The 250,560-nt window shown below is 36.7% G+C and overlaps 8 protein-coding genes and 1 long non-coding RNA gene across 22 annotated transcripts; 2 read left to right on the top strand and 7 right to left on the bottom strand.

Moving 5' to 3' along the window:
* Positions 1–2,950: 2,950 nt before the first annotated feature.
* Positions 2,951–9,451, bottom strand: LOC134804463 (bystin). Its single transcript, XM_063777510.1, has 9 exons — positions 9,359–9,451; positions 9,096–9,258; positions 8,899–9,022; positions 8,314–8,554; positions 5,115–5,271; positions 4,782–4,973; positions 4,483–4,691; positions 3,611–3,761; positions 2,951–3,074 (listed from the first exon to the last, which is right to left on the bottom strand). Exons 2-9 carry the CDS (start codon positions 9,228–9,230, stop codon positions 2,991–2,993), a joined length of 1,293 nt encoding a protein of 430 aa, XP_063633580.1. The 5' UTR covers positions 9,231–9,258; positions 9,359–9,451; the 3' UTR covers positions 2,951–2,990.
* An 8,300-nt stretch (positions 9,452–17,751) lies between these two features.
* On the bottom strand, positions 17,752–24,461 carry LOC134804592 (uncharacterized). Its single transcript, XM_063777703.1, has 5 exons — positions 24,314–24,461; positions 19,438–19,576; positions 19,129–19,281; positions 18,648–18,799; positions 17,752–17,969 (listed from the first exon to the last, which is right to left on the bottom strand). The coding sequence occupies exons 1-5, from the start codon at positions 24,421–24,423 to the stop codon at positions 17,771–17,773; spliced, it is 753 nt and encodes a 250-aa protein (XP_063633773.1). The 5' UTR covers positions 24,424–24,461; the 3' UTR covers positions 17,752–17,770.
* Positions 24,462–35,493: 11,032 nt separating this feature from the next.
* Positions 35,494–52,005, bottom strand: LOC134805257 (very-long-chain (3R)-3-hydroxyacyl-CoA dehydratase hpo-8). The gene is made up of 4 exons (XM_063778570.1): positions 51,577–52,005; positions 50,862–50,979; positions 38,618–38,847; positions 35,494–38,055 (listed from the first exon to the last, which is right to left on the bottom strand). Exons 1-4 carry the CDS (start codon positions 51,666–51,668, stop codon positions 37,800–37,802), a joined length of 696 nt encoding a protein of 231 aa, XP_063634640.1. The 5' UTR covers positions 51,669–52,005; the 3' UTR covers positions 35,494–37,799.
* Positions 52,006–53,382: 1,377 nt separating this feature from the next.
* LOC134804989 (uncharacterized) lies at positions 53,383–54,629 on the bottom strand. Its single transcript, XR_010146226.1, has 2 exons — positions 54,209–54,629; positions 53,383–54,111 (listed from the first exon to the last, which is right to left on the bottom strand). It is a non-coding gene; the product is annotated as an uncharacterized LOC134804989 (long non-coding RNA).
* Positions 54,630–57,439: 2,810 nt separating this feature from the next.
* On the top strand, positions 57,440–62,382 carry LOC134805262 (large ribosomal subunit protein eL30). The gene is made up of 4 exons (XM_063778576.1): positions 57,440–57,529; positions 57,616–57,660; positions 57,997–58,142; positions 62,183–62,382. The coding sequence occupies exons 2-4, from the start codon at positions 57,640–57,642 to the stop codon at positions 62,355–62,357; spliced, it is 342 nt and encodes a 113-aa protein (XP_063634646.1). The 5' UTR covers positions 57,440–57,529; positions 57,616–57,639; the 3' UTR covers positions 62,358–62,382.
* A 12,394-nt stretch (positions 62,383–74,776) lies between these two features.
* Positions 74,777–85,600, bottom strand: LOC134804466 (collagen alpha-1(III) chain-like). 3 transcript variants are annotated; one of them, XM_063777516.1, is made up of 9 exons: positions 85,348–85,600; positions 84,918–85,123; positions 84,579–84,692; positions 83,890–84,121; positions 83,484–83,591; positions 82,569–82,640; positions 82,198–82,323; positions 81,432–81,580; positions 74,777–74,867 (listed from the first exon to the last, which is right to left on the bottom strand). In XM_063777516.1, the coding sequence occupies exons 1-9, from the start codon at positions 85,443–85,445 to the stop codon at positions 74,857–74,859; spliced, it is 1,116 nt and encodes a 371-aa protein (XP_063633586.1). In that variant the 5' UTR covers positions 85,446–85,600; the 3' UTR covers positions 74,777–74,856. The 3 variants fall into 3 exon arrangements, with proteins under 3 accessions (XP_063633586.1, XP_063633585.1, XP_063633584.1); XM_063777515.1 differs by lacking the exon at positions 74,777–74,867 and adding an exon at positions 80,328–80,672; XM_063777514.1 differs by lacking the exon at positions 74,777–74,867 and having other exon boundaries at positions 80,328–81,580; positions 85,348–85,599.
* Positions 85,601–100,559: 14,959 nt separating this feature from the next.
* Positions 100,560–127,519, bottom strand: LOC134805175 (serine/threonine-protein kinase mig-15). Of its 11 annotated transcripts, none has more exons than XM_063778472.1 (22): positions 127,238–127,519; positions 126,981–127,046; positions 122,851–123,058; positions 121,924–122,100; positions 121,487–121,718; positions 120,512–120,640; positions 120,131–120,361; positions 119,492–119,565; positions 118,986–119,070; positions 118,559–118,682; positions 117,054–117,074; positions 116,543–116,639; positions 113,907–114,036; positions 113,092–113,230; positions 111,438–112,382; positions 110,350–110,475; positions 104,099–104,504; positions 103,683–103,903; positions 103,407–103,597; positions 102,142–102,268; positions 101,812–101,946; positions 100,560–101,729 (listed from the first exon to the last, which is right to left on the bottom strand). In XM_063778472.1, the coding sequence occupies exons 1-22, from the start codon at positions 127,301–127,303 to the stop codon at positions 101,481–101,483; spliced, it is 4,179 nt and encodes a 1,392-aa protein (XP_063634542.1). In that variant the 5' UTR covers positions 127,304–127,519; the 3' UTR covers positions 100,560–101,480. The 11 variants fall into 11 exon arrangements, with proteins under 11 accessions (XP_063634542.1, XP_063634543.1, XP_063634547.1 ...); XM_063778473.1 differs by having other exon boundaries at positions 101,812–101,940; XM_063778477.1 differs by having other exon boundaries at positions 104,099–104,303.
* Positions 127,520–134,794: 7,275 nt separating this feature from the next.
* LOC134804460 (zinc finger and BTB domain-containing protein 5) lies at positions 134,795–210,786 on the top strand. Of its 2 annotated transcripts, XM_063777508.1 has the most exons (3): positions 134,795–135,444; positions 156,378–156,448; positions 208,234–210,786. In XM_063777508.1, exon 3 carries the CDS (start codon positions 208,599–208,601, stop codon positions 210,378–210,380), a length of 1,782 nt encoding a protein of 593 aa, XP_063633578.1. In that variant the 5' UTR covers positions 134,795–135,444; positions 156,378–156,448; positions 208,234–208,598; the 3' UTR covers positions 210,381–210,786. The 2 variants fall into 2 exon arrangements, with proteins under 2 accessions (XP_063633578.1, XP_063633577.1); XM_063777507.1 differs by lacking the exon at positions 156,378–156,448.
* Positions 210,787–229,725: 18,939 nt separating this feature from the next.
* Positions 229,726–250,293, bottom strand: LOC134804464 (serine protease inhibitor 88Ea-like). Its single transcript, XM_063777511.1, has 8 exons — positions 249,982–250,293; positions 243,029–243,326; positions 242,670–242,837; positions 242,097–242,358; positions 241,751–241,849; positions 240,719–240,849; positions 239,744–239,867; positions 229,726–231,515 (listed from the first exon to the last, which is right to left on the bottom strand). The coding sequence occupies exons 2-8, from the start codon at positions 243,317–243,319 to the stop codon at positions 231,355–231,357; spliced, it is 1,236 nt and encodes a 411-aa protein (XP_063633581.1). The 5' UTR covers positions 243,320–243,326; positions 249,982–250,293; the 3' UTR covers positions 229,726–231,354.
* Positions 250,294–250,560: the final 267 nt, after the last annotated feature.

The following is a 250,560-nucleotide window of genomic DNA, read 5'->3' as shown; positions in this document are numbered from 1 at the left end:
GGTGCGATAGTGTGTTAGCTACTTTATAAATAACACTTGCATTGCGTGGGCTATCAAAATCGCTGCAGACTTTTCTCGGTCGAACTCTACCTGTCAGTTGGTGCGACGTGCATGCCCACCGCACCACTATTCATAATAATTATGTGCGATGGAAGCTTACACACTATCGATACGTGCGCCGCACCGCACCAAGGTCGCGGTGCGGTGCGATAGTGTGTTATGGCTTTTAATAAGCGCTGTAAAGGCCGTAATACACTATCGCACCGCACCGCGAGTACCGCGACCTTGATGCGTCGCACCCATAAGTGAGAGCGAGAAACAGATATCTCTTTCTCGCTCTCACTTATGGGTGCGACGTACCACGGTCGCGGTGCGGTGCGATAGCCTTTAGATTGATCGAACTCTACTAATTTTTTTCTTCCACTAGTATTATCAATTTATCACCCTAAAAAAGGCATTAGTATAGTTTTTTAATTCCACTATTGTAGTGCCAAAATAGATTTACCAGACTAGAATATAGAAAATATAGATGGTCAAGCAAATCTTGTCAGTAGAAAAGGCGCGAAATTCAAATTTTCTATGAGACGATATCCTTTCGCGCCTACATTTTTCAAATTTGCCGCCTTTTTCTACTGACAAGATCTGCTTGACCCTGTATAAATCAGGTATAAATGCGTCACCAACAATGTACAAGGCGGTATGGCTTAGTGCTTTAGCCGGTCTAATAGGGACGAAAAATAATGACGTTACGTTAGGTCAGTGACATTTCCGTCCGTGTGTCAGACGCACTGAAATATGAAACCTATGGAAGTGAAACGTCAACGAATAATGCGTGCCACTGTGACGTCATCTTAGAACTAAACATGGCGGTTTTAGTGCTGCCCAGAAGATTTTTACTGTTACTAGGTTTTATCGATACATCGATACCTTTTTAACGTTCTCGGCTCATTTTATTTAAAATACTAAGTATGTATTATTTGTGGAGTTTATGTTTTAATAGGAAGTAAGTAAATAAATAAAAATTCTTTATTAGTATATTGTTATGTGAAAAGATACTTTGATTTAGTAAGATGTGTGGAGTCTAGGACAATTTCGTGCTTCAAATTTGACAGGTAAACGAGATAACGCTGTACTACTCAATACATATTGCGATTTTTGCGGTAACACTGATTTTCAAAAGTTGACGTTTGACAACTTAGTGACCGCAAAACACATGGCGCAGTACAGCGCCATCTGTTTTGGATGTCAGAATAAGTGTACGTGTTTTTCTTGGACTTTACCTCTCTATTACAATCAATTTTGTTGTGTTGCTAACCCTGAAGTCTGTAACACACTACCGCACTGCACCTCGACCTTGGTGCGCCGTATCTATAAGTGAGAGCGATACAAAATTCAAGCTTATTAAGCGACGGGTGAAAAAAAACAAAACACCTTCAGAACATTTTTTTATTACAAAAATAAGGAATGACTTCCGCTCTTCAACTTCTTCAACATTTATTCAGCAAATAGGCCACAAGGGCATTTTTATACGTCAAAATAATAACAATACATTAACCATTTTATAAATTACAACTATATGTATATGGTCTCTTAATGTCGAATTATATAAAAAAACTATAATAATGATATAAAAAAGCCCGCAGGGCAGCTTGTGGAGTAACGACCCCACGGACCCGAGTGCTCCCGAGAGTCGGTCAGGGTCTCCATCTCCAGCTCTTTCTTTTTATGTTCATTTCTTGGTAAGCTATAAAAATGATTTAATTATTAAATTAAGATAATTTAGTTGGTTTGAAGCGGGGTAGCATGATAAAATAAGAAAATATAAATAGGCAATCATAATATATCGATATCAAAGTCGATAAATAAAGTACAACCCTAGCTGAAATGTTTACATTATTTAAGCGTAAAAATATAGTTAAATAAATCCAATCACTTCATGATCTATAACTGCACAGAAGAACCTTGCTATTTATAATGTGAAACATCCTTAAATTTCCCAGGAACATTAACAATAACCAATATTTTTCATGTAAATTATAGCGTACCTGTGTATGGTTAAAGATGGCTGATTTGGTGGTTTTCTTATGCCGCACCCTAATACACTACACACTGGCATATTCGCGACGTAATTATTCACATTTGGCTTCAATTATTTTCAATCACAAGCAAAATATTGAAAGATAATTAATAATTTTAATTTTCACCACGACTTTTTGACAGGACAAGTACCTGCTGAACTGACAGACAATGACATTTGCGTGACTAAACATGGCGGATTTTCGGCCGCATTAGGTATTTACGTATTTTCATGGAACACTTTATGTCCGTACTGAAATACTGTCACCTTTTTTTGCTATGGGTTACAGTGCTGAGTAAAAACGAGATAGATATATATTTATGTGTGTGCCGTCAAAATGGGTGCTATTTCTATAAGCAATTGTACGTATAGAACAATATGTCTTGTCCCTATTATATAGGTCTATGGTCAGACGTCATACAAGTATAACCTAAATCCATAGTACTAATGTTTTCGTAACAAAAGTGCAACAACAATGAGTAGTCATATTGATATGAAGAACATTTCAATAAAATGTCAAAAATGTCGCCATGTTTTATTAGAAGATACAAGAGAAACTAACAATGACTTTGCTTGCAGCATCACAGAATGTAACAGTTACAACGTGCAAAACTTCATATATCTGATGGAAGATAAGCTACCAAACTGGATCAAGCTTAAAGTTGAAAGTGAACAATGGACCAAAGGAAAACTACATTGTGAGAATTGTGGCTATAAAGTGGGGTCTTTTGATTTTATATCTGGACGCAAATGCGAGTGCAAACAGACAGTTCTACCGCCGGTGCATTTCATAACCAGTCAGATTGATAGACCGATTGAGAGACCAATCATAAATCCTAACTAAATTTTCATTTTAATAAATAAAGACAATAAAACATGTGTTGCAAGTTTATTTGTAAACCATAAATTATCTCTACTCTACTAACATTGAAACAGAGGCAGTATTCTCATTAACTTCAATATCTCTGCATTGTGCTGCTTGAAGTTCCCTTCGGATCTGAAACAAAAACAACTCGGTTATATGTGTAAATAAAGTAAAATTCTAATATATAGATTATTATTTAGTATTGAATAATTTTACGGTTTAGACTCACTCGCGCGACATGTTTCGGAGAGCCTATGTCTCCTTTCTCAAGCACTAACAGTGAGTCTAAACCGTAAAATTATTCAATGTTAGTATATCTCACAACAGTTTAAATTCGACTATTATTTAGTAGGTAAGTAAAGGTATATGGGTGAATCAACTTTTAGAACACCAATTTCGTGTCCCTAGACTCCCTAGCAAAGAAAAATCGATTTTTCATAAACCATGTTGATTTTTTTACTTTTTTGTTTACTTAATTTTTGTATGGGAGCCATATGGGAGCAAACTTTTACTGCTGCATTACCATAACTTTTAACTGATCAAGTTTTTAATTTTATTCTGTTATTTTAAATGTCCAACTTCAATGAAGTAATAACATATAAATATCACTTGCACTGTGTGTGATATCAAATTCATTGCAGACTTGTCTTTCCCTACATTAATCTTACTTCAGAAGTAATGCTGGGATGAGAGTGTTTTCGTAGTAGTTCTAGGAGGGCATCTCTCTGTTCTGTAGAGATATCAGACTTATAGCGTTGAACAAATGTCAGCAAAGCCTGGTGCCACAGGACAGGCAACATGCGATGATCCATCTGAAACCTAAAAAGAGAGGATTTCAGTTTGTATTTCAAAATGGCGAAGTCGTTTTGAGAATGTTTATTTGTTTTTTGCTCATTCATGTTGTTTAAAGTGTAATATTGGTAGCTATTATGTAGTGAACTAACATAGTGTGCAACTAATGAAGAATTAGTCTTGTAACATGTTTATTTGTTTAACCATTCTTTAATCAACACCTGGCAATCCATTGTACCAAAAGCAACTACAGAACAAAGTACACTTTTGACATTGACAAAATCATCATAAATTAAATGTAAGGTATTTTGAAAAACGTACAAGAAGAACCTAAATATAATAGGGACTGTGCACATTGGAGGGTCTGCTATCTTCTGGCCTGAACTGGAAACTTAAACATGTACAATGTACATTGCCAAAGCAAGTGCTACCATTCTCATATGAGTCATATGTTTTCTTGTGCACAGTAAGTTCTGCCATCTTGTGGGCGGGTTGAAAGCATAAACATTTACATAAATTCTGATAACTCCTATGCTGCCCCCTATAGTTCAAGCATGCTCCCTATATTATACATTTATCGTAATTATATCATAGCACTGCTTTGTAGATAATACAACAGATTTACTGGTAAGTCATGGAAATGTAATTTGTGGAGTTATGATAATGTGCCAAATGGGTTAATAATGGGCACAGATAACAAGGGTTTGTTTAGGATCAATTATTAAGAGTGGTCTTGCCCTTTACCTACCTGAGAAAATGAAACACTACTGAGTCTACGACTCTGTATGGGAGCGCATATTTCTTGTCAAACAAAATGCGCAGAAAGATAGAATTAGCACCAGTGTAATCCATTTCAGCTATTTTCAAGAGTGCAGCACTGGAATGAAGAACGGGCACCGAATTCCTCGCTAGCACAGAACCCACAATAATGGCTTCACGCAGTGTGCAGTCACCAGCCTGCAACAGGTTACAAAAATATTTCATTTCCCTTATCAAGTCCTGCATAATGAAGGAAAAGGTGCAAAACTAGGATATTTCATAGTTTACCTCCAGAAGGGGAAGTAAAATGCCCTTCATAAATGCTCCTGGCTTAAAGAGTGATTTTCGGAGAGCTTGGTAAAGATGGAAGTTCAGACGTTTGTACTCTTGCAAGTCGTCGCGTACACGCGGCAGCAGCACAAGATTGTAAAACCGTTGCGCCATTTTCTCCTTCAGATTAGAGGCGAATATTCTAGTTGCCTAATTAAAAAACAAACATATTGTAATATTTATTTCTCTCACACTTACAGTTAACTGGCAATTAGTAAAAGTGTTGCTGTTAGTAGTTTACACACATGACAATGGAGTCTTAAATAATAATGAAAGAGTAAATTGTATGACCTGATACATGGCAGCAGCAGACCAAGTAGTAGGCTCAGTTAGATATAGTATTTGTTCCCAATTTTGAAGATGTGGTATCATTTTGAAAGCCTTTGGCAACTTCCCGGAACGATACTTTTTGAGAACATCTCTTACACCCTCATACATAGTCTTGATTCTGGAAATAAGATATAAACAATGATAAAATAAAAAAACAGTTGTATAATAACTTCTCTCTTTGGATATAAACACAATAATTCCCTGCACCCTATTGTCCATTAGTTCCATTACTAGCTAGAAACATATACATTTAATCTGGATAGACATTATATAGATAGATAGACACCTTATTCTTAACATTTTGGACGCCAATGACCGATATATCCGCATCGCAGGTTCAATGCCAAAGACCGATTAATCGGCCACAGACCACAGAGCAACATAGACCTACATGCATATGGATAAATAAAGTTCAATTTCAGTTTTGACACTTGGGTGACGTGGCGTCCGAGTGACAGCTTTTGTGTTTGACACAGCGTCAAAAAGGTTAAATCAAAAAACATATGGTCATACATTGACTGTTATCTTAGAGGATATAACCAACGGAGACGCCATGTCTAAAATTTTCGGTACAAAATAGTCTGCCGTTTTTTGCGGGGGAGGGGCACATCAAATGTATAGGTACGTCATGTCAGATAAACGTCAGTCCATACATATGGTTGACATGTGGTTGACCATTGGCCGCCTATTTTCGACAGAGGGGAACGCCTGTTAATGGCGGCTCCATTGTTAATTACTCCGAGACTGTTATGAAATAACACCCAAACTTTTTCTTTAAAATCAACAGTATCATGGGTTCATTTATCATTACTGGTGCCATTAGCTTATGGCATACTACATGCAACACAAACACATGAAAAATAAAAATACATAAGTAAGCAAAGATATACATAGAACTACTGAGTTACTATATAACATCCTACTATATGAACAGATCAACCATTAAAAAAATTGATTAGTCTACATGTGTATCCGATTATATGTAGACTATTCAGATTGTTTGATTAATATTTTTTTGTGTTTTGTTGGATTAAATAAGTCAAATTTAAGGCAGAATAAACATACATAAAAAATAAATTGTGTAGATATTAGTTAGCAAAGATGTGTGGATACACATCATACATAGGACAGGATTGTCCTAACATCATGCAGTTTTCACATATTTTATTACTATACATTTACTATAGCAAAAGGTGTCCAGATATTAGGACAGTACATTACTAATGAGTGCCTGATGGGCACAATCAACCTTATACAGTGAAACCTGGATAAGTGAGACTTCAAGGGACGATCAGATTTGTCTCACTTAAAGAGGTATTCCACTTTCCCAGGCTCTCAGTTAGCCAGGTACAAATAAATTTCTGTCTCATTTACAGAGGGTTCCATTAATAGAGGTGAGAATAGAGTATATTTCAGTTATAGAGGTGGTTAATGAGGTATTTTGTAATTATCTTTAAAAATAAATAAGGTAAAATAATCCTTGTCCCTAAATATTTTTTAAGTCTGTTTAAATATTTCTTTGAATTTATTTTGAATGATTCTCCAAAGGATAGATATTTTAAAATAAAATAAAATGATACGGACTGTTGCGTCTTAGAAATTTATTAAATAATATTTGTTTATTCGTGTTACTTATCAAGATTTCATCTTTCGTTTCGATAGTCTTAACTACATAAAGTAATTAAATCAAACTTGAAGTCGTTTAGACACAATTAAGCAAATGTGGAATTTGTGGATACCTAGACTAAGAGTTAGTAATAATACGGAAATTAATCAATAAAGTCCAAGTTAGAGAGGTTTTAGATTGACGTTATCTCAGATACAGAGGTCAACTCCTATAAAATTCTAAAAAACAATAAGGAAAATGTAATCTTATAAATATAGTCTCAATAAAAGAGGTAAAATACACTCTCTGTCTCAATTATAGAGGTAAATTTGACTATAAAATCACAACGACTAATCCCAGTTATAGAGGTTCGTTTTATCTCACTAACAGAGGTAATTCAGTGCTAAAGTGTCGGGACCGCACCATGAGTCCCAGCTATAGAGGTTTCTCACTTATCCAGGTCCCACTTAACCAGGTTTCACTGTAATAATCTCATTGACATGAATATAATGTTATCTGGACCCATGAACTGCCCACTAGCTATAACCTAATACAGTGAAACCTGGTTAAGTGGGACCTGGATAAGTGAGAAAACTCTATAGCTGGGACTCATGGTGCGGTCCCGACACTTTAGCACTGAATTACCTCTGTTAGTGAGATAAAACGAACCTCTATAACTGGGATTAGTTGTTGTGATTTTATAGTCACATTTACCTCTATAATTGAGACAGAGAGTGTATTTTACCTCTTTTACTGAGACTATATTTATAAGATTATAAAATAAATAAATAAAATAAAATAAAATAGCCTTTTATTTCTTGCAATTATGACATTTTAGAATAGTTTTTAAAGTTAATATTTAGCAAGAACCCCGTCTTCGCAGATATTCGTCTTTATAAGATTACATTTTCCTAATTGATTTTTAGAATTTTATACGAATTACCTCTCTATCTGAGATAACGTCAATCTATTACCTCTCTAACTTGGACTTTATTGATCTATTTCTGTATTCTTACTAACTCTTAGTCTATCCACAAATTCCGCATTTACTTAATTGTGTCTTGTGGCGAGTTTCAAGTTTCATTTAGTTACTTTATGTAGTTAAAACTATCGAAACGAAAGCTGAAATCTTGATAAGTAACAAGAATAAACAAATTTTCATTTAATAAATTTCTAAGACGCAATGAAGTCCGTATCAAATTTAATTGAAAAAATATATCCTTTGAAAAATCATTCAAAATAAATTCAAAGAAATATTTAAACTGACTTTAAAAATATTTAGGGACAAGGATTATTTTACCTAAACATTTAAAGATAATTACAAAATACCTTATTAACCACCTCTATAACTGAGATATATCCTCTATTCTCACCTCTATTAATGGGACCCTCTGTAAATGAGACAGAAATTTATTTGTACCTGGCTAACCGAGAGCCTGGGTAAGTGGAATACCTCTTTAAGTGAGACAAATCTGCTCGTCCCTTGAAGTCTCACTTATCCAGGTTTCCCTGTACCTAAAAAAAATTATATTAAATTTTTATTAAAAAACAAACCTTGGATCTATATTTTGAAGTTTTAACGTCTCTGCATCAGAAAACTGAGTTTGAAGTTCAGTATGCTTGTCTGTAATCTTGTCCTTGATGATATCAGCCAGTGTCCGAGTTCTTTCTGGCTTGTCTGACATGAACCTTCGTAGTGCCTCCTCATCTTTTTCATCAATAACAATATTATCGTAATATGTGTCTGGTTCTAAATCATCATGATCTGATTCTGTATCATCATCTGAGTCTGCATCTGTAAGTAACGAAAAATTTGTATTTTTCAATCTAATTATTGCAATATTTTATCTAAACACTTGTAGGAAAAGTACAAAGAACTTGCATTTTAACAAAATAGGTATCCAACATGTGTACAAAAAACTTGCATTGTAGATAAGAGGTTGGTTCCATGAGTAATACTGAAACAAGCTATTATATGCAATGTAAGATTGAACTGATAGACCAATAGCAAATTTATCAAAGATTAAAACAAATTGGTACACAAAACATCTGCAGGGACGTCTTGATAGAACCAATAACATGAGATGAAGAACCTTTATAAGATCTTAAATTATAGCTGATGAAGAAAGATATTAATACCTTTAAGTTTTGTTGGGAGCTGTACTTTATTACCAATGGAGGGCCCACTTTCACCTATATCTAGTTCAGCCTGCTGCCTTCTAGCTACTTCTAAGATCTTCTTCGAAAGCTCAGGGTTAACGAACTGCAAAACATATTTAAAAATGGATAACAAATTCAAAATTTATAGCCTTTATCTCATATATATCGCCACTTACATCTTCATCAACATCGTGTCTGTTTCTTTCCTTATTTCTGTTCTTGCTTTTAACAGACGTAACTGCCTCAATTTGGTCGGCGAGGGCTATGTTCTTACCCACTTTTGAGGGCTTTAACCTTTTCACTTTTCCCATTGTAAATTCACTTGTTCTACTTTATTTCCTGGGCAAATTAAGATACACTTAATATTGTTGTAGAACAAGACTTCTTCAAATAGATTTCCTAAAGTAAAATGATCGTAAGGGACTACAGGTCGACATACCATGTGGTTTTATCTCTATATTTATTAAAAAGGATTATGATTGATGACGTTTCTTTCCTTTATGTTGCCTTATTGTGTTTGTGCGTTCGAATACCCGATAATGTAAAAGCTCTATTTGCGACTGGCAATAATTTAATAACAAACAAAATAGAGTTAGACCGTAAAAAGTCTGCAGCGATTTTGATAGCCCACGCAGTGCAAGTGTCATTTAAACGTCAAACTTCTATGAAATTATGACGTATAAATAATACTTAACGCAGTGGCGTGGGCTATCAAATCCGCTGCAGACTTTTAAAGCGTTAACAGACTATCGCACCGCACCGCGACCTTGGAGCGGTTCTAGGAATAGCTCGTACTGGCGTGGGCTTCCACACTATAGCACCGAACCGTCAAAACGGTGCGATCCTAGCTTACAGACTGCCGCAGACGTGCGCCAGTGTTGCCAAGTGTCCCATGTTTCCGGGTTTTTCAATGAATTTTTGCAATGGAATCCTTTAAGATTGAATTTCAATTAATGTGGTTCCGCTTTTTTAGAGGTAGATGAAGGGCGTGAAATAATATAATGCACCTTTTTCCATGAAAATCTTAAAAAATGTGTGTCTTTTTAAAGCACTGCTTCCGCATTTTTGTTATTTCATCGGCTGGCTACATTGCCGTCCACTGTCATAATTTGAAAATGACAGCTGTCAATCGGTGCGATGGAGCTTACACACTAGGGAAATTGGTACGGAGCGCACCAGTATTATTATTACCTGTCAGTTGGTGCGACGTGCATGCCCACCGCACCGCTATTAATAATAATTATGTGCGATGGAAGCTTATACACTATCGATAAATGCTCCGCACCGCACCAAGGTCGCGGTGCGGTGCGATAGTCTGTTAACGCTTTTATTGGTGCAACTATAGGGCTCTACTCGTCTTTATGTCTGTCAAGCCTCCTCCACACTCGTGCGCGAATCGCGGCTACGCGCCGCGAGTATGGAGGGGGCTTCAAGCCATAAGAAAATGGAGTGTAGAAGTTACTAAGTTGCTTCTACACTCCATAACTAAGAAGCACAGAACACCCGACTAGAAACCTAATTGGCCATTTTGTTCGCGACGCAAATCACCAAACTGTGAGGCGCGGGAGGGGTGCTCCCGGCGTTGCGATTGGTCGTGGCGCGCTGACACGTGTAAGCGTAGGGATGGGACATGTTCATTACTTGCAGTGGTACTGGTACCAATGGTACCGTAATCTGTTGTGGTAAAATAATTGTTATCAATAAAGTCCACAGATTAATTACTTCAGAATATTCATACAATATAATCATTCATTAGGTACTTTAAAAATGTTACTTTGCATATGAGCTAAGATTGTAAACATAAGAAAAACTGTAACGATTTCGATGAAATTTGCTATATGGGGGTTTACGGAGGCGACGCGTTTTAACTCTAGGAAAACGCGCATTTTAGATTTTTTATGTTTGCTGTGCAAAGCTCGGTCTCTCAGATATTCAGTTTTTATTAACGCTGTTTTCTACAGTAGTACCGTTGAGGCACCACGTCACTGACACAAAGGCAAAAGCCGCTATACACCAATGCATGCATGCTAATGAAAAATACTGTATTATTTTCCTAGTCTAATTCATACTAAACAACCATGCATAATCTATTTAAAGCATCTAAGTACCTACGTTTACGAATAAACCGACGCGACAATTTTGTATATGATCCCAGCACATCTGTAAAATTAGTTTGGTTACGGCAATAACATAAACAAATATAAAATAATATAAATGTGTAATAAATTTCACATTTCGTCGGAGTCCATTTCAGTTCATCATCAGGTCCATCTCGTGACCGTTACTGCTCACCTAGAGGATTCTAATAAACCCACACAACATGTGTCTATCACAAACCAACACCGATTTCCCTCGCACTTCTTCAAAGTTCATCATCAGGTCCAGCTCGTGGCCCCCCACCTTACTGCTCACCTAGAGGATTCTAATAAACCCACACAACATGTGTCTATCACAAACCAACACCGAGTTCCCTCGCACTTCTTCAAAGTTCATCATCAGGTCCATCTCGTGCCCCCCCACCGTACTGCTCACCTAGAGGATTCTAACAAACCCACACAACATGTGTCTATCACAAGCCATCACCGAGTTCCCTTGCACTTCTTCAAAGTTCATCATCAGGTCCATCTCGTGACCTAACTGCTCACCTGGCTTCTTAAAAAAAAATTACATCATTCATTTATTATTAATAAATCAATCATGAATTTCAAAAATACACTTTGGTGGCAAACGCAGCCTATGGAAACTATACTACTAACTAATGGCGCTTGCAACTAGGAGAATGTCACATGGGCGTTGCTCTGAAAACCTGCTAAAATATGATCATTTTCTTATTTTGATGCTACCTCAATAATGGTACTACTAACTAAAAACTAAACTACATACTACATATACCCACTAAGATAAACTACCAACTACCTAATTAAAACTATAGATTTTACAGATCAATTTTATTGACGACCGGTCTGGTCTAGTGGATAGTGACCCTGTCTGCTAAGCCGATGGTCCTGGGTTCGAATCCCAGTAAGGGCATTTATTTGTGTGATGAACACTAAGGCCCCGTTCGCACGGCAGCTTTTTCAACGCGCGTTAAAAAAGCGTTTGAATGACACAAATGGATAACCATGTATGTATTCACACGAAGGCGGTTTTTAAGCGCGGCGCTTTTTTATCGAGCACTGTTCGATTTTCGGCGTTGAGCGTTGGCGTCAAATTGAATAGACCATACGGAAATCCGTGTATCTGTTCTCACAAGCGTTGAAAAAGCGCCGGCGCTGCTGTCAGTTGGCTGTCAAGTGTCAATTTTTGGTGTCAATCGTCAAGATTATTATTAGTTTCACCTTAAAAATGTCAACTTATGCTTACAAATTCCTGAAATATTCAAGCTATATTCAAATAATACGTCGTAATAGCAAATAAAGTATGGCTTTGCTGAGATGCGTACGTGGCAGTACGACTCACAAGTGATTTTTAAGCGTTCATATGAACACAAATATTGGAAACGGTAAAAAAGCGCCAACGTCGGGTTTTAACGCAACGCTTTTTAAGCTGTCGTGCGAATGGGGCCTAATATTTGTTCCTGAGTCATGGTTGTTTTCTATGTATATAAGTATGTATTTATCTATACAAGTATGTATATCGTCGCCTAGTACCCATAGTACAAGCTTTGCTTAGTTTGGGGCTAGGTTTGATCTGTGTAAGATGTCCCCTAATATTTATTTTATTTTATTTATTTATATTTATTCTCAATTAAAAATGAAAGAGAATCACAATTATCTTTTACATTTCTTAAAATGGTACAATATGGTTCGAGCGAAAGCACGAATTTACCGCAATTGACAAAACCATCGCCGTACATCACTAGGGGTCATCCATTAATTACGTCACACGCTTAGGGGGTGGGAGGGGGTCAAGAAAATGTGACATATTGTGACATGGGGGAGGGGGGAGACACAAACTTTGTGACGTCACTTTAACTTTATCAGTAACCGAAATTTTTTTTTTAATTATTTTATTCGCTGTACATTTAAATAACAAGTTTTTAAAACGATAATCGTTTTTATTCTTTTAATTTTCTTTCCTAAGCAGTTTTGGGTTATAAAATTACTAATATTTATATCGTCAAAAATATTTTGATAAAATATTAATAATACTTAGGTACTTACTTAATTCGATTTGGCGATTTCGTAGAAAAAATGTGACGTCACACTAGGGGGGAGGGGTTTGCCAAATGTGACCACATGTGACAAGGGGGGGAGGGGTCAAAAAACCTAGAAATTCGTGTGACGTAATTAATGGATGACCCCCTAGTTGTTGACGTGAAAGGGATAGCACATTGCATTTTCAAGTTGACGGAAAAGGACGGGCTACTTCACTGCCGCTCAGTACAACCATATTGACCAGTATAAAATGAACCCCGCGGACAAGAAATAATTTTCAACAAAATAGTGATTTTGATTTACCTGTGGAATGTTATTCCATCTGTTTTATAACTGGAAGTCTTAGATGACTTGCCACACCATTTCACACTGCAAAATCCCATGATTTGAATAAATTGCGATTTATTTTCGTAAACACGCGCACACTGTTAACAGGTCGTGAATTTGGACGCAACTGATCGGAGCGGCGCGCGTGAAATATTTTATAAGCGCTATTGCTCGCACGAGTGGAGGCCGCGAGTCGTCCTATAAGCTATGTCTATAGGGGTTGGTCTGTGCTAAGAAGATACTACGTATGTCAAGCCATTTCCGTGGCAAATTAAAAAATGTTGGCGCGAAGGGTTGGACTCCCTACTACAAATCAAAGAGTAGTATAATATAATATATAGGATGCTACAAACCTACTACTACTACTACTACTACTGACAAAGTGGGTTTGCCAGGATATAGTTTTTGTCCGTTGTGGAAGTGGTTTTATTTTTGACCGAACCGTTAGCGAAGGTCTCTGTTTTAACTTGGGCAAAGTACTTTCGTATGTCCGGATCTTGTCCGGATGTTCTCCTCTACAGGTCGCAATACTGAATATTGATGAAAATTGTGTGACCAGATTGTATGATTAACTAGTGCGTAAAATAGCACTTTTCGTGCGTATGTCAAAAGTTTAAAGGGCCATATGTACTTTAAAACGTTGTACGATACACGTGCGAATAGGTAATTCGCAACTCGTGTCGATTTAAAACACTCATTTATCGCCACTCGTTTCGAATTTCCTCTTTTCCGCACTTGTATCGTAAATAACAATTTTAATACAGTTGCTCAAAAAGTGCTACTTTTCGTAGCTGTTTAGCGTTCGCAAAGCTGTTTTTTGAGAACTAGTGCTTTTTTCTTTTCCAGCTTTTTTCAATTTAATTGTGAACGGTGACCGTAATCGATACGTCCACACCAAAGAGTTTGGATGTTCAGTTTTATATAATTTTTATTTTGGCATTAAACATTTATTACGTACAAAAAGTATTATTACAAGATATAAAGTCATTGTGCGACGCATCGATAAGTAAAAGTGAGAAAGAGATATCGCTTTCTCGCTCTTACTTATGGGTGCGTCGCACAATGACCTTGGTGCGGTGCGATAGTCTGTTACCACTATTAACAGAAAAAAATAAAAAATAAAAAGTAAAACCCATAGATATAAGAATATACAGATGGGTGGATTCAGGGCCGGATTAAGCATGTCGGGGCCCCTAGGCAGTGCAAGGCTCGGGGCCCCCTACAGTCAATTCTGTATACAGCATGTTCAGTTGTTCAGTACCTACAGGGAAATAAGTTTGCGTTTTTAATTTCAATCTTCAGCCGAGACGATCCGAGTCTAGTCAGAACGATGTCTTTTTCGCTCTTATTGCTTGGACATAAAGCTTTTTTCTATCAATTTTTGCCGATTCCGCGTTGCGTCATGTGTAGGAAGAGCCCTTTAGGCTTAAGGCCAATCCCCAGTGGAATATCAAAGCTGTGAGCTTGAGCGTCACTTTCCTATCTAACAATGGCAAATTTTAAGCGAGGCTACGCTTAATTTTGCGAGACTGAACAACGATTGTCCGACCATAAGCCACATGATTAGAATCAACCTAGTAATAAATAATTTCCATATATTAAAATTATTAGAGTTAGACTAAGATAAGTCTGCAACGATTTTGATAGCACACGCAGTGCAAGTGTTATTTTAAACGTCAAACTGCTATGAAATTATGACGTATAAATAACACTTGCACTGCGTATCCTATCAAAATCATTGCAGACTTTTCGTGGTCTAATTGTATTCATTTACCAGTCAAGCTAACATGTAGATAAAGGGTCAACCAAAAAACCTACCAAAAACGCGAGCGAAGCGAGCGCGAAATTTTTATTAACAATATCGCAAATTGTGAAAGCCTCTTAAAAGGCCAGCCGGGTACCGATCTTCACCTGGGCCTAAAAGTCCGAAGTGAGGCGAGCTTTCATGCCGCGAAGTCAAAGCCGTGCTTCAGGCTTCAGGATAAGTACATAGTTGAGCAAAGACACGAACCAAATTCCATTGTATTAAAAAGCGAGCTGCAGGCCCAGCTAGGCGCAGCGAGGCCAAAGCCTAAGCTGAAGTAGAGGAGATGAGGAACACAAACCAATGGTAAATTGAGGTAAAAAGTGAGGCTGAAGTGAAGATCGAGCTCAGCAATCTCCGCATTGCTTGACAAGCCCGAAGCGTCTTTTAGCGAAGTGAGCTTTCATGCGAGGCCAAGCTACTGAAATCAATATTGATATTTCTTAAAAAGCGACGCCGAAGGCTGAGCTGTAAGGAAGCAGCGCTCTGACATGAACCAATCGTCGAAAAAAGGTCACTTTTGTGACGCAGTTTTACATACATACATTTTGTATGGATCGTCACTAAACTGACACCCCAAATTCGTCTAAAAAACTGGAGACACTTTTTTTCTTTATTTTCATCAATAGTCCTCGTGATTCTGAGTCGAAATAACCCAGAAGTTGTTGGTTGTTAAAAAAAAGGATATGTTAATTTTTTTTCAGAAAACCTTTCTAACAGGGGCCCGTTTCTCAAAAGCTTGTAACTTGTAATACAAGCGGATGTCACTTTTTGACAGCTTTTGTTAGAAAGGGACTTCCACTTGTATTACAAGTTACAAGCATTTGAGAAACGGGCCCCAGGTACGCATATACGCCCCGTAAACTGTAACGTATTGCTTCAATTTTATTCCAGTTACATTAAATTCAACAATGGATCAAAAGAAAAACAATAACAAAAGCATACTCATTATTATTAAGCAACAATTGTTACTCGTGAATTTTGACCCTATGAAACATAATTTTATTTGGTGCGAGCTGAGCCGCCGGGGCGGGGCCCCTAGGCAGTTGCCTACTTTGACTTAGGGTTAATCCGGCCCTGGGTGGATTTCATCACCAAAAATTTCACCATACAAAAAAATATTTTTTTTAAATGTTTAATTTAACACGATTCTAGCTGGGTAAAGTAATAGGGGGCTGTATATTGAGGATATTTATGGTATTTATACAATCATTTGTGGCTTATATTTGAAGTTATCGCTTTCGGAAAATAAAAACGCAAGATGGTGATGACAATCATGGTATGGTAATGACTCTTTTATAGACGGTAATGACACTGAATGTACGGTAATGACGATTTGGGAACTAATTTATATATGTATTAAAAACGTATTAAAAAAACAAAAACTTTTTTTAATTGTAAGGCTTTAGAACTTTAATAAACATTACAAATAACATGTTTTTGAACATAAGACTAACTACATAAATTATTTTTAGAAAATTATAAAAAATACATTTTATTCATATAAATAAATATATAACAAGTATTTTTATTGTATAATTTTAAATAATTTATATTCCGAAATAGGAAATTATGTATTTATTTATTTTTTTGGGTTTTTTCGATGTTAAATCATATTAACAATATTGTACTCTTATTATCAGTTTAAACCCGCATCTTCTTTTATCTACTGCATAATTTGCCCTTATTGAAAGTGCAATACGATGGAACCCTAAGGGCGCGAGTCCAACCTGCACTTGGCTGGATTTTTAATCATATTCTTGCTCGTATGTACGAAGATTCGTAAATTGTGCGATACCTTTAAAAACATATAATATGTGAAGGACCGTCAGATATTCATACGCATCGCCACAACCACTCACTTGTGCCGTTTTAAGGGTTCCGTAGTCAACTATGAACCCTTATGTCCCTTATACTTTCGCCATGTCCGTCTGTCTCTCCGGCCGTGATTTTTTTTGTTTCGTTCAACCCTTTAGTGCGGGTTGTTGTTGCATAGGTATATAAATATTTCAAAACGTATAGGGGTAGCTGTTGAAGCATTTTTTTGATAAAGTGAGCATTTTAGGAAGTGTAATAGCTTCGAAACAAAAAAAATGTGATCCATAACTTTTGAACCAAACAAGGTGACATTGGTCGCAACTGTCGCAAGCCTCCTTTCCGACCGTATAACATGTGCTTTATAAACCTTATAAACTGATCTAGCCAACATAACTACGCAATGATATCAAGATCGTGGGGACGTAGGCATAAAATAAAAAAGCGTTATTACTTTTTATGAACATAAGATTTATTTAAATTTGATTTAAATCATATAAGCATAACATAGCATCACATCAGGATTTACGCCTTATGATTATGATCTAGTTATTATGTTATGAATTAGGTAGGTACCTCTTAGGAGGTAAAACAAACCGTTTCATGTGGGGTGGGGATAATACCTAAAATTGTATTTGAATCGCATGTATTAAATGTTTAAATCATTTTATATTGGAGTAAATTGGAATAACAATATTGAAAAGGTTAGGAACCACTAATCAAGTTGTGTTAGTCTAATTCAAATGGTCTAGTTGAAGGACTCTAGCGTATCGATGATATCCTTAAGGTTGGAGTTGACGAATCCGACGCCGCCGTGGATGGCGTTGCGGATGTTCACTTCCACGACCTTCATAATGATGGTGTCGAATATTCGCACGAACACGGCGATGGTGGGGTTGAACAACCAGTCGGTTAGAATGTTGCCGGTGAGCCGGACGCGCAGACGACTGAAAAGGAAATTTTTGTCAGAACTACGATCATTTGTATAATTATGTGAATTCGCGATACAAGTGATACAATACAACTGCAGAAAGTAATCGTTACAACGAGTGTCGAGATTGCAATAACACGAGCGAAGGCGAGTGTTATATAACAACGTGAGTTGGGAATCGTCCTAGTATCTAAAACATTTTACAATGTAGGTATTATGCAAATACATAAATAAATACGTTAGTTCGTACGCAATACGTAGCAGCCCCCGCATAGGGCCCGCACCACCAACCACCACCCCCCAACCGTGCCCCCAATACTTTACTTTACGCGCGTGCGATAGTGATACGAACAGGCGGGTCAGTATACAAAATTCATTGTGGTAAGCGTCCTTTCTTTTTACACGGAAGAAGTCGCTGGCGCAGCCAAAAGCCTTATACTTTGTACTTATTTATTAATTCGATTTAATAAGCTAACATGTAGAGTAAAAGATAAATTCTGAATCAAGTTAGACCTAGCTAAGTTGGCAGCGATTTTGATAGCACAGAACTCTGCATGCCATCAGTCTTCTATGAAATTATGACGTAACACTTAAAATGTTATATTGATCAACGATACTTTGTTATTATCAATACTTTAGGTACTTAGTAACGTAGGTAGGCTAACTACCTCCTTAACGTAAATTTTATACTAACCCAATGTCAGTCAAAGAAAATTGTTGAAGATGGATTTCATCGTTGTTGAAATCGATCAAAATGTCAGTGACGACCTTGAAACTATCGAGTGACCCGCGGATACCGCCGGTGGGGCCGATCCTCATCACCTTCAAGAGGTAGTTGTAGTAGAACTGAAATAAGACAAGTCCATTAAACACTGTTGATGTCGTTCGCAAAACCAAATCCAGGGCATTAAGGATGACTCACGTGAAACCGGGTCGTGGCCGGGCTGGAGCTTCGTTTTCTATGGAATGCACCACGTGATCACCGATCAGCCGTCATAGAATATGACATGTCGGACGCCCCGGCCCGGGCTGGCCCGGTCTAGCGTGAGTCATCCTTTACTTAAGCTTTCACGTCAATTATCTCCATACGTGACGGACGCGTCCTTTTCGTTAGGGCCTAATTTAGGGTAGGTAATGGAAAATTATAATAATATGGGATGAGATGGGTTTATTACTTCAAGGTCGGAGAACTGCAGCTCGACGCGCACGCGCAGCATCTTGGCGAAGTAGTTCACGGTCTGGTCGCCGGAGCGCTGCACGTTCACCAGCCCCGACATGTAGCCGTCGTGGATCTTTAGCACCGCGCTGTATGTTATCAGCAGGTATCTCTGAAATCACAAGGATCGCTCACTAACGGAATAACTTATTATTATTAGGAGTGATCGACCCAAGTTTCCGTGTCAAAGAAATTATGTTTTGCACCGAAGGTTCGATTTTAGTACCCACTAGGCCACACGGTCGACAAAATCATAAATGAAACGAACCACTTCAAAGCCCTCCTCGATGTCGGGCAGCTGCATGGGGTCGAGGCCGAAGTTCTGGATGTGCGGCACCAGCATGCTGATCGTCTCGTCGACATAGTCGTTCACGGTCGCCGTTATGCCGAGGTCGGTGAATTTCTCCCTAGTACGAACAACGTATCATTAATTTATAACTTTTAAAATGTAATAAGCCTTCTGCAGCAGTCGAGTATCTACAACCAATTTTCATCAAGCCGGAAAGGCACAACAAAAAAAAAAGAAAGAAAGAAGGAAATGTACAAGAGTGCAAAGTAATTTTATGCAAAATTAGTGTTTCGTCATATTTAGTAATAGGAATTTTAAGTATAGGTACAGTGTGTAAATCCAATACGAGCCATAAATCGAACCGGACATATAATTTTCCCGTGTAATTTAGTAGAGCTTTTTGAAGTTACCTACATTACCTATATTATGATCCAGTAAATAATTTTTGAAAATTTACCGAGTCGGTACTACATCATTACGTTACCGCGTTACGAGCCATATCATGACATGACGTACCATGTGCATACTTACCATACACAACGCACAATGCTCGTATCTCGTAACTTGTGTGTTGCTTTACATTGCAGGCGAATTACTTTGTTCATATTTTCATTGTATTTCTAAGCAAATATTATCTCAATATACTTCTTAGGTCCTATGCTAACCACCGTTTAAAGGTTTGCCCTTATTGAATTTACACACTGTATACCGATTGTATTTATTTATATACTTACCTTAAATAATAATTACCAACACTTTTGATAGTTCAAGCTTCTTGGATAATAATAATTTACCTTTGGGTAATAACAAATCTGTTTACAATATTAATAACAAACTTAGAATAAAAAGTAACCTAAAATTAAAACTACCTACAAAACTAAAACTAATACCTAAAAAAAATATAGAACTACCTACAAAACTAAAACTAAACCTAAAAAAAAAAAAAAAAACCTAAAAATAGATATAGATTTTTAGGTTTTTTTTTTTAGGTTTAGTTTTAGTTTTGTAGGTAGTTCTATATTTTTTTTAGGTATTAGTTTTAGTTTTGTAGGTAGTTTTAATTTTAGGTTACTTTTTATTCTAAGTTTGTTATTAATACTGTATACCTAGATTTTGAATGTCCATTTTTTTTTCGGGGATGACGAGGTAGGTACCTTACTATGTCTAGAATTATATTCAGTTTCTCTTTAGTTTCTCTAGCAGTTACTTTCGTAGGTAGGTACCTACTTCGTACTTATTTACTCTAATTGCGTGTGTAAATAATGGCTAGGTAGGTAATTAAGTACCTAGAAGGGTTTAGCTTATTGCTTGAGTTTGATAATTATTTACGTTATCAAAGCTAATTTATCTTTGGTAATCGTATTCTATAAATTTTGTATTCGATACACTTAATAGCATTAAAATACCTTATAAACAGATTCTTATCAAGTTTTACTTTTAGGTAGCCACTTATCTACGCCAGTCTGCAATAGGTATTATCACAGATCTAATCTATGATCTATGAAAATATTGTCGCAGGTACCTATAATAAATAAGTACCTTTACTACTCATAAGACGTGATTTAAATAGGTATAATGGACAACTATTTCTTGTCAAACACATACAAGAAAAAGAAAAGGAAAAAAACAAAGGGATAGATAATTAAGACACAAGAGCAGAAACAATTACGAGCACATAATTAACAATAGATTACTACTACCTCCTGAGACTAAATGTACATTACAATGTACATAATCGTGCAACCTAATTTGAACCTTTCATGAACCAAATAAAGTAGCGTTTCTTTTGTTTCATTGCTTTTTAAAACAAACGAAATTCGTTCCAAGTTACTTATAGAATAAGGTTCAAATTAAAAATATGAAAACTTTATATGCTGGGTCTTACGAGGTTAAATCTAAAGAAATAACAATAGTGTGACAAAGCGGATGGGCTCAGCATTTGCTGTGATACAGACTAGTAAATGACAAGACGCTAGGTACTTATTAAATAATCATGTTAAATATGAATTGTTTAATTATTCATGATCCTATCCACTTATAATTTAATTGCTATGAAGATAAAATCATAAATAATTGTCAGTATCAAAAATGTAGGTACTATATTTAAAAAAAAATATATTAAAGGAAAAAAAAATTGATTTACTATATTTTTCTTTTACAAAAACGCTAAAAATTGTAAATTTTTGATACTGACAATTATTTATGATTAATCTTCATTCTTATTTCGAAGTCGAAATAAAGATATTGAATTAAATTAAATACAGCCTTTTCATCACACTGAGAAACTGAGAGAAAGTGGGATTTTATCTACAAGAGTGGCAAAGTAATAAGATGTAAATTTCCTTTGATTTTTTGAGTTGTTTCCTCATGCTAGCTGGTGGAATTAACATTTAAGTTATGATTTTTTTGAATGATAAATGTTTAATAGCGTTCATTTCATTTCACTTGTAATGTATGACAGTAACTTGCTACGCTCGTGGTTCTATTTTGGAATCTTTCGCTTTCTCGGGTATCAATATTAGCACGAGGAGTTAAAGAACAACTTTAACAATAATTTTTCACCTCAGCAGCTCGAACAAGGGTACTTTGCTTCTTAAAAACAGTGAGCAAAATGCGATTTTGCTCACTGAGTCATTTTGTCTCACTCGGTGAGCAAAATAGCATTTTGCACACTGAGTGTGTCTCATTCAGTGAGCAAAATGCGATTTTGCTCACTGAGTGAGACAAAATGACATTCAAGTGACCTTTATAGTCAAATGTCATTTCAACATGCGGGGTCTAATACAAGTTCGATATACTTGGGTTCTATTATCTCTGTCCCTCTAGGTATGTTCTCACTGCTTAGGGTGAAAAATTTTGTGTACTACACGAGATCAAAGTTATTTACATCTCATGCGCTTTTGAATCCCTTACTACGCTCAAGATTCTAAATTCGATTCACTCGCTACGCTCGTGAATCTATTATAGAATCTTTCGCTTGCACGGGACTCAAAATAAGCACTCGAAGAAATATCAAACTTTGATCTCTTGTTGTACAAATAACTATTGTCCCCTTGGAAAACAAATGGTTATTTTAACCTCATAAATGTAGTAAGGAGTAAGTAGGTAAATTAATCAAGAGTACCTACCGAGAAAATACATTAGCCATACAGCCTGCAGGAATATTTAGAGTATTAATTTAACGCGGTAGACGACCAAGTGCCCGTCACTACTCCCGTAAATGTCTTCATTAAACTTAGGTATAATATAAGTAAATACAATGCATTGCAATGGTATTAGCAATGTAGGTGAAACCGAGTACCTACGGATGTGCAAGTTGCGGAAAGGTTATAAAATGTTGGAAAACTTCTCGGAAATTTAATAGGAAATTAAGGAAACTTTAATAGGAAATTAAGGAAACTTTCATAGGAAATTAAGGAAACTTTCATTAACCCTTCTTCGCATAGTGATGGAAATTTCCATCATAACATTGTCCTGTGAAATAAAGGTGCTTTCGGAGGTGATTGATATTTATTTTTAAGACTGTCATGTTTCAACAACATTACAGCGTGAAATGGAACGTAGTTGTGATAAAATGAATAAACAGAATTTTAAATTTACATTTTTTATTCGCGGGGTCGCCGTTTCGCGCCATTTACGAAAACTGTTGACCTTGTATTCTGTATTCTGAACGATAGTACTGCGAAAATATTGATATTTGCGGAATAATTAATGTGTATCAGGTTATGTAATTTAATATTATGTTACCTTTTGTGCATACATTTTCGAAATTGGAACATAAAGTAACTCGAAAGTATGTGATGGAAATTTCCATCATTATGCAACAACTTCACTCGTAAAGTATGGCGAATGCGAATACCCTTCATGCAAGGGTTATACTACAGTTTCGTGCAATAAGTATCGTTGTCTTAAAAAACAAATACTTAACTGTTTCCTGAAATATCACGTAGAATAAATATTATGTAACTCTTGTATAAAATAAATAAGAATAATTACATCAAAACTGTTTAATTTATTTAGTACCTATGTACTACACTTAAGGTCAGAGTTTGCATAATGATGGAAATTTCCATCATATTAAAAAATAGATATATTTGGTAAATCGTACCTTACATTTTTTTTTTTTCATTTTTACCGTAATGTAGTGGAAGTCAACTAACATTATCCTGATTTATTTCAAAAATAAATAAATAATCATGCAAAGAAGGGTTAAAGTAACGGAAAATGTACATAAAAAAGTATGAGAAGTTTCAGAAATTTTTCAATGTGGAAATTTTCCGACGGCTCATCAGTAGGTACAACAGTGTCTCTATTGGGCATAAGTAGAGTTTGTATGCGATGGTGCTAAGCGAATAGTATTGCTGACTGTACATGCATGCTTGAAACGAGTATGCTTACGACCAGGAAAGTCCAATTTTGCGTTTTGAATTAAGTAATAAGAATAACAGTGAGTTCACAGTTTTCATAATTTAAAATATATTTACCTATACTATAATGGGCCCTGAGACTTGAACTGCTTGACGGTTTAAGGTTGACTCACGCTAGACCGGGCCGGGTCCGGGCCGGAGCTTCCTGCGCGTCGTTTTCTATGGAAAGCACCACGTGATCACCGATCAGCCGTCATAGAAAATGACATGTCGGACGCCTCGGCCCGGGCATGGCCCGGTCTAGCGCGAGTCATCCTTTTTACGTACTTAATATGCCTTATTTTTTTTTAATTCTACCAGTTGTTCCTAACCTTTTTTTCTACGAATTTATTATCAGTCAGGCATTTCGGGCCCGCCTGCACTTTTCGCCTGTGTCACGCGCAACGAATTTGAACTCCTGCTTTGAAACAGGCTAAGTTTGGACTTACTGTTGGGCTTGCAGCAGCAGCGGCGCCAACAGCTGCCTCGGAGCGGTGGTAGCCTCCGCCGCCAGGACCACCAGCGCTAGCACCAACGCGGTATACTTCTTGTACATCATTACTTGCTCTAATGACAACTGCGACACTTATCTTCGATTTTTTTTATTTATACGAACCCTTGCAGCGATACTATAGGTTTTATCATAGTTTTAAGTATTAAAAATTAATGCCGATCGTGATTTAGATCTCAACAAATCATAATTAATCAGCTTAATTACCTACCTAAGTACCTATATAATATATCTGTTTACTCGTTGTGGTTTATCTATAAATCCACTACGACTGAATTTAAATCTGATAACAAAACCGAATGAAGTAACACCTGGGTTCGAACCCTGGCATTACCTGGCTACCATGAGTTTTTCGAAATTTATGCAAAGGTGTCCGTGAAGCCCTCATTGAGCTAGCGAGGGGGCAATAACTCGAACCTTACTTATAAGAGAAGCACTGTGGAACAGCTGGGATGTACCTATACTACAGGCAGGTGATGACGACGAAAGTATCTAGTAGGGTAGGTACGAGCTATAAATAATTATTAGGAAACTATCTTAGAAAGCGGGAGTGTAGACTGCAGAAGTGCCAACTTTGCCACCGTGCACTCCCTAATTCAGTATGGTGCGGAGCTCTGGGGCCGCTGCGCCCAATGGGAACGAGTGTTCCGACTCCAGAAACGAGCAGTTAGGTGTATCGCACGGGTACCTCCAGACAAGCCAGCAAGAGAACTGGTTAAGGAATTAGGCATACTCACACTGCCTTCAATTATGGTTATGCCTGGGTTATGCATACGTACATCCCTAGTGAAGCCATTTCAAGTGCGACGTTACGTCGCACTCGTGTCACCGTATTCGATCGGCCCTGGCAGTGCTCAAGGTCACGTCGGTTTGTGTACACCTCCCGTTTAAAAATCAAAAACACAGGAAAAATGGTTGTTTGTGCAGTGAATGGGTGTTACAACGCATCAAACATAAAAACAAACCGACTTACATTACATTTCACGCGTAAGTATATAGTTTAATGTGATATTTTTACGTAATCGTAACTACAAAAATCCAATGTTTCGTCAGCCGCCATTTCTTATAAATGTTGCCAGTGTAGTGAATATTTTTTCCTCAAAATGGGACATGACGTTTACATTCTAAAATGAATACGCTTAATTGAAGTTCCTTGTACTTATAATTATATAAAAATTATATATTTTTAAATATTTCATTATTTTATTTCAAATTATGTAGTAATTTCATGCACATTTTAAATAAAAAATTGTAAAAATGTATCAATTTTTTTATTTAAACCTTATTTCACAAAGGACTCTAATGCAAAAAAATCCTTAAATAAACAAGAAAGCTTTTGCTATTAAATCTACACACAAATTATTAATAACCAAGTGTTAAGGATATTGTTAAATCCCCACTTTGAGGGAAATATCTATATACTGGCAACACGTTTTTGTATATGTGTGTGTGATGCTGAGCGTAAAACACGAGCCTACCACGCACACATCCATCGTGTTTCGGCTTCACTTTTGGCAGGTTAGCCGTAAGGGGACTATCTGTCTATGCGTTATTAGTCTGAGTGTATCGAACTACAAAACTAATGGAATGATACATAACTTTAACACTAGGAATGCCGAGAAACTAGTTAGTGTAGGCCGCAAAATAAAAAAATCAAATAAGCTCACCCATGTAATGGGGCCCACTGTTTATAATAAACTGCCCAGAAATATCGTCGAAACTCCCAATTTAATTAGCTTTAAGCGCCGATTAAAAAACTGGCTTGTCGAGCGCCCATTCTACACTTACCAAGAGTTCTGTGCTTACTGCTTACAGATAATAATAATAAAAATTTAAGTTTCCATCGCAGCACAAAAGTGCTGCACTGCAATAGTCTTTGCACCTGGCGGGGACCATCTCCGGATGTATCACATTGTGCGTTCGGGGATGGTATCCGCCACGTGTATCCCTTGCTTTTAGATTAAATTGTCTTAAAGGGCCTCTGCGCTGTTGGCTTCGGCCCCACGCACGCCTCCCAAAGGTCCGGGACCCCATGGTCCCGAGATATGGAATAGACATAAAAAATTAAAAATAATACTCTTACGTAAAATTAATAATGTAGGTATGTAAAAAATTAAAATAATTATAAATATAATGTTGACATGTAAACTGGTTTTTATGAATAAAATGATTATGATTATGTATTTGCTGCGCCGTGCATCGCTCGAGGAGGGTGTAGGTGGCGAGCGGGGCTCCCCTGATTTTTTTTTTTTACTTTCAAGCGCGATACTTTACTCTATAAGCCCCCTCCAGACTATGCGTGTGAATCGCGGGCGAAGCCGCGAACGCGAGTGTGGAGTCGATTTCGCAGGTCTGCGTTCAGGACTCCACACTCACGTTCGCGGCTTTGCGCCGCGATTCACGCACGAGTGTGGAAGGTCACATATATGTGACAGTAGAGGGTGGATTCAAATGATCAACATTTTCAGATAATGTGTGTATTTGTTAAATTAATTCAGTGAAAGCATGATAGGAAAAATGTATCTACATATAGGAGACCGGGTATGATTATCTCACGGGTTATATCTCATGAATAGAACATATTCTAGATATCTTGCCAGGCATCCACTCAATTGCATGTCTCTCTAATTGGACAGCTTTTTTCCATAGTTCTCTGCGAATAGCATCTTGTGGGAATCTGAATGGAAAGTAATGTAAAATGACAATACCAAATTTGATTATTAATTTGAAATAACTAGGTAGTTTTTTTATAGCTCCATCTCATGAAATAAAAAAGGAAAATACAAATCTGTAAGAAGGAATTTATTACTACATTTATAATTATATAGAAAATACCTAAACCAAACACAAGTTAATAAAATAGTCTACTTCATTTAGCATAACACCATCCCTATTATCCTCGCAATTTAAAAAGTCGTATGTTGTTATGAAAGTCGTATGCAGTTGTTACGTTTTAGCTTAGCACGGTAGTATTGAAAACAAATCGTCATGTTTTTTCCAAATTCTACTGAAGTTATCTGTTTACTACAAGTGAAAAGTGATTCCACTGTCCTTGGTATGAACTAAAATAACTTCTGCACCACTTCACGACACATGAATATATTTTTAATTACAAAAAAACGTTGTTTTTATAAATCAATTTAGCCATTTGTCACTGACTGTCATCTCGGTGGTACTGAGGTTGCCAATCGAGCAGTTTGTAAGTACCGCCTATCGCGGGGTAGTTTGCGTTGGAGGCGTTGGGTCATAATTGAGCGGACAGAATACTTCCATGTATAGCATTTCGCTGTAATGACTTGAATTTTCATAACCCTAAGTAGCCGAAAGGGATAGTGCCATAAATAAGAAAAAGATAGCATGATTCGTCCCTAAATCGCTGTCAAACTTCGGTTTTGTAGGAAGTGTCCTTTCTGTACGGTAGTACTATTATGTCTATTATTTATTATGTGGTACGGGTGAGCGCTGGGGCCAAACTGGTTTGCAGCTATAATAAGGACTTTATTTTGCAGTTGGTACTGAAAGCTGCAAGACCTGTTGCCTGCCTAGATCTTGACAGGCGGTTTGAATGGATCCCCTTTTTCGCCGCAGTCCACACTACCTAAATACTAAAAACCGTGGACTTTGACAAGCTTTTAGGTCATCATTCAGATATATGCCGTTAATGTGGACGTTTACGGTAAAAGCATCCATTAAAATTAAAACCAATAAGGTTTTCTTATCCTTTATAGCTTATTACCCCAATGCACGGGTAACTATTCCAAAGAGGGTAATTTAGAAAACCACTAGGTAATATCTAGCAAACCAAACTCACTTCATACTTTGATAACACATACCTACGCTCTCGCAACATTTTACAAGGTATCTCGTTTAAACTGCTGCTACAGTAAGAAGTCCTTCTAATTTAGTTAAAATATTTATTTGCAATTTTCAAAATTACCCTGCTTTCGAAGTTAGATACCCCAATGTTCCTTTCTCGTAATTGTACCGTAAAGCGGGGTGAGTAGGTTTCGCGGGGAGAGGTGGGTTATGAATGGGGAGAGAAGGTTTGAGAGGGGGTGAGAAGGGATTTTAAGGCTACTGCTACAAAATAATGTATTCCAATTTAAAATGGAGCTATAGTAATACGCATAATAAATAAAAATAGATCCAACAATCTTCCAAAATCACCTTTGTATGAAAACCCCTCTCACCCCAAATACGAGGCACTACGGGGTGAGGTGGGTTTTCCTCTTTATCGTCAAAGTTATGAAATGGAACTACCCAAAATAAAATAAAAACTAAAATACAAACGTCCGGAACACTTATTATATACACCATTCAGTTTTCATCAAGTAAAAGTAAAGTATTTATTTATTGTAAACTGTGTACATAAGATGACATATATACAGGAGATATCGAATCAACAGTTGCCCATGCAAAAATAAAATGTTATCGAGGTTTGAATTTCAGTTTTGACCCTACTCACCCCATTTTACGGTACAGCATTGATTTAAAAATACAATAACAATTAAAATGCAATTATTTGGGTCATTCTCAAAAAATATGTCTGCGGTCTCAATTGCAGCGACCCATACAAAATGCATTAAAAGAGTCGTGGCTATTAGAGGTAACCACAGACATATTCTCAGAGAATAACCCATTTAGCATGGTAGATAACGCTATCAATAATCGAGTACGAAAAATACTTGCGGCCATTATAAGAATTTCGGTGAATCGGTATTCCTGTTCATGAAGAAATATAGCGCATGATTTTGTGTAGTCTCTATTCACTATTCAAATATATAATATATGGCTTTAGATTAGTATAGACAAAGAGAATAGATAGTATAGAGGGGTCCTGTCATAGTAAATTTTGTAGTGACAGTAAATTTACTGCCCTATCTACACACGACTAAAACTCAAAATGAAAACATACAAAATTATCAAAAAAATGTATAAGTATATATGGATAAATGATTTTATTATTTTTATATCATTTTGACCCATGTTCATATTGCTCATTCACTGATATCTATGTGTTAAAATTGTTAAATATGAAACGGTGTCGTCACGCCATCTAGCCGACCATAGGCCAAAGGTGCGTGCGCCATCTATCCGAGAATGACTTTTTCTTGATTTCTGAGGCACGTTTTTTCCTTAGACTTTATATATGTCTTTGGTATAGATGTAGACATAATATATTACAATATCTGGGAGACCGAGCTTTGCTCGGAATTCGGAAATCATATGAAAACTCAAAAATGCGCGTTTTCCCAGAGATAAGACCTAGCTAGATCGATTTATCACCCCCGAAAACCCCCATATAGCAAATTTCATCGAAATCGTTACAGCCGTTTCCGAGATCCCCGAAATATATATATATATAAGTAAACAAGAATTGCTCGTTTAAAGGTATTAGATAGATAGATAGATAGACAGATTAGATAGGGTTAAAGGCGCAACGTATATCCGACTATAGTATTGGATTCCACTGTAAGTTTTTTTGAAGCTCAATGAAAGTGCATACCTATAGGTTCAGGTGGGGTAAATTAAATATTTACACGGGTAAAAATAAGACTAAGTTTTTAACACTCAAAAACTTATTCTACTTCATTCCTATATGTATAATATACTTATTGTACCTACTGTATACTGTAATGTACCTACTTACCTATTTATATATTTGAATAGTGAATAGAGACTACACAAAATCATGCGCTATATTTCTTCATGAACAGGAATACCGATTCACCGAAATTCTTATAATGGCCGCAAGTATTTTTCGTACTCGATTATTGATAGCGTTATCTACCATGCTAAATGGGTTATTCTCTGAGAATATGTCTGTGGTTACCTCTAATAGCCACGACTCTTTTAATGCATTTTGTATGGGTCGCTGCAATTGAGACCGCAGACATATTTTTTGAGAATGACCCAAATAATTGCATTATAATTGTTATTGTATTTTTAAATCAATGCTGTACCGTAAAATGGGGTGAGTAGGGTCAAAACTGAAATTCAAACCTCGATAACATTTTATTTTTGCATGGGCAACTGTTGATTCGATATCTCCTGTATATATGTCATCTTATGTACACAGTTTACAATAAATAAATACTTTACTTCTACTTGATGAAAACTGAATGGTGTATATAATAAGTGTTCCGGACGTTTGTATTTTAGTTTTTATTTTATTTTGGGTAGTTCCATTTCATAACTTTGACGATAAAGAGGAAAACCCACCTCACCCCGTAGTGCCTCGTATTTGGGGTGAGAGGGGTTTTCATACAAAGGTGATTTTGGAAGATTGTTGGATCTATTTTTATTTATTATGCGTATTACTATAGCTCCATTTTAAATTGGAATACATTATTTTGTAGCAGTAGCCTTAAAATCCCTTCTCACCCCCTCTCAAACCTTCTCTCCCCATTCATAACCCACCTCTCCCCGCGAAACCTACTCACCCCGCTTTACGGTACAATTACGAGAAAGGAACATTGGGGTATCTAACTTTGAAAGCAGGGTAATTTTGAAAATTGCAAATAAATATTTTAACTAAATTAGAAGGACTTCTTACTGTAGCAGCAGTTTAAACGAGATACCTTGTAAAATGTTGCGAGAGCGTAGGTATGTGTTATCAAAGTATGAAGTGAGTTTGGTTTGCTAGATATTACCTAGTGGTTTTCTAAATTACCCTCTTTGGAATAGTTACCCGTGCATTGGGGTAATAAGCTATAAAGGATAAGAAAACCTTATTGGTTTTAATTTTAATGGATGCTTTTACCGTAAACGTCCACATTAACGGCATATATCTGAATGATGACCTAAAAGCTTGTCAAAGTCCACGGTTTTTAGTATTTAGGTAGTGTGGACTGCGGCGAAAAAGGGGATCCATTCAAACCGCCTGTCAAGATCTAGGCAGGCAACAGGTCTTGCAGCTTTCAGTACCAACTGCAAAATAAAGTCCTTATTATAGCTGCAAACCAGTTTGGCCCCAGCGCTCACCCGTACCACATAATAAATAATAGACATAATAGTACTACCGTACAGAAAGGACACTTCCTACAAAACCGAAGTTTGACAGCGATTTAGGGACGAATCATGCTATCTTTTTCTTATTTATGGCACTATCCCTTTCGGCTACTTAGGGTTATGAAAATTCAAGTCATTACAGCGAAATGCTATACATGGAAGTATTCTGTCCGCTCAATTATGACCCAACGCAAACTACCCCGCGATAGGCGGTACTTACAAACTGCTCGATTGGCAATCTCAGTACCACCGAGATGACAGTCAGTGACAAATGGCTAAATTGATTTATAAAAACAACGTTTTTTTGTAATTAAAAATATATTCATGTGTCGTGAAGTGGTGCAGAAGTTATTTTAGTTCATACCAAGGACAGTGGAATCACTTTTCACTTGTAGTAAACAGATAACTTCAGTAGAATTTGGAAAAAACATGACGATTTGTTTTCAATACTACCGTGCTAAGCTAAAACGTAACAACTGCATACGACTTTCATAACAACATACGACTTTTTAAATTGCGAGGATAATAGGGATGGTGTTATGCTAAATGAAGTAGACTATTTTATTAACTTGTGTTTGGTTTAGGTATTTTCTATATAATTATAAATGTAGTAATAAATTCCTTCTTACAGATTTGTATTTTCCTTTTTTATTTCATGAGATGGAGCTATAAAAAACTACCTAGTTATTTCAAATTAATAATCAAATTTGGTATTGTCATTTTACATTACTTTCCATTCAGATTCCCACAAGATGCTATTCGCAGAGAACTATGGAAAAAAGCTGTCCAATGAGAGAGACATGAAATTGAGTGGATGCCTGGCAAGATATCTAGAATATGTTCTATTCATGAGATATAACCCGTGAGATAATCATACCCGGTCTCCTATATGTAGATACATTTTTCCTATCATGCTTTCACTGAATTAATTTAACAAATACACACATTATCTGAAAATGTTGATCATTTGAATCCACCCTCTACTGTCACATATATGTAGGTTCTCTCTCAAGCCATTTCCGTCAGTAGAAAAGAGCGGCAAACATATTAAATATTAACTCACATTATAGATGGGTCTAACGCGAATTATATTTAATTACCTTGATTTACCGACGTAAATCAGTTTCGTTTCGTATAATGTGAGTTAATATGTGTTCAAAACGCGAAAGTAAAATATTATAAGAGCGGCAAATTTAGAAAATGTAAGCGCGCGAACGGCTGTGGTCCTATACAAAATTTTAATTTTGCACCTTTTTCTACTGACAAACTTGCTTGACCGGCTATATACATATAAAATATTCTGAACTGAAAGTGGGGATTTATTGTGACTCCGCCTGTTCAAATATTTTTGACCCGATTCGTGTACCCATGTAAATTTTGCAGACTGTATAGCCAGTCCGATTTCTAAGATCAAGTTCGCCATACATTTACTATGGCGTACTTGATCTTAGAAAAACGGACAGACTATACCTGAACGTGACTTCGCACTGCCATGCAGATTGATAATAAAATATACAAAATACTTATTATAGCGGAATACATTTATACAACAATGATATATTTACTTATGTTGAGTTAGTCTGTCATGTCATAACAACATTTTAACTAGTTATCTTTTAATCTGCATTAAATTATTATACGTGAATTATTTGACTGGTTCTTCACTGTATGGCATAAACCTATCCCTGTCCAAGTCATATTCTAATCAAATATGAACCTCGAAATCTCAGCGGCCAGTACGTACAGCAAGAAGGTTATTAGCGGATTAATGTCGCTGATTGGTAGTTATTGACATTATATGCATTTCATCTACACTTAGCTATGTACCATTAGTGTAATAAAGATGACTCTTATTTTGTTTACGAGCTTTGATTACAGGCTCTGTAAACGCGTCGTCTTATTTGAATGTAGGCGTAATTGTGTATGTGTGCTAATTTGGCCCGAGAATTTGAACGGTAATGTTCCTAAAGGCGGTATCCATGGTAATATAGAACCTACATATATGTGACAGTAGAGGGTGGATTCAAATGATCAACATTTTCAGATAATGTGTGTATTTGTTAAATTAATTCAGTGAAAGCATGATAGGAAAAATGTATCTACATATAGGAGACCGTGTATGATTATCTCACGGGTTATATCTCATGAATAGAACATATTCTAGATATCTTGCCAGGCATCCACTCAATTTCATGTCTCTCTAATTGGACAGCTTTTTTCCATAGTTCTCTGCGAATAGCATCTTGTGGGAATCTGAATGGAAAGTAATGTAAAATGACAATACCAAATTTGATTATTAATTTGAAATAACTAGGTAGTTTTTTTATAGCTCCATCTCATGAAATAAAAAAGGAAAATACAAATCTGTAAGAAGGAATTTATTACTACATTTATAATTATATAGAAAATACCTAAACCAAACACAAGTTAATAAAATAGTCTACTTCATTTAGCATAACACCATCCCTATTATCCTCGCAATTTAAAAAGTCGTATGTTGTTATGAAAGTCGTATGCAGTTGTTACGTTTTAGCTTAGCACGGTAGTATTGAAAACAAATCGTCATGTTTTTTCCAAATTCTACTGAAGTTATCTGTTTACTACAAGTGAAAAGTGATTCCACTGTCCTTGGTATGAACTAAAATAACTTCTGCACCACTTCACGACACATGAATATATTTTTAATTACAAAAAAACGTTGTTTTTATAAATCAATTTAGCCATTTGTCACTGACTGTCATCTCGGTGGTACTGAGATTGCCAATCGAGCAGTTTGTAAGTACCGCCTATCGCGGGGTAGTTTGCGTTGGGTCATAATTGAGCGGACAGAATACTTCCATGTATAGCATTTCGCTGCATATCTATAGTCCATATAAATATTGTAATCTAAAGAGCGGTCCAAGCAGGAATTAAGTAGGTACGTACCTGAGCAAAGCCATAATAACGCCACCTACCTATACTTACCTACTTCGAACATTATACAGCTAAAGGGGGTATAAAAACAAAACAATTCTTAATAAATTATTAATATACATATATTTATTCCGAAGACAAAATTTTTGGCCAAATAAAATGTAAATAAGATAACTTAGGTATTTTATATCCCAGTTTTACATACAGTAGCACCATGTTTTGTTTATTCATGGATTCATTAACATACGTTATTCGCTACTATTCGTTAATTGTTTAACAGCATTAATGTGTAGGTACTTAACTTATTCTAGCACACCTTAGAAAGGTTTTAATTACAATACGCAACTTCACATCATACATTATTATGTTGGTATATACTTGGTATCGCTTTCAGTCTAGAAAATACCAAAGAAACATTTCGACACTTAAGGGGACTATCATATGTATAATAGATACTTATACTTAGTACGGCTCCGAGCCCTAACAAATTTTAAAATTAAGATCCCATCCGGCGAAAAGCATGTTTCTAAAGTATCATATGTATACTTCGCGCAAATTTAAGCGAAGTGTGTTTTTCTGCCGTACTAATCACACAATAGTACGAGGATTGTTACTCGTATTATGAGCGAATTGAGGAAAGATAATATATTTATAAAATATACGACACTAAATTAAGCGGTTATCGAGGTCATTCACCCCGAGTTGCAACCAAAACGCCGATCACTGTTTATTGTTACATTGGATGGATTGCCCTATGGTAGCGCAAAGGTGCTTGTAACATATTAACTATTGTTTGTCAATCATATCATATGTCATCTTATAATTTACAAAGCGTAGGTACTTTTATAATTATCTTCGATTCGCATGCCCTTGAAATATATGCAACCTCTGTGGTGCAATGAACTTGCAGCTAATTTAAATACGTACCTTAAGGTAAACAAGATGAGTTCGGTTTTTTTTTTAATTTTAGGCAATACTCGTGGTTCGCATGGGTTTTTTCTTGGTTGATATAATTGGTGTTGTACAAACTTAAAATTTAAAATTTAAAGTGCTCTTGATTCATATTAAATAATCTACAAACGACTTTTTAGGTCATTTTTCTGTTTAAAAAATACAAGTGGCCCCTTCAGAAGGCCCGGTATATATAATGCGTACTGCGAAGCAAACCAAACGTATGACAGACAAAAATTGCTGAACCCTTTGAATGCCAAGAACACCTAAAGTCGTCGTTACTAGTCGTGCCCACAGCGCCAAGGACAACTACAGGTGTTATGGCGGACACTGTCAAAGTAACATTGACACTTTTGAAGTAAGGTTTACATTAGCTCGCTTGCACCCGTTACCTTGGCGTGTAAGTGTCGTTTTTGTTCACGATGTAAAGCGTTCAAAAGGTTAAATTATATTATTGGTTCGCATGTACATACTAATTGCGTTGCTTTACAAACAACAGACAAAAAACACGGAACCCGTCCGTCTTGCGTCAACTTTGTTAATATTTGTTTTTTTAAGGTGCTTTTTTATATAAAACGTAGGTACTTTATAGCTGTTATAGGTATAGGTATTCATATACTTAATGAAGTCCAAGGTAACACAGAGATGGAAAGCAATCAAATCGCAAATAAACTAGATGGCCTTTAGACCTCTATAAATATACCTACTTTCTCGGAAAGTGAGTAGATGAACGCTTCGTGTCTTGGTTTTCGTTTATGAACTGAATACCAATAGTGCCGAATCATTAAATGAAAGCTGTTCCGGGAACACGTGTATTTGAACGTGTTGTTTGTTAAGAGTCAATAGGTACTTATAGCGGTTACGCCAACAACTCTACCGCCGGACTGACGTCGATCCACTCGAGATGAGCTCTGATGGGAGTAAATAGACAACTCGGAACGTGACGTAACCTCTTAGTACCGTTGCCGGCAATTGCAACAAGTCAGTCCGTTGTAAGTACGCGCTACGCTCCACCTACTTTCCAGGTGAATGTTTGCGGCGCGGCCCGCGTAGGTACTACTACTACTACTACAAGTCTACAGGCGGGTACCTACATAATATATCGCTGCGCAAGCGCTCTCCTTCACGATTCCGCCACAATTATTTTACTGTCACGAGTCTACTTGCACACTACGTTGGTACTAGGGCAGAAGACACATCAACCAGGCATATCTTAATAAGTTAAGGTTGCTATAGTACATTAACAACGATTTCTAATGACAAAACTGCATATTTATATAATGAACAAGCAAATTTAATAAAGTAGGTACATATTAAGAAACACATTAACTTAACGTTTATACTTAATTACAATTCCACAAATGTCGCAGCCCGAAAAATGTTAATTAAGGCATTGTTCGCAGTAATGTAATAAATGAATATTCGCTCATCAGTATTCTAGAATAATTTGACCTCTAATCGGACTCGAATGATAAGTATCCAGATACCCCGGGCCGCAACTAAAATAGCTCACGATAATGCGTTAACTTAACCGACCACCCGATACCAAACATAACAACATCGATAGCGAAGTGCAAGTTAATTCAAAACCTTTTAATAACATACATTTAAGTAGTAGTAATAAATTATTATAATGCATAAGACTTTGGTTAAGCTTTTGTTTATGACCATTTTATAGTTAAAATCACGACTAGATAATTCCCGTGATCTAGTTACAGATTACTTACATACAAGATAAGATGTACATGAGGAATTTTTCTGGTATTCTTGCATTTCACAAAAGCGACTAGTACCTATTAGATAACATAAGACTGCAACGAGCCTAATTATATTTATAATTGAATGCCTGCCTTTGTTAAATACAAGAACTAACTGCATATCCCCGAAGAGAGTTGTTGCAATATGCTTTCAACAAGCGAAAGTGTAAACCGCCGCGACATACTTTACTAGATATTACGGGTGTATCTTTGAGACATTATCCACATTGCAACTGCGCTGTTAACTATGCAAATATACCTTAAGCTACCAGTGCACCCACAAACTAATAATAAAACACCCAGTTACACCAAAAAATTACAACTACGGAAGTTCTCACGCTTGTTAAACGCAAAGAATGTTATCAAAACACTACGCACTTTAAGACGAAATATTAATTTTGCTTCTGTTTCGTTAACATTGCAAATGAAAGTGTCGCAGCCATATATTTGCCGATAGCACAGCGAAGTGACATTAGGAATTGGTGGCCAAATGAAATGATCCGAAGTAAAGTCTTGAATCGTCTAACGTTTGTCTCCAGTGGCGGTAAAGCGCACTAATATTTTTAAGCCGATTTTGTCACACAGTAGACAATCCTCACATGTGGTCGAATGGTCACTAACTTGTTAATAAAATAATACATATCGCAAACGCGTTCTTACAATTAAGGTTAAAAATAATAAATAGGAATTTGCATTTAGTGCTTGCCAAATAAGGTAACCACTAAGTGAGCGCCTCAAGAATTTCTGCTAAAAAACCACTTAATACTTATGTAACAAACCCGTATTATTCAATTAATGGGTTTTCTTCGGGTCTTTTCCCAACATTTTTCTTCTTTGGCTCATCATGTGACCGAAAAGTACGGGGAATAGAGGAACATACAGGAACATGTAGAACACTAGGAAGTGGTAGTAGCTGAAGACGAAGTTGTAAGGGTTGGGCATGGACACGGTCCAGAGCTGCCTCTCGGCGATTTCGTCCAGCGCGTGGTACATGCACAGCAGCTCGCCCGTCACGCCCAGCGGGTACAGCGCCAGGAACGTGGAGTACCTGCAACACGGTGTACACTCAGGCCGCGCCCTGCGTAACGTTACGTACCTACCTACCGGCCGCCCCAGCTCGCCGGGACGGGCCGCGAAGTTGTCACGGTAACAATGAATAATAAAGAGTTAGGGTAGACGAGGTTAGAGTAAGTTACACTAACTCAAATATAACAATATATTTACCGCCTCCTAGCTCCTAGCCTAGTAGGGAGTGAGCCTGCCTACGAAGCAGGAGGTCCCGGGTTCTAATCGGGGCATTTATTTGTTCCCGAGTTATGGAAGTTTATCCTCGTACAAAACACGTAACAAGCCTTATTGAGTTTAGGCACTGTGGCCTAGATTGATCAGTCTAAAATTGTCCTATAACATTTATTTTTATTTATTTATTTAGGATATATCATATAAGCATTTACTAACGACCGTATTTAGCAAAAAATCATCAGGAGTTTAAGACGATGTCGGTTGCGTTATTTTATTACAGTTAGGCACTTTCTGTCTTCATCTTCAGATCATCTCAAGAGTTTCGCTTACGATTTGGGACGAAAAAACGTATGTTACTCATATATTACCTGGTGACTAGCAGGAAATGCGGCACCAACTTGACGAGGTTGAGAGCGTAGTACGCGTATCGGATGGTCTCCGTGATGGACCAGGCGAGCACGCAGAGCGGCAGGCCGGGGCTGCGCGTGGCACCGGCGGTGGCGAGCAGCGCGCCGCACACGAGGAAGACGCGCGAGTACACCTGCGCCAGCGTCGTCACCACGCCCGACGGCACCAGTCCGGTGGCCGCGTGCACCACCTGCAACACCATACCATGCCGCTGCTTCAGCTATTCACAGACCGAACACCGACACACCGACAATCACACAACTATCATGTTTTATTTACAATGTGGTTAAGCCAAAAGAGACAGTCCAAAAAATAGGTAAAGTTGGTCAAGCAGATCTTGTCAGTAGAAAAAGGCGGCAAATTTGAAAAATGTAGGCGCGAAGGGATATCGTCTCATAGAAAATTTGAATTTCGCGCCCTTTTCTACTGACGAGGTTTGCTTGACCATCTATAGTTTATTAACCAAGGGATGGAAGTCACTTATATATCTGACGAGTTCAGTTGAGTTCGAGCGCCAATAGTTCGAGTCAGAAATTGTTTTTACTTCAAATCACACTCTACTTTTCATTTCTAATAAGAGGAAAGTAATAGTACATTGTGCAATATGGGGCGTAAGTTGAATATTGCAAACGAGAGTAAGTTAAATCGCGACGGCTTGCCGGAGCGATTTATAGACTCGAGTTTGCAATATTATTACGCCCCGAGTTACACACAATGTTTTTCATCACACTTGCGATACAAAAATTAAGTATAAAGACAAAAAACTGTTAATTATGGCACTAGAAACTTCATAACTCCCTAGGGAGAACGCTTTTTCTATAACTCCCGCTAAACCTGCGTGCAATTCCACATTTACTGAGCGAGTGTGATGAAAAATACATTGTGACAGAAGGGTAACTACGGAACCCTACACTGAGCATGGCCCGACATGCTCTTGGCCGGTTTTTATTTATTACAACTTGTTTTGTTTAATGCATTTTTGCAGAAACAATGTAATGGGATGCGGCCAAGTAATAAATTAGCAATGAATTACATAAAAACGCTGAGCGAGCGACTAACATAAAATATACCTTAATACCTGAACTGGTTGCTTATCTTTTAAAAACTTTAGATTGTGATTTTTAAATATACCTTGTATATGATTTTTAAATATAGCATGACATTGTATAGGTGAAATAGGTGAAAACGGCCATTGGCATTTGCAGGTTCGAAATAGTAAAACAAGTGCGCAAGAGACATATTGTATACTTACATTACATCTAGATCTTACATTTCCAGCGTTACCGTTATTATACCTACATAATAAGGTACTTTTGGTAATGTATTGAAGAAGAAAAGTTATGTATAATAGCCTAGTTGGGTTATCACGTGATTAAAGCAGAAAGTAAAGATATTTTTTTTAATTTTAGTTTTCATTAAAACTATTTTATACATTACCAAAAAATATCGGCAATAATTCGTTCACTATATATATATATATATATTTATTTCATACCGATTTGACATAATTTCAATCCTTTAACCCCTCGAACGCCCGTGTCAAAGATTTGGTATTGAATTAATAACCTTGAAATTATAAATTAAAGTTCAAATTGTCTGTGACGTATCCGGGACAAGGCATTCGACGGGTTAAAGGAGCCGGGGTTCGATCCGCGACCTACGGATTGCAAGTCGCACGCCTTACCGCACGGGTAGCAATGCTAACGTAATCTACTTACTGTTTAAAATTAATATTTTTTTGGCAAAAAATTCATTTTTGATATGAGCTTTTATCGCTGACTGTACTTTTCTTTCCACAGACAAGTAATAATCATTGGGACAATTCTAACAACTTCAAACACAGTTAAGTTGCGTTGTTTTCCTATGGCCACCTCCTGTTTCCATCATCAGATCAGCATGATGGTACCACAATATTGCATTGTTACCCGACTTACGTATGCATGCATATCACCTTCATCGAGTTCATCGGAAACCGAGAAGTAAATAAGTCAAATTTAACTTGCAAGATTTGACCCGTACAAACATAGTTACATACATTGCAAGTTAAATAAAAGCTTGTAAATAAAATAGGAAATGACAACTCAATTTCCGTCAATTCATCGTTGAAAGCGAGACTTTTGACCCTTGCCTCACAGGGTTCAAGTCGATGACAAACTCATTACTTATTATTGTTACATTCTAATTTAACATGTTAATTTATTCCGGATTCGGCATTTTCAATGAAATGGTGTAAAATGAAACAATGCTGTTCCGACCATTTGCGTGCCCCGAATCGAAGGCAACACACAGAGGCCCTTTCGAAAATTGTATGAAGTGTAAGGCGTACACCGAGATGATGCTGCCCCTGTCATAGGATGCACGAGACAGCAATGACATGAAATCTGAATGGAATCTAAAATGTACTGAAGGTTAACTATAAATTCAATAAGGAATAAACAATATGAGGCGGCAGCTTTTTCCGCCATTTAGGCCCCGTTCGCACGGCAGCTTTTTCAACGCGCGTTAAAAAAAGCGTTTGAATGACGCAAATGGATAACCATGTATGTATTCACACGAAGGCGGTTATTAAGCGCGGCGCTTTTTTATCGAGCACTGTTCGATTTTCGGCGTTGAGCGTTGGCGTCAAATTGAATAGAGCATACGGAACTCCGTGTATCTGTTCTCACAAGCGTTAAAAAAGCGCCGGCGCTGCTGTCAGTTGGCTGTCAAGTGTCAATTTTTGGTGTCAATCGTCAAGATTATTATTAGTTTCAGGGTGGATTTCAAAATCCAGCGAAAACTTATGGTTCGGTCTTTATAAAAAAAACTAGTAGGTTGTGCGAGTTGCAACTTTTTAATATGTTTTTAAGAACTATTATCTTCATGTTCCTTCAATTACCATCTCCAATAACTTAATAGTTTTTTTTATATAAAATGTTTTATGTGTCTAAAATTATCACCGTCGACCGGAAAAATCTGAACCTTTTTGTTTGTAGTGAAAATTAGAGCATACCTATCGTACGATTGCGATTTTTCTTTTACTTATATCTTTTCCATGTTGTTGTTTAACACATGAAAAAATATGCAATAATTCCTTCACCGAGAAAGTACATTTAAAAATATTTAAAATTTTGTCACGAATATTCGTCAACACCGTCATGGTAATGTCAATGTGAGCTTATCTCGGTGTATGAACAACGAAATACCGCTAAAGGTCCTTGCCCTATTTTTCACTTTAGTATAGAATGCCAAAAATGATTTCACTATAAAGTCACATCACTGAATCGTGAGAAATATTACGAACAAATTTGTAAAACGTAGTTTGTCACAACAGAGCATCATCACCGTTATGCTTTGGTTTAAAAAAGTTACAAATGATATATTAGAAATAATTACTGAAATGAATGGCAAGCAACATGAAGTTTATTGTGTAGCATAGACATTAACTACTATTATTCGTATTCTAGAAATAAAAACAAGAAACTCTCAAATCGTCAACACCATACCCATCATAACCGGGAAAAAATGACGACCGGTGATGATTTCATGTGTATGGTGATGACGGTTCTCAGAAACTTTTCTAGTTATTTTGCTATAATTCATTATGAAATTAAGCTGTATGTTTGAAAAACGTTCTCTATGTCTTCTAACACTATATAATGTCTACCTTATAAATGTAGAAGAAGATATGACTATTTCTTTCACACTAGAGGATGGTTAGTTCTAAATAACATTTTGACTGAAGTAGGCAAAATTTAGGTCACTTAGAACTTAGAACATACAAATGTTTATTTTTTATTATCTAATAATGTAAATCGTGCAACTTAGAGTCTGTAATTGCATGTTAGTCGTGTTAAAACAAAGTATTTAAACAAGCAACATATATTAAGTTTTAAGCGACCATAGGCTACGGTACTGGCTCACTATCGTAATGGCCTTATGTTTTTTGATAATATTATATTAATTGATGTATATAATTACAGCAATTAATAATTATACCATTGGGTAGTCACCGGACCCAATACCTAACATTTTGTAACTTAAGACATGCATTACAAGTAGGGGTCTTGCAACTTATAAAACACTGATTATATATTAATGTTTAGCTATTAAACAACATATATATGGATTTAAATCATTATAGCTATTTTTAAAGTTAATTAATAAAACAACAAAAATACAAACTTGTCAAACTATAAAAAAAGTAATATATCATAAAAATTAAGCTCATTGGTAAGCCAGTAATTTTATAATATGACATAAATACCAAGTTATGCAGTAGATAAAAGAAGATGCGGGTTTAAACTGATAATAAGAGTACAATATTGTTAATATGATTTAACATTGAAAAAACCCAAAAAAATAAATGAATACATAAATTGCCTATTTCGGAACATAAATTATTTGAAATTATACAATAAAAATACTTGTTATATATTTATTTATATGAATAAAATTAATTTTTTATAATTTTCTAAAAATAATTTATGTAGCTAGTCTTATGTTCAAAAACATGTTATTTGTAATGTTTATTAAAGTTCTAAAGTCTTACAATTAAAAAAAGTTTTTGTTTTTTTAATACGTTTTTAATACATATGTAAATTTGTTCCCAAATAGTCATTACCGTACATGCAGTGTCTTTACCGTCTATAAAAGAGTCATTACCATACCATGGTTGTCATCACCATCTTGCGTTTTTATTTTCCGAAAGCGATAACTTCAAATATAAGCCACAAATGATTGTATAAATACCATACATATCCTCAATATACAGCCCCCCATTACTTTACCCAGCTAGAATCGTGTTAAATTAAACATTTAAAAAAAAAATTTTTGTATGGTGAAATTTTTTGTGCTGAAATCCACCCTTCACCTTAAAAATGTCAACTTATGCTTACAAATTCCTGAAATATTCAAGCTATATTCAAATAATACGTCGTAATAGCAAATAAAGTATGGCTTTGCTGAGATGCGTACGTGGCAGTACGACTCACAAGTGATTTTTAAGCGTTCATATGAACACAAATATTGGAAACGGTAAAAAAGCGCCAACGTCGGGTTTTAACGCAACGCTTTTTAAGCTGTCGTGCGAATGGGGCCTAAGTTATAGGCTGATGTTTCGAGGGCTGTAGAAATGTACGACATTGACTCTCATTTCTGGCTTATTTATTGCTATAATGCAGTAGTTCCCATATAAACATTTGGTACCCATAAGAAATAGGATAGATTAATTGGCACCTTGAGAAATCTAGTCAATTGTGGGAAAGTTTGCATGCGTGCGGAATTTCACTGAAACTGTTTTTTTCATAATAACTGTCGCCCTACGTATGTATATGAAAATAATAGCGCCCTCTTGACAATGATCATATGTTACTGGTCAGGCTTACGGGATGTAAATGGGTTCGGAAATGTATTCGCGAATGCCTTTTAATAGTTATTGTACGGTCGCATGAATGTGCGAACTACATATTAACTATACGTGAAGGATCGAGGTTGCGAAAATGTACGTCATAAACAGACACAACATGGAAAACAACAAATGCCACCACATATTTGCATTACCTTTCGAAAACGTAGTCCCCCGCATGCGGTTTCACGTATTCGTATACTTGGTTTTCCCCTTAAGGAAGCTAGCCTATATAATAAATATTGCCCACTGTCCGCCTTTAGTCAGCTGCCAGAGGAGCATCGCGGACGCCTTCCAACCGGTTTGATAATTATCACACTGCCGTTTACGGAAACGAGGGAAAATTACTGACTACCCGGATACATATCCATATCCGTGGATCATATTAAGCTTACGTTAGGCACCTAAGCTCCAAGCAACGTAGTTTATTTCCTGAACAAAACATTTTTTGTATGGATATGCTCAAAAGTAACAATTTTTGATGCAGATGTGCAGAATAAGTAGTACGGTCTACGTTATTACATTTTTTTGTTTGGGATAAGTATCATTACGTTATTACATTACATTACGTGCCGGCCGAATGTGATACAAGGGCCGAGCGAAGCTAGGACATTTTATGAACACAAGACAGTTAATTCCTATCCTGGTATGTACACACACATAGTGCTTTTCTCCAAAAAAAAAACGTGGAAATGCAACCTAGGCTGTCCTAGTGTCTTATGAAAAACTTATCCATGCGCAGATAATTATTATGCGCGATATTTACTACTTGCCTTGTTATAATTATAATAACCTAACTATTAATGTTATTATGAGTGAGTAGGTAAATTTATAAATTTTAATAGGTTATGGGTTGTTCTGATGAACAAAATAAAATGCGCCTTTACTTTACATATTTACGTAAGTACTTTAATAATGATAGGTAGGTAATTGTCAATAGGTACTTACATTGTGCGCACAATGTAAGTAATGGGCCGAGTTGCTAATATCGTAATAACTGCCGCTGCATAATAATAAATTATGGATAGGTTAATTAGTTAAACGTATCTAATTTAAAAGCATACGAACTATTATACTTAAATACCTACTTATATCATAAATCATTATAAGCGCTGTGAGGTGAGGATGGATGGTTTCAGTAAGGATTTTTATCAAACTTTGTTACATTAATATTATTTACATACGGGTACGAACACATATGCTGAGAAAATACCATTTGGACGTTGCAGATCCAAATATTTATTGTTTGTGTGGCCCAAACTGAGGACTTAAATTAAGAATTACTAATTATTTATTTAAACCGTGACGATTTAACCTACTTTATGGAGGGACTCATGGTTTTGGACTTGAATAAAGAATGTAGTACCTAGGTTAAAACCAAGTTAGCCAGGGCGAGGAAGATGTGAGAAGATAAGGAGAAAAATGGTGGCCTTGATTAACTGAAAACTCATTAACAATCACGGTATAAAGGTTCCGTCACACAGGCGCGTTTTGCGGGCAGCGCGTGAGCGGGGCACGCCGCTTTTACATATGTATAAAACGCTCACGCCGCACTCACGCTCCGCCCAGGAAACGCGCCTGTGTGACGGAACCTTAAATCTTGTTATATTGCATGAGCTACCATTTTGATGAAATTGTACACTTTTCGGGGTTCCATAGTCAACTAGGAAACCTTATAGTTTCGCCATGTCCGTCTATCTGTCTCTCCGAGGCTTTGCTTCGTTATCATTAGTGCTAGAAGGGCTAAGAGGGCTGCAAATTGGCATGTATATATAAATCAATCAATGCGACAAAGTGGTAATATCACTACACCTTATAAAATATCGGCCGTATCTTATTTTGCGTTAACTTAGAAGCTTGATTTTTTCAAAGCTTCAAGGGACCATGCATAGACCTGAGCATATGGTCTTAATTTCACCTCGATATCTCCACGCGTTCCAGGGTCTTATAGTAGTATAGGGGGGGTAGATAGTGGGGTTGAAATATTTTAATGAGTTCTACGCAGACGATCACGTGAGCGGAGGTTAAATTAATTATACCACAACATTGTTCAAACCGCGGGAAGTTTGCGTTCTGGGCAAACAAATGTATGTATTGGTTTCCTGATGACGCACTTACACTGACGTATAATAAATAAATAAACGTCCTTTATTATACATCCATTATGCACACTTAGCACTTTATACACGATATGTTAGAGTTAGACCAAGAAAAGTCTGCAGCGATTTTGATAGCATACGCAGTGCTAGGGTTATTTATACGTCATAGTGTCATTGAAGTTTGACGTTTAAAATAACACTTGCACTATCAAAATCGATGCAAACTTTCCTTGGTCTAACTCTAGTTCCTTTGTGGCACTCCAGAGACCAAACGCGTGGGCCGATTTTGATGATTTTTACGTCACTAAAACTTGAAAAAAATTAAACAATTTGAATATGATGAATGATGATAATCAAGACGCCATATTGCGAAAAATTTATAAATTAAAATCAACGTACATCATCCTTTTTAACTTTCTTTGATAATTTTAAATTTTGAAAGGCTATTTAGGGTCTACGATGAATTAAAGTTGGTTAGCAACCAATCTTACTTAAAATAATTTAATGCGCTGTCGGGTTTTCTATTTATTTTAAGTAAGTAGCTAGTTAGTTACTTTGTCAGTACCTATTGTGTTAATAAAAATTGTTAATAAACTTATTACTATTTCTAATTAATAGGTATAAATTAAGCTATGAGCTGAAGAAATACAGCCGAAAATAATAATAGTAGGTAAGTATAGAAATCCTGCGATCCTAAGAGCAAAATTTGGTTGAGTTCATTTTTATTCAACTACACTACGGCTAGGGTTGCCAGATGGTCGGGATTTGGCGGGATTCTCCCGTTTTTAGCAAGTGTTCCCGATTCCCGACAAAGTGTTAAGTGTCCCGAAAAACAGCTTCTCGTTATAAAGCAATAATTTCAAGTTCCGAACTGTCGTCGAGCGAGCGAGCGACCCGCGTCGAGCACGAGCGCGCGCGTGGCGAGAGACCTGAGCTAACGTAGAGCCAATAATGTAAAATATCGTTGTTTATAATACAATTACTTTAATTTGAATGTTTTTTTTTCCCGACTTAAGCCCCAAAATCCCGAAAAATTTATATTTTTTCCCGAAAATAGCGCCTTTCGATCTGGCAACCCTAACTACGGCAGTGGTCGGCAGGGCCAACGCGGAAGGGTGGATTTCAAAATCCTGCGAAAACTTATGGTTCGATCTTTATAAAAAAAACTAGTAGGTTGTGCGAGTTGCAACTTTTTTATATGTTTTTAAGAACTATTATCTTCATGTTCCTTCAATTACCATCTCCAATAACTTAATAGTTTTTTTTATATAAAATGTTTTATGTGTCTAAAATCATCACCGTCTACCGGAAAAATCTGAACCTTATTGTTTGCAGTGAAAATTATAGCATACCTATCGTACGATTGCGATTTTTCTTTTACTTATATCTTTTCCATGTTGTTGTTTAACACATGAAAAAATATGCAATAAATCCTTCACCGAGAAAGTACATTTAAAAATATTTAAAATTTTGTCACGAATATTCGTCAACACCGTCATGGTAATGTCAATGTGAGCTTATCTCCGTGTATGAACAACGAAATACCGCTAAAGGTCCTTGCCCTATTTTTCACTTTAATATAGAATGCCAAAAATGATTTCACTATAAAGTCACATCATTGAATCGTGAGAAATATTACGAACAAATTTGTAAAACGTAGTTTGTCACAACAGAGCATCATCACCGTTATGCTTTGGTTTAAAAAAGTTACAAATGATATATTAGAAATAATTATTGAAATGAATGGCAAACTACATGAAGTTTATTGTGTAGCATAGACATTAACTACTATTATTCGTATTCTAGAAATAAAAACAAGAAACTCTCAAATCGTCAACACCATACCCATCATCACCGGGAAAATATTACGACCGGTGATGATTTCATGTGTATGGTGATGACGGTTCTCAGAAACTTTTCTAGTTATTTTGCTATAATTCATTATGAAATTAAGCTGTATGTTTGAAAAACGTTCTCTATGTCTTCTAACACTATATAATGTCTACCTTATAAATGTAGAAGAAGATATGACTATTTCTTTCACACTAGAGGATGGTTAGTTCTAAATAACATTTTGACTGAAGTAGGCAAAATTTAGGTCACTTAGAACTTAGAACATACAAATGTTTATTTTTTATTATCTAATAATGTAAATCGTGCAACTTAGAGTCTGTAATTGCATGTTAGTCGTGTTAAAACAAAGTATTTAAACAAGCAACATATATTAAGTTTTAAGCGACCATAGGCTACGGTACTGGCTCACTATCGTAATGGCCTTATGTTTTTTGATAATATTATATTAATTGATGTATATAATTACAGCAATTAATAATTATACCATTGGGTAGTCACCGGACCCAATACCTAACATTTTGTAACTTATGACATGCATTACAAGTAGGGGTCTTGCAACTGACACACTGATTAAATATTAATCAGTGTGTTAAAAACACTGATTAAATAATAATGTTTAGCTATTAAACAAGATATATATGGATTTAAATCATTATAGCTATTTTTAAAGTTAATTTATAAAACAACAAAAATACAAACTTATGCAATGAATCAATATATCAAAAAAAAAGTAATATATCATAAAAATTAAGCTCATTGGTAAGCCAGCAATTTTATAATATGATATAAATACCAAGTTATGCAGTAGATAAAAGAAGATGCGGGTTTAAACTGATAATAAGAGTACAATATTGTTAATATGATTTAACATTAAAAAACCCAAAAAAATAAATGAATACATAAATTGCCTATTACGGAATATAAATTATTTAAAATTATACAATAAAAATACTTGTTATATATTTATTTATATGAATAAAATGTATTTTTTATAATTTTCTAAAAATAATTAACGTATGTAATCTTATGTTCAAAAACATGTTATTTGTAATGTTTATTAAAGTTCTAAAGCCTTACAATTAAAAAAAGTTTTTGTTTTTTTAATACGTTTTTAATACATATATAAATTAGTTCCCAAATCGTCATTACCGTACATGCAGTGTCATCACCGTCTATAAAAGAGTCATTACCATACCATGATTGTCATCACCATCTTGCGTTTTTATTTTCCGAAAGCGATAACTTCAAATATAAGCCACAAATTATTGTATAAATACCATAAATATCCTCAATATACAGCCCCCTATTACTTTACCCAGCTAGAATCGTGTTAAATTAAACATTAAAAAAAAAAATTTTTTTGTATGGTGAAATTTTTGGTGATGAAATCCACCCGCAAAGAGAAGAGTCGTGGAATGTATGGGGCCCAATACATTCCACGACTCTTCTATTTCCGAACAGACTCTAGACGGAAACTGCGGCTCGCGAGCCCCATGCGGCATTTTGGACTTGCGGCTTAATTTCTAAGACTCCCAAAAAATACTCTAGGTACGATAACTTAGTAAGTTCGGTTCTTTTACTCAAATCTACCTTTGTGGCCTTTAACATTTTAAAAACCGGTGTTATTTACTATGCTAGTAATTATTTTAAAGTTTTTTTTGTCCTTTGAACTGCGGGAAGGGTTAGTTATGATTTAAGCAGTAGTAGCGTTTATACACGTTTACATACCTATGATGTAGGTATGTATGCAAGTTCGTTCGTGTCGTCAAAGAGAATAGTTGGTGTCGTGGCCGTCGTGGGTTCCAGCATAGCGTCGAAACTATAAAGCCGATTTTAGTGAATGAGGTGTCAATATATTCGTTTTTATCACAGAGGCTAGAGTTAGACCAAGATAAGCTTGCAACGACCTTGACAGCACACGTAGTGTAATTGTTATTCATACATGACGTTTAAAATAACACTCGCATTGCGTGTGCTAGGTATAAAAATCGTTGCACGATGGGGCTTTTTACACCAAAAACGTACTGTCAGGTTAAACTATTTCAAATGTTGGGCTAGTCTGTTAATTGTTTATTTGGAGCCATCTTGACCACCTTCGGTCTATGACATAACAACACCGTTTTTATGCATCTTACATGCAAATGAATATTTCTTATTACCTATTAAACATTGCGAACATTGTTCAATATATAACTGCAAGAATTACTTTCAAACAAATATAATTTTGAAAATTCATACAAGTATAGAGTTTGTTTGCAAGCATATCCAAAAGTAGTGTTAATTAATTGTTTTGTAGCAACCAAAAATATCTGGTCCAGATTATTTATGTAAGACCTGACCATACACTTTTAATTCTTGACAATAATGTTCAGATATCTATGTGCACCTTAATCAGTCTGACTAATTCGATGGTAGGTACCTAGTCACCATAATAAAAGTTATGCCACTGCACTTAACAAAATATTCAAGTATGGGTATATTTAACATTTTAAATTAATATTACCATTCCATTGCATGATCATCTCTCTTCATACTGACAGTGAAAATGAAATTTAAGCAAGACGGTGTCATAGAAAATTATTATCAACTAATAGGTTAAGTACCTACTTATTCATTACTTGTGGTAATATGATTAAAGAAATAAAATGATAGGGGAGCAAACGCACAACTGAATATTACTATTATAAAATCATATTTGTTGTTCTAGCATTAAAACAATAGTTAAACATTTATTTCATGCTTCATATTTCATACTGAAATATGTGCTGACTGAATCCTGAATCCAGTTATTAATTGAAGAAGAAACTATTGTTTAAACATGAATGACTGAAACAAGATTCAGAGGCACATAAAGCAAGTGTTTACCTCAAGTATTGCAGCATTCTGGAAGATTACTACAGTCCACTTGATTTCGGTCCAATAGTTGTCCAGAGTGCCTTGATTCAGGAAATATACTAATGTTTGTAACAACAGGTATCCCCATCTGGAAACAACATGACCGTGAGAATCACTTAATCATCAATAACAACACTGGACTTACAATTTAATAATTATTGTTAACACCTAAATATGTTTATACATAATTATAAATTAGTCTATAAGATGCTTATATTCCTGGTTAAAAAAAGAATTCATTACCTATTACCATACATTTTTTTGCCAATGATTTTGTTGCTGATTGTACACTTTTTCCAAAATCTGTAAGTGTCAATTTGATAACTAGAAAGTTAGTCTTTTAAGATCATTTTGGCGTAGCAACACGGGATCTGGTAGCAACACGGGATCTGGTAGCATATCCCAGTGCCCGATTAAAAAAATCTCACCTGCATTTTTTGCTTAATTATTTTATCACTTGCTATTTGCACTACCTAATTAAAAACATCATAAATCATAACGCAGTATACACAATACACGCCCGCAAATGATAGATTATTCCTTATAATTCTGGATATTCATTTACAAAATAGTTTTCGCAAATATATGTACCCAAAAGTAAAGGTACAAGTAAAATTTCTCCTTTAGGGTTTATTTATAAACAAAATATTATAACATATAATGTTATCTATAAATATTTACTTACCCTAAAGTTTGTACAGTATTATATGCTATGAGATATAATTTTCCGATCGAAGAAACATCGTTTTTTTTTGCACTCGCACTTTTGGGACTCATTATATATTTTTTATAAAGTAGGTACAATGTACAAAATTATGCAGTTAAAATATATAAAAAAAAACTACGGACACACTAATTTAAAAACGAACTAATAATACAATGTGAATTAATTTATTTACAGAGTTATCCAATGTTTGTAAATTTTGATAAAACTTTGGCTTTAGATAAGCTTATTATGTCAGTAATTATTTCAATCACACAAAAATAAATTAAATACTGTTTTAGTTTGGTAAGTAAATACTAACAAGTTAATAACATTAGAACTATAGTTTAATATTTTGAGATTGTCTAATATAATATATATAACAAGGTGCGCACGGCACACGCAACGCTCAGTGCACTGTCAAGTCTGTTTGTCAAGTGAAGTAATTCTGAAATTCTGATTCTGAGGGGCTACCGCGAAAACCGAAATTCGCAAATTGCGGGGATCTTACTCTTTTACTCCAATGAAGGCGTAATTAGAGTGACAGAGAAAAATGCCCGCAATTGACGATTTTCGGTATTGGCGGTAGCCCTACTGATTGGTTATCCGACATGACGATGAGGTGACTTTATAAGGTGCGTACACACCGGGGCAACGAATGCCACCAACGGACATTTAGGCTAGGCACGCACGAGCAACTTAAGCCTGGCCACACACGTTCGGAATGTTACCACAGAATAAAAGTGGTAACAGACTATCGCACCGGACCGCGACCTTGGAGCGGTTCTAGGAATTGCTTTACTGGCGTGGGCTTCCACACTATCGCACCGGACCGTCAAAACGGTGCGATCCTAGCTTACAGACTGCCGCACACGTGCGCCAGTGTTGCCAAGTGTCCCATATTTCCGTGTTTTTCATCAAATTTTTGCAATGGAATCCTTTATAATTTTAAATTAAAACTTAAGGGCTTCAATGCGGCTTTGCTTTTTAGAGGTAGGTAGAGAGCCTAAGACAACACAATCCATAGTTTTGCATGAAAATCTTTGCAAATCAGTTTCTTTGAAGCATTGTACCTGCATATTTTTATTTCGTCAACTGGCTACATTGCCGTCCAGTTGCTATGACACCACGAAAATGTATAAGTTTTCAAAAAAGAATGCCTCCAGTGTTATCTAAACAAACTAAAATCGCCTTGGTAGTGGCTACAATTGCCACTAATTTTAGGCGACGTTAAAATATCTAGCGTCTGGCAGAGACCTAAGAGAACTGAAATTCTGCACGACCATATCGTCCCAATGCTCTCAGAAATAATACCAGAGACCTGCCAAGCTATCTTTGAAGCTCTCAAAGACTATATAGAGGTGAAACAATTGTATCTTTTGTCATACCTATGTAGTTAACTTTGTGTATAACAAATGAAACAATTCATTTCCCTTGTCATCACCCAAGTAAATGGCGGTACCAGGATTTGAACCTGGTACCATCAGCTTAATATGCAGGGTCACTAACCACTAGACCAGACAGATTGCTATATATTTAGGTAATGTGTACATATTTTCCCAGTACATGTCATCTTGAAACTTCATCATTCATTGTCTTTGACTCATTGTCAATAGCGATGACAGCAAGGTGTCATCTATTGGGCAATAGCATGTGGAGTACTAGTATGTTTACCTTACTTTTACTTTAGAAAACCTTTTAGTATCTGGAATAAAAAAATAAAACAGCAACTTTTGTGTCAACAACAAACATGTGTAGGTACCTAATGTGAGAAATAAAACAATATGCTATTAATAATCTAATTATTATTATTTATGAATCACAGCTTTTATGGCACCTAATTAGAATAATCATACTAAATACCTAATAATAATTAACAATAATTTTATTATCAGTCACCTCTCTGTCACACCAATTTTGGCAGTATTAAAGGGAAGAAATATATGTTACTTATACTTATTTATAACAATAATATTAGTGTCAGAAAAATACATACTCCCCATGACTCACTAAACTGGCTAACATTTGTAGGATCACTAGACCCTTTCCAAATAATAGTTACAAAATGTGAAAACTGTGCAGTCAACCAATTTGGTTTCGGGGCCACTTCATAACTTGCCACATTATGAAGGGGTACCGAAATCAAATAGGTTGACTGGACTTGAAAATTAAAAGTGTAAATAGTACAGTAAGCTGCAGAGAAAAGGTAGCCTTTGCAGCTTACTGTCCCATATACCTAACATAATATATCATCTCAAGGGGCTATTTTATAAAAAACAGATCTTTAATTGACTTTTTTTTTATTCGCCTCTGAATAGACTCTGACCACACTAACTATGCACAAACGTTGCAATAAGAATGCATACACATCCCTATAAGCTATCCATACTTGATAAGTACTTGGAATGAAAACTTAGGATGGTCAGAATATACTCATACATTTAAATATGGGTAGTACCAGAGATTCGGTTGGTATATTTCCGTTGAGCCAGCTCCTGTAGTCTTGCTGGACTCCACCTGAAGTTAGCAAGATTTTTGTATGTTATGATTTATTGTTTTTATTTGGTACATTATTGAATACAATTAAAAAAAAAAACTTGATTTATTTACCAACCTTTTTTCGCTCCCGCCGGTAACATGATCTTAAGTATTCAATTTTTTTCCTGATATCCTGGTGACCGTTGCATTGGGAAAGTATTTTTGGTAGCACTCTAAAAGGACTTCGAATGATTGCGAGCGAGCGTCCTTATCAAAATATTTGGCGTGGATTAAGTCCCATAACCACGGGAAATCTTTATACAATTCCAAGATTTCAATGATGGATTGTCTTTCCGCGTCACCTATGATCTCGGGATCCATGTTGATCACATGATATATATATAGTATATTAGAGAAATGGCAGCCTTTAGGGCCTTTGCCAGAGTCAGTGAGAATGGTGACAGGTAGAGAATATCAACAAAATTAATTATAAACTTAGCAAGAAAAATCGCTGTACTCCCGTCATAGTAGTATAATTGACGTTTAACATTCCACTGAAAATGAAAGCCGAGGGTCTACCGCGAACCACTTTCGACGTATTGTCTCCCTGTCACACTTACGTACGAATTTATAAGTGCGACAGAGAGGTTACACGTCGAATGTAGTTTGCGGTAGCCCCGCTGTCAAACGGTGCGACGCAGCTTACACACTATGGAAATTGGTGCGGAGCGCACCAGTATTATTATTACCTGTCAGTTGGTGCGACGTGCATGCCCACCGCACCGCTATTAATAATAATTATGTGCGATGGAAGCTTACAGACTATCGATAAATGCTCCGCACCGCACCAAGGTCGCGGTCCGGTGCGATAGTCTGTTACCACTTTAAATAATAGTAAAGGCGTGGACAATTTTTCGCCAATCTGATTAAATTGTCTGATCAAATCAGGCCGTTCGGATGCAAACGCCAATTTGGCTCGCCGAATTCAACCACCGATAATGACCGATATTACCGATAAAATGAGGTGCAGACGCAAGAATACCAATTTTTGACGCCAGTATTTTCGTTCTGGGGCATTTTTTCAATTAAGAGGGCTCTATTATCATCATAAATCTAAAGGCTCCAGTACACAGTGGTCAAGGATGGTCCATGCCCAGCCATGCTTTGCAATGCGCAACTGTAGGCCTATATCACGTAGATGTTCACACAATGGTGCAACAGAGAAAGATCCCCGCAATTTGCGAATTTCGGTTTTCGCGGTAGCCCCTCAGGAAAACAAATCTCGAATACAGGGCTATAACCGCGAAAATCGAAGTTCGAAAATTGCGGGCATTTTTCTCTGTCACTCTAATTACGCCTTCATTGGAGTAAAAGAGAAAGATCCCCGCAATTTGCGAATTTCGGTTTTCGCGGTAGCCGCTCAGAAGCCCCCTCCAGACTATGCGCGTGAATCGCGGGCGAAGCCGCGAATGCGAGTGTGGAGTCGATTTCGCTGTCTGCGAAAATCGACGCCACACTCGCGTTCGCGGCTTCGCGCCGCGATTCGCGCACGAGTGAGGAGGGGGCTAGATTCGAAAACCTTTAAAAACATAGAAGGTAGGTAGGATCGTATAGAAGTGGTATATGCGTGCCTTCGTGAGGGACAAAACATACGCAAATGCGACACTGTGATTGGTCGAATTTATTTGTTGCCCACCATTATCCATACTAAAAAAATTGTGGTCAACAAAAAATATGTGAGACTGTGATAAGGACAAACAATAATAGCGCTTTCTCTGCTACTCCTACTGGAAGATACGTAAGACTACCCCGTTCTGTCAGTTATCCTCACCACTCATGCCCAATCCAGTTTAATACTAAATTCATGTTTAAAAACTATTCTATCATCTTTGATCGGACAATTTAATCAGATTGGCGAAAAATTGTCTTCGTCTGGACAGGCCTTAGCCCCCATTCGCACGGGAGCTTTTTCAACGTGCGTTAAAAAAGTGCTTGAATCTGTCCGCACTCTAAATTCGATTTAACGACCAAAGCTTCAAGTCGAAAATCCAACAACGCTTGATAAAAAGCGCCACCGCTGTCGTGTGAATAAATACACATGTATCCATTTGTGTCATTCAAACGCTTTTTTAACGCGCGTTGTAAAAGCGCCCGTAGGAATGGGGGCTTAAAGTTTAATCAGAGGGGCTACGGCAAAAATCGAAGTTCGCAAATTGCGGGCATTTTTCTCTGTCACTCTAATTACGCCTTCATTGGAGTAAAAGAGACAGATCCCCGCAATTTGCGAATTTCGGTTTTCGCGGTAGGGCCTCTGCTCAGATTGGTGAAAAATTGTCCCGTCTGGGCTGGCTATTTCGTGTGGAATGGGTTGAACGACTATATTGAATGCAGTGTTGCCAACTTGGCATAAATGATGCCAGATCTGGCATAATTTCACTTACTTTGGCACCGAAATTTTCCATTTAGCATCTGGCATATTTTTTACCATAATTTAGTCTAAGCCAAGTTTGCACCAACTTGGCAGCAACAATATGCGCCATCGCCTTATGCCGGCTACATACGTAACGATAAATAGTAGCGATTAAACTGTGCAGTCCGAACTGCGCAGTTTTAGCTACCGTGTGTATGACAAATCGTTGTCGATTATCGTAACGATTTGTCATACACACGGTAGATAAAACTGCGCAGTTCGGACTGCACAGTTTAATCGCTACGATTTATCGTTACGTGTGTAGCCGGGGTTATGTGGTTCATATTTTCATATGAATTTTGACTTATGTGGGCGGATGGACGTCGACTAGGGTGGTTCTAAAAACATTTTTTTTATTTTTCTACGGGGACCCCTTATTTTGTTACACTTATTATTCTGATAAAATACACCAAGTTTCGTAACTTTATCTCAACTACAAGGGGGTGCTCAACCACTTTGAAATTTTATATGTTGTATGAAACCCAAAAAAAAAGCATTTAATTCAGAATTTTATTCAAGTATCTATTTTCACACTATTTGCACATGTCATTTATAAGTTTTAAAGTAGAAAAACATTTTTATTTCTATTTTTTATAATTTTTCAAAAGTAAGATATTTTGAATTTCACCTAAAAAAATCATAAAAAATAGAAATAAAAATGTTTATTTACCTAATAACTTTTAAATCACACTTTCTAATAATGTCTAGACTTTGAATAATTTTACGGTTTAGACTCAATTGTTTTTAGTCACTCGCGCGATATGTTTCGGAGAGCCTTAGCATTTTTTTTTTGCATATTTCAAAAACCTTTGGCATAATTTTGGCATAATCTAGACATTAGCCTAGCATTTTTTCAAAATCCGAGTTGGCAACACTGATTGAATGATTGAGCGGATTGTGATACCGGTGCCGGTGCGGTTGCGTTTCATTCATCATTACCGTTCTTTCTTTCATTCTTTCTTTGGCTGACTGAGCGCTCGTCTAGGCGTACGTTCTATCATTTTTCTCATTTTGTGAACTTTATTCTGCAAGGGTTTCAACGAGTGTAATAACTATATTTGTCATTATTTCAGCGTTCGTTGTTACCCATCAACACAATGGTTGCTGCTAAGAAACAGGTAAGTTAAACACGTGTTCCCTTTTTTCATAGGACTTAGCTTGGTTATCTGGATTTCTATCTTGAATAACGTCTTTTTAAGTCCTAGATTAATAACGTAACATGATAGGCTCGCTTATTTAATAATTGGCGACGCTGAGATGTTGCGTACATTTTGATTATCCACGTAGTATTTTTTGAGGTTAAGTCACACCATTTACATGACCAGTAAGTAGCCAGAAAGTTGTAACGTTCACTTTATAGTAAATCTCATTATATTTATTGTTTTTATCAGACCCTTACTGGTATATGGTTTATTTATACATTGAAAACCTTAACCTAATCTTATGTGTTACAGAAAAAGACCATCGAGTCTATCAACTCGCGCTTGGCGCTTGTTATGAAATCTGGCAAATACTGCCTTGGCTACAAGCAGACCTTGAAGACTCTTCGACAGGGAAAGGCAAAGCTGGTCATCATAGCGAAGAATGCCCCTCCTCTAAGGTGAGACTACTGAGAAGTAGAGTTTCCCACATGGCTAGTTACAGGGAACTGTGTTGTCTCAAGTTTTTACACAGGATTACATTGAAATTAATTATAACCAATTCTTTGTAATCTTTATTTGCACTAACTACAACCTGTGTTTGAGCTTACTTGACAACCATATGGAGTCTTTCAAAGACAAAGAAGTATGGATTCCCTATTAGTGAATAGGTAAAACATTCCTAATACATAATGTTACTTAATATAAGCCTATATATGTTATGTTTTCTAGAACATAATTACTTTGTGTAAGTAATTGACACTGGAATATTTTACTACTTCATGAGTTGTAAGGGAAACCTATGGAGTAGTCTTTGTAAAGTTGCAGCTCCATGTTAACAGGTAAGACGTAGGATAGTATTTTAGTCAGTATATGTGGGATGGATAAGTATTCAACTCTATACTTAGGGGGTCATCCATTAATTACATCACACGTTTAGGGGGGGGGGGTCAAGAAAATGTGACATGTTGTGACAAGGGGGAGAGAGGAGTCCCAAACTTTGTGACGTCACTTTAACTTCATCAGTAACCAAAATGATATATTAATCATTTTATTTACTGTACAGTTCAAAAACAGTTTAATTTTTTTTTCATAATCAGTTTTGGGTTATAAATTTACTAATATTTTGACAAAAAATTAATAATACTTAATTCGATTTGCCGATTTCGTTGAAAAAATGTGACGTCACACCAGGGGGGGAGGGGTTTGCCAAATGTGACCAAGTGTGACAAGGAGGGGGGGGGGGAGGGGTCAAAAAACCTTGAAATTCGTGTGACGTAATTAATGGATGACCCCTTAGAACATACATACTTATCTATTTCATTGTTAACATTCTGCTTTAACCCCTCAACTTCCACCAATTTGATATTGGATCGGCTCAATAATATTCTAAATTTAAACTAGTTTTTTTTTGGATGGCAATGTCCTGGGAGTTGAGGGATTAATAAGTTAGCTGCATTAGCATTAGCTGCAAAATCGCAGGTGGCAGTAAGTATAGTGTGGAGATGACAACATAGAATTTTTGAACTGTCCATGGTTTTGCTGCTTTGTAATTAATGTGGTTACCACACTGACGAGAATTCGCATATCACTCCAGTTTACGAGTGTCCCAGTGCTATATTATGTGTAATTGTGTATATAGTTATATCATGCATACTGGAGCGATGTGTGAATTCACACCCAATGTGAAGACCACTTAAGTGTATATTCTTAGTAAATTATCAGAATGTGCTTATGACTTTTCCAGAAATTACTTTAACACATTCACTGCCAAAAACATATTTTGTACTGGAAATGGGGCGCCCGGCACTGAAAGCGTTAATAGGGTGACTGCTATTGTTATTGGCCACTCTTAATAATAAGGTTTCAATTGGCTTGTTTCTTTTAGATTTGTAAGGAGTGGCCAATTACTATATTCTGGTCAATAACCAGTGGCCGGAATTCTCGTGGCAGTTTTAATTGTCATTAGGGATTTCTCATTTACGACTTTCAAAATAGGTACTTATATTGATACAATGTATACCTAAAATATTAAAAAAGTAGCGATCTCATAGCTAAAGAGTGATCTCTTCTAGATAACTTTTGAGTAGTTGATTTCTTCAGTTCCGTGTTCTTACAATTTCACATTCAAACTCTGTTTTAGTACTAACGAATATTCCATTAGTTTCTTTATAAAATAAATAAGTAGTCATCTCTTTTCCATATTATCAGCTAAATTACTTCTTACATACATACATACATATAATCACGCCTATTTCCCGGAGGGGTAGGCAGAGACCACGGATTTCCACTTGCTATGATCCTGACATACCTCTTTCGTTTCCTTCACTGCTTCACTTCTTATACTGTCAGATATCCTTTTGCTATTATAACATTTATAACTTTTTAATATTTTGTGTTCTATGTTGTATCAATATCAGTATCGGAAGTCGATAAATGAGAACTCCCTATGACAGTTCATAAATGCCACAATAATTCCGGGCTCTGCAAATAAGTTCAATAACTGTAGCAGTCACCCTAGTTTTCATTATACTTCGATTTCTTACCAAAATTGAGAAATACCTGGGTGATTCTCGCAGTGAAAGTTGCATTGTGATTAAATTTAGTGAAAATAATATTTGCAGCTTATTTTTTTTACTTGATAAAATATTGATATTTTCATAACGTGACAGGAACAGTCTTGTGAAGAGGCCTGACAGAAAAAATGTTAACGCATTATACACTTTACCTATTTGATTTTATGGCCATAATCGTAAGCGTCAGGACCCTTGGACCACTTGAGATATTTGATGTTTAGATAATATCAAAATACACTACATTTTTGCTACTATTTGGTACCTACCTTCAAATAATTAGTATCTCGAATGACAGCGAAAACCGGAATAACTAAAGTAGCCATACATTCTGGCGTCAGGATGTCTGGACAATTTTTTTTACATGGTTTGAGACAACGCAACTACATGACATGCTAGTAAATATTTAATACCCTTTTAGTACCTCAACATATATTTTTTTCCATTCTTTTTGGTATTCCAGAAAAAGAGTACATTCAAAAAAGAAATTATATATTAAAATTTTTTTGCTATGTATAGCATTTGTTTTTGGGGTAAGTAAATATATGATTCTGGCTATAAAATCATACACTTACATAAAAAGAAGCATTTTATTAACTAGAATTGAAAGTAAGTATCATCGGCCACACTGTTAACTGTACATCGGTGGACATGTCTTTGTAATAAGGTCCAACATTATACAGTTAAGAGTGTTGTTGTTTGTACATGATTTAATAATAAAAACTACTTTATAACACTTTAAACTCTCGCGTTTTGCACACATATTTAATTACACAAACGGGTCTGAACGGGTGGACCTGTTTGTGTAATTAAATATAAAAACTACTTTATTCTTTTTATTTAAGTGTATGATTTTATAGCCACAATCATATATTTACTTATTCCAAAAACAAATGCTATACATAACAAAAAAAAACTTATCTAAAATTTATTTTTTGAACGTATTTAATTTTTTTCTGGAAACCAAAAAGAATGGAAAAAAACCGGCTAAGTGCGAGTCGGACTCGCGTTCCAAGGGTTCCGTACATTACCCAATTTTTAGAATGTATTTTTTATATGTGAAACGCGAGTGAATTGCCTTTAAAAAACCCGTAGGGGTCAGATCAAAAACTGAGTAATTAGTCCGACTCACGCTTGACTGCATATTTCCAATAGGTTTTTCTGTCATCTATAGGTATAGAACTATTATGTATCTTTTTGTTTTTCAAAATTTTAGACCCAGTAGTTTCGGAGATAAAGGGGGGGGAATGGTAATTTTTTGGCTATTTTCTTAAATAACTTCTAAACTATTTATTTTAAAATTACAAAAAAAATATGTTTGAGATTCTCAAAATGAGCTTTTTAATTTGATATGTAACACACGATATAGTTTAAAAAACATTATTTTTTAATTTTCTCATTTACCCCCCAAAAGTGGCATCTATGTTTAAAATTCATTGGTTTACGTAACATGTTCGTCTTTGGGTCACGAATTTACATATGTGTATCAAATTTCAACTTAATTGGTCCAGTCCTTTTGGAGAAAATGGGCTGTGACAGACGGACAGACAGACGCACGAGTGATCATATAAGGGTTCCGTTTTTTCCTTTTGAAGTACGGAACCCTAAAAATATATGTTGAGGTACTAAAAAGGTAGTAAATATTGACTAGCATGTCATGTAGTTGCGTTGTCTCAAACCATGTAAAATAAAATGGTCCAGACATCAGAATGCATGCCCACTTTAGTTCTTCGGGTTTTCGCTGTCAATCGAGGTACTAATTATTTGAAGTTAGGTACCAAATAGTAGCAAAAAGGTAGTGTATTTTCATATTATCTAAATAACAAATATCTCAAGTGGTCCAGGGGTCCTGACGCTTACCCATAATCACCTTTGTTTACACCATTTACTCATTAGCAGTCTGCTCATAGTAGGTATTTTACTTTCAGAAAATCGGAGATCGAGTACTATGCCTACTTAGCTAAAACCGGCGTCCACCACTACAGTGGCAACAATATTGAGCTGGGCACTGCCTGCGGCAAGTACTACCGTGTGTGCACGCTGGCCATCACCGATCCTGGTGACTCGGACATCATCACCACTCTGCCGGAAGCCACTGCATAGTTTTAAAATAAATTTATAAGCTAAATATTGTTTTATTTCTTAATTTATTTTTCGTCTTAAGTTAGGTTATTTATAATATGACTATAAAAGTAAAATATAAAAACGCTTACAAAACAATAAAAATACATATAAACACATTATAAAAAACCTAACCTAGGGTGCCGCCGGCAGCGGGGCTTGGCCCAAGCTGCCGGTGGTCAGGGCCGCAGAGTGAGGAACCGACGTACTATACGAGCCGTGTCCAAAATTACCGCCTTCTGCATCTGACCCTTGATCCAACCACCCAGCGAAGAGTCTCTAGGTGTTGGTCGAGACCTCGCTATGAGACCGTTCGCTGACACGATTATCGGAACAATGATCGTCGAGTCAACATCCCACATGGCGGTAATCTCGTGAGCTAAGTCTAGGTACTTGCTGGACTTGTCCTTCTCGGCCTTCACGAGATTCTCATCATGGGGGATAGTACGTCATGCTCCGTGGAAACCCCACTGTCTGTTTTGTGATTTATTGAAACGTAATGCTGATGTACACAATATGTACTGAATTAGTACATACTTAAAAAAAATTGTACCTCAATAGATCGAGAGTACAATTAACTCAATTCGGACTTGCTAATATAGAGCATCTCCCCAGCAACCCCAAAATTTAATTAAAGAAAATTCACGTAAATACTTACTTTTTAGCAAAAAGACGCCTAAAAAAATTATATAGATAAAAAATATGGTTTTATGAATTATAACTCCTATAAGTACCTACCTAGCAATAAAAATAAAAGTACCTAATCTTCGTTTTAACGTTATCAAGATACTTCAATAATGTCATGTAAAAAACACGTAGGTACGACTAAAAATAAGTACATACGTTTATGATCAATGCAACTACAAGCAATTGCTGGTTGACAAGAAAACATTGGAACTCTCACCAGAAACCAAGTTCATAACATAAATAAAATGTGTGTATCTCATTGTACCTATATAAAAATACAAAGTTTCGTACGTTTGAGAAGTCGGCTGGAGGCGCTTGCATCCTGGCGACAATTAGGTAATTTAACTAGCCACGGCTAACTCGATCAACGTTAAAAACTGCAGTACAATTTTTTTAGGCGTCTTTTTGCTAAAAAGTAAGTATTTACGTGAATTTTCTTTAATTAAATTTTGGGGTTGCTGGGGAGATGCTCTACAGCAAGTCCGAATTGAGTTAATTGTACTCTCGATCTATTGAGGTACAATTTTTTTTAAAGTATGTACTAATTCAGTACATATTGTGTACATCAGCATTACGTTTCAATAAATCACAAAACAGACAGTGGGGTTTCCAGGGAGCATGACGTGGGATAGTGACGTCGGCGAGCACGGCTCGGCGCTGCTATCGGTCTATCAGCACGATGTCAGGCTTATTGGCAAGAATAGTCCTGTCAGTGATGATAGATCGATCCCAATAGAGCGTAGCACGACCATTTTCGAGAACTGGTGCAGGTGAGTACTTGTAGTACGGTACTTCACGGTCCACAAGGCCGGGTTATTCCCACTAGTTACCACCAAGTTCTTACCAGTGGTAACTACTGGGAATTTTTTTACCACGTAACTACTGGGAAAAAAAAATCCCACTAGTTACCACCAACTCGGCTTGGTGGTAACTACTGGGAATTTTTATTCCCAGTAGTTACTACTGGTAAAAGGTTGGAATTTTTTTTCCCAGTAGTTACCACCAAAATATTGTTAGAATTCAATACTAATAAAAACAGTGTAAATAATATAGTATAAATGTAGCGTGCTGTAATAAATAATTATGTGTGAGTTAGTGATTCAGTAATCTGCTTTAAAAGTGATCAAAAATATTAAAACGGTTTTACCGGTATAAGTGTAAAAACTAAAATAGAAGAGTCTCATTCTAGTTAAGTAGAAAAAAACTTATTATCCGGATTAAATTTATCTATCTACCAAGCCGAGTTGGTAGTAACTAGTGGGAATTTTTTTTCCCAGTAGTTACCAGTGGTAAAAGGTGGGAAAAAAATCCCAGTAGTTACCACTGGTAAGAACTTGGTGGTAACTAGTGGGAATAACCCACAAGGCCGTATAGAAGAGCAAGCTGCTGGTGAATAATTCTGGCTACGAGATTATGTCTGTGCAAGTACTCGCCGTTAGCAAGATGAGAACCGGAGATAATATGCCTGAGTGACTCTCCGGGACGGCGGCATGCCCGACAAATGTCGACCGTACCGTCCTGCAGGATATATCTCCGGTAGTTATTCATCATGATAACTTCGTCCGCAATTGCACAGGCAAAACCCTCGGTTTCTCCGAAGAGGTCCCCGAATCGTAGCCAGTTCACCGACGCGGGCAGGTCTACATCGGGTCCCATGAGGGCCTTGTAGAACCGCCCGTGTAGCTGCTTATCCTTCCATACCGCCTTGCTGTCCTCGGTGCTTAGTACTACAGGTTTGCGCCAGTTCTCGTTTGCCAAGGAGAGCGACGTGAGGCCCCTGTCTGCTGCCACCACATCACGATGCATCCCACGCTCGTTGTTGAGGAAATTGTTTTATTTATTATTATGATTCACAATCCATAACTCAATGACATATTTACCGAGTCCTGAACGAAGCGAAGGTTTCTATGATTGAATCCCGAGCACAGCAAGGGATTCTCAAGTGTTAACGCCCAAGGTGGATATATGTTTGCTACCATGTGACACATTACTGCTTTCACATCAGCATCACTAATGAGGAAATTATTACGTTTCAAAATAGTAGTTTTCACATCACCTATTCGGAAAGGGGCTTTTTTTCTTCCCTGCTATGAGGGATCAAAGTGGTACTTTTCTACAGAGTGGTACATTTTTTAGCTTAAATGTGACGTTCCATGGAAAAGGTACCTTATGAGGGTTTCTAGTTTCGGAGATATTAAATGTTTTGTAAAAAGGTGAAAAAATGCTCAATTTTTTTTTACTGGCTGATCGTGATCTGAACTGAAACCTTAATGCTTAACGTTTCTTTACTTGTTTTTATTTTTGTTATAAGTTAGTTAGTAGCCTAGTAATGTCGTCTCAGAACAGAAGGAATATCTTGACATACTTAAAAAATGGTACTTATTATAATTTTTTTTTTTTAATTTTACAAAAATTGTTTTTTGGGTATACGCGGAGTCGTAAGCGCTTGTCAAAAGAATAATAGCAATTTTACGTGCATTTATGTAATGTACACGGATTTTTTGTCAGGCGCTTATTCCATGTCGATTCCATGAAATATGTACATAAATATATGATAAATAATTAATAAGACCATATTTTAAATAAAAAAACGATTTATTCAGAGGTACATACATCTGTTATTTAAATTATATCTTGAAGTCACGGATATCAGCGGGTCCAGGCGTGGTCCGGCTGCAGATTTTTCTCCCCAGCCGAACCCCTTTCAAACACATATATCCCAAAACATTACATGTAAAAAGATGCAAGTCTCGCAATGCAATTCTTCTACTACAAAAAAGTTTTGAGATGTTATGTGAAACCAAGTCGGTTATTTTAGTCAGTGCCAGGGGTAGCTGGTTTGTTAGTGCACACCGTTGTATGGGGACCTTGCACTTTGAGACTATGCACTGAAACTTGGCACAGTTGGTTCTTAGCTGGTCTTGAGCAGATACAGACCGGGAGACATCGAGAGCCACCTCTCATTTAGTGGGGGGGAGGGGGAAGTTCGACGCTGCCGCGCTTCACTTGGAGCATCATTTCTCTAAAACTATACCTATTAGGGCATGTGATATATCATTTTCCGATAAATTAAGGATGATGAATCTGTTTTTAGAACAAAAACAATGCACTTTCTAACAAAAAAAAAGAATAAAGTAGAAAAGACTAAAAAACGTATTTTTGGTTTTTTTATAAATTACAATTTTTTTTAAGTGTTGCAGGAATCTGAAACCAAAAAATATAGTCGTAAAGCTACACTTATTACGTTTAAAAAAATATATAGTTTATTATAAAAATCTGTTGATAAATGGGAGTTAAAAAATAATATTAAGCGTGGGTCAGAGTGATCTCATATGAAGGTGGGAAGGTTACTTATAATTTGTTCTACAATCGTTTAACTTTTTTAATTTTTCGTACCTAAATAACTCGAAAACGGTAGCCCACAGCAAAAAAATATATTTTACGTAAATAATCTGTTTTAGATTTCTTATATTATAAGTGCTACTTTTTTTCGCTAGGATTAATATTAAAAAAAATATTGAAGGGAGAAATTAAATTCTAAGGTCCCCTTTCTTAGTCATTCGTAAATAACTCGTAAACGATGGCCAATAGAAAAAAATGTTTTTTTACATGAACAATTTACATAAAATTTCCTACAAAAAAGGTCATTCAAACTTTTTCGCTAGGATCAATATTAAAAACTATATTAAAGAGAGAAAAAAAATTCTAAGGTCCCCTTTTTAAATATTGATCCAAGCGAAAAAGTTTGAATAACCTATTTTGTAGGAAATTATATGCTAATTATTCATGTATAAAAATATTTATTGCTATTGGCCATCCTTTACGAGTTATTTACGAATGACTAAAAAAGGGGACCTTAGGATTTATTTTCTTCCTTTAATATCTTTTTTTAATATTGATCCTAGCGAAAAAAAGTAGCACTTATTTTATGACAAATCTGAAATAGATTATTTACGTAGCAGATATTTTTTTTCTATGGGCTACCGTTTACGAATTATTTACGAAAAAATAAAAAAAATAAACGATTGTAGAACAAATTATAAGGAACCTTCCCACCTTCATATGAGATCACTCTGACCCACGCTTTATATTATTTTTTATCTCCCATTTATCAACAGATTTTTATAATAAACTATATATTTTTTTAAACGTTATAAGTGTAGCTTTACGATTATATTTTTTGTTGTCAGATTCCTCCAACACTTAAAAAAAAAATGGTAAATATAAAAAAATCTAAAATACGTTTTTTAGTCTTTTCTACTTTATTCTTGTTTTTTGTTAGAAAGTGCATTGCTTATTTTATCGGAAAATGATATATCACATGCCCTAATAGGTATAGTTTTAGAGAAATGTTGCTCCAAGTGAAGCGCGGCAGCGTCGAACTTCCCCCCTCCCCCCACTAAATGAGAGGTGGCTCTCGACGGCTCCCGGTCTGTATCTGCTCAAGACCAGCTAAGAATCAACTGTGCCAAGTTTCAGTGCATAGTCTCAAAATGCAAGGTATCGTGCACTATAACAAACCAGCTAGGGTTTTAAACCGTATCAATAAGATATCTTTAATTTTTAATACGTATAATGACTTGGCCGTACGTTAGGTACGTTCGATTGCCGACTTGGTAGTGGTACATTAAAGGATACATTTCACCATTGTAACCTGACCGCAAACAGGCGAGGTGGTCCGGCTGTGGAGGATCACGCGTAAAAAGCGTTTATGGGGATTCTCAGGAAAAAGTGTACCATTTACTTTTTCTGGAAAAACGAATAACTCTTGCGGTACTTCGACTCAGAATTACGAGGACTATTGATTAAAACAAAGAAAAAAAGTGTCCCATACTTTGGGTGTCAGTTTTGTGACGTACGGTTTTTTACGGACACTTTTCCTAGTTTCTGATAGCAATAACCCAAAAAGAGTTGATTTTTTCGAATCCCCGAAGAGCGTGTCGGAACTCATGTAGTATGTAGCATTTGATATCTATCTGTCGCTTTTCGGCGAAGGAATACATCATGAGGAAACCGGAATAATCCCAACAATGCCTAATTTCCCCTCTGGTTCAGATGGCAGTAATGGCAGTCGCTTTCGTAAAAACTAGTGCCTACGCCGCGTTCTTGGGATTAATTGTAAGCGGACCCCAGGCTCCCATGAGGCGTAGCAATAAGCCAGGACAAACGCTAGGAAAATTTTTCGAATCCCCCTAATGCCGAAAATTTCCTTATCTAGGTTATGATAGGTACTTAATATAAATAAAAGTCGACAATCAATAGTATCATCAATATATATATTAACAATTTAACTTGACATGGATTTGTATCAAAGATGCGGCAATATATGAAGCTCCCCGATTTGTAGCAGGCAGTATCTGAAAAAAAATATACAGGTTTTTCAGCAACTAGGAATTATGGTTGACGATCGAAGGCATTGGAAGGTTTTAGAGGCCGCATTCGGGTGGGAAAATACGCCTATTCACTCTATTCAGCAAGTTACATTGTACAGTCAAAATCAAATAGTGACGACCAAAGTAATACACCTTTGCAACACAGCATTGAAATAAGGATGTGTACGATATAATTGGCCACTTTGGCCGTCACGTATCTCTATTTGATGATAACTTCTTTGTTTGCAAACACTCGTATATACGCCTAGTCTTCATTGCATTTAACGTTGAATGTACTCGGCGCGTTGAGGTCTTAGAGGATATAACCAACGGAGACGCCATGTCTAAAATTTTCGGTACAAAATAGTCTGCCGTTTTTTGCGGGGGAGGGGCACATCAAATGTATAGGTACGTCATGTCAGATAAACGTCAGTCCATACATATGGTTGACATGTGGTTGACCATTGGCCGCCTATTTTCGACAGAGGGGAACGCCTGTTAATGGCGGCTCCATTGTTAATTACTCCGAGGTTGAGGTACATGTAACAAAATAGCAAAACGGATACCTAAAGGGGCCCATTGATTAACAGTCCGCCGGACGGTATCGGCCTGTCAGTTAGAACAAAATTTTGACAGTTCCGAACAACTGACAGGCCGATACCGTCCGGCGGACTGTTAATCAGTGGGCCCCTTTACTCTTTGGAACGGTCACTAGACTGCGGTATAAAGTAACGCAAAGGTAAATGCAGAAAGAAAACCATTTCGGTCCCTGGTGAGTAGGGCTTGCAAATATTCGAAACTTTCAAGTATTCGAATATTCGACTTTTTCTGACGGGATATTCGAATATTCGAATAATTATTCGAATATTTTAAAAAAATAAGAAAAGGAACGAAAATCGGTTTATTATCGTTTTATTCAAAAGCTTTTTTCACATATTGCTAAAATTAATAATATTTTGCAGAAACTTCCACTTAATCGACTAGATTTTATCATCCTACTCTGAGATGCCCACGTTTATAAAAGCAAGTAAAACGCAAAAATTAGACGTTTTCAATATTTCTAGATAAATCTTTTTATTATAAATGCGCCGTTGCGTGAATTGAATTAATATAACTTTAACCATACAAACACGTATGTAAGAGAGAAAAGATTTTAGTAGATAATCACTAATCATTTTCTGATTTAAATTAACTTCTAGTCATTAAGGGGCCTGTAAAATGGCCTTTAATTCAATTGTATTTTAAATCTTTATTGACTTTATTTGTCTTGGCAAGTTTAGTTTTGATTCCTAATGGTCGGCTATTATATAAGTTATATAATTGGTATTGGAATATTTATGGGAAAAAGTTGGCTGACTACGGGCTGGATTATTCGTTAGCTAAAGGTGCATGGTTAGATTACCTAGTTCGGTAGGTTTGGTATGATCAAATTTGTGAATTGTGATAAAGGGCAAGGTTTAGACTTCGAATATTCGCTTAAGGTACGCTTGTACTCAATAAACAGAATGACCCTTTATCTTAAAACTTACGTAACGTTACTTGTACCTAGAAAAAGCATTAGCCGCACCGTAATAAAACATACTTTTAGATTTCGTTTTCTTTGAAATTGAGTTAGGTTTAACTGTATTCACGAAGCCTATTGAGAGGAATACAGTAAAAACATTATTTCCTTCGTATATGGGTACCTACGGTTCCTCATTCACTGTTAATACCCGGCAAAACACACAGAAACTGTAACTATAGCGGATGAAAATAGATTTTACCTAGTAATAAAAAATATTCGAATATTCGAAACCTGAACGGCCGAATATTCGAATATCAAAACAGGTCGAATATTCGACATATTCGAATATTCGAATATTCGAATTGCAAGCCCTACTGGTGAGTTCCAGATTTGTTCACGCGGTTAGAAAGGAGAAGGATTCTATTTTTCGGCTAGCACAAATAGGAAAGCCTCTAGGGGGAGACCCCCATTTCGACATGCCGAGATGCCGAGCCATTATTTTAAGCTGCCACAAGTGTCATAACCACATAACCACGCTATGCTCACCTCACATTAAGACATAAGGTTGACGAAATATAAAGTGAGCCGATCTCTCGAAAAAGTTTGAACAAGATCGGTTCACTTTATATTTCGTCAACTTCGACAACTTGTAGTTACATTCTAAAATTTCTAAATATTTTCACGAAAAATTTGCCTAAGTCTCAATGGCTATTTGTATTACAAGTAGGGCTTGCAAATATTCGAAACTTTCAAGTATTCGAATATTCGACTTTTTCTGACGGGATATTCGAATATTCGAATAATTATTCGAATATTTTAAAAAAATAAGAAAAGGAACGAAAATCGGTTTATTATCGTTTTATTCAAAAGCTTTTTTCACATATTGCTAAAATTAATAATATTTTGCAGAAACTTCCACTTAATCGACTAGATTTTATCATCCTACTCTGAGATGCCCACGTTTATAAAAGCAAGTAAAACGCAAAAATTAGACGTTTTCAATATTTCTAGATAAATCTTTTTATTATAAATGCGCCGTTGCGTGAATTGAATTAATATAACTTTAACCATACAAACACGTATGTAAAGTGTGGACACGAAAAAATTTGGTCGTACATATTTTTTTGTAATTTCCTCAATAAAACGAAATTTAATGTAACTTTTTTTTTACTAATAATACATGTCAGAGGCTATAAAAATACAATACAAAAGTTACTCAAGTTTATGCGTGTGTATGACATTACGTACTTTAGACTTCACCTTCGTCATCATTCGCTGAACAACATAATCAGAAACTTCTTTACTAGCTTTTTGCCACTTCGCCTTAAAAGTTTTAACGTCTTTACAATCCGTTTTATACTTTTTTAGATTTTTTTTCACTATGGCCCAATATTTCTCAATGGGCCTCAGTTCTGGGCAATTGGGGGGATTTGCTTGTTTTGGTACTACGGTTACGTTATTATTTCTGTACCACTCCATGACAACCGCACTGTAATGGCATGTCGCCAAATCCGGCCAAAACAGTACAGAACCCGTATGTTGTTGGATGAAAGGCAGCACTCTCTTTTGCAGACACTCCTTCTTGTAAACTTCTCCATTGATTGTCCCAGAAGCCACGAAAGCTTTGCTCCTCTTACCGCAGGAGCATATCGCTTGCCAAATCATGTGACGTTTTGGGAATTTTGATAATTTAATTATTTTATATTCATCAGGAATAGTTGCCTTATTTTTTGCCACATAAAACTGTTGCCCAGGTAACAGATTAAAATCAGCCTTGACGTATGTTTCGTCATCCATGACTAGGCAATCATATTTTGTCAGAAACTGGTCGTACAATTTTCTACAGCGTGATTTGACAGAATTTTCTTGTTTTTCTGACCTATTAGGTCTGACTACAGCTTTATAAGTCTATAAACCTTCGTAACGTTTAATTTTCTGCACATACGATTTGGACACTTTCAACTTTTTTGCAACATCTCGGATAGATATGCCCGGATTTCTCGTAAAACACTCGACTACCTTCTTTGCCTTTTTTTTGTCCACAGGTCCACTTTTTCTACCGCTTCCTTGCTTCCGTTCCACAGTCAAGTCCTTTTTGAACTTAGAAAGTACCGATTGTACCGTCGATTTATTGATTTTCAGACACTTAGCAATGTCGTTTTGTGAAATGCCTAGATTTTCTTGAAACATGTTCACGATTTTTTTTCGTATTGCAAGTTCTTTGGACGGCATTCTTTTAATTACATCATATATTATAAAAATACCGAAACAGATTGATAGAATCGAGTATTGACAGTAAGGTTTGACATATTTTTTTTTGTTTTTAAAACAAATGAACGCCGACAGATCGCATTCAAACCGACCAGATTTTTTCATGTCCACACTTTAAGAGAGACAAGATTTTAGTAGATAATCACTAATCATTTTCTGATTTAAATTAACTTCTAGTCATTAAGGGGCCTGTAAAATGGCCTTTAATTCAATTGTATTTTAAATCTTTATTGACTTTATTTGTCTTGGCAAGTTTAGTTTTGATTCCTAATGGTCGGCTATTATATAAGTTATATAATTGGTATTGGAATATTTATGGGAAAAAGTTGGCTGACTACGGGCTGGATTATTCGTTAGCTAAAGGTGCACGGTTAGATTACCTAGTTCGGTAGGTTTGGTATGATCAAATTTGTGAATTGTGATAAAGGGCAAGGTTTAGACTTCGAATATTCGCTTAAGGTACGCTTGTACTCAATAAACAGAATGACCCTTTATCTTAAAACTTACGTAACGTTACTTGTACCTAGAAAAAGCATTAGCCGCACCGTAATAAAACATACTTTTAGATTTCGTTTTCTTTGAAATTGAGTTAGGTTTAACTGTATTCACGAAGCCTATTGAGAGGAATACAGTAAAAACATTATTTCCTTCGTATATGGGTACCTACGGTTCCTCATTCACTGTTAATACCCGGCAAAACACACAGAAACTGTAACTATAGCGGATGAAAATAGATTTTACCTAGTAATAAAAAATATTCGAATATTCGAAACCTGAACGGCCGAATATTCGAATATCAAAACAGGTCGAATATTCGACATATTCGAATATTCGAATATTCGAATTGCAAGCCCTAATTACAAGGGGGTAATTGCTACCGAGTGAAACACAAAATTTTTTACAACACCAGCGCCAGGAAAAATACACTCGCGTGCAAAAGTATTGCATCACTTTGCATTTTTTCGTCCGCATCCAATATATTTGTAAACTGGTTAATTTCGCTAAATTATTTAAATGTAATCATGTTCCTTGAAGTTTCAGCTTTACGAAAAGTAAAAAAACATGGAAATCGGCTCAGTATTTTTCAAATTATCGGCATTTTCCCGATTTGTGAGCTGTTTCACGTTATCACGCGCACGAGTTGCGCTACCCTTGACCCCTATAAAACGGGGGGTAGAGAAGGGTTTGTTATCAGTCACGTATCAGAAGTCGATCGTTACATATTTCCGCGTATTTTCCCGTGAAGAAGACCTGAAAAAATGGAAACCACTGAAGCTGAAGTCCGCCCAATCGTCCAGCCCCTGCAAGCGGGGCGTAGCCAACGTTGAGTAGCTGCCAAGCTCAATTTAAGCCAATCTACAGTTTGCAGAGTTTACCAGAGGTTCCAGGGGACTGCATCCTTTACTTAAAGACCAAGAAGCAGCCGCAGAAAGTGTACATCAGAGAGGGACGACCGCTTCTTTGTCACAACATCTCTCCGAGATCGATACCATACAAGCATTGACATCCAGCAGCATCTGCGTGAGGTACGAGGAGTGGCTGCCAGTGAGTGGACAATAAGAAGAAGACTTAAGAAGGCGAACTTAACACTCAGGAGGCCCGCAGCGGGGCCCATATTGCTGGCGCGACACCGTACAGCCTAAAGAGAGTTTGGTGAAAATCACAAGGACTGGACCATTGAGCAATGAACCCCAGTTCTCTTCTTGGTGTGGGCATCGACACCATAGACTGACCAGCGATGAGCCCGGACCTTAACCCCCTTGAACAGGTGTGGGACTACCTAAAAAGGAGGGTTCGGAAGCGGAATCCTGCCCTGGTTAATGTTGAGTAGCTGAAGGGGGCCTTGCTGGAGGAGTGTGACGCTATTCCTCATCATCACATTACAAAATTAATTAGGTCTATGAAAAACCACTTGGTTTGTGAAAGGAGGGCTGTGGGTGGCACTAACAAGTATTAATTTAATAATAATAATTGATATTGTATTAAGAAAATGACTTTTATTCTTAAGTTTCCTGATTTATTTTTGGAGCATTATGCGACTACTTTCAGTTTTCTGATTTTTTTTAGTCTTCAGATTCGAAATTTCATTGCATTTACCATTTTTCTAATGCGTTACATTATAAGCTTTCAGTTGATACCAAATTTTTAGAATCGGGTATAGAATTACAAAGATATTGGGTGCGGACGAAAAAATGCAAAGTGATGCAATACTTTTGCACGCGAGTGTACTAACTGTACAAGATTACAAATCAAATATCAACATAAGTACCTGTATAGAAAATATGTATCATTCAAAATCATCAATTCTACCAAAATTTACATCAACTTACTTTGCCACTGCTGTTGTGGATAAAATGCAACATTCTCATCAGTTTTGGAAGAAAAAGATCCTTTACGAGCTGGTGTAGTGAAAATAACTAGGTTTACTCTCCCTAATAAAGACCTCTAGCTATTTATTTGACTAGATATTATTATAAAATTCAATATGTGTCATCATCGCTATTCAGAAATCAGTAACTATAGGACAAAAATAGTGCATATTTACCTCCGGTCACTCGTCTTCCTGCTTGACGAGGAAATCATCAAAGAAGTTTGTCAAGACATACAGGACAAGTCCCCATTTATTAAGTATTACCATACTTTGTCATCATCGTATACCTGCAAGAAATAATAACGTTATTTTTTTTATAGGCAAGTAAAGAGTAAGGCTTGATAAACAAAAGATTCATAGTCGGACCACGCTAAGTATCCATGCCAAGTGCGACGACAAGAATGGGATATGTATCCATTGTAACTGCCTAAGTGCCTAGTCAGTGCTAACTTAGCGAGGTCGGAGTCTAAGGGTCAATTGCACCAAACAGTGATCAGCATTCGCAAAAAAATTGTATGGGAAGTTTCAAAAGTAGTTCACCGGTGAGTGACATTGATCAGTCCGCGTTGGTTGGTACAACTGGCCCTAATATGTGTGTATAGCGGACCGGACTAGCTTATCATATTAGTTTCTTTTTCAAGTTGCCAAAACGATCCGTCAGTATGAAGGTTGTTTGAACTAGTAACGTATGACGCTATGACGTCATTTATTACGTAAGATGATTTTTGCCACTTTTAAACACTCTCCCACCCCTATGTAAGAAAAATAAGAATAGGTCGACCCCCTCCCCCCTGTATTACGTAATATGAAGGAAAAATAAATCAAGTTTGGTTTATTTTAGTGAAAATTTTTTTTAAAGAAACGTTTTTGGAACGTTTATTGTACCTAAAAACGTACTGGAGCCTAAGTTAAGTCTGCACCGTATTCGATAGGATAAAGTGTGGAAGTATTATTTTAAACGTCATAATTTCATACAAATGTGGCTCCATAAGTCACCCTACTATAGTTCAAAAATTCAATTTTTGGTACAAGCTTTTATCGCTGACTGTACTACTCTTTCCAGACAACTAATACTCATCGAGACCATTCTAAAAACCCCAAATACAATTAGGTTGCGTTGTTTTATCACAGAGTTCTTATGGCCACCTCATGTCTCCATCATCAGATCAGCTCTATGGTACAATAATATTGCACTGTCACCCGACTTACATATGTATGCAAATTTTCAGCTTTATTAGAAGTCGGAAAATGGGTCAAATTTAGCTTACTATATTTGACCCGTATAAACATAGTAAAATAACATAACTGCATATTGACATAGATACATTGCAAGTTAAATAAAAGCTTGTAATAATGAGTAGGTACAGGGTACAGACCTAATTGTTTTATTCTGTGTACCTATTCCTCAAGGTTTTTTAAGGTTAGAAATATTTTTTATCATAGTCCGATCCTCTATTTTTTACATACTAACCTACTTATTACTCGACAGTTGTCAGAAAGCTGACTGTAAGTGTGTAAGGCTTTATATTTGTTCGACAGTAAGTAAAAACCAAATATTATTAATTAGTTAGCTTAAATAGCCAACCGTACTAGTACTAATATCTGGGAGTAGTGTACTCAATAATAGCGGTAAATATAGGAATATCTATATATCTCCCTAAAAAATTTCCAATGTTCGAGTTTATTGCTGCCTCCATTAATTGTTATAAACAATTTTTTTTTTAATAATTATGGTTTACAGTGCACTTCACCTATATGAAAACGGCCCGTGATTACTGATTACCTGACAGTAATTCTGGACTTTATACTAAACTAATGTAGAGTATACCAGTATGCATATATGACTGCTATAAGGATATCACTACTAGTTGTGGCCATGTTAGATTATGTCTCGCTATTTAGTTCGAGATCAGGATATGCCATCGCCTAATTATATTAATTATGTTTTGTTTCTTGCGGAGATATTGATCAGTCATTCTGGTTTTACGTTATAGTTAAAGTATGTACATAACTATTGCCTAGAACCATAATTCTGGTTCAGTTAAAAACTGATCTCAAGGCTATGTCACGGACATGCTCATAAATAACTCCTAGTTTGACTAACTTATAAACCAAGTACTTGAAGGAGCATTGTCTCGTAAAACTTAACCTTATAATGAGTACCTTTTGTTTCCAAAATTTATTAATTAATTCAAAGTGTAATGCTAAACGGTATGACTCTCAAGTTTTGGAGTAAAACCTATTAATAATTGACTGATTTAATCAGTATATTGTATGGCATGAATATGCATCAACGTTTGTGCGAGCGACTTATTTAAACAAATAAATACTCTTAGTTTCTACCTAGTTCAAATGCATGTAATGCTATTTCTATTTTTTTACTTATGAACTAAATCCATTATCTTAACCTAAAAAACTCGAAATGGTTACCTGTTTGTCAATCGGTATTTCAATAGTGCGGTTATTTAATTCTTCAAAACGTTTGCAGAGCTTATGAATGTGCCTTGTCCTTTCATATATACATCATGAAATACCTTGTTGCGCCTATATGGAAAAATCTTATACCAATTAAGTACAAAGAAGAACCTATTAAATTTCTGTAAGAGAGAACTTGGGGTAGATATCATGATTGTACATTGATTGCATTGGAATTACTTAAACGCGCTAGTTAAGATGAGAACTGCACGGAATGAACATAATATATGATAGTTACTCTTTACCAGTGAATATCCACCGATTTTCTCTGCTGTTTTGTAATGTTTTTTTCGCCACATTGCTTCTTAAAGTACTTACCGCTGTTTTTGTTTTATTAATACATACTTAGGTACTCAATTATTGTTTACAGTACATCTGGTGCTACATTACCAGCATTACGGCACCAGGTGCTATAATAAGCACATTACGTAAATACGTCGAAAATGTAAAGGAATGTGTACTGTAAAACGTACGATACATGTGCGAATAGGTCATTCGAAACTCGTTACATATTTCCTATTTTTCGCACTTGTATCGTAAATAACTATAACACTCTGCTTAGTTATATATTCCTTGGGTTATTTTACCTGAGAAACATTCCGTGAATACATTGTTAGTGGCCATTTCTTGTTCTTCTCTGCTCAAATAATAAGCCCACCTACGTCTTACCGTCGCCAATACTCTTTAGGTCATTTATTCCACAATTGTATAATAATGCAGATAAATGTATAAGAATGGAATAAAACATTTAAGTATGATGATAGAATATTTAGCATTAAAATATTACCTCACTTTTTAATAGTTCATTGGCTACCGAGGACGATGAAATACAATTTTTAAATTAGGATCGATTCGATAGAAGTCTAATAGTCTGTCAAGAGGAAATGTTCAACATCTTTATATGGTTTGTAATTTATCCCTACTGAGTAGGGCTTGATAAGCTACATTGGCGTTACGTTGAAAGGTTCACAAGCTAGGCTAAATTAGGAAAAGTAGTTCAACAATCCCTCTTTTTTTAAATTACCGTCAAGAATGAAACATGCGATATTGTTTGGAATATCATTCTATAGATCTCGCCGTGGAAAAAATAGGCGGAAATCAATTAATCTAACCTTGATATTGAGGTAGCGAAAGTGCATCGTCATAGGCTTGTAAGCGTATTTCCAGCAAGTTTCTCCTTTATTGTTATTGTTACCCATACCTCTATTACGGCAGTAATATGTGGCAATCACCGATTGGTTAAAGAAGTGCTAAGGGCCGGTACAGACGGACTGCAATCCGACTGCAACTTGTATGGGAACTGCATGCCGACGTTGCAGTTGGCGTACAGTTCCCATACACGTTGAAGCCCGTCTCTATCAGCCCTAAGATTGTTTTCTAGCTAGCTAGGAGCCAACTCCATTTTGTACTTTAAAGATCTTTAAAGAAGATTAAAGATGGTTACAAAACTAAATATTAATAGGTAGGTATAGGTACGTACGTTTGATAAGTTCAGTAAAGAACTAAAGCGATATTTGTAAATTCATTTGGGGTCATCCATTAATTACGTCACACGTTTAGGGGGAGGGAGGGGGTCAAGAAAATGTGACATATTGTGACATGGGGGAGGGGGGAGACACAAACTTTGTGACGTCACTTTAACTTCATCAGTAAGGGGCTATTCATAAATTACGTCATTTCAAATTAGGGGGGGGGGGGGGTCTGGACATCGGATGATCGTAGCATGAAGTAGGAGGAAATGGGGTCATTTGAAGCATGATTTTTGGATGATTATAGGGGGGGGGGGGGGGGGGTCAAAAATCGTCAAAAATCGATGACGTAATTTATGGACAGCCCCTAACCGAAATTTTTTTTTAAATTATTTTATTCGCTGTACATTTAAATAACAAGTTTTTAAAACGATAATCGTTTTTATTCTTTTAATTTTCTTTCCTAAGCAGTTTTGGGTTATAAAATTACTAATATTTATATCGTCAAAAATATTTTGATAAAATATTAATAATACTTAGGTACTTACTTAATTCGATTTGGCGATTTCGTAGAAAAAATGTGACGTCACACTAGGGGGGAGGGGTTTGCCAAATGTGACCAAATGTGACAAGGGGGGGGGGGGGGGGGGGGGGGAGGGGTCAAAAAACCTAGAAATTCGTGTGACGTAATTAATGGATGACCCCTTTCAACTAATTTAAAATACTCGACCTTTTATAGTGCCTATGCTTTGGCTAGTCTGATAATTTACTTGCAACTTTGTGGTCTAACATAGTCTGTTTTTGAGTCACCAGAACTATAAACTGGTGTAAACAAAACAGTTCAAGACGATATTTTTTTAATGAATTATAACATTAGTAGGATATGAATATTTATAGTAAAATTTTGTTAGGAGATATTGTCGTACTGAGATTATTTAAGTGGCTCTATCTGATCTCACAATATCACTAATTCCATAAGTTCCAGGTTTTAGCTCTCCCTGCTTTTTTTTAGTTCGCAGGCAAGTTACGGTCATTCAATTAAATTTAGCCAGTCCTAAGCATTCCAGGGTATATCAACATGTAAGTAGGAATTTGAAATCAGTAAGTTCAGCAACTATACGCAATAGCTAAATTTGTTATTAGGAACAACCAAGCCGATTTTAAAGATAAGAAAAATCTGGAACACATGGGACAGACGTTGATTATAATGCTAGGCTCCATTATATCTATAACCAATGGAAACTGACGAAGTTGGTCATATTCTTTATCGACCTTGTGTTTCTTAAGAACTAATGTAGGTATCTCCTATCTTAACTCCGGACCCCCTCTACCCAATTTACCTGTATCATCATAGTCTTATGATCTTAATCTAACTTACACAGTAACTTTTAATCTGCCAATAGTACCCTTAGGTCGACAGACCAGTTCAATATTTTTCATTCCATGCCATTGACGTTTCAGTCAGACCAATCCTTTTTTGAAAAAAATAATTTATTTATTGAACTGAGTGGCCTTACAAGGTTAATGGTAATCCAATTTTATTATTATAGTTATGTACATGACCATATATTATAATTGTCATATTTTAACTGGCATGACCAATATAATTTTGGGGTTAGCCTCCCTTTTTGATTTCTTGTTATCATTACGCTTAACTCTTTAATACATTTTTTCTACTGAGTCTACTTATGTTAGCCATGCAGAAGTTCCTAAACCTGCTGGTACCTGTCAAACCGTTATTAACGTCATAAAACGAGACTATTTCTGTCTAGTCATAAATTATTAAATAAAGTATACACAATATATGGTTTCAAATTTCAATTTATTTCGACTCAGTTTCTTAATTTCTAAAACAATGACACCTACTCACCATGGTCACAAAAATAAAATAAACATCACACATCACAATATTGTTTCTCTTTGCATCTCCGCAAGAATATGAATTAATTAATTTGTTTCAAGAGTGCTTATTTCAGACCGGTATCAATTGTTTGCATTAAATTATACTATCCTTAAATTAGTTTTTTTACCTTAAAATATGTATAAAATGTATCTCCGCTAAGTTAAAATGATACAGATACTTTTTAAAGTATTATGGTTATTGACCTCAAACTAACCAGTTTGATATTCAAAGAGTTCACCAACTTCCTGTAATGCAAACAATTAAATAGAAGCTTTAGACATGAATAAAACATTTGCCCTGTGAGATATAACGTTATCTGGAAACGATACTTTTTATAACAGTCCTTCTGCAAGATTTAGAATTTTTTTTGAAATTACATGCAGATGCAGATAGTCAAAGTTCATGTATATGTCAATAATTGATTTAAAAAAATGTGCTACTGCAAAATTACTGACAGAATCGTCTAATTACAGTTTTCATATTAGAATACAGTCAGTCAATTGTAAGTCTCTCACGCTATTTGTGTACAACTATCTAACATAATAAATGTGTGTATTTTTAAAGTTAGATCAATAATTTGTCTTATTCACGACCCTATGTTTCATACAACAAGAGAGCTTATTATTATTGTTGTTACTTCGTTAGATTGCCTGCTAGTGCGTATCGTTACTTGTTCAGAATGGCTGATTCTTATCTTCAATAGAAGCATATAATATAATACCACTTTACCTATTTATACAATATGTAAATAAATAATAAGTTAAATCTGCTATGTATTGTTTTCAGCACAGTAAAAATAGCTATTCTACTCGCCAACTAAGTTTTCTTTCATATCATTAATTTGAAAACAGAAAACTTAAATTCATTGCCTTTAACTATTTGGTTCGAAAGCCAATTATGATGTCGAACAGTATGAACTATATATTATAATACTGCTTATCCGATCGTATATTTGTCTTTCCGTTTAAAGTAACAGTTTCGGAAGCGAGCATTTTAGTACTTACCATAGTTGTTGTCATAATGTGGCTGTGGCTGCTGGTAAGAATTGTAAGCGGGTTGGGAGTACGAGTCGTACGCTGGGGCGGGGCCTCCGCCGTAAGCGGGCTCGGCGGCGCCATAGCCCGCGTCACCCGCGCCTCCAGCATTACCGCCCCTGGACAAACATTTTAACATTAATTTTAAGGGTGCATTTCTGAGCTTAAATTAAGTAACTTTCTCAAAGAAACCGGTATTCCTAATTAACTCCAATAAGGAGATAAACAATGACAGGCGTGGCTCACTCCGCGATTTCGTCGCGTCGCAACAAGTAGCTACAAGTACATCCGTCCCACACCAATTTTGGTGGCTAGCCATAGGCCGCGCGTGGCGCTGCCGCCACCTAGCGGTCATATCGGTCCTAATCGTAACAGACGCGTTTTGTTAGAGTGAAACTTCTGTACCTAGTACTATTATTTATTCTGTGACAATGATTTATTTTTTATCTGCCCCTACGAGCGTGTACACTTGCCTGTTTACATATTGATTAGTGTTTAGTAGGAGTTAACACATTTGCTAATAAAAAGCAAGTACTATCTTGGACGATACATATTCGAAATGTCATAGCATAGTTTTCAATTGTTTGGTGGATTTCAATATAATGTCCGCGATACAACAACGCTGTTAATTTTGACGAAAAAATAAAATTAACTATGCCATTCAGTTTCCTTAAATGTACTTAACCATACACAAAAGTTAACGGAATAAAAAAAAAAACACCGTTTATAGACTTACCCATAGCCATCATCATAGCCTCCTTGGCCTGTGGTATACCCATAGTTTGTGCCATAACTGCCTGAGCTATACCCTGAGTTAGGCTGCGCTGCTGCTGGTGAAGCGTAGCTGTTGCTCTGATATGAACTAGGAAAGAATAAAAACATATTTAATAGAAGTCATAGAACACAATTATAAAATATAACACAAAACAATCTCAGTACAGTGGTTATCTGCATTTATGTATAAGACGGCACATTCCTATCAAGAATTATGGATCATCATTTTAACAGTTAATAATAGTCTACTTCTAGTGCAGAAAATAAAAAAATAGGATAAATAAATTAAAGTTGCATCAGGACTAACTAATGAGAGTTCTTTGTCGTATTTACCTGGGTGCATTGTAGGATTGTTGAGCGTAAGGGTCTGCAGGAGGTTGTTCGTAAGGTTGGTACCCTGTATGCCTGTAAACATGGCAGCCTGATTACAAAATGTTGTGAAATGTTAATTGTATCGACAGTGACAATCATGCGTCAGTTATAAAAGAAGCGTCATGTATGTATCAGACGGCACATTCCTATCAAGAATTACTGGATCATCATATCAATTATTATTAGAGATGCCACGAATATTCGGCTACTTTGCACCTACCCAAAAAGAAAATTTACTCAATAAAAAAACCCAAAAAAACCGGAGTCAGACTCGCGCACCAAGGATTCCGTACCATTACCCAAAAATATCACGTTTGTTGTATGGGCGCCCCACTTAAATATTTATTTTATTTTGCTTTTATTATTTGTTGTTATAGCGGCAACAGAAATACATCATCTGTAAAAATGTCAACTGTCTAGCTATCACGGTTTATGAATTACACCCTGGTGACCGACAGATGGACGGACAGACGGACAGCAGTCTTAGTAATAGGGTCCCGTTTTTACCCTTTGGGTATGGTACCCTAAAAACTAGGTATATTTAATATTTAAAATGTATTCTTGGAAAGTTCTTAAATACAAGACCCTTTTTTGAGCATTTGTTGATTCAATATTTTATTTTTAACATGGGTATGATTTGATTAAGTCTAACTACATTCATGAATTATGTTCAACAAAAAATATCTTAGCAAGCAGTGTGCTTTTGTTAGCGAACAGTTTTCCATAATAATTGTGACTCAAAATGTTCGCATTTTATGGCGAATATTCGGCGCTACGACCGAGAGAGGGGCTGAAAACCACTATTTGGGGCATCTCTAATTATTACAACTTAAAAAAATTCCATGATATACTTTACATAGTAAAATAAATACGTACGATGGTGGTCCATATCCATTGGAAGGTGGAGGATTATGAGATGAGGGTGCTTGTTGATAACCACCTTGTGGAGCGGGGCGGCCACCGCCTCCACGTGGCCCGTCAAATCTAGAAATACACAACAACACTATATAGAATAAGTTATCATATTAATTGAATTGGAGATGTTTTAGAAAAAAGAACAATTCCATGACAATACCCAAAATGTGAATTTACCATATAAATATCATATATAATCAATATCATCATGTATTTCACCTAAGCACGAATTTTTACCTTACCATTAATAACGGTTTTGTTTTGATGGATGATTTATGGAAAATATGAACACATATTAACACCTTCATTGTGGCCAATAATTAACCATACTTTGCATGCAAAATTAATAAATTTTTCAGGTCCTAACCTTCCACGTTTTGGGGGTCCTCCCGGGCCTCCATGTGGTGGGCCTGCACCCCTTTTGAAAGGTGCACCTCCCTGCGGTTGGCCCTGTGGGCCACCAGGTGCCTGATGTGGTGCTGGGGCAGATCGCTGCTGCATGGGAGGGCCTCCAGGAGCTGCGCCGGGTCCGTGAGGTCCTGGACCTCCAGGCCCACCAGGTGGGCCGCCTGGGCCATGTCCTCTACCTCCACGTCCTCCTTTATAAATTACACCATAATATTTTAACATTGACCATGAAACTTGGGTGCTTAATATTAACTTTACACATAGACCACCTAGTCTTTTTTTCATTTATACTTATTTAGAACACAAACACTAGTAATAAGCATATTACATAATATTGTACACAATGAACAGAGACAAATATAAAGAACAAATAGACCAGGTGGCTTAGCACGGTCGCGTTTTTATCCCTTGTCACCATGCCTGTCACGTTCTAACAAGTATGTAAGTGCGAAAGGGACGCGCATAGTGATAGTCGATAAAAATGGAACCGTGCTGAGCCCGCTGGAGGTTTATTAATAGGTATAAACAATGTTAACAAAAAGATACATTAAAATAAACAGCTACTTTGTATAGAAAATTGTTTATTAATGAAAACCATCTTCCTTACTTATTTGGTTATTTCAAATACCATAAAACCATAACATCTACCTCTCATGCCCATTCCTCTGCCACCGCCACGATCATTGCGTGGGCCAAAATCGCCACGGCCTCTGCCACCTCTTCCTCTCATGCCACCGGGTCCACCTCTGTTAAATCCTCCTCCTACATGGAGAACATGAAAATATCAGTAACTCTATAAAGTGCAAGTCAACCCATTAAAATGTTTAATCCCTTGGTACAATGCTGTCACTCTCAGGTACACAAATGTATAAAGCTTTTGAACGAAACCATTACATATTCATCACAAAGAATTAGTTACTGCTAACCTAACAACAACACAGAACTAGTCATTATTCCTATAATTAATGACAGGATAAAAATACATACTTTGTGGAGGAGCCCCTCTGGTCTCAATAGTAGGCACAGGATGAGGGCCTGGCCCCTGGGGTCCGGAAGAGAAATTGCGGCCTCCTCTATCACCGCCGCCGCCGCGCATCGGTCCCCCGCGGAAACCACGCGGTCCTCCGCGCATAGCCGGGCCGCCCCGATGCGGTCCGCCCATAGGCCCGCCGCGTCCTCTCATTCCGCCACCGCTACAGTAAATTATACTCTTTATTATTAATAAGTATGTACTGGTTGGTATAATTAAGACTTACAAATTCCACTAACAATTAATGTAAATCAGTAAATAGCCGAATGAAGTTGAATGACCTAACCTGGTAAAATTATAAGTATTCAATTGTGTCATAAAAATTATATGTTTAATCTACGTTTACAATTAAATGAAACACGTATTTTAGTACAGATATATATTTACCGTCCTCGCATGTCGAAGCCACCCCGGCCGCGTTGATTAGGGCCTCCTGGCGGACCACCACGTCCTCCGCCACGAAATCCACGCCCAGGCCCATCCATGGTTAGATTTCACGAGAAATGTTATAAAATATTTATTGGTGATAATATTATAACTATTATTTGGTATTAAATAGTGTTAAAAAGGTGCAAGAAATTTACTAATAAAATTTTTTGACTAAATTAATCGGCTTGCAGAACGCGCCGCTGTAGAGAAGGAGTGAATGGACGCGACGCTTGGTAGTTCACCATTTTATTTATCATTCACTCTTCTATCCGTTTCCGTTCTCTAGACACGTCATCGGTGTATCACGTCAAGCCTCCTCCACACTCATGCGCGAATCGCGGCGCGAAGCCGCGAACGCGAATGTGCAGTCGATTTTCGCAGACAGCGAAATCGACTCCACACTCGCGTTCGCGGCTTCGCCCGCGATTCACGCGCATAGTCTGGAGGGGGCTTCAGAGGCCCTCAGGTTGGTAAAAAAACTCTATGGTTAATGCATAGATATAATAATATACAGGTTAATGGTAACTTCTAAAGGCCCCTCCAGACGGAACAATTAAATTGACAATTCGATTAAAAAAAACCGGTCTAGTGCGAGTCGGACTCGAGTTACAAGGGTTCCGACATTACACAATTTTTAACCGACTTCAATTTCATAGAAGGAGGAGGTTCTGTATTCGGTTGTGGCTATTTTTTTTTTTTTTCTATGTACGTTCACCGATTACTCCGACATCCGTAGTCCGATTTGAGTAATTCTTTTTTTGTTTGAAACGAACTACCTCCGAGTTGGTCCCATTTTAATTTGGTTCTGTTCTGATGATGGAATCCATGAGGAATTGAGGGAACTCCTCAATTTTTAAAGGCACATGCATGGTGTTTTGGGCGTTTTCTTAAGCAACTCGAGCATTTTCTCCCGAAAACCACCAATTTGATGAAGTAGACCTGATGATGATGATTATTATGATGATAATGATGATGATTTCTTTAAATGTAAGTATGTTCAGCGATTACTCCGGCACCTGTGATCCGATTTGAGTAATTCTTTTTTTGTTTGGAAGAAGTTACCTCCAAGGTGTTTCCGTATTATTTTTGGTTCTGGTCTGATGATGGAATCCATGAGGAATTGAGGGAACTCCTCAATTTTTAAAGGCACGTGTTAAGTGATTTCGGGGTTTTCTAAAGTAACTCGAGCATTTGCTTCCGAAAACCACCAATTTGATGTACTGCAACTGTAGCCTTACCACGAGTTTGACATTGACACATTCGCTAACGTCTTATGCATCTAAATGTAACTTTTTATGCATCTCGCTCACACTAAGGTTAGTACGAGCGAGATGCATAGGAAGCAAGTTACAAACATGCTAGCGAATATATCAATGTCAAACTCGTGGTAAGCTGGTAAGGCTACTGATCGGGGATTAGGGTTAGGAGTTAAGGGGTCAGGGATTAAGGGGCCGGGGAATGGCGGTTGAAGGGTTGCTGGTTCAGGATCGAGGGGTTCCTGGATCAGGGGTTGATGTGCTGTGAGGTTGAGTGATCGGGGGGCTGAGGGATTGGGTCAGTGGCGGGGCGGGCGGATGGATTTAGTTGACAGGAATTATAATTTCCTAGACGGACTCGAGAAAATTTCTGGTTCAGGGTCGAGGGGTTCCTGGATCAGGGGTTGATGCGCTGTGAGGTTGAGTGATCGGGGCGTTGAGGGATTGGGTCAGTGGCGGGGCGGAGGATGGATTTAGTGTAGTAGTGACAGGAATTATAATTTCCCAGCCGGACTCGAGAAAATTCCTGATGATTACATATTTATTAAAGAAATAGGTACACGAATTTAGTGTTAAACATGATCTTGTTTTTCATTCATGCGTCGCGCTCTTAACAATGCGTTAAAACTAAAAATGGAAAAATAAAAACTTTTTACAAAAAAAAGCAAACCGACTTCAAAAAGGATGAAATAAAATATTATCCTTTTTGAAGTCTATGCGTTACCAACTGATATGTTTGAAGTCGGTGCCAAGCCAAGTAGTAACAATACCAGTCAAAAATAATCAGCTTTATGGCTATAAATCCCATTAGAACTGTACTAATAACTATTACAAATGTGTAAGTAATTCTGTCTGCCTCTTTGTCGCCTTTTCATGGCTAAACAACTGAACCGCTTTAGGTGAAATTTGGCAAGAAGGTAAATTTCTTGAATTGTTTTATATTTTGAAATGTAGTCCTCTGGATAAGGGACGGGAAATTACTCAGTCCCAATCTCACACTTGCGTGCTATAGACTGTTCGAGCATTAGTAAGAAATGCTCTTTAAAAAATACGACTGAAAAAAAATGCATTGGATTTCCACTAATGTGCCGACAAACATGGTACAGACTGCGCCAAGAAGGTTTAATCGTGTGTTCTGAGGTGTGTTCTTAGATACAATCGACGTCAAAGATATGTTTACACTTTTGCACCTTACACCTTTGTTATAAGGCGAAAAGTGTAAACATATTTTTAACGTCGACTGTACCTACAGAAAGTATGTTCATTGTCGTCGTGTAAGGCAATCCAACGTAGGTACATCCTTATCGAATCGCACCAAAATCATGGTATGCTTCAAAATTTGGCTTGGCACCGACTTCAAACATATCAGTTGGTAACGCATAGACTTCAAAAAGGATAATATTTTATTTCATCCTTTTTGAAGTCGGTTTGCTTTTTTTTGTAAAAAGTTTTTATTTTTTTAACAATGTATTTTTTGATGTGAAACGTGAGTTAAAGTTATAAAACCCGTAAGGGTCGGATCAAAAACTAAGTAATAAATTCCGACTCACGCTTGACTGCACATTACTATATAATAGGTTTTCCTGTGATCTATAGATAAAGACCTATTTTCTCCTATTTTGTGTATTTGTTTCAAAATTTTATACCCAGTAGTTTCGGAGATAAAGGGGGCGAGCTCCGAGGGGGCGAGGGAAAGGTCATTTTTTGCCTATTTTTTTAAATTACTTCTAAACTATAAAATTATATCTTAAAATTATAAAAAAAATATCTTTGAGATTCTCACAATGAGCTCTTTCATTTAACACGATATAGTTTGCAAAACTTTCTTTTTTAATCGTCCTTTACCCCCCAAAAACGCCCCCGATGTTTAAAATTCATTTATTTACGTTACATGGCTGTCTTCGGGTCACAGACTTACATATGTGTACCAAATTTCAACTTAATTGGTTCAGTAGTTTCGGAGAAAATATGCTGTGACAGACGGACAGCCAGACACACGAGTGATCCTATAAGGGTTCCGTTTTTTTCCTTTTGAGGTACGGAACTCTAAAAAGGCATCTTCTCATCTAGCGTCCACCCGTAAATAATTTCATAGTGGAATCCCAGTGGAATCTTGGACTCGGCGAGTCAATGTCCTTCAATTTTATTTATGCGATTCATTTACAATTTTACACGAAGGGGATTTTTCAGCAGTACGCTTTTTTATCGAGCACTGTTGTATTTCCGATGATTTGTACCTGGTAAAGGCTGACATTTCAAAATTGACAATCGAATGTCAGTCCTACTCATCGAATAGAACACATATCTGAAGTGCCGTATACCGAGGCCGTATATGGGAAATATATATTCCTTAGCATGTTAAAGGGTTAATGTAACGATAAGCCCCCTCCAGACTATGCGCGTGAATCGCGGGCGAAGCCGCGAATGCGAGTGTGGAGCCGATTTCGCTGTCTGCGAAAATCGACTCCACACTGGCGTTCGCGGCTTCGCGCCGTTGATATATTGGCCCTATAGATTAGATTGGCCCCCATACACTCCGCTTCTCTTTCCGCACAGAGGACAGCAAACCACGTTTGACGTCTTGCCTCTCTGTCGCACTTGTAAATTCGTACGTTAGTGTGACAGGGAGGCAACAAGTCGAACGTGGTTCGCGGTAGGCCCTCAGACTCTACACAATATTTTTGTGTCACATGGACACAATATTATTGAAACTTTCGTAGCGATTATTTCAAAAGCCCGCTCCACACTCGTGCGTGAAGCCGCGAACGCGAGTGTGGAGTCGATTTCGCAGATCTGCGATCTCGACTCCGCACGCTTAACCTTTTGGCCGCCGGACCTAGTCCGCAAAGACGCTCACTCACACGCCAGAGCAAATTTTAAGTAAACAACTAATAAAAAGTTTAGGGATTGCAAATAGTGATATCGATATTTACAATTTATGGTAAAAATCTTCTCAAATTGGCTTTGTTCTTAATAGTAGGAGATCCCCCATATAGCCGACCTTCACCAATCTGTCTGACGGATGAAACTATGAAAATATGAAAGAAAATATGTTCCAGAACATAAATAAATAGGGTTGCCTAAAGAAATATGGTCAAGGCTATTTATAAAAAATTTTTGAAAAACATTTTTTTTTCGGCAAATTTCACCGATTTGTCTGACGATCGAAATGAGTTTCAATGGAAAGTATACAACTTGTACAACATAAATCATCTAGGTTGCCTATCTTTTTCCGGTCACTATTATGTGGTTGCCGTGTTTAAAGAGGTGATTTTATATCGATAATTGCACTCATCTGTCTGACGCTTGAATTATACATCAAAATGATGGTAATTTTATTGCAAATACAATGGTATAGGGTTGCCTGCGAAAATCCGGTCACAAATGAGGGTTGCCAGGCTTTTAATTAAAATAAGAAGGGAAGACTTTTAGCAATAACTCATAAACGGCTGAACTGATCAAGTTTGTTTTAATTTTATTTGATTGAGTTTTTTAAGCACTATTTTCATGATTATTTTCATATTTTTTGGACAGATTTTTCAAAAGTTAGAAGAAACACTTATTTTTTTTCTTTCTAAACGATTATTTCCGAAATGATTCACTTTATCAAGAAATGTTGTTTAAAGATGCCTATTCATTTTGAAAGCCCTATCCAACGACACCCCACACTATGAGGTTGAAAAGATAAAAAAATTGTCACACACATTTTGTTTCTTTCAAAGCGATTATTTCCGAAAATATTCACTTTATCAAAAAATGTTCTTCTAAAACCCCTATTCATTTTGAAAGACCTTTCCAACAACATCCCACACCATAGGGTTAACACGAAATTAAATCATCGCGTACATTTTGTTTCTTTCGAGGCGATTACTTCCTAAAATATTCACTTTATCAAAAAATTATGTTTTAAGACCCCTATTTATTTTGAAAGACCTATCCAACAACACTCCACACTATACGGTTGGAATGATAAAAAAATTGTCACACACATTTTGTTTTTTTCGAGGCGATTATTTCCGAAAATATTCACTTGATCAAAAAATATTCTTCTAAAGCCCCTATTCATTTTGAAAGACCTTTCCAACTATATCCCACACCATAGGGTTGCCACGAAAAAAAAATCCTCACGTACATTTTGTTTCTTTCGAGGCGATTATTTCCTAAAATATTCACTTCATCAAAAAATGTTTTCTAAAAAACCGTATTTATTTCAAAAGATCTATCTAACGACATATCACATTATAGGTTTGAAGCGCAAAAAATGGTCACATACATTTTTTTCTTTTTTTTTCGTTTGATACCTAAGTTGTAAGATGTCATTTGATATGAATTTTAAAATAAATAGGGTTCTTCAAAAAAACATTTTTTGATAAAGTGAATATTTTAGGAAATAGTCGCCTCGAAAGAAACAAAATGTATGTGAGATTTTTTTTTTTCGTGTCAACCCTATGGTGTGGGATGTTTTTGGAAAGGTCTTTCAAAATGAATAGAGGTTTTAGAAGAACATTTTTTGATAAAGTGAATATTTTCGGAAATAATCGCTTTGAAAGAAACAAAATGTGTGTGACAATTTTTTTATCCTTTCAACCTCATAGTGTGGGGTGTCGTTGGATAGGCCTTTCAAAATGAATAGGGGTATTTAAACAACATTTCTTGATAAAGTGAATCATTTCGGAAATAATCGTTTAGAAAGAAAAAAAAAAGGTTTTTCCTTCCAACTTTTGAAACATTTGTCCAAAAAAATTTAAAAAAATCATAAAAATAGTGCTTAAAAAACTCAATCAAATAAAATTAAAACAAACTTGATCAGTTCAGCCGTTTATGAGTTATCGCTAAAAGTCTTCCCTTCTTATTTTAATTAAAAGCCTCGCAACCCTCATTTGTGACCGGATTTTCGCAGGCAACCCTATGCCATTGTATTTGCAATAAAATTACCATCATTTTGATGTATAATTCAAGCGTCAGACAGATGAGTACAATTATCGATATAAAATCACCTCTTTAAACACGGCAACCACATAATAGTGACCGGAAAAAGATAGGCAACCTAGATGATTTATGTTGTACAAGTTGTATACTTTCCATTGAAACTTATTTCGATCGTCAGACAAATCGGTGAAATTTGCCGAAAAAAATTTTTTTTCAAAATTTATTAAAAATAGCCTTGACCATATTTCTTTAGGCAACCCTATTTATTTATGTCCTGGAACATATTTTCTTTCATATTTTCATAGTTTCTGCCGTCAGACAGATTGGTTAAGGTCGACCATATATGTGGGATCTTAGACCATATTTAACCAACTTTAATTTATTTCGAAAATGCCAAAAATTAACATATTTTTTACACACGACAATGTTAAAAATAAAGGTCTTTATCATTAAAAACAACCACTAAACAATATCGATTCATGACGTAATATCACCGCACTAGACTGTACGAGAAGTCTTTTATACAAGACAACGGCGCGCATGGACTGCCCGCAGTGCAGACCGACAAGGACTGTTTCCGCGCGGATTAAGTAATAATAGTCTCTAGGTCAACGGCGTAAGCGCTTGTCGGTACGTAAACTTTATAAGCGTCACGTTAGAGCCGCGCATCGTGTGTCGATAATATAAATGCAAGTACCGGAACTGCATTGGGGAAAATTACACGTGGGTTAATTGAATTGTCGATGAGCGAAGAACAATAATATTGGAAAAGGGTGGGGATCGGAAATGCTCGGGAATGCATGTTTCACATTCGACATGTTCCTTAGATGAGCTTCTCAGTTCCCGTATTACATCCATATATTATCATGTCAATTTTTCGTCAATTTCAAATAAGTATACAGGGTGGTCCATTTATATCGGTCAGTATGGGAAAATCTGAAACTATAAGACATACGACGATCTCTTCTTAGGAACCATGTAATTGATTTTAGTAAAAAGAAAAACTGCATTCATAAATTTAAAAAAAATGTGTACTCAGCTCGGGAATCAACCCGGACGTTTTGAAAAATAAAACTTACACAATTTCTATTTAGATATCGATTGTGTAGGTCTTAAGCAGTAAATGTTACTATGAAACATGATGTCTGAAATTAATAAAATGCATTCATCATCATGCTAGGCCTTGTTCCCATTTACTTGGGGTCGTTCCATGGGCTATAACCGCGAAAATCGTAGTTCGCAAATTGCGGGGATTTTTCTCTGTCACTCTAATTACGCCTTCATTGGAGTAAAGGAGAAAGATCCCCGCAATTTGCGAATTTCGATTTTCGCGGTAGCCGCTCTGTTCTTTTCCTCCATTCTGCACGATTGAGTGCAAGGTCGGCGTCTATATTGAGGTCTTTCAGGTCTCGCTGAACCGTCGTCAGCCAGGTGGCAGGTGGTCTTCCACGTCCTCGCTTCGTCGTTGGAATATCGAGTGCTACCTTAACCACGTAGTCTGCTGGACGCCTCTGTACATGACCGTACCACCCCAGGCGTTTTTCCGTTAGCTTTTCTGTTATTGGCGCTACTTTGAAACTACCCCGGATATACACGTTTCTTATCTTGTCCATCATGGTGACACCCGCTGACCAGCGTAACATGCGCATCTTGGTGGTGTGGAGCTTGTTCAAGTGGGGTTTATTTGTAGCCCAGCACTCGGATCCGTATAACATCGCTGGTCTTACTGCTGTCTTGTATTCATAACCCTTCACCTTCAGAGGTATTTTTCTATCGCATAGGACGCCTGTGAGTTCTCGCCATTTCATCTAGCCTGTCTGAGTTCTATGGACTATATCGCTGTCGATCTTTCCGTCGTTGCTGAGTACGTCAGTCTCTGATATTAAGGTCACATCATCGGCATCTAGAAGGTGCCAGGGTACAGCCCGTTGACATTTTCGTGTGAGGTAATCCATCGTGACATTAAAGAGAAGTGGACTAAGGGTGGAACCCTGGTATACACCGACCTTGAGCTCGAAGCTGTCACTCACACCTGCTGGGCAAACCACCTGTGTAGTGACGTTTGTGTACATGTCCATAATAAGATCTATATACGACTCTGGGATAAGCTGGGCGCGGAGAGCCTCCCATATAAGGCCGCGCGTTACATGGTCAAATGCCTTTTCAAGGTCGATGAATATCATATGCAGGTTTGTGCTGTTGACTTTGGCTTTCTCAATCAGGATTCTTATAGCCTGAATGGCGTCTGAGGTGCCCTTTCCAGCTACAAACCCGCACTGATTGGGTGTGAGCTTCACAATACCATTAAGTCTGCTGTTGATTATTCTCTCACATAGTTTAAAGGAATGGTCCATGAGCTTTATTGCTCGGTAATTCCCACAGTCACGTAAATCGCCTTTTCCTTTATAAAACGGTATTAAATGACTTTTTCTCCAAGCATCTGGTATTTTCTCTCCTGCCATAAGTCTGTTAAACAGCTCACTTAGCCAGTCGATGCCAGAGTGCCCTATATGTTTCCAGATTTCTATTAGTATCTCGGCTAGACCTTGGGCTTTGTTGTTTTTCATCTTTCTGATCTCTTTGATGATTTCATCCGTTGTAACTGCTGTTATTGGACCTAGGACCGGCGATGGATTTTCATGGTTTTAATTTCTGGGATTGGTAACATTAAGTAAATGGCGATAGTACTCTGCCCATCTTTCTCTTATATCATTGTCTTCTGTTAATAATTTATTGTTTTTATCTGTGATATATTTGGCTGAAGTTATATCTTTGCTGTTTTTATTTCGACCTTTTGCGACTTGATGGATATTGATTTCTGTAGTGGAAGATTCTAATTCTTGGTAAAAGTTAGCATCGGCTTTGGCTCATGCGATTGCCACTTCACGTTTTGCGTTGGATTTTTCTCTCTTGTAGTCTGCCTTATCCGCATTATTACCGGTTTCTTGCCATTTCTTAAATGCAAACTTCTTGGCCTGCACAGCATCCTTGACAGATTGCTGCCACCATTTGGTCTCTTTGTAGGGGGCTCTCTTACTCCTGGTTCTCCCTAAATGTGTTTCTGCGGATTTTCTACAGAACGTTTCGAAATCGTTCCACATATCATTAGCGGTTTCTATCTTTGAAGTGTCTTTTGTGCCAAAGTACAGTAGTTTTGTTCCATGTCTTGAACGAATCTTGATCCCGCGGCGGTTTTCAGGGATTTCCACTTAATTTTAGGTATCTGCTTGTTGCTGCATTTGACTGGTTTATTTAGCTTATGAACTGATACTAATAGTCTATGCAGAGAGGTCAGCGCCTCTCCTGGAATTACCTTACAATCCCTGATTTTGCCAAGATGTTTTCGCCTTACAAGGGCATAGTCTATTTGGGTCACATGTCCTCCGCTTCGATATGTTATTAGGTGGTCTCTTTTTTTTGAAAGTAAGTGTTCACAATGGCAAGTTCGTTCCTCGCTACAAACTCTAGGATTCTATCACCGTCCGCGTTACGAGTGCCGAAGCCAAAACCGCCATGCCATTGCTCAGCGTTGATATTGTTTTCGCCCACATGACCGTTTAGATCTGCACCAAGATAAAGGCTTTCATCTTCTGGGATTCCACTGATGTATTTGTTAAGGTCTTCCCAGAATGCATCTTTATCGCCTTCACTACTGTTTGTTTGTGGTGCGTATGCATTGATAATATTGGTACATGGTTGACCCTCTAAGGCGATCTTCACTGCCATGAGCCTGTCGCTGACTCTTTCGACGTGTAATAATCTCTGGGTTAATTTCTCAGATAGCACTATCCCAACTCCGTTTCTGCCGTTGGTGGTGCCGTGGTATAGTAGTTTGTAGCCGTTGCCGAGTATACTTGATTTTGACCCCTTCCACCTGGTCTCTTGCAAACAACATGCGTCGATGCAACGTCTCTTTAAGACATCGCTGAGTTCTGTGCCTCTGCCAGTCAAGGAACCAAGGTTCCAGTACGGTTACCATCAGTTTGTCACTGACATAAACGCCGTCGAGAACGTAATTTACTTTCTATACATCTCGCTCGCACTCGCATATTAGTGCAAACGGGATGTATAGAAAGTAGATTACGTTCTCGACGGCGTTTATGTCAGTGAGAAACTGATGGTAACCGTACAGGTAGCCAATCGCATTTTATCACATGTGTCGCTTCGATGACCGTCGCTTGAGGGGAACTCCCTAGCATTAGTACTCAATCTTTTATTTGAACTTTTCATATTTGAACAGGGAAAATGTTGTGGCTTTTATTTTTACTGCCGGCTGCCGCCTGACGCAAAGACAGTATTCCTCTTGGAGACGTGTGGGAGCCACCGTTGGGCTTTTCTAAGCCTCATCCGCTGCCATCCCTACTAACAGCACCCTGCCTAGTGCTGCATTCCACTGCAACCTGTGACCTCAATATGTAAGGGCAACCGTGGGGTTTTGCCTCTTCCGCCTGCTCCGCCGTACTAGTGGTTACCACTTCCGCCTTTGCAGCCGTTAAGGTCTTCACCCGTAACCCTGGCCACGGGATCCGCGCTATACCCCGCGGAACTGGGTCCCTAGCCGAACTCTGTCACCTGCGCACTCCGGCCTACTGAAGTGCGTAGGAGTCCACCCCCGCGGCAAGGACGCGCCGGTCAGGAATTACCACAGTGGAGGGCAGGGAAGGTGACCCTGTCCCCCCTGTGGCCGGGTTGATGATCTCGTATGAGCCCGAGACCAAAGGCTGAATGAATAAAATGCAATGTTTTCACAAATTCACCACCTGAAGATACAAAACGCAATAGTAAGATCGTTACCTAAACGAGTTGAATATTGTATTGAAAAAAAAAATGGTGGTTTTGAAAACTTACTAAAATAAATTAAAGGATATGAAAACAATGCATTTTATTCATTTCAGACATCATGTTACTATGAATAACATTTACTGCTTAAGACCTACACCATCGATATCTAAATAGAAATACCTAGTGTTAGTTTTATTTTTCAAAACGTCCGGGTTTGATTCCCGAGCTGAGTACACATTTTTTTAAATGTATGAATGTGGTTTTTCTTTTTACTAAAATCGATGACATGGTTCCTAAGAAGAGATCGTCGTATGTCTTATAGTTTCAGATTTTCCCATACTGACCGATCTAAATGGGCCACCCTATATAACATAGTTAGGCGACACTGACTAGTCCTAGCGTCCGCCTGTACCATTCTTGTGCGAAGCGGTCACTCCCCACTACACTATCATCTCAAAATGAATATTTTGTTCTGAAAATAAACCACAAGGACAGATTTACTTGTCTGACTCTACTATCAACAGCTGAAGAAGCTCCCTGAACTTCAGCTATAGTTATGCCTGTCTCTCTCTCGTTTTACGTATTCTAGTTACTAGTTACCACCAATTGGCATTTGTTCAAATGTTTAAATAAAACCGGATTTGCGATTTCATATTTATTTTGAATATTCTCATATAACATTCCCATCCCTAGCTGTCTTGTATACAAGACAACGGCGACGTGGAACATGAAAAACGTTGAAATCTGGAGCAATTATTTTTATTGCCTTACTATAAAAGAATGGATTTATATAGCTGCTTTAAATGCATTTTTTTTAAAACAAAGACCTAAATCATTAACATGAGTGTAAAAAAAATGCAATTGATATTTTTTCCACATTTACCGAGCGGTTGAATTTGTGTCTTGTATACAAGACAGCGGCGCCAGTGTATCGTTCTATCGTTGTCTTGTATACATGCCAACGGCGGTCAAAGGGTTGCCCCCCATTCACACTCATACACTGTAGTCCGGCTCGCAGGACTGCGGAGTAGGATATAGCTCACACACCTCCTACATTATAGTTCGCCTTGCAGGACAACGGAGCAAGAAATAGCTCACACACGGTACTGTTTTGCTGTCCATCATCAGTACTGCTTCGTTTCTCACTAGTGTCGGTGTCGGTCTACCTATTCTTGTAAATGTTACGTGCAAATAAAAAAAAAGAAAATAGCTCTTCTGCTATGTATAGATCAAGTATAGAATTAGATGGTAAAGCAAATCTTGTCAGTAGAAAAAGGCGCGAAACTCAAATTTTCTATGAGACGATATCTCTTCGCGCCTACATTTTTCAAATTTGCCGCCTTTTTCTACTGACAAGATCTGCTTGACCAACTATATTTTCTTGTTATTGGATAAAAATAAAAAAGAGTGGGAAAAGAAAATTCGCCAGAGAGCATCATATTTCTTAAGTATTGGTAATAATTGTTGCAGTGCTTATTCTTCCATTGTTTGTTGGAGTGATTGGGTGATTTTTGGTCCCACAAACAGCGATTTTCTTTATAAATTTCGAAAAAATGCGCGCACTGTTGTCATACGTCAAATACGGCAGTCCGCAACGTAGGACGTCAACCCACAAACAATCCTGAGCGGCGGACTGCAGCGGTGGGCGGGGCTTGCAGGATTTGTAGGACCCAAGAGGCATCCTATTTGGGTGTTGTAGGACGGCACGTAGTCCGCGACCCCCATACACAATCCTACATAATGAGGCGGACTATAAGGCAGGAATGTGAATGGGGGGCTTAACAGAGGTTTGTTAAGGCCCCTGTACACAATGGGCAATTCTGGGGGACGCATTTATGCGTTAGAGGTAGCAAGTGATATTGCTATCTCATTCTACCGCATGGCTGCGTCCCTTGGACTGGCCCATTGTGTACAGGTACAGTTGGTCAAGCAAATCTTGTCAGCAGAAAAAGGCGCGACATTCAAATTTTCTATGGGATGATAACCCTTCGCGCCTAAATTTTTTAAATTTGTCGCCTTTTTCTACTGACAAGATTTGCTTGACCAACTATACATATATGTTTTTCTCTGTATTTATATGGTATTTATTTATGCATTTTAATAAATCATTATTACTAAGAAACGATAAATAACACAAAAAAGGCGGACCTAATGCCAATGGCACTCTCCTGCAGCTGTTTTTGTCATAGGCGCCTTCCGAAATCCGATATCGGTAATAGTAGGAGATCCCACATATGGTCGACCTTCACCAATCTGTCTGACGGATGAAACTATGAAAATATGAAAGAAAATATGTTCCAGAACATAAATCAATAGGGTTGCCTAAAGAAATATGGTCAAGGCTATTTTTAATAAATTTTTGAAAACATTTTTTTTTGGCAAATTTCACCGATTTGTCTGACGAACGAAATAAGTTTCAATGGAAAGTATACAACTTGTACAACATAAATCATCTAGGTTGCCTATCTTTTTCCGGTCACTATTATGTGGTTGCCGTGTTTAAAGAGGTGACTTTATATCGATAATTGCACTCATCTGTCTGACGCTTGAATTATACATCAAAATGATGGTAATTTTATTGCAAATACAATGGTATAGGGTCGCCTGCGAAAATCCGGTCACAAATAAGGGTTGCCAGGCTTTTAATTAAAATAAGAAGGGAAGACTTTTAGCGATAACTCGTAAACGGCTTAACTGATCAAGTTTGTTTTAATTTTATTTGATTGAGTTTTTTAAGCACTATTTTCATGATTTTTTTATATTTTTAGGGTTCCGTACCTCAAAAGGAAAAAACGGAACCCTTATAGGATCACTCGTGCGTCTGTCTGTCTGTCCGTCTGTCACAACCTATTTTCTCGTAAACTACTGGACCAATTAAGATGAAATTTGGTACACATATGTAAATTAGTGACCCAAAGATGCACATGTTTCTTTTTATAATTTTAAAATACATAGGTTCGAAGTTATTTAAGAAAATAGCCAAAAAATGACCATTCCCCCCCCCTTTATCTCCGAAACTACTGGGTCTAAAATTATGAAAAAAATACACAAAATAGTTCTTTACCTGTAGATGACAGGAAAACCTATTAGAAATGTGCAGTCAAGCGTGAGTCGGATTTATGTACGGAACCCTAGAAACGCGAGTCCGACTCGCACTTGGCCGGTTTTTTTTGGACATATGGTTCAAAAGTTAGAAGGAAAAACTTTTTTTTTTCTTTTTCTAAACGATTATTTCCGAAATGATTCACTTTATCAAAAAATGTTGTTTATAGACCCCTATTTATTTTGAAAGGCCTGTCCAACGACACCCTACACTATGAGGTTGAAACTATAAAAAAATTGTGACACACATTTTGTTTTTTCAAAGCAATTATTAACTTTATCAAAAAATGTTCTTCTAAAACCCCTATTCATTTTGAAAGACCTTTCCAACAACATTCCACACCATAGGGTTGACACGAAATAAAATATCCTCACATACATTTTGTTTCTTTCGAGGCGATTATTTCCTAAAATAATCAAAAAATGTTTTTGAAGATGTTTTTGCAGATTAGTGAAGGTCGACCATATATGTGGGATCTTAGACCATAAGGCGCTTCCGATAAATTCAGCCATGTCGGAGCTCCCCGTCAGCTGTCGGGCCGATAATATTTGTTTGTGTGCGTATGTGTAGGCATAATGCTTGTTACGTGACCGCTAAAGGCCGCGGCCTGACTACGTGGATGTCGATCCTACATCCGATATCGGATCGGACAATGTGAAAACGCTCTAAGGCGGTAAGAAAAATTCAGTTTAATTTGACAGCTGAAGTAGATGTTACTGCACGGCCCTTTTCAGTCAAGTACATACCTACAGATGTAGTGCATAATTATTTTCCTTCATATTTTCACGGAAACGAATGTGTCATTGCTATTTCAGTCTCGGTACAAAAAGTAGCGGTTGTAGAGGTTGATTGAAGTAGTAGATCTAGATGACAAACACGGACGTTTCCGAGAAAATACGAAGGAAAACAATTCATACATTTGTAGGTATTCTGATTGTCAAAAATTGACGTTCGCCTCTTCCAGAATCTTATTAATTACTCTTTGCTATTAGTAAGTCTTCCTGTTACAATAAAATGCCTTTATAAATGTTAAAAATACATAATAAGCTAAAATGTATTTAATGTAAAGGGATTTGTTGCATTACATAATATAAATTCGATTGGTTTATGTAAATTTTATTGTGATGCAGTTTGTGCTTAGTAATACTGTGGAATTATATCTAAAACAACAAATTTTCTTTTGGTATTTTATTGGGCTAAGGTATACTCAAATAAAGTCATCAAATATATAATTTTCAATATGCACAGTTACCTTTATACATGTAAATTATATGGTACACAGCAAATAAATAATAAATAGTATCAAAATTTTATGATTTCCATTAATAAAATTGTAAAGCTTGATGTGATAATAATATGATACAAAATGAGTTGACTAAATTGCAAGTTCTTGTTTTAACCATAAGGTTTAGAATAATTTATACATTTAACTAATTTTTATAACTTTAAATGAAAATCAAAAAATACTATTATCATCATCGGTCAAAATGGCATTTTTCTTAGTTAAAATTATATAACCAATTAATATTTGTATTATCACCCAACTCACTTAACATTACAAACAATATAATATGGCATAATAATCAACTGATACTTTGATTTGAATTACATTTTCTTTTAGAAATTATACATTGATTGCAACAAAATAAAAATCTAAGCAATATTAGCTTACTATGAATAATTGTCAATATCAAAACATTTATCCTATAGGTTATTGCTTAATATTAAATATTTCTTAGTATGTAGCTTGTATTGAAATTACAATATTCAGTACAAAATGCCACAATTAATAAAAGATAGGGGCCGTCATATGCTGGATCGTTTAAGTATTTTACGATTGTCTTTTGAGCACTTAGATATAGAGAAATATCTTTTACCTGGTCAGTATAATTGATCAAGTCTCTGATATCCATACGGCCAACAATGCGCGTTTTAATTACTTACGTTGACTAAACTACTCGACTGGCATGTGTTCTGGGCCGCCTGCTATCATCACAGACTTTGCGCTCGTACTAATCTGACTACCAGTTAGCCATTCCGGGTTTGTTCAGTGTCATAAAATATATTTGACAAGAAGAGCCCCCTTTAGCAGAGGAAAAGAATACTTTGTCATTGCGCTCACATAAAAATTTGAGCCGCTGAGCTTTCTTGTGCATAAAGACACCATCTAAGTGCCCACTTTCTACTGAACGTATTTCAATAGCTTTATTCCCCCATCCCATGATTTGCCCAGTGCCGATGTATGCTACCGATGTTGGCATTTCGCCCCACTGCAACAATATTGTAAATTATATTAACAGTTTCGTATTAAGTCTCTGCAGAAACTTGACACTTAAATAATTGTATACTGACCTGAAGTACAATATTTTTGCTGACACGTCCGTATGTATTGACATACACTCCCTCATTATCGTAGCACAATAACAGTTGCACTCCATTTGAGTTCGGCAGAGGGACAATGCAGTGTGGAACTATAGCCCCCTGTATCTGAAAAGAGTACATTTTAAACTGATATTGCACAAGAACAACTTGACAATGCTAGCTTGTTGAAAATAATAATAGAGACCAGTTGAGACAGTTATCAAATTAACTTTCCGTTTGAGAGGTATGATCCCACAGACAGATTCACAAGTTAGACTGCGTGCGTCGGGGGTAAAATAATGCAATAATACGAAAACTCACATGCTTTGGGATATAAATGTCGTAGACAGTGGCAGTGTCTAGATCAACGGCATGGAAGCCGTCAGCTGATCCATAAATTACTTTCAGTCTTGTGCCTTCTTCAATAGTGAGATCGACCAGTAGAGGCCTGGATAGAAGGAAATATATGATTAATATAGTTAGCTCATACGAGGTTTACGGTTGGTAATCCTCGTATGAGCTAACACTGACGGCAGTCAAATTCCATGAAGAATGTATCAATACACATTGATACATTCTTCATGGAATTTGACTGCCGGTCAAACCCAATGGGGTACGCAAGCAGGCTGAATTACGAACTAAAAACATACTAACTGATAAAATTTTCATCAGAATTACACTGTCAACTAATCGACAATTATTTACATGGTAAAGCTTTTCTATCTCATTTTAAAATGGTTCAATCAGTCTCGAGAAATAAACGCCTCTCACTAAACGTGACGTTCACGCTAGAATCCGTCCGTCTTGTGCTGAAGTATGGAAAACAAGAAATTGCTATTTTGACGGGTATATATTGCGTTTATGTAAGTATATAGTTACTGTACAATATATACTTCAAAATTTAAGGAATTTAATGGTAGAATTTTTTTAATAAGGCCTCGAATTTATAATCATTTCCATATATTTTTAGTGGCCATTTTTGTGATAAAATGCTCATTGTGTATTATATGTGTCAACGTTCCTATTGTCTAAATATATACATCGATTACTACCTGATTACTACTTATTGAATGTAACCATTTTGACATGCACACATAGATATTATATTATTATTCACTCGTTAGATCTAGCTCTCCTGAAAAATCTATACCTAATAGCAAATGGAATGTCATGAGCTCACGAGTACTACCCATTGCTATCTTCACCGGATGCACCTGTACAGTGGACATAAGTCAGTTCGTGCTGTCCATCGTTACAACTGTTACAAGTGTTAGGTGACCCATACCCGCCAACAACGACAGCATAAAGGGGCCCATTGATTACCTGTCCGCTGGACGGTATCGGCCTATCAGTTGTTCGGAACTGTCAAAATTTTGTTCTAACTGACAGGCCGATACCGTCCGGCGGACTGTTAATCAGTGGGCCCCATCAAGCGGTTATCTCATCGCGCACCCAGCGCACCCGTCGGGAAACCCACTCACTCATGCACTGTTAGATAGTGCTTGAAAATGGAGACCTAGGCTCTCCGAAACATGGCGTGCGAGGGACACGTGTGTTAAATCGTAATATTAGCGTAATGGATGTACCTGTGTTGAAGGTCTCCAAAATTCTTGAAAGCCATGAATTTGTGATACGGTTTTGGAGCCCAGGCGTAAATTTCAATAGAATCCTTCAAAGCAATGACGAGAAACTTTATACGTTCGTATTTAACGATGCGGAAGTGTACCGCGCCCTGCAGCTCGCCAACATTTATCCAGCCATTTCTTCGTTCTACTTGCTGCAATATCGACAAAAAAAAATGCTGTTTAATAACGATACGAACAATTTAGATCTACATTAATCTCTCAGGAACTATAACTTACATCGCTGAGACCATCTGTGCGCAAAATTTTAGATTTCAACCAGCTCAAATAATACACGCGAACACGGTTCTTTTTCCCTGATACTGTCACAAGGATATTTTGCCCTTCTAACACTTCCATTTGCTGGAAGCGGCGTCGAGAGATCAATTGATAAACTTTTCCTTGACCAGAACGGTCTAACAACATCAGTCCATTTTCAGTGCCGATGAGTAAATTGACACCTGAAACAAAAATAGTTTCGAACATTACAACATGTCACAACGAACAACTAGCCGTCGCGAAGTATATATATATATATATATTATATAATGCTGAGTACATGAAGGGAAATAAATAGGTGGTTATGGGTTATAGGTATTCCAAAAATGTTCATCCAATGAGAGGAACAAAATCTTAGCAATATAAAGGATACTCACCCCATAACGCAGCACATAGAATCTCGGAGTTAAACCGTTTCTTGTACTTTCGTATTTCGGGAGTGTCGGAAGAAAGATCGTGCCCGGTGGGTGTAACGTTGACATTGACATGGCTCTCGCGGCGCGACGCGTTCCCGCCGGAGCCGCCGGTGCCGCTGCCCGTGGAGCCGGCGCCGAAGCCGAATGTGAGGAACGACCGCTGCTTCTGTTGCAAGGGGTGGAATTGTTGCTGCGAGCCCACGGAGGAGTTGGAGGGGGAGTGTTGTAAGGCATGCGGGTGCGCAGGCGCGGGCGACGCCGCGCCGGACACGAACGACTTGGACGGGGTGGACTGGACCGAGGACGGGAGCGGGTGATGGTGGTGGTGTGCCGCCGAGGGAGTGCCACCTGCGATCGCTTGCCTATACTGCAAAGAGAAAACAAAACTGTTACTAAGGAGGAAGTTTCATCAATTAGGCATAATGGTTTGACTATTATTTCCGCTCGCACCCCTCTCCCAATTTACACTGAATGCTTTTAAAACCTTACGCCTTAGCAGTAGTACTAATGTAGTAAATCATTATCAGATTTTTAGATTGGATTGTATAAATAAAAGTGCGAAAACAAAATCGGACTAACCTCAAATTATACTTTTATTATTTTTTATGGACAGGCTTTAAAGTTTATGTTTTTAGATGTTTACCTACTTAATTGCTAGTTATTAATACGTGATTGGTTAGTCATTTAATCCCATCTTCCAAGTATTAGTTAAAGTTTCAACACTAAATAGGTATAGAATGTTATGTATTAGCTTGATGACTGATACAAATCTTGAAAAAAAAAAAAAACTGTGATCATGACTGTGTAAACTGAATTTGATGACAGCAAGCAATGAATGACTAACATTCCGATTAACATATAATTAAAATGTATAGTACAATACAAATAGTATTTATAAACATATTTTATTTATAATTTTTTAATTGGTTTACGACTGGTCAATGTAAAGTAATTCAATATTTACACCTTATTCCATTGTTATAAGGCGTATAATGAATACATATCTTGACGTCGCTCGTACGATGTACTAATGTACTAATAAAGATACTAGTAGCTGATTTTGAGTTATAAGTTTGTTAAATTTCCACTTGCCCCAAAGTTAAAATGTATAGGCGCAAGCGCCTAAAGGTAACATAATAGGTATATACAGGTCATGTCTGCCCACAGCCAGGAACGCGGCAAGGAATTGCAACCATACCTATTCATTTAAATTGCCACTCATTTTTCTTCTATTTGTTACTGTTATTAAGCAGCCAAAAAGGCATATTTGCTACCTAAAAGCTCGAGTAAATATATCGTTTGCATTTGACGTGACAGTTCGATATAATGGAAGCAGTTCAGATAATGCATAAAGTATAGGTACAGGAAGGAGTAAGATGCAGCACTAACGTTCAACAAAAACGGCCTATGAGAAATATAGAAGCAGTTTCTGTTGCATCAATGTGATTCATACTTACGCAGTGTTAGCGCTGCCTTCAGAGCGGTCGTAGGTGATGTCTCCGGGGTGTTTGCATGATCGACAACCATTATAACATTAATATGATATACCAAAAGCTTTCACCCACAAGTATTTCTCGATCACAAATAAACTTTATATGTGACTGAGTATTCAATATTATCAAGTAGCTTTGTAATGTTAAACGAAATAACGATGAAACCTTAGAACACTTTTATTCCTCTGAACAAGACTGATACAAAATATTACTAATAGGGCACATCAGTAGGCTTAGTATAGGAGCGCCGCGATAATATCTCCCCCGCGAGATAGAGTGCCCGTCTTTTTCTAGCTGTATGTAGTCTATCTTGCGGGCGAGATACTGTCGCGGCGCTCCTGTGCCAAGCCTGGTAATAGATGAGGATTAATTCAGTAATACAAGTCATAGTACATAGGTTTCATCATTTTTTGTTATAGTAGAATGACATTTATACACAATTCTAAATGAACTTTAGTCATTGACACTGTTGATAAGTAGGAATAAATAGCTACGAATAATTAAACATTTAAAAATGTTGTAAAAGCGTGTCAAAAATGGAGTATACATAAAGCCCCACCGTGATAGGTGTTTCGCCGTTAACGCAAATATGACATGATTCAAACTTTGAACTACATTAACTGCTGGTGTGATACACAAAGCACAATATTAATAAATATTAACTATTAGATCATTAATAAACTAACACACTAAGCTGATAAAACAGTTCCTAATGTTTCTAAGGACATCATTGTGAACTTACGTTTTAGTAAATGGATTACTGTGCGCGAAATTAACTTACGCACAATAACTATTTTTATAATAAAAACAAGTGTTCAATTGAATATTTTAACTTCTTAAGATGTAATGGTTTATGCACATTAAAAAATTTCATGGATTAGATTATCATATATAGTGGGTCAAGCAAATCTTAGCAGTAGCAATGTAAAGCAAACTAAAGTAGGGCAACACTCAAAGAGCAGTATTGCGCAAAGAAAAGCAGCAATGTACATCGAACTAAAACTTTTTGAAGTGAAAACTTCTTTAGCGGCGCTGGGCACTTTTTGAAGTGGGGAAAAAAATGATAAACTCGAGACAGCGTAACGCGATCACGTGACCGTAACGTTTAGATGGCCACTCATTTAAATGGCATTTAAATCAATAAAGAAAAACTCAATGACATTACATGAAAAAGGTTCTAATCTTGTACGGGTTGAAATACGAGGATCTCACAGTTACATTCTAACTTTATATCACTCAAATATAATTCAATAAAGCTACATCTTGATGAAATCGCTAATAAAAGCGAACTCTAGTACTGGTGAATAAAACTCAAAATATCATGACCAAATATATTTAGATGCGAGGTCTGCAAGGTAACTTTACAATTTCTATTCGAATTTTAAACAATTAACGCTATAAATTTGAATTTCTAATTTTAAACAAACTCACTGACCAGCAATTTCGGAACTAAAGTTTTTCAATAGAAAGGAGGATGGGTCAATTATACATAGTGCTGCAGACATTTTGGACTAGTCATCAGTGGCGGCGCGTCAAACATATCCATAGGCAAGCCGGGCCTAATTTGGCTTACATATTTCCTTTACAACTCTGCTCAAACGTCCAAAAACAGGCAAGCCGGTGGGAATCGGCTTTTATGGACGCGCCGCCACTGCTAGTCATTGAGTTTTCACTTCTGTGGGCACTCCCGGAGTGCAACCCGTTGTTTTTTTTTCCGCGCGCCCTACGTACGTTAATTTAAATTGTCATTCACAGTTTATTGAAAAAGACCATAGTCGGTTTTCCATAGTAAGTTGGCCCTTAAGTCAATTTGATTCGGTTTTTTTTTGTGAGTACCTCTTTGGTGAAGGATATTTTTGCTGAGTATCAACATCCTACTAGTGACAGTTTTTGACTTATTTTCTTTAATGTATTGTTTTTCGGGATGTATTCGCGTAAGCGATTTGCTTCAGTTTTTTAAATAGTGTACTTTATTTAGGTATGCATCGATACTCAAAAAACTAATACCAGTTGTCATATAAAAAAAAAGAATAAAATAATAAAATAAAAATAAACCATTTTTTTTATGTTGTGGTGAAGTAGTGACACCTCTAATTTTTTTTTCTAGTTCTAGGCCAGACATTGGCCTACTACTTGCCTAAATATCAAAATTTTCCAAACGGTACTTCCTGTCAAAAATTAGCAATGTGTGTGGTCAAGTTCTGTACTCCATCGGTGGTTTTCAATGTAGTATACAAAGATTAAGTTAACAAAGATTTTACTCTTAAATACGACAACCTGATAGGAAATCGCAAACCGAATCGAAGAGTTTGTATACTACATTGAAAAACACCGATTGAGAACAGGACTGGACCACACACATTGCTAATTTTTGACAGGAAGTACCGTTTGGAAAATTTTGAAATTTAGGCAAGTAGTAGGCCAATGTCAGGCCTACAACTAGAAAAAAAATTAGAGGTGTCACTACTTCACCACGACAAAAAAAATGTTTTATTTTTGCTTTACTTTTTTTTCCTTTTTTTATATGACAACTGGTATTCGTTTTTTGAGTATCGATGCATACCTAAATAAAGAACACTATTTAAAAAATTGAAGCAAATCGCTTGAATACATGCCGAAAAACAATACATTAAAGAAAAAAATTAATAAATTCATAAGTCAAAAACTGTCACCAGTAGGATGTTGATACTCAGCAAAAATATCCTTCACCATAAGAGGTACTCACAAAAAAAAACCCGACACAAATTGACTTAAGGGCCAACTTACTATGGAAAACCGACTATGACCTTTTGAAATTGTTATTAATATGGACGGACAATTTAAAAGCCGTGTAAAAATGATGTTAATCAAAATGATTAACAAATTTGAAGATATCAAAATAAAATTAGAAGCGGAATATGCCGTTAAACAAGAATGTATGAATAAAATCATTGCTTCCGCAGGTAGATGTCATACTGGATTTTAATATTTTATTTGATTTCTCAGTTGGCAATGTAGGCACCTTAGCTTTGCTTAAGGTCATGTACAATCTTATTTAATACTTATATTGGTATTTAATGGTGACAGCAGAAATTAATATCCCTTGAAATAGAAACGATTCAGAATGTAAACAAACAAGAATAACAAGATGATGGCTGTCATTCACGATCCACATTCCACAGATAAAACACAGATGACACGCGATTTTCGAATTATTCGAACACAGTGTTGCTAACCCGCGATTTTTCAAATTTGCTGCCGTTTGCTACTGACAAGATTTGCTTGACCCACTATACCTAATAATTTGTCACTTTCCCTGTCGAACTAAGTGTCATTTTTATGTGACAATAAGACTAGAGTTGTTTATTTGGGTTATTCCCACTAGTTACCACCAAGTTCTTGTGGTACCTACTGGGAATTATTTTTCCCAGTAGTTACCAGTGGTAAATGGTGGGAAAAAATTCCCAGTAGTTACCACTGGTAAAAGGTGGGATTTTTTTTCCCAGTAGTTACCACCAAAATTTTGTTAGAGTTCAATAGGTACTAATAAACACAGTATAAATACATTCATAGTCACCTGCAATCATTTACGGGGTAAATATTTAGGTCATACTGAACAACTTTTACTATGGAACCAATATCGAAAATTCGAAAAAAAAAATTTACTCTCCCATACAAATATCAACATCAGGCCAGCCAAAATGCTCAGCTTAGCCAATTTTTTTAAATAAATTTATGCTTTAATAATTTATTATAAATTGATTAGTGTTTCATTTCAGTAAGCTGCCATGATAATGATCCAAAACACTAAAGCATAAATAAACTGTTTAATTACCTAATAAAATCAGTTGAAAAATAATCTAAATGGATGATTAAATTTATCCTTACATTCACATTTTAGTTTTTGCACTTGTACCGGTTAAACTTTTTTAATATTTTTGATCACTTTTAAGTAAGTTTACTGAAACACTAATCGACTTACAATTATTTATTAAAGCACTCTTTATTTATAATATACTATTTATTCTGTTTTTATTAGTATTGTAATTTAACAAAATTTTGGTTGTAACTACTGGGAAAAAAAATTCCCACCTTTTACCAGTGGTAACTACTGAGAATAAAAATATTTTTTCCCAGTAGTTACCAGTGGTAAAAGGTGGGAAAAAAAATCCCAGTAGTTACCACTGGTAAGAACTTTGTGGTAACTAGTGGGAATAACCCGTTTATTTTAGTAAAATGGCACTTAAATTTGTCTGTTTCTTTAAAATTGTGTTTGTTTGAACGAGACAGATCAATTTATTACGATCAGAGGCAATAAATAGGCATGGTTAGTATTATTTATGAATAGCTACTAGCGACCCGCCCCGGCTTCGCACGGGTTAACAAATTATACACATAAACATTCCTCAAGAATCACTCCTATCGATAGGTGAAAACCGTAAGAAAATCCGTTCAGTAGTTTTTGAGTTTATCACGAGCATACAAACACACAAACAGACGCGGCGGGGGACTTAGTTTTATAAGCTGTAGTGATATAACTAAAACGATTATCTTTCTATGGCTATGATAGGAACTGATTTTCAGCTTCAGTGCGGCACAAACTTCACTATCTGCCGAGCGAAATTTTATGTAGCCCAAAACTGAATGAATAATACATATGACGCAAGGGAGAGTTTGGTTTATAAATAAGCTATCGGTGGCAAATCTGCAGGAATGGAAGTGAGTCGTAGTATAGCTCACCTCCTCGCTGGTGGTCTTGTCGTGGCGCGGCGGCGTGGTGGGCTGGCCGGCCTGGCTGAGCAGGTCGGGCAGCACGGAGCTGGTGCGCGACCCGCTACCCTCCGCGCCCGGCGCGCCTCCGCGGCCCTGCGGCACAACACACGCTACACTCTACGGTCGCGGCCGCGTGGCGTCACGCGGCGCGCCGCTGATCCTCTGGGCTGCGGCGACATCGCGAAGCCACACTAACTTCACTACATTGCAAACCTCATCGGTTACATTTCATTTCCAGCGTTATGGTAAGTCCGGCGGCAACTGAACGTGACAAACACAAACACGGCAGCCAAAACATGCAATAGTAGAAGACATTCACAGTAATTCACGAATCGTATTCTTTTCCGCTTCTCTTACATATTCGTTAGAAGTTCATTCTCAAACTGTTAGGTTCCAAATGTGTTCATGACATGGGTTTCAATTTCGCATATATTGGCAGGAAGACGGTATTCGCGCAGTGTATAATTTTCGTAGCGGTTTGTTAGTAAGTGAGAATCCAGACTTGCAGTTAATCCAACCGTAAATTAATACAAGCTGTTAATCCAAGATCCAATTAAAATTATTTCTACTACTACTACTAATATTTTTTAAGTTATTGTATAAATTACTGATAAATTTTGAAGTACAATTTTTATTTAATACAACAGTATCACGCCAAAACGTAAGACGTATGAGCAAGGATTCAGATGACTATATTTACGACTATAGAATCTTTTTCCCGACACGAAAAGAAGAATAGGTACCCAACCAATACAAAAAATAACGTCTAATGCACATCAACATCACCAAACAGATGCAGAGAAAATAAATATCCACAAAGCCAATGTGTTTATAGTATAATTAAATACCATTAAAATACTACTCATTGAAATATGACACCATTCCCATGTTCTTTATTTCCGAGATAATATTAGCTACAAGTGTAAGTCATTTGAATAAAAGCATGTATACAACCGCCAATTCATGTTAGTTGTAGTTAAATGTTAGAAACTCAAACCCTCATACCATGATGTAAGTATAAATGAAACAAACTATCCTGAGCTGGGAGCAATTACCTTATCCTGAGCGAGTACCGCTTCCTGCCCACAACCGGGGATAAGGTCAGTGTGACGGCTATAGTGAGAATTCCTTCGAAACACTATATCTGATTCAGTCTTTTCTCTGCGAGGCCTAACTGCGTTAGTGGAGTCTGCCTTCTGTTCCGAGTTCTCCAGAGTACCGGCGGTCAAGTCCGGAGTGCCCGCTTTCTCAAACGAAGCGCTCGAGGTAAAACAAATACTCGTAGACGGAGAGTCACTGTTGACGCTGCTTTGGCGGCTCGGTCCACTGTTTTCGCTATCTTGCCTAATCAGTGCCGCTACACTTTTCAGGGCGTCTATCGGATTGCTGGAAGACGATTTTCCTTTGTCATTTTTCTTCACCTCGCCCTGTGCTGACATTTTTAAGCTGTCGTTCATTTTTATGAAATCCGTCAGAATGGGTTCTCCCGAACTCTGCGGTTTCATTATTTGTTGCTTTCTCGAGTTGTTGAAGATACCACTCGATCTAAGTTGTTTGCTGGGTCCCACTTGATTTTCATGTCTCGGAAAGTATATGGCAGAATGCCGAGTACTAGGTAATGGAAAAAGATCAGAGTTCTCTCTTCTGAATCCTCTAAAAAATCTATTTGGAGAACTCAACTCTGTATCGTGTTCCTTTTTGTACTTAAGGATGTCAGACAGCTTATCGTGAGTAGTTTTCTCCGCCGGTTTTTGGAACAGTTGCTTGTGTCGAGACGGCGGCGTTGCGATAGCTTTATACTTGGCCCATGCATCTTCCATTTCGATCCTGGACTGACGCTGAAGTTGCAAGCGCTTTTGGTCTCCTTCTTTTATCTGACTTTGTTTCTCGTTTGATACATCAGCGTTTTTGGACGGAAAAAATCTAGCAAAGTCCCAATCTTTCAGCAATACGGCTTCATCCACTTCGGTGGGGACGGAATTGTTTTCGGTATTCTCTTTCTGTAGTTTGTCAAACCGCCACACAAAAAATACAAATAAATAAAGGTATCAAAACCAGGCAAATAACCCTAGGAAACAAGAATTCTGCTCACTTATCTTACTTTGGCGTGAAAATATATGGTATAAATTAATGATTAATAAAATGGTACCCAGAAAAAAACGTTTTTAAATTTAATGGAAAATGCATAAACTCTACAGGGCTAGCTCAACTGGTCTCAACAGCGCGCAATTTTCTATAATTTATTTTTTTGCAACGTTATTTTTTACAAAGATTTTTTAGCGTAGTATGTACCAAATGAGATATTAGTTCAGCTAACCTACATAAGGAAGGACATAGGTCACACTGAAAGTTTTGCACATAATGTTTTCTAGTTTTTTGCACTTTAAGTGGATTTTTGCGAAAATACTTTGAACCAATGATTTTGTACGATTTTAAATGTTCTTTTGTCTCCTACAGTACATTTTAAGATTTAACATAAGTTAGGAAGTTTTGTTGTAGTTTTATATTATATTCACTGTCAAATTTACATATTTTGTGTTCGGCATAATAAAAGCGAATAAAGCGTGTAGATTGACAATTCTTAACTCGCATCGCAGAGTTATTATTTAGTCTTAAAAATATCGAGTAGATTATTAGGCAAAACTTCAAGTGCGATCGTTGCGTAAGCACGCGGTGTGTGTTGTGTTGTGTGATGTGTTGAATACTGACCCGTTTCATGACGAGTGTGCGGTCGCTGTGCGCGTCGTCGTCGGGCGTGGGCGGCAGAGGGCGCGTGGGCGCGCCGCCCGCCGCGCCTCCGCCCTCCTCCGACACCGCGCTCAGACCCCCTCTGTAGCAAAACTCGGGACTGCCAAGCGGAACCAAACAGAACGGGGCGGGAGGGATGGACAAATCAAAGGGCGAAACGTAACAGAAAACGCAAATAATATATACGTCATCGAAACAATATTATGCAATTATTTATGTCAAAAATATATTAAAGGAAAACTTCTTCTAGATGTGGAGTGTCTTTTCAAAATGATAGGGAGGCAAACGAACAGACGAATAGCCGGGTGGTATCAATACAGTGATCATTGTCAAATCTAAAAGCAATTTTGATTAGGTAATATTATACAATATTAGGAAGAAATAAGTTTTGATCCGAACATTGACATTTGAATCTGTTTTTAGACAACAAGGATACATTTTTATAAACTTTAATCTCAGAGAAATTATGTACTTAGGTAATTCTCTGTTTTAAAAAGAACTGCATTTATAGCTAAGAAAAAAATAAAATAAGCCCTTTTGAAATGACACTCCTAACATGTCCAGTTCAGCATTTACATAGCAAGCGTGCACCGAGACAGTATCTCGCGCGCGACATCGAATATCCGTACATTTCTGAATAATAAAGTAAGAAAACGACGGGTAGTTAATTTCGCGCAAGAGCCACTGTCGCAGCGGACTCGTGCTAAGGCCGCTGGGTACGTGTGAATGTCAGGATCCGGGGAGATTTTCTAAAAAAACATGAAACGCATACTCACAGCGGTTTCGGAGGATCACTGGCTAGGAGAGTGCCGTCATTGCGTACTCGACCACCACTTTCTTCAGGGTCAGAGTCACTGTCAGAGTCATCAAACGTTGGTTCAGGGACATTTCTTTCGACCGGTGGACCTGTCAATTGAATATTTTGAAACATTTAAATAAAAAACCGCAGTTAGCAATATAACGGAACTACACAAAAAATAGCACGATATTTTTTTTTTCTTGAGCCCTATTTTTATTACTTGTCGCTATGCAGTTTATTTTTACCCGACAAATAAAAGGAGGAGGTTCTCAATTCGTCGAACTCTTTTATAATTTATGACCACATCTTTTCACTTGATATTTTCATTCTTCGTGTTCGATAGGCAATAGGATTAGGTATTACGCAAAACTCTACGTAGGGGGCGCCACTACCACTATCCATCACAATCTGGGGGTACTGCGAAACAAGAAAATCTTGCATATTCGAGCGATAAAGAGGCAGATAACTAAATTTAGATTTTCGTGTTTCCCGGTAGGCCCTTGTTAACGGGTAAGTAATATAAGACATAACAACTTACACTATAATATTCATATTATATACGCTCATATTGTATAAGTTTGTTTAGTATACCGTTCAAGGTGTATAACGAACGTTAGATATAACATCAAAATATCTATTATTGTTAAGTATAACGTTATTTAAGTATAATATCATTGTATATAATGATCATTATGTATAACGTTCATAATATCTCAGATTTATAATGTATATTACTCAGATATTACTCAATACATCTAACACCAAAATGCATAATGCTCGTATAGAATAACCTAACCTACTTTTCTGGCAGCAGTTTGTTTTCTGTAGGGGTCGCAGTTCTAACCTAACCTAACCTACTTTTCTGCCAGCAGTTTGTTTTTTTGGAGAGGTCGCAGTTCTACCTAACCTAAACCTACTTTTCTGGCAGCAGATTGTTTTCTGTAGGGGTCGCAGTTCTAACCTAACCTACTTTTCTGACAGCAATTTGTTTTCTGTAGGGGTCGCAGTTCTAACCTAACCTAACCTACTTTTCTGGCAGCAGATTGTTTTCTGTAGGGGTCGCAGTTCTAACCTAACCTACTTTTCTGGCAGCAGTTTGTTTTCTGTAGGGGTCGCAATTCTAACCTAACCTAACCTACTTTTCTGACAGCAGTTTGTTTTCTGTAGGGGCCGCAGTTCTAACCTAACCTAACCCACTTTTCTGGCAGCAGATTGTTTTCTGTAGGGGTCGCAGTTCTAACCTAACCTACTTTTCTGACAGCAATTTGTTTTCTGTAGGGGTCGCAGTTCTAACCTAACCTAACCTACTTTTCTGGCAGCAGATTGTTTTCTGTAGGGGTCGCAGTTCTAACCTAACCTACTTTTCTGGCAGCAGTTTGTTTTCTGTAGGGGTCGCAATTCTAACCTAACCTAACCTACTTTTCTGACAGCAGTTTGTTTTCTGTAGGGGCCGCAGTTCTAACCTAACCCACTTTTCTGGCAGCAGTTTGTTTTCTGCAGAGGTCGCAGTCCTAACCTAACCTACTTTTCTGACAGCAGTTTGTTTTCTGTAGGGGTCGCAGTTCTAACCTAACCTAACCTACTTTTCTGGCAACAGCTTGTTTTGTATAGGGGTAGCAGTTATAACCTATTTAGTATACATACGCTTTTATATTTTATAATCATTATACTAAAAGATAGTATATACTATGATCGATATACGTTATGTATGTTATATAAACTGAATTTATAGTAATTGAGTGCTATATAAAAATCATTATACAAAATGAGTATTATTTTAACTGACCGTTATTCCTAATAAAAATATTGATTTTGATGTTATAGCAAACGTTCATTATATCTTGTGAACGTTATTAATATGAAATTATATATTATGTAGTTATATCTCGGGGGACGCACCCCTTGTTAACAAACCGCATTGATGCATCAATGTCATATTCTATTGTCTGTGAAAAATTATCAAAAAACAGTTTAAGGCACAGTATGTATAAGTTACTCTATGGTTTACTAGCTAGCTTAGTGCTGCACTCTGGCGGCAGAACATTGCAGTAATACCCCCTATTCATAAATTACGTGCCTTCTATGGTACCCCCGGAATTTACTTCTAAATTCGGAAATGAATACTACAAATTGAGGTAGTAAATCTGAATAGTGCCAATACAAAGGCAAGTAAATATGTAAAAAGATTGACATTGACATGGGTTTGCATTGTGCTTACTTTAGTTATTTAATATTTCACTGCTGGATTTAATTTTAACATTTATGGTAGGTACAGTCACCTGTAATAATATGTTACACAAAGAAGGCCACAAAAATATCTGATACGATCTTATTTGTAGAGCCATAAGCGCGTGTCACATATTTTTGTGGCCTTCGAAGAGTAACATATTATTGCAGGTGACTGTACTATAACCGGTGTGTGAGCGAGTTTAAAAAATCAAACTACCTATTTTTTATTTATAGTTTGGTAACAATCTTACAATAAACAATGTTAATATAAACATACGAAATCATGCCTGCCCCCTATAATCCGGGGTACACAGTAATAAGGAGACCGCCTTACCTGACTGCTGTTAGACGCACAAAATTACACTTAATAAAAAAAAGACAAACCCTGTCCGTTAGTGGGTGCTCGCGGCGGCCGGTTCGGCGGCTCCCCGCCCGACACCACGCCCAACTCGTTCAGCTGAGCAGCAAGTTTATCCAAGTCCTTCAAATATACATTTACAATGTTGTTTACTTTATACATTCACAGAAATCCTGTTACCGTCGATATCAATTTGATAGAGTAATGCGATGCGAGTTATCATTTTATTATATGCTCTAGATAATTTAACACTTAAATTTGCATCAATACTAAAAAACATGCAATAAATTGCGACAGTACTGATTTTCAAAGTTCAAAAAAATAAGTACATTTCAAACATTTTTATCAAGGGCAACCAATCACTATTGGTCTGTAGCCTTAGCACGAGTGCGCCGAGACAGTATCACGCGCGCGAGGACTATCAGCCTTTTTCTAGCTGTACAAATTAGTAAGAAACCAGATACTGTAACGGCGCTATCGTGCGAAAGCCATGTTAAAGTAAATAAAAATAATATGCAAATAAAAGTTGGGACCCACCTCCGGCTTTCGTGGTGGAAGCTGCAGTTGAAGTATAAATCGGGTGCAAACAAAGTATACAGCGTGACATGAAATAAAAACAAAAAGCAAATAAAAAGTTGCTCTTTGAAGTCCTTGCATTTTATACAAGAACTTTCCGTGTAAATGTCGCAGTCAAAAGTGTGAACTGGTCAAAAGAACTTTTAACCGACAAAAACAGGCAAAACTGCTTTTGACTGAGCATGTTGGTCAAAAGTAGTTTTACCTGAAAATCATTGGTTAATAGTAATTGTGACTGTTACTATCAGTCAAAAGTACTCGCAGAGATAGGTAGGTTAGGGTTATTTTTTTTTTGCTACGCCCAAAAAACTAAACTGTTCCCAGAGATAGGTAGGTTAGGGTTATTTTTTTTTGCTACGCCCTAAAAACGAAACTGCTGCCAGAAATAGGGCGATTGTGCACTACAATGAATTTTACTGTCCGGCAGTCCGAGTTTTTACGGTCCGATATGGCACGCCATTAAATGTATATAGTAGCTTGTGCACTAGACGTAATTTTACCGTCCGACATTTTACTTTTCGCCATTCCGGACGGTTTTTTTCCGGTCCGAGATGACAGCTATGAAAAACGTGTTTATGCTTGTGCACTGCGTGTGGAATTAGTATTATTCATGACTTGGCCTGGCGTTTCATGCTACTACGCCGCACCTGCGAGTAAAAAGACGGACAAGTGCACAAGCCAATCATCCGTTTTTTTCATGCCATATCGGACCATGAAAACTCAGACTGCCGGACAGTAAAATTCATTGTAGTGCACAATCGCCCATAGGTATGATTTTCAGGTAAAACTACTTTTGACCAACATGCTCAGTCAAATGCAGTTTTGCCTGTTTTTGTCGGTTAAAAGTTATTTTGACCAGTTCAAACTTTTGACTGCAACATAAACATTGTTTTACACGAAATTATCCTGCATTTGGCTACAAGGTTACTCAAAAATTGGTTACTTAGGAAGAGAATCATCTGGTACTTAGTAGCAAAACCTTAGGACATTTGTAATGTATAGACAGTTATGGTAGATTAAATGTAAATGGGCTTACTACAATGATTTTCTAAAATTGATGACAAGTAATGATTAAAATCACAAGAGAATTACAAAATATTCAGCTAGTAGCAACTACGACCGTTTAACGAATTATAAAATTGATCTACTTGATGTTTAATTTGTAGCTAGGTATATTGGAAGCAAATCATATAAATTGGTTGTCTCTCTCTTCTGAATGGAGGCCATTCGTGCCACCTTTATCAACCTGTAGGTATCATTCTATAGTGTGGCAAGCCAGCTTTGTCAGTAGAAAAAAGCGGCAAATTTGAAAACCGTGGGCGCCATGGGTCGAGCTCCCATACAAGTTTGAATTTCGCGCCATTTTCTACTGACTAAGCTGGCTTTCCAGGCTATACAACCCGAATGTTGTATAGCCTGGAAAGAGCCATTGCGAGAGCTGACAGACTGTACATGTTTGTAATTACCATGGGTTTGAACATGTGATGAGAGCCGCGTTGCGGCGGCTGCGGGCCGCTGGCCGGCGGGGTGCCGTTGTTGGAGCCGGAGCTGTTGGATGAGCCGGATGACTTCGGGGTAGGCGGAAGGGGCCTGGTGTGATCAAACATACACATGAGGAATGATCAACATGGCCGTTGTTGACAATTGAACCATTTTATTTTTTATTTGTATTATTTACAAACAATTGGCAATATTTCAATAAGTTTATTACAGACTTATAATATCCATAAATATAGGTATACATATTTTTGTTTTACGTTATGTTGGTAACAAGAAAAATGTTTCTTCTATTTCACAGATTGAAAAGTTGCCAATTGTCACGGATGTTAATCGAAAGTATGTTAAATTTATTAAAATATGTATTTGCTACAAAAGGCAAGTCACAAAAAATACCTGTATCTGTTAGGCTGTTGTGCCTGCGGATCTGGCACTACGATCAGTCTTTGAGGAATGGAGGGCCTCGCCGGCGGGCCGGGCTCTGCGGCACAAACGTTACAAATTAATAAACACTCCTTACAAATAACTCACATAAGGATAGGGAAAATGCAGAAACGATATTTGTATCATTTTACAAGCTAATTCGGTTCAATAGAATCCTTTCAAATGATAATTAAAAAAAACTAATTAGATGACAGTCATGTACTTAATTGCCGTTTTGACGCAATGCTTAGCAAACGTGTGATACCATTACTGTTAGAATTTGAACAGTCAGTTACTATTAGCTCTAATAGCTCTCAACTGACGCTCCGGACCTAAAAGGAGGCGTGAAGCCCTGAAATTAGAAGAAAAAGAAAAATATGTTTACGTTCAATATAAAAACTATGAATTGGACCATATGTATTTTGAATAAAATTATGTATTGCATTTTCCCTATTTACATCAAAAGTTAGTGCAAGTACCTGGAATTTCTTCACGCTCCTCGCGCTTGCTGTTGCGTTTCGGCGGCGGTTGGGGCTGCGCTCCTTCGGCGGCTCTGAGTTATTGACAATATTAATATGTTACAGTAGGATCACACGCGCAGACATATATCTAAGCAGGGCCGAACGCACGCTCTTCATGTGCCAACAAGTTTTGACACCCGAGTCGATTCCATAGGACCAAGGTTGAGATTGAGACCAACATTAATATTTTCCAAAGTTTAAATTCGTCTTATATTTTTCAGTGTTATTAAAAGGTCAGGCTTACAATTTCATACAAATCATGAAAGTTGCGAGGCATATTAGATATATGTATGTTCTTATCTTACACAGTGTAAATAATCAACGCATAGAGTATTGATAGAATAAAACTTCATACAACTGTGCTGATATCAATAGATGCGCGCGTCGTTTATGTAGCGTTCCCACCTGCGGTTTGTCACGTACGTGAGTTCGCCTACACTCACGCACTAACGGCAACCCACTTAACTGACCATTGAGGACTTTATGACATTTCAATAAGGTTTAGAGTTATCTGTGACTATGGCTAGTGACTATCCCTCAGCACCGTTGTACGAAGCTGTTGACCTGTCTGTAGAGTCCCTTGTAAATTGTACGCACCTGCCCTCTTGTATCTGCTGGAAGTTGCGGCGCAGCGTGTCTCCGCCGGGGTGCGCGGCCGCGTTGTGCACGATGGACGACGGCTCGCCCGCCACCGCGTTCTCTTCTTCTTCGCCTTCCGACCCTGAGTATTTGTACTCTTCGCGCACAGAATTATCTTGCTTTCTTTTCTTACACCTGTCTATATGATCTTTCAGCTGTATTCGCACCTGTCTCTCTGTTGGCTGATCCCTGAAATAAGTCATTAATCAATACTTGATATACCTGTAGGAAGTGCTCAATCTGTTCGTCATGTTCAGTTTTGAACGTCATTGTCATGTGCCTAAATTTATCAGTAAGAGTTAACATTGAAGTAAGTTTATTTCATGTACAAGTACATACCTAATAAAAGGATGCTTCAGTAGCTGCTCTGTGTACGGCCTCTGATGATAATCTTTGACAAGAACGGTTTCAATAAAACTGTGAAATTTCTTCGCCCACTTCTTTAACTTTAAACGAGGCGGAGGGTTTCTGTAATGTGTAAAAAATGTGAAACATTAAATGCCATTTGAACATACAGCGATTTTTTTCTTAGAATTCGATATCGATAGTTTAGAGGTAATGTCGCGAAGTCTGTGAACTGGGACACCAATCAGTTTTTAAATACAGACTCACTGCAGTAACAGTTGTATAGTAAACAGAGTATTTAATATGATCTATACCGTTTGAGCGACTAAAATTTGTCAAATTAGCCTTGACCTACTTAACCTTAACAATTGGTTCAATCATGTACAGATATTTTTCCCGATTAAACTTCTTTTTGATGAGTGATGACTATATAATTAAAATCTGTTTCTTATTCTCATGTGAAAATACATTCCATGTGACTATATGACGGAAATTCGAGGAGATAATTCAGATACCACTTAATTTATTGATAATTAAATAATTTAAGAACAGTGTCTGTGTAAAATTATCACTTAAATTTTAAAGTAATCGCAATCCGAAACGAAAACATGAACTAATTAAATACCTTGGCTACCTGGCCTGCCTCCGGGCGACTTAGTCCGAATAGTTAAACTGGCCGACCTGCCCCCACCCCACCCATTAAGTGCTCTCGTACTAAATAACATCTACCATTGCAACTTTGTAACCCTCTTAGGGCATGAATTTCGTGATAAAAAGTTTCTTAATTCCTTTTTTTTCAGGTTATAGTTATAATCTGTATGTCAACTATCATTCGAGATCTGTTCAGCCGTTTATGTGTGAAGGAAGAAAATACATCCAAACTTGTAAATATCTAAACGTACAAACTTTCACATTTACATTATTATTAATAGGATAGTAGTAGTATAAATAGCGTGGTGAGTAAGTTACCTTGGGATAAGAAAGAGAGCTCTCATAGGGTGCAGATCGCACAGAGGTGGTTGACTCTCGGCCATCTCGAGTGCAGTGATACCGAGGGACCAAAGGTCAGAACGATTGTCGTAAGTCGCGTCTGGATTCTCGTCGCAGGCTATCACCTCCGGCGCCATCCAGTATGGCGTGCCGATGAATGTATTTCTCCTGCCGATTGTCCTGTCCAACTGCGCGGATACTCCAAAATCAACTGTTGACAATACAATCAGTATATACATAATAATATGTTTAACTATAACCATTTTACAAATTACATCATAAATATATACTACCTAAATGTATCTACACTTACACCCAGCTCCTGTCAGGCTCGTCGTGTCGTGACGTGCGATGGGTGGGCGGTCTTTACAGCGAGGACAATCAAAATAAATAAAACATTCGATAGATCTACTTACCCAGCTTGACTTCAGCGTTATCCGTAAGCAGGACGTTTTGCCCTTTGATGTCGCGGTGGATGACTTTGTTGGAGTGTAAATAACTGAGGCCTCTCAATATCTCCCGGCATATGTAAGATATCCACTCTTCCTTGAGAGACTGACCCTTTGTTGATTTTACTAAGTCTGTTACCGAGCCTGCAAGAAGAAAAAAAGGAAAATGGTTGATGCTACGTATTTTTAATTCAGCTTAATAAAAATGTATGTTTATATGCATACAATATAAAAGTATGAAGTAAAAAAAAAGTAGGTATAGTCAACATTTTAATTTCGTATGCATGGCTTCATCTCATACATAACAAAGTTATTTGCTGGCTGTGCCTGGCTGCCTGAATGCATACGTTTCATACACCTAACATTCGTTGCAAACGGGTATAAATTAAATTGTAAATTAATGGTTTAGCAATGTGCAATATTATATTAATTCATACATAATGTTTCTACAATGGCTTTAATTGCAAAAGGACCTTTATGATGAATTAATGAAATAATAAACTAAATCATATTTGTCTATTTGTGTATGTAATTTATGACTACACTCTTGCTCTTTATTGTCCTGCTCCTGCTAGAGGTTTGTTCAAACTTTACATTCTTGCCAAGCCTAATGTAAAATAGTCTAACACAAAATTTGAAAATTATAGTGTTGTTATTTTTTTAAACTCACCTTACTTTTATGTATAGAATTAGCATATGAAATATAAAAGTAATGGTACATCATGTACTATATACCTATTGACCTTTGGCAAAAAAAGTTAATTATTTTATTCCTTTACATACATCGTCCATCTTGTTGTTCTTGTTGTTGTTTTCCCATGCACTCTTCAAGTGTTGGTACTCCAATTCTCCATGTTAAAGCATTGTTACTGTACAATGAAAGATAAGACTTACCAGCTCCACAATATTCCATCACCAGCCAGAGCTGGTCATCCTTTCCCGGAGGGCTCTTCTTGATGAACGCGCCGTAGTATGTCGCAATGTTGCGGTGGTTGGAATACTTCTTTAGCACGTTGATTTCAAGTTTGATTTCCTCCTCTTCGTCCTCTGTGACATCCATAACCTTGATGGCCGCGAGCTGGCCGGTTTTGGTATGACGCCCCTATGTAAAAAAAAAACTATTGTAGATAAACAGTAAACAATCAGAATTGTTTAAAAATCGAATCATATTCGCCACAATTTCAGGACTGATAATGAGCGTTCCGAATAGGTAAAATGACAGCTTACAGACTGAAATCTAAATATTTTAGACCAATTTTTACCTACAGGTTGACAAGAAAGACACAAACAGATAAATATAACTTTAATATACAAAACAGTACGTCTTAATTCAGCTAAAACGGTATGCTCAGTATTTGGCAAAGAAAAAAAAACTACATAATACAGTCAGCACAGCGGCAGCAAAGTTGCTAAGCGGGCGAGGTGTTCAAAATTACCTTGATATGCTCTTATTCTCTTAACAATAACAATAAAGCCGCGTCAAGATAATTTTGAACACCTAGCCCGCTTAGCAACTTCTGCTGCTGACTGTACAAAATATTGCACTTCCTTTTCACTATTGTCTCTCTCTGTCTCTCTATAAGGAGCATTTGATTAAATTAACCAAGTTCATTGACACAAATTCACTGGACTCTTTAATTGTGATGCTTACCAACGCCCTATAGTCCTAATCATTACTGTGTGTTATACAGCGGGAATGAGATGCTATGCTTACAGGAGCATGGTACAGTCAGCAGCGAAAGTCGTTAACCACGCGATTTGTTGAATTGAAAAATCTGCATGATAGTAAAAGGAGCAAACCGTGCAGATAATAATTGGCAATGGATCTGCTTAACAAGGTTGCTGTACAGTAATAAAATAGGGTTGTTGTCTAAAAATACTATTAACTAACTTGTAAACATATAATAAAGTATTACAACCCGTATTATATTCATTACATGTGACGTCTTCTGCTGATCCATTTTAACCCACTTTTAGTAAGTAAGTTGGAATACAGTGCAGCCTTTCATTAACAAAAAAATGGAATAGGCGATTTTAACTAGACTAGGGAACCTAATATTTCGTGACTACTTTTAAAAAAACTCGTATATTGTTCTGTCAATCAAAAGAAAAATGTAGTAACTATGTATGGGATGCATACAGGGTTACTGCGTATTAACTTTGAGTAGCAGTGCGAGATACGAGATTTTTTCAAAGTACCTAGTGACGATTTTCCAAGTTGATATTGCTTCTTCCTCCCATTCCTACTAATTAACCTGTGATGCAGGAAGTGCTGATAAAGTACAATTAAGTAGATGGAGGTAAAATAAGTCCGTTTGGGCCAAGTTGGCACTTGGCAGTGTCAACATGTGGCTGCATCATACTTGCCATAGTACTTATCGTGCAGATTTTACTAGTGTAGATGGACCTCCTCCTTTGTCCATTGGATAAAAATAGCAGAAGCAGAAATCGCTTGCAAGCTAGCTTACATAAAAAAAAAACTATTGGTCTCAAAATTTGTCTTGAGATATTTGCCCAGGTATTGTTTGTTATATTCTTTAACAGAAATCAAAATAGAGGCAGAATCATACTGTAGAAATACAGTCAAGTGTATACTTGCAATACTGCTACTACTGCTAGCTTAAGAAAAAACACAGGAAACAATTCGCCAAGTAAAATGGGCAAAGAACATTGAAGAAAAGAGTTATTCAATTACAACCAGATATAGTCACCAGTTTAATGACTTACACAAACAAAGTTGCTAGCCGAGGCTTTAATGGAAGGAAAATGTATTAGGTAGTAATTCTAGGTAGTAGCTACCTAGCCAGATTCCACTTCAGTGTTCCTTCCTGCCCAGGGAAATTATACAAATAATTGAACCTATCAAATTAATCAATCAGGAACCAATTTGGGTAATCAATTAATTGCTACTTTTAAAGTACCAGCTACTCAATATGTAGCAGTTTTGTAACTCGGTAACTTTACTCTTTCATCATAATCATGATTGTAAAACCTATGTGTTTTTTGAAATTTCATAGGAGGTATACGAAAAATAAAGTTAAGCAATTTTAAACATTCGCGTGCCCATGTTAACTCAAAAAAATTGATAAATAATACAAAAAAAAGAGTGCAGCATGCAAGCTCAGATCAACTAACAATATGTGCATTGCTATGTTGACCAGAAAGTTAGTTATTATTAGACAAAAAGTTTAACTTTGTTGGATGCCAATTAAGCAATACTTACAAAAAGATGAAACTATAGATGAGTTCATTGATAAAGTGGGACCTTTTGCCTATAAGTGAAATAAATTGGACCGGTATTAAATAAAATATCAAACAATATAAATAATTATTTCCTTTAGCCACCCAGAGACCTAAAAATAGGCCTTCCATTCCATTGAGTTTTGAGTCTTTATTTTTACATATCAGTAGGGTTAAGATGGTCCGTTTTTATCCGGCATCATACCTGTCACGTTCTATTTAGTATGTAAGTGCAAAAGGGACACAAACATGACATGACAAGTGATAACAATGTGACCATGATACCGCTGCAGACTAGAATTTTGTTTTGGAAAGTTTTGATTTGTGGGTAGATGGAGGGAATTTATAACATGATACAATAAAATAATCTCTAATATGTAGAAGTGCAATGATCATATTTAAAGCAATAAAGATATCCAACACAAGTAGCTAATAAACATCAACTAGAGGTAGAAAACCTTCTTGCCTTTTTTTGTGGCTGACTGCCATGTTACAAGTCGATAAATTAATAAGTTTACTTTGCAGTCCTCCATTATTTTATGAAAATTTATTACAGGTTTATCAACTCACTTAGCTGGAAATGTGATCTTTTACAGCATTTTATCAGGCAACCAAGGCCCATATTTATTTACAATTTTACATGTTTGAGAATAATTAATTTTGTTAAGATATTTTTTTCAATTTCTTTCAGTTTAAATATCAACTTAAAGCCTAAATGAAATGGAATAACACTTTTTGTAAACTATGTTAATTTCAAATATACAATACATATACTACCTTTCAAAAGTGGTAAATAAATCACATTTATAATAAGATGAAGGTTTTAAACAGACCAGTCAATAATGTTAGTTATTTTGTTTATAAGGCTTGTTCACAAAAAAAAATCCAGTTTAATTATTCAAGTTCTAATTAGAGATCTTGGTAGATTCTTACTTACCATAATTATAAAGGCCAGACATTAATTATTCAGCATTATTTCATCTTCAACCATTAATTGCATTAAATAATAATAAAAAATACTCTTTTAGCTCAGTATAAAGGTTTAAACCTTCACTGGTTATTTATGGTTTTGTGGTAGAATGGATGGTTGAATGGACACCAATAACATCAATGTAGGTCTATATTAATTTTATCATAATTTACTATTCATGTTGTAGCAATCCAGGTAGTCAGCCTTCACATTAAGGAGAGCACATTTGATTTTCATTGCCACTGTATATGCAATTTTTGGCATATACAGTGGCGATCAAAATGCCTGAAGGTTCTGTCCCTAAGATAAAGTCATTTTCGTGGTGTTGGTGAATATTCCCATTTTATCACTTGAATTATGCCCAGTTATTTCTCATAATAGATTTAAACACATTGTTTAACTTTGTTATCACCGTGACACATAATTTTATTTGTATTCCAATTGTAAACTATCTGTTATCATGCACCAATATATTATAATGATATATATAATGTTATTGTAGGTTAGCATGTTTTGATAGATTAGAGTAGTGACCAATTCATGTTATGTTACAATATCATATGCCGAAACCTAAGTTTAATCTCAACCAGCAAACATTAGCACTGTTTATTATAGATTGAATCTAATTTGTCAAAATAATATGGTATTACATTATTCACCAAAACTGTTTGAATATACATTTCGCCTAGCAAACAAAAATGTTACATATAAATATTTATCTAATATAAGGCACCGTTATGTATCTACTCACGACCGGATTTAAGGGTAGATGTAAAATACCTACCTGTGTTGAACCAAGTAAAATAACACATACCTTGTACACCTGTCCATAAGTGCCATTGCCAACCACTTCTATGAGTTCGAATATACCAGCTGGATCCTGAAATGACGCATTATACTCTTAATTGCACGATAAAGCCTCATTATTAAACCTTCACTATGAATCACGCCCAGTGAGATCATTGCCCTTTCAATAATTGATTGAGAACTTATTTTGGACCTTACGAATTGGGGTCTCCCAATTAATTAGATTAGATGGAAAATAAGCTTGAGTCTAATTCAAAATATTACCTTTAGAGCGCTTAGGTCAATGTCGTCCAATGAACAATTTACAGACGGTGCGAGTTGATGCGCCATTTTGGAGTATATTGTCACACGCGAAGACAAAGCACGAGAACTCACATCAATGCAATAAGTGTAAGAAACTACTGTTAAACGACATTGACGACAAAATAATTATATTTAAACATTGTACATTTGTTTAATATATTAAACACATTGTTTACAACTAAAATTGAGTAAATTACAAATACACAAGTCGAACGTCGCACACACACCCGGTGGGGATGCCAGATTTATTTTATGAGTGGGATGACAGAGAGAAGAAAAGAGTAAAGCGCCTGGTTGCAGTCCAAACTGTGCAATTGTAAACGATGTTCGTGCAAAACATGCACTATATTATTGTCACTTTCATATTAAAAATACAAGTCACTATAAACAAAAATAAGAAAGGTTATATAAAAGAAAACGTTGTACAAAATTGTGAATAAAATAGTCTAAAAATTGTGAATACAATTTTGCAAACATTTGTAACTTGCAATTCGGACCAAAGATACGTGACGTGCCTCGCCTATGATATTTTTTTTTATTTACAGGGTAAAATGATTAATGAAAATTAGAAATGAATGATAATTTATCATTATCGTGTATAAAATTTATTATAGATTGGAATTTTATTTTGAAGAGCTAGTTTATCTATCATTTTTATATCTGATATTTGCAAAGGTAGGTATTTTTGTTAGTATTTTAAAATAGTTTTACTTTGTACCTATTATACTTACATGAATATGCCATTAACAATTAAGTAATTGATTAATCAAAGGATTTTAGGTAGGCTACCCAGTACAATCTGTGGTACAATCTTGTAAGTATTTACCGGTTTACTTAATTCTTAAACAAAACCTAGTTAGATATCTTCATAATTACGTACCTACTTATAGAAATCGAAATATTTTTATTCGTAAAGAGCGTAAAGACAAACGAAACAAATCATGAAGAAAAACGTTCAAAGAAGAAAGTGCCACGAAATGGTCTCATCTCAACTTATATCGCTTAGATTTATTTATATATTTTGCGTTTTTTAGTTATAAGTGCATTTTTCGTAAACATTTCATTATATAGATAGGTAGCCAAGCTGTAGTTTCATCAATAAAATTACAAGTTGTCTTTTAAATTAAAACAGACCTAAATTGATTTAGCTCCGCTGTAATGTAAACTACTTCTACTTACAAGAAAACAACAAAGTCAAATTGTTCACCAGCATACCACCAGATGTCGCTACACGTTGTGTTCATGATCATGAATGGAAAGCCACGATTCGAGTATTCAAGTTCTGAATACCTAATAGTACCTAAGTACTTAAGTTTGTTAATCTTCAGCCAGATCTAGTGGATGTATGCCGATGGAGGTGATTGTCGATTCACTTGATTTAGTCTAGTATAGGTAGAAAACTAACTAATTGTACCTAAACTATGTCCACGTCACTCATCAATCTCATCACTGAGCGGTCCCCTAAGCTGTCATAGGTAAGTTATAGTGATTAGACGGACTTGCCTGATAGACGATCTTATCCATACTGACCTTTTTTTTTCACTTTTAGGTACAGTCACCATAAATATTAGCGTATAAAACAACGCACCAAAAGTATCTGCCACCCTGAAATACTTTTTCAAGTAGAGATATCTCTGAAGTTCGGGCTTATAAATATGTCTACCTACTATATTATTAATTTATTACCTAGGTTAAATTAATTGTAATGTTTTTCAATAGCTTCGGATGAGACATTTAAAGGAGGTTATGATAGGCTGATAGGTGTAGTTTTCATATATAAACTGTTGGACCACAATTACCCAGTGGGGAGCAAAGTAGGCACATTTTACGGTATGAAACATTGATCCGAATTGAAAAAAAAAAACTTAACCACTGTACCAAACATCGTTAAAAGATTAAAAACTCTCCCTCACTTTTCCGCGTGAGGATCACGCAAAGGTACCTATAGGACACCTACCATCACTGTGGCACTGACATAAACGAACTAAATTACTTTCTGAGCATCTCGCTCGTACTGGCATACTAGTGAGAGCGAGATGTATAGAAAGTTAATTACGTGTTATTAATGTTGACTCTGTCAGCGACTCGTGGCACGGGTACTGAAGCGTGGTTTAATCTATAGTACGCCGAGGGACTTCGTTTTTTTTTTATGTACCTACCTAGTCGAGCTTAGGCAGATACTTACAGAGCCTCTCTAATCGAAGACGTTGGTTTTCTTTCAGGTATTACGGAAACTCTCCAGATACCTACGCTTGACTGAAAATGCAACAGCATGGAGACAATTATCCTGAACTTCTGGATACTAGTCTGTCAGCTGGGTGCGGAGCGGAGTCGGTATTACATCAGGTCGGGTCTCACAGAAAAAAAAGGTAAGGGCTAGTTATAGGTGTAGGTAAATGTGAGGCAATAGAGAATTTGGCTGCAATATTCATCAATCGATTTACGGAGCTTGGAAGCACAAGTAATCATAAAACGACAGAGGAACCAAATAGAAAGGAAATGTAGGTATGCGCGATTATTTCAGTACGAGTAGAGAAAAAGTTTTACATTAATATCTGATTAACCCGTAATACGTGCAGAGAGATATCAATTTACACTCGAACAGGGTTCAAATTTGGTCATGCAATGACGATGACACGTATATGCGTATGCGTTACATTTTTGACGTATGCCGCCCGCTCAAAAGGTTTTATGTAAACCAATAGAGTAGACTATAGAGGTATGTAAAGGACATTGTCAGTAGAAAAGACATATGAGGTTAAGGGGTAGGTACCTCTCATAATCATTTTCTACCGACGCGATGGCGGGGTACCCACCCACCCGGGTGTGGTTTAATTTCTAACAAGCTAGTCGTGAATAATATAAGAGTAGGATTATTATAATGACATGACATGATACATCCAAATGGCCATATGGCCATCTATGTATAGGATATGACCATATTGCAGTTGCTATGAACTAGGTAATATAGGTAGGTAATAAAACAACACATTCTCATTGCATTTTGGGTTCGTTAGAATCTTCTAAATGTATAGTAATGATGAGAGATGATTATTGAAAGAAAAGAAAAGTACAACCAGCTATAAAACCTTGTAAAATAAATCAATATTCGAAAAAAATATTTCTAAACTATAAGGACGCTAAGCACGAAGAATTTCGTACATTGACCCGCCTGTTCCTATCTCTATCGTACGCGCGTAATTATAATTATTGCTGTCCCGCCAATGATGCCGGCGGCCGGCGGTCAACGCCACTGTGCCAACGGGACCGCAACAAAATCTTTACTTTATTCAGTACCAAAACTCACATGCGATAGTGATCGTTGAGGTTAAACGCCAAAGCTCAACATCAACTCAACCTCAACCCAGATGATGCTGCAATCGAGTATGACCCATGCTGCCAGGTGAGTTTGTGTGATAGTAATATTTTTTTAAACAAGGGAGCAAACTGCTTGTTTCTCGTGTTTATGTTGAGAGTAGAGCTAGCGAAATATTCCGAAATTGAACGTGTTGTATCGTTTGAAATGCGGGTTCCTAAGAGAAAAGGGGACTACAGGTTCTCTTCTCATTTTCCTCACTGGATATTAACATGAATGATAGAAAGTATGTTTTCATTTCTCATGATCTGAAAGAGGGTCATTGTTGTTCTAAAAAATTTGGTTTTAAATGGATTTGTTACAAATTCGATTCTGATTTTTAACTCCCCATTCCATAAAAGAAAGCATATACAAGAAAGAATATAAAAATGTATATATGGATGTTTAAAAAAAACACATGCAATTTACTTTGCTCTTATTCGAAATGAAAAGTAGAGTGCTTAACTCGGGTGAAAGGCATCATTTCAGCCTCGAACTATTGGGGCGTTGGCGCCAAACTACTTCAGCAGAAATGAGTACATATCATCCCTTGGTTAACAATCTACTATTACACAATTTGATGTATATCGACCAAAACTAGGTACCTATGCCCCTTCGTTTGAATTTTTTCGATTCTTTTATTAGAGTCTGTGCGGAAAGAGAAGAGTCGTGAAATGTAGGGGAGCCCATACATTCTACGACTCGTCTCTTTCCGCACAGACTCTATATTATAAGAGTTAGGAGCAAAACACAATAGCCATACAAATTTTTAAACGAAAAAGCATACCTGTGGTTGACATACCTACATCAAATTGTTGCTAAATATTTTTAATGATGTTAATCTCCAGAGGAAAATGGGGACTACGTTTGTATGGAAAGGACGTTTCGGGGCGGTCGTCTGCTTTCTTCTTGTGAGTGTTTCAGGGCAAGAGAGGCAAAGACGATTCTTCGACGCAAACACCGCGACGAAAATTCTATATGTAAATATGTATTAATTAGAATTTCACCCAAATTGAACCATGTGTTGCAGCGTTCGAAATGTGAGTTCTTAAGCTTTGCAAGAGTTTCAAGGCACGAGAGGCAAAGATGATTGGAGTCAGACCAAGAATAGTCTGCAGCGGATTTGATAGCCCACGCAGTGCAAGTGTTATTATAAAAGTCAAACTTCTATGAAATTATGACGTATAAATGACACTTGCACTGCGTGGGCTATGAAATCCCCTGCAGACTTTTTTTGGTTCGACTCTATTTGGTTTACACCGCGACGACAATTCTACTTATGGGACGTTCGTAGGTATAAGTTAGAATTTTTAACAATGTCCTCTTGAGTTATATTTGGACACCTTGAAAAATCCTACTTTACTACGGACAACAACAACAGGCCGTACAGGAATACGAGAGGGTGATTAGAAGGAACCAATCACCCTCTTTAGTGAGCAATTAGTATTTTGTAACCCCATCATGTGTTGTTTTGCATTTTATCTTAGGTATAAAACGGAATTATCGTGCTCTTTTTCGTGCTTGAAATAGATGCGGGGTCGGCATAACATTTGGGAGGCAGAGTAGGGCACTGCGTTAAATGCGTTTAAAGGTCACGTTTGGCGCAGGCCTCGTGTGTCCAAGTTAGACGGGTCACTGTCACGTCTACGTCGTATTTGTTGCGCTTGCCTTCGTCTCACACACAAACCAACCGACAAAAAAGGAAGGGTAATGCTTTTCATGTCCAGACTGACTGACTGACTCATCAACGCAGAGCCGAAACTAAGTAGTTCTATCAAAATTTGTACCTCTGGTTCCATTTATATGGTTAATAACTTAAGAAATAAGAAGTCATTTTGAGAAACGCAACGGGAAATTACAGGGGGCTGCAAATTAATTTATGGGGTTCAAGTTTTATTTTAGGCTAGGTAAATGAAACTTCATAAAAATATATTTTAATAAAATACAAGAAGAGTCATTTCAGCGTTTTAAAAAAATCATCCCCTAAGGTGGTGAAAAGGGGGTACCGGGAACGATACGAGTAAGGGACTTGAAATTCATAGGAGAAACAATACTTATTAGAAAGCCAGAAAATAAATTTCAGAGCATTTGAAAATTCATCAATTTTATTTAAAAAGGGGTTGACATTTTTTAATGAACGAATTAGAACTTCGGAAAAAGTCACATAGTTAGAAAACAAGAGATGCACTTTCAGTGTTTTTGAAAACTCATCTTCTGAGGGGGCTTAAAAGGTGCTGAAACTTTTGTATTAAGAACGAAAATGTTATGACTGACTTTTTGAAAATTGAGAGGAGATTGACAGTTTGTATCTAGAACTAATATTTTTACGATTAAAACGAGTTGAAACTTTGGAAGAGGACATTATGACACAAATTTCACGTGTTTTTGACTGCTTTGTTACATACTTTCTGAACGGCTTAATAAATTTGATCGTGTAGGTCGTTAGCTCTATCTCACTTTTGGAAGTGACAAAGTACAGTGAAGACAACAAAGTGATCCTATAAGGCTTCCGTTTTTTCCTTTTGAGGTACGGAACCCTAAAAAATACCTACAGAACAAAAAAGTTGATGGATCCGAAATAGCCTCACGTTACGGTAGTCTAATAAATGTGCCGTTGATTACGAGCAATTCTTGTTTAGTTATATACATATATATTACGGGAATCTCGGAAACGGCTCTAACGATTTCGATGAAATTTGCTATATGGGGGTTTTCGGGGGCTATAATCGATCTAGCTAGGTCTTGTCTCAGGAAAAACGCACATTTTTGAGTTTTTATATGTTTTCCGAGCAAAGCTCGGTCTCCCAGATATTGAGACTTAAATTATAAGAAACATCCTCTTTTTAAGCAGCCATCCTGAACTGTTTAGATGCAGGTCTGATGTTTTTGCAGGTAACCATCGAGCTCAATACATGGGCCTTCTGTACCAACCTCCTTGTCGTATTGCGATCTATCGCAAAACCGGCCAAGTGCGAGTCAGACTTGCGCACGAAGGGTTCCGTACCATTACTTACACAAAAAACGGCAAAAAAATCACGTTTACGTTTGTTGTATGGGAGCCCCACTTAAATATTTATTTTATTCTGTTATTAGTATTTGTTGTTATATTTAGCGGCAACAGAAATACATCATGTGAAAATTTCAACTGTCTAATTATCACGGTTCATGAGATGAGATACAGCCTGGTGACAGACAGACAGACGGATATACAGAATGACAGACGGACAGTGGAGTCTTAGTAATAAGGTCCCGTTTTTACCCTTTGGGTACGGAACCCTAAAAATGAGTATAATACTCATGTCCATTGTTTTATATAACAACCTTCCTGAAGACATGAGGCAACGGGAATGTAATAAATTTGCAAAAGTGATCACTAAATGGCTCAGTGAAAATTGCTTTTTATAATATTTAGGAATTTATGGACTTTAAATTGTGCTAAAAAAAGTGCATTCCCGTTGCCATCATGAGACCAACCCCGAAATCATGAAATAAAATTTGGACGATTCATACATTTTGGCCGGTCCATTTTCTATGGGAGGGTAAACTTTTCTTTTCGCGATTTCGGTGTTGGTGCCATAGTAAAAGTTGCTCTGTATAATCCCAAAACCTCCTTGGTAATGGGAATGCACTTATTTAATTTTAAATTTAATATCTATATTAAAAATAATGTAACATTTTCGTATTAGTTAGGTACCTATACATATAATTTTTGCATGTCGTTCACCGACTGATTTTACCACCTAAGTACTCAGTGGCGGCGCGTCCATAAAAGCCGATTCCCATTGGCTTGCCTGTTTTTGGACGTTTGAGCAGAGTTGTAAAAGAAATATGTAAGCCAAATTAGCCGGCTTGTCTAGGGATATGTTTGACGCGCCGCCACTGTAAGTACTGTACCTTAACACCCTGTACAGTCACCTGCAATAGTATGTTACTCTTCGAAGGCCGCAAAAATATGTGACACGCTCTTATGGCTCTACAAATAAGATCGTGTCATATATTTTTGCGGCCTACGTTGTGTAATATATTATTGCAGGTGACTGTACTATATGTTGTTTTTAAGTATTCTGGCAAATAAAATAATTCTGAATCTGTCGTATAAAAATAGTTGTTGTATAAAGGCCTATGATCTAGTTAAGGCACGACCGACCCAGTGTGTAGTACTATTGCACAAACGCCAAATCACATTATTGGCCAGATATATAGAGGTAAAACATAGCGTGGTAGTTGCGCTATGTGCGGCCGCGCGGCCGTGCATACCGAATCATAAGATCAAAGCACGCATACTTTACCTACTCAGATACAGATACCCACACGACCAAGAAGGCATCATCACGTCTTGCGGTGTGCCTGTGTTGGTGCAATAATGCACACACGCAAAGACGAGGGGCTACACTATTAAAAGTATAATAAAAGTTACCAAGACACAAACGCAGCGTACGGTACTATTTGTTTGGAGGGAGGTTGAAGGCACTCATACAAGCGAGGGAGAGGCTGTGTTGGCGCGGGCCGGGGCCGCCAGTTTACCGTTGTGAGGCGCGTCGTGCGGCCGGACGCAGGACCGCCACAGTCGTGCGCCGCCGCCACCCCGACCCGGAGACCCGGCCACTCATACAGCCGCTGCCCTGCAGAACCACCCTGGACCTCGAGGACTTGTAACCAACCCCCAACTACACTCTTTGTGTCAATAGACTTATATATTTTGGGGCCCGGTTGTCTACAGTAGAGACCAAGTGTTATGAACTCGTGCTGATGTCACTGGAGTGTTAACCCGAATTTAGATTGTGGCTTGGATCGTTTTGACCGTCAAGTTAAGGTAAGTTTACATAACTTTTTTTTACAGTTCTTAACTTAGTTATTTCATTATATTAGATTTGTCTTAGCAACTAAGTACATACCTATACTAAGAAATATAGTATATTAAGTTTATGTAATAATGTATAGTCCTTCATTGGCATCACCTATCATTAATGATTTTAATAGATTAGGTAGATCTCTTTCGATGTTTTTAAGTGTGTATAATAGTTATTTTCCGAAATACCTGATCACTTCCTACTTACTCTAAGGTCCGGTTCCATGAACCGTAATTTAGGTAGGTACCTAACTCGTCAGTGAACTGAGATAATATACTCTATAATCAAATTTTAGCGAACGTTATTTATGGATTGGTGCAACCGGAAGTACCTACCTCTTAGACTCAATTTAAAAGTTTCTTAGCTTTGACACAAGCTAAGCCGGACCTAGCGTCTGGTAGGTGAACAATGCCTGGATTGCTTATTAGATATAATTTTCTATATAGGTGCTTATTAATAAATACATATAAAAGCTTTGTGATGAAGGTGCTCACTTGTAGGTACCAGCCATTAGGGACTTTTATCATTCAACCAAAATAACGAAAAATAAAAAACTTTTAATAGAAAACGTAAAATGCACCTACTCGTAAAATACGTATGACGTCATTCGGAGTCTGGCGGCACACGTAACTAGTTGCATCGTTTTGGAAATGTACGAACGATGTTATACATAGGTATTGGAGAACATAAATGAAATTGCTAACAAAGTTATTTCATACGTGGATACCATCATTTTCGTATCGCACTGGCGCGCGCTTGGATTGGTGAAATTTGATTAAATTAGCCTGATGTAGTTAGAAATAGAAACATTTCTTACGTTTTGGTTCCGTTCTATCCTGCTAGCAGTAAATACTTATGTTATATAATATGTAATTATCATCAAAAATAGAGTCGTTCCAAGCTAACTCTGGCGCGATTTTGATAGAACAGAATAAGATCAAATAACACTTGGACACTTATGTACATACCATTTATAGATTGTAATGTGGTACGTCCCACAATAAAAAAGGAAGAAATATTTAGCATTTAACTTGCACACTCTGTTCTATCAAAATCGCCGCAGAGTTACGTTGGCCTGACTCTAGTCAGTTATTCAAATTTTGTTTATAAATAGGGGGTGTATACCTACGAAATGTACATATGTATGTTGTTTGTATGTACGAAATACAGCACTAGCTTTTAGGAAAAAAGAAATCGGAAATAATTTCATAGAAATTATCTACTAATTTGAGTTGTGACGTCAACGTCACTAGTTATATATAGTAATGCATATAATACATACTTTTGGACAAGAACTGTACGATATCTCTATTTTGAAGAGTACCTATTCCAGGGTGGCAGATACATTTGGAGCGTTGTTTTATCCGCTACTATTGATGCTGAGTGTACTTATTTCTAGATGCATTTTATGACCCGGGACAAGTCACTTGAACACAGAATACGTTTTCAATAGATACGCGAAAAAATCATAGTTAAAACAAATATTGGTTACGTTACGTACATTTCAACAAATATTACACCTAAGGTTACGAATTTTCCCTTGAACTTAGATGATATTGTTGATTCAGCAGTATATTATTATTTATTAATTACGTTTAGCGATGATAAATATAAAACCGGCCAAGAGCATGTCGGGCCATGCTCAGTGTAGGATTCCGTAGCTACCTGTCTGTCATAATAGGCTTTGAATGGGGGCTATCACAACACAAATCATTGAGTTGAAGCGAATTGCAGCTCTCTAGCACCAACGGGCAGTGATCTAAGCCAGGACGGGCAGACAGACGGACGGAGTTGGCTACGGAACCCTTAAAACACTCATTTTTATACGAAAATTCTCACATACGTAAATTTAAGAGGAATTGAAAATTAAGTGAAAATAGCGGGCGTCGGTTTAATTTTTAAGGGTTAATTTTTCGGACAGTCTACGACTCTACGTGGCAATGTCGTTCTGTTCAACCAATTAATCGAAAACTTACTTGTGAAATATTGTGTTATATTAATATTTTATTTATAATAACACAAGTAAATTGACAATTTGGCAAAAGCCAGCTTGGCCAGTAGAAATATGCGTCAATTTTGAAAAATGTAGGCGCGAAGAATTCATCTCCCATACATACCATTTTAGAATTTCGCGCCGTTTTCTACTGCTAAAAGTTGGCTTGCTACCTACTATACTAGTAGGTATATTGTACATGTGATAAAGATTTTAATATCTACGTAATAAATGGCAAAAATATATAAATTTCATTAACATCCTAACATTCCTAAAGGTGGGATCAGACGGTTTGGTTTAGCTGGTTTGTTAGTGCACACCGTTGTATGGGGACCTTGCACTTTGAGACTATGCGCTGAAACTTGGCACAGTTGAATGTTAGCTGGTCTTGAGCAGATACAGACCGGGAGCCGTCGAGAGCCACCTCTCATTTAGTGGGGGGAGGGGGGAAGTTCGACGCTGCGGCGCTTCACTTGGAGCAACATTTCTCTAAAACTATACCTATTAGGGCATGTAATATATCATTTTCGGATAAATTGAGGATGAGGGATATTGATCCTAGCGAAAAAGTTTGAATAACCTTTTTTGTAGGAAATTTTATGTAAATTATTCATGTAATAAAACATTTTTTGCTATTGACCATCGTTTACGAGTTATTTACGAATGACTAAAAAAGGGGACCTTAGAGTTTATTTTCTCCCTTCAATATTTTTTTTTATATTGATCCTAGCGAAAAAAAGTAGCACTTATTTTATAAGAAATCTGAAACAGATTATTTACGTAAAAGATATTTTTTTGCTGTGGGCTACCGTTTACGTGTTATTTACGATAAACTAAAAAATAAACTATTGTAGAACAAATTATTAGTAACTTTCCCACCTTAATAATCATACATCGGGGTTTTCGGTGCGGGAATGATTTCGTGTATTTATAACTTTGTTTATTGTAAAATAATTACGAAACTATGAATTAAACGTAGGTAGTAAGGTCCAAATGTGCTTAGAAATGTTAAATTAGTATCGTTTTTTACAGTTTTTACCTGTTATTTGGCTAGTGTAAAACATTCCCGCACCGAAAACCCCGATGTATGTTAATAATATTTTGCATTGAGTGATCGCAATATTATTTTCTATCTCTGACCCACGCTTAATATTATTTTTTATCTCCCATTTATCAACAGATTTGTATAATAATCTATATATTTTCTTAAACGTAATAAGTGTAGCTTTACGATTGTATTTTATGTTTTCAGATTGCTGCTACACTCTAAAAAAAATTGGTAATTATAAAAAAATCTAAAATACGTTTTTTAGTCTTTTATACTTTATTCTTTTTTTTTGTTAGAAAGTGCATTGTTTTTGTTCTAAGAATAGATCCCTCATCCTCAATTTATCGAAAATGATATATTACATGCCCTAATAGGTATAGTTTTAGAGAAATGTTGCTCCAAGTGAAGCGCCGCAGCGTCGAACTTCCCCCCTCCCCCCACTAAATGAGAGGTAGCTCTCGACGGCTCCCGGTCTGTATCTGCTCAAGACCAGCTAACATTCAACTGTGCCAAGTTTCAGCGCATGGTCACAAAATGCAAGGTGTCGTGCACTAACAAACCAGCTAGTTCACTCGAATGAATGTTCGCTTGAGTGAATGGTTCATTTTTAGTGTAGTAAACGAAGCAAGTTGTTGTATGGAGACCCATGCATAATTCCTCAGTCGATGAAATTTTGCTTGGTTATTGTATAGTATGAGCCGAAACTAACATATAAATATCCAAAAAAAAACCGCCCAAGTGCGAGTCTGACTCGCGTTTCTAGGGTTCCGTACATAATTCCGACTCACGCTTGACTGCACATTTCTAATAGGTTTTCCTGTCATCTATAGGTAAAGAACTATTTTGTGTATTTTTTTCTAAATTTTAGACCCAATAGTTTGGGAGATACAGGTGGGAATGGTCATTTTTTGGCTATTTGTAAAGGGTTCCGATTTTTCGTTTTGAGGTACGGAACCCTAAAAGCACTCCTAAGTTAGGTATTTATACGTAAAAATACAAATCTGTTTATATATTTAACCGAGTAATTCCTCCGTCCAAAATTTTTTTACCAAATAAGTTATTGGTATTTCTGCTGGGATATTTTTTTTTGATTTTTCATGTATTGTTGCAATACGTTACATGAATATTTCCGGTGAAGACGAAAGTTTGAACGGAGCATTTTTCCGTAAAAATATTAACGATTTAAGACTTTAAATACACCTATTATTATTCTTTGGATATTTATACAATACTTTTTATTAATTGATACTTTATCATATTGTAAAGTTTTTTCTGGCAGAGGAATTACTGCGGGGTCCACTACCTTTATTTACTACACTATTTTCTTTCATTCCATGTTCACACGTTGCTGGTGCTAAGATTATTCGCTTTTTATTTTCTTTCACTATGGCGTCGAATGAAGTTGGTTCAATTTTTATTGCCTGTCAGCCTGTCACTATGCCCGTCACTTTCGCACTTACACACTTATAAGAACTTGACAGGCATGGTAACAGGCGATAAAAATGCGACCGTGCTACCGCCGCAGTATATGTAAGTACCTAGCCGAATAAATCATCAATTTTTTTTGCGATACCTTGCTAATGGCGATTGTTTTGGAACTCTGGAATATTTTCACCGAATACCGACAACTACCATATCCTGCTTTTTCCAAGAAGTAGATAGGTAGTAGGCTTTTCCTGTACGATATGAGAAAAATATGAAAAATCGGAATGAACATTCACTCTGTGTTCACACTGTTCATTTTTTGTTCATTCGGAGTGCGAGTGAAAGATGCCGAATGAAAGTATCCAACACTGTTGGATTATTTCACTAATGAATTCATTTTTCACTTGTGGTTCATTTTATGTTCACACGTGTCACTTTGAGTGAAAGATGAATAATGAAACGCGATAATGAACACAAAATGAACCGTCTGATCCCACCTTAACTCTGGACTCAGCCTCCTGAGTCAGCTCGGTAGACGTATGGATTATGGAAATTGGAAAAGTAAAAAGCAAGTTGGCAAAAACGAACTACGCGTACGCTAAACAGCTACGTAAAATTACCACGTCTTGAGCAACTGAATAAAAAATTAGTTTACTTACCTATTTATCTCGTTCTGTGTTCTGTGTTCTGCGTCTCGCGGGCATGACGCTAACATTAAGAATGGCATTGATAATATTGCAGTTCCTTATAATAGGCATTGAATTTCATTCCTATCACCATACTTTCAATTGTACGTACAGTCAGCAGCAGAAGTTGATAAGCGGGCGAGGTGTTCAAAATTACCTTAACACGCTCTTATTCTGTTAACAATAAAGTCGCGTCAAGATCATTTTGAACACCTCGCCCGCTTAGCAACTTCTGCTGCTGACTGTACGTACTATTTATTACTAAAAGGTAATATCATTCCTACCTATAGCTAGTCTCTGGCTCGCATAAGTAGGTACCAATGTATCCCCAATATCCCCATTGATTCTTATGATCAGACTCGTATTTAGGTACTTAGTTAGTTTTTCTCTTGTTTGCAGTGCTCTTGCAGGGCTCTAGCAATCTTTGCATACACATTTCTATGCAGGGGGTACCTTTTCTCTGCAGCTGACTGTACCACCTAATGTAGTTATCTATGAAAGTAATTCTTGCCTCATTTGCTCGGGTCTATTTACTAAACATTTTTTTATCCAATAAGTTTATCCTTTCCTGCTTGTCGTACAATTAAATTGGGTAAATAATAGACACAATGCTATTTGCCAGAGCTAACAGTCTGCGGAATAGGAGGTATTATTAGACAGCGGCGGGGGCCGCGGCGGAGGGCATCAGGCTTATTGTTTGCAGCTCAAGTTCGCAATCAATAGTCTATAGAAGTGGTATATGTGTATACATGCATGGTGACTTGGAGGCTGAGCCGTGATCTGCCGCGTTACGTAACTTGCGAGCTCCGTTCCACACGCTCGGAGCTCAGCTATCGAAACCCGACCAATCCCGGTGTATGTAATACCTTTACATATATACATTAAACAGAGGTGCTGTAGAATCTATCACGACTTGTCATTTCAAAGCCGGACATACTGCAAAAGCGCTTATAAACTTTAAACCTATCTAATAACTAATAAGATATAAAGTTAATAAGCTCTTTTCACACTTCTTTTTCTTCTTTGCATCCTGTTACCCCCTGCTGGGGTGTAGGGCTCGAATCTTTTTCTCCACTGACTCCGGTCCTTGGCAGCCCCAGCTCCCAGTACCCAGCTCTCGCTCCCAGAACGGCGCGCGGCGCCAAGTAGATTTAGGGCGACCATGTTTTCGCACTTTTTCTTTTTCTTCTGTTTCTTTTCGCACTTAGTAAAGTAAATATAGTCAACTACACGTTGCTACTTAAAATAGAAATATTCTTAAGAGTCACATGTTCCATGGTATGACAAGTTTTATGTTACGTAATTCCTAAGTAAGGGAGGTGAGTCTAAAACGGGTTGGTAAGTTAAGAGTGTAAATATACCCAACATGATGATTACGAGCAACATTTTTAGGGTTCCGTACCCAAAGGGTAAAAACGGGACCCTATTACTAAGACTCCACTGTCCGTTTGTCTGTCTGTCCGTCCGTCTGTATGTATGCGGTAGCGTCTTTGCTAAGTTAATGATGGTATAGTACTCCTACTAAAGTAGATGTCGCTACGTGCCTTTCTAAGGCATATAAGTAATAAAGACGCAGTCATAGTGACGAGCGGGCTGCCTCTGAAATGTCGATAGTCAGGCCTTCTTCTATTATTATCACATTCTTATTGGTATGCTCACCGTTTTAGGCGGGGTACCTCTTTTAGTGGGTACATATTGTGACATGTTATTTTCTCTTGTTATACTACTCTATTCTATTCCCTTTCACTGAGTTTCATATACCTATCAACTTATCAGTTTATATCCCTAATATTGATAGAAAATAAACTTATTAAACGTTTGTATTTATGTAGAGATATATTTTTTATATGAAAATCTGTTGAAAAAAGTTGTAACATAAAATAAAGCTTTCCATACAAAAGCTACGATGTAAGGACTGCCTGATCTAGGTCGACAACTATTGTATGAATAATGATTTAACCGGTATTTTATTTCTAAATCCAAACTGCAGAGTGAACTGTATTTAGAATGATTTGTTATTAGTAATTATTAATAATAAATTAATAAACATGTCGACGACTGATCTGGCCTAGCCGATGAAGCCGACTTGAACCTAGGGGTTCAAATACTGGTAAGAGCATTTATTTGTGCGATTAGCATTGAACAAATGAACACAGATATTAGTTCCTGAGTCATGGGTGTTTGTTTTCTATGTGTTTAAGTATTAAGTATATTATATCGATGTCTGAGTTCCTAGTGCCTACAACACGAGCCTTCTTGAGCTTACTATTGGGTTTAGTCGATTTGTTTTATATTGAAAAAATAAAAAAAAATGACTATATATCTCGATACGTCGTCCACATTTCAAAATCGCTCAATTTGTCTTTATTACGCTGGGTTAATGTCTACGTTTCGCTTCCATATAACGCTATACTCCAGACGTAGATCTTGATAAATCGCTTTCTGATCTTTCGGGATAACTTTGCTTTGAGTATACATAGGTGTTTTTTGGTGTTGAAAGACTTGAAAGCTTTTTTAGCCATGGCTATGCGTGTGATGATATCCGAAGTGCATCTGGAGTTGCTTATTATCTTGATACGCCCGCGCCCGCGCCCGCGGGTCATAAAGTTGCGGACTGCTTGACGCTACTCGCTATACATACATATTAATATTCGAGTAGGAGTGCTTTCGTATATTAAATGTAAAAAAATCAGTTTCATTTCACGAATTTGTGCGATATTGATAGATAATTTGTTTGTTAACAATGGAGTCGGACTAAGTTATAGACAAAGCGTGGAAATGTCAGCATAAACGTAAAATTTCTAGAGTTAGACCAAGAAAAGTCTACGGCGATTTTGATAGCCCACGCAGTGCGACTGTTATTTTAAACGTCAAACTTCTATGAAATTATGACGTATTAAAATAATGGGCGTGGGCTATCAAAATCGCTGCAGGCTTTTCTTGGTCTAACTCTATGATAATATGACGTTTGTTGTGGTACTTGCAACAGACAACATACAGAGTTACCTTAGACGTGGCTTTAACTAGGTTGTTAAAATTGAATTGTGAGGAATATTAACTTCATAAAATGATTGCTTTACATACATAGCCTTTTATCATGAGAATAACATTAATAATACAGTGAACGATAGTTCTAAACAGGTACCTATTTAAAAAAAACCGGACAAGTGCGAGTCGGACTCGCCCACCGAGGGTTCCGTACTTTTTAGTATTTGTTGTTATAGCGACAACAGAAATACATCATCTGTGAAAATTTCAACTGTCTAGGTTCGTGAGATACAGCCTGGTGACAGACGGACGGACAGCGGAGTCTTAGTAATAATAGGGTCCCGTTTTACCCTTTGGGTACGGAACCCTAACAAGATTCAAGCGACACATGTCGTCCAGTTTCGAAGTGGGAAACACGAGAGTGACTACATACATAGATTCTGCTTTACATTTAGTTAAGAGTTGAGCAAACCTTGACCCCTCGCGCTAAAGGTAGCACTATGCGGAAGCCTCGTGTTCACCCGACCATGGATGGCGCGCTCTCCTGGATAGATAGAAAGTACTTGTCCTTGCCACGTAGCGTCACAATTAACCTTTGGCCTTGATTCAGTCCAACCAACACTGTAATACTATGTGTGACGCGTGGCTGTCAAGTATTCGTTTGTTACTCTAATCGTAACCGAAGTAGTGACGAACTACTTATTCTGTCCAGCTATACAGTGTGTAAATCCAATACGGTCAGTAAATTAAACCAGATATAGAATTTATCTGTCTAATTATTAATTAAGAAGTTTTTTAAGTTACACTTAATTAATGACCCCGTAATTATTTCTTTTAATTTACCGAGCAGCAATGTACAGTCAGCATCAATAGATAGTGAGGAACGAAGCGACCAAATATATCGGAACACATCCTTATTTCATACATATTTGGCCACTTTGGCCGTCTATTTGATGCTACTATTGGATGATATCGATGGACTAAATATTTTGGCTATGGGTAATAAAATGGTATGTATATATTATATTGTTTGTCTTTCCCATCACGGAACAATGGTGTTCCGGACCTTTGGGAGGCGTGCGCGGAGCCGTAGCCAACACGTAGAGGCCCTTTTGACACTTTAATGAAATGTAAGGGGTACACCGAGCGGATGCTGCCCTTGCCCGTGTCATGGGACGCACGCAGAGGCAGCACCCGCCAGGGTGTAAGGACTATTGAGAGTTGATGAACTAGGTTATTGTGTGAAAGCGATGGACTAAGTACTGAGCTATGGGATAAAAAAACCGGACGCCTGCCTAATAGAATGGTATCCAATTTTATTTCCGGCAGACGGTGACTCGCCCTCACAAGATGGGCCCCCACAAAAAGTGACATCTAGGATGGCTCAAGGGCAACACCGGTGTGAGCGGCTCAGGGGTGTCGAGAGGTGTGCGCCGCTTTCTACCCAGTGGCTGTTAACAGCCACTGTGCCAACTCGCGTCTTATGCATATTTCACTTCCACCCCTGGAGCTTATAGCTCTAACGACTCTACTCTGGTCGGCCGGCTAAGGCAAGCCAGAGGCAGAGAATCCTGTCCCACCCACCCTCCTTGCGGGTAACAGAAGTCCCCAGGGGCACTCGGGTACGTGAGGTCGCTAATCCCCAACAGCTCGCCACAAGCTGCCCTACGTTGACTGATTGCACTGGTAAAACCAGCGGGCGATGGGGTCGTCACATCCCTGCGCCAATTATATTGTTTATTATTATAGGTACTTATACCTGCTTTTGTCATGCTACTTCGGTCAACCTCAGTACTTATTGTACCGAAACTGACTGAAATAGCAAGACAGGTTTCCGTTAAAATACGATGGAAAATAATCATGCACTACATCTGTACTCAGGAATAGCGAAGGTGCCCCAAAGTCATTCCCTACGGAAATTGTAAAATGAGCTGTTAACCACTGCCAATATTTATGCATTTTATACATGGTCTGTATTGTAGGTAACAGCAGTATACTGTTCCCAATAATTTAATAAGAAACTTGAGCACTTAGAAATTAATAGAAAATACAATTCAAGTCAGATTTATTTTAAGAACAATTAATAACAATAAGCGGCGCGCATTTGAAGTGATAGCCGTGATAGGACATTACCATGTTATTGTATCTTTAAAATATAGGTATACCGGATTACGTAGGTATATGTACAAACGTACACGGTGCCGTTAAACCATTTAGCGAATTAGGAGATACAATCTAGTAAAAAAAAAAAACCGGGCAAGTGCGAGTCGGACTCGCACACGAAGGGTTCCGTACCATAATGCAATAAACGGCAAAAAAAACGGTTACCCATCCAAGTACTGACCCCGCCCGACGTTGCTTAACTTCGGTCAAAAATCACTTTTGTTGTATGGGAGCCCCACTTAAATCTTTATTTTATTCTGTTTTTAGTATTTGTTGTTATAGCGGCAACAGAAATACATCATCTGTGAAAATTTCAACTGTCTAGCTATCACGGTTCGTGAGATACAGCCTGGTGACGGACGGACGGACGGACGGACGGACAGCGGAGTCTTAGTAATAGGGTCCCGTTTTACCCTATGGGTACGGAACCCTACAAAATACTTCTATTTTTTTTAATAATGGACCTTGTTACCCGCTTGGTCTTCGTATGCTCCGGTACCTTTCCTAGTACCAAGGACAATCTGAATGATGTAATATATCATAACGGTCGCCGCTGTTACCTAGTGACCGATAGTCTAACGGCTCCATTCGACTTGATTTCATGACTGCTTATGACAATGTGTCGGTATGGCCACAATGCATAAAGAATGCGCAGTCATCAGCAGTGGTATTCTGATTACAAAATCTGTTAAGGTTAAAATATCATGAAACATTTTCGTTTCCATTTTAGTATGAATGAAAACAAACATTAATCAGTAAAAAAATTGTTAGAGTTAGACCAAGAAAATCTGCAGCGATTTTAATAGCCCACGCAGTGCAAGTGTCATTTTAAACGTCAAACTTCTATGAAATTATGACGTATAAATAAACTTGCACTGCGTGGGCTATCAAAATTGCCATGTGCGTATTTAAAAATTAAAGGACGTGTTGCTGTTTGATGCTGAGGCGTGACTAACATTACCACTATGGTCATATGTTGAAATATACGCAACTACTGGGAAAGATGACCGTTTCGGTGGGCGTGGACAAAAACACATACACACACACACTCATGCCATATTGGTGGACGGTTGTTTTTGTCGAATATTAGAGCCGAAGAAACCACCGAATACCGCTAGCACCGGAGTCGGTTATTGCTCTCGGATTCCGCAACAAATTAACATGTATTCGGCACGACTTCATTTCAAACAAAGTAATTTCATATCTACTAAATTAATGATAGATATATGGAAAATACCCGAGAAAACTGCTTTAGTTAAAAAATGTTGCTACATAAGTAGATAGGTGCTTAATTAAAACAAGCTTTATAATTATAACTGAACTTAATTAAACAAATGAAGGTGCAACAAACATGTATCCTACCAGGACCCTGTTTAACAGTGATGACAGGGATGTTTAATTGTATATTAAAAATTATGTTTAAGAGCCCACCAACGTGCACACTAGCGCCACTGCTAAATAATCGTGATTATTTAAATTTAACGACAGATATTTAAAAAAAGGGGCCGCGTCGTAACAACTGTTTTGTGTATTTAAGTACCTTGTGAATACATCAAACTAGTTTTTATGTTGCTGGATTCGTCAATCTATGCGTCCAAAGTTAAAACGGCCGTTTTTGTTTTGAGTTCCTAGATCGACGAATCCAGCAACATAAAAACTAGTTATTACTACATAAATAGAGTAGTACTTTTCGATTTCTATAACGCAGTGCCAGAAACTTTAATGTTAGTAGGTACTCGTAACACTATAAACTGTATGATTAGTAGTACCTAAAATAAACTTATCACAAACTCTTAGTACCTACCTAATTCTTGAATAATACAAAATTGGTAGATACCACACATTTCACCTAGGTACCTGCTGCCTTTTATAGACTTTTATAATTATACCCTTACATTACAATATTGAAACAAAACTGGGTAATCCTCACAGCGAAAATGTGTGAAACAAAGAGGTCAAATAATTATAAACCATTGTTATAACCTCAAGCCGCCCCGATATAAAATCTTGCCAAGACTAGGGCAATGTTGATTTGTCTAAATAAAGATTCTAATTAGAATAGAAAGGGAGATCTTTTTATAGGCTTCTGGCCGGCTAAAGGATACCTATAGTTTAATTAAATTTAAATTGTAATTTACATATCATAACTTGTTCATATTTCTATTGTCCAAAAATAGGCGTTTAAACCACCTTTAAGTTGACTAAATTATTTAATAGGGCTTACATAATTGACAAGTATAGGTATAGTGGTAATATTTCCGGCATTAGCAATGACAATATTATTATATAGTTAGCACAACGTTTTAAATATTTGTCGCATTAAAAATAATCGATGTTATACTAGGTCTTAACAATTTGCTTCAATGTCAGTAAGTAAATTAAAGTATAGTAGATTGTACAACAAGGGCATAAAGTGACCCATTTTTACCCGAGGCAATTTTTTGGTCTGAGCGAAGCGAAGACCAAAATATTAGGTCCTTACCTATGAAATTGGCGTTTTTGTTCATAGATATAAGTCTGATCCTAGTTTTTTTTTTTTACAAAAGTACATACACAATTACAATAAAACTACAGTGCACTCAATAAACAACGATTTTACATACAATTAATTGTTATTTTTTATTGTTAAGTGTTCAGAATTAAGCCTTGAAAATAGGTCTTTTCATGTGCTGTCGGTTCGAGTATTAAAATTACTTATATTTTTCTAATGGTACCAATTTTCAAGAAATGGAGATATTGAAAACATACCTTAAAGGTGTCAAAAATTACTGGAAAAAATTTGTTTGGTTTGAATTAGCCATCAAAAAAATATCCGCAAAATTAATTGTATGGAAATTCGTGTTTCGTTGAAATTCTCCGAACAAAACGCCAATTTCATAGGTAATGACCTAATAGTAGACGAGGGTAAAAATGGACATTTATGCCCTTGTTGTACACTCTGCTTTTCACTTCGATTGCGAGGAAAATAAGATTATATTTTTACGGCAATTTACACGACGAAATTGTCGTAAAGCGAAAGAACATAATACATAACCAATTCCCGCCAACTAACTCTTTAATTTTTTTTTTAATTTTCAACATGTGATCAGAGTTTCAGACGCTTGGTTTTCTGCCAAGTCAAACATTTCGGAGCATTTTTGAACGATAATCGACTCCTATTTTATGAGATTTACTAAATTTAATGACAGAAAATACGGATTTCTAATAAATTGTAGCAAAAATAAAATAATATAACAAGTTTTGTCATCTACACAATTTTATTGCTCAGTAAAATTGTGCAATATGTTTTAACTGTTTGGCTGTTGAGACCGATTACCTTAGTCTTAGAAGAAAATTTTACTTTTATGCTCTAGAGCATAAAATGCGATTTTATGTCGTCTACGCACGACATAAAGGTGCACTTTTTGAGCATGAGAAGTGAAAAAGATATTTATTACTTTTGTCTAGTCTAGACTTTACCTGATTAAATGTAATTATGGAATATTGTTTACAAGAATTTATTTAAATAAACAAATATACGGAGCTAAGTAAAACATTAGGTACCTTTACCTACATGTTAAATTTATGGTTACAAATTTACTCGTGCTATAAGACATACTTAGGTATGTCCTATGTATACTTATACATCATGTCAAATTGCATATTTGTACTTCCGAAAGTACCATAGGTTTTGGATATGTAGGATTTTCTATGATAAGTATATGCTGCATTAACGGACGTATTTTTGACCTGGACAATTGATATTAAACTCAACTATTCTTTCACGATTCTTGAGGCACTACCGACAACTGACGGACATATAAATTATCCTTCATACATTTAGGCTTTTCTCCTTTTGAGATACTCAACCCTAAAAACGGACCCAATAGTATTCAAGTAAGTTAAACATCAGAACTAAGGTAAAATATAAAATATTTATAGGCTAAATATATACAATGTGTGTAAAAGGCGAACTTATCCCTATAAGGGATCCCTTCTAGCCAACCTTTGAGCAACTGAGAGATACAAAAAGACAGTTAATATGCCTAAACATTATACATTTAAAATAGCTCAATTAATCTATGATCACGCTCCTATTTCTAAATCGCCAGCACTGGAGTCTATCATTATTCATTTCGTACTCGTATGCATTGTACAAGCATAAATAACGTAATAAATAGTGTACGCCCGGGAAATACCTACCTATCTGAATCACAGTTAGTGTTTTTGTAAATGGTTTGTGTAAAATTTAAAATTAGGTTGCCGTCAGTCTCGCTCCACAACGAGGTCGGCCCGCTTAGAATTAGACACTACTTACTTTTGTTTGTCTTCCATGCTGTGAGTAATGTTTACACTAGTACCTAATATGTACATGTAGGTATACATGTAGTGCATAATTGTTTTCCATCGTATTTTCTCGGAAACGTTCGTATTTGTCATGCTACTTCAGTCAACCTCAGTACTTTTTGTACCAAGACTGACTGAAATAGCAAGACATGTTCGTACGTTTCCGTGAAAAAACGATGGAAAATAATTATGGACTACATCTGTATATATCTATTTCCTTTCCAATTTTACTATATTTTGGTATTTGGTGTTAAAAGTAGATTGTTGATGTTTAGCTGTTAATAGAAACTTTTGCCCAAACGTGGGACACCTTAAGCTGGTAAATTACTCTACTGAATAGGCTGAATAATAAACCTTAACATTCGTGACTGAAAGGTGTTGTTCTATGATTAAAAGTCAATGTAATAAAGAAAATATAGTATGTTTTATTCCCTTCGAGTTATCAGCCTCCCGAACGCAAAGCTTAGATAAATAGTCCCGTATTTCACTACTTATGTATTTCATCCCATACCCTTCCCACTACCTACGTAGCCAGTACTTCTATTGATATTACAATTTATTAACGTACCTATGTTTAAAAATATCTACTTATTAAAATTGCGCCGTCATGATTGCGTAAATCATTCATTATGCAAAACGTCCACTTTTGTAATTATTTAACTTTGATTAATTACCAAACAAGTTATACTTAGATCTAAATAAAATGCCTATTCACCCAAAGACGATAAGAAAATTAATGTAAGATCATTAAGTTACCGTCTAATGTAGCATAGAACTGAGACGTGGTAAAAAAATACATGTTAAAATTTTAAAACTGGTTTCTTGTTTGTTGGAATATTCAATGATAGAGTGCCAGTGAAAGTCATGATCGACTTACTGTATACACGGTTCCGGTCCATCACCACATTTATCATTTAATTACACTAATGTATAACTTGCTAATGTAAGTCACTATTTTATCGCAAAATTTTAAGGCTAACCTCTAGGTACCGATACTAATACACACATTGATAAAACCAATAGCTATATTAGGTATATCGGTCACTAGTTATCACGCATCTCTATCTCTACAGCGTGTAAATCCAATACGGGCGAATATTTAAACGGTGGTTAGTATAGGACCCAAATAAGATGTATAGTATACCTATTGAAATAAATTTTGCTTAGAAATACAATGAAAATAATAACCATACAAAATAATTCAGCCCGCAATGTAAAGCAACACACAAGTTACGAGATACGAGCTTTTTAAAGTAACTGTTAACGCTTGTTTGCAGTTACTATAAAAAGCTAATGTCATGTTATTAGGGTTCCGTACCCATAGGGTAAAACGGGACCCTATTACTAAGACTCCGCTGTCCGTCCGTCCGTCTGTCACCAGGCTGTATCTCGTGATCTGTGATAGCTAGACAGCTGAAATTTTCACAGATGATGTATTTCTGTTGCCGCTATAACAACAAATACTAAAAACAGAATAAAATAAAGATTTAAGTGGGGCTCCCATACAACAAACGTGATTTTTGACCGAAGTTAAGCAACGTCGGGCGGGGTCAGTATCAGTACTTGGATGGGTGACCGTTTTTATAGATAATGGTACGGAATCCTTCGTGTGCGAGTCCGACTCGCACTTGCCCGGTTTTGTTACTTATGTCTCGTATGTGCATCCGAGGCACACGCCATCGCTTTAAGTCCACTGCCAGGTGGCTTGGGTTTGACGACGGTGCCGCTCTTCCACACATCGATTGAAACCCCTTTTCTGCCCAAAATTTTATCAATGTATATTTGCCTATGTTATATTAAATATTATGTCTCGTAATGTTACGGTAAATTTTCAAAAAATAATTTCGGGGTCATAATTAAGTGTAACTTAAAAAAAACTTCTTAATTAATGATTACACGGATAAATTCTATAACTGGTTTAATTTATTGCCCGTATTGGATTTACACACTGTATATGTGACGTTCTGATTATCAAATAAAATATTAAAAGTCAATAATTAGTAAATTACATTAAAATACCATATCACTTAAAGTTTATACATAAGAGAGTATGAATGTACATACTTACATAATTATAATACAGATACTCGTACGAGTATATTTATATGTATAGGTAAATATAAAATTTACTTACCTATAGGCTTAAACTGCATTAAAAGCATTTCAAACGACCGACCTTCTAGTGACACTTGGACGCGGAAATTAAACAAATAATTACTTCCTAGATAGTTTAAGTGCGTGAGCTATATGTAAGAACACAAAATCCAGTGGCTAGTTCTTATTAATTAAATTTATGGAATTATGGCACTTATGGCGTTATTGATAAACGCGCTACAAGTATCAATACGCTATTAATTGTTTGTCTTTATCTATTATTTTCACTAATGTATTTGTAAGAAAGGGATAAAAGAGTGAGATAATGACCAAGTCTTTGAAATAAGTCTGACAGTTTGATCTAAGAATTTTGTCCCAGTAGGTACCATTAAGTTATAAATCTCTCCTACACCAACATTTATGTCTCTGTTTGACCCACTGGTTGACTGGTAGAGAATGCCTGTTGGCATTAAGTCCGTCATTTGTAATTTTTTCTGTTTGTGCAATAAAGTTTAAATAAATAAATAAAAAAATAATTAACTGAGGCTAGTAAAATTTTATGAATAAGGGGGTTAATATGTATGTACTACACACTAACACACACGCACACACACACACACACACACACACACACACACACATACATTTTCAGTTTCGGTATTTGTTCCGTTTGTTTCATTCGTTAACGAATCGCAATAACATGTATGCATTCAATGTTAACCACTGAAATGTGTAATCCTTGTATCCACAATATCTGACTATACTGTACTGTATACGGAAGATACGAAAAATTCATTAATGTTATTGGATCGAGCTCTTGACTTAAAAGTGTGGTTTTAAGGTATAAATAAATAAATGTAAGCCGTACTTTACCCGATAAGTACGGGCGTATGACCTTCGTCTGAAATCGAACGGTTGTATCAAAAAAAGTCTGCAGTAATCTACTGTGAACTAAAATAAATACTTTAGTTCACAGTAGATTCCACGATCATAGTAGAGATGTACGGATACATTAGGAGGGTCCAAAGGTGAACTTATACCTACCTATACTACCGCTTTATCCCTCAATGATCGATAAGTATCGATAGAGACTTTTCCCAATAATTTAGTGTATAGAATAGACCTTGTTACACCTTATGCATCCTAAATAGTAACCTATTAAGAGTAGTTTACCGCTCTACTAAGTGTGTAAGGGTGCTAGTTTGGGTAACTTCAGTAGGTAAGGTGTTGATACAAGTTGCAGTCTACATATAAATATCAGTTCAGTGTCGTTGTTATTAAGACAATCTGTGTCTGTATCTATAGATAGATTAGGAAACATCTTAGACAGAAACTAATTACACTCTAAACTTGTGCTTATCATCACACAAATATAAACTTTAACACGACATGGACCTAGGACCAAATTTTGTTTTTTTTTTTGGCATACTAAACTTTAAACGGTATTGAATTATTACCTATAACATTTTTATCTGGGATCTAAGAAAATGAATCGGGGCTCGAAATTTTATTAGGTAGTACCTAATAAAATTTCGAGGGAGTAGGTTCTCAGTTCGTCGGTATATTTATTATTCCAAAATTTCTCAAACACGGCTGGATCGATCTGGTCATTGTCGTCAGGCCAGGATCAGATGACGTGACGACATCCGGGAGACATCGTATGGACCCTTCAAATATTAACTACTATTTATAGTGATCTGGCTATTTTATTATAATAAATTACGTCTCTCGGAAACTGACGTTTGATAAAGTGGAACTGATGAACTTTAAAGGTTTATGATATTTTAACGTAAACGCTTACTATTTTCTTCAGAACACGGACTTTATAAAACAAGGAAACAGTATAAAATAAAAATTAAATTCATTCGTTAACTTACATGAATCATATACGGAACACACGCATTTGCAGCCTTATAATCATTTAATTCGTAATGATACATTTTTAACAAATCGAAGGTTTGCCAGCTACGGTCTGTTGTGTAAGTAGGGGTCGTTAAGTTATTGTAATGTTTCGACAAAATCATATTTACTTTTTTTCCTCATTAACTTATCTGCAAGACATTAAGTTGTGGTCATTGCTTAAATTGAAGTTTGCGAAAATGTACCTACCTACTTACTCGGTTTACGCTTGCCTAACTGTATCTTTCTACATACATGCGTATACGCGTTGTGCGTTAATCACTTCATGTATAGTCGTGCATGGATACGGTGACTACATGGGTAATTGATACAGCTAAACACTACACGGAAATATATTTATGAATTACTTACAAAAAATAGTTATTTTATAATATTTAGGTAAATAAGTAAAATCTTATAATACTTACTAAATACTATTAATAAAAATGAGCAAGTAAGTTTGTCTTTCTGTTGCCATTTCACGGCTAAAGAAATAAACCATTTCCATGAAATTTGGCACGCAGAAAGCTTCGCCTTAGAAATAAGCTACTTTTTGGTATTTACCTTTACATAATTACTTATTCAGACCAGACCGAATTCCTCGCGCTCGATTCCGTCGGTATGTTAGTAATAGCATAATTTAAAACATACCAAGCCATAAGGACACTAGAGAGCTTTAATTTTTAGGCATTAGGAGATGGGAGAGATCGAAAACGCAATTAAATTCATAAAAATGACCTTTATTTTAATGAACTAAGCATACTAATTCCTTACAAGATAAAACATCACTCTACATTCTCCTTAAATTTACCTTTTACAGACTGCGAGTACAAAAGCATCGCAGATGAATCTGCAAAACGAATAAAACCACAACTGTGGTATCCAATTAAGTGGATTGCTAATAAAAGTGAAATCGAAGCGAGTGCAGTGGCCGCGGTGCCGCGCGCGCGCGCAGCGACACGTCTCTAAGCCAAACCAACGACGCGGCAAAGAAACAAACAAGTTTGACTAACGTACCTACTCCTTGCATATTTATACATTGTACATACATTTTAAACAGTGCAGTTATATTTCGCCTAACAAATATTATACTCTGTATCTTTAGGTATTGAAATAAAAGTAAACAAAATCTACCCTCAAATGGCTCCTTAAGCCAGTTGAGGGTAGATGAAAACATTACATGATCAAATAATGTAGGTTAAAGTCAGGTCGTACAGTGACTAATCCAGGCGGTTTGGTATTTGGTTGGTTAACCAATAAATGTTATAACTACCGGAAAATGTACAATTTGTTTGTTTACTTTTTTTTAATACCTAAAGATACAGACTATAGTTGGCAAAGTTGTTGTTTAACCAAAAGCAAGCGAAAGATTCCAAAATTGAACCACGAGCGCAGCGAGTGGTTTGAAAACTGGAATCTTGAGCGTTGCTTGAAAAAGCACCTTTGCCCCACATGTGGATGAAATGCAGCTTTCTTGTCAGTTTTTGAATAATCAAGATAGCCTGGTAAACCAGCTGGCTGGTGTGGTGAAAACAAATACCTAAGTATACTAATCTAATAATAGATTACTATTTCTTCTTTGTCAGTTTCACTCTTGACGGACGGATTGTAGTCGTTAGTACTTCTTTACAAGGTATTTAAAAAATACCACCGTTGTACTACCTATGTAGTTCATTAAGTTACTGAACTTAGAAACTCATCGGTATTTGTACTTAAATGAATATTCCACCTACCCAAAAAGATACTATTGAAAGTTTTAGTACTGTAATCTTTATTAATATTCTGATATGCCGGGAAATCTCCCATTTGGCTTAATCTCTCATAATGTCAAAACTTTGATTGTATTGACAGACCCCAAAACAAACGAGATTGTAAATGAAGACGACAAAAAAGATGAGTTTCCGTATTCGCATTTTATTGTCGCCACTAATTTGCGAATTATGAAGGCCGTTTTAGAACTATATTGTCTGTTTTATTCATAGCTTGTATTTATATAAAATGATGTGATTATATATAGTGCCTTAGGTACCTAGTAGAAGTTGTGACAAGAGTCCGCAGCGGGCCGGCGCGGCGGCGGCGCGGGCGCGAGGCTCGTGTGATTTATCGCGGTCCTAGATCCGGTTGCTCCGCCCGGCGCGCGCACCGCCCGCAATGCGCCCACACTATATTTTGCTCTATTATCAAATCAGATCGATCACGAACCGCACTACATTCGATTTTTGCGCTGCTTTATTTTGGCTTAACATAGATAAATTTGGCTGTTTTCCATTACAGTTACGAGCGTCGTGGTAACAATCAGTCTCGCGTACAGCCGTACCATGTGACCGCAAAGACGTTAGGCAGAGGTATTTTTTATAGTTATGATTAGTCTAGTATACATTAACGTCCATAATGATATTACAGACATCAACCATCAATAAGTACTTACTGTTTAGCAAGAAAATGCAATCGTCAGTTTAACATGTAAGTAAAATGAAAACCCTGATGCTAAGAGAGCTAGGGCTGTCATGAATTAAGTTTCCCACCAATATTCCACCTAGGACACATAAATATTTGTATGACACTGACAAGAAGTATCATGTTTATTGCTAGATCTGTTTTTTTTTCATGTAAGTAAACAGGCAAGTTTTTTGTTCACTATACATTTAAAAACAACACAGAAAATGAAATACAGTTAAAAGCTAGGCCATGTATAGAGTTTGTTTGATTTTATATGGATTGCCTATTAACTGTGTAAATGCCAGATTCTTGTGTGAATGTATGTGTATGCCTTCATATCGGAAAGTAGGAGTAATGAAGTACATCGTTATGATTACTGGAAACACCGTACAACTTAGTTTTGGATATCTAAAATATACTAAGGAGAAAGTGAGCCAAGGATGAAGTCATTTACCGCTGGCACCTAAACGTGACGTACGAAATAGCACTGGTATGATTAGATATATAGATACGGCACAGGGCTTGATTGACGTGGCCTGGCTCTCACGCCAGTGGAATCTCATAATGAGTCAGTTAGCGGGGCCAAGTCGGCGTGGAGCGACGAGCGACGGATAGCGTGCCGGGCCGAGCCAGCCGTCGACTCCGTGTTACGGTTAATGTGGCTTGCATCACATGTGCACTGCGCCGATGACGCCGATATGCACAACTGAGGAAAGTCATGACGTAGCATCCTATTGCATTCGAAATATACATACTGTGATATTGAATTAATCAATGGCTTTGTTTCTTGTTGGACGGGCGGTTTAAGACCTATGTAAGTGAACACCCCGCGCGAAATCGGCTTTCCGCAGAAACGTAATAGTACCTAACCATTTTCCTCTCTGGATATTCAGGCTCTCTTTTTTTCAGAAATTATAATTCAAGTTGCGCAAAGTCTTCATCACATGGTAATACTGTTATGTTTTACGATTAGCCATAACTGCAATAACTTAATTCTACCTTAGGAACCTTAGATGCGCTAGTCAGTCTTGTAATTATCCCTCTTCTATTTTAAAGTGTAGTGTAGGGCATTCGGATGATGTACATATATCTCCATAGCGAGCTTAACTATGCATATAATTTCGTATCTATTTACTAATACATTCCATTTTATCGTTACCTAATACATGTTATAGCTACGTAATTCATACACTAAGACGGTCTTCACATTGGACGCGGATCCGAGGGCAGATCCGGGGTTCGAGCGGGACATCGCTATATAAATGGATAGCGCTGTCTCGCTCACACTCCGGAGCGGCGTGCAAATCCGCATCAGTGTGATAAACGTGTAAGAATAACTACTTACAATAACTTCTTACACAAGAAGTAGTATAGTATCAAGGTCAATCCTCTTATTCGGTATAATTGAGTAACAGTTTAACTCAAGAGATTTGTTATTAATCACGTTTTACTATAAGCGCATACCATGTATTTGTAGATACCTAAACATTGTGTATATAGGTAACGACCATATAGTTTTTTTAACAATTTTATCGTAATTATTAGTAGTAGTTATTTAATTAATTTAATTATGATTTATTTCTTAAATTGAATCGATTCTTACTAAATCATATTTTTAGTGGAGCTTTTATATTAGTAAGTAGGTAGGAATGATATTCGTGAATTTCGTGATGCAAGACGGTTGCCGTATCCAAGAGTTAAGTACCTGCCTATCATACTGATATAAAAGCTGTACTGCATGTATAATTTACAGTTATACAGCTCTATAAAGAAGTACCTACTCGAACTTTCAATGATAGGTATTTTGTATAATTGTAAGCATTTACGATCGAAAGCAGATAGGTTCTTAGCCGCTAAATCGATAAAATGCAAGTGAAATATTTTGAAATGATTCACCATAAAGTTTATATTGCAAACATAACTTTCTAATTTAACATAATATTTAACGACCAATTATGGAAGAGGCGTTACACTGAGTAATTAAATTCAAAATGGTCATTAGCTTAAGCACACTATAGTAATATTTTGTCTGGGAGGTCGCTGGTCTCGGTCGCACGTCGCCAGGCAATAATAGTGAGGATCGCCTGTCCGCTCAGTGATAATGATAATTAATAACTAACATTTGTATAATAACGCTTTATATAATTGCCAAATGAGGTCGAAGCGGTTTATAGTGGCATCACTTGTACGTAAGGTATCTTCTACACTTAAATCACCTTGCCGAAAAGAAAAAGTGTACCAATTGAGCTGTGTGAGAGCTAGACCGTAAATCAAATTGAAGATGCCCGATAAAGTGGATAATAATTAGTGGAAGACGTGAAAGCGTTGGGAGCAAAATTCGTGAGAGTTGGTGTTAGTGTGATTGTGCATTTGCCGAGGGACATCCGGTTTTGCGGTCGCAGAGCGCTGCCATCGCGTCCATTGCTAATATAAAACGTAGGTACGTATTTTCATTACTTGCATGATATGTACAGTCGTGATATGTGGATAAAGACTCGGCGAAGAAATTCCTTAAAGCGTTGTCGTAGTGGCAGCATCTTTGCTCTCCGCATGCATAGAAGTCACGCAGCATTGCCTTCGCCCACGCCTCGGTTGCCGGCCACGGGCCGCTCCGTTCAGTTGGCCGTGGGTGTCGTTGGTTGCTTGCCCTGTCTGCTGTTTTACTTAGCTAGTCTAATAGCGTAAATTTAGGCGCCAGTACGGAGATACGAGTAAACGAAATTTAGGTGGTGGGTCGAAATCGAGCACTTCTGGACATGAACATTGATTCTTTAGGTACCTACATATATACGTATGTAAGGTTGCCCATGTCTTATGGTTATGATAAGATTGGAGTAAGAATGAATGCCAGTCCGGACGGGACAATATTTCGCACATTTTGATTAAATTTTCAATTTAATTGTGTGGATTCGATGCAAAAAACACTTTATTTGCCAATCTCAATTGATTCGATTGTAAGATTATGAGATTATGACCGATCAAATTAGGAGGTACGGACGCAAAAATGCCAATTTAAGCCACCGTACGGTGACAGCTGTCATCTCAATTCAATTATGAGAAATAGTATGGATATGACCATACCCAAGCTCTGATCGACTGTCACCACTAATCTAAAATTGGTGATAAATTTTTGTGTGGACGCTAAGATGAGATTGACGCCATTTTAATTTCTGATCAAATTGCCAACTGGCCTTAAGCTATATGCTATATCCATTGGTAGTAGAGATGCCAAGAATATTCGGCAACTATTCGGTATTCGGCTATTTTGCCGAATAGTAGACAACATTCGGCCGAATACCGAAGAAAAATTGCAGAATAAAAATAACCAAAAACTAGGTAAGTAAGTATATTTAATATTAATATGTATTCTTGGAAAGTTGTTAAATACGAAGACCCTTTTTGAGTATTTGTTGATTACAAAATATTTTATTTTTAATGATTTGATTGACTCTAACTACATTCATTAATTCTGTTCAACAAAAAACATATCTTAGCAAACGTTGTACTTTGTTGGCGAACAGTTTTCATAATTATTGTGACTTAAAATGTTCGCATGGCGCTTCGGCCGAGAGAGGGGCCGAATATCCGGTATTCGGCCAAAACAACTATTCGGGGCATCTCTAATTGGTAGTCCGTATGAAAGTCTCGTAAAGATTTTTGACGCCTATTTAAATGTAAACATTCCAAAATAATGTTAAAAATTTGCAGTGTCACCATAAACGTCAATATTTGTATGGATATTAAATGTCGGCGCTACCACACTATGCTGCTAACTGGATTTTACGTTTTAGAGTGCAAAGCTAGGTGGTAGGTATGAGGTGTGCAATATTTATAAAAAGAATCAATTATACGCATTCCTTTAACATCTTACCATACTATTATTATATTCTGATTATTATGTAGCACTTATGATAGTGCAAATAAACTATGATAGACACGCCGTATCCAGAGGTAATCACGAGACAGTAGGTAGTAATTAATTATACAAGTAGCCGGACGCATAACAATCGGTTCACCGCGATCCGTGACTGGTCCGATCCCGATGCAGCGCCGGCATTTGATCGCGGATCTGGCGGCCTAGCCAAGCTGATAATCGCTTGCGCTTCGCTATCGAATCGCTTTGAGTCTCTCTATCACTCTTCCACATTAGTGTGACAGTGACAGTTGCGTTTCGTTCGCTACGGAGCGTTAGCGATTGGCATGTTGTCTACGAGGCCTGTTTGGTTCGTCGGACTCGACATTACCAACTCCGCTCCACGCACTTGTTAATTAGGTACTCGTATCTATATAGTTCGGTATATTTATAATTAAATTAATCAGATTAATTCATTAAACTGACCGTAGCGTGGCATGGTCAAAGTACTTTATTATAATCAAATAGGTAGTGAATGTTATCACACCTTCAGCCATCTCGAGTTAACAATTTATGAATTTTACTCGAAACTAAGTACTAAAACTAAACTCACTTCGTAGAGCTTTTTATCGACATCTGAATCAGATATGTGTTATTTTTAGGATTCCGTACCCAAAGGGTAAAAACGGGACCCTATTACTAAGACTCCGCTGTCCGCCTGTCTATCTGTCTGTCCGTCTGTTTGTCACCAGGCTGTATCTCATGAACCGTGATAGCTAGGCAGTTGATATTTTCACAGATGATGTATTTCTGTAGTCGCTATAACAACAAATACTAAAAACGGAATTATAATAAATATTTAAGTGGGGCTCCCATACAACAAACGTGAGTTTTATGCCGTTTTTTGCGTAATGGTACGGAACCCTTCGTGCGCGAGTCCGACTCGCAATTGGCAGTTTTTTTGTTTTTTTTTATTGGGGTTCTAACATTTTAACATGTTGACTTTGAAATATTGGTTTTTAACTACTTATATTGAATTGAATGAATTGTGTAAACTATCGGCATCAACTTATTTTTAATTTAGTGACTTTTAAACTGTTCGGTTTATTGAGGAACTTAAGTATTTACGTTTCAAACCTGCATAGGTCGTTAGGTAAGTACATATAGTGGGAACAACATTAGTTAGTTAAGAAACAAAATACTTCAGAAGGTATTGACACGCCCAGTACTCATCAGAGCACTCCGCAAGCTAAAGAAATTGATGGTAGGAAAGTATTGAGCTGACCTGTACTGAAGCAAAAAGTGAATAAATAAAATAAAAGTAAGTCGAGTGCTTGTCGGTTTCTCCGCGAGATTGACGTGACAACTCGATCTAACCACGCGCCGCTCGTGACTATCGCACTCACATGAACATTCTTTCATGACGGCTCGCGAAACAAAGAGAAACCACCAGTCCGTGTACTCCGGCTACCATCAGACCTGCTGGCTTCTCCGGACAGGTATATCCAATGCAATTCCGGTATGCCTTGAATATTAATGTTACACTTCATCTACCTGTTTGACCTATTTAAATAGTAACAACATATTACTAAATGTATAAACATTAATAATAATCGTACGTAATGTTGGATCTATATCCCCACGCAAGCCTATCAAAAGACCGGACCGGGATTTATAGGCCCGTGAAATACAAAATGGAGTACAAATAATTGTACGTAAAAGTAAGTGGGATTAAGAAATACAAGCTGAGACTCCAGTACCCGGGCTATATGATTTGGCGTATGAAAACATTTTATGTAATTGATTGATATTTATTCTTACTACGCATAAATAATATAACCATGTTTAATTGAAAAATGAGATCACTGGTTCAAGAATAATTGTAAAGTTTTGCAATCGAATCTTAAGTCATGAAAGTCCCAACTGGAGCACCATTTAAAAAAATGCAGTTCGAGTTATAATGATGAAAATAACATGGAGTGCAGTAATGACCGCACTTGTGCGAAATAGCGCGTGCGCATTGCTCGACCTCACGACGTGAGGCTGATGCATGATGGTCGCCCTATGATGGCGTAAAACACGGCTTCTTACTATGTTTCGTCGTCTAGTACCTAATAGAAAATAATTCAAACCGTAAAATGTAATATTATATGTACATGACTGCATGTGATGTTTTTATAGTAGTCCCCGATGCATTAACTGCCTACTTACCACGTTGGAAATTGGTAGTCGCCGCCGCGCTCCAACAAAGCGTGCCTTCTGCTGAACCACACGAGTATTCGTACGTCGGGTCCGATTGCGGTCGGTTTCACCGCATCACATTGCCAAGGCGTTTCGCGCACCTTTTTTGGAATAACCCGAGCAAATTTCGTCGGAAACTTGTATTATACTTCGCGCGCGTTGCACTCGAAAATCTGTGTTTTATTTTAATGAGCCAGTTTCACTGGTCCATCTCGCTCACACCCGCCGCTGCACCGAATAAATAAAAGAGTTGCTCTACTTTCATTGAGATCGTTTCTTTTGGACAGTGTGATGCGTTGCGCCGGCTCTCTTTGTGCGCCCGCGCGCTGGATAGAGTCGTGCGCCTTGGCGGCCGCGTTCACCACCTAATTCCTACTGTCTATTTTACACAATAGCCGTATCTATTAAGTATTGCAGGTCATCTAGATACATTCAAATTATAGCACCTTTTATTTTATATTTTATATAATAAGTAATAACTAATAAAATATTTGGCAGTCAATTGCTGATCTTCATTATATAGTTAATTAATGCTCTTTAAAACATACCTTTTAGCTTTGGTCTTCTTTTTCGAGAAGTAATGAGAAATAAGCTGGCAGCTTTGGCTCTAGGTTCTTAGTTTACTGGCAATTAAGTTCAATGTTAGTCGGCAATGAAACATTGTGCCTTTTTTAGGCATAAATACCTAGTACAATTAGTGGACCACATACCATACCAATACTACATTTGTGCATTTGAATGAATTAAATGAATACTGAATACTGATGAACGACCGAATCCGGCCAATACAGAATGACCAATAAATACTACAGTAGGTACTTAATTTTCTTTACTCTTCTTTGTAAGTATGGTTCATGTATGAAAAAGTGAACCGTGAGTACAACTAAGGGTGGTATTCCACCTGTCCAATTTCTTTGTTCAATGTGTATTTTGTCTCACATTTTTCTTAAAGCATTCACTGCCAGGGGGCGTGGCCTAGGAACAAACTTGTATGACGGTGGACGCACATGTGCGTCGGGGGCAGTGAATGTGTTAATGAGAGAGTGAGACGCAATGACATTGGACCAACATATTGGACAGATTGAATACCACCCTAAGGCACCTTGAGTTACGCCGTTACATATATAAATATCAGACGAAAGCCGTTAGTTGACGTAATCCATACCTACATACATGCAGAGTATGTGGTAGCCCTTGTCGGCGGTGGTATTGAAAAGCTAGGCTTTGTGTCTGGAGGACGGCGGCACGGCAGGTGGCAGTGCGCACTGTTCGCCCGGCGGGCGCACTGCGGCGCGGGTGCGGGGTGAGCGGCAAGGGAGGGCTCGGTTGAGGCCGCTTCCTGTCGAGGGACTGGTTCTGCGGTTTGCACCAGTTTCAAACCAAGTAACGTGACCAACCTCTTAACTGAGATATTTGCTCAACACCTACATTTGCATGCAAAAACGCATTTTACGTTCCAATTATTATCACTTTAATTATGGTTCCGCATACATAAATTAGAGGGCCCTGTATGCCAATTGTGGTATTTTATGTCAATAGTTAATAAATACTTACTACATGTACTACATATATGTATTATTAATTATTATGCGTATTAAAACTTCCATACAATTAGTAAGAAATGTTACTCGCAGTTGTTGGCACAGAAACAAAAAAAATAGGTAACTTTGTTTTATTTTTTCTTAGGGATTTATTTTTGGACGTGGTCCTCTGCTCATCCTACATAAATACTGAAACGGTGACAACTTGATTGCTTACATATACCTATCAATATTTATCTCATTGAAGTGTACCCAATTTAGTTTTCAGACTTATTATTATGTGAAGACGGATTTTGAGTACCTAATTTCGATGATACAATATTTTACTGTTCTTGCATTAGTTAGGTATGTAAAGGCTGCCAAGCGAATATTATATGTGACTTAATATATATTTTCAATGATGTGCTATCTTACGGTTCTAAAGCTGGCCATGCCATTTTCCTAATTATATACACTCAAAAGCAAACCAAACATAATACAAATGTTGTAAATAGTTGCTTTTGACTGTATGTATCCTATATGTTATATATATATGTTAGATACCTATTTTTGTGGAATAATCACTGCCTGCCAAGCGAAATATGTTTTCAAATGAAGAGGGGAAAAGTCATATAATCACTTACTCATAACTACTTGTATTAAAAATGATGTAATAATAGGCCAGCAAAGTCATATCGATGTCAATTTATGTTTACCCCTATGACAACGAAGAAATATAAGATTATGTATGTTTGTATGTAAGTATGTATATTTAAAAAAAATACAGAACCATAAGTATCAGTAGGTACCTATAGTAATATATTTTTTATGAAAATATTGATAAACACGGTAACAATATAGGATAGTAAAAAGAATAAGAATGTCTTTAAATGGATATACATTCAGCGGTACAGCGGTAGTCAGCGGTGTAGGTAGATGGCAAGCCTGGTCCAGGAAATGCACTTATAGGTCTAGTAAAAGTTTCGTGGTTATCGAGATAATGGAACTTTTCTGTCTTTTTTAATAGCTAAGCACCATACTTCATAATTAGAAAAGTGCGATTATCTCGAAAACCACGAAACTTTGACTAGACCTATAAGTGCATTTTCTGGACCAGCCTAAGGTGCCCTGTCGGTGGTTAGAAAAGGTTATCCATTAATTACTGGGCACCCTGTATGTTCATTTGATATTTACTACAGTCGCTTTTCGGTGAAGGGAAACCTCATGAGGAAACCGGACTAATCCCAATTAAGGTCTAGTTTACCCTTTGGGTTGGAAGGTCAGATGGCAGTCGCTTTCGTAAAAACTAGTTCCAAAGCCAATTCTCGGGATTAGTTGCCAAGCAGACCCCAGGCTCCCTTGAGCCGAGCCGTGGCAAAATGCCGGAATAACGAGAGGAAGAAGAAGGTTTATTATTATGTATATGTTGGCCATATCTTTTATTAATTTGGCACTACCGCTAATTACCATTTATACATGTATTTGTTTCTTCGCTTGTATTTATAAAATAAACTTAAAAGATTTTCTAACTAATACACTACGTACATAAATGTTAATGAATATAATTACTCGTACTTGATAGGTAATATATTAGGTATCCATCACATATTATTATCCAGCTTCCTTACTCTTATGTTTAAGTACTTTTACAGAATCAATTTTCTCTAGAAAGTTTTTAGTAGTGATTACTGATTAAGGGGATAGTGGAGGAACGCTTTCTCAATACAAATATTATCCTCATTTCTCTCTGGATTGTTATTATGAAAATATTTTTACGCGATTTCATGTATATTAACTATATAGCTATGTCCCTTTGTTTGATTTTTTCGATTATTACAAGAGCTGGGAGCGAAAAACAACTTAGATACAATATACTATTATATTTTTAAAAATAATAGGGTCATTAGCCGTGGTTACGTCAACTGTGTATTTTTTTTTACGTCGTCCGTTTTTCTTTTAAACTACCTATACGCAGTTAAAGGTAGCGAAAAACAGGCGAAAACACATTTTACGCGGTTTGTGAACGACATCAAGTTAACAGTAAAAGTCAAGGGCAGCACACGTTCGGTCAGTCACTTTTTTATGTTTTTGATATATTTGATATTTTGATGATTGGTGCATTGCCATACCAAAGTGGCTTTTGATTCCAAGGGCGTCAAGTGCCTACGGCCGAGTAGCCATTGTCTTAAAACACAGGTACAGTCACCTGCAATAGTACCTATGTTACTCTTCGAAGGCCGCAAAAATATCTGACACGATCTTATTTGTAGAGCCCTAGAGCATGTCACATATTTTTGCCGCCTTCGAAGAGTAACATACAAGTGCAGGTGATTGTACTTACTTAAATATTTTTCATTATACTTTTTCAAACGTTTTAGACTGGTCATATTTTTCATAAAATCGATTTCGACTGGCAAATCATATTACTTTTTGGCAACCGGGTTTTTTAACCTAATTAGACCCCGCTGAATGCAAATTTGATTACTCTTGAGCGGACGCGACAGCGTCATTAGCAAATACGATTCTTATTTAATTGTTAAATAACGAAATAGACTAGACAAAAGAATTCTAAATTGCTCTCCTTCTTGTTGCGACTGGCAAATCATATTACTTTTGGCAACCGGGTTTTTTAACTTAATTAGACCCCGCTGAATCCGAATTTGCCGGTTGCTGGATCGAAATCTTCACCGGAAGTGAGATATTTGATATTAAAGGTCCGTTTTTTTAGTTTTTCGTAAAAACTCTAGAACGGTGGCGCATAGCAAAAAATGTTCTATTACATAAGTAATCTGCATAAAATTGCCTACAATAAAGATTCAGTACAATTTTTAGTGATTCTGAGTTGAAAGAACCCAAAAACACCGGGATCTGTGAGAATCGGGTTTTCGATATTTATTTCTGAAAACGCCCTTCAACGTTCGTTTTGCTGTCAACCTTTGACGTGTTAAAATATATCCATTTTAAAAAACAAAAGGCTTACCTTCTGTTATTGCCTTAGCGAGTACTGAAAATTTTAATTTTATTTTTTATTTACACTTTTAGATAGTTGGTTTATAATTTGTATAGTGTTATAACCAAGATTACATTATTAAATTTAAAATAAACTTGTCAGTTCTTTGGTGTATTTTTTGCAAACAGTAAACTATTTTTGTTGATGCTGCAAGGCTTTATTTTGTATTTTCCAATAATTTTATAGTCTTACACCCTTATTCATAAACCTTTACTAAAGTTGACAAGCCGATAATAATCGTTTGTCCCTTTCCATCATATCAATCCATCAATCCATCATACAAAGAAGTAAAATATTGTAAGAAATCGTGTTGGAGGCCAAGACACACTTTGGGTCGCTGCGCCAGAGGAGTAAGTAAGTAAGTAAGTGTAGGTACCTATACTTAGCTGCAGTATAATTCAATTTAAAAATTAAAATACTAATAATCATTTTTATTTTTTATATATTTGAATGTATTTTATTTTTGCTACCTTACCGGGTGCCATGAAAATAGAACGGTGATACGATGTTTCCTCGTAGTTAAGGAGTGTCTTTTCAAAAGGGCTCATTTTGTTTGGTTTTCCTAGAAATGAGCTGTTTTGAAGGAACTCCTCGGTTATTAGTGTTATTACGAATGTTGTTCTCTATCTTCAACTTACACGGGTGAGGCGACGGACTCGGCAAGTGATCGAAATAACAGCACCATTTGCGTCGCGTCAGGCCTCGGGCGACCTCCGCCAGCTTCCGTATATCAGTAAAAGTGCCCGGGCAAAACAACTGCATCGTACTGTAATATGAGTCAAAATAGTGTCTGTACATGACTGTACCATTTATTAGGTGCGTAACACATAACATTTTTATAGCTTTATCCAGGATGTCTCCTCTTATCAGAATGAAAAAATTCTCTTTATTTTAGAAAGTACCTAACATAGCGTAGTAAATATTCAGGTAAGTGTACAAAAATGTCTTATATAACTATAAACCTTAGACATTTTACAGATTTATGAACGAAGTTTAAGCAATAACTTGATAGAGGCGAAAGACAAAAAAATATTCGTATTGACTGACAAAGAAAGGAAAACACTTTCGTCAAGTAAAATTGTATCAGCAATATTTAGTGACGTTACGTTTGAGACTAGGTATGTACCTACATTGCATTAAAATACTACGCGATACAAACATTTAAGTACAAACAGAAAATGAAATAATAGATTTCGTATTTAATAAAAAATAATAAACAGTTAGTGGAGTAGAATAGGTTGAGATTTGGAGTGGCATTTGTTTTGTTAAATCGAGCGCAGCAGGGAGCAACGAACGTCCTCCGCCGCCGCCAGCTCGGGCGCTTCCGCGGCAGCCCGTCAGCCTTGTCATTGCTCGTTGCGATCCAGCTACACTTGAACGACCCTATATAAATACTAAATATAGTAAATATACAGGGTGGTGCGTTCAGGGGGCCGATTTTTGATCCGAATTCCGATCGCTCGATTTCGGCACTTGAAAATCGGTGGAAAACGGAGAAATGCTAATTTTTGAAATACGAGCGTTAGAAATTGGGAATCGAGTGGTATTGACCACTCGTTTTCGATTCTATTATTAGAATTTAAATGCCGGGTACTGGAGATATTATTTAACGAAATTCACGAAATCGAGCGATCGAAATTCAAAAATCGCCCCCCAGTACGAATCAAACCAAGGCCAATGACAGAGGACCTCAAGAGCTACCGCTTTGACCCCCATGTACTCGTATATTCAGTGAAAATTAATAGTTTCGGCGAAAACAATGTGCTTGAATTGTTATTAATTTGTCACCTGAAAAGTCATGTTAAAGAGAATTCAACCCGTAAACATTTTTATTAAAAAAACATTACATATTTATTAAAAAAAATATATTTATGCTGTGCTAATGATAATGACCTAGGTATTCGATTTCATAAATCTACGTATATGTATCCATATTTCAGTTCAGTTTGATTTATTTTGTAAGTACATATATACAATTCTGTATTAAGAATTGTCGTTCAGCGGGCTCTATCTCATGACTCGTAATACACAATAGATGATATGAAAAAACAACTTATTATAAAATAAAATAAAACTGTGATAGCACGAAACCCTTGGGTCGCCAATCTGACTTGTGCTTGGCCATCAGTTTATTATATTTAATTTTAAATTTACTCGCACAGAATGAGCACATGGTACATGGCTAAATCTACATGTACTTTTATATCTCCAGTAAATGTAGTAAGATTAGTCGATGTCAAATATTTATATCTTTACATTTTTCGCCTTATTACATAGAAGTATGGTGCAAAAGTGTTAACAAAAACTTACTTACTTGATAAAAGTTGAGCACAAAGAATTAATTATGTTAAGATTTGGTTTGGTAGATATTTAGATAGTAGTAGTAGCTGTAAACTCTTTATTGTACAAAAATACATATTAAAAATAACATACAATTAGTAACAAGTAGGTACAAAGGCGAACCCCCTTTGGGGGATCTCTTCCAGTTAACCTTTAAGTGGAGGAGAGGAGAGAGTGACAAATGCAGCAAAATGTACAACAAGGTACCAGAAAGACAAAGGAAATAAATACATACAAAATGTATAGGATAAACTGAACAGATATAACACAAAAAGGAATGGGGAAAATACACAAAAAATTGGAAAGCGGTTTGAAAATATAAAGTAACAAATCAGAAATGTATCGATAACAATACCTCGCAGATCTCCTCGCTGTATGATTGTTAGTTTATGGGAGTCGGTGATCCACAGATTCATCACATCACTAATATAGCTCGTCGAACACTTAAACAGTTTCCTAAAAGAAAACCTTTAAAAATATCGATTTCTAATTTTAAGCACATTTGAAGTCGCGCGCAATGCCGCGAATAGTTTGTGAATTTCGCTTCCGTTTCGAAACACTCCGGACATAGGTTTTTTCCACTTGACAACTTGCTCGGCTACTTCGTAGAGACTTATTCACGCGTTCTTACTTTCTGTCATAGAGTAATATAAGTAAAGAAAGAGTGGTAACTCCATACATCAGTTTTCTTATCAAAACGCGCGTTATTTCGTAGTCGACATCTAACGTCAAGTAGTGGAACTATCAGTACTGCTACTTGACACCAGATGGCACAAGTGTCGCTTCTGACGAAAAATGTACTGCTAAAACAATTTACAACGAATATTAGAAGCAGAAGGAGTTGAAAATAGAGTTTCGAGTAATCCTGTTATAATATTAGCTGAAAATTGTTAAGCATTAGAGTTTTGGTCGCCGCGACATCTATTGTCGACTAGCAGTACTGATATATTCCGCTACTGGACGCTAGATATCGACTACGAAATAACGCGCGTTTTGGTAAGAAAACTGATGTATGGAGTTACCACTCTTTCTTTACGTATATTACTCTATATGGTTACTGTAGTATACACTTCAGGCCAAAAGTATGGAAACAAGCTTATATGACAATAAAAAACTGATTTACATGCGATGGATTTGTATATTACTCATTGACAATTAGAAAACGAAATAGTAAAAATGATAGATCATTTTAAAAGTAAATAAGTCAAGATCTGGTTACGATAATTGCCAGTTCAACATTTGTAAAGCAATTAAAAAGGGCGATAGGTATGGGCGATTGGTAACTTTTCCAAATTTCGGTTTTTATCTTACAATTACATACATTAGGATGTTTTAATACTTAGGGTGTATTTTTAGGGTTCCGTACCCAAAGGGTAAAACGGGACCCTATTACTAAGACTCCGCTGTCCGTCCGTCCGTCCGTCCGTCTGTCACCAGGCTGTATATGTAAGTTTTTGGTTAACAATATACAAAAATAATAATAGAAACATGATATATATTAAAGAAACGTTATTTCCATACTTTTGGCCTGGAGTGCAGTGTCTTTAGTAGGTACATACATATATGTACAACTGATTGTAGTAGTAGTAGTAGTAGTAGTTCTGAAACTACACATAACTTGTATTCGTTCTAGTTTCTGCCGCGCACAATATTTCTTTGCCATGCTCTGCAGCCCAAACTACCTAGCAGTGTTATACATAAAATGTCGTTCATTTCGTCTCAATTACAAGAGCAATACGTTATGTACAGGAATCGTACTTTTTCCAGCATTTTTGGTGCACGAAGTGTTGTTAACGGAATTGGTATAAATAATTTCAACCCTAATGATTAATTAGCGTTTATTACGTTGATATTAACTTTAATTTGCCATTTCAGTTGAAATTATCTATACCAATTCCGTTAACACCACGCGAATCGATTTGGTGCAGCGGAGTGGTGTTAACGGAATTGGTATAAATAATTTCAACCCTAGTGATTAATTAGCGTTAATTACGTTAATATTAACCTTAATTTACCATTTCAGTTGAAATTATCTATACCAATTCCGTTAACACCACTCTGCTGCACCAAAAATGCTGGAAAATGTACGATCACTGGTTATGTACTATAATAGTACATTACTACAGAGGCCGGGACGAAAGGGGTTGCCGGCCGAAGACATATAGACTGCCGAGCGAAGCGAGGCCGGATAGGTCTGAGCGCGGGCAACCCCATTTCCCGCCGAGGTATGTATAGTGCTTTTCTCAAACATGCAATGAAATAAATAAAATAAAAAATCCACGAAACCCAAGTTTTATTTATAGAAAAAACTAAAAGTAAACTACACCCAAAATATAACCAACACGTACCTATATCATTATCACGCGTATGTTTTACACGAGTCGTGTATTTTTAATACCCGTATATTTTCATGTATCTTTGATTTTTTCGCCTTGTATCCGTCTGACTGTCGTTTTCGTCACATAAGTTTACATTAGTCTTTCATGTTGATATCATGTTTCACATACATCGTTGCTTTATGCATGGAGTAAATAAGTATAATTTCCACAGTGTTGACGAATTTGTAGTTACATTCATTTAAAATATGCCACAAAACTGTTTCTAATAAACTGTAAGCCATTTTTCTTAGTTTCTCAAATAATAAAATTGCCATAAGCAACCCTATATAAGTATACTTCGTCTTTGACTTGGCGGTAGAGGCAGCAAGTTATTAAAATCAATTCTGCTTACGCTGCCAATTCCAACACCTACGATTACAATTAATATTAATTTCATTATTTCGTCGAAACTCATATTAAAGTCAAAAAATCAACAACGCACCATAAATCCAATAAAACAGAATGAATATTTTTCAACTTTACCTCCATAACAATTTAAAAATATAACTACGCGTGTTTGAGTAGACCTTTTTACCGCTAACGTTTAGATGAAATATTTTAAATGTTTTTATTTGTGTAGTTAAATTTATAATTTAAAATTATAAAATTATAGAATGTATTTTTTTATTAAGTTCATGTTGATTTTATACAAATAAAACTGCAAATTATAGCAAACATTATTTTTTTTTTTTTTTATAGGCGTAGTGGCAGAGTGTCATTACGCACCATAAAGCAAATACTGCCTCTAGTTTTTTTTAATGGATGAATGCCACGATGCTGTGTCACAAATATCTGTGAAATGAAAATTAAAAAAGAGGACTTTGCCGGCCTAGGCCTGCAAGATGTGTATGAAATTCCATTAACGACCTTTTGTCCTAGCCGCACCTGAAACGTCATACTTCGCAGCCTATTATAAGGAACATAACATCAATATTTCATTGCATGTTTGAGAAAAAATAATTATCTAGCGATTGAGTCGGGTAATTGATATCTCATAAATGCTTGTATAGGTAAAAAACTTTACTAACCTCCTCTTGCACGTGTAAGTGAAGTGTAGGTACGAATAGACATTCCTTTTTTGAAATTTGTAATATTTATAACATATGGTTTGCAAGCTCATTATTGTTTTTCAAGTTTAATTATTACTGTCCAATTATGATAATATTGTCGTGATAAGATATAAATATGTACTTACTCGTAATTGTCAATATCGAGTACCTAAGTGTCTTCGTATTTTATGAGTCGTTCATGAATTGACAATACAATATAGTTTACCAGATAATAATAACCTAATATATAATAGTAAATATAAAAACATCGAATTAATATGGTACAATTTCCTGAAGTCGGTAGAAGACGACCACACCACGACAAATATTTCCAAAAAAAAAAAAAACCATAAATAAATCTACCCGAAAATGACGCACTACAGTTGACAAACTTAATCTAGAGGCGATAAGGAGAACGATTTATGATTTTTATGATGTAGAGGAAGTTATCAATATGTACAACTTGTATTATATATTTATTCTACTTTTTTTTTTCAAAATGTAGGTACACAATAACTATTTAGGGCTGTCAAAATTCAAGTGATTATCTTATCTGTGGTCGTGCACGCAAATGGAAGTCAAGTGGTGCTCGAAGCAATGCTGAGCCGAACGGAGCCGAGTTTGCCCGAAGTGAGGAGTGTCTCCCCACTGACATAACTTGCAATTTTAACTTTCTAGCTAGAGTAATAAATAATAAATAGTTTCAAAAATAAAATAAATAATACCTTCTCGCTGTATCAACTACATTTTATGTATTTACACTGACATAGATAAAACTTATATATGTTACTTCCTGTTTCGTTTATTTTATTGATACCTAACATAAATGTTGAGACTTGATATGTTTATTACCTAGCTACTCTGTTAGTCTATTACGGCTAAAAGGATTTTAATAAAAAGCCTTAATGTTCAAATCTATTTGTTAATCTTTGATATGAGATTGTTGTATGGAGATTTATAAGTTGAAATATGCTGTTTAAATTCCGTGATACTTACATTAAAATAAAAGTTACACGGTTACATTTGGTTAATTTCATAGAAATTGCGGCTTAATAATAATCGACATAATCGTTAGCGTTTAATACTTACCTTACCAGGTAATACTTGTGTAATCTGATTTGTTGTCATATTTGAACTAATGACAGTAATGACAGGTCAGGAAAATAACCTGTAAGCGCTGAATAAGTATGAGCCTTCAATTTGAAGTAGCGGCGCCCGTTGATATCTTTTGTTCGAAGAGGTACTTGTAATGTCGCGCGACTCGCGCGCAGCGTATCCAACTGCTTACGATTAGCTTTATAAAAGTATTTCGTTTTAATTCTTGGTGAACAAGATTTAAATAGTTTATGTTATGTATTTTACCATTTTGTTAAGTACACCATTAACTAAATAAATTAATCTTACCTATAATTATGTATTATGTACAATTTTATAATATGTACACGTTCAAGAGCAATAGGTGTCACTTCGTACTTCCGTTTTGTTTTCTCTTGTGTTTATTTTTACTAGTAAGTAAACATTGTTGTTTAAGTAGGTATTACTACGGAAATTACTATGCACACCCAATTTTTATTACTGTAATAATGGAATAAGAAATCTCTAGCCAACAGTATAACTACACAACATTTTCTCAGCTCAAGATATTTTATATGCGCCGCAAATGCCGACAAAATAGAAGGTCTATTTTAAAACCTTAGAAAACTATAATGCAAACGGGTTCTACATAAAAGGACTAGATGTTTCTTTAAAAAAAAATGTTGCTAAGTCGGAACCTCCATTGGAACGATAATAATATAGTAAGTGGTAAAGTGGAACAAGGAACTCGCGTAGTTGGCGCCTGGTACGTTGAACCTCTTGCGTCTGTGTGCACACTAACACAAGGAACATTTGTGTTGATACGCGAACACCCCACGCACACAACTTCACTTTTTTATTTGTGTGCTCTCAGAATATTGTAAGTCAAGGGAGCAGTAGTCTCGAACCCTGTGCGGCGTCGGAGCAGGTTTCACGCACACAAACGCAAATGTCAACGCCGTCCCTCTCAGACGTAGACAGCGCGAAAGAGATATACAATTTGAAGTGGTATGTGTCTAATAAAGCCGCGGGTACATTTATCTGATTCACGGCGCGCGGGCGTATAGCTTTACCTACGATAATTTACTAAAACTGAATTTGCCATATTGTTAGTATAGTTTAAAAGTCTGTCTGACCCAGTTGCTGTAACACAGGAGCAAGCGATTGCGAGCCGCGTCCTTGCCGTAAGATAAGTTCTCTCATCGCATTAAGAGCTTTTAGATGCAAAATTATAAAAAGGCAATAAGTATAATTAAAGAGAATTGAAATTGTTTCGAGCTTTAGATGTCGATTGCTGATCGACCTTTATCGCGTTTCGCAATAGTTGTATCGAACACGTGAGCAGAAGGCAACGTTATTGTTAACTGGATTGCGTAAGGTCGCGCGTACATTTTGCTTTTTTATATGCTGTAGAATATTGATAACTATTTATTTTTGTATGTACAGTCAACAGCAGAAGTTGTTCAAAATTACCTTGACGCGCTCTTATTCTCTTAACAGTAAAGTCGCGTCAAGATCATTTGGGGTCATCCATTAATTACGTCACACGTTTAGGGGGAGGGAGGGGGTCAAGAAAATGTGACATATTGTGACATGGGGGAGGGGGGAGACACAAACTTTGTGACGTCACTTTAACTTCATCAGTAACCGAATTTTTTTTTTAATTATTTTATTCGCTGTACATTTAAATAACAAGTTTTTAAAACGATAATCGTTTTTATTCTTTTAATTTTCTTTCCTAAGCAGTTTTGGGTTATAAAATTACTAATAATATATCGTCAAAAATATTTTGATAAAATATTAATAATACTTAGGTACTTACTTAATTCGATTTGGCGATTTCGTAGAAAAAATGTGACGTCACACTAGGGGGGAGGGGTTTGCCAAATGTGACCAAATGTGACAAGGGGGGGGGGGGGAGGGGTAAAAAAACCTAGAAATTCGTGTGACGTAGTTAATGGATGACCCCTTTTGAACACCTCGCCCGCTTAGCAACTACTGCTGCTGACTGTACATTAAACTACATATTCAGTCGTCTTGCCTTTGAGTTTCCTCAATAACCGGGCGGGAGCAGTCGTGAGCACTGTTGATTGTTTTTGGGTACGAGATGATTATGCGCAGCGCAAATGCAAATACAAGACAAAGGTTTCATGATCAATTTGATCATCTTTGCAACCGCTAGTCTCAAGTGCACACGTTTAAACAAGAGGAAAGCCAAGTATCGGTAAAAATTGATACATAAGAATACCTACATACGTAGGTACTTAGGTAGGTACAGTCATCTGCAATAATATGTTACTCTTCGAAGGCCGCAAATTATCTGACACGCTATGGCTCTACAAATAAGATCGTGTCAAATATTTGTGCGGCATTCATTGTGTAACATATTATTGCAGGTACCTAACTGTACAAGTACAAACCTATTATTTTATTCTATATGTCGTACTAAGGTAAATCTAATGACACCTCACTCGTAAAATTCCGTTATACCTTAGTAAGTATACTGTAGGGTAGGACATATAATACATACATACATTATCTCTATTGTGTTGGAATTTACCGTCTGTCGATAATCTTACGATGGAGTCGACAAGAGGCGTCAAATGTAGTACCTATTTAGTAATTTCGTTTTTTGACATTGGAAATGTCTTTTCGTTCGCTCCAGTATAGGCTCTCATTTCACGAAAAAGTGCGATCCCCTTATATCTCGGAGAGTTGTGAAGATATGATATTCAAAAACGGCTCAAAAGACGATATGACGGGGGTATTCACGAGAGCTATAAGGTGCAAAAAGAATTATTCGAGAATGTAAAAAACGAAAAAAGTTATGGCCGAAATAGTGAAAACAAAATTCAATTTTTTCCGAATTTATGATTTTTTTTAAGTTACTCATTTATTAAATATTTACTCAGAAAACATCACTTCAAATTCAGGGTTGAATCTAAATATGGAACATTTAATGCTTTGCACACTCTCTACTTTGAGATGTCTACAGGAAAGACGCGAACAACTTAAGCATACGATAAAATGTACCTATGACCCAGGTAGAAAAATCAATTGAAAACTTATGACAGTGTATTTTATTGCCATTGTAACAATTAGCCGAAGTAAAATTAGTAACAGTTCAAGGGGATGCAGAGGGCTTATTGTGCACAAATCACGCGAGGTTCGATAGGGGGAGGGGGTTACGAAAAAATCACGATAGATCACGTTGGGGGAGGGGGGTATAAGGAAACCTCACGTGTATTTTTCTACACTGAACGAAACTAAGAAAAAAAAAACCTACCACATGTGTAGATACTTTTTCTCGGTATCGTTATACATAAATCTTCACTCTGCACTTCAAAATAGCGAGTCTATTTAACGAAAATAGAAAAATAAACAAGACTTTCTATATACAATACAATTTATCTTAAAATTAGGTCGAATGAAAAAATAAAATAAAAAATACACGTGAGGTTGTGTGGGGGGAGGGGGGGCAGCCAAAAACCTCACTAAAAATCACCAAGGGGAGGGGGGGTCAAAAAGTAGCCGAAAACACCTCGCGTGATTTGTACACAACCCCAGAAAAGTGTGTAGTCTGTCTTCAGTTTACGTTTAAAGTTCATTCAGCAGCCCCGTTCTGATTTAAATTTCTTGTTCTGAAACTGTTATGGATGGATGGATGGATACTTAACTCTTAAATGCATGTCTTTTTTTATTTTTGCCCGAAATTAATAAATGTACAGACGTAGTGCGTACTTGTTTTCCATCGTATTTTCTCGGAATCGTTCGTATTTGTCATGCTAAAGTTCAGTCAACTCAGTACTTTTTGTTCTGAGACTGACTGAAATAGCTTGCGTTCGTAAGTTTCCGTGAAAAAACCATGGAAAATAATTATGCACTAAGTACCTACATATGTATTACATAATTGCTTGCTGATTCTAGGCAAAATAGTAAAAAAATATATAACATCTATTTTCACTGCGAAATTAGTGTTAGTAGTTGCTAAATTTATGCGAATAGGCTAAATGAGCGTTTCTTTTATTGTTTGCCATTTTATATATTGTGACCTTTTTTGCCACTTTTGTGTTATTTCTACTCAGAATCACGAGCTCTTTCGATCCTAATCGGATAAAAAAATGTCCCAGAGTTTATTTCCTATTGTGTTACCATTATATGGGGACATATATTTTGTATGGCGGTAACAAAAAGGAAAGTTTGAAAAATGTATGGAAATTGTATGACACTTTTTTTCTCCTATAAGGATGAAAAGGGCTCGCTATCCTGACTAGAAATAACACAATAGCGGCAAAAAAGGTCACAATATACAGGAGGTCCCTAGCCATTGGACAAAGCCGAAATGTACATATGCATTAGGGTATTTAGAACCAGTATACAAAGTATCATAACAATCGGTGTAGCGGTTACGAAGAAATTAACAAATTACGATTTTTTTACTTTGGAGCAACCTGTATGTGTTAGTAGCTCCTGAGGTAATAAATAGTATGAAACCTTCTTCGACCGTTTTGATTATCTTTTTTATTTATGACATTAATAAGATTCTGACTTTTGACAAATGTCATCATTGCCGCACATTTTGAAACAAATTGTCAAAAGCACTGCCAATGATTAATACAGTATGTTTCTTTTTGTTGTCGATTATTGGAAATAACTTTTGTTTGATAATGTATTTTTTTATCTTTTGTTCTAATTTAAAAAATATTACCGTTAGAGCATGTCTGAGCAGTAGCCCTACGTGGGATTTCAGGGTTTTTCCAATGGCTAAGGTCATAAAAATGGCAAAAAATAAGAGAAACGCTCAAATCATATTTATGTAAATATATAACTATTTGTAATATTCCCATTATAAAGTTTTTAAATATAAAATAATTACAAACCCCGAAAAATCTGCCCAAAATCTCATACTAAAATCATTAACTTTTCTTAGTTTTCCGACACGTTACATTTGAAGCGAAGTTGCGAATTTCAATTTAGGATACAATGTAATTATAAACTTTCAGAAATTTAATAATAACTGTAAATGTACTATAAAAAGGCCCTTAATGTTGGACACTCAAAATAATAGAAAAGTCTTTTGCGTGTTTTGTAAAATATTGAATTTAATTGTCGTAACTGATGTTACAATGAATGAATAGACATGTAATGTAAGTATGAAGGTTTCAGGACAATGTTATTTTCTCTGTTTGTTTGTTTAAAGTCTTTAATTGATAAAATAAAATCTATTATTAAACAATGTTTATTATTTTCAAAATAATAAGAAAATAAACAAAGACACATTCTAGAAAATCGACCAAATATACCGTAACTGACGTTACCGAAAATTCGTAACTGGTGTTACCATCAAAATCAGCAGTAACATACTACGTCCATATGCATATATATTATTTATTTTATCATATATGAGCGTTGTTTATGTTCCTTAACAGCGTCAGTGGAATATTGCCATTACTCACCTGTATGTTTGTATATAACATAGATTTTCAATTGTGAAAACACTCTTTATCATAAAAGTTAATCAAGTCACTGCAAACACTACTGGCAAACGACAGTAATTTTGCACTAAATTAATTCCAAATGGTTTTGAAACATACTTCCACCTTCAAAGCAAATTATGAATACAAAAATTGTTGCTATCTCGCAAGTTCATTTTTGCCTCATCATGTCCCTATTTACGTGGAATTACCCTTACCTAAAGCAAATGTATTTTTTATAAAATACTGCGTAAATGTAAGTAAAAATTCGAAAATGGATTAGTTTTATTATTGAAATAATATACAGGAACAATAGAATTTGTTTAATTATGCATAAAATTTGATGTTTATGGGTGATTCTTATTGTGTCCAAAAAAATTTTTTTTTCATAAACGTTTTTATTTTTCACATTATTACATATATCAAAAGTACATACAAAAAGCAATTTTTTTATTCATATGGTCAAGCTTAATACCCTCAGGAAAGGTAAATAAAATGAGTACATAAACACGGTTGTAACAAAGTGTCCCTCAGTCGTGACATTTCGGCATTTTGGTGGCCAACTCGGCTATTTTGATTTATATAGTTATTTTAACATAGCCTAAGTCACTCCTATGACTACGACAAACCTGATGACAGCTCAGACGTTGAAATCCGTCAAACTATAAAAGCCGCAGAGCGTGACAAAGAATTCGATACACATCATACATACATACATACAAGCGAAAAACATTTTTTTTGCTTCGGCAGTCGGGCAATAATAGCAAATGATCTGTAGCTAATAAAATGCATTTCTGAAAAGTGCAAGTGCCTCTAAATTAATCAAACGAATTAAGAATTTCCTTTGATTTTGCAAATGTTAAATAATTAGCTTAATCTGCAATGTATGAGGTATATCTTATGTTACAAACAATAACGTGAAACCGCAACTTACTTTTAAAACTCTAACACGGCGGTGACGCGTTAAGGTTGACCGTTTTTTCAAATGAACACAAATAAATAATTTTCGACAAAACTTCTCCCTTCAGCCATTTGTAAACCTGACAACAACACAGTGTTGCTGTTCTAAAAAAACTTTAATAAGGCTGCCAGTAGTAAAGATACTTTTCTACCGAGTACCGCATGTTTATATTACCACGCGCGGTGGTGACGCGAAAACTAATCACAAAATGTATGTTGTTTAAAATTATATAAAATCGTTATATATCCATACAATTTTTAAACAGTGTTGTAGAACAAGGATTAGTGTTTTATATTTGATATAAATTATTGCAAAATCACTTAATATAAAAAAAAAATCAAATATCACAAAATCTGGGGAAGTCACACTACACGGTCCGTGACATTTCGCACTTGTAATTTTTTTTAATATGTTTCTAATACTCTTAGTACAATACATTTAGGTTGACCTAAAACTAGAGGTAAATTGCTAAGTACATATATTGATATAGAGTTTACTTATTTTCACAAAAAATACATGCTATTCTTACGTGTAAGAAAAATAAATGCATAAGAATAAGAATTACCGTATGTGGTGTAGGATGCATCCTACACTATGCATTTAAGGATTAAGCTGACATTTCTGGTGTAGAAAAGTCACTTTTGACAGCTGTCAGAAGACAACTGACCAAATATCCAATTTGTTACGAAACCTCAGTAACGTTATTTAAATGATACAAAGCGAAAAGTCACATTATTATAATGGATTAATTGCCATAAATAAATAAAGAAACACGTGTTTTTGCAACCGCTTTTTAATCATATATTCGAATTCCGTAATATCCGCTTAGAATAATTCAATGTGAGCATACGTGTGTAACTTCACACACTTACAATGTTGTGTAGATGTAGAAAAATGTCTAACACACGTGCGCGTTTGATACCAGCAGCGCGGAACGAGTTCAGAGCGACCTGCTGCGCAAGAAAGAACTCAGCCAAGGACGCCGGCGTAACGGTCCGCGCGGGCGCAGCCCCCCTCTGCCTCCAGACCCCTTCCGTCTCCCGCGCCGCGCCCTCCCACTGTGGCGTGGCCCTCCCGGCTCTCCGCGCCGCGTGCCCACTCGCCATCCCGCTATCCCGCGTAAAGTGCCATTCTGAATTACACACGAGTAAACTGGCATGGCTTTATTCCAATTACCGCGTTGTTGTATAATCTAATACTTTTTAGAATATATATTACTTTTTATATGAGGTTAAACCTGTAATAACTACAACGGATCTATAGGAAAAATCATTTATTTATACACTGTTTGACACTGAAAATTTCCTGCGAATACCTTATTTATGTATTATCAAAGTTATATTTTCATTTTTATTGTAGATAAATTAATAATATTAATATGTATCTTATGTTGTTTAAATTATTCAAACAAGTAAATTAACTTAGTCCGCCTTTTGAAACTTTAGCTGATGTAGGTACCCGATGTACCTATAATCTCAGTAACTTAAAATATAAATATCGATTCTTCGGAACAGCTCAATCCACGTGGTGTGGTCGTGATTGGCGTGTCCTAAATTAAAGATAATTCTTCTAAAAATCCAATTGTACCTTCCGTCGTCCGGACATCGACCCTAAGGCCTTAAATTCGACGTCTCTGTCTCTCACCTGGGCTAGCCCACCATGTCTCATCGTCACGAATACCGCTGCTGTGTCTTTATTTTGTTCTATCTCAGCCATGAACAATGACTATTCGTCGATAGGTAGAAGTGTGTTCCTATACTTCTCCTTTTCTTGTGCGCTCCGTCGCTAGCGGGCCGAGCGAGACGTACGTTTTTAGAAATGATCCAAGCTTAAATGCTTTGAATTCTTATTGAACTGCCGAGCGGTACTTAAAGATGACTACATTATGAAGTTCTTAAGTTACGATAACCTATATTTTTAATCGCGTTCGTTCTGCTTGATTTCAATGTGTTCAAATATCAGAAAGCAATTTAAAAATGTAAGTAAAAAAAGAGCAAGCGACCGACCTCGCAGCGTGTTTTCGCACGCTGCCGTGCCGCCTTCTCTGCCCCCTTCCCCCTGCTTTGGGGGAGGAGGGGCGGCGGTAGTTCAACGGTGTTTCGTTCGGAAATGTCGAAGGTTTGCCGGACGTCGGCTACACGGAACTACCTTCGGCTCATGCATGGTTCCAGGTATTATTTTATTATAACTACGATTCAATGTAGGTCCGAGAAAAGTAGAGCACTGTTGCGGTTAATTATTTTTATGATATGTTTATGTTTTTTTGTGTTATGTTTTTCCTTCTCGTTTCTTATACATATATACAATTTAAAACAATATTTGTTAGTAGGTTTTTATTAGTTTTTATTTAACATGGGTAGCTCTTTATGTCAATACAGTACATAGGTATGTAAAATCCCACACGATACTTAATTATTTATGCCAGCGGTCGGCAACCTTTTAGCAGCCAAGGGCCACATAGCAGTTAACGAAGTGGACGCGGGCCGCACTTTGTTAATATTTATGACTTTAGCAGACATTGTCATCTGTCAATATTACATACAAAATAGCCAGGGAGGCTCGCTAGCCGCAAGTGAGAGGTTCGCGGGCCGCATGCGGCCCGCGGGCCGCTGGGTGCCGATCGCTGACTTATGCTAACACAAACGTACAAAAGACTTCAACGCTCAGTCCACGAGTATCACGACGCTTGTTGCGTGTTGTTACACTTGGGCATGGGCTTAAGGACTTAAGTAGTATGTATGTATTCCACTTTTTGGTAAATCGGTTTTCACGTGATTTTTTTATTAGTAAATTCCGAACCGTTAGAGTACATACATCATACATGTGTTATAATTCATTAATTCATTTAGAACAAAAACCACATATTATAAACAAACAAAGATGACAAAATATAACGGTATAAAAATTCACGAAGCTACGAGACAAGGCCACTTTCAGAGCATGAGATCAATACAATACAAATAGGTACCTACTCTTTATTGCACACCTCATTACAGAAAACAATACAAATAATACAGGAAGAAGAGGAACAGGAACAACAGGCGGTCTTATCGCTAAATAGCCATCTCATCAAAAGAAAAAAAAGTAAGAAAGAAAAAGATCATATTCATTGTAAAATTAATCGTAATAATTACAGCCGTTAATAAGAACTATCTGATTGACAAATTCACATTAAGGATCAACTAAAACTGGTATGCTGATTTCCATTTGAATTGCTCGTTTAATAAATACAGTGGAACCTCAATAACTCGAAACTCCATAAGATAAATCCTTAACACGAAATAAAATCCTATTTCCTTCAGTCAAGAACCTCCATAACTCCAAATATTTACCCTCATTAAGACGAAGTATTAGCCAACTATTTCCTATAAGGTTGTCCAGTAAAATTTTTATCTGTAATAAGTTAATAACTCTAAATATTTGACCTATTACTTTATTAGTGATTTATCTCTATGTTATGCAGTTACTTATTGACTCTATGTAACTCAAAGCACAGAATGACTGTACTTGACGCGTTTGTACATACTTCTCTAATACGAATTCACGTTGGTTTTACCTACTCTTTAAGATGCACAAAAACCTGTAAAAGGCTCTTTATGTTGATAATTAACCCTCTATAAGATGAAAGCTCCTTAACACGAAGTTTTTGGCGTTTCCCTTGAGATTCGTGCTATCGGTGTTCTAACTAATATATATAGCCTAAGCAAATTAGAAAAATCTTTTTATTTAATCTACGTTTTCTTAAATCGTCTATTTTTATGTCTTATTTAACTTTAATAGCCTGTAGCTCCTAAAGTATTGATCGCAGAGTAAAAATAAACATAACCAACCCCAACCCCCCTACACCCTCAGCACACCCCCTACCCTCGAGGACTTTTAGTATGTTTATCTGGACACCACAAGGTATACCTGTACCAATTTTCAAAACTACACGAATTATTTCCGCAGATTGCCCAAATTCCGCTTAATTTGACGTGGCTAATACCCAGGTGAGCAGGTGACACACACTTCGATATGCCTATAATTATCGTTGTCATCGTAGTTGTCGTATATCATAGTTGCAATAATATAAAATAGTTAACTGCGATAAATGTGGTAACGGCAACCAATAAGTTTCCAACAAAATGTTTATTTATCTCGAAAAAAGCCGATATACCCGTTACTTAGTAGTGGTAGTTAGCAGTTGTAAAGTATCTGACTGAAGGAACCCTCCTGCGCCGACCCCGAGCCGTTGCTCGCCGTTGTTTTTACGCACTTGACATTGAAACCATGTCTCCTATTGTCATTGGAATTTTTCCACTGCAATCACTAGGCGGATTTGCGATAAATCCTGTTTAGGTTTTTATTGCGCTTATGTATTACTCACTATCTGTTAATTGTCGCAATTTCTGTTGCTACTGCGACCTTTACTTCTTATTGTGGTTGTCACTAGCTTATCAAGCATATCAGTCATTAATGTCTGTAGGTATTACGAGTGACAAATAATATATTTGTCTTTGCAAACCTAAACGTACTCGCAATTAGGAGTAACTTTGTTAATATTAGCAGTTTAACATATTTATGTTTATTTTATTGGTGTACCTTTTACTCGTACCTTTATAAATTCACAATAAAGAAATATTCTTATACTTATTCATAAAATATGTGCAACTGCATCAATCGAATGATGCGGCCCAGAGTTTCGACATTCGTAATTACAAGATACTTGATAATAACAAATTTATCACTTTACATTACCAGTTTTACATAGCACAGCAGTTTCACTTAGCGATATAACGAGATACATTCAGTACTCGAACCAACATGTTCGGCTTAGTACATAGTTAACGCTCGGAATTACGAGATTTTGCAAGCGTTTCCCTTCTCGTACAGCCATACACATCTAATTTATCTTGGCTACATCGGTTTTAGGATCTAATATAATATAATGTCTGCAGATTAAAGACGTTTTATGCTAATAGCGAGACGTATCGTCCAGGTGTGGAGCAGTCGCGCAGTCCGGTTTCAAATTAACTATATCTACTAATCACAGAGATGTTCAACCGTTCGAATAGGTACGCAAATAAAAAATCTACCCTATCCTTTTACTCGTATATGAAGATGAAATAAATTATTATATTTAATATATATAACTAATTTCTATGAATTATAACTTAGAATAAACGCTGATGATCGTGGTTAGATGTTCATAAGAATCATACGTATGTTAAAAGTAGGTATATTCTAACTGTTTGACCTGCAATTAGATTTCGCTTTTGGTCATATGCACTTTCATTAGCAATATCTGCCGCCGTTCTGTCGCCAAATTAGTGTTTAGTTTTTAAGTTTTTGAAATTTATATGTAAGTATGTTAGTCTCTAAGGTATATATAATAGGGGCCTTATTGTCTAAATTAAATTAAAAAGAAAAAACGACGTATTAAACTACACATAAACCGATTGTTATTGCATGAGAGATGGAAGAGACACGTAAGTATGTATGCGTAGCTGACCCGGCACGCATCCACTCTCGTGTTCTCGCGCATCTCCGGTCCTCGTCATCATTCACATCGGATAACAAGCCAGCCCTTTCTTAAAAATTCACAACGATCCAGGCGAACATAAACTACTTAACGCTATAACACCAGCAATTTACAATTCTCGTGAAAATGTCCAGGTACCCTTATAGAGATGAAGGAAGCTAATTAACTCGTCAGTTATTTTGTTACATCAGTACAAATATAGTAGGTACATATATTAATGGGAGAGAGATTTGCGCTTTTGCGATAGGTTTTATACAGTACATCTTTTTCCTAAAAACTACCTTTTATGTACCTTCCTTGTGTCTAATATCCATTAATCAGTTGAAAAAGTGTTAATTAACGAAATATTTTTTACTCGTTACTTGAAAGAAATTAACATTTTTTTTAATGAATATGGTTGTAGTTTTTTTATTTTTGTCGTAGTTGTTGCCAGAAAGACCATAAATAGAAAGGTAAGTAGGTATATTAAGGGTCGATTGAAACGTTATCCTGTATCTAATATAAGTACATACGTAACGTAACATACCCAACTTATATAACATTTAACACAAATACATGCATACTCCGAGTCAAATTATGAAAATATACAATCAAAAACTTAAACAAATGTAACATAAATCATTATATATTACGACAAAAAAGCCTCGACGAACCCCTTCAATTAAAGTGGTGCGATTCCGGTTTCGCAAATTATATTCGAACACGGGTTTTATTGCAAATTGTTATTTGGCTATACCCATTACGAGAGTAGTTTAGTGAAGTGTTGCAAGTTAATAAAGATTCACATTCCTTTTTTATGCTTATGGCTTTGACTTGGCAAGTTGGCAATGCAGAGAAATGGGAGAGTGAATTGCCAGCCGGCGTATATATGTATATACTCATCCCGCCGCGCATCCGTACACGTCGCGACGTTTGGCGCCTTCTTCCACACGTTCGCACGGGCGTTATCTCGATAGAGAGCGGTGAAATTTAAGCCTCCAATTAAATACAATATCGATGACAATAACGATCAAGTTATTGATTTAAATTGCAAAGGAGCACCTCATCTACCGGTTCGGACGACGCGCATCGTTATCGGTAAAGGTTTAATTGGCAGACGTGTTATTTGCCGTTCGTCAAGTTGCAGACCTTCCGCCCGGTCCCGTCAAGAATGAACCTCGTTTTCCAATGGTAATAATTTATCGCGTTGCGGATGTTGACAGCCGCGATGCAAGTGGAACACAAAAGACGTGATCTCGCGTTCCAAAGCTGTAGATTGTAAAATGTTAATAGATACAAGTAAAGACCGTCGTATCTTTAAGTAGCAATCTAGGTTTATTGATAGGACATTAACAACGCTGCCTCGGTAATGGTCAGCGGCCGTCCGGGACGCGATTGTTCAAGGCTGCTCGGTGAAAGGATCCGATGAATCTGGATCATCCCGCACGTCGTCGCAGGGTCCGGCGAACACCGGCATCGCCGCGATCTGCGGCGTGCTCGCTTCGACACCACGAAATATGCAAATGATTCTAAACTGTAGTTACGAAACGCAGTCGTCCGGCGCGGCGGCCCTCACACGACCACGAGACGTACCTAAATAACGACAAACCATTATTTGTGGAATAAATTCATGTGAGTAAGATTAGAATAGGTTATAGGTACGTAAAATTACTTGTGTGTAACGTATATTTAACACTAAGTGCTTACTTAAAATGTCATACACCCAAATGACAGTTATTATTATACTCTTAATAAGTCTAAATTATTGATATTTAATTATTGTAAAATATATTCATCTGTGCGGTTTAAAATCGGGAGCGTAGTATGTATGTAGACATTATTATGTGTTTTGACTAAATGATAAGGTAGGATCGGTGCGTATCTAGGATAAGTGTGGATTAATTCAGTTACCTATCTATAATACTAAGCGTTATATTCGATTTAAAGCCACTACACCTTCCAACACTATTTTCTTATCTTCTATATCAGGCATAGTCGCATAAACTTGCCCCTGGTTTTTTTTTTAAATACTATAAGATTCACAAGCATTTAAAAATTGAACTATGTCTCCATGACCAACCCCATGAGCAAATCCATACATAAGTGAAGCAAAAAAATAAACCGTGCAGGCTTTACCAACTTATAGAAACATAATCTGCACTTATCCCAACATACCTTAATCACCTTAATGTATGTATCTTATACCTTTAAACGAGCAATTCGTGTATATTTAATTGTATATATATTTCGGGGATCTCGGAAACGACTCTAACAATTTCGATGAAATTTACTATATGGGGTTTTTGGGGGTGATAAATCGATCTAGCTAGGTCTTATCTCTGGGAAAATGTGCATTTTTGAGTTTATAAATGTTTTCCGAAGCTCTGTCCCCCAGATACTAAATATAATGTTTGAGCATTGTTTTGAGCAGTTTGTTATTCCTCATTTTACAAGTCAAAGCAATCTCTTTCAACGTTTTGAGCAGTTTGTTATTTCTCATTTTACTCTTTCGACGATGTTATATAAGTAACTAATTAGACTTGAATTAGGCAGCGTAACCTATGGTTACCTAAACTTATTCGGGTTTATCCATAAAATTATTACCACAAAAGGGAAACCTTACAATTTCTTGGTAACTTTTGAAAGGAAACCGCTGTAAATAACAGTGTTTAAAACACCATAAGAAAGTTCAGGTACGAGAAGGTTGTACACGTAAAACCAGAGCAAACCGGATCCAAATCGAAGGGAGACTTTGATGTAACTGGACCACACCGTCTCGTATCGTATATCGCCCCTTAAGTCGAATAAGATTTTCTTTCGAACGCCGCAGTTTCTCTTTTTTGTGAGTGCACCTGCGATGTAGGGCAATCTTGGTAATTTCGAAACTATATCGTGATTGACGCTTATCGGATTTTTTTTATGATAAGGGACTAAGTAATAAATGTGTATTAATTTTAACATTGTTATTAAATGGCATTGAAAACTTTAAACAACAGACATCGTAAATGCATGGTTTTCTTTGAAGTGTTAGGTACCTATGTTGGATTTGCGTGTTCAATTACATTACAAAATTAATGTCATTGTAATTAAGTAGGTATGTACTTCTTATTGATATTGCTCGATATGCTTATACTAATCAATACCAAACCAATATGACCACATACATATATACTTAGGTACCGGTTTTAAATACTACAATGGATTTTAGTAGGTATGTGTAATATATGTATTTTGATCTCCAATCTCTAACCGTGCCTACGGCCATTGGCTTTCGGTAGATAAAACATAAATTTATACAGTTAAATGAACAACATCAGTTAAACAATAGTAAAACAAGTACTCGTACAGGTAGTTACTACCAACAACCCGCGCTATGAATATTTAGGATGGGCACAATACCAAGCAAAATAGGTAATAGACTGCTTCAAAGCGTTACATAAACAATTTATCGCACAATCGTAACTCTCGAAAAATATATTCCGTAATTATATGTATTATTTAGAACAAAAATGTTTATCATTAGTAGCGTCTGGCCACGAGACGGCCAAGTTTCATCTTTTGTATAATTATCTAATAAAACTGCATATGAATTAAATAAGTATAAAAAGGAAAGTCGTAATTTGATTTAGACGGACACTTTCATCCTTTTTTGTGCTGAGCGGAAATTACGAGGATTGTTTTGCATTTTAGTATGTAATACTTACAATACATAGTAGTTAATATAGTTAGTAATGTGTTGAGTATGGCGAATCGCGACCGGCGAGCCGAGCGTCCCGCCGCCCGCGCTCCTGCGTGGGAACTCGACCGGCGCGCCACTCCATACAGGCACTAAGCCATATTTTACATCAGAATTCGACGCACTCTAGTTGCAACGTGCGCGTAAGTAATCTGCGCCATTAATGTCACGACTAGATTGTGAATCCTTGTTAGCAGCTCTGCTCCACTACCTGTAAACTGCAAACACTGCAATCGACCCGTAGTGACATTTATTGGTATAAAGGTGTAAATGATTTTCAGACCCTAGTTAGATATAGTGTAGGTAAATTATTACGTAATATTTGTTGTACTTCGAACCTACTCAATGACTATATGGATGCTAAATATTGGTTTTACCAGGTTAAAACTTGAATAGTTTATCATGAATATTGGTTCCTGAGTAATGGATGCATGCATGCATCCCTTAATTAAGCCCCTCAATTAAGTCTCATGCTTTTAAAATAATTAAAAAGTATTCTTTTATTATTTTTTTATTTATCCCATTTTTTTAGGCTTCACATGGTTATCCTAACATAATGATTAACAAAGAAGGTTGAAATAAACACTTTCCTCTTTGGTTAACAATCACCTGTCACAGTATTTATGAAGTAAACCTGTTTTGATTAGTAATTGTCACTTGTCAATCGAAAATTAGATTTTCCGTAAGATTTTGATTTTACAATAAAATTTTAAATAAACCAATTCCTAAGAAACGTGTTACCGATTTTGCTACAAAAAGGTCCCAGAGCAAAATTTAGAGAATCTCCATTTCCATCAAGATGGTGCACCAGCACAGTTAGCTCTAAAGGCCCATTTACACGATACAAGATTCTTGAACATTCAATACAATAAAATTGAGGCAACAAAAAACATGCACTATCTAAACATACATGACATTTTTGTATTCAAGTAGCAACTTGAATTCAATACTGGCATACGTGTAAACGAAGCCTAGTGCAATTAATTGAATTCAAGAATTGCCAATCCATATTTTATTGTCGACATGGATTCCGTACGCGAAGGTGTGTTCCTTGTCGCTGCTATAGTAGCAACTGTGTTACGAGAAAAACTGTTAGAAAAACGTCACAAAAGTAGAAGAAAAAGATGTTGGACAAAAAATGGATAGACAGAAGAAGTTTGCTCGGAGCTTCGAACACTTTGTGCCGGGAGCTACGAGCTGAGGATGAAGCCGAGTTCAAGAACACGTTTCGTGTAAACAAAGCTCAGTTTTCTTACTTGCTCGATAAAATAAGTTCTACAATTCAAAGACAGAACACAGTGATGCGTAATGCAATTCCGGCTCACGTTAAGCTAGAAGTAACGTACATACTTGGCAACTGGAGATTCATTCGGCACTTTGTCTCAGTTATTTAGAGTACCATAAGTACGTTTTTGGTTGAAGTACTTAACGCGATTTATTTGGCATTAAATGATTTTATACAGGTAAGGTTCATTAAAAACAATCGAGTTTTGGCTTATAAACATCAGCACTGCTAGATCCAGTTCCCATTGAATCCTTCACTTTCTTCTTTTCAGCTTTATATTGCGTTCTTATGCTCTTAAGTTTCTTCATTATTTCTTTGGGACCAAAACCTTAAAACCTTAAAACCTTCTACCCCAAATTCTATAGAAAAAGCTGCAAGGGCAGCCTCGCGAGCCTCACGGTTTTTATAATTTTTATCCTCTTTGTCCCACACACATTGATGACTTCTATAAATTTCTATGAATTTAATTATCTCCGAACTAACTAATATCAAATAATTTTTGCTCATTTTATCAGTTTTACTACCCACAAAAAACGTTCAATATTGAATGAAAATCTGCCAATGCAAATCGCTTCAATTCTTGCTTCAATATGGCTTCAATACATCATACTTGATTCAACTTGAAGTTTAGACCTGTCAAGACTTGCATGCAATTATTGCCGTTCAATAAATGTCTTTGGTGTAAACGAAATACGGTCAAGAATATTGCCTATCAAGAATTGAATGCAATAATTGTATTCAAGATTTTGGTTATTGCTCATGTATAAACACTTTGATTCAATTCTTGAATTCAATTATTGCACGGCAAAACTTGCATACAATTATTGCCAATTCTTGTTCAAGAATCTTGTATCGTGTAAATGGGCCTTAAGTGTGCGATATCATTTGGACCAAGAGTTCCCTGGCAGATGGATTGGACGCAACGGCCCAGTCGCATAGCCGCCTCGAACTCCCTATCTTCGCATGGCCGACTCGACATCCTTTGTGGGGCGAAATTAAAAGGAGAGTGTACGCACGGGAATCAAATACCCTCGATGAATATCGCCAAAAGATAATTGAGGCGTTCAATTCTGTGAAAGCCAATGAATTTATTCTTGGCAGACTCAAAAATCTCAAGATCAATCATATGAATCAGACTTATGTGTCCAGGAAAGCGGTGGTCATTTTGAACACATCTTAAAATACGTTTAGTTAAAGTAGGTGCACACTTGTCTACTTATTGAAACGTAGGTATTTTAAGATTGTGTTACATTCGGTAGATTACGTACATTAATAAATTATTTAATTTAAATTAATTCGCTTATTATTACCATTAAATGTATCATAGTAAGGTTTTGCGCCAATCTGATTAAATTGTCTGATCAAATCAGGTGGTGTGGATGCAAACGCCAATTTGGCTCGCCGATTCCCCTTTTATTCGATTGTAAGATTATGACCGATAAAATGGAGGTGCGGACGCAAGAATACTAATTTGTGACGATAGTATGCGCGTTTAGAGGCATTATTTTGACATTGGAAATGTCTTTTCGTTCGCTCCAGTATAGGGTCCGATTTCACGAAAAAGTGCGATCCCCTTATATCTCGGAAAGTTGTGAAGATATGATATTAAAAAAATAGGCTCAAAATACGCATAATCACGAGAGCTGTAAGGTGCAAAAATAATTATTCGAGAACGTCAAAAACGAAAAAAGTTATGGTCGAAATAGTGAAAATAAAATTCAATTTTTTCCGAATTTTTGATTTTGGTGCTCGATAATTTGGAAACGAAGAATGATATCAAAAATTTGAGAAAAACGGCTCTGGACAATTTAGTCAGCTACAATTTGAGCCTAAAACAAAGACGATCGGGTTAAGGGTTTGCCCTGTAGCCTAACCTTAAAATAGTCAAAAAGTGGAGGTGGAGGTGGAGGTGGAGGTGGAGGTGGAGGTGGAGGTGGAGGTGGAGGTGGAGGTGGAGGTGGAGGTGGAGGTGGAGGTGGAGGTGGAGGTGGAGGTGGAGGTGGAGGTGGAGGTGGAGGTGGAGGTGGAGGTGGAGGTGGAGGTGGAGGTGGAGGTGGAGGTGGAGGTGGAGGTGGAGGTGGAGGTGGAGGTGGAGGTGGAGGTGGAGGTGGAGGTGGAGGTGGAGGTGGAGGTGGAGGTGGAGGTGGAGGTGGAGGTGGAGGTGGAGGTGGAGGTGGAGGTGGAGGTGGAGGTGGAGGTGGAGGTGGAGGTGGAGGTGGAGGTGGAGGTGGAGGTGGAGGTGGAGGTGGAGGTGGAGGTGGAGGTGGAGGTGGAGGTGGAGGTGGAGGTGGAGGTGGAGGTGGAGGTGGAGGTGGAGGTGGAGGTGGAGGTGGAGGTGGAGGTGGAGGTGGAGGTGGAGGTGGAGGTGGAGGTGGAGGTGGAGGTGGAGGTGGAGGTGGAGGTGGAGGTGGAGGTGGAGGTGGAGGTGGAGGTGGAGGTGGAGGTGGAGGTGGAGGTGGAGGTGGAGGTGGAGGTGGAGGTGGAGGTGGAGGTGGAGGTGGAGGTGGAGGTGGAGGTGGAGGTGGAGGTGGAGGTGGAGGTGGAGGTGGAGGTGGAGGTGGAGGTGGAGGTGGAGGTGGAGGTGGAGGTGGAGGTGGAGGTGGAGGTGGAGGTGGAGGTGGAGGTGGAGGTGGAGGTGGAGGTGGAGGTGGAGGTGGAGGTGGAGGTGGAGGTGGAGGTGGAGGTGGAGGTGGAGGTGGAGGTGGAGGTGGAGGTGGAGGTAGAAAAAAAAATTATTCGTGAGCACAAACACAAAATAAAAACTTATACAGAGAAACATAAAAAAGAAAAAGTGCCACGAAATGGTCTCACCTCAGCATGTTGCTGGCGGCTGCTAACAGATAGCTGATGCTGAACCCTGGCAGTACCTAGTGGAGCTCTGGTTTAATACAACATAAGCACACGCTGTTTTGGTCATCGGACTCGTCTCGATGAGCACTTAGGAGAGTAGTACCCAAGATAGAGCTGATGCTGAACCAAAGGAACTCAGGTTTGTTGCAACATAGGCACACGCTGTTTTGGTCATCCGACTCGTCTTGATGAGCACTTAGGAGAGTAGTACCCAAGATAGAGCTGATGCTGAACCCTGGTTGTACCTAGCGGAACTCAGGTTTGGTGCAACATAGGCACGCGCTGTTTTGGACATCCGATTCGTCATGATGATCACATGGTAGAGCATTACCCAAGATAGCTGATGCTGAACCCTGGTAGTACCTATTGGAACTCAGGTTTGGTGCAACATAGACAAACGCTGTTATGGTCATCTCTCGTCGCGTCAAACTGCTGTCAAGAAAATTTCATATCTTGCAGCAAATGGGCCGCTGCCGATCAAGACTCGAGTGACGATAACGGCGATGTGGCTACCACTTCTCGAGTTGACCACGGATTTGCCGTGTAATAATTTTCTTGTACTTTGAACATTAATATATCCTGCTTATTAATCGAGAAATGAAATATGTACCTATCTATACTTATGCGCCACGGCGACAATTATTCAAACTTCGATACACGTGTGGAATTTTTGCAATTTGTTTGTGCACATGCGTTATGTCCAGGATACTTGTGTTAATCTAAGAATAAAATAATTATCATTCAACGTTGTAGTTTTATTTTGTAACGTTTTCCTTATCCAGACTTTCTCGTCGCTCAGCGACAATATTTTTTCGAATTCCGTAGATTCATTTCCAATGTGCTCGATAGTCGTGTGAGGCACGAAATCTGTGAATTTTTAATTTAAAGCGGTTGTCACCATAATTCTCCCGACCGTCTGGACTGGCCTTTAGTTACACGACTGTCACTCATAGTGATATCGATAATTACTAACTTAGGCCAAGCGTGCACTACGATTTTTCGTCGTGCGATAATTTTGTCGCAGAAATGCAACGTATGTGTTTATATGTCAGTGCGCGCATATACGAAAAAAAAATCGTAGCGATTTTAAAATTGTGATTTGTCACATTTTTCCGCGACTGTTCGCGACGCGATTGTCGCAAAGTGAATTGCAGCATACGGAGTTGTATGGCCCCGCGCGCACTGCGATAATAAAAGACTCAGGCTCCTGCAACTACAAAGCACCATCGACGCAGCGGACTCACGTCCCATCCCGATGGCGCCCACAACTACAGACACCATCGCCGTAGCGGGCCACACCACCCGCACGACTATGGACGCTACTACTCTACAGCTGCAGACACCATCGCCGTTCGGACAAGATGCGCCGCTCGCCCATGACCTCTACACCTCTAGCACCTCAGCCGGAGCGGGCCACACCACCCGCACGACTACAACTACAGACACCATCGCCGTAGCGGACCTAACCCCCCGCACGACCTTGGACGACCACCACAGCTCCATCTCCTGCAGCACCAGCGCGTCTGCTAGCAACGTGGACGCACAGAAACCCACCTTACAACAGAAGCACTGTCATCCATAAAATGATGACGTTTGACCTCCCCACGAGGTGGGGAGCGACCCGAAACAGCCGTCACAGCCGGAAGGCGGGCGCGGCCACGCATACCTCCTCCGAGGTATCGCAGAATATACCTACCTGCGATAATAAACTCGCACCCCGGACTTCAGTCGGCATTTCGCTCACTAAGCGTCAACATATTGGACCTGCTTCTCCAATGGAATCACAAGATGAGACGCTAGATGTTGACCATTTAATTATGGAAATAGAATAAGATCACCTTTGTGGTATAAATACTCAAAGTCATACAACGGTCGCATATTGAAGACACGTTTCACGACAAGCGACTGGTACAAAATCCATGTTGAGAATGAACAAATCATCGACTTTTTCATCGCAGTGCGCACAGTGAATTTTCTGCGATATATAACAGCGCGATTCTAAAAACGTACCGCAAAAATTAAAATCGTGATGCGCGCTTGGCCTTACATTGATAACATCGAGTGACAGGTATTATGACAGTTAGGTATTTAATGTGGGGTAACCACACTTCGGGACTTTAATTATTTGTTTTATTAGAAAATTAGCGATAATGTATTCAACAGCTAATTTTAACAACGGAGTTACTGTAGTATACTATTGGGCATTAACTAAGTCCGAATCAAGTGTTTTGTATTACCAATTTGAAGTCACCCTAATATAAAATATTACGTCGTCTAGCACCTACCAACGACACAAGCCTTATACAGAGCTTATGTAGAGCTTACTGTCCAAAGACTAGTAACGTTTAAAACCACTGAATTTTAAAATTGTACACTTTGTAAAGGTGGGATCAGACGGTTCATTTTTTGTTCATTTTCTAGTTTCATTATTCATCTTTCACTCAAAGTGACACGTCTGAACACAAAATGAACCTAAAATGAAAAATGAATTCATAAGTGAAAGAATCCAACAATGTTGGATATTTTCATTCGGCATCTTTCACTCGCACTCCGAATGAACAAAAAATGAACAGTGTGAACACAGAAATGAACGTTCATTCGGATTTTGCATATTTTCTCGAATCCTGTGGGTATAACTACTACCTACTATCTAGCTAGACAAAGATAACGTAAAAGCAATAAAATGGTGTTCAAGTGGAACGAACAAAGTAGGATATATACCATATATCTAGAGTGATTCTCAAGAAAGTGGCATCGACAGGTTAAAGTAAATGAAAATTTTTTTTTTGTATTTTTTTTACTTTTAATAATGAAAAATATGTTTTACCACTTCAAGTAGGTACCCCAAATTTTCAAAAGGGAACGGAAAATGAAGAAGTTATTTTCAAGACATACAATAATCGATACATTGAATACAGGTTAAAGTTAAGCAGGTTACAGTAAAAAATACATTCATTTTTATTTTTTCCCTTGAACGGATAATAATACGAATGTCTCACTCTTAGCATAGATGAATAAACCTTCATACAATATTATAATGATATTATTACATTAGGCCCCCTACCAAATTCGTAAAATAATCGAGACAAGTTAAAGTTAACATTCCGTTACAAAACCCCAGATTTCTGCCTTTAACCACTTGTCTCTACGAAACTACGACACTTGGGTCATAATGGTACCCTACGGTGGTTAGCTTGATACTTACCTAATATTTTGCCATAGTTATAATATAAATATTTTTTTCTTTGTATGAGTGAGATGCAATACCGCGCATGTACAGGTTGGTACAGGTTAACAGAGAAAATATCCTTGGACAAACTTCGTGCGTGAATATTGTTGTAAAAAAATATATATAAGGCCTGTTCAAAGTACCTTAAAGCCTGTTATAAGGTATTGTTTATGTTATTATATAGCATGATATTTTATTTACATAAATTGGTGCTTATAAAATCTAAAGAACTAACACTGGAAGAGCGATGCTTTTGGACAAGACAGGTTACAGTAAAAAGTGCTACTCTTTATTTTTTATAAATATAAGTATTAAATTTAAATAAAAATAATGACTTGGCCTCGATATACATTGTTTTAGTTTATCTAGATACATTTTTGTTTCATATGAAAAAGAGCAAATAAACATACATTCAATTCAAAAACTCGATGACAGGTTAAGATGCCACTATTTTGAGAATCACTCAGGTACTCTGTATAAATGTCCCAGAGTTCCAAAACAATCGCCAGTAGCAAGGTATCGCAGTACAATTTGGAGTTTTATTCGGCTAGGTATACTGACTCTCATTAAAGTGTTTTCTTTCGCTATTAACGGACTTATTACTTACTAATAATAGAAGTTCTACAAAATTACTTGCAAAATTAGTATCCGCACATGATTGCAATACGATTTCGGATCTTCATCGGCTATTTCCCTCAGCAATGTATTCGAGGCACCAAATAAATTTCTTCTTGCGATCCAAGGTCGCAGCCACTACCGACGACGTTTTCTTTGCATCTCGTTTGTTAAAATATTTATTAAATGATCACAAATTAAATTTATACCAAGACGCACAACTTCATTCGACGCCATAGTGAAAGAAAAGAAAAAAAAATATTTCCAGCAGCCGTGTGAACGTAAAATGAAAGGAAAATGAAACATTCACTCGAGTGAACATTCATCCGAGTGAACCGTCTGATCCCACCTTAAAAGACTTATGTTCCCTGTGCTCAGATGCGAGTTGCGAGTGTTGCGACTCTACGTCGTAATGTGCTAAGCAAATTCACTTGCAACTATAATTTTGCTTCTACCATCTTAACTTAAATATATACGTTTTACGGGCATAGCAATCTGGCATAAAATTGCAACAGAGAGATTAAAGGCTGGCCGATCAAGTGGCCATTTCGTCTTCTCTTCGCCGCGAAATGTCAAGGGTCGCCGTGATGCGAACTTATGAGCGCAAGTGACGATAATCCGATATATGCATAGTCTAATAAAACATGGTCTTCTCTTCCCAGAGTGACACAGGCCTACGTCACAATAACATGGCCGCTATATATAGCGCTATTGCATATTATCATATAGCGCTGTCGCATGATGACGTAGGCTTGTGTCAGTTAGGTGACCTAGAAAAGACGGGAAGAGAGTACCAGGCGGAGTATATTATTATACCATGAGTATATGCCAGCTCACCCGTCACAGAGTGCGTTTAGTACATCTTAATTTGTCACGGATCGCGACTTTTGTTATTTTACAAATCCGTTATAGGTATTCCATCTTTTCATGTAAGTAAAGCCTAGGTGTGATGTTGCAATGAAGGTGCCTACGTATAGGTTAGGTACTGAAGTTTAATAGTTACTAATAAAACAGGTACTTAAGGAATAAACTGGATTTGCTAATACACTTACATATTTTAATTAGGTCTAAGATATAGAAACACCGTTTAATGAATTAACATTTGTATAGGATTTGGATACTTTTCTTTTACCTACCAATAATATGCTAATGTTCCTCTTTACCGACCTGGCCTCACATAGCCTTAGTATATTTTATAGGTAAATGCATTTGTACCTATAAAAGAGTCACACACATCTTGAGATTAAACTAATAACTACGACTTCACTCACACATTTTGTCTGTAGTGCGTGCACTGCACACTATACATACAAAAATATATATGTATATCCTTAAACATCACCTTCTTTTGTTCGTAAGTTGGTTAATAATTATAAATATGTACATTAGCCCTTAAGCCGAAAATTAAAATAAAGTAAGTAATATATTGTGTCTATTATCTAAGACGCTTTGCATGTCAGTATATTTAGGGGAAGCCTGGGTAATACGGGATATATACCCTACTTGACCCTACACAAAAAGCATCATTATATCCATTATAAAGAAAACTTTATTGTTTGGTAAAGAAAACCCACCACTCCGATAGAAATAGGTACTTATGCTAAAAATAAGTTTTTGGCAAAAAAAACATTTTTGATACAAGCTTTTATCGCTGACTGTACTTTTCTTACGACAGACAACTAATACTCCTCGAGACAATTCTAAAAACCCCTAACACAATTAGGTTGCGTTGTTTCATCAAAGAGTTCCTATGGCCACCTCCTGTCTCCATCATCAGATCAGTTCGACAGTACCATATTATTGTATTCTCATCAGAACTACATACAGCTGCCAATTTTCATGACGCTACGATCCTTGGAAGATGGTTAAATTAGTTACCTTAGATTCCATTACATAGTTACATACAGGTCGACCTAATAAAAGCTTGTTAATAACATCGTTTTTTTTTTGTTAGGTAATCAGCTACAACAATAAAGTAGGTACTGTAGAAAATCACACATTTTTATAGGACCATGTACCTACCTAAGTTTATTATTATTACTTCATCGTCCTCGTCACCAACCCCAGTGCATGCTTCTCTGCTTGTCTTGGTCTTCTTTACCCAAGTTTAAATGTAAGTAAGTAGGTATTGTAGGAATACATGTGAAATACCGATTTGTTGCCTTCTGTACCTAGGTATATGCTGCTTATATATAGTAATACAAGTCTCGTCCGCGGTACACCTGCGCAACTCCGTGTACCTTCGAAGTAGGTATCATTTTGAATCAACGTAAGAACAGCTTCTCGATTCAATAGTCAAAATCTATATAAGACCGCCAATTAAATCCGTCGCATTGTCGTTGGCCGGTTATCACGACGCGGATCGAAATCCAGCCAGCGCGGCTACGTGCGCGCCGCCCCTCCCCCCGCACCGCGGGCGCAGGGTCGGCCCGCGACACTATCACAGCCATCGAGACTTTAGCGTTAATTGTTCGCTTATATTTTTGCCGCAAATACATAGGTACCTACAAGGCAATTTGTAGGCTTCGTTCGATGGCTCTCAAAGATAAAGCTGGTCATTGTTGTGGCGATATCGAGGCCGTTTATTTCATGTTAATTAAAGATAACGAACAATATCTGATCTGTCTTATTTGCTGATATTTGTCCAGACACAGTAATAATAATAATCACAATTCTTAAAAAAGAGTACCTACTCGTACCCAATGGGTGTCGTTCACTTGGATTCACCGACATTGTTAAACTAGATTCCCGCCTTTCCTATCTTACTTCTAACTCCAACTTCATTTTAGTTAGGCGAGTGGATTTGCTCATGACAGTATCGGCGAAAAGCTTAATACGTGTTGTATTGTGAATTAAACTAGGTATTGCAATGCCACGCGATCCAACGTGATTGACTCCAATCAACTCCATGTATTTTCGATGACCTGACATGCGCCCTCACGCCACCCGATCCCTGTGTAAAGGCCTGTGTGCGTGGCGTTTGGTGGCACCACCTCCAGTTAACGCACCGTACTGTAAAGGCCCCTGTACACAATGGGCCAGCGCCGGCCACTCCAAGGGACGCATTTATGCGTTAGAGGGAGCAAGTGATATTGCTATCTCATTCTACCGCATGGCTGCGTCCCTTGGAGTGGCCGCCGCTGGTCCATTGTGTACAGGGGCCTTTACAGTACGGTGTGTTAACTGGAGGGCTGGAGGTGGTGCCACCAGACGCCGCGCACACAGTGTATTCTAGTCCAAACCCAATGCCATACACTCAGACGCAGAAAACATGATGAAACGTGATAAAATTGCAAGCATTTTGTGTAATCGTGTAATTGTATTATGTAGTGTACTTCGGATAGGAATAGACATGTGGAGTCGCGTTAATAGTGTCTCCAGCTTAGTGGTGGTGTGTTGCTCGCTGTCGGGCCGGTGCCGGTGCCGCGTCGTGATCCAGTTGGCGGCTGTTTGCAGGCACTAGCGCACCACTCTTTCGCAACGCCTCGTTAACCCACATGCATCGCTACTAGGGCTTGCAAATATTCGAAACTTTCAGGTATTCGAATATTCGACTTTTTCTGACGACATATTCGAATAATTATTCGAATATTATAAAAAATAAGAAAAAGAACGAGAAATCGGTTTATTATCGTTTTATTCAAAAGCTTTTTTCACATATTGCTAAAACTAATGATATTTTGCAGAAATTAACTAGATTTTATCATCCTACTATGAGATGCCCACATTTATAAAAACAAGTAAAACGCCAAAATAAGACGTATTCAATATTTCTAGTCACTCAGAGGCCTGTAAAAAGGCATGTACCTAATTCCATTGTATTTTGAATCTTTATTGACTTTGTTTGTTTTGGCAAGTTTTTATTCCTAAAGGTCGACTTAATTATATAATATTGGAATATTTAAGGGAAAAAGTTAGTTGACTACTGGGTGGACTATTCGTTAGCTAAAGGTGCATAGTTAGATTACCTACTTGGGCAGGTTTGGTATGATCAAATTTGAGAATTGCGTTAAGTGCGGGCAAGGTTTAGTCTTCAAAAAATCGCTTAACGCACGCTTGCACTGAATAAACAGAATGACCTTTATAACTTAAAACTTACGCACCGTAAAAATAACATACTTTTTGATTTCGTTTTCTTTCAAATTGAGTTAAGTTTCACTGTATTCACGAAGTCTATCGAGAGGAATACAGTAAAAATATTATTTCCTTCGTATTTGGGTACCTATCGTTCCTCATTCACTGTAAATACCCGGAAAATACACAGAAACTGTAACTACAGCGGATGAAATAGATTTTTTATACTAATAAAAAATATTCGAATATTCGAAACCTGAGCGGCCGAATATTCGAATATCAAAACAGGTCGAATATTCGACAAATTCGAATATTCGAATATTCGAATTGCAAGCCCTAATCGCTACCTACCCGCCTAGGCGCACCATCCATTGAATTAAAGTAACATTTATTTAGCGTCCGTCCAGCCCAGGAAAGCAGGGCATTAAATTGTTACAAAAACGGGCTATTGAGCACCTCACTCTTACTTATTTCTACTGCTAACTGCATCTACCTATAGGGTGGAGCGAAAAAACTAGAAAAAACATTGTTTAGTATTGTTCATTCCTGTATCGTCAATCTATAATTTCAGAGGTAATCATGCAAAATAATCATTGAGTTTAAAGTTTTGGAAATCTAAAACAAAACCCAAAAAAGGCCAAATAAAAGATAGAGTTTCTGTCGTGACGAGGGAGTTAAAAGGCTGGTCCAGCAAAGGGAAGAGTGGCGATTACTCCACCGACAACAAGAGCATATAGCTCTTAAATATTGATGACGATGAAAACAAAACTTAAAAAAATCACCAGTAAAATATACCAGTACCTACACTAATACTCATTTGTACGTCGATTAGAATAAATATTTACACACGACGTCATAGACCTAAGCATAAAAAAGTAATAAGCAGCAAAATAAACCTACAACCTTGAGACTACAGTCTCAGTCGTTAAAATTATCCCTAAGGACTAAATAAGACAAGCGAATCCACGCGTTGAATCATTTGACCTAGATCAGCGAAACAAGTTCTACTGCTCGAACCCATTCGAAACCAACCGAAAGTTTTGTTGGTCCGTTCATTCAACTGAAAAACATTTTTACCACTTGAATTTTATGCACGAGTGGGGAAATTTTGAGCCATAAACGCTCAGATTACGCATTTCATTGCGTTATTGGTAATAACACGCTGATAATTTAAATAAATTCAAGGTTTATTATTAAAAAACAGCAATTATCTATAACCAGTGTATACAGGGTGTCCCTAGCCATTGGACAAAGCCGAAATGTACATATGCATTAGAGTATTTAGAACCAGTATACAAAATATCATAACAATCGGTGTAGCGGTTACGAATAAATTAACAAATTACGATTTATTTACTTTTGAGCAACCTGTATGTGTCAGTAGCTCCTGAGGTAATAAATAGTATGAAACCTTCTTCGACCGTTTTGATTATCGTTTTTATTTATGACATTAATAAGATGCTGACTTTTGACAAATGTCATCATTGCCGCACATTAGTCATAGTCATAGTCATAGTCATATATTTATTCAATAAAACAATACAGGTATTGTGTTTGAAATACATGGCTTAAAACTAAAATTATTAAACACTTAATAAAATGTAAAGATAATCCTAAATCTTAAACATTATCATAAATTTCATCCACTGTGTAAAAGCAACTTCTCAATAAAAATCTTTTCAATTTTCAAACAAATTGTCAAAAGCACTGCCAATGATTAATACATTCTGTTTCTTTTTGTTGTCGATTATTGGAAATAATTTTTGTTTGATAATTTATTTATTTATCTTTTGTTCTAATTAAAACAATATTACCGTTAGAGCATTTCTGAGAAGTAACCCTGTCCAATGGCTAAGGTCACCCTGTATATGTACTTACCTATGTATCACATACAGCTCTATTACTGTTGCAACGTAGGTGTAGGAAAGACAACGGTTTAGTGCAAGTATTATGATGCAAATTTGTGTATCGATATAATTATAAGGATTAAAAAGTAACGCAGAGAAATTTGATACTTAAATATGCATTATAAATAAAAACAACTGTTGCCATCATGTTGCCATCATGAATCTAGTATTTAACTGGATCAGGCATGAGGGGTGGAGGGAAATTACCGAACCTATCCTTCTTATGTATCCTTCAGTAGGAGTAGCAGCGAAAGCGCTATTATTGTTTGTCCTTGTCACAGTCTCACATTTTTTTATTCCCCACCGTAAATTTAGTATGGATTATGGTGGGCAACAAATAAATTCTGCCAATCATAGTGTCGCATTGCGTATATGTTTTGTCCCTCACGGACGCACGCGTATATATAGTACATCTATATAGGATCCTACCATCTATGGTTGCCATGAAATGACCTATAAAAGTATAATAACACGCATCATGTGGCGTAAACGTCGTAGGCCTGATTTTGACAGCTTATATATTTAGTAACATGTTTGAACATTACAAATTGATCTGTAGGATAGGTAATTTTGATATTTCTGTAGGCATGACGATTATCATCTGTCGTCTTTTGCGGTAATTTCCAATATGTATTTTACCATTAAAACTTGCATTACATTATTTTATTACTGTTACATATTTGACAAGAGCAAATTTGTTTAAAAATAGTATTTTATACAATCGTGATATAATAGAGAGTTTTTCAGTCGAGTACCGTGTTTAGGCAACGAAGCTTGCTGAGTTGCCTAAGTAAGGTACGAGATTTAAAAGCTTGATTATATCACTATTGTATACATATACATATACAATAATTTTTCTACTAGTCAACAAAAATAATACTTTAAACTAGTAGAATCATACAAATAAACCAAACCAAAAGTATACAGCTAAATTCGCGAACAGCCGCGATACCTTCATACTGGTACGCGACCCGGCCGCCGCGCCCCGCGCCCTACGGCAGGCTGGTCAACGACACCTTCTCGTAACTCATGAGGCCCTGGTACTTGCTCCGCGCTAAATTCAATTTTTAGACAGTTGATTTCTCGATTTTGGCCACCGTAGCCTATGGAGACTAACAAGCAACACTAAGTGGTTTTCGTAGTCTATGGATGTTGCTATATTAAGGGTGTCACATGCGCGTTTCTGACTTATGAACCAATTGTTTCTACTATACAACCTAAACTAATGAATTTGAGCTATGGTTTTGTTTCGTCCTCTTGATCGCGGCGAGCTGTGATTGGTCAATTTCATTATAGTTGACTAAACTGTATCGATATGAATATTATAGTTGAGTTGGGAGGCCATACATTAAAAATACCCAATTGCAGTTTGGTATAAGAAATCTTAATTCATGAATTACAGTCGAGTAGTAGAAAAAATCCATATTGGTGCAGTTATAGGATCGTTTTTCTGATCAGCTGGGTTCCCGCGATGAACCAGTGGTTTGATCTGATTACTATTAACATCGACTGCACCGACAACTAAATAAATCGTGAGCGTTCATTAGTACATTATTGTCGAGGCTCGGAAGTAGCTACTTGCAGGCTGAGGATTCGTTTTAAACGGACGACCTTGGGAGTCCGTTTAATTGAATCCGAAGCCAGCAAGTAGCCTTCCAGCCGAGTCATATATAGTGCTTTTCTCAAAAATGGTGCAAGAAATATAAATATCATAGAAATATTTTACAAAAGCAACGTTCTTACGTATATATTTTCACAGAAAAAAAGTAGAAACAATTGAAAAAATTAGCTTTGCCGCCTTTTTATTTTTTTAATAAAAAAATAGAAGTGTATTTTTCTGCCGAAAATACGTCAACCTATTTGAGACAGCTAAATAGTCGCGGTACTAATCATCTGTTTGGCTGTTTAATGGGCCTGTGCCTTGATTTGATATGGCCATTTCAACTTTTAAAAAGTTTGGAACTCGACAAATAATGGAATTTGTATGCAACATTGCAGTCCCAAAATCGAGACTGCAATGTTTTTAACTTTTTAATTTTTGACTGACCATAAACTCCACACTTCGCTACCTATTTTTTAAATGGCAAAGTCGACTTTGCCGTCCATTTTTGAGAAAAATTTATTGCTATTATCTATTACAGACTACAAATTTCAATCGGCATTTATAAGTTTAGCTAGTAGGTGCTATTACTATTCGGAATTCCTAGAAAAACCACTTGGTCGACCTTGTATGGGCAAAGTAGGTCCCGATGTCGGGTACTGTACCTTGCGGCTGTCGCTTGCTCCGCTTTCCATACCTACAAGTTTGTTGTTTATTGGATGGCTGGGGTGAATAGAGGCAAAACATAAAAGGTGATTTACCTGATAAATTTCTTTAAAAAAATACCCACGCAAATTGTATCATACCAAAACCTATGATTATTAATTAACAATTTAATAATACAATTTATTTGGATATTTTTATTACGAAATTGTCAGGTATATCTCATTTTAAGTTTTGTCCCTATTCACCCCAGCCATCCCTATTCACCCCGGTGGGCGGTACTTATTAAAAAACAGTTTAATTATATCTAATTAGAATAATAGCATACAAGCTAAACGTATTACAAGTACCTACCTAACTAGCCACGTCGCTTGTATTTTTTATTAAGTAGGAATAGACATCAACGCGCTGTGCTTTTTACAAACATTTATAGAGTTTCACCTTTCTGTTGTCTGTCTGTAATCCAATATCCTAAGTTACATTCATCCCTTTTTCCGGTATTCGTATTATTAACATATCCGGTATTAGTAAGAAACCCGATGAGGCGGGAAAGCTGCCTTAGGAACTAATTTATTTAATAAAACAACACAATAGCAATATTAATTAATTAACTCCTGATTTTCTTGTTAGAAACATACAGGCGTATTTTAATTTTAATTATAGGATATGAATTCGATCTAGATTAGATATAGAATGGATGTGTCAGTGTCAAAAGTGACGTTTTTGGTTGAGGAAATGTCACTTTTGGCATTATCAGATCTGATCCACATAAAAATCCAGATCGAATAAATATCATATACTTAAAATTAGAATACGCCTATTAATATAAACTTTGAAATATATTAAAATATGTATATAAAAAAATATTAAAATAAAACGAAGCAAAAATTACAATGAATATGAAGGCATCATCAACCTCTAGAGAAAACTGCAGACGATTTTAGTGACGAGTTTAGGGACTTGTTTGCTTTGACCGGATGTATGATGGCCGCGTAGATATTTAATTAACGTTACTGTCGTCAATTAAAGATTCGTTTTACAGCCTTCATTACTATCTTTCGCCGCGGCTGCATTGACGAGTATAATTTTACCTGCAATTAAATGTATGCCTAAATAGACATGCGGCGTGTCGTTTTGCTAAACCTTTGAAATGCCCTCTCCTGCACTGGAGCTATGCGATAGGTAAGTACTTTACTACACTATAGCTCACAAGTTTCTCTGGAAAATAACTCATAAAACCATACACCACTCAAACCATTTTAGTATGTAGGTATTTAAATAGGCGTAGTTAATTAAATACATATTAGTCTTAGTAAATGCTGTAAATATAATTTGAAATCTAAAAAAATATCCTATTTGAGACAAGCTTTTATTTGCCTTGTTTTGGCATGCGATGAGATTTGCTTTTGCATCGCTCTGCTCCTCAAACAAAAAGGCAACGCGTTTTGTAAGCAAACATTGGTTTTGAAATAAAGTTGAACATAATATGATCATAAATGTCTCAAGTGTCGGACTACATATATTGGTGGCGTTAATAATATTTGGTTAAATAGCAGCACGTCACATATCAGCTGTCGCAAGCTGACACCGCGCTGTTTCGGTCCGCGGCCCGGCCCGGCTCCGGTTCGTGCCGTGTCGTTTGACAGCCTTTCTCACTTTACATCCATCTCCTACTGATCATTTAACAGTAAAACCATTGCAGTTCGTCACAGCATTGTGAATATCGTAACTAGATAGATACCTAAACCACAGCCTATACTAGATCACGTTCATACGTTTTTAAATAGTATTAACTTTTAGGTTTCAGTAAAAAATAATACTTATGGCAGTTATACATTTTTATGTTCAACAAGCAGACATTCATTTAAATATTAATTGTAAATGTGTTTCTGTTGTACTATTTCAATTTCGTAATTTATTAAGTTTAAAGCCATAATAATAGGTAATAATAGGTATCTTAGAAAAATCTCTGTAATTAGGTACCCAAACGCACCCCGACTTAGTAATAGGTAGTGCACAAGCACCGCCACAATAGCGACGTGACTGGCTCGCCCCGGTTTGCTACAGGATCTAGAATCGTGAACCAAGAGCTTAAAATCATTCAACATTATAAATACCTACTGATACACTATTCTATCAACGATGCCACATTAACAGCTTTGTTATACGACAGCATTACATACAACAGACTATTTTTAACTGCCTGGCATATGATTTATACTTTTTTAGGTATTTATAATTTACGATCGGTATAACTTAAAGAATATAATATAAATGTACATAACATTATGTCTTGCAAGCGATTGTTCAAATATAAATTCTTTCTTTTCAGATTACACCACTCCTTCGCACGAAATACTGGAATCATGGCAAACACTACCGAGTTCTTCACTGCCGCCACTGAGAGCCGTGTGTACTGAGTCGTTGCTAGGCAAGGCTTAGACTCGAGTAAATAATGGGAAAAAGGAATGTACGGATCAAGTTCGCACACTCCATTGGTCCACCCATTACGTTGAGCAAGTTGGACAAGCTCGAGTAGCCGCGCGCCGCTCCCGAACCGCACACTGCACTTTCAGTTACCGACGCACTAGCGACTGCCAATAAAGTACAAGTCATACCTGGTTAGAATTCACATATTTAAAAGTAGATTTATTTATTGTAGTACAAAGACAAACCTAAACAATCAAGGTGTTATACATGCAACAAACCTGTGAACAGACGACTGCCGAGTCGTCTCCCTCGGTTACAGTAATCGAATCGGTAGTCATGACGGCCACTGCCCCAGAATTGTCAAAATCAGATTTTTTTGACTTCGTGACATCGAACGAAGTTACAGACGCCCAGTATAAACAACAGATGCGTTCGGTGAACGTGTTTATGGAATCACCCGACTCCCGATCTAACCCGTTGCTGTCGGAGGAACCCAAGGAGCAGAACAACAACAGCCTGCTGGCGGTGACGAGTGCGCCCTCGCCAGCGCCTGCAACCGCGATGCCCGCCGCCCCCACCACGCTGCAGAGCTTCGACTCCATCTGGAATGTAGATCGCGACCGGGACCGCCTCGAGACCGCGATGCTAGAGGATCTCAATAAATACTACTGGAATCAGGACAGCGAGATAAACAGCGCGCACCCATGTACTGACACCGCTATTTCTAATAAACTTATCAGTAACAATACGGATGGACAAATATACACACTAACAGTACTCAACCAAGATATACATGAAGCAAGTACCAACAGGTATTGGACCAAGGAAGAAGACGTTTCTATGTCCAGCCCTACCGATATAGATAATAACTCCTCCTTAGATCTTGAATCCATACTAAATATGAACGGATTTCCAAATGATTTCAATCAAGATTCCTTGAGTTCTAATGTGCTTCCGAAAGTTGAAAGTTATAGCTACGAAGAAAGTGAAACAGAAAGTCAGAACCCAGATTTAGGCTCAAGTGATCTAGTTAAAGTGGAACCCTTTAGTTATGAGGACAACGATTTTCAGTCTAACGATAAAAGGGACGATTCCCGTAGTTCTGTAATTGGCACGCCTCTATTAGAAAGTTCTGTTGAATTTAACAATAATAACAATGATTGGAAGCTAACCGATCAAAATACCGACACAAATGAATCTCTATTAAGAAGTGCATTACAGGGAAAAGCTTTCATTAGATATAGTACGGTACAAAAGAAACTGGACGCAACAACAGAATTGAAAAGAGTTATAATTAACAACAATAATAAATCCGACGTTCCTTCCATGTACCACGACAGCAAAGACGGTGACACCGAGCTATTGATCCACACACCAACAGGGAACGTCAACATTTCCATCTTACTAGAAGATCCTAATACGGCAGTGATCACGAACGGTGACAACCCGACGTCGACGCAAAGTGTGGATGATATTATATTGTCACAACTGGATGCCAATTACCCAGAAGACTATGAAAAGTTAAAGAGGATAGCGACGGAGCTAGGCGAGTCTGTGCAGCCGTTCTGCACGGTAGAGCCGTTAGAACCGGCGCGTGGCGTATACAACATCCACCACGTTAACGGCGAAATTGTGACCATGATCCCCGCGGGCGAGGTGCAGCTGCCGCACATGCAGCTGGTAACAGCTTCGCCCACCGTCACCAGCACCAAGACGGTCAGCAAGAAATATAAACGTATCGCAAATAAGAGCTCGCCGCCCGCGGCACAGCCGCAAACAGGTACGGCCATCCAGCCCGCCACATCCACTTCGAACGGTGTGCGCAAAGAGCGGTCGTTGCACTACTGCTCCATCTGCTCAAAGGGTTTCAAGGACAAATACTCTGTAAATGTGCATGTACGCACGCACACGGGCGAGAAGCCCTTTTCGTGCTCGCTGTGCGGCAAGAGCTTCCGTCAGAAGGCGCATCTCGCAAAGCACTACCAGACACACATCGCGCAGAAGAGTGCCGCGGCCAATGGCCAGCCAAAGCCCGCCAAGCAGCGGTAACCGCCCTCATATTATTGCTACACTAATCGTACATCGATCTTTTACGTTAATAGTCAATAGAACTTTGTCACAGTGATAACAATAGTATTTTTAAGCAAATACCTAAAGGCTGAAACATCACAGATGAATTTGGTAAGGTGCTAAAGTAAAGTAGTAATTATCTCAAAGAATGGCAGTTAGAAAATATTGATAAGGAAGTCCACAGCCTTCATTTTTGTTAATTTGTATGTATTTCCGTCCGTTACCGAACACACGTCTAGCTTTAGCTAAGGACAGGTACTATTAAGTTTAATTATGAGATTATCATAAAATCTAAGTACATTCCGTATTTATTAGTCATGTAGCTACATTTATTTTAATGTAACGTTAAAGTCATACGTAGGTATGTTTGTAATTTTGCACAGTTTGGTTCCTGGTTCCTGATGATTCAGGGATAATTTTATTTTTTGAATTATCCATCCCCTCTAGCATAATAGGTAAGAGGCAAAAGTGTTTGACGAGCATACTGGGATGACTACACGGCGCCGAGCCGCGCGGTAATTTCTCTCTCATCGTGAGACCAACTAAACTTTCTAAAAAAAAAACAGAGCAAAAGATTGAGCAAAATAGCCGAGTACCATCTTTCACTGCTCGACTATTGTATCTCAATCTCATCGCTATCTTTTCAGTTTGGTGGGCGGTGTTATTTTTCGAAGAGGTGCATATGTACAGTCAGGTGTAAAAATATGGGTGTATAGTTACAACTTACTCAAAAACATTTCCCATAAATCTCTGACATAAGAGCTTTGAGACATATTTTTGAGTATGATGAGTGCACCCATATTTTTACACTTGAGTCTTGACTGTAGTAAAAGTAATAAAAAGCATACGCTATTTTATAAATCATATTAAGCATCTTTTAATTGCGGAAATAGTTTAATGACATAAAAATGTGTTAATTCCACAACCTAAAGCTAAATAAATGCTGTCAAGGTTAGATCTTCTATTTAAAAAATATCTTATGGCAATGTCACGAGCTTGATGTTTAAACTAGTGACATTGCTATATAGTTGTGTACATGATTAGATTGATTAGATCAAGTTTTTTTGTTAGAAATTTAAAACAAAATTTTGACATTTTAGCCCACTCACCTCTAAAATAATGGATTGTCCATTAGGTATTAATAAGATTACGCGGGGAAACTTGTGTCATGATCTTTCATATAAAGTTAAAAGCACTATTAGATTTATAGGCATGTATCCGTTATCATTATCTATTTCAGATCGTCTAAAAAAAACAAAATAAGCACATTATTATTTATTACATATGTCAGAGCGCCCTAATGGCGGACACTGCGACGGCCGGTTATTTGAGCGTCGCCGTCGGACGCCACTCGCTCGAGCGGGCTCTCATTCCCAATTACATCTTTCACCTCTTACTGGGAGAGGCCTGATTACTCCCAGATTGCTATAAATTTCAACAACAAGCGGTATTTCAATGTCCGTCTTTAAAATTGTGCTCCCTTTCTCGTGTAATAAATTGGCCTTCCTTTCTTTGTTAAGAGATACCTATATTTATTTTGTTTCAGTCTATTCCACAGACCTCTTGTACCTATTATCTCTTATACTGTTGTACAGAGATCTCATCAGGAGCGGTGGTGAAACTTTAAATAAAAAAAACTCTCACGCTCCTTACTCGCACCAATAAGTACAAGAGAGATACAGGCGAGTGATGTCAAAATGAGATCAAATTGACATAAATTTGTAAGTTCGAATGTAAAGCCCGACCATTAATATATGATCATGCGCCATGTTGCGGAATTTCATTGGAACTAATTTCTTACACTGGCAATAATTAATGATAGGTTGTCACTGTCATTGTGGCGGTTTACTTGAATAATACTTAAGTGTTGAATATTAAATAATAAATGACAAAAAATGGCCGAAACTATACATAATCAAGAGCGAAACATTGTAAATAATGTAAATAATAAACTGCTGGAAAAGAACCGTTCGGAAAATTAAACTATTTCGCTACGAAACATTTCCAAATTAACATCAGAGCTGACAGGTAAACAAATCAAAATGTCATTATAGTCTGGTTATTACGACTTGGTTATTGTAGTGTTATGTTATACATAAGCGAGGAAATACTTAAGTATATAGTAACAAATATGTGTTTGAAAAATATTTACTATGGGCAAAGATATACATAACATAGATTTTCATTTTTAGTTTTAATCTTGTGTCGATATATGGCAATAAATTTACGGTGACTACAAAATTTACTATGACAATAATCTCTATTCTCTTTGCTATGGGCTTTGGAGACGATCAATTTTATTCATTGACAATATAGCAGACCCTATGTAAGGTAATTTTGACCTATGTGTGACACGTAAGAAAATACATGAATTTTATACGGTAAAAACCGACAATAAAAAAATGTGAACACCGAATATTTGGATACTGATTATGATTAGAGTGAGTAAAAGTATGTAAGTCAAAATAACTAGTTGCCAATCCACATTGCTCAGACTATACTGAACTGTTGCCATATAAATGAGAATAATAGCGCCCTCTTGACAATGATCATAGGTATATTCCTGGGGCCTATTTCTCGTACGTTACAAGTTCACAAGTCTACAAGCTTACATTTAAAATTTCACTGTACAAGTGTGTTTTAATTCTGTTTCTCGTAGGAATGATTACTACAAGTGCTACAAGGCGGCTGTCTAAAGTTAAAAAATAGGTTTGTTTACTACGAGTATGCAAAAAGGAAATGCAATGGCCATTATAAATGTTATCTTAATGTCAATGTCACTGTTACACATCATAATCTTAATAAGAGGAAAATAATATGGCTGACTTGTGTTTTCGGAATATACAAGCGTATAATAATACAAGTAGTAATGAAAAGCGTTTCTCAAAATTATCAATTACAAGTGTGAAATCAAACTCAGTTTCGTCAGTCACTCTATGAATGTTTACAAGCTTCAGGGTGGGTCAGTTTTTTTTAATATACGGGTGAATTCGTTACAAAATTATTATGTTATTGGTCATTTACTGGTTCTTTCCCAATTATAATAATTTCATAGGAATGAGTTTACTGTTTATTTTTGGAGAATAAAAGCTAAATTTAAATAATATTACTGATTTTAACGAAGTGCATTCAAAACTTACACGTTGGAGATCTTAAAAATGCAATATCTTCATTTATTTATTAATCGATTTTTACCAAAAACCCATATTAGCAGTTTATAGAGACTCCTCATTATATCGTGATAAGTCACAAGCTACAAGTATAAAGTACAGCTATTGAGAAACGAAATTACTATTTTAGTATATAATATCTACTAGTGTTTGTCAACTTGTGAAACAACAACACTTGTGAAAACTCTTTTATCCCCGCTCTTGTAACAATTATACATTTACGTGAAACGGAAACTTGTAAAAAATATTGAAATACAAGCGTTACCATAGATACACACTTGTAACAAGTTCACAAGTCTACAAGCTTACATTTAAAATTTCATTGTACAAGTGTGTTTTAATTCTGTTTCTCGTAGGAATGATTACTACAAGTGCTACAAGGCGGCTGTCTAAAGTTAGAAAATAGGTTTGTTTACTATGCAAAAAGGAAATGCAATGGCCATTATAAATGTTATCTTAATGTCAATGTCACTGTTATGCATCATAATCTTAATAAGAGGAAAATAAAATGGTTGACTTGTGTTTTCGGAATATACAAGCGTATAATAATACAAGTAGTAATGAAAAGCGTTTCTCAAAATTATCAATTACAAGTGTAAAATCAAACTCAGTTTCGTCAGTCACTCTATTAATGTTTACAAGCTTCAGGGTGGGTCAGTTTTTTTTTATAATACGGGTGAATTCGTTACAAAATTATTATGTTATTGGTCATTTACTGGTTCTTTCCCAATTATAATAATTTCATAGGAATGAGTTTACTGTTTTTTTTTTGGAGAATAAAAGCTAAATTTAAATAATATTACTGATTTTAACGAAGTGCATTCAAAACTTACACGTTTGAGATTTTAAAAATGCAATATCTTCATTTATTTATTAATCGATTTTTACCAAAAACGCATATTAGCAGTTTATAGAGACTCCTCATTATTTCGTGATAAGTCACAAGCTACAAGTATAAAGTACAGCTTTTGAGAAACGAAATTACTATTTTAGTATATAATATCTACTAGTGTTTGTCAACTTGTGAAACAGCAACACTTGTGAAAACTCTTTTATCCCCGCTCTTGTAACAATTATACATTTACGTGAAACGGAAACTTGTAAAAAATATTGAAATACAAGCGTTACCATAGATACACACTTGTATTACAAGACTTGTAACGTACGAGAAATAGGCCCCTGGTCAAGCTTTACTGCTCTGCTGACAGTAAGAGGTTCAAGCAACAGGCTGTTGAAAAATAGGTAGTAAATATTAGGGTTAGAGCTACCTGTCAATATTTATTTATTTATACGGTACCTATTGATATTTAATTACGAGTACCTAACTTTGCATGCAAGCGTAAAGTACTATTATTGCCTGGGTAAATAGAAACAAATAAAACACAGTTCCGTGTATTATTTAATATTGAATGTTGTAGAGCAATTCCAATTAATAATTATTACACTTTCTCTGTTTTACAAATTTAGATCTAATAGAGCTTTCTAAAGCTACTTTTAACGAAACCGTTTTAAAATTATATACTTATCTAAAATCACAGATGGATTTTGTGTTCGTTAATAGATTAGTCAGCGTTTTTGGGAAAGCGCAAATAGTTTTTTGTTCAGTAACCACAACAGGAAATGGGTCTTTTTTTAATAAAATGAAGAATGACGCGGCATTTCTTGGGCCGTCTATTCAGCTGTTTAACTAGGGCCAACACACACGGATCTTAAATTAAGTTTCTCGATGGCTACAGATCGAATATTGTCTAAGGCTAGGGAAATAATTCAGTGGCTGTTAATGCACAGTCACAAGAACTAAGCGGCCGTCGCCATACAATTGAAACTACGCTCTTATTTAAACCGAACATGCAAGACATTTCAGGAACCAATCTGCATGCAAGGATATTTTACTCAATTTCATCTTGCCAATTAAGAGTAATATGTATATACATACATATTATGTATGACGTAACGTTTTGAGTATTATTAAATGATCAAACACTGCCTGTAAATGCTCCTGTATAAACGAATGAGTCTGTCTACAATAAAAAAATATAGTTAATTTATGCTTCTTTTAGACGGTTTTCTACTTAATAATATTACTTGTATGTAGTTTTATGAAGCCTGATGGGATGCCTTTGAGAATACTCATTTTGTGTATATATTTAAAAGAAAATAATAAAAGCAAAAACCATAATTGCGTCATAAAAATTACTCTACCTACCACTTTGTATCTCATTAGATGGTATTTTGAAAGTTAGCGAATTTATAGGTGATTAGGTAAGTGGTTAGACACATTGAGAGATTTACCAATATATTTTAAGAAGCTATTGCTACCTTATTAAATTATGCGAGTGCATAAATGGTTGTTAATATATTCCTGTAATATATTAAACTATGTTCGTTTTGAGACTTATTTCGAAAAGGAGATTTTGATGATATGATTTATTTTATTGCATTTGTTCCTGAGTTGAATTTTAGATTTTATTAATAATTAATTAAGTCATTATTATTTATAAGATGTTTATGTATAAGTAAATCGTGCATGAGTATTTTAAAGTTTATGTAGTAGATATGAGCGTAGTTTTAGGGGCGTTGTGGATGAAAATAGTAATAGATATAGTAGCATACGGATAATGGTACAGACCGGCGTACTGTAAATATAATGTTACGAAACGATAATTTATTTGGAAACCTGCTGTCTGGCCATCCGCGGCACGCCGGACCGCTCGCACCGGCGCGGCGAAGGTACATCCTTGTCCACTTCACCCTTAAACAGAGACCGTCCTGGAAACTACCCTACCTTGATTATTTATTTACAATTATTGTTAAGACATATGACACATGAAACACAAATTCGTATTTGTATTTTGATTAACCCCGAGCTGTGATTTTTGCTTATTTTGTATAATGTTTAGATTCAGTGAATATATGTCAGAGCTGTCGAGTCTGACTCGGATCACTGAGGTCTTCCAAGCTCTAAGCTGTCGGCTATGGTCCGCCGGCTTCCGTTATGACTATTATACAACACAGGTCATAATATATCATTGTACCTACTTACCATATTTTTAAAAGATTTACAGATTCGTATTGGATTTCATAATTTTTTACTTTCCTACGTTAGTTTTCTAATAAAATGTTTTTAAAATATTTGCATATCGTTTTCATTGCGCTAACCGCGTTGGCAAAACCCTGTTATAGTTTAGGACTAACGACACTTTCTGTCACGCCTTCGGTTTGGAGTAAGTAATTAAATTATCGGTACCTATTATAGTTCGCTTTTTTAGGTTTATGGGTAGAAGCATTAATAAAGCAAGCAATAGACATCAATTTGTTTTTGATAAGAACGATGAGCAACGAAACAGAAAGATAACATGATCATAAAATCACTCATATTCATAAAGATACTACAATTATTGAGACTAACAATCGGTAAAAACGGTAAAAATGGGATCTTTGGGATTCAATGGAATTTAATATGCCTTTATCGCAAACCAAATTACGGATAAGTATCATAGGGATCCTGGTGGAGTGTAGCAGATTGTCCTTACAAATAGGTTAAGTACACAAAGTTGGGCTACTCTAACATCGTGTTATCTTTAGCCTTCGAGTAAAATTGTGCTAAATTACGCATTTTACCTTTGCTAACATTTCTATGCAGGTATATTAGTTAAAACTAAGCTTTTTCAGGAAGAACCTTTCCTTAACAAGACGTCCATTGTTAGCGACGTGTTAATAAATCCCCTTGACGAGACACCAATCAGCAAAGATAAGAGGAAAAAGATATTACTGCGAACTGACTTTTTCTGCTTGGTATAATCAGTCCACTACAATAGAAAGTACCTATCTACAGATTACAAGCATGAAAACAGAGTAGTGTTTCCGTATGCCCTGTCCGTTGATGAAACTTTTCATTTGGTTGATGGTTGGATAAGTTTACTCCTCTATAATAATCTTATGAAACAGAGTGATTGGTTTTTGCGAAAAACTTGAATATATTAGATTAAACCGTTTTAAAATTTGGCCAACCTTCAGAAAAAAGGCCAAGAGTATAAAACCCTCGTAATAATTGATATGCCTAATTACCTACTCGAGAATTTTGGGCGATCGTTGGGTCCCGGGGCCGTATAGTTTTCAAAGACGGTAAAAGCTGAAAATTATTGAAAGTTCAGCTAGGCCACCGTAGCTCTTTCTAACTTCCAACAGATCTAGAAAAATTTAAATGTAAGAAATATTTAAAAAGCTAACTTGAGACATTCATTGAGGAGAGATATGAACGAATTTAAGGGTAAGTCTGTGCAGATACACACAAAGGCCGATTCCGATTTAGGTATTTAGGGACTCATAAAGCATTTCGATCGCACTTATTGGAGCGCGTGTGATGCCTCAAGAGATATGACACGACTCGGGGTCGTATCAAAACCATATCAGATTGTTAAAACAGAATCGGCCACAAAGTCTACGCGCCAGAGGCAGAGTGTCACAATTCCAAGGAGCTCTCACTTAAGTAGTGTAAGGTCAATGTGGCTAATTCCTTCATAGGGGCTATTCCGTCCACGAGCGTATATTTCTTTGATTTTCAATCGTAGGAAAAAAAACATTTGCTTTTGATTTTTTTTTTAATCATTTTGGTAGGTGTTTGGTGAGGGTCAGTCGGTCCTCCGTAGGAGTACGGGCGGCCGATTGCCTTTAAGTTTATATTTGGTAATATATATTTGTTTCAGGTGTTATATTCTTAATTTTTTACTATCAGGGGGATAAAAATGGTTATTTATTGAATGATTTTAAATTATCTATTGCTTTAGATTGCTGAAACTAAAAGCAATCGCTGCTTTGTGGACGAAAATATCAATGTTGTTCGTTGTTCGAGAAAAACGCTAGTGGGCGGAATAGCCCCTATAACGGGTTTAGCCATATTGACCTTACCATAAATTAAATATGTATCCTGCAAAAGATGTGAAGGATACATCTCAGCCGACGCAGAATATGTAGGTACATATAATATAACACTAAAACGTTAATATTGTACATATATACTGAAACATACCCAACTTGTTTGAAGAAAAAGGTGCGAAATTCAAATATTCTATCGGAAGTAAACTCTTCGCGGTTGCATTTTTAAATTTGCCGCCTTTTTCTACTGACAAGGTCGCTGTGCCAAAGTATACAACAATATTTTTTTATTGATTCAGAAGACAGCCACTTGACATGCGCCTACATTGTAGTCCAGCTAATATCAGGTGAACTTTTTTCACTCCACTAGATCTGAATATATTTCTCTAGGTTTTATACCCACTACATATGGATAGCTAGGTAATCCATGATGTATGTATAAGTAGCAGATACCTACTAGTAGTATGCGGGTCATCCGTAAAGCATTGTTTTGGTTCCGCCTGCGAGCTATAGGTGGTAATTAGCTCTATTGTGGATAGGGTGATCTTATCGTACCACAAACAGTTCCGATGGATTTACGTACCTGATTTTCACTCATTGTTCTTCAATGAGCCTTAAATTCAATTCTTCAATGGGCCTTACTTAAAGGTTAGTTCTTAAAGAACAAAATACTCCATTTAGTAAAAGAATGTCAGATATTATATTATTATTCATTTACTTCTATGTATCTTAACTACTGCTTTATCAACTTTGTCCCTAGTATTTATTTACATAGATGAAAAGGCAAAACGCTAAAATTACTATTTATAAGCATAAATTTTAATTTTGTACCTAATCACCCTTATAATGAACGTGGACGTAGTGAAACGTAACAACAAATCCTGTAAAATAAGTATTTATGAGGGCGTGAAGCCAGGAAATTAGAAGGAGCTAAAGATGTAAATTTGTGCAATAATGTTGAAATAAATAAATAATTAACTACAACAATAAAGTTTAAGCAAATAAGCTCCCTTCGGTCGTGTTTTAATTTATCGCCACTCGTTGCGTTTTTCCTACTTTTCGCACTTGTATCGTAATGTAACATGATGTTTTTACGCAGTTATATTCAGCTTCAGCAGAAGTTTTACTTATGAAGCTACAATATTTATTTTCTTCGTTTAGTAAGTATCATGTACATATGTACATTAAAAGCGTACCTTCGCAGTGCTTTGTACGTCTTTTTACTAAGAAGACAAGACTTTTTGCAATCATTTAAAAACGGCTGGACCGATCATGTTCGCTATAGTTTTCGTTAAAAGTAAGTACTTGTTAAGCTTTTGTTTTAAGGTTTTTTTCATATTTTTTGGACCCATAATTAGTTCAAAAGTTATAGGCGCACATTTTTTTTCTTTCGGAGCGATTATTTTCGAAAATATTTACTTTATCAAAAAATGGTTGTTATAAACCCGTATTCGTTTTATAAGACCTATCCAACAATACCCCACACCATTCAGTTAAACCGAAAAAGAAATTGTATGGAAGGTACCTACCCTAAAAAATGTTTTTTCTACTTTGTATTTTACCGTTCTGTCATCATTCATGATTTATGTATCCATGCCAAATTGCAACTTTCCAGCAGTAACGAATTAACGATCACGGAGCAAAGCCGCGGACGGACAGACAGACGGACATGGTGAAACTATAAGGTTCCTAATAGTTGACGCGGAACCCTAAAAATTATCTAAATAGGTAGTCTGTGCTATTTCTGCGAGTAGGTAATCGGTGAACATACATTAAATTAAATTTTGTTCTTGGCTAAAAATATCAGTGCGACAATCTTAAATGAATCAGCGAGGAATCAACACTCAAAAAACGAGCTCTCTAATATAGTATTTGCGTTTACTATAAAACTATTAAATGAACAGGTAGGTACATATACTAGTACATATGTACAGTCACCTGCAATAATATGTTACACAACAAAGGCCGCAAAAATATCTGACACGATCTTATTTGTAGAGCCATAAGAGCGTGTCACATATTTTTGCGGCCTTCGAAAAGTAACATACACTTGCACATGTAGGTATCTAATATTTGTTTTATGTACAACTTTGCCCGATGTTGCTTAAAACCTCGCGCTAGTATTGCTAACGAAAGACAAACTCTGCTACCTAGTGAAACAAAAAAAATCACATTATCAACGCGAGGAAAATATTAACTGGAAAACATTACAAATCAAATCCAAATAAGAGCTATTAAATATTTAACATTCTAATTCATCACTTTCGTCAAGTCAGTCAACATGAGGAAACTGAAAAATAATTAATAGTCTGTTCGAGAAACGGAAAACGGTGAAAAATAGAGATAATAATCCTAAAAATACATGTGATACCTCATTAGATTCGTAATGATGTCTAGAAAAATGTATTCGAAGCGTGTATTAGCACACGAAAAATTAAAAAAGTTATTAACAAAAAAAGGGAGAAAAAAGTAGATTTTTCTTATTTCCCAAATATCTCAAAAAGTGTTAATATTTAAGAAACCAAAATTAATATTATAAAAGAGGAGGATATTTCCAATCAATCATTCCATACTTCCTGAACTGTATCTCCATTATTTATACTTTTTTCTACTCGTGTACTTTTATCTGTCATTTACATAGTCACGAACGAACATATAAGGGCATACATTATTAATACTCTATAAAAGTCTATAGTCTATTGCCCAAAAAAGCACTTGTGTCGTTTTAGAGACATTACGACACGGTAAACTAGTGCGGAGTAGCAGGTAGCCACATACCGATACATTGCTACCAACGTGACAAACGATTGAATGTATACGGTTTCTATTAAAAAAAAAATTGTACTAAGTTCATTGCTACCAACATTTTAAAAATAACTTTTTGGTATCATCACTATTGGAAGTTGGACTTCTAAGGCCCGTAACACACTTATATCCTACAGCACCACGACCAACCACGACCCTGGTGCGGTGCGGTAGTGTGTAACGGCGTTAAAAAAAAACAACCATAGACATTACTCGTTTGTTTTTACGTTTTCCGCCTTTCTCGGTAATTTCTTGTTCTTTGAGTACTTTGCGTTACTATTTGTTTTGCGTTCATAAAAAGTGTTGAAAATGGACGAAGAGGACAACATTGTTTCTACACCTGAAGAAATATCCGCTGCAGCACAAGCAGCGACAGAAAATTTGTTGCCTAAGTACTAAATCGCAGCACCTATACGACAAATCTTACGAGAAGTTCATGGCGTGGAGATTAGAGCACAAAACTTCGTCATTCTCCAAGACTAATTGGAAGCACCGGATCAGATCTATCTTTTAAGCAAGGTTGGTATATGTTATTAAAATTTTATGATTTTAGAGCTATATTTATGTACATTTTATATTTTTGCATTGAAACCGAATATTATTTAATTCTCCTTTTTCTTGTTACAGGTTGCAGTAATATTTGGTATTATGGGTATATGGGTGCTTGTCGCAGACAAGCGCTAAAGTCTATTTCAATAGAACTTGCTAACTATGTAAACAAACCGCCATATTGAAATTGTCTCTGAATGATGAATTTACTAGTGATGGGCAAGACTTCTACTTACTCCTTTACTAATGTCAAACCATATCGATTAATAAAATACCAAAAGTAAAAAACAAGTAGTTACTTATTTTTAATTTGTTTAATCACGATCAGAAGGCAAATTAGTACTTAAGAATGATGTATTAATGTATTTTATAACCGCGGCGGTAGGTACAGAGCGTTGGTTGGGTAGTGTGTAGCGGGTTTATATCACAAACTTTAGTCACAACACTACCCATCATAGACAATTGTAGAATTTAAAAGAAACAAAACCGTCATTCCAACAGGTCCCAATAACCTAACTTATGAACCCATTTTAAACTTTAATTAAATATCCAAGATACAGTTATATATTTATGTATTTTACGGAACGGACCGTTTCAATAGTGTATATGTGTATGGTTTCAATGGTATTTGATGAGGTGGTGTGAAAATTCAAAGAGAAACAGTGATAAAACAAACTTAAGTTGTTTGTTTACATAGTTAGCAAGTTCTATTGAAATAGACTTTACAAATATATAGTAATACCTACTATCCAAAATTACATTTACATTTTCATAAATAAAATTTTGTTTATAAATTTTTGTATTTTATTTAATATTGCCTACTCATAGAAAAAGCATTGTATGCAACGTTGTATAAGTAGTCAAAAAATGATCATGGCGTATTTATTAACAATGTTCGCCTTCAGCTCACATTGTTACCCACGCCATTCACATATTTTGACCCCTCTTATAAAACTGTTGCATAAAATACTATTTATTCCACGTTGAACACAGCCCTCCGCGCCTCATTTTCGGGAAACACGCGCGGCGTGAAAAAGCGATTACGTAACATTAAATATAATTTTAAAGGTATTAAATATTCATTGAAAACTATTTTTTTTATATGGTGTATTTAAAACATGTTATCAAATGTAATTCTTGTAGAAATTTATCGTAAAGTTGTTTTTTCAACAAGTTAGGCAATTATTAATGAACAAAATTTTCTCGAAATTCCTTCTTTATTGAAAACGAAAAAAAAATGTATAAATAACTATTGTAAAATTTCCTCGCTTTCTAGAGGCCTTTTCATATACATGCTTAATAAGATCACTTTATAAAAGTTTTGTAACAATTAATAGTTTTGTTATAATATTGTTTTATATTTTACAATTTTACCTTGATTTTTTTTGTTTTTCGTCAATTTTCTATGTTATTCTAAAACTTATTTTAAGCAAAGTATTAACTTTATTAAAACTTTTATAATGTGATCTTATTAAGCATATATATGAGAAGGGCTCTAGAAAGCGACAAAATTTTACAATAGTTATTTATACATTTTTTTTCGTTTTCAATAAAGAAGGATGTTCGAGAAAATTTTGTTGATTAACAATTGCATAACTTATTGAAAAAATAACTTTAAGATAAATTTATACAAGTAGTACATTTGTTAACATATATTAAATACACCATATTTTTTTTCAAATTTTTCAATCAATATTTAATATCTTTAAAATTATATTTAATGTTACGTAATCGTTTTTTCACGCCGCGCGCGTTTCTCGAAAATGAGGCGCGTTGTTCACCGTTCATCATGTTTCACCGTTGAATAAAAAGTATAAATAATGGAGATACAGTTCTGCAAGTATGGAATGTTTGATTGGAAATATCGTCCTATTTTATAATATTAATTTTGGTTTCTAAAATATTAATACGCTTTGAGATATTAGGAAGATAAGAAAAATCTACTTTTTTCTCCCTTTTTTTGTTACGCTATGAATACATTTTTCTAGACATCATTACGAATCTAATGAGGTATCAGACGTATTTTTAGCAGTATTATCTCTATTTTTCACCGTTTTCTGTTTCTCGAACAGACTATAAGAAAGCGTTACGAGCTGATGTGGTGAAGTTTTTTTTTCAAAGTAGATTTCTATCTTCAGAATTGAGTTATTAGGGTTCCGTAGTCATACATTTTAGGAGCGATTATTTCCTAAAATCCAAAAGTGACCGTCGGGCAGTTACCTACGGAACCCTACACTGAGCATGGCCCGACATGCTCTTGATCAGTTTCTTTATCAGCAAATCGCATACGGAATCTCCCATAAATTTCAAATGTAAATATAACGTAAGAACACAAATTATTTTTTGCTTGCTGGAAAGAGTCTTAAATATTGTGAGTAGGTACAAGAACTTTCTCCCGGCGAATGGCCGTCAATCATCATACATTTTAGTTAAAAGGCTTACCTTACGTTCCTCTTATCATTATTTACAGTAGTTATTTATTTAAGCAGCGTTAAAATGAATATGTCATATTTTTGTGACTGTACTGCGATAATCTGACTCAAATATTATTCCATCACAATCATTTGATGTTAAGCTGAACCTATATTTGTTACTCTAAAAAAGTTCTCAGATCTCATAAGTACCGATTTCGAAGCTTTTGCCTCAATGAGACCTACCTTTACAAGTTCCCACTCTATTAAACCATGCATTTTGTTCAAGCAGTGTGGCTTGGCTGTTTGCTGCAGCCCCACTGACATAAAAACATTCAAATAAGAATAAAAAACATTACTAGTATGAAATAGCACAGCCACTTTAGTGCGTGTTAAGCAACATTTTCATGAAACGGCCAAGTCATACTGCTTCGCCGTAGTGTAGGGTGTTACGGAGTTTTAGAGCTCGTAAAAGTAGATCTTATGATGTTAAAGGCTTAGGTAGTACCACGTGTCCTGTTAAATGGCCAGGTTAATGCTCTTGTTAGTCGTGGGCGTCGTGGTATATGGTATTTCAGGGGGCCTAGCCGAGATGACAATCGTTGATAGAAAACTGAATTAATATAATTATGGTAATATAGTTCGTTTTTTTAGCATTAGTTTAAGACGACGACGTGTCTTTTAATTGAAAAACGCTTTTTAAAAATCAGTAATTATTTTACTTATTAAACGAGCAATTCTTGTTTATTTATTTTTTTATATGTAGGTATTTATCTATATTTCGATGATCTCCGAAACGGCTCTAACGATTTCGATGAAATTTGCTATATGGGAGCTTTCCAGGTCGATAAATCGATTTAGCTAGGTCTTACCTCTGGTAAACGCGTATTTTTGAGTTTTTAATATGTTTTCCGAGCAAAGCTCGGTCTCCCAGATATTTATTACTTATGAAAGCAAAAGAATGCAAATAATCGTATATGATTCATAATTGTTACATATTTGCCGTGACTTATTTTTCAAGTGTTTTTCAATAAAAAGACACGTCAAGATTGTTTACCTTTTATTCTAATGCTAAAAAAAACGAACTATGTCACTTTTCGTAGCATCTGTAATTCTGATACATTTTATCTTTTCGTTTGGCGTTTGTCGATGTACGATTGTCAACTTGGCTAGACCCCCAAAGCAGTAATTGAGGAACAGTATAGAGAGCATTGACATAGATATCTAGGGACTGGCTTTACGGACAATAATAATGAGGCATGACAGGGGCCAGTACAGCGGTGTGACACCGGTACAACGCCATTGGTTGATGAGTTCGCATCACGCACGCGATTGGTTGATGAGTTCGCATCACGCGTGCTATTGGTCGCAACTAGTTGCGTTAGACTGCAGGATTGGCTGGAATTCGTGAGTCACACCGCTAAACTAGTACCATTTTTAGTGCCTGTAAGGCCAGTCCATAGTAAATACGTTAATGATAGAGAGCGAGCGAGAAATAGAACGTGTTATTCTTCAGGGACGCATGACATGATTCGTGTGACCATGACCTTCCGCTGTCAAACATTAGGTTTCGTTAGACATTGAGAATAATTTTGTGCGTAGTACCTACAGAAAGGTTTTTGTCATGTAAAAATCGCTCACGGAATGGTAACTTTCGAGTTTAGTACCACTACCCCGGGCGCGGCAGAACATCGATGGACGCGGTTGATATCCAGACTTGACAACCATCGAGGGCCAAAAGACAGTCTACCTATGCTTTACGTTAGGTGTTTTTTCGTAACCCACAGCTATCAAATATCAGTTTTGTTGGGCTATTCTTATTTTTCCCCATCATTAGTCCCCAGTGGAAACAGATGACATAAAACAGTCCCAGTCGTCACCAGTGGTAACAAGTGGGACCGTGGCCATAGTCAACTAACTAACGGATGGGCCGTTATGAGCCGTAGACAGTCGATCTTCTATAAAATCTACTATTCTTATTTATTACTTTACCTAGGGTGCTTTGTACTTTATGCTCCTACCTATATAACTTGCCTGGCCTGGACTTGGCTAACGAAAGTCCTATAAAGTACAGTTTACATAACTAGAATCTGCATCATAAACATAACTTTAAGCAGTATAGCCGCGTAATAGGGTACATAGTTGCAACATATCAATTTTCTAACATTGTAATGTAATGAAATAATCAATCACAATCTTTAACCCTTCAAGTGGCGGTCAAACCGTCAATGGTCGTATCGGGAAAAATCTGATAACTATAAATTTGTAAAAAATAAAATAAAAAACAAGTGAATGAAGTAACATTTGTTAATTAACAATTGCCTAACTTGTTGAAAAAATAACTTTAAGATAAATATCTACAAGTAGTACATTTGTTGACATGTTTTGAATACACCAGTTTTTTTTTTAATTTTCTATGATTATTTACTACCTTTAAAATTATATTTCATGTTACATAATCGCTTTATCACGCCGCGCGCGTTTCCCGAAAATGAGGCGTGGAGGGCTGTGTTCAGCGTTGAATAAAAAGTATAAATAATGGAGATACAGTTCTGCAAGTATGGAATGTTTCATTGGAAGTATCCTCCTCTTTTATAATATTAATTTTGGTTTCTTAAATATTAATACTTTTTGAGATATTGGGGAAATAAAAAATATGTACATTTTCCCCCTTTTTTTGTTTGTAACTATTGACATTTTTTGTGTGCTAATACACGCTTCGAATACATTTTTCTAGACATGATGACGAATCTAATGAGGTATCACACGTATTTGTAGGAGTAGTATCACTATTTTTCACCGTTTTCAGTTTCTCGAGGAGGTACTAGTGTGTTATATTATATATAGTCTGACAAAAAAGAGTCGTGTCGTCCCGTTTTCTAAGATTGATTTGAAAGCAACGACACTACAGTATTGCCACTTTTTAATTTCTACTCCTTTTTGTGAGACTGTAGGTTGATCGTTATTGCCAACCCTCCTAGCGGTGCCTATAGTGCTGTTAATTTTTATATATGTCAGTGAATTTGTTAAAAAAACAAGTTCAACACAGTAGTAGCGAATATAATAAAAGTTTGCCAGCCAGACCGTAACTAGACTTAATAGACTTTATTTTGTATATCATATTTTATATTTATACACCTACCTAATAGCGCCCATCCAGTTATTGATAAAGCGAAGATGTCAAAACGTTGGTATCATTGATTATGCAGTGGATTACCTACTAAAGTTTCCCATGCTGTACCGATACCAGTACCTATCTGCAGTACCATTCATCGCAGACTTTATCTTCCGCGTTCCGAAGAGTAATGGTATTGATTCTAACGATGATTGAGTGGAGATATGAACATAATGTTTAATACGAGATCATTTAGAGTAAATAACGAGCGAGCGTAAGGTACTTAAATCAAATATACGTGAGAGAAACACAGCAATGCGGTAGATCATAACGAATATTATTTAACAACCGGTTATTCGTGCTTTATACATCGATAGCTAAATGTTTATGCAAATCCTGGTCTATCCAAAATCATTTTCCGCTAACAAATGTAAGCGCAATATGTTTAATTAAAATTGCTTCGTTCTCTGCATCTCTGAGCTTGCAAACTCGAGACATAAATCTTAAGCAGGTTATTGCATTTCGTAAGTTCTGGTAAACTATGAGACGCTAAACGGTTGGATATTTATGACATATTGGTCCTAAGTTTATTAAATAACGCTGGTAACAAGGCCAGAAAAGCAGCAGTATTCGCACCTCTGTCTGCGAGACATAGTACCAGAGGAGAAAACGGACAATGAAAAAAAAATTAAGTACTAAACGTAATTATTACACGATTGTATCACTTTTTATGTAACTAGTAGATAATCCAGTTTATATTTATTTTATTGTATTTCAACAACATTATGCATATAATTTTGTTCAACAAACAAAGTAGGAACCTCAATAATATGTAGGTACTAAATAGTTATTTGTTTTACGAGGGGGCAAACTTGTTGTTTAACCGCACGTGCTAATATTGATACCCGAGCAAGCGAAAAATTCCAAAAGCCCACGAGCGTAGCGAGTGGTTCGAAAAATGGAATCTTGAGCGTTGCGAGGGTTTCAAAGCACGAGGGTTAAACAAAATTTGCCCCCGAGTGAAACACAAAATTTTTCACCACACCAACCCGAAGCAAATATTACTTAAATGTAAAATATCAAACCAAATCAAATCCAAATGAATGCTATTAAATATTTATCATCCAAAATCATCATTTAAAAGTCAATTCTACCAGCAAACATAAGAAAACAGCTCAAAATTTGCATTTGATTACTTTGCCTCACATGTGAATAAAATGCAACTTTGTTATCAGTTTTTAAAGTGCAAAGTAAGCCTTTCCGAGCTGGTGTAGTGAAAAATAATTAGTTCTATAAAAAATCGAATTATTATAAAAATACCGGAATCATGTCCCGAATGCGTTGAATTGTAATTGGTATCTGGGAATCTAAAAAGCCTTTCTATACATACACCGAGTAACCCTACCGAAGTTTAGGTTTCGGCCGGTTTCGGCATCAAAATCACGTTTCGACCGAACATCAGCGCGCCGAAACTTATAACATTGTACGTCCGGGTAGTTTTCTATAATATTAAGCGAATTGTAATTAGAGTTAGACCAAAAGAAGTCTGCAACGAATTTGATAGCACACGCAGTGCAAGCGTTATTTATACGTCATAATTTCATAGAAGATAACATTTAAAATAACACTAGCAATGCGTCTTTGCAGACTTGTCTTGGCCGAACTCTAGTATTTCTTAACCCTTAACCAGGCTGACATTTCAAAAATGACAATCGATTGTCAGTCTTGCTCATCGAAAATAGAACACATGTTTGAAGTGCCGTATGTGGGAAATATATATCCCTTAGCCTGGTAAAGGGTTAATTAAAATAGGCCTGATCCGACACGCACTTGGTCGTTTTTTTTATTCCAACTGCACGAATTATACGTGGTTTCGTAATTCATATGTCTAAAATACTACCGACCATTTTTTCAACCATTTCAACACGTCTATAAAAGTTTCGGTTTCGGCCGAAACTGAGTCAAACAAAACCGAACCTTCGGTTTCCGTTTCCGTTATGTTTTCGATAAAAAAACAGTGTCGGTCGGACACTATTTCTATACGAGTTTGAGGTCAAATTTGTAGAAAATTTTATAAATAATATAAATCGTAAAAAATTGGTTAATTTTCAGGTTAGTCTGCGAGGACCCCTAAATTAGAACTGAGCATTTGAAACCACAGACTCTTTATAATTGCCTTCTTGGACTGCCTCGCAGATTTCAATTTACACAATGATCACACTTACCAAGGGTCCAAAAATGAAAGTAGTTACCTATAGTAATTTATTTGTTATATTTTATATTTAATAAAAAACTAGAATGAGATGAAAAAATGACCGCTTCGCGATTCTTAACACCAAAAACTCAGAAATCACAATACCTGCCTGTGGGGTAGGGTATTCAATAAAATATTCAATTAATTTCCAATAAATTATTTTTACATTAAACTTACGTCTCATCTGAATTCTTACTTATTACAAATAATGATATACATAGTAAATCTTAAAACTACCTAATACCTATTAGTTACATACATATGCCTAATACAAGTAAGAAATGAGTTTATTCGTTTAAATTACTTGACGAGAATTAGAGGTTGCTCTACAAATTTTGTAGAAAATAGGAAATGGGTTGTATTATGTCTAACGGAGCTGTAGGTTAAAATCGTGGCTATATCTCGGGTATAAAGTCTTTTCTTCTTGTCTCGATTTGTAGGCTTATAAACTTGTAAGTAGTTTTAACTACTGATCTTCCACTATAGACAAGTTCCAGATATGTAGTCCAACACTAACGATTCGCCCCGGCTTCTCACGGGTTACACAAAACCTTAACTAATTATACACTTAACCTTCCTCAAGAATCACTCTATTGATAAGCGAAAACTGCATGAAAATCCGTTCCGTAGTTTTTGAGTTTATCGCGAATATACATACACAAACAGACAGACGTGGCGGGGGACTTTGTTTTAAGGTGTAATGAAGTGTCACAGCGCTAGGTGAGTACATTACCTACTTAGTAGTCAAAGTTGGACACTCATGATTAAAATAGTTGATTCAACAAATCTAAAACTCATGATTAAATCATCCCTGATTAAATCGAAATAAAGTTAAATCAAATAATTTCTTAAGGAATAATTCGTTCCCGACAGGTACTTAATGAAATTAAAAAATCACCAGTCAACTAAATCCAATCCTGATTATTTTATTTGAATGACAATTTTCTCTGGTATGATATGGTATATATTATTAATTATTGTATTAACCTAGAAACTACATGTTTATCAAATTTTAATTCAATCTGACCACTAAAATTGTATTAAATACATATTATATTTTGGGCGTCCGCAGCGTCGCGCGTGGGCACGGAGCAGGCGAGCGGGTTAACGAAGAGTGACTCATTGACGCGGGCGCGTCAAGCGGATTCTACTCGTACCTACAATTTTATTTGAGGCGCCCTCGTGCGCCCACTCCGTGCACCCGCGCGACGTTGCGGTTATTTTAAACTACAACCCCTTAATGGTACTAGAGCGAGTATTATATATGCATGCGTGTTATTTAGTGATCACTAATCTGACGGCAAACTCCTGACAACATAGTTGAAATCGTGTTATTATGACGCCTAAATCTAGACATAGACATTTTATCAGCACTAGGAGTACTCCACTGTTTATACTTTATATCCTGGACATACATATCAATTATGGTGGTGATAAACAGTACGGTATGCTGCTAAAAAATATACAGTTCGTTTTTCCAAAACCTGGCCTTAAAAGGTAGATAACCTATAAAAATACTTTCACTATATGAACCAACCCAATAATCGCAATAAAATGGCAACTGAATGTCGGCCAAGTAGACCTCGAAATTTACTATGGAACATACATTTTATTTCACAATATCATGATTCGTTCAATGGCAAGGGGTTGGAAAAACACCATGCATCATATTTACAGCATAGAGCTCATTGATTGAGTATAAAAATTAAATAGTTACTAAATTATAGGTCTAAAACACGCAAAAATAACACGACTTTTATACCAAGTGTGTTGTTTACTTCTTAGGGTCCCTGTAGACGCCCATGAAGAGGACGGAGTTGGTTGGGCGCTCGTACACGAGGTAGACGAAGGGGAAGTTGGCCACGAAGCGGGTGGGCTCCGCGGGCCGCGACGAGCGGAACCCGAAGATGGCCGTCGCCGCTGCAGCCACGGTTCCTGCGACAAGCGAGTTCAACTTATAGTATACCTACTAGGTAAATAACACATGATAATAAACATATGTTACAAGAATAAGTAGTTTAATTAAATCACTCAACTTACTCCTACACTGCCGTCCTAGTCTAAAAGGCAGTTTTTCGACAAAAGCTAGTTTCGAGATAATCGCAAAAAACCAACCCAAACATCTTTCTTGAATTTCTACGAAACGGAAAAACTTTTTCCATTTTTTCTTTTTGTATGTGGTAGGTATATATATGTACTTATTTTAGGTATTTATAGTATGTTTCTAAACAGCTCAGTTTTTTTTAATTTTATAAAAAACACTTTAGATTAGTATTAAGCTTAAAAATGTGTAGGTCGTACTAGTCAAGAAGGCGGTAAACATGCGTTATGCGGCGTTCTAACTTAGTTACGAAGTAGAAACTAGGTAAAAACGCCGTATATGTCACATGCTGCCTTTTTGCTTAGTAACAATGAATAATTCCCACTTGAAATCCTAAGTTAAAAGACCTTATAGCAGCTATTCGGCCCTTTTGGTTAGTATACTAGGAAAAATTAAGATTTTGTCCAGATTTTCGACTAGCCTGCTAGTGTAAAAAAACGTATACCACCAAAAACACCGAATATACGCTTTTATAGATTAGTATTTATGGAAGAAATGGGAATAAAAAATAGACACGTAGTTTAAATGTTTATTAGGGCGAGCGAAGCGAGCCCTATCATTATTCGACGAACTATGCATTCTTGTGGTACACTTTACGGAAAAACTACTGCACTGTTAGGTTTGAAATTTGACATAGTAATGTAAATTCATGTCTAGATGTGTTATCAAACATAAAAATATAATTTTATAAACCTAAAAAAATAAAATAAAGTAATAACACTTTGTATTACTACTAGCGCCATCTGTTGGCAAAATAATGAATTATCTACTTCTCTAACAGATGGCGTTACTAGTAAAAAATAAATAAATATTGGACATACAAATTGACTAAGCCCCAAAGTAATCTCAAGGAGGCTTGTGTTGTGGGTACTCAGACAACGATACCTATGTGGTGTTTTCAATTTCAATAATGTCGATGGCGCTTACGCCATTAACAACGATGAATACAAAAGTGGGTTAAAATTTTGGATTCAGACCCACCTCGCTTCGCTTGGTTTGACTCCCAATTTAGCAATTAAGTTTCTGTGAATACTTACCTACTAGAACAATCAATCTTGCTGTATACCTATTCACTGCGGAGGTCAATTTTGGTTTTGTGACGCTGATGAACTGATCAATCATGTTGTGTTAGCAAACTTAAATCAGGGTATTTTCAGTTCGAGAAACAGTTTTGGCGCCTTTAATTTATTACGTAAGACGATTTTGGGGTGGAGGGGGGTCGAACATATCTTATTTTTTCTTACATGGGGGTTTTCATAGTTCTTACGTAAGATCACAAGGATGCGACTTTTTATTTAATTTCTATGAAATTATGACTTTTAAAATACATAATAATAATACTTCCACACTATGATATCAAACACGGTGCAGAGTTAGCTTAAACGAGCTCAAGTACCTTTGTACAGGTACATATATCACGTTCAAAAAAAATTTTTTTTTTAAATAAGCACTAATACAAACCAGACGTGTAGGTACTCAATTTTTCCTTTAGATTCTTATGTAATATATGGTAATATAGGGGAATGCGAGAAGGAGGGGGTCAGCCTATTCTTATTATTTCTTACATAGTGGAGGGAGGGGGTCAAAAACTGGCAAAAATTGTCTTACGTAATTAATGAATGGCGCCTTTAGTGTTACTATTGCTTGGAACTTCTAAAATTATAAATAAAGATAAGCATATTAATACAAACTTCAGTGACTTAGGGCCGACACACGACTGCAACTTGTATGGGAACTACACGCCGACTGCACGCCAATTGCAACGACGGCGTGCAGTTCAACAAAATGACCCAGAACCCTGGCAGTTCCTAGTGGAACTCAGGTTTGGTGCAACTAAGGCACATTATGTTTTGGTCATCCGACTCATCTTGATGAGCACTTAGGAGAGTTAGTTCCCAAGATAGAGGTAGGGGTGATGCTGAACCCTGGCAGTACCTAGTGGAGCTCGGGTTTGGTGCAACATAGACACACGCTGTTGGTCATCCGACTCGTTTTGATGAGCAATTGGGAGAGCAGTACCCAGGATAAAGCGGATGCTGAACCCTGGCAGTACATAGTGGAACTCAGGTGGTGTGTAGCATAGGCGCACGCTGTTTTGGTAATCTGACTCGTCTTGATGAGCATTTGGGAAAGCAGTAACCAAAATAGAGCGGATCTGAACCCTGGCAGGGTACTGCCATTGTTCCATTAGGTATAATGGAACTCAGGTTTGATGCAAAATAGACACACATTGTTTTGGACATCCGACTCGTCACGATGAGCACTTGGGAGAGCAGTACCCAAGATAGAGCTGATGCTGAACCCTGGCAGTACGTAGTGGAACTCAGGTTTGTTGCAACATATTAGGCTCACACTGTTTTGGTCATCCGACTCGTCTTGATGAGCACTTAGGTGTAGTACCCAAGATAGAGCTGATGCTGAACCCTGGCAGTACGTAGTGGAACTCAGGTTTGTTGCAACATATTAGGCTCACACTGTTTTGGTCATCCGACTCGTCTTGATGAGCACTTAGGTGTAGTACCCAAGATAAAGCTGATGCTGAACCCTGGCAGTACCTAGTGGAACTCAGGTTTGGTGCAACATAGGCACACGCTGTTTTGGTCATCTGACACGTCTTAACGAGCACTTAGAAGAGCAGGACCCAAGATAGAGCTAATGCTGAACCTTGGCTGTACCTAGTGGAACTGTGTGTGTGTGTTTATGTGTGGAGGAGTGTGATTACCGCCAGTAGGTGTCCAGACGGGATAGATTTTCCCTGAATTGTGTGGTGTGGACGCAAAAATAAATTCAAGGACATTGGCTCGATGACCCAACATTATGTAGGAAAGCCAGTTGGCATCCTTACAAAAAGTACTGGGCGACCGTGTAGGATCTAATAAGCGCTTATGAAATTGTATATTACGTGTGGATGATATTGGCAATTTGATTTTGTCGTCTGGAGACGTTTTTAATGGACAAAGTAAAAGCTGTAACAAACAGGCGTACTTGACAGCAACCGGGGTCCGGTTAGTATTTGTCTTTCTTGCTATCACTTATATAAAATTGCGTTCTTAAAGGCCGTAACACACTATCGCACCGTACCGCGACCTTGGTGCGGTGCGATAGTGTGTTACGGCCTTAACTGACTTATTACATACCCACCCACTCGATCGAACATGAAATAAACCTCGGATTGGATCAAAGTCGCGGTCCGGTACATAGGTTTAGGTAGAAAAACTCCGCGGGCCCTTACAAAGCTCTGCTTTTTGCTAGTTTATATACGAACAAAAAACGCCATACTACTAGGCTATTATTAAAAAAACGAGATCCAGCGATTACTGTTTGGATTATAATCTTAATTACCATACAAAATTAACACATAAATTGGGTTATTCCCACTAGTTACCATCAAGTTGGTACCAGTGGTAACTACTGGGAATTTATTTCCCACCTTTCTTCCCAGTAGCTACCACCAACTCAGTTTTGTGGTAATTACTGGGAAGTTTTTTTCCAGTAGTTACCACTGGTAAATGGTGGGAGTTTTTCCCTAGTAGTTACCACCAACATTTTTTTCTACACCTAACTGGTGGGAATAACCCCATAATATGTACAAATTTTTAATGTGTACAGTCTTTCTGATTTTATTTGTATCATAGGCTAGATTTACTCGACTCTACTAATGACATTACATGTACTTCTAATGAGCATGAGCAACGAAACTTAAAAGAGTCCGCAATAAGCTCAGCCGAATTATTACTTCCCATAAAAACGGAGATTCGTACTCATTTTAAAACAACATAAGGTATATCTATACCAGTACCTAATTAGTTTATATTCCAACAAAACTAATGAAATAGAGGAAAAATAAGTTTTGTATGAAAAACTTAGATTCGCTGTATTTTTTTTATTATGGTATCTGAAGCTACACATTAATTACAGGCATAGATATACCTTATCCTTTAGTGAGTACAAAGTTTTAGAGCAATCTACCTAATCGTTTTAAAATGAGAGCGTAACTACGTTTGTATGGAGATCCAGCTTGCTGCTGACTTAAATCTTAGCAACCATCTATCTTTGTAGGTGACCAGTTTTCGCATACACGTAACTCACAATAATACATAATGTTTTACCGAATTCGTGGCGTCTCTAATAGTTATTTTAGTTTGTTATCAATAGGCATCGAATCATCGAGAGTTTCATCGCACGGTAAGACGTTAGCGAGTTGTGTAGTCTACATTAGCAATAAAATTAAACTCGTATTAATTCCTGCACATACTCTGTCATTTATTTAATTCTAAAACGCATTTTAGCGGTTGTACCTAATTAAAAATCAGATTCAAATTTTAATAAAATTATTTTTCTATTAGATTACAAACTCATAGCTTTTACTATATGTTATAACATACAACTATTACCTAATACACAAACATACCAACTTATTTTAAGATACATATTGTTTTTTTATAAAACCCACTTAGGTATTTAATGGCCTAATATATATATAACTCTCAGTTGGTTTTTGGATGGACCCAGGTTCCATACAAAGATGCCCATGGTCCTTTGTCCTGGTTATCTAAATACTTAGGCGGAAAATGTTATTCTGTCCATAAGAATTCTCATTAAATTTCCCTTTAAAACATTTTTCATTAAGATTTAAACTCTTCGTAATGTCAAATACCTACTTGGCTTATAGGGAATTAAACCCGATACAATTAACTCTAATATAAATTTGATTTTACTTAAATAAAAGCAGTCAAACCGTCGAATGAAAAAATAAAACTTAAACAACGGTTGCTGTAGAAAAGTACGTATGAACAATTTCATCATCACAAACTACGCTAGAAAGACGTATTTGCTGTCGAGCGTAAGTATTTGCGAGGCAATTTTGAAGTATATACCTTGTAAAAAATGATAATACTCGAAGGTACTGATTGTAAACACTACATATTATTGATAACATATGATGGTAATGCAATAATAAAGTATTTTTCTTACTTTGGCGTTCGGTCAATATTTCGCGCGCAAAATGCCACCTCCGCTCGCATACCGGCAGCAACCGGCAGCCACAAGCCTGCGCTTGCGGCTGACGGTTTTTACTTAGCATAAGGGTGTCTTTCGGTGCGCGGGGAGCATGACGAAGGTTGGAGCATATACTGCGTTATAGACTAGTTAGACGCACTTTCAACCATTATAAAAGTTTGTTTGCGTTTAATACGACGTCCATACAAAATAAGAAGAATGTATAACATTTATACGTTTCTAAAGACTATTATGGTGACGTAAAAAAGTTAAGTGATACTAGGCTTAAATGACGTATGAGACATTTAAACAAAAAAAAATACTATACGATTTTTTAGACTAGTATCAGATCTAAAATTTTGCTAAAGATCCTAATCTTAAAGCGCGTATAGCGTCTTTTACGTATTTTTAGCCTAGTTTTTGGCTTATACGTTATTTTAGGCTAGACATGGTGGATAAGATTTTACGCAAACCAGAGCGTAAAAAAAAGTATAGCTGCATATACGTTGTTTTAGCCTGGCTTTGTCAAATAGTCGCTTTTTAGACTAGGAACGCTTAGAAAATTAGTGCAAATACGGTCTTTTTACGATATTTTTCTCGATAACTAAGCCACTTATCGGAAAACGGGCCAAAGTGGTCGATGCATCTCTATCTCTACATTACGAATATCACAAAAAGTCAATTTTGGCAAAATGTCGAAAAACTGCCTTTTAGCTTAGGAGGGCACAGTACTAGTCCTAAACAACAATTTTGCCCGCTTGTAAAACAAATAACTATTACAGCAAATATGGTCCTACTTGCCCGCACTAGTGCAGGAAAGAGCTCTTTCCGTGCGTATGTCAAAAGTTTAAAGGGCCATATGTACCTACTATAAAACGTTGTACGATACACGTGCGAATAGGTAATTAGCAACTCGTGTAGATTTAAAACACTCCCTTCGGTCGTGTTTTAATTTATTGCCACTCGTTTCGACTTGTATCGTAAATAACTATTGTTTTACAAGGTGGCAAAGTTATTGTTTAACCCCTTAATAGAGGGGTAGAGAGATAGCCGATCAAGCAGGTTTTTAAAAGGTCGACAACGCGCATGTAACACTCTGGAGTTGCAGGCGTCCATAGGCTACGGTGACTGCTTACCATCAGGCGGGCCGTATGCTTGTTTGCCACCGATGTTATGTAAAAAAAATCAAGCGAAGGTTCCAAACCACAACCACTTTGCTACCGGGTGAAACGCAAAATGTTCCACAAACCCAACGAGCACGTTTAAATAACACTTGCTCAGCTTGTGCTATCAAAATCGCTGCCGAGTTAGCTTGGTCTGACTCTATACGAGTTCTAAAAAATATCTACTACACTACAATATAAATTAGGTACGTAATTGGTTTTTAAATCGCATTGCAATGTGCCCATGTTATGTGTATTTAGAAGTGCTCTCTATATGTATAGTCGGTTCTCAAGCTATAAGTGTTTTTTTCGGCTCAAACCTTGATCTGTTAAACTATTGTAAGAACTAAAAAATTGTTTTTTTAACGGGCTTGTTATTTTCACTTGGTAGGGATTTGGAAGCTAACCGTAAGGTTTGAACCGAAAAAATCACTTGAGAAAATTACAACTACACCAACAACTCATGACAAAGTGGTTCAGGTTATGTATCATTTATATAAGCCATATTATATACAGGGCGTTTTTTGAATAACTAGCCATATTGTGCGAGGTGATTAGGTAGGCCATACTGAACAACTTTTTCTATGGGACCAACTCTGAAATCACAAAAATGTTTTTGGCCGTTTCATACATTTTGGTAGAGTGGATGTCGACGTTTTCTATGGGAAGGCCAATTTTTTTTGGGATTTCGGGGTTGGTCACATAGAAAAAGTTGTTCAGTATGACCTACCTAATCACCTCGCACAATATGGCTAGTTGTCCAAAAAACGCCCTGTATATTCCATATAAGCTAACTATGCACCATTGACAGAACAAAGTGCGGATAATAGTATTTTATACAATCGTGATATAATAGAGAGTTTTTCAGTCGAGTACCGTGTTTAGACAACGAAGCTTGCTGAGTTGTCTAAGTAAGGTACGAGATTGAAAAGCTAAATTCAATTTTTAGACAATTGTTTTCTCTCGATTTCGGCCACCGTAGCCTATGGAGACTAACAAACAACGCTAGTGGTTTTCGTAGTCTATGGATGTTGCTATATTAAGGGTGTCACATGCGCGTTTCTGACTTATGAAGCAATTGTTTCTACTATACAACCTAAAATAAATAATTATTTTGAGCTATGGTTTTGTTTCGTCCTCTTGATCGCGGCGAGCTGTGATTGGTCAATTTCATTATAGTTGACTAAACTGTATCGAAATGAATATTATAGTTGAGTTGGCCCATACATTAAAAATACCCAATTGCAGTTTGGTATAAGAAATCATAATTCATGAATTACAGTCGACGAGTAGAAAAACATCATATTTTCATAGAAGCTTGACGTTTATGATGAGCTCAGCAAATGCCACGCAGGGTTAGCTTGGTCCGACTGTAGCTGTCAGCGCATGTACGTCTGCTCATATTGAGCGGACGCTTCTCATATACGAATATCTGGGAGACCGAACTTTGCTCGGAAAACATATAAAAACTCGAAAATTTGCGTTTTCCCGGAGATAAGACTAGCTAGATCGATTTTTTGACCCCGAAAACCCCTATATAGCAAATTTCATCAAAATCGTTAGAGCCGTTTCCGAGGTCCCCGAAATATTATAATATAAATAAATAAACAATAATTGCTCGTATAAAGGTATTAGATTAGATTCGCTCGGCAATAATACATATATATATTATAACATTGTAGGCAGAGTAAGTCCAAGCTAACTCTTGGCAGCGCAGGAGCGGTGGTACTTAAACTTATGATGTTTATATAGTTTCGATCCACACTTAGGTAAATACTGCAAAATCGTTGCAAAAATTGATTAGAGACGGACTCTTTTAGACGTGAAGAGCAGTCACCGAGCCCTCTTGAGGGGTGCAGCGGTACGAGTGGGCAGAAAGTATAATATTAAGGTCTCAGTACCTTCTTCATCGATTTGGATCTTGGCCTTGTGGATGGCGTCGTCGAAGCTGACATGGTCGTCCGTCAGCGTCGTGAAGTCGGAGGTATTGTTGAACAAGTCGCCAACTCCCAGAGTCTCCAAGATCTGAACCAAAACAACACGTAACCTTCAATATTCTTGTACAAAACTATTTTAGAAGGGTAGAAAAATATATATTTATTTGACGTTACAAAATTATGGACAGAGATACTCATGAACAAAGGATCGCAAAAAAAGTTACATTAGGAACTAATTGTACAATATTTATATTTATTTGCTCCTTAATGTTTCAATAAATATGATTTTATCTTAAAAAAATAAGAAATTACTTTAGGTGCTGTAATCAAGTACTTAACTAAACCTTTTTTTGCGTTCCACTAAATTTGCCCATAAATACACTTTCTTAAGTTTAGTTATTATAATTACCTACTAAATTAAACATACACATGTTATAACACTTATAAACATAGACGATAATCAAATAGGAACCCCGCTCAACATAACACAATGGTAAGCTAATACGGCACTAGTTTTCGGCGAAGTTAAATCTGAGGATGTGACAACACACAATAAAGGTAACTTGTGTACTTATGCCTATACTCTGTATCTTTAGGTACTTATATAAAAGTAAACAAATAATTTGTACATTTTCGTGTAGTTATAACATTTATTGATTAACCAACCAAATATAAAACCACCTGGATCTGTCACTGAGCGACCTGACTTTAACTTACATTACTTATTTGATCAAGTAATGTTTTCATCTACCCTCAACTGGCTTAAGAAGCCATTTGTGGGTAGATTTTGTATGCTCTTTTTTAAATACCTAAAGATACAGACTATAGTCCATAAACCATTACAGACCGTCCTTACTTTATTTAAATAACGAAATTCTGGACATTTTTTGATAACTCAATTTAAAAGTTTAACAGCAAGAGTCGTATATCAATACTTACAGGCCTCAGGGGCAGGCTCTTCTCAACGGTGAACTTGGGGATCTCGACGATGACCTCGCGGCCCATGTAGCTTTCCTCTACCACGGCGGCCAGTCGCTCGGGCGTCAGGTTCGCTATGATGTTCTTCACGCCTGCAATAAATCAACTCTTACTTAGGTACTTAGAAAAATTAAAATTAAAATGGACCAAATTTGTTATTTGATACCCGAACAAGCGAAAGATACAAGGCACGAGGGTAAACAAGTTTGCTACCGAGTGAAACACAATTTTTTTTCACCACACCAACGCGGGAAAAATGCTAACTAGTAGTACATTACAAATTAAAGCCCAAATGAATGCGATTAAATATTTGTCATTCAAAATTACTTAAATGTCAATTCCACCACCCAACATGAGGCAACAGGCAACAACTCAAAATTTGCTTTTAATTACTTTGCCACTCTTGTGGATGAAATGCAACTTCCTAATCAGTTTTTGTCGAATAAAGAGAGCCTTTATGAGCTGGTGTGGTGAAAATATCACTATTGAATAATTATGATAGGTACAAGTAATTAGCAACAATATATTTTTTCGATATACATAATCTAATGGGTACCCATTAGCAGTAATTATAAACAATTTACAGTAGGTAGGTACTTAATAATAGAGTGTACTTTTATTTATTTCGAGCTTATTTTGTCCCATATCGTGCCCAGCAGGGTCTACTATTTTGAAATATCCAGAGACGAAGTAAAATATGCCGTACGTACCTATGTATCATTTGTTTTGCATTCCTGGAAAAACAACAACTACACATGCTACAGACTGCACACTACGAACTTGGAACATTAGAGAATACGTCGTAGGTATTTGCGAAAATTTTAAAACACAAACAAAATTGTATACCTACAAATACATTATGCCTATCTGGAATATACCTAGAACTCCCGGAATCGCTATTTTCATACATTAGGTATGAACCAAATAAATAGGCTAACCGCGTTACCATTAGGTATAACGAGTTTATTTAAAAAAACTGAAATACATACTAACCTTCCTTCATAGAGTAGGGCGGCAGGAGAATGTACATGCTGATGTCGTTGCCTTTGTAGGGCAGCTCCAGAATCTGTGCGCCGAGGTCTTCGCTCACCACTAGCAAATAAATAAGTATATTTCATCTATCAATATTTAACTTTAAAAATGTCTAGAGACAGATAACAAATTGTCTATATTATAATTTAATCATTTTATTATTTTCTCAGATGTGCCATGAGATATGTGTATACTCACAGCGTCATGACGATTCTGAAGAAACCGTAAATTCTTTTATGCAGGTTGCTGTTAGAGAACAATGCATTCTTGGAAATTTGAGGAAATCGTTCAAGAGTAGAATACTTACTGAAATGGAAAGTGCCTTTCTGCTTCATAAACGGCACCAGCGTTTGACGAGTTTCGGAAACAAAGAATGCCTCTTTCTTTGTCCTTTCTGCGGGGAATTTAGAGGCCCAGACGCCTTTGAAGTAGGCGGCGTTGGCGAGCACCAGCTTGGTGGTGTGCGTAATGCCGTCCTCTGGAATCAACGTCTGGATGTGGTTCTTAGTCACCGCGGCCACCCACTTGTTAATATGCTCTCGTGCTTCCGAGGGCATCTCGTGGAAATTCTGTAATTTACAACCAATACAATTATTTACATTAATGTATGAATATTCACAAAGGCAATGTACCTAGATTGTAAACAACTATTGCTAAAAACCATGCATAATTGCATTGCACTTGTGGGGGAATGTTTATAGCTGTAACAATTTCGATTAAGTATGCTTTGGTTACCTAGCTAATTAAAACATAAAACATTACTTCATAGGAAAGTCCAAACTAAACTGATAAACAATACCGTTTAGCACGCCTGACACTCTAAAGTTGTTTAGAGTCTAAACAACAGTATTTAGCTCTTTAGTTAGACACATTTACTTACAAGTCTCTCTAGTTCGTTCTCGAAGATGTCCAGCAAGCACTGCCTGACGTCGAGCGTTTCGTCGACGAACATTTTGTTGGCGCTGTTGAACTCGTAGCTGGCGCTATTGTTGTTCGTCAGGCGGGACCGCCGGTCTAACTTATATGCTGTTATCAAATTGATTTTATCCTAGAACAATCAAGGATTTCATTAGTTTACTCACTATATAAAGGCATTCTCTACCAGTTAACAGTTATGCGATTTAGTAATTACAGATTTAAAATGAGTAGGTAGGTAGAAAGTAACAGCCCTGAAGATGATATTTATAGTTACAAAATTGAGGTAAAACGATTAAGACAGTAGAGGCTAGTCATTCTTACCAAAGATTTCGCTATCTGTAGAGACTCCCTCAGAGATGCTTCCGTCTGGCCCCCAGCAGAAAAGTAAGCTAGCAGTAGAGAGTGGTACACTGAGAACGGCGAAAAGAATATGTTGTCGGTGGGATTTGCATCATTAATGGAGTTAAACAAATTTAGGGTGAACTCCAATTGGCCCCTGTACAGAGATGTGCGAGCCTCAGGGTTCAGCTTCTTAGCTGAATCGTCTTTGTAGAAGCATTGACCAGTCACCGTCGAAATTACAAGCAACCCAAGGGCTACTATTTTTAACATGATGGATCTGTAACAATGGATAATAATTTTAATGTAAGCATTCAATAGACCCCCACAGACTATGGGTTGGGTAAATGGAATTAAATGCTAAATGCTATCTACCACCAAGCCAACACTAATACGTCAGGGGCGGTATAACAGATACCTATAAAGGATCAGACTTCGGACGGGCTTATACATATAACTATCCTTGATCTGTACAGAACAGAAGAGACAAAATATTTTCAGTGCATACACTGGCGTAAAGGCTGCCAAGCATCATTTAACGCGTATGATAGGGAACATTAACCTCACCTTTGAGCAATTGTCGTCTCTATTTGCACAGGTCGAGGCAATTCTTAATTCCAGGCCTATAACTCCCCTATCAGCCGATCCTACAGACCTTTACCCTTTGTGTCCCGGGCACTTCCTGATCGGCAAACCGCTCACTTCATTGCCATCGCCCACACTTACCGAAATCAACCCAAATCGTCTTAGAAAATATGAGCACATTGAGCAGATCCGACAACAATTTTGGGAGAGATGGCGCACTGAATATTTGAACGAGCTGCAGCAACGTTCAAAGTGGCGCATCAATCAGGGAAAACTCGCTGAAGGCGATATGGTGGTCCTCAAGGAGGCTAACTTGCCACCACTCAAATGGCGCATGGGCCGCATTCATCGACTGTATCCAGGAGCCGATGGGATAGCACGCGTTGCAGACGTGAACACGTCCAAGGGTATCATCCGCCGTGCCGTCACAAATCTTTGCCCGCTACCTAACGATGAGCGCGTAGAAGCTACTCGAAAACCCACAGTTTCCGAGGGGGGGAAGATGTCTACACTCACCCTTACCTAGCTGCTGGACGAGAGAGGGGCAGACGCGCGGGAGGAGGACATATGACCTTTTGAATGACCTTACCAATCCATCTACGGCACGATCAAGCTGCCTTGTACTTCAATATTAACCCTATACCAAAATTATGTTATATATACTCATTTGTGGAAGCTGATTATACTTATATGTATATACTGCAAACCGTCTACTTCATTGACTGTACATATGACCAATATATGTCAAAGATACGTAGTCAGAACTATGCTTTCTGGTTCTGCCTAAGTTTAAAAACTATAGCATTCTTAAATGATCGTCACGAGTTTAATTTTTAGGGTTCCGTACCCAAAGGGTAAAACGGGACCCTATTACTAAGACTCCGCTGTCCGTCCGTCCGTCCGTCCGTCCGACCGTCCGTCTGTCTGTCACCAGGCGGTATCTCACGAACCGTGATAGCTAGACAGTTGAAATTTTCACAGATGGTGTATTTCTGTTGCCGCTATAACAACAAATACTAAAAACAGAATAAAATAAAGATTAAGTGGGGCTCCCATACAACAAACGTGATTTTTGACCGAAGTTAAGCAACGTCGGGCGGGGTCAGTACTTAGATGGGTGACCGTTTTTTTTTGCCGTTTTTTGCATTATGGGACGGAACCCTTCGTGCGCGAGTCCGACTCGCACTTGCCCGGTTTGGTTAAATTTTATTCGAGTCTTGACATACTTAATTAATGTATCCTGAATCACTATTATTGACTCAGCAGTGACAAATGCTCTTTGCATGTATCTATACCTAATGTAGTATCTATCTTGTCATTATTCGTAATTAGTTAATTACCGATATTGATTTAACATGACACTGTTTGGCCCAAATGATCATGATCACTGTCATAAAGCTCATCACATCACATTTCCAGCTGACACGAGTAGCATGTACTTATAAATTCATTATAAATTCATAACCCTGTTGAGCTGGACAATGACAATCGAGAGGTTAGTGTCTCGGGTGAGCGGTTTTCACCACGCTTTCTCTGCGAGACGAGCGCCGGCGCCGGCGGCGGCGCAGCACCGCAAGCCCCACGCGGCGGGGGGCGCACGGCGCGCCGTCCCGCCACGCCCTCATCAAACGACCATCACTGTCATCTCATCTTGTAAGTGTCTGCTGTAAATACATGCATCATTGTCCAATTTAATCAATAATTTCTTTGTAGACTGTCTGTAAGAGAGCTCTCTCCAACAAAAACCACATACCGTGAGCCTCCTTTTTAATTCAGGGAAAATAGCGATATACTAATTTTTGAAATACGAGCGATAGAAATTTGGAATCTAGTGGTATTGAGTATTGACCACTCGTTTTCAATTCTATTAGTAGAATTTAAATGCCTAGTAGTGGAGATATTATTGACCGAAATACACGAAATCGAGCGGTCGAATTTCAAAAATCGGCCCCCTGCTGTGACAACAGAGTTCTACAAACGAGATATACTGATAATCGCCATGTATTGTATATAATACAATAAAGGGTAAATTCTTTTTTATCGTATCTTCTATATTGCATAGTACGGTAGAACAGACGATTAATAAACAAGGTCAATTGTATATCCGCCACTTTATTTATTAATCTTATCTGCACTGAGTGATTCACGGGACCACTGGGAACTAAACATTTAAATACTTAAGTACAAAATAGACTCATTAGTAAAAGATTAAAGTGTTAAAAATGATCACAACAATATTCTCTTATTAATAAGATTATTCTCGCATCTCACAATGGCCGTGCCTCCGCCAAGACGAGACAAAGGGCAAAAGGCAACATTTCGCCCGCCCGCCGATGACTATACAAATAAGGCAGAACGTATTTTCATTACCATAGTCAGATTTACAAACGTTGATTTTTTTTTCATTTATTTATTAACACAAAATACATTCAAAGAATTATGACAGCGACAAAGCCCCCTGAGGCTTAACTACCGCTGTAATCGCTCTTATTTACTCTTAATATTATATTAAACTATGGGGTATTTCATTTCACGAAGTCGGCAATCATGTTTCTTATTATGAGGTGTTAGAGTCTAGTCTGATCCACCCGGGTATTGAACACAGACTTGAAAAACGTGTATGCACATTTACATAAGTTAGACCTATTAAATACAAATAATACAATCATGTTCTAGAATATAAATGTAAACAATAGTGAATGACTAATTTCACATCTGTCCATGTCCAGCGTTTCATAACTAATACCGACAACACGACCACGGAAATTACTGTATGTAATGTATAGGTACATATTATTATAAATTATTGGTAGTGGAAACCCGCTATGATGATGACGATGATTTTCTATATGTATACATCCGTCGGTGATCCTCATATAATAAAATTACCAACGGAAAATTTATCTTAATCTAAGTACCTACCTACCTTAAGTTCAGCTAGTTTATGCTGTGTTTATGCTAGTTTATGCACATGCATTTTAAATAAGCAATTAATCCGATGATAGCATAGGAGCATAGTTTATTTATTATAGACAACGCAACATCGTTAGACTGGTTTTCTGAGATAAGGTCACTCGTACGTCAGAGGAAATCCCGCTGTCGGGCAGATATACAATCGAACAATACTGTTCATGAGCCACGGATTTCCCTCGTCAGTGAGCTGAACCGACTCTCGCAGAGAAAGTCCGCCGCGTCACCGGCTCACCGGCACATATATTACACAATACCGGACCGTAAACAGTGTCAGTGTTATTCCAAGAAACACTATTTAAGAGAATCTTCGCATATTGTTCCAATTGTATGAAATATATTCGCAATTCCTTTTAAGATCTGCTTAATCATATCAGAAATATCTATTCCAAGCTAAGCAAAATCAAAATTACCTTGTATGAGTCGCAATAATCCTCCAGACTGAATTATAATTTTCCAAAGGTCAGAGAATTTTCCAAGAATGGATAATAGCATTTAATTACATTGCGATAGTTGTTCCTAACCGTTTCATATGTGTTACGGGATTTTATGTAAATATATATTATTCCTATTCGAGGGTGACGAATTCTCTCAAGGCGGTTTTTCAAGATACAATGAGGCCACACACATACGTAACGTTTGCATAAGATCCTCCACGGACGGACAGTGCTGCGTTAACGGAATATCAATTAAACACTACTCAACAGCAGTAATCGAGGGAACGAAAACGAAAAAGCGCCACTTAAGTTCCAACTGCATAGCTATTTATTTACATTATTTGTTATAGTATTTTTCAAACTGGAAGGTTACGATCTCATCTCCATACTAATTATAACCTAAAAATGCCAAATAAAAAAAAATGTATTGCATTGACATTTTTGACATCTATCATCGTACCCTTCCAGTTTGTAAAATACTATAGTAGGCCCATGCATCAAGTCTGCTATCCGGTTAGAAGGACCAATTAGATTACGATGACAGTCAAACGAATTGTCACCGTAATATTGTGCGTTCATAAAAAAAATCCTGCTTTATATGTTTCATACGCTATCTTTTGTTTAGTTGTTTAACATATTTGAACCAGAGGTAGGAACGATTCTCACAGTAAGTGAAAGCCCGTCTTTTCAATACTCTCTTCTTCTTCACCGACATGCTTCAAGAAATGGACGTAATCCTGCTGACTTGTTTAAAAATCTACGCGTATCTTGGATCTCAAGACTTAAGGGGCCCACTGATTAACAGTCCGCCAGACGGAATCGGCCTGTCAGTTAGAACAAAAAGTTGACAGTTCCGGACAACTGATAGGTAGATACCATCCGGCGGACTGTTAATCAGTGGGCCCCTTTACGCGAGTTTCACGAGCACAACGAATATTTAATGATGTCGATATGAGAACGCAGCTGATACTATAATTTATTAACTACATGTGTGCAAAGATGTGCGTAGCCGAACCCGCATACGTACGAGTATCTGTTAGATAATGTTTGTTATGTTATTGTAGTTACTGGAGTAGGTAGGCATGCGTATGTGTGTGTTATTGGAGTTTGATTTTTTTTTATCAAATTAGGTGTCGCGATTCTCAATAGGGAAGGGAAAAATCGGGATTTCAGAAAAAAATCCTTTTCTTTTTTTAAACCAGCAACTTTTGGGTTGCTTAGACTCAAAATCTCGAGTACTATTGAATAAGACAAAGAAAAAGTGTCCCCAGTTTTTCATACAAACTTTGTGTGTCAGTTTTGTAAAGGTCCATACAAAATGTATGTGAAAATGCGTTACAAAACTTTCATTTTTTATGGGACACATTTTTTTTCTTTTTAAATCGATAGACCTCGTGATTCTGAGTAGGAATAACACAATAAGTTGATGGATTTTCGAAAAAAAGTAAATGGTACACATTTAAGTAAAAATGGCCTTATACCAGACTGTATCTAATTTTATTTTAGTATATAAGCAAAATTTTAACCCAATCACACTTATAAAAGTATAAAATTTTGAAAGTAAGCAAGCTTAAGAAGCGGGCCTTCTTTGGTGCACCTTATCATCCCCAATTTTGAAACGAAAGAAACGGATTAATTTTTTAATAGTTTTCCATATAAAGTGACCCGTTTTAATTACTCTTGAGTATAGAGACCAAAGAAAAAATATGCATTTACAAATGCATAGGTACTTCGAAAATTATGCGATAAAAAGGGTTGTGACATTTTAAGAAAACACTTCCTTTGGCCTACATATTTTGTAAGTATAGTACCAACAACTAATTAAAATGTTAAAATTGTTAGAGTTAGGCCAAGCTAAGTTGACAGCGATTTTGATAGCCTAGACCGTGCAAGTGATATTTTGAACCTCAAACTTTTATGAAACTATGACGTTTAAATAACACTTGAACATTCCGGGCTATCAAAATCGCTGCTGGTCTAATTCTATACTTATGCATGCGCTATTTTGTTTTACTCTACGTAAATAATATATTTTGAATTTGACTTTGTGCTTTATTTATTTTATTTCTGTACACGCGCAGGTAACTTATAAGTACCCCACCTAATTGTCCTAATTGTAAGTAGGTATATTAATTAATCTGGAATTATCTAAGATCAAGATCATGAGTTAAGTTAAATATCAGCACAAAATATTTCAACAATAATGGGCAGTTGAATTCATGTAAAATAAATGTAATCTGTGTTTTAACTGTAATTCATAATTTTATTAAAAATCCATTCGTGTAAGTATAGATGACGCTACCTAGAAATTAAACCCTATTATCGATCACTGTATTTAATATTAATAAAGTACCAAAATATAAACATAATGTTGAGAGTATGTAAACCTAAGTATATGTTTTTTACGAGACACAAAACGACGTCTACGTGATTAACAACAAAATTTCAAACTTACTTAGGTACCATTTATCTAAAATTATTTTTAAATAAAACTTAATAAGCTATACCTATACACTTAGTGGTAAATGAGTGTTTTTAGGAAAATATTCGTCACAGTAAATTAGAAAGCGTGCATGATGTTGATGATTGGTGGCAGCGAACGGTAACACACACAGCCATGTATATAGGTACTTCTGTATTACACAAGTTGACCTAACACAGGCAGTTAATTCATGTGCAGTCAAACCAGGTTAAAACAATGGCAGGTCGAGTTTTATGTGAAAACAGCGTCCGGTAAATTGAAACAGGCACTGTTCTTTAGTTAGCTACTTTACAAAGCAAGAAGAATATCATAACAAAGCTACCGGTTAATTAGGATAGAAATATCATCATTATATAAGGTTATTTATTTATACACAACAATTTATAACAACAAAGCACGCATTCTTAAGTAGACGGAAAATATATAAAGATGATTATTTAAATAAAAATAACTTAACTCACCGTCCGTGAAATCCTTACGGCAAACACAAATGGTATTTTGGAAACTCGTTAGTCGTCTGGTTGCCTTATTGCGGTTTGCCTGAATGGAAGTGGGTATATGGTCACTAATTTAAAATAACAGGAGTTTTAAACAGAATTTCGAGTAGTGTGTGTCGTCGCCAGCGGCGCGCTACGTCGGTTCGTGGAGAGACTCGAAGCCTGACTGAATGAGGGCCAGTCGCTATCCTCTTTTATGTTAGTGTTGTTAAACTGGTAGGTATGCGTTTGCAGAGCCACTTCTGACAATTCAACCAGGTAAAGAAAACCGGACAAAACTTTAAGTTTTTGCACCGCCCACATAGAACGTCCAAATTAATCTCTATTGTGCGATATAATCTTAACAATTACTTTACTAGTTCGACCGGACAGCTGCCTAACTGTGCCTGCGACAAAATTGATTGCTTAGCGTTTACTTAAACCACTACCGAGAATAAAGCTCTACTTACCTATTTAATGAGTTTCCTAACAATTTTTACGGGAATTTATATTAGTTATTAAGAATAGTCATTGGCCCTTTAAAAAACCAGTGTTGAAGTCACG

This window comes from Cydia splendana, chromosome Z (assembly GCF_910591565.1).
Source record: "Cydia splendana chromosome Z, ilCydSple1.2, whole genome shotgun sequence".
NCBI classification, from domain to species: Eukaryota; Metazoa; Arthropoda; class Insecta; order Lepidoptera; family Tortricidae; genus Cydia; species Cydia splendana.
This window is presented reverse-complemented; position numbering and strand designations above follow the sequence as displayed.

Coding starts and splice junctions, on each gene's coding strand:
- LOC134804463 (XM_063777510.1), bottom strand. CDS start 9,230: ATGGGAAAAGTGAAAAGGTTAAAGCCCTCAAAAGTGGGTAAGAACATA. Junction 9,023..9,095: donor GACACGATGTTGATGAAGAT/GTAAGTGGCGAT, acceptor TATGTTTTGCAG/TTCGTTAACCCTGAGCTTTC. Junction 5,272..8,313: donor CTTCAAAATATAGATCCAAG/GTTTGTTTTTTA, acceptor TCTTATTTCCAG/AATCAAGACTATGTATGAGG.
- LOC134804592 (XM_063777703.1), bottom strand. CDS start 24,423: ATGATGTACAAGAAGTATACCGCGTTGGTGCTAGCGCTGGTGGTCCTG. Junction 19,577..24,313: donor CTGCTGCTGCAAGCCCAACA/GTAAGTCCAAAC, acceptor TGTTCGTACTAG/GGAGAAATTCACCGACCTCG. Junction 18,800..19,128: donor TGCAGTTCTCCGACCTTGAA/GTAATAAACCCA, acceptor GTCTTATTTCAG/TTCTACTACAACTACCTCTT.
- LOC134805257 (XM_063778570.1), bottom strand. CDS start 51,668: ATGAGTCCCAAAAGTGCGAGTGCAAAAAAAAACGATGTTTCTTCGATC. Junction 38,848..50,861: donor AGAATGCTGCAATACTTGAG/GTAAACACTTGC, acceptor ATGGTGTTGCAG/GTGGTGCACGCGGCCACCGG. Junction 38,056..38,617: donor CATTTCCTGCTAGTCACCAG/GTAATATATGAG, acceptor ACCGTGTTGCAG/GTACTCCACGTTCCTGGCGC.
- LOC134805262 (XM_063778576.1), top strand. CDS start 57,640: ATGGTTGCTGCTAAGAAACAG. Junction 57,661..57,996: donor TGGTTGCTGCTAAGAAACAG/GTAAGTTAAACA, acceptor TATGTGTTACAG/AAAAAGACCATCGAGTCTAT. Junction 58,143..62,182: donor AAGAATGCCCCTCCTCTAAG/GTGAGACTACTG, acceptor TTTTACTTTCAG/AAAATCGGAGATCGAGTACT.
- LOC134804466 (XM_063777516.1), bottom strand. CDS start 85,445: ATGGATGGGCCTGGGCGTGGATTTCGTGGCGGAGGACGTGGTGGTCCG. Junction 82,641..83,483: donor AATGGATATGGACCACCATC/GTACGTATTTAT, acceptor CCATGTTTACAG/GCATACAGGGTACCAACCTT. Junction 81,581..82,197: donor GGCTATGATGATGGCTATGG/GTAAGTCTATAA, acceptor ATGTTTGTCCAG/GGGCGGTAATGCTGGAGGCG.
- LOC134805175 (XM_063778472.1), bottom strand. CDS start 127,303: ATGGCGCATCAACTCGCACCGTCTGTAAATTGTTCATTGGACGACATT. Junction 112,383..113,091: donor GCACACTCGTCATGAAACGG/GTCAGTATTCAA, acceptor GACAAACTACAG/AAAGAGAATACCGAAAACAA. Junction 101,947..102,141: donor ACATTTATATCCCAAAGCAT/GTGAGTTTTCGT, acceptor TACTCTTTTCAG/ATACAGGGGGCTATAGTTCC.
- LOC134804460 (XM_063777507.1), top strand. CDS start 208,599: ATGCAACAAACCTGTGAACAGACGACTGCCGAGTCGTCTCCCTCGGTT.
- LOC134804464 (XM_063777511.1), bottom strand. CDS start 243,319: ATGTTAAAAATAGTAGCCCTTGGGTTGCTTGTAATTTCGACGGTGACT. Junction 242,359..242,669: donor AGAACGAACTAGAGAGACTT/GTAAGTAAATGT, acceptor TGTAAATTACAG/AATTTCCACGAGATGCCCTC. Junction 239,868..240,718: donor AGAGCCTGCCCCTGAGGCCT/GTAAGTATTGAT, acceptor GTTTTGGTTCAG/ATCTTGGAGACTCTGGGAGT.